Source organism: Bos grunniens, chromosome 13, assembly GCF_055505025.1.
Source record: "Bos grunniens cultivar Pamir isolate PY7600 chromosome 13, Bosgru_T2T1.0, whole genome shotgun sequence".
Classification (NCBI taxonomy): domain Eukaryota; kingdom Metazoa; phylum Chordata; class Mammalia; order Artiodactyla; family Bovidae; genus Bos; species Bos grunniens.
In genome coordinates, this window is record NC_141177.1 from 38,302,075 (window position 1) to 38,589,785 (window position 287,711).

Sequence of the window (287,711 nt, forward strand, 5' to 3'; positions counted from 1 at the left end):
ATAGAGGCCGGATTTGGCTTCAACGTTCACACACAAGGAGTCACGCAAGTGAGATCTTTCTCCTTAACTGTTCCTACATTGAGTCAGTCCATAGGAAGAAAGAACACTGTCTATATGCCCTAAAAAAGAAAAGCCAAATTCAAATCGAATTCATTTATCTCACACTTTGGGAAGAAATACTAATATTGAAATTCACCTCTTGATAGAGAAACTTGAGAGAATTTTTTGAATAGGCTTCTTTAAGAACAACCTCTACGTTAGCATTTATATGATAAGACCCTGGGACAACAATAGCACAGTGATTTGGGGCCAATTTTCCTTAAATACATCTCCTAGAAGGTACTGAGCCCTTCTGACATGTGGAAGCCTGGGGACTCTGTCCTCTGAAAAGGCTGCATAAATTGAGGAGTGCTCACAATGAGGGCTGATCTGGTGTCTCCCACTCCTGACGTCTCAGTGACCCATGGTTCTGGCTGATGGGCCGTTCAGCCAGATCCCTGTCACAAAGGCAACTCCACGAGGGGCTGGCCACCTTCCCTTTATCAAAGCCCTTTGTCGGAGCGTTATAATTTAGCTGCAAAAATCAGTGTGATCCGCAGCTCCAGCTATACGAGCTGAGGAGACCTTCTTTAAAAGTCACTTAAATTTCATCTTAAAGTATTGGGAGCTTTGGAAGGTGGAAACTGGCAATGAGAGAAAATAACACTTCATCCCTTGTCTCAATTTTCTTAATCCAGATGTCTGGGAGGAAAGGCCGATATTTTTCTAAAGCGTTTCTGACTCCAGGAAAAATACCTTCTTTCTAAAATTTCAACTATTTCTTAGGATGAAAACTCATTATTCAGAAGGAAATCAAAAAAAAAAGAGGGGATATATGTACATGTATAGCTGGATTCACTTTGTGGTTCAGTAAGAGCCAGCACAACATTGTAAAGCATCTAGACTCCAATAAAAATTAAAAAAAAATTTTGCTATTTAGAATGTATAATTGTTCATAAAGTGTCTACCCCAGCACTCCCTTATCTTTCTTTCCATTTGACCGTGTCATGACTCAGTGCTTTTGAGAGAGTCCAGGCCCCCTGGGTTGGTGTGACTTGGCCCCACGCAGCCATCAGCAGAGCCTGAGGACTTAGACAGACAGGAGACGGTCCTGACCCATGAGAAGCCCACCACCTCCTTTCAGTGTCCCCCAGGGCACCTCAATTCCAGCCCCCACAGCCCCCCCCCCCAGCCACCTGTATACAAAGGGCTACAGGACTATAAGCTCCCAAATTCATTGCTTATTGAATAAATTATCATAAAAAGCAACAGAACATCAGGAGCCTAACATCCTCTTTACATTGTTGTAAATCAGTTATCTTTGTGCTTATGTTTCTGTTCCCACTCTTAGTTTTATTTATCCTTTTCTTTAATTTAATTTTTCTAACACTAAAAGCGTTTTGTATTGGGGTATAGCCAACTGATAGTGTTGTGATAGCATCAAGTGAACACTGAAGTGACTCAGTCATACACATACATGCGTCCATTGTCCCTCAAGCCCCCCTCTCATCCAGGCTGGCACAGAACAACTGAGCAGAGTTCCATGTCCTATACAGTAGGTATTTGCCCTTTTTTAGAGTTAGAAGGGACCCCAGAGGAAAACTTGATTTTACAAAAATCCACTCTCCACTTCACATAACACACTCCAGCTAAACAGAATAAATAATGAGAAAATATGACTCACAGATGCCGTATCTCCTTCAAGGGTTAGAAAACAGTTCACGCATATCCATTCAGGGATAAAAGTGTCTTGACCACAACTGGCCAAGGTAACATCACCTTGGAGATAATTTCTGGATTAGCAATTCTAGATGAACCTGCTTCTGATTTGTATCCAGTCAAGTGAGAAAATGGGGTTAACCTTGCAGTCCTGGGGCCTTAGGAGTGGGGAGGCCAAGTGTGCAGTGAGGTCAGGTTTAGTGGATCATTACAGCAGGTCTGGGGGTAGTCAGTATTCAGAATATTCTTTAGAAGTAGAATTTCCTAATTACAGACTCTAGACAAATGACTCTTAGTAAGACTGATATTTAAGAGTTATTCCCCCTCTCCCGCCTTCATTCCAGCATGTCCTGTCTACAGCTGACCCCTGGAAGCAGAGACATTCCTCTGAGTTTAAGTTCTATAATTTGCATTATATTGAAAACAACCGCTAGCTGTGCATTTTTAAACTAAACACCCTTCCTGAGAGGATTTGCACCCCTCCACCCTGTCCCTTCCCAGCTGAGGTGAACAAATTAAACCAGAGATACCGCCCTGGAAACCCCTCATGACTCTGAAAGCCACCAATTAATCCTGCCCACCCAGAGCACTCTTGCTTCAGGAACCCCCCACTAACCACTAGTCACAATAATTTATTGATCCTGTAACCGAAATTTGGGCTCTGTACTCCATACACAAGCACACAGAGTTTCTTCTCCAGTCCCATGAAATGACCTGGAGCCTCATGCTTGTCCAAGGGTTTGGGAAAAAAAAAAAGTGTGTGCACCAGAGCAGGAAAAAAAGTGTAACGCTCATGGCAAACAGGAGGGGGAAAAGAGGAAACAGTGACAGATTTTATTTTCTTGGGTTCCAAAATCACTGTGGATGATGACTGCAGCCATGAAATTAGACACTTGCTCATTGAAAGAAAAGCTATGACAAACTTAGACAGTGTGTTAAAAATCAGAGGCATCACCTTGCCAACAAAGGTATGTCTAATCAAAGCTTTGGTTTTTCCAGTAGTCATGTACAGACATGAGAGCTGGACCATGAAGAAGGCTGAGCACTGAAAAATTGATGCTTTCAAACTGTGGTGTTGGAGAAGACTCTTGAGAGTCCCTTGGACTGCAAGGAGATCAAACCAGTCTATCCTAAAGGAGATCAGTCCTGAATATTCCTTGAAAGGACTGATCTAAAGCTGAAGCTCCATTACTATGGCCACCTGATACAAAGATTCGACTTATTGAAACAGACCCTGTTGCTTTGAAGATTGAAGGCGGGAGGAGAAGGGGACAACAGAGGATGAGATGGTTAGATGGCATCATCAACTCGATGGACATGAATTTGAGCAAATTCTGGGAGACAGTGAAGGACAGAGGAACCTGGTGTGTTGCAGATCATGGGATCGCAAAGAGTCAGACATGACTTAGGGACTGAACAACAGCAACTGGTTATGAGAAGGTTCTGACCTCATGAACTCCTTTTTCCCCTAAGGAAGATAGGGATGAACTATGGGACAGTGGGGAGACTGGGAGAGAATGAACAGCCTTGATTGTCTCCTGAAGCTCTTGTTTTAGAACTGGAAAATCAAGCCTTCTGTTCTGAGTATGCCTCAGAAACTCCATGTGTCAAGTCTTAGAAAGTAACCTCCTGTGGATTACAAATTCACCACATCTACTATTTTCGTCGACACAGAAGAGTTTTGTCTTCTACAATCTTAGATGTCTTGTCATTGTGTCCTCGTGGAGGAAGGTGGGAGGGACTCTCTGGGAGCCCTTTTATTTGGACATTAATCCCATCCTGGGAGCTCCACCCTTATGACCTCATCACCCCCAAAGACACCTCCTGACACCTGACCTTGTGGGTCAGGATTCAACACATGAATTTGAGGGGGACACAGAATTCAGTCCACAGCAGGAAATATAAAAGGGAAATAGGGATCTGAGAATATAACATCTGAGTGTAAGGGATACAGTGTTAGAAATAATTTATACTGAAATGTGAACATGTAATTTCACTGAAGTAGATCAGCAGTAGGGAAAAAAAATACTTGCATTTACAGTATTTTCTTTACTTGCTTTTTCCCTCAAAAATATCAACTGTAAAAAAAGTATCCTGTAAAAAATCTGAAAGACAGTGTCTGTGAACTGCGCCCTCTGGCAGCAGAGTCCCATAAATCTGGTGGTTGTTATGGTTCCCAGGAGAGGTTGCCAGGTCAACAGGGAAAAGACAGGACCCAGGGAAATGATGCTTTTGTCAGAACCCTGGTTTCATTGTTGTCAGACCCAGCAGGGTCTATGAGAGCAGAGCGAGCAGCAGTGGACAGTCCTCGGTATGTGGAGGCTGAGCTCCGTGCTCCTCCGTGACCTGAAATCCTACTGAATTTCTTACTCTGAAAGCTTTCCTTCTTGCTATGTTTCTAATCTACGTCTCTGATTCATCACCGGCTTCAGCCCAAGTCCTCCCATCCACTCCTCAGTGCCAGCAATGGCCACCACGTGCCACCCAAACAGTAGCACCCCCCTCCCCCCCGCCAAGGACGGGCTGGAGATGGGAGCCAAGTGCGTCTTGATCTGGATTCTGTGCAGTTGGCACTTCGGCCTCGCAAGACACACTGTCGGCTTCTCTCTGGTACAGAGCCTAGGAGACGATAGCGATCTACCCAGAAAGGGTTTATCTGTCCTGCCCAGACGGACAAAGCTTTGTCAGTCTCCCCGGGAAAGTTTAATCAGATGTCTTTGAATATGTGAGAAGGAATACAGCCCGCTTAATAAACATGTCTTGCTTAAAAACTCTTTGTAATAGCTCAAGATTTGTTTCCTTTTCTTCCCTTCACTTTTTTTTTTTTTTTGATGCCTTTGAAAGCCGCCATCTGAAGCGTCTGATGTCTGAACTTTCCCTGCTCTGCGTGCACACAGATGAGAAGAAAAGCCGCCTATTGTGAGCCTGCTCTTCTTTTTGGCGTGAGAGATAAGGCTCGGAGAAAGCTGCCACGCCGTCCTGAAATTTAAGAAGACATGCAACCCAGAAGCGCCCGGCGCTAGGCTTTTAGGAATGCTCTTATATTATTTATACGAAGAGACAAAGACACACACACACACACACACACACACAAAATTCCCCTTAGATGGGAGAAAATAGGGCACATCAACACCATGAACAAACTCATCAGCCACCGGGAGAGCATGAAAGTGAAGCAGACACGAGCTTTTTCTGAGGATGAAACTTTCAGGGCACCGGCTGTGTTGAGATGCAGAAAAGAATCATTGCTCTGGTTTGCTTTTGTCCTCCCTCGAAAACTGGAGCTCCATGTTCCCTACAAAGGTTACTGTCGTAAGAATCATGGACTGTTTATAGTCTCCCCCACCCACAAAAATAACGCACATTGTGCTTCAAAACTTCCAACTGCCCGGGTTATCCACACTCATATCCCTAGATGCATGTCATCCACCTAGGACAGCCCCTGGCTTGTGGACAGACATTATCACTGCACAGACATTTCTCGCCATCGTGTCAAAACCATAGTTTCGTGGTCCAGCCAACTTGGACAAATGTGTCATTTCATTTCACACACCTGTGACCTCGGCCTATGGACTTCATTCCTCGGCACCCCGGGCCCTGTCTGCCAACGGAGGACCACTTCACAGACCTGGGTGGATGTAAATGAGATATGAGAAAGAAACAAGAAAGGGCCTGGCACTCACATCACATCCTTCCAAATGGCCATGCGCATCAGCAATATCTTTCCTCCCTACATCCTTCCATAGGCCAAAAGGATTCCCATTTGTCTAACATCTGGCCTGAAATGATTTCTAAACAGACGGGCTCAAATGGTCTGAATAACTTCCTTTGCCACTGTCAGCTCCTCTCTGATTTACAACGCATTCTGACACATTTTTGCATCAATTCACAAATCACCCTCTAAAACAACATTCCCTAGGAAACGGTGAATTTATGAGATGCTATCCCAGGCCAAAATGACTCAGGCCGACAACGTGAAATTAATCGGCCCCCATCCATCTTTATGATAACGTCCTCTACTCACGTGTGAACCTCTGCTCTGTGAACGGAAGCTGGTGATCCTGATGATGTAGGAATGAGCTGTGAGTCCTCACTCATTGAAAAAATAGAGATGCTGGGGCTTCCCTGCTGGTCCAGTGGTTAAGAATCCGCCTGCCACTTCAGGTGACAAAGATTTGATCCCTGGTCCGGGAAGATCCCACGTGCCATGGGACAACGAAGTCCAGGCCCCACACTATGGGGTCCGTCCTCAAGTCCAGGAGCCACCACAAGAGAAGCCACCGCAATAAGAAGTCCACACACCACACCTAGAGAAAGCCCACACACAGCAACAAAGACCCAGCACAGCCCCAAAATAATGAATGAATGAACACATTTTTTAAAAAAGGGGGTGCTGTTATGTAAAATAGCACCAGGTCTGGGGCAGTGATGTTGCTCTAGAGTGGTGACTCCTGGCCTCGCTCCCACCCCGCAGGTCCTCAGAGCCATTCCCCAGCCGCCCTCACACCCGCAGTGTGACAGGACATGACCTGCCCAAGGAGACAGCTGAGGTCACACATGGCCCGTGGTGGTTCATCTCACATGTGGACCTGACTCAGCTGACAGATACCCAGCTGCTGGCAAGACTACTTCTGGGTGCGTCTGTGAGGGGCTCTGGAAGAGGTCAGCAGATGGAATAAGGACAACCCATCTCAGCAAGGGGGGACCAGCCAGTGCCCTGAGGGCCCAAGTGGATCAAAAAGGCATCAGGGAGTTGGCGCTCTGCCGGAGCTGGGACGGCACTTTCTCCCACCCTTGATCAGCGGAGCTTCTGGTTCTCAGGCCACTGTCAGACTCGACTGAACCCACGACCCACTCTGCACCTGCATGGGCAATGGCGGGTTCAAGGGAGCGCTCAGTCTCCACTCGTACAACAGCCAGTTCCTGTAAGAGGCTCCTCTGCTGTCTAAGTCTATCAACTATCCACCTCCGACTGGTCTGTTTCTCTGAAGAACCTTGATGGGTACAGGATTCTAGGAAATTCTTTTCTGATTCAAGTCAGTTTGAGGTGCTCTCCCTCCCACTTCAGGATTCTCTTGTAACTCAGTTGGTAAAGAATCTGCCTGCAATGCAGGAGACCCAGGTTGGACTCCTGAGTCAGGAGATCCCCTGGAGGAGGGCATGGCAACCCACTCCAGTATTCTTGCCTGGGAAGTCCCACGGATGGAGGAGCCTGGTGATCTACAGTCCATAGGATCGGACACGACTGAGCAACTAAGCGCAGCTCACACACCCTACCACTTCTGCCTCAAGCGTGGATGGGCAGGCTGCAATGGGTCAGCGTCTGCCAGCCCTGAAATACCAAATATGCACCCGACGTCTGGGGAGGCCTCCCCCACTGGACAGCAAGATCCAGGACACATTTTCGGTGCTGAAATAAGAAATGGGATGCAAAAGCATTTATGGAATTATTGTAGCTGAATACAGAGGTGTCTGTTTTCCCAAGGTGAACAGTCTGCTCTGAAATGTTGACTTACATTAATGTTTTTCTATTAATTAATAAAAGCATTCTTTTTAAACAAAACAAGGATATCCATGTTGCATTTTAGACAGTCTTAAATTCATGAATTTTTTGGTGACCTTGGGAGAGACTTTTGGGGTCAGCTGGGTCATTTACTCTTCTTTTGTTTTTGTTATTTTACTAACATTTCATTTCTAAATTCAGTTCAGTTGCTCAGTCGTGTCCGACTCTTTGGGGCCCCATGGGTTTTTTTTTAATTAGCAAATACAAATACATCATTTCTTATATTCTTAGATTTATGTTATTTTCCTCTCTATATAAATGTAGTTAGTAAGTTTAGCAGTTATTATGAGGGCTTTCAAAAGTTACTCATTAAATGCTCTTAAATATTTCAAATGGCATTTATGAATGTATTATGGTTTACTTATATTCCCTTCCACGGTCTAGCTTATAAACAAAAACTTCCCACATATTTAACAACTCAAGTAAATGTAATAAACTGAATTTACAAATATAGTGATTCTCAAGTTCTCTTAGACATTCCAGTCCTGTATACAAGTGTTACTAAATTATCTTATGCCTTTCAATTTAAAATAACAAGTCTAAATTTAAGTAAGCAATTACACATTTTAATTTGGAATCATGAGTCTAATCTCTTAAATACTCTGTGTGTCAGATTCTCCTAAATATTACAATTACTTCAAATACCAAATATAAACAGATTGTTCCTAACATCCACAATATGTTGATGCTCTGGGTTGGACTTATTTTATGTTCATAGTCTTCATTCTTGATCTTTACAAGGTTAAAAGCATGTGCCTGTTAATACAGAAATGATACCAGCCCAAGGGAATCAAGCACCCCCTGGCACCCCAGGAGCTGTGATGGAGGAGGAAGCAGAAGGCTGATACCCCAGAAGTTTTTACCGTGACCCCAACTGTCACTGTGAGCCTTTTTTAAAAAGAGTTGCTGCTCCAAAAAGGACTCTGACTGTCCCCTCCGATTGGGTGATTTTCCAGCCCTTTTCCTCCCAATTCAGTTGCTTCTGGCTTGATTCTTCTGAAACCTCTTTCAACACCCTCACCTGAGCTGGGCATTTGAAATCCCGTGACTGTCCCCAGATCAGTGTACCAGTGCCCCAAATTCAATAACCTATTTTCCTCTGATTTTGCAGAGTCTGACCATAGTCTCTTTAATGGCAGAAATGTAATGTTTTAATGAGTTTCTTTTTAATTCCTTCCATGCAGTGAGCTTCATCCTCACTGACATGATTCCCAGGTGATTCCCAGGATGTAAAGGAAAGCTGAACCTGGAGTCTCTCTCACGTTCCCAGATGAATTCTTCACTTGGAGTTAATTAATTTCAAAAAAGAAAGCAGTCTTTCTTCCTCTACAAAAAACTCCACCACAGTTGAGTGCTGAATAACCTCCTCCAAAATCTCTCTGGCTCCCTGCACACTCAGTGACTTTCAACAGTCCCCTGGACTGACCTCATCTCAAAAGCTGTGAAAAACGGAGTCTCAGAAAGACTACACTGTGGTTCTAAACTGTATCACATCAGTATCATGAAAACAGAACCAGCTGTGTCCCTGGAGTCTCCTACTTAATATGAAGGAGCATCTCTTCTTCTGAGTAGTAAACATCTACCTATCTACATATATATATATATATATATATATATATATATATATATATATATATCAAGAGAGAGAGATTTTAAAATATTGACTATGGTTTTAGAAGTTCCAAACTGAAAGTTTTTCCTGCTCCTCTGTAAGCTGAGTGACACACTTTCTCTGAGCTTCAGTTTCCTCATATGTAAAAAGATTAGTCTGCACTAAGGTTTTGCTTTGTTTATTACTTTTTAGTATATTGGATATGTGCTGTGCTGTGTGCTATGCTCAGTGGCTTCAGTTGTGTCTGACTTTTTGCAACCCCATGGACTGTAACCCACCAGGGTCCTCTGTCCATGGGATTTCCCAGGCAAGAATCCTGGAATGGCTTGCCATGCCTTTCTCCAGGGGATCTTCCCAACCCAGGGATAAAACCTGCAGCTCCTGCATTGCAAGTGGATTCTTAACCGCTGAGCCACTGGGTAAGCCCTTATGTTGGATATAGTTGATTCATAATGCTATGTTAATTTCAAGTGCAAAGTGATTCAGTTATACATATACATACATATATTCTTTTTCAGATTCTTTTCCCATGTAGGTTAATACAGACTATTAAGTAGAGTTCCCTGAGCTAAGGTTTCTTCCTTCTAAAAGATCACAAGTTAATGGATTGGCCAGAGAGAGCAAAAAGAACCCAGTAGCAATTATTTTTTATCACAACCATTGTAAGTGGAAAGCCAAAGAAGCTGGAATTTTCCCTTCCAAATCGCTTACTTTACGGTTGCAATATTTTCATAAACGGACCTGAACTTCCTGAGATAAGAAAAAACATGAACTTTCAGTTGACTGAAATGGAATATTGCAAGGGGAAAATACTGTGAAAATTATGCTGAGATTGCTATCCTGATGGAAATTTGGCCAGGTTCTTCTTATCCTGGGGAAGTCACTTATGATCAGACAGTCACAGAAAGAGGAGGGTTTTTTAAAAAGGACACACTACATCATTTCCTAGACTTGCTCCTACATCCAAAGTTTCCAGAGTAAATCCTCGTGTGTGATGGTGCCACAATGCACACTCAAGCAAGAGCTATTCCTCAAGGAGCCATAAGAGAGAGGAACCAGGTTTGTCAATAACAACCAGAAACACAGGCAGTGTCATTACACTGCAAGCACTGTTCTGAGAACATTTGTTGTTGCTGTTGTTTAGTCACTAAGTCATGTCCGACTCTTTTCCACCCCATGAACTGTAGCACGCCAGGCTTCCCAGTCCTTCTCTATCTCCAAGAGTTTGCTCAGGTTCATGTCCATTGAGTCGGTGACACCATCCAACCTTCTCATCCTCTGCCAATGCCTTCTCCTCCTGCCCACGATCTTTCTCAGCATCAGGGTCTTTTCCAGTGAGTTGGCTCTCTGCATCAGGTGGCCAAAGTATTAGAGCTTCAGCATCAGTCCTTCCAATGAATATTCAGGGTTGACTTCCTTTAGGGTGGACTGATTGACTGAGCACATTATGAACATCATTTAATAATTCCTATGTCATTGTTCCTGTGCTAAAGGCAAGAAATCCTGAGTCCAGAGGTAAAGTCCCTTCTGAGACACCAAGCTAGTAGCTGAGGGATTCAGGAGGGAACTCTCTGAGTTCAGAGTTAGGGAAGGTTTGTGGACCTCTGTTGGAGTGTTCTTCAAATGACCCTTTGAAATCAGATTTTCTCCTTTTTCATACAATGCAAGTGATTGCTTGAGGTGGGTGCTATTTATAATTTCATGAGAACAGTTTAATTCTAGACAGCAACCTACATTTCTGTTACAAAGATTCTTCTTCACCCTGAGCTTCTTTGGAGAAAAATGGGTTATCTGGAGAAAACTGCTTTAAATGTTTGACTGGGTATCTAGGGCAAAGGAGGAGAGAGGGAAGGGGAGTTCACAGAATGAACAAAGAGAGCCTCTAACACACCAGCCAGCAGTAAATAAACCAGGGGAGAAAGTGTAAAGAAAACAAAATGCTTAAATGTCATTAATGTAGAGTTCATTCACATGACTCCACTAACAGAGAAAGCTTTGAGAAAACCTATACCCAAATTTATAGTTTTCCTAATAGTTATGTACAGATATGAGAGTTGGACCATAAAGAAGGCTGAGTGCCAAAAAATTGATGCTTTTGAACTGTGGTGTTGGAGAAAATTCTTAAGAGTCCCTTGGACTGCAAGGAGATCAAACCAGTCAATCCTGAAGGAAATCAGTCCTGAATATTTATCGGAAGGACTGATGCTGAAACTGAAGCTCCAATATTTTGGCCACCTGATGCATAGAATCGACTCATGGGAAAGACCTGATGCTGAGAAAGACTGAAGGCAAAAGGAGAAGAGGGTGGTAGAGGATGAAATGGTTGGATAGCATCACTGACTCAGTGGACATGAGTCTGAGCAAACTCCAGGAGATAGTGAAGGACAGGGGAGCCTGGCATGCTGCAGTCCATGGGCTCACAGAGTCAGACACAACTTAGCAGCTGAACAACAAAACTTCCAAGGCTCAATATTTGGCCAAAGTGTGGTGAGTGGACCCATGGCCTTCAGCTTAATGTCTGAGGCTCTGGGAAGAGAGATCTTACAGCTGTCCCTGAATCAAGCTGTTTCTATATTGATTTATAATACAAGACTCTGAACCCATGTTATTTTAAAAAACAAGAACAAAACAGCTTTAAAATAATTTTAAAAGTTGATTTCATCAACCCTTGCTCTGTGACAACCTAGAGGGGTGGGATGGGGTGGGAGATGGGAAGGAGGTTCCAGAGGGAGGAGATATATGTATACCTCTGGCTGATTCATGTTGATATTTGGCAGGAACCAGTCAATATTGTAAAGCAAATATCTTCCAACCAATAAAAAAGGTATTTTAAAAAAATGATTTCAAGTGACTGAACATTATATTAACTTTTCCTTCAGGAATTCTGAAAACTTCTGCTTTTCAAGGAAGGGATCATTCATTTTGTAAGATGGGAAGAGATTTTGTTTCATAAAAATAGCCCCTATTCTGCAGACCTGGTTCCCTGAAAATTTTCATAGTCACCTTAAATGACACAAGGACCTGCGGAGCAATGGGGGGGGGTGGGCCAACCCCTCCCTAACTGTCCTAATTTGCAGTCTGGTGGCCACTCTTGCTTGACTTGCTCTGTTTCTCACTGTGCATACCTTCCCCTCCGTGCACTGCCATGCCCCACCTCTCTAAACACACACACGTGTGAGGACTGGGAGCACACGCATTAGCACTTCCACAGCAGACAAGAACTATGCCAATAACACAGGGCACCATCAGACACTTGATGGTAAGTCATTTGGGTGGCCGGGCTCATGGTGACCACAGGGCATTAGGTACCATTATAAACATAATAAGCATTTCAACAACCGGTTTTTTTTTTCCCACTCTTATTTCAAATCTTATTCTATCCTGAGTGGAAACCATATTTCCCAGAAGTGATTCAATGAGGCCTTCTTTGACCACTATGCCAGACATTTTTACCAACTCTATCTATTTCTGTTTTATTAACTACGCCAAAGTCTTTGACTGTGTAGATCGCAATAAACTGTGGAAAATTCTGAAAGAGATGGGAATACCAGACCACCTGACCTGCCTCTTGAGAAACCTATATGCAGGTCAGGAAGCAACAGTTAGAACTGGACATGGAACAACAGACTGATTCCAAATAGGAAAAGGAGTACATCGAGGCTATATATTGTCACCCTACTTATTTAACTTAAATGCAGAGTACATCATGAGAAATGCTGGGCTGGATGAAGCACAAGCTGGAGTCAAGATTGCCAGGAGAAATATCAATAACTTCAGATATGCAGATGACACCACCCTTATGACAGAAAGTGAAGAACTAAAGAGCCTCTTGATGAAAGTAAAAGAGGATAGTAAAAAAGTTGGCTTAAAGCTCAACATTCAGAAAACTAAAATCATGGCATCCAGTCTCATCACTTCATGGGAAATAGATGGAAACAGTGGAAACAGTGGCAGACTTTATTTTTTGGGGCTCCAAAATCACTGCAGATGATGACTGCAGCCATGAAATTAAAAGACACTTGTTCCTTGGAAGGAAAGCTATGACCAACCTAGACAGCATATTAAAAAGCAGAGACATTACTTTGCCAACAAAGGTCTATCTAGTCAAGGCTGTGGCTTTTCCAGTACTCATGTATGGATGTGAGATTTGGACTATAAAGAAAGCTGAGTGATGAAGAATTGATGCTTTTGAACTGTGGTGTTGGAGAAGACTCTTGAGAGTCCCTTGGACTGCAAGGATATCCAACCAGTCCATCCTAAATGAAATCAGTCCTGAGTGTTCACTGGAAGGACTGATGTTGAAGCTGAAACTCCCATACTTCGGCCACCTGATTCGAGGAGCTGACTCATTTGAAAAGACCCTGATGCTGGGAAAGATTGAAAGCAGGAGGAGAAGGGGACAACAGAGGATGCGATGGTTGGATGGCATCACCGACTCAATGGACATGAGTTTTGGTAGACTCCAGGAGTTGGTGACAGACAGGGGAGCCTGGCATGCTGCAGTCCACAGGGTCACAAAGAGTCAGACATGACTGAGCAACTGAACTAAACTGAGCTGAACCAAAGCTGTCAGTATCCAAAACATGACTGTGTTCCATAGAGAAAACAGCCCAGCTACTGGTGCGCAGCAGAATTGAAGAAGGGAGAAAGGGCATGTTAGGAGGGGAGATTTCATCTTGCTTGACAATAAAATCATCCAGCAGAGCGGCGGGACCCCACTTTGGAAGAAGAGCTACAGATTCATCAAGGTGAGTGTCTTCTGAAGGGACGCTGCACAGGTGAGCTTCTCAAAGGACTATGGGAACTGGAGAGGAACCAAGAGAGAGAGGCTCCATGCCTAGGCCTGGGAAGAGTGGGCGAGGCCAGTGGAGTGAACAACAGAAGCCACACCCTCAGCTCCAGGGCAGCGGGTCTCCCTCTAAAGATGGGAGACAGCACACAGGATATCCCAAAACATCATCAGGAGGACTTCTGAACTGGGTCCTAATCTCTTCCAGTTTCTGTGCAGATTCTGTGCCGTCACACCACTGGGCTACACAGTGGGTGCTGAACCTGGTGATAGGACCAGAAGGGTCTACATCTTATCTTATTCTCTTTCTGCAGCAACAGAGAACAGCAGTTCTCCAATCCGGCTTCAGTGCATGTATGTGTGTGTCTCGGAATCCCAAAACATGCCCATGAAAACAGAACTCCAAGGCGGGACTGACCATCCATTTGTACTTGTAAAGCTCCCTGACACATGGCTGAGGTCAAGACCCCACGCTCCATGCCGCCTTGGAGATGCAGGTGTGGACCTGGGAGAGTCCGAGGACACTCATGGGTCTAATTGATTAGTCGCACAGTCGTGTGAAGGACTGGAATCCCTCTGAAGGATGGGCACCCTGTGGCACAAACTGGGAAATGGAGGGCGGGTGGCAGGTGCTCCTGATGGCCCTGCGGAGGACACATCTCTTTCTGCCCAGGTGAGCATTACCTGCTCTCCACTGCCAGTGTGTGCAAATGAGAAACCTGCACTTCCGCAGCTCCTTTTGAGCTCCTCGATTTTGAGTCTCATGTTTCGTGAACAACCATAGCAGGAAAATCAGCTACAACCTCCCAAGCAGATGTTCACAATAGAGAAGCCTAGGGTTTTTTCTTTTTTTTTAAGAAGGGGAAGTTAAAGGGCAAATTTTAAGTAAGAAGGAATTTTACCTGGTAATTAGGAAAGAAAAACAGTTTAGAAGCCTGAAGCTAAATCTGATTTCTGCCAAGGTTTCTGACTCCTGGCTCCCAGCTTTCTGAGCCTCCGTGTCAGTTCTTGGGTATGTTCTGAGCATCCTCTTGTGGAAGGAGGAAGTATCGCCTTTGGAAGCTTGCAGAATGCCTTGCTGGGGCTGCACAGCTTGTCCCAAACCTTTGCATTTGGGATGGGAAGCGAGCCGAGGGCTTGCTAACGGGTTAGTCAACAAACACCCAGAACAAAGAACCATCTGCTTCGTTGTTCTCAATTAGGCAATTTTGCAAGAAGATTGAGCAAATTATCAATTTGACACTGCAATTACCAAAAATAACTGAATTCTGTCTTCTCTTCTTCCTACGTCAAATCATTTTAATTTACAAGGGAAAGGGAAGGAGACATTAGCAACTTTTAATTATCAAGACTGCTGATTTGTTTTTTCCCCCGAGAAACTGTGAACCATTAAAAGTCAAGACGCAGCTCAGGTCAGAATGATGGCCGCTCAAACGGCCCCCTCCATTCAAAAGAGATCGACTTTCATCAGTACCACACTGGAGATATAAGCACATTACGTATTCATTTCCTTTCCTCCTTAGCCTGGCTGCACTAGGGGTTCAGACTCAGGGACCCAGGGCCTGAGAAGGATGTTTCTCTAAGTGGGAAGTCTGTGTTACTGTTCTGTCTGCATGTGTTGGAAGCCCCACGGCCAGAATGATGAGACCTTGGATACAATTTCTGTCTGGTTCCTTTAAGGGGTTAGATGTTCTTAGGTCCTAAGAAGTGAATCATTTGTTGTTGTTCAATCACCAAGTTGTGTCCAGCTCTTTGCCACCCCATGGACTGCAGCACGCCAGGCCTCTCTGTCCCTCACCATCTCCCGGAGCTTGTTCAAACCTGAGAAAGTAAATCATAATAATTGACTAACCCAGACTGTTGGTTTCTCCATGGATCCCAAACATGTACCTTAAAATTCTCCCACTTGGAATCTTGATGAGTTTGTAGAAGAGACGAAACCAGGGCCTTAGGTATCACATTATTGTGTGTTTATACAATACCATCAGCAGGCTAAGCATTTCATATGCATTATCACAGGTTACCTCAGTGGAAACGTAAGGTGGATTTTACTATTATCCTTGCTTCATAGATGACACATAGAGGTGAGAAGCGGGGAGCATCTTTCCTGAGTGTCAGGAGACAGTGGTGAACATGGGGCTCTCTTATCTCATACCCAGAGGTCGTCCTCAGTCAATCTGCCTCCTCAGAGTGTTTTCCATGTCAGAGCGCTAGGAAATAGGAGAGCTACAGCCTTAACCTGGACCGTCTGACTCAAAAGGCTAAGCCTTAAGCCCTATTCCTCTAGGGTAGCACCTGCCCACCCTCTGGGTTCTACAGACCTCTGGGATCCTGTATTCCACCCAGGATTCCTGTAAAAGTAAATGGGAAAGAACAACTCATGGTGGTGAAACCACAGCAAGATGAAGCCTGCACCTACGTGGAAAGGCAGAAGGCTGCTCCAATTTCCTCGACTAGGGGAAGGTGAAGACTTTGGGAGGCTGCCACACAGGTGTCCTTAGTTGGCTGGCCACTGACCTGGCTTTGCTTGAGGTGAAATCGCTAAGTCTGATTCTCTCTCTACCCCCTGTTCTTTAAACTACCATTACATGCATTGTGGCTCACAGCCTCAGTGAAAAGTAGGATTTTCAGAAGAAAGTCTTCAATTTTCCTTTGTACTATTCTGTCCCTCCAGTAATTTGCTCAGTCTGTGTTTAAAGGTTTTCCTAATTGAACAGGTGCAGGAAACAAAAGTAGTTGGTGCTGGATTTGTACTAAGTGTTACTACATAGCCATCACTTACAAACAGCTGTTGAGTTGTAAATAGTTATCTCATCTAATAAAACAGGTGTGTGTGTGTGTGTGTGTGTGTGTGTGTGTGTGTGTGAAACCCATGATGTCCTAAGAGAATCATGGTTGGGTAGGGAAGAGGAAGCCCAGTCAGGGACTTCCCTGGTGGTCCAGTAGTTAAGAGTCCACTTTGTGATGCAGGGGACGTGGGTTCGATTCCTGGATGAGGAACTAAGATCCCAGGCGCCATGGAGTAACTAAGCCCACGCCACAACTACTGAGCCTGTGCGCTACAACTGGAGAGTCCAAGCGCAGCCAAGATCCCACATGCTGCAACTGAGACCCAATACACCCCAGTAAATAAATGTTTTTTAAAATGCTGTAATTTTTTTATAAAAAGAAAGCCCAGGCAGATGCTGGGCTACTGGCCCTGAAGGTACATGGGGACTCTAGATTAATTGAAAAACAAAGAATATATGACAGTATATGTGCCTTGAGTGTGTGGACTGATAAAATATATCATTTCCTAGGCTAGAAATACGACTGTCATGTAAAAATAAAATAAACACGTGTCCAAAAAAGTACTTAGCTCATTAATAAATGAAGAAACAAGAGTCCAGTTCAACAGAAACTGAACCATGAAAACATACATAGGCGCTCAGAACGCTGAATGTGTTTGCTAATAGATTCAAAATGGCTAAATGTCCTATAGGCCAATAAAAAGTAATGTTTGTGCTTATACTTTCTATAGAGAGGAAATCAATTGTGTCTCTACCAGGCAAAGTTTATTTGCATTGATGCAGACAAAACTATTTGCATTATTGCCACTTTTCTGCACCAACTGCTGTGCCTGTAGCTCTATAAAATAGCCTGGTCGATAGAAAATGAGTGGAACGAGCCCTGTCCCCCCACAGAATGGGATCCCCAAGGGCCCACCAGGCCACACCCAGCTCTCCCCAGAAAGGATCCTAGCCTACTTCTTCACCTGCCCCCAAGCCTTGGAGGTCATTCCCCTGCAGATGCAGGTGTGCCATGGTCATGGGCAGGGATCCAAAGGACTGAACACTAGAGTCCAGCCATCAAGTGCACATGTCACCTGAAATTCACAACTGGAATCACCACCCCAACCTCCAGTTTGCCAACTGGAGTTATTCATCATTCCCATGTGACAAATCCTTGCAGGAAAGCATCTGCTGGACTATGGGGAAAATAGAACTAAGCAGAGGCTTGAGGAGTGCAGTATTAGGACTCCAAGGGGCAGACAGCAGGAGCAGAGGCCAGGCTGCCCAAGTTCATGTCTGATCAGAGCTGACCATGAATGTGTCCAAAAGCTCTTGGACAAGTGAAGCTCTCTGCGGAGGCAGAACGCAAATTGTATTCAATCACCAGAGAAGCACTTATCTCTGATCTGAGTTGGCCACCCCAGCATTCACATCTAGAAACATCAAATCAAGGGAACACATTTCCTCTCTGGACCATCTTAATGGTCCTGTGCCTCAGATGGAACTCAGCTGCAGATTTCTGGGAATGCCGCTGCTGAGAGACTGACCATCTGTAGGCAGTCATCAAACGTTCCAAGGTGAAAACGATGTTCAAAGATACCACCTAGCCGCAGGCTCTGTGAAAAACACTTTTTCAAGCAACTATTCTAGGCACCTCTTCCTGTTCAATCATTATTTGCTTCTGACTAGAAAAATAAAGCACGCTCATTGCAAAAAGGAACAGAGAAACGGGGAGGGGGTATGAAAGGGGAGAGAGAGATGGGAAGATTTTCTTCTGTCTCCTGCAATTCCACACTTTCCGCTAGAGGAGCCATTAATAGTAAGGTCTGGGCACCTCTTTAATTCAGTTTTGCTGAAAGAAATGATGATCCAAATTAGCAATGTTCATCACACCTGAATTAACGGAGATTTCCACCAAATTAGGATCATTTTTGCGAGACTGGAATTGTTTCTGCAACGTGTGAGGCTCAGAAATAGAGGCATGACAGCGAATAAAAATCAGGACATCAAACGAATCGTTGGCAGGACACCACCACTCTTCAGGCTGGGGGCCAGGGGCGGGGGGGCGGGGAGGAAACGGCCTCAGGAAAACTCGACTCAAAGACTGTCTTTGGGAGGGTGAATTGCACAGGAAGTGGAGACCACCGGAAGTCCCTGCCTTCTCAGAGCAGAGGTCAGCACTGCGGGGGCTGATGAGTACCAACCGGCTTGCATCTCCCGCTGGCCCAGTGTGGGTGGGCACTGGCTCTTTCTCAGTCCTAGAGTTCGACTGAAAAGTAGCCCCATGCATTTGGCATCCTGGAAATACAAGCTATTTTCTATGGCATCCAATTTTAAGGGAATCCATGGAATGAAATGAGTAGGGAGGGTGTCAGTGGATTTCACATATATTTTGTATACAAATAAGTTTTTTATCTGTATCTATGTATGTATACATATATATGCAAAATCTCTTTGCAGAAATGCACAATTTTTAAATAGGTTAAAAGGGTGCCAGATAAAGGACACATTTCTCAAAGTTGGTATGCTGTTAAAAAAAATCTTGACTAGATAGGATGCAACATCTTTCCATCGAGCATAAGTGGTGGTATCTTAAATTAGGCAGGGAAACCACCCTGCTCTGTCTGACTCCTCATGGGGCTCCAGCCCCACTGACTGTGGGCTGCCTGACTGCGCTGGTGCTTCAGACATGAGGGCACAGGTGCTGTCAGCCTAGGAAAAAGGAGCTAACTGCTTCCACTTTGGGGGAAAAAAATGGGAATTTATATTATTTTCCCAAAAAAATCTGGGAAGAAAAGAGCTCAAATGTTTTAAAAGACCCTCCCCATAGAAGGTTAATGTGCACTGGAAATTTAAAAAAATAGTAGCGCTCTGAAATAGTGGAGATAAAACAAATTGGGTGATCCATTGAAGGAATCTTGTTTAATTGTCGTTACTTTCTCGCCCTTTTTCAAAGCATGTTTTTCCACTTGCGTTCACCAATTTGAAATGGACTTGTACTAACACTGATATATAAAGGAGAAGAAAGCTCTGGAATTGTATATTGGTTCAGTATTTGCAAAACAGCTTACTGCAGGTGTCAGGTACCGGTGTTTTTTTCTGTGTGTATGTGTAAATACATGGAATGCTTTTGTAAACTTTTTTCAAAATGAAAGAAAAGAAGGAAGGAAGGAAAGGAAGGAGAGAGGGAAGGAGGGAGGGGAGGGGAGAGAGGGAGTTCTAAATACAGAACAATGCCCGACCACAGCTTCAGGTGCATCGGCCCCAGGAACCCCTGAGATGCTCCTGAGCCAGACCCACCCACCAACTCATGGGCAGCCTGCCGCTGCTCTGAGACTGTGTTTGCGTGTTGTCAGAACAGGCCTTTCACGCGGTGAGACCTTCCAGTGTCCAGGCCCTTAAAGGTGCTCCGCGATGTCCCCCGTGTTCTCCCTTTCCTCATGGCTGCTGCCGCTCCGTCCATCACGGCACCAGCTTTCCAAGGACAGTCAGACCTCATTCCCATGGATCCCACATCAGCAGATTCACCCAACCATGGGTCCAAAATGTGGGAGGGAAATTCCTGACAGTTTCAAAAATAAAAACTTGACTTTGCCGCAGGCCAGCAACTACTTACATAGCATTTCCCTGGTGTTAGGTATTGTAAGTCATCTAGAGATGATGAAAGTATACAGGAGGGTGTGCACTGGTGATGGGCAAATCCCACGCCATCTTATACGAGGGACTTGGGTGTCCTTGGATGCTGATATCCGTGGAGGGTCCTGTGACCAATCCCCAGAGATACCTGAGGATGACTGCAGCCTCCTGGAGTCCATCTCTTTGTCTTTCACCTCAATCCTGTGCACTTGGCCCATATTAATAACCAGACTTTCAGATTTTTTATTCTTTCTCCAAAAATCTTATCTGTTCCTCACCAAATTAAATCTAAATCCATCTTCCCAGATTTTTTTTATCCATGACTTTTCAACTCTCCCTATGAAATGAAGGTATTATTTTTCACTAATAACAGTTAATAATAAAGACCTTTAAAGTCAAAGCAACCATTAACGTTTGTCATTTACAAAACTGATTTCATGCATATTAATTCTTTTGCCCTTTTATTCAACCCAGCATCAAAGATGCTATTTGAAACGAGTAAGATTGCCAGGTGGGGTCTGTTGTATTAAACAGAACTGTGTCATTTGCTGGTGACACAAATACGATGCAAGCTGGCCTGTAAGGGAGGGCAGAGGTATATGGGTGCATCTATAATTCTGTTTCTCTCACTGCCTCTTTTTTCCTTTCCTCTGTGTCTTTTGATCCATCAGCCCAGCTCCAGAAGATGGGAACGATGGTTGCAGGAAGCCCCCAGACTGCCTTTTCAAGGATTTGACAAAAATGAAGCAAGCATCAACCCCCTCCCCCTGACAGCATCCACATAGCTAATCTCCGTGAGAATTCGGGTCCCCACCACTCAGGGGATGTCACTATGAACAAAACAGACCACGTGAACGTGGACTGAGTGGCTAGGGCACAAGCTCATAGCTGTCCGAGGGATGGGCGGAGACCATGAGGGGAAGCCGGCCAGGACCATGGGAGGCAGGGTCCCAAGGAGAGACAATGCCTCTCCGAGAAGCTGGACAAGCAAGACCAACCAACAGACACTACCTTCCAAGACCTAGACTCCTCTCTCTAAACTCATGCCCATCCCCCACAACAGCTGAGGTACTCTGACCCTCCCACGTCATCACCAGGGTTGTGTTCTAACTCCAGACCTAGAGGCTGCTGGGGACACTGGTTTGCAAGGCTGAGTATCAGAAGCCGCCTATGCTGTTGTCATCTAGGTGAGCAAAGATGTACCTGCTGCAAAGATGAGGCTGCATCTATTCATCTCCATCACTGGCATCCAGAACTGGGTTCCTTGGGACCAGAAGCTTGAACTTGGGCCAGCCACCACTGCCCTGGTTGAGTGAGTCTTAGAGAGTTATTGTTAGTGGAAAATTACTCTACAAAAATAGAAACAGTCTGAAGGATTTCGAGAGGGGTGGACTCAGCTGTTGTCTTTCCTCCAAAGGCGGTTGGTCAACAACATGTGCAGTTGTGGGGAGAGAAAGAATTGGTAAAGAAAATGTCAAACAAATATTCAAGATATTTGTACATTTCTCCCAGAGATCCTAAATGTTTTGCATGATTCAGTTAATAATTCATTAACATGAATCATGTTGAGCACTTCATAGCCTATTATGTACCACCCTCTTGTCTGCCTAAATCCATCCCTTAGTCATGAATGTTTTATGCGAAGGTCACTTTTTCAGTTTGGTTTGATGTCTTACAATTCATGTAAAAAGTAAAATTGCAGAGTCACATGGGTTGATGGGTATAGGTGACTCAGAATCTGTTTTATGTCCCTTCACTATTTGCTTTCATTAGTAGGATTTAAGCCTTTTGTTTTTTTTTACACTTCAATGAAATATTCAGCATTACTCTGAGCTGGTGTTATGGGAAAACAAAAGTGAGTGAAATACGGTTCTTGCTTTCAATCAGGTAACAATCTCTAGGTATTAGGACACTCTGGAAAGGGTCGGCCCAATATGCAACTTCTTAGTTGGCATCCTTGAGAGTTGAAAGGATTCTGAACTAAAAGGAATGCAGTGTTGGTATTAAGTGGGAAGAGACCCTGGGAATATTTTGAAATGAGGATTCAAAGAAATGAGCATCTGATTAGAAGTAACAGGAAAGTGCAGAAGTGCAGAAAAAAGAAAAAAGTATGATTCCAAGGTTTAGAACAGTATTTTATAAAGTATGGTCTCATAACCTCCTGCACCAATGAATAGTACCTAAAATTCTCTTTTAAATAGTAAATTCCCAAGCCTCATTACATGCCATCAGAATCTCCATGGTGTAAATTTTGGGAAGGGAATAGAAGATATCAGTTCTGTTTTTAGATATGTGAAGTTTGAGTTGCGAATGACATCAACAACAAGATATATAGCAGAAGTCCATTTTCTGCATATGAATATTTAATTGTTTCCAAACTGTTTATTGTCTCCTCTATTGCAATACTTTTGAATCTTTACCAAAACTTAATGGCGTGTGTGTATGGGTTTACTATTAAACTCTGTAGTATGTTCCATGATCTATTTTTCAATCATTATGCCAATAATAGTTAATATAAGTCCTCCAACCTTATTCATCTTATTCAAAGTTATCTTAGTTCTTCTGGGTCTTCTAAATTTCCAGATGAATTTTAAAATCAGCTTGTGAATTTCTACCAAAAAAGAAAAAAGACCAGGGGGATTTTTACTAGAATTGCATAAATCTATAGATCAATAATGGTAGAACTGACATTTTAGCAATACTGAGTGCTCTGATCCATGAACACAATATATCACCCCATTTGTTTAGTTCTTATCTAATTTCTCTCAGCAACGTTCATAGTTTTCAGTGTACAGATCTTGCGCACCTTTTGGCAGATTTATCAAGTGTCGCATTTTTTTGGTACTGTTGTAAATGCCTTTACTTTTTGAATTTCAATTTCCAGCTACTGGTTATAGATATACTGAAATGAATTAATTTTTGTTTATGGATCTTATGTCCTGCAGTCTGCTAAACTCCCTTATTGGTGAGTTGTTATAACTAGTTCTAGTAGTTTTTAGTAGATTCCTGTGGACTTCCTTTGGACTTTCCAGGTGGCGCTTGCAGTAAAGATACTGCCTGCCATTGCAGGAGAAGTAAGAGACAATCCTTGGGTCAGGAAAATCCCCTGAAGCAGGAAATGGCAACCCACTCCAGTGTTCTTGCCTGGAGAATCCCATGGGCAGAGGAGCCTGATGGGCTACAGTCCATAGGGTTGCAAAAAGTTGGGCATGGCTGAAGCAACTTCACACACACTCCAGCAGACTTTCAACATGAAAGATTGTGTCATGTGCACCTGTACTTGGAAAATCTTTGTTGAATCAATTAACGATTCTGCAGTTCCAACCAAAGCTAGAAAACCGAATGTAAAAAGTGAAGTGAGGTAACATTTCTAAATAGACCGTAGTGTGAAAAAAGAAGGGAAAGGGGACAGAGAGGGAGCTGCAGCTGAATGTTATTACTGGAGAATCATGTTGGGGGTGGGGTTCGAGAGACACAGGATGCTCCAGCATTTTCATTTATTCCTGAGGATCTGTTTCTTTCCTGAGTACGTGTGACTCCCCTGAGCCCTCTGTGCAGCCACGCTTCCATAGACACACAAAACCAGGCAGTGCACTTTCACACGCTATTAACCAGCAGCAGTCGTTTGGACTTGCAAGGAAGTGCAGAAGAAAGAAGTTAGAAATAAGTATCTCAGTAGAAAAAAAATTCTCCAAAACAAAAACATAGGTGGGGAAAAAAACTGATGTTTGAAGGCCATTTTCCAATAAGTTTACGGCTCTATAAGTATGAAAAGAACAACTATGACCTAAAAATTCATCAGGATGCTCCACATGTTCTTGCTATATCACTGTGTGCATTTGTGTGCATTGCTTATGTGTGCATGTGTGTGTCTGAGCATGCAGATGGGTGCACACATGTGTGTGCATGTATGTTCATTGCATATGTGTGTTTGTGTGCATACATGTGTGTGTGGGTGTATACATGCATGTGTCTGTATTTCCATGTGTGTGCAGATGGGTGTGCACACGTGTGTGTTCTTTGCATGTGTGTGCGTTGCATATGTGGGGGGTGGTGTACACATGCATGTGTCTGTGCACACGTGTACAGATGGTTGTGTGCATGTGTGTGGATAGGTGTGCATGTGTTTGTGTTCATTGCATGTGTGTGCATATGTATGTGTGTGGGGTGTACACGTGTGTGTGGATGGGTGTGTGCATGTGGATGGGTGTGTGCATGTGGATGGTTGTGCACACGTGTGTGTGTTCATTGCATTTGTGTATGCATGTGTGTGTGTGCAAATGGGTGTGCATGTGTGTGTGTGCACACATTTGTGTGTTAGTGCATTGTCAGGTGCCCACAAAATGGAGCTCTATTGTCAGAACAATGCTATTCTCACCGCAGGTATTTCTAAAGGCATCAGAAGCAGTAACAGTGTTACTTGTAGAGAAACCCTGAGCAGAAGTAGAATCAAGTATACCATGAGCCCCGGGAGTCTCCAAGCCACAAGACAGAATGAATTGCCTGCAAGTCAACACAGATGGCCAAGCAGGCGACACTCCAGGAGTCTCCCTTCAGTAGATCAGCCTGTAAACCCAAGTTCTTTCCACAGATTCGTCTGTTTCTCTTGTGAAGGAAAATGACCCTGTAGCTAAAATGCAGACTTCATACTGCAAGAAAAACAACATCTGGAGCTTTAGCTGGGGGCAAGGCAGGCTAGGCAGTGGGCGAGGTCTGGTGGGGACCGACTGTGGGAGCCGGCGCTGCACCCCGTGTGCCACACCGACAACATATGTTTCCATGCTAATGAACGCCGGGCTCATTTAGAATAAATTTGCATCCATCAAAGTCAAACAGTGAGCGAATGTTCTGTGGTGTGTAAACAGCCCTCGGATGCCCGGGGAGCTTGAACCACATTTCTATCAGACTTCCAGGCACTGTGGAGGGGAGTCGTTGACCACAGTAAGAGCTGGGAGCCGCTTTTCCGGGGCACCTGGAGTGGCCTTGTGACTGATGCAGAGGAGCACTGCTGGGAGAGCCTTTGGAGGGATGGGGAAACCAGGCCGGGGGAGGAGATGGAGAACTGAGGCTGGAACCCCCCACCCAAGGAGGAATGAGGTGCCCTTGCTGGCCCCCCGGGTCAGGTCTCACTCTGCCATGGCTTCTGTGAAGCGAGGAGCAGGTTACTTCGTGTCTCCAAGCTGGTCTCCTCTTCCGTGAATGGAAAGTTCAATTAGAGGAGCATTTAAGCCACCTGCAGCTACCTAGCCCTCTGGTTTGTGGACACAGGAGGCCTCAGGAGGACCCCGCCCTGCCCACACCTCGATCTCAACCTCCAGGACTGGGAGAGAATAGATGTCTGTTGTTTATAAGCTCCCCAACTGCGGCTTTCTGTCACAGCAGGCAGAATGGACTAAGATAATCCAAAAACTTAACATATATGTTGTTTGTCTAGCACACGTCTCCCACTGGACTGTGACCCTGTAAAGCAGAGGCACAATTAACCAGCTCACCAGTATCGCCCAGGACCTGGCTCCATGCCCACCGTGCAATAGAGGTGTAGCCATTATTTATCAGATGGACACATAGACAGATGAAAGCCACATTAAACAGTGAGTGGCCTGATGTTCCAGATACCTGAGCTGAACCCAGCTCTTACTAGCTCTTCTCCCCAGTAAGGAAAGAAAGCCCTTACACATCTCACAAGTCCACCTGCCATCAGCAAGTCCGTCCTCCTGGCATGGCCTCTCTGACCTGAAGATGGGCTCTGGTTTGAGCTTCTGCCTCGGTTTCTGAACACAACTGCCTTCTCCCTCCTACACCCAATGGCTCAGAGCTCAGGCTTAATTTCACACCCACAATTAGTAAGATTCATATTCCAGAAGAAAGCTAAATTGTTCATTTGCGTTAACTTTGCACTTGGGAGCCATAAGCTCACTGAGAGGAAGCAAAGCCACATTTTGTCTTTTCAGAAAGGGCCCTCCGTTTTGCTCCAGGAGGATCTCCCACCCTGGGGACCCAGCTCTCTGTGTCTCACTTAGAAACACAGCATTTTTACAAAAGTCATCTTTCCCGACCAGACATACAGAAATGCAAAGCCATTTTAGCATTGAAATCTTAGGAGGAGAAAAGAAAGGAAAAGTCTATGTATATTTATATAGCTGAATTTTCATTTGATTCTAAGACTGAAATCTATTTCAGCTGAATATATCTCAGTAAGTCAAATCTCAGAACACACAAGACGGGGCTTCTTTTCTCTGATGAAAATAATTTCTTTGTTCATACTGTTGAACATATAATACTTTTTCTAAAGCAGCAAAAACGGACCTCTCTTCAGAAATGAAGATACTCAAGCTGTAATTCATATGAATAAAAGAAAGAAAAGAAGAAAGGGAGGGAGGAGGATGAGAAAGAGAAAGAAAGAAGGAGAAAGCAAAAAGGAAATAAAGAAAGAGTACAGCCTCAAGTTCTGAAGCACAGCTGCTAGATTTATAGCAAATGCAGCAACACATTCTAGTAGCTGAAATGACAGTCTCGCTCTGCTGTTGGAATCTGTGCATGACCGCTGGCCCTGTGTACTTTTAACAGCAAGTTATAAAGCCATTTGTGCAGCTACCAGACCAGGACTTTCTGCCTCATCAGCGGAGACTGAGCCCAGTGGGAGGTGACATCCTGGCAGGAGTTCTGAAGATGGGGTGGGGGGTGGAGTGTGGAGCGAGGAGTCAGTGCCTGCAATGCTTTTCTGGGATAAGCTGGTCCTTAGGATCATGGACCAATCTCATATGTCCCAGAGCCATGTATTAAAATTGGCTAAAACTCTCAAATCAAATCAAGGCAGCAGGCAGACAGGTAATTCTACACAGGTATCAGTGCGGGAAGGAATTTAAACTCCCTCACAAACCCACATGTGCACAGACACGCACACGTCTCTTCAGATTGCCCATAATGACACCTCGGAAGGGCCTTCACCTAAAAGTGATTGCAACCGAGCCAGGTAGACGGCAGGATTCAGCAATCATGCCCACATAGCATCAATCGGCATGATGAGTCTTTTACATAATGTGAATCACTGTCTAATTGTGAGTCTGATTGCACCTAACGTCAGCCATCGAAGAAGCAAAGAGTGAAAGGAAATGACAAAAGACCAACCTTTTGTACGTTTTGAAAGGAAAACCACGCCAGCCCCGTGGATTAAGAAGCGGGAAGTTCCCACAGCTCGGCACACGGAGTCCTGACACGACAGAATGAAGGACCTACCAGAAAAGCATCTCATCCACCCAGAAGCACAGACTCTCTAGGAACTGCCACCTGCTGCATGATAGGGTGTGAGGGAGACCCCAAGTGTCCACACCCAGCAGACCTGGGTTCCAACCCTGCTCGGTCACCTCCTGCCTTGTTCACCCAGGTGGTCTCATTTCAGTTTGAGGTGGAGAATAAAAAGGATTAAATGAGATCCTACCACAGATCTGAAACAAAGTGTGGGTGGTTGATCCTCAGCAAATATTAATTACAATCCTTGTCCTTTGTGAAAATTAAGTCCATTTATGAATATACTAGTCAGAAGATCAATAATAAGTTCTCAATCCTCCTCACCTCCTCTGCCGTTGAGGAAACCAAAGTCCAGTCTTTCTTTTGGTCTGTTGCAGAGGCAGTAACTTTGGGGCACTATGGCATTTGTGCCCAATTGGCACCACCTTCAGGAACCACTAGTACCTTCAGGAACCTTCAGTACCTTCAGGAACCACCACCAGGCAAACAAGATGCCAGAAGGAGGAGCAACATCATGGGCCACTGGCCAGCACCTCCCATCCCAAGCTAATACCCAATAATGGTGGGTCTGGGCTGGGAGGAAGGTCAGTGGCCATTGTTGTTGGTTCTGATTGTGTCCTGCACCCAAAGATCCACCCCAGTGGGATCTGTAGTGGGTGGAGGAGACACCAGGGGCCTAGGCAACAGCACCGAGTTTCCCACATGGTTGCCATGGAGATTTGCCCTCCAGATCCTTTTTAGGGAGGACTCTATACTCCACTAGAAAAAGTAGGGTCAGCAGGCAGCCTTAGCAATGACCTTTCCCCCAGATCACAGTATCCTGGAGGAGCCTCCATCAGGTGGCAGAGCACCCAGTCACCCAGGAAGCCCTGGGTCAAGCCAAGTAATTTGGTGTGCACTTGCTGGCCAGGCACTATTCAAGCACCAGCCAGCCACAGCAGCCGTGCATCACTGACTTGATGGCGATAATTGCACAGGAGTCCACATGCTTCATCAGGTTTTGAGAGTGTGAGTCACCTGAAGCCCAACATGGGTCAAGACCCCTGTGCTCCACACACCTGTGGGAGTCACGAAAAGAGAAATTCGATTACATACAAACAATCCACCTGATTATGTGGGTGACTTGGGTAAGATTTTGCAGGTCTTATGAGATTAAATATATATTGTTCTGGGGACTTCCCTGGCAGTCCAGTGACTAAGACTCCATGCTCCCAGTGCAGGGGGCTTAGATTCCATTCCTGCTCAGGAAACTAGATCCCACGTGCTGCAACTAAAGATCCCACATGCAAAACAAGACCTGGCACAGCAGATAAATAAAAATAAATATTTAAATTTTTAAAAAAGTATATGTCATCCTATGCTTCTGTTTCCACAGAAACATACTAAATAGCAGGATTGTGTACAGTGGTGTGTATGGGATTAGGTAACAGTGTACTAGCTGTGTTGGTGTGTATCTCAGGCATCTGGGGCTGTTGTAACACGATGCCACAGTCTGGGGGCTCGTACAACAGAAGTCTGAGGCTGGGGTCAGCAGGGCTGGATCCTGATAAGATCACTCTTCCTGGTGTACCTGGCCTCCTCTTTACTGAGTCTTCAGAAGGTTGAGAGAGAAAACCAGCTATCAGTATCTTCTCTTATAAGGACACTAATCCTATTGGGCTGGGGCCCCACCCTTGTGACTTCATTCAGCCTTAGAGGCCTCAACTCCAGATACAGCCACAGGATTAGGGCTTCAGTATATGAACTGAGGTGGTGGCGGAAGGACAGGGTGGGACACAAAGCTTCAGTCCATACAGTCTATGACCTGTATAAGCTGGAACAGACAAGTTAATACCTTCAGGCTTTTGTCAAAGCTGCCACAATGTCATTTGTCTGCCTCGTAGGGTTTCTGTGAGGATCAAGTAAATATACATGAAGGTGACATTGTAACCTATTAGAATCCACAAATATCTCCTAAGTAAGAATGAAAGAAGGGCTTCCCAGGTGGCGCTAGTGGTAAAGAATCTGCCTGTAATGCGGGAGACATAAGAGAACTGGGTTTGATCCCTGGGTAGGGAAGCTCCCCTGGAGGAGTGCATGGCAACCCACTCCAGTCTTCTTGCCTGGAGAATCCCATGGACAGAGGAGCCTGGAGGGCTACAGTCCATAGAGTCGCAAAGAGTTGGACACGACTGAAGCAACCGAGCACACACACAAGAACAAAAGGAACTGTCAGCTAGATACACGATGTGAGCAGCTCAGCCATGCTGGACCAGATCATTTATTAGTCAGAATCTTTCTGCCCTTCTAAGAAGAAAGCAAATGGCTAGAGAAGAAAAATCGTTTTTTTTTTTTAAAAGCCAGGATAACAGCACGAACCCTCCCTCATTAGTTTCCCACATTTCCTTCCAGACAATGAGAAACAAGGCCAGACACCCATTAAAATTCTAACAATGACAACAAAGTTCACTTGAGGAAGAGCGGCCGGAGTCGTTTCAGGAGCTTCACAACCTACATTGAGAAAAGAGGAGCTTCCATCTAATGAGGACACACAGCTAATCCCATGTCTCTGACGCTCCGCTGAGATTTGGTTATAAATACTTTGCATGTTTGTGAAGGGCAAGATCTGCAGACAGTGCTTTTGAGATCGTCTCTGTGAGCATAACCTTTTTTGGGAAGTGGCTGCTTCTCAGACGTGCCCCTATCTGTCCCAGGGATTCCTCCCAGTGTCACCTGATTTGTGCATTTAGACAAGATCAGGCCTGTTTCTCACCCACGGGGCTCCATGTTCCCTGCTACAGAAAATGACTGATGGATCCCAGGAGCAAAAGGAAGCCAGTGTCCTAAACCAGATTCCAGGAACTTCGGCTCAGAGTCTGTCAACAAGCCCAGCAACGCAGAGAGCGGGGCGGAGAGTCGGGCAGAGATCCCGGGCTACGTGCACATCTGACCCTTAAATCTGAGTCCCCTGCCTGTGCTGTGCCGGCCGCTCCCGAAAAACTCAGAGAAACTGTCCTGGTTGTTTTTCACTAACATGGAGCACTGGCTTACTTAAACAGAGTGTTACTGAACTAAGGCCCTGAAAGTAGCTGTGTTTCCCACTCAAACTCATTAGAAAGCTAAATAATTTATAAGTTATGTTAACTTTTTTTCCTGTTCATGATAATTTAATCATATTAAGAAGAAATAAGCTGGGTCCCCTATGGAACCTCTATGGAGGTTCTATGGAAGCTCTGTGCCCCGCATAGAATAGATGGCATTTCGGGTTTTAGAAGCAGAGAGCAAGTTCCCATGATCCTGAACACTTGGAAATGGTATTGACTTGGGGTTCAATTTCAGTTTCAGTGAGGAAATGGGGGAGCCACGTGCAGGAGCCTCTCTCAGTCTTCAGGGCCCTGATGATAGAGGACAGAAAGGGACCTCCACTCCCCTCCCCTGCAGCCCCTGGCCCCATGGGATGAAGCTCCCTCATGGGTGCCCCAAGACCCTGGTCATCAGGATGGGTAACATTTTCACACAATGTTTTTAAAATATTTCAAAATTCAAGCAAAAATGTCCATGATGAACAAAAAAAATCAAAACTGTAAGTAAAAATAGGATCTGAAAAAAAAAAAAAATAGGATCTGACAGTGCTGTTCTGAGTCGAACGGAAGGCAGAGGCAACAAGACATGAGCCCCTGTGTGTGAGTGTGTGTGTGTGTGTGTGTGTGTGCTCGCACATGTCTATGTGTTGTCAGGAATTTTTTCAGTGGTTGATTTTTTTCCAGAACCTTAAGGTAATTGAAAGCTATTGAAAAATTGAAAAGTGTGTGTGTTAAATCTCACAGCATTATGTGAAGTTTAAATGTTTTATTTACATAAGAAAAAAATGTATTAGAATTTTTACTTTCCTGCCATGAATGGAGGGCTGCCAGTGCAGGAGACCCAGGTTCAATCCCTGGGTCAGGAAGATCCCCTGTAGAAGGGAATGAAACTCATTTCAGTTTTCTTGCATGGAAAAGTCCATGAAAGAGGTGCCTGGCTCTCTACAGTCCATGAGGTCACAAAAAGTCGGACACAACTGAGCAACTAACACACATGAATGGAAGCAAGTGCATCAGTCATATTTTCAAAATTGCTTCTTTGCCTCTCTCATTCTCAATTGAGAGAATTGCCTTGTTGCCAGTTTCTCTGGACCAGGTAATAATTCCACATTTCCTTAAGCTGACTTTCATTTATTAAACTTCTTTTCCATTTCTTGAGTTAGGGTTCCACCGTGACTTGTTTTGTGAGAAAAAAAAAAAATTTTTTTCTGAATACCGCTTCCAAATTTAGATCAGATTTTACAGGACAGAATTCACAAATGAGTTTTAGAAGATCCAAGCATGATGCTGGTTTTATATTACAAATTATCAGCAAGGCAGGCTGCTGAAAACCAATGATTTCTGATGAAATATGTCCAAGATTTAGCCTGTCAAGATATTCAGAGGTGAGACAGTGTCTGCTTTTTGAAAATCAGATGTATTCAAGCAGAACAACTTATTTATAGTTAAAAATTCAAAATCCGAAGATAGTTGGTTTAATTTTGCATTTCTCCATTTCAATGTGAAATGAGGACATTTTATAATCTCCCAAATTTCGATTTGATAACCACGTTTCCTGTAATAATTGATGCCCTCATCTGATGAATCATACATTTCCAATCTCTTTCCTTTGCATTTATTTTCAAATGCAGGAAGAATATTCATGTCTTTTACTAAAGTTTTCAATTCATCAAACATGCTTTCAAAGTCTCATTTGGTTTTATTTACACAACTCACTGGAAATGAGGTCCGAAAAGAAGTCAATTTTGATGACTTTGCTTTCATTAACACCAAGTGGTGGTGGTGGTTTAGTTGCTAAGTTGTGTCCGACTCTTGCAACCCCATGGACTGAAGCCTGCCAGGCTCCTCTATTCATGAGATTCACACCAACAAGGGGAAACTATAATAAATTCTGGCTTGGGTATAAATAAAATATGCAAATTAAAATAATGATGTGAGTCTTGATGCTCTTAATTTTCAATATATTTTCACCTACTTTATTATTGGGGGAAAAAATTAATCGTTAAAAAAATGTATAACTCCCACGATATAAATTTCTCTTGTTGATGAATACAGCTTATTCTAATCCAACTCTCCCTGAATATTTCAGACTTAACCTATTATCCCACCTAAATGTAAGTGATGTGCTTTTACATCCTAAGGAATGAATCTCTAATGGTGTAATTTCATGCTCCATGACCCTTTTCCCCTGCCCCCCGAGTGGAAGAGAGTGTTTCCTGGGACATTCCTCGAATCCAACTCTTTATTCTAAATAATGAAGGGAAAAGGTGCTCAGTGACCTGGGGAGGTCTTGCTGGGGCAAGGACTGGAAGGAGTATTAATTTACACCACTGTGTTAGTTCCCTAGGGCTGCTGTAACAAACTATACAGACTAGTAGTAGCTTATATGGAAAAGGCAATGGCACCCCACTCCAGTACTCTTGCCTGGAAAATCCCATGGACAGAGGAGCCTGGAAGGCTGCAGTCCATGGGGTCACTGAGGGTTGGACACGACTGAGCGACTTCACTTTCACTTTTCACTTTCATGCATTGGAGAAGGAAATGGCAACCTACTCCAGTGTTCTTGCCTGGAGAATCCTAAGGATGGGGGAGCCTGGTGGGCTGCTGTCTATGGGGTCTCACAGAGTCGGACACGACTGAAGTGACTTAGCAGTAGTAGTTTATAACACCAGACACTGATGCTGTCACAGGTCCACAAACTAGAAGCCCTAAATCCTGCTGTCTGCAGTGCTGGCTCCTTCTGGAGGCTCTCAGGGAGGCTTCTTTCTGCCTCTTGCAGCTTCTGGCAGCTCCAGACATCTTTTGGCTTACAGATATATTCCTCTATTTCTGCCTCTGCCTTCACATGGCTTTTCCTCATGTGTCTGTGTGTCTGCTTTTCTGTCTCTCTTGAGAGCACCTGTCACTAGCAAGTCCTTAGGAAAGATGGCACTGGAAAGAGTCTTACATTATAGTTAAAAGGCTATCTATGCAGGGCTAGTATCTATGGTGTTCCCACTGAGTTGTAAAGTAAGGAGAGGTATCCACTTCTGGGCAAAATCAGTGCATTACTTTGGAAAATTATGAGCAGGAGCACGAAAATAAGAAATATTAAAGGGGTTTCCTGGTGGTCCAGTGGTTAAGAATCTGCCTGCCAATGCAGGAGATACGGGTTTGATACCTGATCTGGGAAGATCCCACATGTCGTGGAGCAGCTAAGTCTGTGCACTCCAACTACTGAGCCTGCGCCCTAGGGTCCAGGAGCCCCAGCTACTGAAGCCCATGCACCCAAGGGCTCATGCTCCACAAGAGAAGCCACTGCAATGAGAAGCCCATGAACCACAGCTAGAGAATAGCCCCATCCTCCACAAGTAAAGTCCACACGTAGCAGTGAACACTCAGCACAGTCAAAAATAAATTAAAAATTTTTTGATCTTATTGTTTTAAAAAAAGGAAGCATTAAAGGCCAGTTCATACACCACCTATGAAATACTCTTGTTAAAACGTTGGACCTGAATATGCCCAAGATGCTATGAAGCACCATCCAATGGTGCTTTCTGCAGAGAGGGAAACGGTCCACATCTGTGTGCCAGCGGAGCAGCCACTGGATTGTGTGGTTAAAGCACTTGAAATGTGGCTGAAGAACAGAATTCTTAATGGTATCTACTTTTAGTTCATTTAAATTCAGATAGCTACCTGTGGCTGGCAGCCCTCAAGCAAGCTCCCACTGATGGGAAGTATGGGGACACAGGAGCCATCAAAGGGCACAGCAAGGAAGCAAAAAGACACAGCCAGGCTGCAGGTGCACCAAGGCTCTCCAGAAAGACAGAACCCAGAGGATGCGCCTCTCTAGGAGAGAGATGCGTGTTAGGAGATTGGCCCATGTGATTAAGAGGGCTAGGAATTCTGAAACCTTCAGGGTAAGCTGGCTGGAGAACCAGGGAAGAGCCACGCTGCAGCTCACATCTGAAGGGCACCAGCTGGCAGAATGCCCTTTTGTTCCAGAAAGTGAAAGTGTTCGTTACTCAGTCGCATTCAACTCTGTGACCCCGTGGACTGTAGCCGGCCAGGTTCCTCTGTCCATGGGATTCTCCAGGCAAGAATACTGGAGTGGGTTGCCATTCCATTCTCCAGGAGATCTTCCCAACCCAGGGATCAAACCCAGGTCTCCTGCATTACAGGTGGATTCCTTACCATCTAAGGGAAGCCCAGGAAGGCCTATCTTTTTCTTCCACTCAGGCCTTCAGCTGATTAGATGAGGCCTACCCAGTTTAGATTTAAATCTTAGTCTAATCCTAAAAGCACCTTCACAATAATGTCTTGATTTTAGTACATGTCAAGAGTCATTTGCATTGATAAGTGTGGAGCTAACAATTAGTTTAGAATTTTAGTTAATATTCCTTCTATCTGTTGTCCTTTTGCTCTTGTAGCATCAACAGAGACAGAACCAAATGAAGTGATTTGGCAATTCAGTAGACATTGTACAGATATGAGGCTGGCAAATAATTTAAGTGGGACTAAATATCCAGGGGTATAATTTATCTTAGAATATTCTTAATAAGCTAAATAGAAAAGCAAATGTTTGAATCTATTGAGGAAAAAGAAAACAATAAAATTGAATAAAAGCTTACAAAAAACTCCCTCACAGACTACCCAGAATAATATTTGACCAACTATCTGGGTCCCCCATAGCCCAGCCAAGTTTACACATGAAATTAACCACTACTGGGGTCTTCTTCAGGCCAGCGGCAGGGAGGAAAAGGCAGAACTGGGCAGGTACAATTCTGGATTCAGAGAACCTTGGTGGATATATGGGCCTGGTCAGATCCTGATCAAAGAGGTCCACTGCAAAAGGATACTGCTGGGACAGTGGAGGAAACTGGATTGTGGCCTGAGCATTAAGTAACAACAAGAAGCATCCTTAATTGTGTTAAGCATGTAATAGCATCAGCAGAGAATGTCCATATTGTTTAAAGATGCAGAGTAAAGTAGGAGGTGTTGTAATGATCTTCCATCAGAATTTCATTAAAATAATCCCATAAGGAATAAAACAGATAAATGAAGCAAATATGGCAAAAAGGCTTCCCAAGGGGCACTAGCAGTGAAGAACCCACCTGCTAATGCAGGAGACATAAAAGATGCAGGCTCAATCCCTGGGTGGGGAAGATCCCCTGAAGGAAGGCATGGCAACTCACTCCAGTATTCATGCCTGGAGAATTCCATGGACAGAGGAGCCTGGGGGGCTACAGTCCTTGGGGTCACAAGGAGTCAGACATGACTGAGCAACTTAGCACGCATGCACATAGCAAAACCTGGAAATGTGTTGAGATTCTGTGATGGTCTGTGAGGCTGCATGACACTCTCCTCTCTGCTTTGGGTATCCTTGCAAATTCACATAACACATTTTCAGAAGGTGATTTGAAGTGTTATTTGGACCCTGTGGTAAGAGGATCCACACTGAGCATAAATGTATTTGCTAAACTAGTGCTTTTTATCAATATCTTCATGGATCCTCTCACTGTTCTCTTTTTCTATCTGAAATTCATGACTGGAAATAGCAAGCCTGTTTTCTCTCTCTCACCACATAAAAGCAATCGGATTTGGAATTATGTTAATACAGTTTGCCCAAGTTGGAGGGAAAGCATTTGCAAATTCCCACTGTGAGAATATCTCTAAATATTAGTAAAACATTAGGTGGCCACAGAACACACGTGGAGGATTTTGAAGTGTGTTAACGGCGGGCTCATGAGCAACTGGCTACTTTGGCTGAAAGATGTTCCGGGGATATTTTTTCATCTTCATTTGTGTTTTATTCAGAACTCCAAGAATAAAAAAGCAGCACTATATGTAAATCCTGGAACACTTGGTCCTTCCCCTGAACACACCATCATTTTGGCAATCTGAAAGGGAAGTCACAGTCCTAAAGTTTCACATGGAGCTGTGAGCATGAAATTTATTTTAATGTTTCTAAGTAGCATGTGTACAAATGAGGTTTGCAGTTAGGGATGCTCATATTTTTCCCAAACCTCTCATTCATATATGTGGGTTTTTTTTAATGTTTTCTAATACTCTAAAAGGAAAAAACAGAGATATTTTTCTTTAAAATCAAAGTCTCTTCTCAGTAATAAATTTTCACTTTAGAACTCAGTAGGGTTTCTCATGAAAGGAAATGAAACAGTTTTGTCTTTCTGTCTTAGTGAACAGAAGATTTCCCAAAGAGTCTACAAGTCATAATTAAACCAGTAAAAACCCGACAGTGGAAATCTATGTATACACATATCCCTGTGTTTGATCCAAGCCAAAGTTCACCAGTTAGGTGGTTGTCTAGACGTAAATGTTCTTTGTGTGGCATCATTGCATCTGGAAGAAAAACGAAAACTCTAGCTAGAGCCTGTCCAAGCAGAGGCAACTGCAATGATATTCCAACTGAGGAAGTGACACCAAAGACCCTGGGAGACACAGCCCTTGTTCCCCTCCACCCGACCCTCCACACCTAGCTGGTGACTCTTCTTTGATTGCCGCCACGTCTGGACACGGACCTGCAGTGCCTGTCTTGTTTGCATGTGGAGTAGTAATTGCTGATAACATCGCTGCAGCTGGTGAAGAGCTCAGAATTGATCACTGCCATGCCGATCCAGGCCAGTGTCCTGTTCACGATGGGCTTTGCCCCCCAGGCTGGCTCCCCAGTCTCAGAGCTCAGTCTCTCCTGTGGGATGGGACTCCCTCTACGCTCTGGGGGCTTTCTTTGTTAATGGAAATGAATGCCAAACCGCTGAAAAGAGGGCCTTGTGGCATAACTCCTGGCACAGTCTGATTTCAAACTTCTAGAGAATTCCTATTGAAAACTTCTGGCAAATACCTATTGACAACTTCTAGCAAATTCCTTTTTCAAGCGGTCAGAAATCCCCTTTCGGCAGGTAATGCAGACACCTCAACCAGGTTGATGCCAGCTGCACGGAGTCCGTGAAGAACATTTAACCGGCAGAGTCAGAAAATGAAACTGAGAAGAATCAGGTCTTTCATTTGGAACACATTCCTCCTGTCGGATGGATTTTCAAACATGCGATCATTTTTCATCAGGCCAATTTCCACAACAGGCAAAACAGATTCAGCGCCCACCTGGGGATGTTGCTGAGTTGTCCAAGAATATGTGTATGTCATTTGTAGCCTCCAGCAACGAACAGACCACTTCACTTGCTCTCCTGGTGCCTGCTGGAGGACCAGAAGAGTGAAGCAAGCAGGCTGTGCCTTGATCATCGTCCTGACAACATGCGTGGGGGAAACCAGAGCTCTCTCCCCGAGTGAGAATCGGTGGTCTGAGGAGCAGAGGCCTGCGCACCTAGCAGACACAGAGGCCCAAGCACTGCTGGACTAACAGCAAGATGGAGAGTAACCTGGGTTTTAAAGCAAACCCATTGGTGCTGCTGTTGTTGTTCAGCCGCTCAGTCATGTCCAACCCGTTGCAAACCTGTAGACTGCAGCATACCAAGCTTCCCTGTCCTTCACTATCTCCCAGAGTTTGCTCAAACTTGTCCATTGATTCAGTGATGCCATCCACTCATCTCATCCTCTGTCGTCCCTTTCTCCTCCCGCCTTCAATATTTCCCAGCATCAGGGTCTTTTCCAATGAGTCAGTTGTTCACATCAGGTGGCCAGAGTATTGGAACTTTAAGCTTCAGCTGACCTCTTTCCAAAAACAAAACTGTTGGGTCACAAGCTGCCCTTTTAAAAACATGGAAACGCCATGTGCGGGTCATTCAGTCCTAGGACATGGAGTGAAGCCTGAATCGTGAGGTGTGCTAAATGGACTGCCTCTCATCACCACCCTGCTAGCAAGGCCGCGTTCCTGTAGGTGGCTGGTGTGTCACACAGAGTTAAGGGTTAAAGGTAAGGACACGTTAGGAGGAGGAGCATCAGAACAGGCGCAGGTCTGTAGTCATGGGACACACGAGCGAGGACCCCTCGCTCCCTCCCCCGGCTCTGGTTCCTCCTGAGCCAAAGCTGGTCCACCCGGGGTGCAACTGGTCCAGAGCCCAGGGCAGGACGGACAGGAGGCTGAAATGGGATCTGGACTGGAAACCACAGGGGTGCCTCAGCTCCCAGCCATCAGTTTCCAGTAAATAAAAATAAAATGTAAAGTCCTACTCCCACTTTTATGTACTCTTAAGAGCTTTCTTTTTACGGTTTTGCTTCCATCAGTGTGTGTGTGTGTGTGTGTGTGTGTGCGAGCGAGCGCGCACGCGTGTGAGACTGGAGTGTGTGAAGACAGAGATTAATGGCTCTCCTGCAGATCAAGGCCCCGCTATTAGCTCGCCTGCGCCCGAGCCACCACATCACTCATCTAAAACACCTTATAATAGTCTGATTGAATGGGAGGGTGATTTTTATGATGTGAGTTAAATGGAAATTAGGGTGATTTTTGAAACTCTAACATATGGCCCCTACTGATTACTTTTCCCAACAAATTTTTCATGTGGTCATAATCGAAATTTAAATAAGAGTCTTTGGGGGGAAAAAGCCGGTGTATGAACGCCCTGTGCCCTCAGGCCTCCTAGGAGGACAATAAAAACCAAATTTCCTGAAGTCGAAGGAAAATGCGAGGCAAGTGGAAAATTAATGGTCAGGAAAAAAACACCTCCAGAAAAAAAAAAAAAAAAACTCCCTGCAAATGTCTTTCCTAACAATAGTTTTCAGCCAGAATTGACAAGAGAGAGTGGAGATTTTCTGATAAGGCCGCAACCAGATCTGCAGAGCTTTGTGAGGCAATCAGCCCAAACACTGACATAAAACGGCTTTAATTGAGGGCACGTCCCTTCTAGATCATGCCTCCTGATACAATGCATGTGGTGAAAATGTTCCTAAACCATCTACACGGTCTTTCTCAGTCTAAAACCACCTCTTTTTAAATTACAAAAGAAACACGTGCACACTGTGGACATTTTTGAAAACGCACAAAAGTATAGAAGAAAAGATAAAAAATAGAGATATATTAATAAAATCCCAAGACCCAGAGGTACAAGCTGTGAGTAGCTATTACCATCTTCATACTCTCTAGTCCTTTTTTTTAAAAAAAAATATGCCTTCCAAAAAAAAAAATATGCCTTCCTAATCTAAAGTATTTGAGATTGTGCTGCTCGTCAGTGTAGTCTGCTCCTTCTCACTTAATTTCATAGGCTCCACATTTTCCAATGCTGTTAAAGACTCTTCATAAAATCCTTTGTAAAACCATAACAACACATGACTGTCCACAGTGTACACCATCTGCATGGGTGCCACGCTTTCACGATTGCATTTGTAATTTCCCTTCTCTACCACCAAATACCTAGGACTAATTTAACAAAATATGAAAATGAAAGTTAGTCACTTAGTTGTGTCCGACTTTTTGGGACACCAAAGACTGTAGCCACCAGGCTTCTCTGTCCATGGGGATTCTCCAGGCCAGAATTCAGGAACACATTGATTAAAGAATTTGTATTCTTTTTCTTAAGATCAGAGGCAGTTTGGTAGCTGTTACTTAAATGCCCAAATACTGGAAGGGATGGAAATTTTCAATGTCTTTGGAGGAAGATAGGGGTCGAACACCAGGAAGTAAGTCTTAGTTTCAGGTGTGCAGCAACATGATTCAGAACATATATCTTCTTTTTCAGACTCTTATCCATTATAGGTTATCACAAAATTTTGAATACAGTTTCCTGTGCTATATAGTAGGTCCTTGTTGTTAAATCAAATACACTGTAATTTTTAAAAAATGAAAGGAAAGAAATTGTCTTTTCAAGCTATTTGGGAAGGTTTGATCACTTTAATATAGCACATTCCCAGGGATTTTAATAGATCACTTATGTAATGTGTTTTACCTGTGAAAAGAAAGACACCTTCTGTGACCAAGGCAGGGAAAGGGTCCGCGTGTGTTAGGATCCTGGAGACTGTTCTTGAGTAGGGGTTGGGGGCGAGGTGGGAGTAAGGTGCAGGGTTGGCCCCTTACTCCTCCTCAGTGACTGGGGTTTTAAAGGGCCACAGGGACCATGCAAAGGCTGAATATCTTGCTCATCACAGGAGGTGCTCCGGACAGTCCTGCTGCTGTGGTTACAGCTGCCAATAACAAGCCTAGCACCTATCCACCACAGTGCAATGTAGTTGTTATAACATAGTCAATGATGGTACAGCTGCTGCTAAAAATATAGTTATTACAATACTATAGTTATTAGTGATACAATGCTAATAATAATGTCAATATTATAACATAGCTATTAATAGTATACTATAATACATAATATGCCGCTGCTGAGTCGCTCAGTCGTGTCTGACTCTTTGTGACCCCATGGACTGCAGCACACCAAGCTTCCCTGTCCAGCACCAGCTCCCAAAGCTTGCTCAAACTCATGTCCATCGAGTCGGTGATGACATCCAACCATCTCATGCTCTGTTGTTCCCGTCTCCTCCTGCCTTCAATCTTTCCCAGCATCAGGGGCTTTTCTAACAAGTCAGTTCTTCATATCAGGTGGCCAAAGTATTGGAGCTTAGTTAGCAACATTTCTTGTCAATGGTGCTGTACAGGAAACAAAATGGCATTAACATTCTAAAGATTTGATTACACCTGTTCATTTTCATATGTGTGTATACATGTATACCTGTTCATATATGTGTATTAGAAATTAGATATGTGGGTGTATAAACTAGACTCCTTAGGGGAAAAAACTAGCTTTGAAAGGACGTTGGAGAATTTTTAACTCAAGAGAAGATGGTTTGGGAAAAGTAAGGGTGGGTTTTTTTCTAAATGTTGATGCCAAAATTGGCTATCCAGGTTGGGACAGCAATTGCAGGAAAGATCTCAGAGTAGAGGGAATGGTTTTAGTCCTGGGTGGTCTGGGAATGGAAGATGGTAAAGAGGGCTTAGGAGGAGATATAAACTAGGAGGGCCAGATCCTAGAAGGGAGCCCGAAGAAATTTATTTTGTTGTAAGGAAACAGAGAATGGGTTTCTCTGGAGGGACAAGGTCTCAGTTGCAGGTCACCAGGTCCGGAGACCCTTCCGTCACCTCCTCAGGCTGAGCATCTGCCTCCCTGCCTCCAGAAGGGAGAGAATTCTGCCATCTAAGCATCTTCACGGAGCCTTATTCAGTGAGACTCAAGCCACTGCCATATCCGACCCAGTGCTGAGACCAACACAGTAACTATTGTTTGAATCAACTTTATACCTGGAGGAAGTTTCAGGAGGAACACGTGAACCCCAAAAAAGAAGTAGAGAAAGAAAGCTGACGTAAGAAGGTGGGTGAGTCCCACTGAGACATCGCAGGGAGGCAAAGGCCACCCACCGGACCCAGAACTGGCCCGCGGGAAAGGCTCCATTTCAGCCCATTACCTGCAGGTGAGTGTTTAAGAAACCAAAGAAAAACAAAACACCACTTTCACTGGGGTTCATAATAAATCTAAACGCTTCGCTAATTGCCTGTCACCACTACAAATAATTCGTGTTTTCGGGGAGTTTTTATTTTTTTAAAGCCCTGGAAATAAAACAGAACTTTTAATTCATTTGAAGACATGGAGAAAACAGAGGGGGCAGTGCTCAAGGATAACTGGGAGATCTGGAGCTTTATCTGAAAAGTGCAACTGAGAGAGGTAAAGACGAAAGCACAATGGAAAGCCAGCCAGAAACAAGCCTCCCAGACGATGGAAATGCTGATCGTTTACGTACCATCTCTTCTAATCTAAAGACCCGGGGTAGCACTTGGGCTGAGGGAGGGGAGGTTGGAGGATGAGACAAGGGGTGGGGGGCAGCGGTTCCCAGAAGGAGTGGAGGTGAGACACCCCACCTTCTCTGCAGGCCTGTGGGACCTGCAGGTGTATGTTTACACGCTGGTTTCTTCAGCACCTCCAGATGTCACTTGTGGCTTCATGACACTTCTGTTTTTTCTCAAATGTAGAATTTAATACAGTATCAAATTACATCACTCACTGTGCCTGGAAATCACCTCTTAACTTCCACCAACCGACCGACAGAGACGGCGTGGCATCACAGGGGACGTGTCGCCAGAACATGTTTGCTGCCAGTGCACTGCTGACTTCTTCCAAGAACGGTCGTATTCAAATAAAATGTTAGGAAATGTGAATGCAGAGCTTTGATCCATGTACCGATAATAATTATCACAGCAAACTTGCTGTGGTGAATCCCCTTAGGGTTTTAACAAGAAAAATATCAAACTGAGATATAAAGTTTTAGGCTAGAAATCTAGAGCAAATTATTAGGGATGACTAGATGGAGCATAGAGGATTTTTAGGGTGGAAAAAACACCCTGTGTGACACTATAATGATGAATACATGTCACTAAACATTTGTCCAATCCCACAGAACCAAGAGGGATCCCTGATGTCAGTATGGACTCTGATGATGATGCATCCATGTAGGTTCATCAGTTGTAACACAGGGACCACCTGGTGGGGATGTTGATGGTGGGGAAGAAAGTAAAGGGAGGGGGCAGACGGAAACCTCTGCTCCTTCTGCTCAATTTTGCTGTGAATCCAAAACAGTTCTAAGAAATTATTGTGGTTATTGCTCAGTAAGTCAGACTAAGTCGTGTCTGACTCTGTGACCCCGTGGACTGCAGCATGCCAGGCTTCCCTGTCCATCACCAGCTCCCGAAGCTTGCTCAAACTCACGTCCATGGAGTTGGTGATGCCATCCAGCCATCTTATCCTAAAAAATAAAGTATATTAAAAAAAATCTATAGCAAATTATTGATCAAGGCTATTAAACTTCATTCAGAATCAAACTGAGACATTCTTTTTTTTTTTTTCCAATGCGACTGTGAATTGCTTTAAACTAGAAGACCTTGTATGTTTACCTGAGAAGGAAAAAGGACGTGCAAGTCCCTGCCGCCGGGAGAGAGTTCGAGAGGAAGAGGTGGAGGAAGTCTGAGTCTGCTCCAGACTGCATGTCCAGCCCTTACAGAGCGGGAAGCAGACTTCCTGCTGCCTCTCACTCCGGGGCCATAGGGACCCTGTCTCAGCTTCCCCTGGCTTTCCCACTCTCTCCTCCACCAGGTCACCACAATCAAATCTTGGTGGTGGAGGACTTCTGGGGTCAAGGACCACACTCAGCCACACGGCCATCTGGATGCTGACAGGCACAGGCATCGAATCAGGACTTCGCTGATCCTGGAGCTCTCAGATGGTATTTTTGAAACATATCAAAGCCATGCCTTCCTGGGAACTGCAGAGAGAAATACCAGGGTCTGTTTACCGATCCAGGAACTTGGCCCACCCCCTCTCATTCATTCCTGGATTAACAGTGTTGACGTTTTTCCACAAAGCCAAAGCCTGGAGGATTTGGGACCTTAATTATTTGTAGGTGAAAATAATTAAAGGAAGGTGACATTGCATCCTGCTGTTTCATTTACAACGTGGTTTTCCAGGATCGCTGCATCAGCCCTCGCAACCACACTACCCCATAAGCAGTGCTATTACTTCCTTTATATACGAGGAGACAAAGGCTCAGAAAAGCTGAGTAACACTTGAGGTCACAGGGATAAGGGGGAGGGGGAAGGTGGGGGCCTCAGATTCGACTCCCAGGGCCTTTCTTTGGCACTAAGAGCACCCCTGTTACTCTCTTCTGTTCTAGGAGCTCTGACTGCTGGAAAACGGGAATCATCTTGTTCGTAATAGGAAAACTTTTGTTTACGTATATATATAAATATATAACACATATATATAAATATATATATAAATATATAACATATATTTTAGAAAGCTTATGCATTTTTGAATAGCTAAAAAATTTGTGACATTTTAATTCCACTTGTTTGACTTAGTATGAATAGAATGCTAGATTTCTAATTTATAATCATTCAAAATTGTGATATAGTTGAATGTATTTTGGCATCTAGGATTATTGCCAAAAGTCTAGAAAATTTATTATCTTTGTGAGTAAAAAAAAATTTGAATAAGCCTTGAAATTTCTAATCCAATTCTGAGAACACAAATAAATATTATGTTTAACAAAAACAGGAAATTAACATGATATAGTATTATTAATTAAAGTAAAATTTTAAAAAGGAATGTTGGCTCCAGGTAACTAAAGTAACATCACCAATATCGCAATTAAAATGAAAAGAAGGATAAAAAAAAGAATCGTCTCTTTTTTAGATCCAATCACATCCCACAACTGAAGAACCCGTGGGACAGCACAGTCATTCCAGTATTTGAGTCCTCATTAGAGCCAATACAGGTTTAGGTTTAGCTAATAACATAATAATCAGCAGTTAACAGGCTTCCGGGGCTGATTGACCACATGTGAGTGAGTGTAACACAGATCCAGTCTGAGATTGTGTTTGTAGGTTTTGCTTACACCCACAGCCAAAAACAAAATTAATTCTCTCTTGTTATTTATTATGGAAGCATGGTAGTCATGTAAAAAAACAATAGGAAGACAGGCAGAGGCAGCAAATTTGTGGAAATAGAATTGAGGATCCACTGCCTGCATGGAAATAAAAGCCTTTCGAGCAAAACGGTGTATAAATAAAAGACAAGTAACTAGCACATGTTATAAACGATGCCTTTCCTGCCCTGTGTGTCGTAAAATGCTTCCTGAAATTTTAGAAAGTCCAGCCTGGCTAGAATGTAATGAGGAGGAAAGTAACCAGCATCAGGGGGACGTGGGGATCCTGTGGCCACTGGAAATGACCAGGCTTCTGGCCTCGTGGCAGCCCTTGATCCTTAATAAATAGCACGGTAGTAAACCCAGTTAGGATATAATCTGTGCAGCAGGACGAAAATTAGTACCATGCCATCTCTCACTGCTGATTTCATCACACTGTGTATGGTTGGGGGGTGACTTTCTTACATGAGGATGAGTTTTTATGAAATATGTACTTTTCCTGACATTTTAAGGGGAGAAAAAGATGTGCTGTGAGAGGCAACGTATTTATTTAAGGAGTAAATGCCTGAATTTTTCAGTGCGATGGAGCTAAATGAGAGAAGGCTGGAGCAAGCGGGCCATTAATATGACAAGCAGCTGGGTGTCCACAACCTGAGCACCCATCGCCCGGCAGCAGCGCAGAAAGAGGAGCCTTACAGGTAGGGCCTGGGACTCACTTCTGTTCACGCTTGATGGATTTACTGATAATTCACATTAAGACTCAGGCTTCCCAAGAAAGCAGAAAAGAAAAGGAAAAGGCTTTGTCACATTTCAATAAAGATAAATGATTCGGAGGTCAAAAAACTGGCAGAAATGGGAAATGAGAAAGCTGCTCTGTGAATTACTGGGAGACCTCTTTTAAGTACCTCTTAACTGTGTTCTCAATTTAGCCCCCATTCATTTGTCTTCCTTTCGAAAATACTGTAACAAATGCAGAATTCCTTAGGAGAATGCTTTCAACTAGAAATACAAGCAAGCACATTGGAAATTTTTAATTTTCTAAAGCATGTTGCAAAGGTAAAAGAAAACAATGAAAGTAATTTTGATAACATATTTTATGTGGGTAACATATAAATATGCTTTTTGATAACATATTTTATGTGGGTATTTTAGTTTGGGTAAACTCTGGGAGTTGGTGATATACAGGGAGGCCTGGTGTGTGGCAGTCCATGGGGTCGAAAAGAGTCAGACACGACGGAGCAACTGAACTGAACTGAACTGATTTTATGTGGCCCAATACAACTAGAATTTTAATTCAACCAGCCATTGATACAAAAATGATGTTGATGAGGTCATCACACTCTTTTTGTGACACAGAGTCCTCAAATCCGGTGTGTGTTCCACCACACGGTGGGTGGGCCACATTCCAAGCCTCCAGTGGTTTTATGTGGCCAGGAGCTGCCCTGCTGGACAGCAGAGACTCCAGATATCTGGCTTAACCAGGTTCTAGAAATTGGATGCTCTAAATAGAATTCTAATTTTGTTATAAAACATATTCGATGCTACAGCATGATTTTCTTGGCAATTAAGACGGTTTTGAAAAGAGAACAATGTTGTGGGCATTAAGTCAAATTTAAGCATATTTAAAGAGACATTTCGTGTTCCTACGTGTCTTGACTGGATGACCTCCTACAGATGAAGTGAGTCGTAGTTTGCATCATTTAGGAGTTTGGGAAGAGCTGAAGGATTATTAGTGCAATAATTCCAATCTGCTTTTAACAAGAAATGGAAGTTTTTAAAAAGCTGAAATTCATAGTATTAATAAGACAATAATTAGTGAATATAATAAAATAAAAACAGACTCACGGACATGGAGAACAGACTAGTGGTTTCCAGTAGAGAGAGACAAGGTAAAGGTAGGGGATACAAACTACTATGTTTAAAACAAATAAGCTACAAGGATGTATTTACAGCACAGGGAATACAACCTACATTTCATGATGACTTTAAATAGAGTGTAACCTTTAAAAATTGGGAATCACTGTGGTATACACCTGAAACATATAATATTGTACATCAACTACACCACAACAAAAAGTAAGATTTTAAAAAATAATAACAACAGCATAGAGCAGACCCTAGATGTTAAATCCATGGTTGTACAGTCCTCAAAAGTCTATGAAATGAGTACTATTACTAACCTTATTTTAATACTTTTTTAATTGACCCTTGGAGAAATAAATACTCTGCTTAAGGTCACAGAGTAGGAGCTGTGTGGAACCTGCAGCCCCTCGACCCCCTCAGTGGGCACATGGGGGGCCCGGGCCACCTCTAGGGCAATGCCCCAACACACTGGTGGCCACATCCCCTCCCTCCAATGTCTCCGAGGCTGTGCTGTTGCCTGGGATGTGATTCCAGGTTGCCTGTGCATCCTGATGACCTCAGAGGGAAGCATTTTCTGGCAGAACAAAGAATTCAAGAAACGTAGAAAGGAAACAAAGCTCCTAAGAATCACTTTTGATCAACTTACTAAATGTTTCCAATGGTATTCAGGTATTCACGAACCAAAACCAGCCACTGCGATTAGAATATGTAATTTGGGTCCATCATGGTGAAAGTGGGCTTGCTCCCTGAATCTCTTTGTTCCCTGGATTCACAAAGCAGGAATTCTCGTAGGAACATTTAGGAAGATTGCCAAGATGAGGGAAGATGATGCACCAGAGAGACGTAGGCAAGGAGGAAGGAAGAGCCGGGAAAGGGAGAAAAAAAACAGAAGGAATCAAAAAAGGACAGGATCACAGAGAAGCTTTCGGTTTTGTGTTTGCTGTTTTCCCTCTTGCTCAAGACCTGAGGAGGCTTAGTTCAGTCCGGTGCTTCCCTCTCGTGACTGAAAGGCAGAATGCACTTGTCATGCTCTGAAAAAGATTCGAAAGTCATAAACTCAGACCCTTCCGCCTGACCTGCACAGAAGTGGGTTCTTCCTCCATCCTGTGCTAGGAGTCCAGCCCCTGGACAGCCAGGCCAGGTTCTGCTCCTTCCCTGAACCAAAGACCCCCCATTGCTTCTGAAATTCCTCAAAACAAATTATCACAAAGATCCTTGAATGCAGAATCCTTCCAGACTTTTTAAAATTTCTCAGTCATATATGGGCATCTCCATGCATCAGATTCAACCGTGTGTTTTACTCTTTTTTAAAATATATTCAAGCAAAGCTTCCTGGAGAGAAGACGTCTCACCCATTCTTTCTGATCTCATGTTTCATGGGTTTACCTACTATTTAGTGAGATGACAGCATTTTCTACTATTTAGAAACTAGGCCTTATCTAATATTTAGTAAAACTTTGAAATTGTGGATTACCTAATCCTTAGCTAAATTTTGAAATGATATCAAAACAGAAGACACCAACTTGGAACCAAGTAGTAATGAATACATTGGTTGAGGCAGCATCAATGGGTGCCCAGCGAGCCATGAGCATCGGTCAGTGCAGCTTGGGCCCTGGTTGGTGCGTCTGTGCTAAGTTGCTTCAGTTGTATTCCGACTCTTTGCAACCCCATGGACCATAGCCCACCAGGATTCTCTGCCCATGGGATTTTCCAGGTAAGAATACTTCAGTGGGTTGCCTTGCCCTCCTCCAGGGATCTTCCCAACCCAGGGATCAAACCTGTGTCTCCCATGTCTCCTGCATTGGCAGGCGGTTCTTTACCACTGCGCCACCAGGGAAGCCCCTGACAAGTGCAGCCTATCACATAGGCAGAATCTGAGAAGACAAGGTCCCCCAGGGTCTGTTGGTACTGCCTCACCCCTCCGCCAACCCCGCAGTTCAAAGGGCCTAATGCTGCTGCTGCTGCTACTGCTAAGTCACTTCAGTCGTGTCAGACTCTGTGCGACCCCATAGACGGCAGCCCACCAGGCTCCCACATCCCTGGGAGTCTCCAGGCAAGAACACTGGAGTGGGTTGCCATTTCCCTTCTCCAATGCGTGAAAGTGAAAAGTGAAAGTGAAGTCGCTCAGTCGTGTCCGACCCTCAGCTACCCCCATGGACTGCAGCCTTCCAGGCTCCTCCGTCCATGGGATTTTCCAGGCAAGAGTACTGGAGTGGGGTGCCATTGCCTCCTCTGAAGAGCCTAATGGGAACCTGGCTATTATAGTCGTGTTAACCTATGATTTCCCATGACCTTACCCGGGTGAACGTTCAGGAGATGGCCATTTGAATAATAATGTTATGAATAATAATGTTAATAACCCTGAACCTCTTCCTGAGTAATGGGCAGCCCATCAGATGAATCGGAGAAGGCAATGGCACCCCACTCCAGTACTCCTGCCTGGAGAATCCCATGGATGGAGAAGCCTGGTGGGCTGCAATCCATGGGGTCGCTGAGGGTCGGACACGACTTGAGCAACTTCACTTTCCCTTTTCCCTTTCATGCATTGGAGAAGGAAATGGCAACCCACTCCAGTGTTCTTGCCTGGAGAATCCCAGGGACGGGGGGAGCCTGGTGGGCCGCCATCTATGGGGTCACACAGAGTCGGACACGACTGAAGTGACTTAGCAGCAGCAGCGGCATCAGATAAATGCTCTTTTTCAAGCTAGAAATAGACAGGGTTGTTTCTCACTGTGTCTTATGTCCACTGAACTTGTCAGAGTATCAGGGGAATCCACAAAATTTTGAACCTCTGCTTTAGAAAAAGCAAAGATGACAGATTTCCTGAATTTCAGGAGGCAGAAGCCACAAAATAACCAGCGTTTGCCAGTTCTCAGTACCAATCATTCTACGGGCTTTTGGTCTGCACGAGGTTATATCTTCACAAGGTCCTTAGCTTAATCACCCTATGTCTACATGTTTTTATGCTGAAGACTGTTTTCAAGTGTTTGAGCATCCAGTTGAAAAAGGACTCTGAGACACATTTAATGAGCTTCAGGTTTTGCCCCGTCATTATATAAATAATAACTCTTGTTATTTTTAAAATCAACTTGGGAATAAGGATGGGAGATTCTAATCCTTTATTATTTGTTGCTGTGTCATCTCACCACATCTGCTGTCAGGCCGCCAGCCCGAGGCAATCCTTGTCACAGGACTTGGGTGTGGGATGAAGGAATTCCTTTTCGCTGATTGCCTTTTCATCAGGAGGGCTGGCCTGGCCAAGGACACCTATGACGTCCTGGCCTCCAGGGAGCAGGGTGCAGGCTCTTCCCTTTGGGGGTGGCCTGCTGGGCAAGGAGGCGGGTCTCCTGGTGACTGGTCCTGTGTTCCAGCTCCAGGCCTTGAGCCACACCACCCACTGCCCTTCCTGGGCCCCCAGCTCGCAGATGGCAGGGCAGGGTAGGGCAGGGCAGCTCAGGGCCTGCCCAGCCTCCATGACAGCCTCCCGGCCACTCACAGTAAACCTGCCTCTGCCTCCTGTCAGTCTGTTTCTCCTGCCCCTCCCTCCTCCCAGACCCTTACCTCCCACCCCAGCCCCTTCTTGGAGTAAGAGGCTCTCAGAGCCCCTAATGTTGGAAAATTGAGCCCCTCTCTAATGTCCACCTTCTCTTTTCTCTCCTCTGACTGGTTTCACATCTAGTGTTTAATTTGCACTGTTCTCACCTCCCTGTGGGGCTTCCCTGAAAGCTCAGCTGGTAAAGAATCTGCCTGCAATGCGGGAGACCTGGGTTCAATCCCTGGGTTGGGAAGATCCCCTGGAGAAGGAAAGGGCTACCCACTTCAGTATTCTGGCCTGGAGAATTCCACGGACTGTGTAATCCATGGGGTCACAAGGAGCCAGACACGACTGAGCGACTTTCACTTTCACTTTTCCCACCTCCCTGGAAAAACAAGTCATGCCACAATAGTAAAAAATAAAACCAGTAGTGGCAATCAAAAATAAAATGACCATGATCATGAAATCTCTAAATTGTCACTCATTATTGCCAGGCCTTAATGGTAACTGAAGTCAGGAAACAGAAAACACGTTATTACAGGTTTCTACATCTTTGCCAAGATGAAACTTGCTCTTTAAATATTGACAAAGAGCTGGTTTCCTGTGTTTAAAGACTTCTCATGTTCTCTGAAAGGGAACTAAAATAGGGAAAGGGTAACAGAAGAGGAGGAGCGGACCTTGTAACGTGAATTACCCCCAGACCCCCTTGCGTCTGTCTCCAGCCCTCAGACGTGAAGCGGACAACTCCTCTCTGCCCATGGGGAGTGTCAGCCATTCCTAGAAGCCTTGTGTTCCTGTGTCTTCCTGGTCACAGTGTTGCTTTTGCTCTATTTTCCCTGCCGGTCCTCACTCTCCTGTGATTTTATTTTCTCCTTCCTTTTCCGGTGTCCTTTATCCTCTTCTGTAAAGTTCACCTTCGCTTTCAAGGGTAAATCCTTTTGTATGAGAAACACACACGGTAGGTTAAATGGAGCTCAGGTTTTCTCTCTGCAGGAAGACTCCCAGCACCACTGACTAACTTCAGATTCTTCCACAACGCATCGGGACACAAAGCAGGGGGCCACCGTCCCAGGCCCCATCTTTCTGAGACGTGCACAAGCTGAGGATAGTTGTTTCCCTTTGGGATCACTACCTTTCCTGTCCCCTATCTTTCCCACCAAGTGAAGCCCACCTACCTAAAGATGAGGCAGAACCCAGAGACGGAAGGGCCGGAAGCTCTGATAGCATCAGCCCGGATCAGCTGAGCTGCATCGGAGCCACCCTGGACTTCTGGGTAGGAGTCAAAAAAAATAAACAATCAACCACCACCGTGTGTTCATCGACCTAGTTCACTGCGTTTCTGTGATGCTTGTTAAAGAGCCTTTACTAATACAGTGACACAGCCTCTTCATCCTTCCTAATTTCCTTCCTGCCATATTTCAGATGGGAACAGGCTACGTGTGGTTTACGCAACCAAGAAATCAATCGATTGCACGCAAAACTAAGTCAGTACACAACAACACTTCTCATCATGATACTTTAAAATAAAATACTGATGAAGATTTCAACCTGTATTACAGAGGACAGCAGATGCTGTATTAAAATATCTTAAATATATTTACATATTGAATTAGCTTGCTGACTCTAAATGCTATGTACATAACCTAAGGAATAGACTATGTGTAATGTTTTATTTAAAAACTATGTGATTTCAAGTCATTAAGAATATATCTAAAAAAAAAAAAAAGAAAATGTCTAAACTTATCATCAATACCAGAGGTTTTTTAGACAGAGTATCATATTTCTTTAGAATTCCACTGCCAAACTGTCTAACCTTAACATGTGCATGTGAGCTCAACCACTCAGTTATGTCCGACTCTTTGTGACCCCATGGACTGTAGCCCAACCAGGGTTCTCTGTCCATGGAATTCTCCAGGCAAGAATACTGGAGCCGTTGCCATGCCCTTCTCCAGGTGATCTTACCAACCCAGAGACTGAACCCACATCTCCTGCACCTCCTTCATTGGTAGGCAGATTCTTTACCATTGAGCCAGGAAACCTTAATATGCCTTGATATACATCTGAGGGAGGCAGAGAGAAAGAGAGAAATTGGAACAGAAACAAACAGACAAAACATGTCACTGAGAAATACGTATCTATACAGAGGGTAAGTGTTTTAATAGTTTTCATTACAATGAACATATATGGGACATACAGACTGTGAGGAAAACATAATATGTACTGAACGACAATATCAAACTTAAAAATGAAACTCTCAATATAATTTTTAATTAGCCCATCTGTATACAGGTCACCAAAACACATCTCTGTTTGGAAGAATAGCCCTCTATCACTTTCCTATGGGCTAAGAGATGCTCCTTTCCACTAGCCTGCTGATTTCCCAGAAGAAATCAGACGCAGTCTGGGGAGTGTGATCTCATTCTAGAAATTACATTTAAGAAAACACTCGGGTTTGCCTGGGACCACCAGTCTTGCAGCTGCCAGGATGAGTGTTTACACGGAATGTGTCCTCGAGTGCCATCTGAAGCGCGCATGGCCTCCGAGTCAAACACGCTGCCTGTGGGGTCGTGGGGGAGTATTTCCTACATCCGGCAGGTGCATTTCAGAGAGTGGAGGGGGCCATTCCTGAATTTTCTGCATGCATGTAAGGCTCTCCAGGGTCCAGTGTGGCTTGCAAATGTTGATTCCAGCACAAAACAGAGCTGTTTCTACCCCAAAACAGGTTTCCATTCCTGAAATGCATCGAAAATCATGAGAAGCTCTTTAGAGTCTGTTCTGATAGACGTGTTGTTTTATCATTTGCCAAAGAGAGGCTCCTTTGTATGCTGTGAATTTTATTTGTTAAATCTTTTGAGTGATTCTGCCTTCTCTTCTCTGTTCTGTTAAAATAAAAAGAGTGGTACAGAACACTTCTGAAAGCTTACATTTTATCTACTTATCAGTTAAATGCTGCCTAGAGATTTCACATTTAAAAAAGAATTATTGGAGAATAGTTGTTTTGCCACATTTTTAAAAATCCCAATTTCTCATGAAAACTGGAAGTGGTCAGACTCGGACCCTGATCGTCTGGACTTGAATCTGTCCCCATCTCTCTCCCTGTATTCACTGCAGATCCCAATAGCTCTGTTTTCCCAAGCTGCAGAACTGAGTCAGTGTCACGTTTATAAAAATCAGCTCGCTGTGTTTGTGAAAATCCACTTAGAGACCCTCAGTTCTAGTCTACTGATCAACCCTCATGTCAATACTACAGTGTTCAGTCACCATTGCTTTTAAGTATGTTTTAAAATCAGGAAATGTGAATCCCCTAAATTTGTTCTTTTTCAGGATTTTTTTTGGCTATTCTGGGTCCTTTGCAATTTTCATATAAATTTTAGAATCAGCCTGTCGATTTCTATAGGGCAGAGAGCTGGGGTTCTGATAGAGATTGCATTGAATCTGTAGATCATTTGCGAGTGTACTGCAGTTTCATAAAAATATGAAAATTATATTTCCATCCATTGACTGTTTCTTGAAAACATGAAGAAAGTGAAAGTGTTAGCTGCTTGGTCTTATCTGACTCTTTTCGACCCCATGGACAGTAGCCCACCAGAATCCTCTGTCCATGGAGTCCTCCAGGCAAGAATACTGGAGTGTTGCCATGTCCTTCTCCAGGGGATCTTCCTGACCCAGGGATTGAACCCGGGTCTCCTGCATTATAAGTAGTTTCTTTACCGTCTGAGTCATCAGGGAAGCCCAATAAAGTAAGTCATAAAAAATGTGGGGCTTCCTAGTGCATATAAAAGTCTAGTTTATACTGTAGTCTATTAAGTGTACAATAGCATTATGTCAAAAAAATAACATACATGCCTTAAACAATACGTTATTACTCAAAAAATGCTAAACATCATCTGAGACTTCAGCAAGTCACAGGAGTAACATCAAAGACCACAGATCACAGATCCCATAGCAAATACAAAAACAGTTGAAACATTGTGAGAACCACCAAAACGTGACACAGAAATATGAAGTGAGCAAATGCTGTTGGGAAAACGCTACCATTAGACTTGCTGGATGCAGAGCTGACACAAACCTTCAGTTTGTGAAAAACACAATGAAGCAAAGCTGGATAAAATGAGATATGTCCGTACTTAGATTTTCTGGAGTTTCTTTCAACATTGGTAGTTTTCAAAGCACCTGCCTTGTACATCTTTTGTTAAATTTATTCCTAGTATTTTATTCTTTTTCAGGCTATTGTGAGTGGAGTTGTTTCCTTAATTTCATTTTCAGGATGTTCATTACAAGTTCATAGAAACACAATTGATTTTTAAATATTGATCTTCTATCCTGCAACCTGGCTGAACTCATTTATTACTTCTCACAATTTTTAGTGGATTCTTTGGGATTTTCAATATACAGGTCATTGATTTTCATTATTTTCTACATTGAGTAAACCTTTCTATTGTGTATACTGCTTGCCAGCCACTGTTTTAAGCCCTCTGCAAATATGAACTCACCTAATCCTCTTAACAGCTTCTGAGGTGGGATGGTTTATAGTCCCCTTGGCAGATGGGGACGCGATCCCCGGGCCATCTGAAATCAGGGCAGGGACCGTGACGATCATTCCCAGCTCATCCTACCCTCCACCCTCTGCTCACCGGGCAGCACACAGACCCTACTCCCTTTTGGTCATGATGCCGAAAGCTTGGCTTGTCTGTACAGATGCCAAATCAAATCTCAGGAACAGAGTTTTGGGTGAAGTAGGAAAGGATAGCTTTACTGCTTTGCCAGGCACAGGGAGACAGGGTGGGCTCAGGCCTTCAAAACCAAATATCCCAACTTGGGGAGATAGCAAGAAGTTTTATAGTAATTGTTTAAAGACGGCATGACCAGTCCACGGACATTCTTCTGATGGGTGGGTGGTGAGGGGGGTCAGCATGGTCAACCTTCAGGTCAGCTGCTCTGGGGTCTCCGTGCTTGTGGGCAGCCATACCATCATTAATCATTAATTTCTCCCACCTAGAGGGTTTTCAGTCTTGAGCAAAAGAGCTCAAAGACGTGGTTGTATGTATCCATTGATGGGAAACCAGGACCCTGCCCCAAGGCTGCTCTTGACTGCTTTTACCTGGTCTCACCTCCCCTCCTTTTCCTAGTTAACAACTGCTTGAATCTCCCCACTGGGACTCAGGGAAGGTCGTGGAGGCTGAATAAAGGCTGTTCCCTGTAATCACAGAAAGGGGGGACACAGAGGCCTTGTGCCAGGAGCTCCGCTGGGCCCGGCTTGGTGTCAGTCATTCCATCCAGGCTTTGCTGCCCCCACCCCGCCCTCTCATGGGTGAAGCTTCTGCTCTCTGGCACCGCAGGGTTCTTGCTCCTCCAGTTTTCTCAGAGTTAGGTACCTGAGTGCTACATCATTTCTCTGGGGGTCAGCGTCAGGCAGCTCCCCGCCATCTATTGGATGCAGAAGGACACAGGCAATCCCAGGAAATCAGTGCTACCGACCACGTGGATTTGAGTCCCCAGCCTGCCCTGGAGTCCCTGTGTCGCTCAGGAAAAGCTCTAAGCTTTCCGGAGGAGATGCTAGGAGAACCCATGTGGGCAAGGAAAGAGCCACCCTCCTGCTAGACCGTCCTGGAGAAGACCCAAGAGTGTCCTCCAGAGTCCAGGAGTCCACTGGATCCCAGCCCCTTGTTTGTATAGGTTTTCTGACACATGATATCCTTATTTTTTATTCTTCTCTTTTTTTAAGCAGATAATCACCTTTCAGAGAGAGTGGTTTAGCCTGTGGGATCTAAAAAAAAAAAGAAAATTAAAATTCATTTTGATATTTGGCAAAACTAATACAATTTGTAAAGTTTAAAAATAAAATAAAATTAAAAAAAAAAAGAAAAGAAAATCAAACTCCAAGAGTAGAGAGTGGAGGGGTGGCAGTCAAAGGGCACTCACTTCCATCATCGGGTGCATAAGCCCCGGGGTTGAGCCACAGCTGAGACTCTAGTTAATACACTACTGATTGGAGACATATTAGCTCACAGGTTTTGGTTTCTGCAAAAACCCCATGGTCAATAGTATGCTAGCAGTAGTGCATTGTATACTTGAAATTTTCTAAAAGAGTGGAAGAGTGGATCTTAAGTGTTCTCATCACAAAAAGAAAATAAAACCATAATTACGGAAGGTTATGGATGTGTTAATGTGTGTTAATTAGCTTGATTGTGGCGATCATTTCACAGTGTACGTGTATCAAGCCACCACATCATACACCTTAAATAGGCACAATTCTTATCTATCAAAAATAAATAAATAAGTAAAATTTGGAAGACAAAGAATTACACTTGGACCCAGAGAGCAAGTGACTGTGAGCGAGAGGCAGTTGGAAAGATGCCGTTTAGGGTTACGAAGACAGGGCAGGTCCAGGGCTGCCCGGCTCCGCATCCTGCCTGTGGAAGGGGGTTTCTTCCTAACCAATAACTAAACTAAGTCCCAGACTGAGTAAGAAACTTGGGAGGGTGACCCAGCCAGGGCTTCGTCCCTTGGTACTCTCAGCCCGGCTCTGTGCCCCGCTCCTGGCGAGGCCCTGACCTGCTCAGTCTGGGCTCTGTCTGAGCCCTCTTGTGTGGCTGGCATGTGGGAGGGGATGGCCTGCCCACTCAGCTCTCAGCAGGACTCACTCCGCACAGAACACATGTCCTGCGTATCGCCCGGCCAAGGTCGGGGGACCCTCAGGGCCATGATGGACCCAACCAGCTGAGACCCAGCCAGACCTGGGTACCCAGACTTGGGATGAGGGGAGCCATGTTCTCACTGGACCAGGTCAAGGGGTGGTAACAGGTCAGAGGAGGTCTGGTGACCCAGCGATTCCCAGCGATTCCCTGGGTGAACCCTGCGATTCCCAGCAGTGGGCAGTGGGTATGCTGTTCTCCACCCGGGGCAGCATCAACCACTGCTTCCAGGCGAGAAAAGTTTGCATTTCCATAACAATTCATGGTGTTGGTCTCTTTTGCTTCCTTGGAGAAAAGAACAATCTGTTGCTGGTGCTCCTGATTTGTGCTGGCCTGAGGGATGCTGTCAGCCCAGGAGCCTGCCCGCTTCTGTCCCTCGTTCATTTGCATTTTTCTGATTAGCCCTTCATGCTGGACACAGCTGGCGGGGTCAGAGGCTGAGCCGTGGGCATCCTCCTGTGGAGGACGGGATGAATGGGACCAGGCTGTGCGTGCGTGCGTGTGTGGTCCAGCGCCATGCTCCCTCTGGTGGTCTCGTGCAAGTCTGCGCATCCAGGAAATGTCAGGGTGACACAAGCAGAAGTGCCCGAGGTGCATTATTTATCCAACACACTGGACATGAGGAGGCCTTCACCACAGCACGTGATTCCCTGTGCTACAGGAGTGACACGGAATAAAAGGATGCAAGGGGTCATAGTTTGCCTCCAGAGCTGCCTGCCCTCTAGCGTGAAAGGGCAAGGTCTGTATTCAGCTCAATTCAGTTTCGGTTGCTCAGTCAGGTCCAACTCTTTGCGACCCCATGGACTGCAGCACGCCAGGCTTCCCTATCACCAACTCCCAGAGCTTACTCAAACTCATGTCCACCGAGTCAGTAATGCCATCCAACCATCTCATCCTCTGTCGTCCCCTTCTCCTCCTGCCTTCGATCTTTCCCAGCATCAGGATCTTTTCCAATGAGTCAGTTCTTCATATCAGGTGGCCAGAGTATTAGAGTTTTCGCTTCAGCATCAGTCCTTCCAATGGATATTCAGGACCGATTTCCTTTAGGATGGACTCCTTGCAGTCCAAGGGACTCTCAAGAGTTTTCTCCAACACCGCAGTTCAAAAGCATCAATTCTTCGGCTCAGCTTTCTCTATGGTTCAACTCTCACATCCATACGTGACTACTGGTTTGCATTAGTGTGAGACTTTTAAACGTCAACGTGGATCATATGAACCAGTTATAACCACCAATGCTACAGAGTTTCATCTACATCGGTACAAAGGGTCACAGTGCATGGAGCTCGGTACCCAGAAGGAGCTCGGGTGGGTCCAGGGCTGCACAGGGCAGGTGCTACTGGAAATCACCTCATTTGATGGAGTGAGAAGCTCACGAAGGAGCAAACTCTAGTGTTCGTCCCTCTTACCGACCGGCTGAGGGAGGTTGGGCCATGGAAAATGTGGCAGTGCCTGGGTTCCGAGCAGCCTGCTGTGACAGAACGCCGACTGGGAGGCTTACAAACTACAGACATAGACTTCTCCAGCTCTGGAGGCCGGATTCCAAGATCAAGGCTCCACCTGGAGCCTCGAGGGCTAAGCTGCCAGCCCTCTGGGGTAAAGCTGGAGTCACCAGGTCCCAGCACACAGCCCAGAAGTGCAACAGAACACAGATTCAGTATCTGAACACAGATATCAGTGAGGACCCAGAACACGGATTCAGTATCCGAAAGAAAGAATTTAATGTCTCCAAGATTAATCCACCCAGAAATGAAGTGGAAAAGACATTCAATAACTTATTCACCAAAAATTGATTTTAGGCTTCCAAGGGTACATGAGAGTAAATAAGAGAGCCTTGCGCCCTCATGTTTAGGGTATGTGGGCAGCGTAGCGGCCAGGGCTCATGGTTCAAAACCCTAAAGCCATGCACACAGGGCTAAATGCTCAATGCTGCCTCCCTGAAACTCTGAATAAGGCCAGTATTTCTCAGGGACCATAAAACGCAACTTCGATCTAGGATTCTTAGACTTCCTGGAAAACATTCCCAGTGCACAGCTGTATTTTTAGCAGAGATAATTAACACATTGGGAAATCGTTCTGTATAGTCAATTTATGAAGCTTCTTTCAGGAACTGAAAGTATGACGTTGTCAGAGTCTAAAAAAAAATACAACATCAGGATAAGGAGGTTAAGATTGAAAGAAATGATGTCTTTTTATTATCTTGGTAAAATATACATAACATAAAGTTTACCATTTTAATCAATTTTAAGTGTGCACTCAGTGGCGTTAATTCACATTGTAAACCATCACCACCGTCATCACCAGAGCTTTCTCAGCTTCCCAAACTGAAAGTCTGTCCGTCTTACTCAACAACTCCCTGTTCCCCCTTATCCCCAGACCCTGGCCCCCACCATCCTACTTTCTGTCTCTATTTACTTGATTCTCTAGGGACCTCATGTAATGATTCGTCATGGATTCATACAGTATTTGTCTTTTTGTGACTGGCTTTTTTCACTTAACATAAAGTCTTCATCTGTGTTGTAACATGTGTCAGAATCTCCTTCTTTTTCAAAGCCGGATAATATTCCACTGTATGTTTCTACCCAGTTTTGCTTCTCTATTCATCTGCCAGTAGACACGGGGTGGCTTCCATGTTTTAGCAGGCTTCCCTGGTGGCTCAGTCAGTAAAGAATCTGCCTGCAATGCAGGAGATACAAGAGACTCAAGTTCAGTCCCTGGGTTGGAAAGATCCCCTGGAGAAGGGCATGCCAATCCACTGCAGTATTCTTGTCTGGGAAATCCCATGGACAGAGGAGCCTGGTGGGTTACAGTCCATGGGACTGGAAGAGTTGGACACGGCTTAGCCACTAAACCATCCTTGTTTCAGCTATTGTGAGTAGTGCTATGAACATCTGCTTGAGTCTCCGCTTAACATTGCTTTGGATAAATACCCATAAGTGGACTTGCTGGATCATATAGTAATTGTATATTTAATTCTTGAGAAGCTATCATTCTGTCTTTATGGTGGCTGTACTGTTTTCATACCCACCAAGAGTATAACTGTTCCAATCTCCACATCTTCACAACACTTGTTATTTTCTGTTTTAAGTTTTTTGTTGTTGTTGTTTGTTTTTGGTAATAGCCATTCTGACATGTGTAAGTGGTATCTCACTGTGGGTTTGATTTACATTTCCCCAGTGATTAGAGATGTCCAGCATCTCTTCATGGCCTTTTTGGCCACTTGTGTCTCTTTTTTAGAGAAATGCCATCAGCTCCTTTTCCTATTTTTTATTTGGATTTATTTTTTGTGTTGAGTTAGTAATGTTAATCTCTTAACATACATTGAGACCCTATGGTAACATTCCAAGTATTCATTCATGAAAGATTTTTATTTAAAGATGTCTCTAAGGGGATTCCCTGGGAGTCCAGTGGTTAGGGCTCCGTGCTCCCACTGCATGGGGCATGGATTGGATTGCTGGTTGGAAAGCCAAGATCCCACATGCCACACAGCATGCCCAAAATTAAATAAAAAGAAGTTTAATAAAATAAAAATTTCTCCAAAAAAAATCTCAGCTGTGAATTATGAAAGCTTACCTTTATCCAGGAAGAATTATGAAACCTCAAGCAAGTTCACGTGAGGTAATGTAACATCCAGTCCATTAAATGCTTAGTTCCCTGTGTATAAGGTCAAACCTATTAAACAATTTTTTGTGACCAGAAATGCTCCTTTTTGCAATACAGTCAAGACAGGGACATTTCTACAGTGGTCTCTCCCGATTCCTCACAAAGGAATTGTGAGGAAGGAATTCACAATTCACAAAGGAACTCACAGAGGAATTCCAGCACACTTTCTAGAGCAAAACCTGGCTGACTTTTTCCTAATTATCCTCATCATGGTGCGTCTACCCAGCCGTACCTATGGTACCATGCTGGAAACAGCTCACACCACTTCACAGAGTCTGTCACACGAGCCACACACGCCCACCCAGGTGGGAAGTGACAGAGTGGACACAGCCTGGCCACCTGGCAGGAGGTCCTCTGCCCCACCCCCACCTCATCACAGCGCAGAGCCCAGTACTGACTCTGTGCTCGTCATTCCTGCCCCTCCCAGCTCAGAATGGGCCACCCCGTCCCGTCTTCAAAAGCAGGTTAAATGTTTGAGAAAAAGGCCAGGGTTCTCCAGAGAAACAGAACCAAAGAGAACCAACAGAATCTCCAATATATATACATATATATATAGAGAGAGAGATTTATTTCAAGAAATTGACTCATTTGTGATTGTGGAGTCTTGGTAAACCCCCTCAGGTTGGGGGAGGCCAGTGGGCTGGAGGCCACGGCAGCTGGAGCTCAAGGATGTCTACTGGACAATTCCCTCTTGGTCCAGGGAGCTCAGTCACTGCTCTATCCAGGCCTTCAACTGACTGGATGAGGCCCACCACATTTGGGGGGCAGAAACCTGCTTTACTCAGGGCCTGACCATTTCAACACTACCCTCACCCATAAACAGTTTCACAGAAACATCAAAAACAGTGTTTGAGCACGTTTCTGGGCACATTTATTCCATCTGTCACAGAAAGTGTGACACATGGAATAAACCATCATAGCCAGCTAGGAGAACAGTTCCATCAGAGAAATCACCTGCATGAAGGGGAAAATGGGACATAAAAGCAATAGCCATACAAACATGGACACACTGAGTTGTCTTTATTTATTCACCTATTTCTGTGGCCTCTGGTTTTCTTAGCTGGACTGAATGATCACAAGGAAACAAGCAGGCAGGCATTTGAAAGGAAAGAAAGACTCGGGGTTGAGAACCACCCAAAGCCACATCCTCCAAAGTGTGAACCAAGTTGTTTTTCCATCTTGGAAATGTGTCTTCCCCCAACACACACACACAGTTCTAATGTAATTTTCCATAGACTCAGGAAGGCGGAATGAGGAAGAGAAGACAGCGCTGGCCCCTCATTCCAGCAGTGTGGGAGGAGACAGGAGAGAAACTCAGTTCTGTTCCTGAGTGCAGTGAGAAGCTGTGTGGGGACAAGAGGAACTGAGGAGTCCAGGACTGAAGGAGATGCTCCCCTAGCACTGGGCGAGGATGTCCATCTGACTTAGCGCTCATTCTTTGTGCGGCATCACTGACGGAGCAGGTGGGGTGCAGGCAGAGCAGGGAGCGAGGGGGAGCTGCTCACATGACTCTCTTCAGCCACAGAATCCACACAGCGAACCTGCATCTCACCTGTGTGAAACTTGGAAATGAGAGAAAGTCATATTCTGCCCCTCTATGGGGTGGGGCTGCCCAGAGCTGGCCAGGCTATTCCTCTGGGTGCATATCTTGGGGGCAAAGACACCCAAGCTCAGCTATTAATATATCTCACTTGAATATTTACTTTTTTAATTTCTTTCATTCTCCATCAGCTGCTCTAGCAGGAGAGGAAAATAAGAACTTAAAGTCAAAAACATAAAGCCAAAAAAAAAAAAACAAGGAAATTGGGTATGAACCAACCTTGCAGAGCCTTGTAGATTTTGTGTGGACCTAAGTTACGTACAAGGGCTTCCCAGGTGGCGCTGTGGTAAAGAACATGCCTGCCAGTGCAGGAGACATAAGAGATGCAGGTTCGATTCCTAGGTCGAGAAGATCCCCTGGAGGAAGGCGTGGCAGGCCCACTCCAGGATTCTTGCCTGGAGAATCCCAGGGACAGAGGAGCCTGGCGGGCTACAGTCTATGGGGTCGCAGAATCAGACATGACTGAAGCGACTCCGAAGGCTCACTCCTACACACCTTACAATGAGCAGAGTCATGCCCCGGCCCTGATCCCTGGAGCCTGTGAGCGTGAACCTAATGGCAGAAAGGACTGCATCAGCGTGATCATATTAAGGGTGGTGAGATGGCGAGGTTGTCCTGAGAAGCAGTGTGACTACAGGGGCCCTCAGGGGAGAGAAACCAGAGAGAAGGGGCTACATCCCAGCTGTGGAGAGAGAGGGGCCCGGAGCGGAGGGGAACGGGAAGGACCAGGTTCTCCAGGACCCTCAGCAGGAACCAGCCCTGCCAAGCCCTTGGTTTTAGCCCCGTAAGACCCACTCTGGATGTCTAATCCCAGAACTGCAAGACTGAAATGTGTGCTGTTTGGGTTTTTTAATATTTGTTTATTTTTATTTATTTGTCTGTGCCGGGTCTTAGTTGAGGCATGTGGGATCTAGTTCCCTGACTGGGGATCAGGTCCCCTGCATTGGAAGTGCAGAGTTTTAGCCACTGGCCCACCAGGAAGTCCTTGTGTGCTGTTTTGAGCCACTGAGTTTGTGGTCATTTGTTACACTAGCAATTAGGAAACTGAGGCTCCTCTGTTCATGGGGTTCTCCAGGCAAGAATCCTGGAGTGGGTGGCCATGCCCTCCTCCAGAGGTAGCATGCTCACTCACTCACTCACTCGCCTGAGACCAGGGAGGAGTTAAACAGCTTCCCACAATCACCTGGGCAAAAAACTAGACCAGAGCGAGGACCTTGAGCACTTTGGAGCGAACCTGGTGGGGACCTCCAACCACAGCAAGTGCTGCAGGTGACCTCGGGCTGGGAGTAGACTGGACACAGTCCTAGCTCCACCAGCTGCGGTGTCACAGTACCTGTAATACCTGTGCTCACCTGCCTCACTTCTGCCTGAGAGGCAATACTGCGCTGCAGTTGACATGACCAATCCAGGAGCAGATCTGAGCCCAGGTGCAGCTCTTCTAGCTGTGCAACCTAGAGGCTTGTTACACAACCTCTCTGTGCCATGATTTCACCTTCTGCAAAATGAGGAAATCAGTGTGGTCTGTTGTGGGGTCCAGCTCTTAGCCAAGTGCCTGCACAAGACAGAAGGCCCGTGAGCTAGGTTTTATGATGACTGAGATGATGACAGAAATGTTTCAAGGAAAAGCAGTGCTATATTGATTTAGGATCTGCTGTGAGCGTTGAATGAAATCAATGGACAACTTCTCTATTTTCAAAATCAAAGTTCACTCTTTTTCGTGATTAGAGCCTAACATTCTGGTTTCGTTTCTGATAAAGAGCATGATTTACTGCATGACCTACTTTGTGTGTGTGTGTGACTCAGTTAAACAATCTCAAGAAGAAACTTACCAGGCACCCGGTTGCTTCCAAGTCAGTCTTCCCAGGAACAGATTTACTGAAGACGCAAAGGCAAGTTTCCTTTTCTATCAGTCCTCCAGGACTGGGGATGTGGCCAAAGGCATCCTGGAAGCTTCCACCTCCCAGGCACCGGAAACAAAACGCAGAGTGAATGTGACACTCTTCAGAGTGGTGGCTTCTCACGAAGGAACGTCTACGACCCAGTTACGAGCTCCCCAAGTCCAAACTACACCATCCCACCTTCCCACCCCCGACCAGGACCCAGGAGGGGCCGGGGTCAAAAATAATTGTAATAAAGGAAACAAAGATTTTGTTCTTGCTATCAGATCTTAGTTGGCTCTACACTGCCACTGTATTACATTTAAAGTATAAAAATGGTAATTGTTAGAGTCGATCCAAAAAGAACCCCCTTCACATGCTTGCCATTAAGCCAGACACGTAAGGTTTAACAGGCTTCACTGTCACATTAGAACATCAGATAATACCAGTGAACAATAATGACTCAGAACACCAACATTTAAATAATTTAAAACCTAAGGGATTGTTTACAGAAGGGATAATGGTATTGATTCTTTATAGACATGAAAGAACTGCTTCTTGACTTAAAACATAATCACTGCTTTGACTCCCTTGGCGTCTTAACCATCAATTTTGAGAAGCAACAAGGACATTTACCTTACTGATTAGTTTAGAAGGACAATTCAAATTACTGAGCACACATCCTGTGGTTTGTACCAAAAAGCTAAAGACACAACCAATAAACCGTTAGTACCTAAAACTCTGTGCTGGGTGATGGTAGAAAATCAAGTTTGCAATGGCCCCAACCTTGGAAAGCAACTAACAAACTAGTATCAAATATGACATATACATGTTACAAAGTAGAATATAAAATATAACACCGAAAATGCTGCATAGATGTGAATGTAGTTCAGGAGGGGAAAAAAAGTTATGACCAACCTAGATAGCATATTGAAAAGCAGTGACATTACTTTGCCAACAAAGGTCCATCTAGTCAAGGCTATGGTTTATCCAGTGGTCATGTATGGATGTGAGAGTTGGACTGTGAAGAAAGCTGAGCGCCAAAGAATTGATGCTTTTGAACTGGAGTTGGAGAAGACTCTTGAGAGTCCCTTGGACTGCAAGGAGATCCAACCAGTCTATTCTAAAGGAGCTCAGTCCTGGGTGTTCTTTGGAAGGAATGATGCTAAAGCTGAAACTCCAGTACTTTGGCCACCTCATGCAAAGAGTTGACTCATTGGAAAAGACTCTCATGCTGGGAGGGATTGGGGGCAAGAGGAGAAGGGGACAACAGAGGATGAGATGGCTGGATGGCATCACTGACTCAATGGACATGAGTTTGAGTGAACTCCGGGAGTTGGTAATGGACAGGGAGGCCTGGCGTGCTGTGATTCATGGGATTGCAAAGAGTCGGACACGACTGAGCGACTGAACTAACTAACTAACTAAGGGGGAAGTTATTAGACTTATGTTAACTTCTAGGACTCAAGATGCAGTGTTCTTTCCTTTGAACCTGTCAGAGAGAGAAAAGATAAAATTTCTGCATCAATAGTGTATTATTCCACAAATACCTTGGAATATACTTTGAACCTGATCAAGAATATGGGAATTCCCTGATGGTACAGTGGGTGAACATCTACCTGCCAATGCAGAGGACACGGGTTCAATCCCTGGTCCAGGAAGATCCCACGTGCCGTGGAGCAACTAAGCCTGTGCACCACAGCTGCTAGGCCCATGTGCAGCAGCTACTGAAGCCTGCATGCCTAGACACGTGCTCCACAAGAGAAGCCTCGGCAAGAAGAAGCCCGCACACTGCAACTAGAGAGGAGACCCTGTTCTCTGTAACTAGATAAAACCCATGTGCAGCAATGAAGACCCAGTGCAACCATAAATAAATAAATATATACATAAATAAAAAAGTATAGGGACTGAACTTAAAAAAAAATAAAGATGTATCTGGGGAGGAAGAGGAGACCGTCAATATGGTACCATTCCTGCTCACCCACACCCTAGAGGCCTGGTACCCAGAGATGCTGCCTCTGTAATATACAAAGGCTGGTGGACTGGAAGAATGGAGATTTTGTGGCTTGATTATTTGTGTTCACAAAGGTAGTTTCCAAAATTCTTTGTTATTCAGTTCAGTTCAGTCGCTCAGTCATGTCCAACTCTTTGCGACCCCATGAATCACAGCACGCCAGGCCTCCCTGTCCATCACCAATTCCTGGAGTTCACCCAAACTCATGTCCATCGAGTCGGTGATGCCATCCAGCCATCTCATCCTCTGTTGTTCCCTTTTCCTCCTGCCCCCAATCCCTCCCAGCATGAGAGTCTTTTCCAATGAGTCAACTCTTTGCATGAGGTGGCCAAAATTCTGGAGTTTCAGCTTTAGCATCATTCCTTCCAAAGAACACCCAGGACTGAGCTCCTTTAGAATGGACTGGTTGGATCTCCTTGCAGTCCAAGGGACTCTCAAGAGTCTTCTCCAACTCCACAGTTCAAAAGCATCAATTCTTTGGCGCTCAGCTTTTTTCACAGTCCAACTCTCACATCCATACATGACCACTGGAAAAACCACAGCCTTGACTAGATGGACGTTTGTTGGCAAAGTAATGTCTCTGCTTTTCAATATAATATCTAGGTTGGTCATAACTTTCCTTCCAAGGAGTGTCTGTTAATTTCATGGCTGCAGTCACCATCTGCAGTGATTATGTAGCCCCCCAAAAAATAAAGTCTGACACTGTTTCCACTGTTTCCCCGTCTGTTTCCCATGAAGTGATGGGACCAGATGCCATGATCTTAGTTTTCTGAATGTTGAGCTTAGGCCAACTTTTTCACTCTCCTCTTTCACTGTCATCAAGAGGCTTCACTTTCTGCCATAGGGGTTAGCTGTACTTTTTCTATGCTTTTATGCCTTGTTGTTAATATTTAATCAATTGTTACTAATAGCTCCTTCTAAAGGGCCCAAGTGCCAGGCTGGCTGGTTAGTGCCCTATCTCTAATCAAGTCAGTAGCCTGACAGGTTGGCTTATTCTTGCTTCATAGATAAGAAGACACAGAGCAAAGGCTCACCTTGCTAGCAAGCGGCTCAGCTAGATGCCAAGCAAAGTCTGACTCCAAAGCCCAAGCTCGTTATCTGTGAATTACTGTTATATTTAAAGGTGGGTCACTGTTGTGTGAGGAGGGCCTCAAGAGCAGTGGCAGAGCGTGTGGCTGGCACTTGGGCCACACTGCCCACACCAGCCTGTCCCGGAGGTGGTCTTGAGCAAGGTCACAGATTTCAGTCACTCAGTGCCCTTGCCCGGTTAACGGGAACGAACAGGACTTTGCTCACAAGGTTATGAGGATGGTCACAGGAATCAGACATGCCTAAAGGGCTTGGCTAGCACTTGGCCTCGAGCCCCAGGATCATTGGGAAACTGATCAGCTTGATGCGCCCATTGCCAAAGAAACACTCAAGTTGACAACTTGTGACTGAGACCCAGCCCTGCTGTGCTGAGCTTCTTCAACAAAAGCTCCCCAATGGGGGCAATGCCAATCTGACTTGTATCATATTAGTATCTGCACAATATTTGTTGGCTGTGATTTATAATCATAACCAACACGGGAGGGGGAAGAAAGTTTGCAAAAGACTAAACCCATGAGTTTGTTGTCTACCCTCAATGATGGATAGCCTGTGTCTCCCAGGGTTGCAGTGAAAAGGAAAAAAGAGGAATGAGTCTTCCTTTCCTGAAAACAAAGAAAATAAAGAGGACAATCAGCAGGCCTGATCGCTCCTACGTTTTACTTTAACTGAGCCTCATCTGTAGTCTGTAACAAAGTTTGCTATCGTCCTTTAGCTCTATGTTAATTACATCCTGTATCTCGTGCTCACCTTTACAGCTCTCTTCAAAGACCACCCCTCAGAGTTCTTCTCTTTTTGCATTACAGAAAGAGGGAAGCAGTACCATACACAAAAGACAATGGACCCAATTATTGGGCTACCTGACATCAGCCTATGACCATTTTTTCTGAAACAACACAAGAGAAGAATATACGGTCCTTATACCTTTCTTCCTCATCACCTCCCCCTGACTGTGAGGCCTCATCTTATATAATCCCCGAGATTCCTCAAGGTATGAGGGGAGGGGTGGGGAGGAGGGAAGGGAGTAGGGGGGAAGTGGGGAGGGGGGAAGGAGGGGCAGTTGAGCCAGGAGCTTGCTGTATGTCCCCCCTCTGCCGGCTGAGTATTAAAACCACCTTTTTCTTTCCTCCAAACTCTGTTTCCATAATTTTTTATTTGGCTTCAGTGGGCAAAGAAAGCCAAGATAGGGCACAGCAACACCAGCACAACATGTAGCCCTTGTGAAGACACTTTTAAGCATACAAATACTTTCCTGGGTCAGATAAGTAGAACAGATACTTAGGAAAAAAATCTCAAAGATCTCAAGGTCAAATGTATGAGGCATTAATTCTTGTTCCACAGAGTAGAAAAAAATAAGACACAGTAAAGAGTTGTAGTTGTAAGTTCCTCTTTGTTGCTGGGTAATTTTAAAATAGCTTTATTTGTTTTGATAAGAGAATTTGAGGAACCCAGAGGCATCAAGTGAGTCAAAATGACCCTTTCCCCAAGGATTAGGAAAACCAGTCCTTTGTGTATAACTCGAAATTCCATTTGGTCCCTGTGACTAAGAGAGGTGAAACTGAGAACAAGACCTATCAGTGTGGACATTCTTAGCTTCCCCTTCTAAAAAAAATTTAAAAACTTGAAATTAATAAATCACAAAATTCCCAATGTTTTCAATGATCACATCAGAACCCAATCACTCCTGTAACCATAAGATTAATTGTTCCTAAGCCTTGGGGTGTTCTCTGTGTGTAGTAAAGTCAAGTCTTTCTTTTAGGAATCTTTCCCCTCTTCCCATTTTAATATTTAATGAATCAATTTTTCTATAAACATGGGAACTTCAGGTCCAGAAGGAGAGCTCAGCTCCAAGATGCATTCATCATGACTCAGCATCATCTTAAAAGAGACTCCACAGAGGACTCAGAGCCATAATTAATTCATGTCTCTCCAAGGCAAATATTGCTTTCATTAGGCCCAGAGAAACACTTACGGCTGAGTAATGATGCAGCATGTACACACTGCTGTATTTTAAATGGGTAGCCAACACGGACCTGCCGTGTACCACAGGGAACCCTGCTCCGTGTTATGTGGCAGCCTGGATGGGAGGGGAGTTTGGGAGAGAACAGATACATGTGTATGTATGACTGAGTCCCTTCCCTGTTCACCTGGAATTATCACAACATTGTTAATTGGCTATACCCCAGTACAAAATAGAAAGTTCTCTTTAAAAAAAAAAAAAAAGAACACAGTATACTTATATAACACAACAGTCTCAGTCTGAAACCATCTTCCTAAAGCCCAGGTTCTGTGCAGGGGGATATTAGCACAATGTTCTACATTCCTTAGCACCAGATTCTTCATTGCCAACAGCCAGTGTCAACCCAGGGCATCTAGAGCAGTTTATTCAAGTGGGAGTTCCTGAAAACAAAAAGCAGCAAATCGTTCATAGTACTCAGTGGAATATGAACCATGGAGATAAGAAAGGGATTTTGGTTCTAGTCACTCACAACTTCTCAATCATTGATGATCACGTTTATCTTCCATTATCCAGGAACATTCTCTCCTGGTCAAGGACCTGGATCTCACTTAATTCTCAGACCCCATCACACTGAGATGTCTACTTCTCCTTCCAAGGCTTCTATTCCAAAATGTAGTCTGTGCCTATAAACTTGTCCAAAGTACAGTTTGTCTATCCAGTTGATTTATGCTAAACTGTGCTTCTCTCTGGCATGCTCTGGAAGACTTGGCTCATGGCTTTAGGAATGATACAGCTCTCATCGGAGTGTGTCTTCGCTTCCCGTAAGAGGATTTGTTTTCCTCTTTCCGCTATGGCAACGGGGGTGGGGTTTTAAGCTCATTTTATTAGGAAACCACTTTTTACTTAGAAGAGGGATTGAGACTGAGCCCTTTGTTTGAGTAGCACTGTGACATGTCCTGGCTTCCCAAGTGGTATATGATTAATAACTGCCTGTCAATGCAGGGAATGTCAAGAGATGTGGGTTCAATCCCTGGGTTGGGAAGATCCCCTGGAGAAGGAAATGGCAACCACTCCAGTACTCTTGCCTGGGAAATCCATGGACAGAGGAGCCTGGCAGGCTACAGTCCATGGGGTCGCAAAGAGTCGGGTGTGACTGAGGGACAGAACACGCACATGTGACGAGTCCTACATGTAGGACTAACACTAGACTCTCTTTCTCTCTCACACACACACTCACACCAGTACTATTCAAAAACATTGCTGTTTATTTCGAGCTCAATGTCATGCGGGTTAAACACAATTATAAAGCATCTGAGACTTGATGATTATATTTACATTTTGGCTGACCAGATGTATAATGAGAACCAACCATTCACTAGAGGACCCCATGCAACATTATTGCTTCAGCATTACAAAAGAGAGCTGCAACCTAACCATGATGAATAACTACTTTTTTAAACAGGACAACACCATCTGTGCTGAAAAGCAGTTGACTTCTGAGTCAGGGAGATTTTTCAGCAAATTTGAAATTTAAGAATCTGAAATAAAATAGTTTATCCACATTTACAAGTGACTAATGTTCTGCATTTACTATAATAAATGCATGTCTGTGTGCATTATATGCTGCTAAGGGAAAATATTTTGTACAGATACATTATCTTATAAACATTGAAACAATAATGAGCCATTTCATCCTCAAAGCAAATCTGTTGGAGCGTAAGACACAGAATTCCATAGCTTCAGTCTAAACTGTTTCTGTTTGAATATAACACAGGATCCATATTTTCACATTGTACAGAACATATCCCTCTCTCTCTAGGCTCGTTTGCACATATTTCCCTTGGGGAGAAAGATAATTTCTGTATAACTGTTTTAAAATTCAGGTTTTATTATTATTCAGGGATGGTGGGGCCAACAGGTCAGGAGACATTGTCCTTGACAAGACGGTTTGCTCCTCATGGCTCCAAGAGGAGGGGGCCCCTGCCACACCATGCAGGCTCTGAGGGTTTGGCTACAGAGGGGCCAGGAGCGGGGACTGGGGAGGCAGAGGGAGTAGGGGTACATAGGTAAGAGCCTGCAGTGGAAGGGCACGTAGATTTAGGATTGGTACTTTGAATAATTTCTGTGGGTTCCGGGGGGAAAGAGGCTGGTTGTCAGATGCCTGGCCCCGTAATTAAGGCAGGGGGAGAGAGACCAGGCATATAAAAGCTCAAGAAAGAGGCGGTTTGCAGGGTGGGCTCTGAGTTGATTGGTTTGCATACAAAAAGGCATACCCTCAGACAAGTCCTTCAGAGTGTCCAGCGACAGCTACCCCTGGCCAGGCCCGGGGTAGTGGTCAGTTCCTACAGGACCCTAAGGCCCCAGATGTCAACGGATCAGGAAAAAAAGGATTGTTTAACACACTAAGAAAGCATGAGTGTCTGAATCAATGCCTGTAAGGACTGCATGATTTCAGAGCCTTGGGGAATAAGACTTCCAGGAATTTTAGTGAAAAGCAAATGGAAACAGAATACAAGCCCACAGCCAGGGAGGTACTGGAGGGGAACACAGAACAAACTGGCACTTCAGGACAGTATGCATGCATGCATGCATGCTTAGTCCCTTCAGTCGTGTCTGACTCTTTGCAACCCCAAAGACTATAGCCCACCAGGCTCCTCTGTCCATGGGATTTCCCAGGCAAGAATATTGGAGTGGGTTGCCATTAAGTGTCCCTGTAATGGGACAGTCTAGAATCTCTTAGACTCAAGAATATTCATGTAGATTCATACCAAAGGTCAGTGCATCAGAAGCCACAAAAATATCAAATACTGGGGAATAAAATATTTCATTTTCTATCACTGTCTCATAACAATAAAAGAAGTAAAGATGGGTCATGAATAAAAGACGGTAATCCAACTTGCTGTTGTCATTGTTTAGTTGCAAACACATGTCCAACTCTTGCAACCCCATGGACTGCAGCCCACCAAGGTCCTTTGTCCATGGGATTCTCCAGGCAAGAATACTGGAGTGGGCTGCCATTTCCTTCTCCAGGGGAAATTCCTAACCCAGGGATTGAACTCAGGTCTCCTGCTTGGCAGGAGGATTCTTTACCACTGAGCCATGAGGGAAGGACTGGTGATCAAATGCCATCTGTTCAAATACAGATAACTCTGAAATTGATTTTAAGGCTTTCTTCATCAGAAACTAAATAGTGGGGAAGGACTCTTTTAGAATTGCAGCTAGACTTGTGTGGCCCGGTAACCAGCGTCAGGAGGAGGGGCCTGGGTGGGATGGAGGGTGGAGGACGCCTGGCAGGTGAGGCCCAGCTCTTCTGTCAGGCTGTGTAGACTCTGGTTCTGGCTCCTGAACCGCTCCAACCTGAAAGTTGGGAGCAGCTCTGACCTTCAACTTCCACAGCAATGAAATACGGGTCCTGAGAGCCCTGCTTTATAAGATGGTGATGCGGAAAATCATACACATGCATTGCTGAAAGCAGTGTCTCGCACACATCACATGCTAAATAAGCTTCAGCTCCCTTTATACGACAATAACATAATTCTAAAACCCTGAGGAGATTGCCTGTGTCTCTCTAGCGGTCCATCTGGTGACTCTGTCCTGTGATGAGCAGATTAACTAATGAGGAAGGGGCCACGGTGAAGGTTAGTGAACTGTCTCAATGTCCCAATGTCCCAATGCTGCAGGATCTGAACCAGAAAGAGGGGAGATCCCAGCAAGTCCGTGCCCACCGGCCCAGCAGAGCACATGGGATCTCCTCTAATGGTTCCTTCCTGCTGAGAGAAGCTGAGTATCTCCAAGAACAAGGAAGAAAAGAAAAAAGTGAAAGCTAGTCCCAAGGGCCATCTATGGATCTGGCATATAAAGGCACATTTCCTAGTTTTCATAGAGAAGCAGAAGCGGTCAGTTTCGGGGGAAGAAATTCTGTTTGTTCATGAGTTTGAGACAACTTCTGCCGTCCTGGGGAGCGTGCTGCCACCGTGAACCATCCCTTTTTGCTATCTTTCTAACAATTACTCTTTTCCCTTAGTACCATGAAGTTATTTAACATTTTACTATCTCCAAGTAGGATCTGTAGTACAACTTAAGGCTTTTCTGTTTGTTTCTGTCAGTATACAAAACGGTGCCTCATCGTAGAGCAGGTGGAATGTAACTTTCAGTGAAATGTAATTTGACTGGTGTGACCCATAAATGAACAAAACCAGTTTATGAAACTAGGAAGCTGGAACTTCCGCCAAATGTCCCCTGAAAACTTGTATCATGATGGCTTCACAACATGCTACCAGGGCTTCTCCAGTGGGTCAGTGGTTAAAGATCTGCCTGCCAATGCAGGGGACACAGGTTCAATCCTTGGTCCAGGAAGATTCAACATACTTTGGGGCAACGAAGCCTGGGTACCAGGACTACTGAAGCCCCCACGCCTTGGAGTCTGGCTCTGCAATGAGAGAAGCCTGAGCCTCTCAGCTGGAGAGTAGCCTCTGCTAGCGGCAATTAGGGAAAGTCTGTGTCAGCAACAGAGACCCAAGGCAGGCAAAAAAATATAGTCTTTTAATTAAAAAAAAGTCAACAGCTTTGATCTTCAAAGTAAAGGTTGGAAAAAATTATGTGTGAAACATATATCTGACAAAGGACTTATACCTACAGTTGACAAACAACTCACAATGCAATAATAATAAGAAAAAAAAAAAACCAACCCAATTGAAAAGTGGGCAAAAGATTTGAACAGACCCTTGGCTAGAAGTGATACACAGATGGCAGATAAACAAATGAAAAGGTCCTGAAGATTATTGGTGGTTAGGGAGATGCAATTCAATACCAGTATGAGATTCCTCCACATACCCCCAGAAGGGTTACAATGTAAAAGGCTGACTCTGCCAAGTGTTGGCAAGGATGTGAGCAACTGACACTTCCCAGGCTGCTGGCAGGGATGTAAAATGGTAAAATGCGGCCAGTTGGGCAAACAATTTGGTGGTCTATTTTAAAATTAAACATACATGTCATATCCTCCCTGGTAATGACCCAAAAGAAATGATAGCAGACTCTTACACAAAGGCTTGAACACCATTGCCTATGGCAGTTTTATTTACTAACCAAAGCCTGGAAACAACCCAACACCCATCAACAAGTGATGCCCATACAACGGAAAATTGCTCAGTAATAAAAGGGAGAATTTTCAATACATGCTAAGACGTGGTTGAATCTCAAAATCAGAATGCTCGGTAAGAAAAGCCAGCAAAAATAGTGTACATAGCTCATTACTTCATTTGTATAAAATTCTAGAAAATGTAAACAAGAAAAGGCTGTTCTTTCTGTTAGGTAGGCGGGGGGAGGGGGGAAGGAGAGAGGGCTCAGGAAAAGTCTTGGGGTGATGGACACCCCACTGAGTTCTTGCTGCACACAGACCAGAACTCATCAGTACACAGTATCAATAAGTGCAGTTTGCTGTGCTTCAATTACGCCTTAATAAGGCTTAAGAAAGAAAAAAAAAGAGAGTGCTAACAGAATGGCAAAAAATCAAACATACTTTGTCCTATTTAAGCCTTAAATATTTATGATAAAGCATTACAACATTCAAATTTAAGGTAGAGTCATTTGAAATACTGAGCTCAGAGGTACTTCTATAAATTTTGGTGTCCTAAAGAAAAAGAATAAATTTATTTCAAATCTACCCTATGTCTAAGCAAGCCTTTTTATTGAATGGAGAAAGGCCATGTGATCTAACTGGAATCTATTAATCCCTGACTACATGGGGAAAAAAATCCTGGGAAATGTATCGATTTCAAGTCTATTCTTTAGGGAAATTATTCATTCTCTTCTAACCTTTTATCGAGGTATAACTGATGCACAGTAGTAAGAAGAATACATTCTGGGGACCTAGTGTAGCGTATGGTGGCTGCAGGTAATACTGCATTGTGCACTTGAAATTTATTGAGTAGAATTAATGTGTTCTCCTAATGTTTTAATTAGGGAATCAGTATGAGGTAGGAAGGTTGGCTTAAGTCTCTGCATCCAGGGCTCTGGGGCCGTCATGTGGCGAGGAGGGTGAGGAGATGTCAGAGGCTCATGTATCTGTTCCAGGAAGAGCACGATGAAGACAGAGAATGCTGTGGGGAATGGCGGGCATCCAAAGCTTGGGGGTCTTCGGTAAGACTGGGTGGCTTCCCAGGTGGCACAGTGGCAAAGAACCCGCCTGCAGGTGCAGCAGACCAAAGAGATGCGGGTTCAATCCCTGGGTTGGGAAGCTCCCCTGGAGGATGGCATGACAACCCACTCCAATATGCTTGCCTGGACAATACCATGGACAGAGGAGCTTGGTGGGCAACAGTCCATGGGGTTGCAAACAGTCGGACACGATTGAGCACACACACAAAAAAAATAAATAAAAGCTTAGTGATGATGCATAAAATCACTTGGAGAATGAGGTCTTAGAACCTACATCTCTATCAGGCCCTGAGGTGTGGATTCCTGGGGCACAGACCGTGCTTTGAGCAGGGGTGCAGAGGCAGTGAAGAGAGATGGAAACAAATCCCAAAGGGTTGTTTTTAATATCTTGAGACAAATCCAAAGAAGAATGTAGTATTGCATTACATCACAGGCGCGCGCCCACACACACACACACACACACACATAGTTTCTCTGACTTCAGTGAACAGCTTTGGCTAAGTTTAGATCTCAGGGTTCCCAGACAGGCTGAGCTGGAGGAGGGGAAAGACTCTTGCCAATGAAATCCCATCTGCTTGGTCAGGATTTTACCTTCTCAATATTCCAGCATGGTAACACTTATACAAAGCTTGTTTGAAATTGCTTTTCAGGTACATATATATTCTCTAAATTCCAACCTGAGCTAGGGGATGGAGCAAAGAGGGCGTGTCTAGATTCCCATTTTTCTCCACAGTAAAGATGGAAATGCACAGGTAGCTCAGCTCACACTCCGGAAGGATAGTCCAAGTCCAGCACACATGGGGACCAGGGCCCTGGGACACTGAGCACTTAGGTTCCCATCCTCAAACTCCCTGTCCCCAGGCTGGGTGGAGGCCGTGAGGATGAAGGGGCATTTCCCCTGTGGACATGGATGTCCTGTCATTGTGTTCCTTGTCCTACTAAGTGGCCCTTTGGGGCCTGCCCCCAGCCTTCAGGGAGGATCAGGAAGACTTGGAGTGGGAGAGAAGGGGAGGGAGAAAGAAGATCTGCACTGTGCCCCAGATCAGCGCTCGGCTTTCAAATGATTAACAAGTCCACTGACCCAGAACATGCTCAAACCACAACCGCCAAAATCTTGGCTTTCTCTGCCCACCACTGCCCAATAAAACATACAGAGACAGGGTTTGGAGGAAATAGAAAGAGGGCTTTAATCCTTTAAAGAAAGGGGGGCAGGCTAGCACCTCAAGAACTGTGCCCTCTCCCCACCTAGGGGAACTGGGGTCTCACGATCTTAGGGTAAATGATAAGGCTCAAAGTAAAGAAGGTCTTGCATTTTTCATGGCATCAGGCAGCCGGTAATTGGGCCCATTTGTCTCTGGGGGGTTATCTTCTTTCTGCAATGCAGACAGCTACTAGGGGTGATTTGCTGGGAGAGTGCAGGAGAGCAAATACCAGGACAGGATGTAATTTACATAGTATTTGGGAGTGCTAGGTTGGCTCCTCCTAACTGACTCTGCAAATCAGCAACAGTTAAAGCAAAAGGAGTGATTAACTCTTTCAGGCCTGCTCACGTTTCTTCTTTGGCCTGTTCACTGTTCCCTTTACTTTCCTTGTTCTCAGGAGAGGAATACTGCATCTCTGCTTGTACTACAACAAAGCCATGTTTGCAAACCATGAGTCATGCCAAGAAAGGAGCCTCATCTGACCAACACACCTCTGGAAGGGTTTCACAAAGCAGCAGCTACTCTTACTAAAGGCAGAGCATTTGCATGTCTGTCCTCCTTTGCATTAAAGGAAATACTCTGGTCACCACCACCCTCCCTCCCGCTGCCCGCCTCAAGCTGATTCCACCATCCTCTCCTCACCCCTGACACCCAGGCCCTGCCACCTGCAGCCCCTCCCCACTGCCTAAAGAGAGGCCTGAGGGACCCAGCCTTGTGACTGCAGAGACTGCAGCCCCGCCTGTTTAAGAGTTCTCCTCCCGCCCACCCTGGCTCTGGAATCTGCCAACCCAACCCCAGATAGACTCCTCTGAAGGGGTCCAAGTTGCTGGCTCACAGCTCCGGGTTTGGCCCTCCTACAAGGCAGGCAGGGCCCCCCGGGGAGGGGAGCTGGGAGGAAGCAGCAGACACAGCCTCCTTGGCAGCACTCTGCATTTCGCTCTGATGTGTTTTTCGGTGGAGGTCACAGGCCCTCGCTGAGTGACAGCCCCTATCTGCCCTGAAAAGAGTACAGGAACCCCAAGGTCTGGAAGGAGGACAGGGTGTATTAATTTCAGCACCTCACGCCCAGTACTTGCAGACCTGACAGCCCAGGTCTTTCCTGGCCCCGAGGGCAACCAGCAGGGGTGTGTGGGAACAGTTCCAGCCTTGCCAAGAAGCCCTGACTCCAGGGCACCCAGCCTAGCACAAGGACAGTCCCTCCTGTCTCCAAGGGAACCCCAGGGGCAGTTCCCTGAAGTCTAGATGCTCAGGGTCCCTCCAGGGCCAGCACCTGCCCAGTTGCCAGCCACTCTCCCTGCCTGCCCCCTCCATTTGCCCTCCCCCATCTGTCCCCCCCACCTGCTAGCTGCCTTTCCCCCAGCTCCCCGACACCCTTCCAGGCCTCCCCCTAGCACAGCACCCACACAAACCTCACTCGCTTTGTTCACACTCACATCCTTCCTTCCCATGGCGTCCATCTGGCTACAGCGTCCCCAGCCCTTACCTGTCCCCTAGTCACAGGTCACATCACCCTCCTGGGAGCCAGCTTGAAGCCCCAGAGCCCCAGCTGGACCCCCAAACTCACTACCGCTCAGCATGGTCCTCTTCCGGAGCTGCAGACCCAGAGGTGGCAGCAGAGACCAGGCAACACAGACACGGCAGGCGAGCAGGAGGCGAAGGAGGCCAAGGCCCAGGTAGAGGCCTGAGGCCAACACCTTGAACAAGGTCCCCCGATCCCAGAAAACAGGATGGAACATGGCTGGGAGCAGAACAAGGGGCGACAGCTCCCCTCGTTTCAGCACCTGAAAGCTGGGGACGCAGGAAGCTTGTCGACCCTCCTGAGGGGGGGTGTGCACGCACGTGTACGTGTGTCTGCACACGCTTACACAGTACTGAAGAGTCAGGAGTCAGGAAACAGTGAACCTGAAGGAGCTCTCAGGGAACTCATAAACACAGCCTAGAACCAGCCTCCTCCAGGGAAGACTTCCAGGAGCCTGTCTCAGGGAAAGAGATCTGAGGGCCCCCTTGCTAATAAGACTGGAGTCATTCCTGGAACATCACCAGGACATAGCTAACAAAATACGAAAACAATCTCCCGTCACAGGGCTTGCTTTCAAAATGGAGAGCGAAGAGCGGATCAATTACAGCCCGAAGGTGGAAAGTTCTAGAAAAAGAGCTTCAGCACCAGCTACACCAGCCTCTCCCCAGAATGCTGGTGGTGGGGAGGGAGTGGGGTTTGGGGGCATCTGGTCAATCGGCCAGGGTCTCTGGGGCGGAGTGATAAATTGCTGTTTCTCTCTCCCCACCCCACTTGTCCCTTTTCCATTTCATATTTCGGTAGAAAATTCTGCTTAGATAATCCATCATCCTTCGTACTCATTTCATTTATACCAAACAGGCTCCGAATTCTCCTGCCCACCTGGGAAAGCCCACACTGCTCACAAGAGGTCCTGTTGTCTTACTTCTACGACTCCCAGTCTCTAGAAGAAAGTCTATACACTGTTGTATGGCAGAAACCAACAAAACATTGTAAAGCAATTATCCTGCAATTAAAAATAAATATAAATAAAAAAGAAAAAGAAAGTCTGTAAGACGCATTTATCATAAAGTAGGAGCTGACAGAGAATCCTAGCATTTCCTTGTTGTTTACATTTATTTTGAGTGGTTCTCAGCGGGGAAGCTCACTGCCCTGCAAGCCCCAAGCATGTTTGTCCACGTGCATATTTCATCACCTGAAATTCCCACTCGCATCTGACTCACCTTACTTTAGATGTGTCCTTTTTTTCTTTTTTTCTAGTTGCCTGATTTAAGAAAAAAAAAAAAAAATCTGAGGATAAGTTTTAAAAAGCAAGTTTCTGAACACTACACTGAGGTTGGACTCTTAGAGGCAGAGTGGGACACTGAAGCAGGGCACCTCCTGCCCCAGAAGCGACAGCCGTAGGAACAAAGGTTTCTGTGTGCGGCTCCGGTGCAGGAACCTCGGGAAGTAAGCGTGTTCCAGCCTGAGAGTCCAGGTCAGGTGAGGCTCACTCCCGCCCGCTGGGGACTGGGCGTGGGGCCCTCAGGCCCGGAAGTGAGAGCTGGGATCCCCAGGATCCCCTTCCTGGGCGGATCTGAAGCTCTGACAACTGGAGCAGGGGGGACCCTGCCCTTCACCTCTGTTCCATGAGTGCTGGCTTATTGAAGACGCTGTTTTGGGGTTATTTTAACTTTTTATTTTGTACTGGGGTACACCCAATTAATAAAGACTGTTGTGATAGTTTCAAGTGAACAGCAAGGGGACTCAGCCGTACATATACACGCATCCATTCTCCCCGCTCCCACCAGGCTGCCACCTGACATTGAGCAGAGTTCCCTGTGCTACATAGTAGGCCCTTGTTGGTTATCTATTTTAAATATGGCAGGGTGTACATGCTCTCCCCAGATGCCCTACCTAACTGTCCCTTCCTCCCAGAAGATGCTATTTTGAATACTGGTACTTAACCAAGTCCTCAGCAACCTGCAATGCAGGAGACGCCAGTTCAATTCCTGGGTCGGGAAGATCTGCTGGAGAAGGGATAGGCTATGCACTTCAGTATTCTTGGGCTTCCCTTGTGGCTCAGCTGGTAAAAGAATCCGCCCACAATGCGGGAGACCTGGGTTCAATCCCTGGGGAGGGAAGATCCCCTGGAGAAAAGAAAGGTACCCACTGCAGTATTCTGGCCTGGAGAATTCCATGGACTGTATAGTCCATGGGGTTGCAAAGAGTTGGACACAACTGAGTGACTTTAAAAAAAAAAATTAAAACCGAGTCCTCAGCAATGCCCCACGGCTAGATGAACTATCTTCATGTTTCTAGTGACTAGAAAAGTTTTGCCTTCTTTGCTAAGGGATTCCACCTTCAGGCTGTTTTCTGCCCTTCTTTCTGGGTCTAAACTGTGAGCTGGCAGGTATTCTCAGCACCTCAGAACTTGGCAGGACAAGGAGCATCCTTGAGGGGGCCTCAAGTCCTGTGAGTCAATAATTCTGAGTCAGAATATGCTAAAGGGCATGGAACAGATTGCATGGGACTAACCAGAGTTCCCAAAGTTTCTTCCTTCCAGAATCTCTGGGACAGAGGACATAGAAGGCACCAAACCAGTATAATAAAAATTTGAAAAATGGGCCATTTGGATCCAAGGAGAAACCTTGAAATACATGCTTATCATCTGGCATTTTATCTGCCACAAAGAAAGTCTAAATGCTAAGGTCCTCGTTGCAACTGTGAGGAAAGGAGCCCCAACACTCTCCATAGGAGGAGCCCTGGAGGACAGAAATCAGTTCTACGAACAAAACATTCCTGAAGGGCTTCATCTTCTCTTCATTTACATTCACCATTGTTATCTGTGTTCTCTGTTCGAAACCAAGAAAACCCAATTTACAGAGGGTATTAGGAGGCGGTGTTAGGAAATACCACCATAGAGTTCAGAAAAAATATCAAGAAAAAGTCGAGTAATTGGTTTCACAAGCTGTTTTATTCGCTGGTTGTTTGGACCGACAGTTGATGACATTCAAAAGTTTCAGAGGCGGACCTGAGGGAACGGCGACTATTTTAAACATTTTTGGTGGTTGTCACAAGCAAACACAAAGAATGTTGTATTTTTGCTTTCTCTCTCTGCCTTTCCGTATGTCTCTCTGCCTGCATCTCTCAGCTCCTTTGTCTTCACAGCGCAAACTCTCTCCCCCTGATGACTCAATGACTCCAGAAAAGGTCCTTCCAAAGGGCTCCGGGGTTAAAGGCTGGAGTTGGGGAGTCTTGAGGGCTAGGCTGTGTCCTCTGCCCTCCGGTGACCTGGACAGAGGGAAGGGGTGAGCTCCCTACACGACGTGGAGCACAGCTCCTGTGACCAGCTCCCCACCAGGCCCTGGGGCGGAGGGAGGAACAGAAAAGTGGACCGCAGGGCAGAAGGGACTCAGAACAAGCCAGATGAGAAATGATCAGCCCTGTCTGCTGCAGAGGTGCCTCATTTGCTGAAATATGGCCCTAAATGGATGGCCCATTCTGGTAATAATGTTTTATAGACTCAGTAACAGTCTGCCCCAGGCAGGATCACAGGATCACATCATCAGTGGAGGGAGAGCTGGCGCTCTGAATGATGCTTTCCAAACAGGATCGTGGGATGAGGGGTGCAGGAAGACTCCTCCAGATGCAGGACTGAGACCCCAGGAACTGGTACTCAGTCCCTATCTGGCCTGGGTTTGGCTTAGGCTCTGAGATCAGATGGGGCCCAGGGCTGAACAGGGAGCTGCCAGAGGGAGCCGCTCAGGAGGACTCAACTTTCCGTCCCTGGGACCTGAGGCCAGACTCCATCCTCTGCCCTCTGTCCGCCTGAGTCACCAGGCTTGCATAAACTGTATGCAACATGCAGGGGTTGTGTGTGTACATGTGTATGCCTGGATGGAGGAAGAGGTGTGTAGTTTATATGGGAATCTCAGACGTTTTATTCACCAAAAAAGGTCAAAACCTCTGCTACAAGCCGGCACTGCCATTGACACATGCATGGTCCTTGTGGGCCCGTCTGCAAACTGAAAAAGCACTATAGTTCATAGCTGTGTTTCTGGGTTTTTTGGCATGTTTGCCCTTGACTGCTGGCCATGAACCGCTTCAGTTCCGATGCGGGAGGAAGGGCGCTGTAAGATCCGTTGTTACAAACTTGAACATGTAAAATGCCACTGGGGACACAGGCCTGTGTGTGGACAACAGCATTTCACAACTAAAACACACAACGAATGTATTTAAGCTGACTTGCCAGGATTCTCCAGTGAAGCAGAACCAGCGGGACTTGTATATCTGATAACATCTGATAACATCTAGGGAGAGAGAAAGACCACAAGCTCACCTTTACTCAGATCCTCGATGGGCAGGCTGAGGCCCTCCTCCACCCCCACATGCAGAGGGGATCGATTAACTCAGTTCACTTATTCAAATGTTAATCTCATTGGAAAGATTCAAATGTTAATCTCATTGGAAAGATCTTCACACTTACATTCAGACACAATGTTTTGCCAACTACCTGGGCACCCGATGATCCGGCCAAGTTAACACATAAAATTAACCATCACATGGCAACACTGCCAAAATCATAATTTGCTTTCCTAACTGGGAAATCCCTATGTAACTTATTTTTCAAAAGAACCATCCATCTCTCCTTTCCTCTGTTTCCTGAAGTAACTCAGCATTTACAATTACGAAGATCAGTTTATTCCGCCTTATCAGAACCTGTGCTTTCCTATTGCAGGAAAAGTGTTGGAAGTATGAGGAAGTCTCCGTGAACCAGCTTTCAACACCGCATGGAGAAGGAAATAGTTGTTCTCTGAGAGGGTCCAGTTCACATCACCAGTGACATTTCCTGGAGGGGTTAAACTCTTAATGGCCACACACTCTGCAGAAATAATGAGTCTGGCTTTCTTTCCATTTTTTTTCCCCCAGTGTCTGGATATTGACTCTAATTGGTCCAGGACAACAAGGTTCTGCGTCAAGGTCTTGGAAAGCATCCAACTGTTTTATATATAATTTAAAGTTTATCTGTTGGACATAAAGCAGAATTATTTTTAAGTTTGGACAAGGACACTGAAAGACAACTGTAGGGCGGGGGAGGGACAGGGGTTGAAGGCAGCATATCCTTGTTAAGCAAAGTCTAGGGGAGAAGGAGCGAGAAGATGAGGCACCAGGAAAATGGCAGATGGTGGTGGAGCTGTGGTTGTAGATTAGCTCGAAATTGGCTCAGGGGCTGGGACAGAAGGGAGTTGCTAAGATGAGGGATCAGAGGAGAATCGGGAGCCCGGGGACACCTCTGCAGCCTCTGAGACCTTAAGCAGTGGGCCTGGCAAAACCCGCCTGCACGCCCTCTCTGGGATGATAAACCTGTGATATAAGTGGTCATATAAGCCACAGAAGCTCGGGGGAATTTTTTAGGCAGCAGTGGAGAACCAACACATTGGAGGTAAGCTGTGACCTCAACATGGCATGTGACTCTCCCTCTTGTATCAGAGAAGCCACTTCTAAGGCCAAACAACAACAAAAAACCCACCACCAGCTGAAGAAATACTAAAATAAACACAATGCAAAAGAAAAAGAAGGGAGAGATGGCTGTGTCTTTCCATAGACTCTGTGCATGCTAAATTGCTTCAGTCATGTCTGACTCTTTGCAACCCTATGGACTGCAGCCCATCAGACTCCTGTCTGTGGGATTCTCCAGGCAAAAATACTGGAGAGGGTGCCATGCCCTTCTCCAGGGGATCTTCCCAACCCAGGGATGGAACTAGAGTCTCTTATGTCTCCTGCGTTGGCAGAGGGGTTCTTTACCACTGCACAGTGTGGGAAGTCCCATAATAAGCAGAAGAAGGGAAAATAAAATATCTAAATTTACATATGTGTGTGTGCACATGCATACACACAGCTTAATGGTATTTCTGACTCTCCTTCATTTATTAACATATCCTAAATACACTTCCATGTAAATGGACATTTGTCTTCATAATCATACCAGCAATAGAAGGCTATGTGTATATTTGCATCAAAATGTACTTAACCCATTGTTTGGACTCTTAGTTTGTATCTATTATTTTTTACTGGGTTGGCCAAAAAGTTCATTCAGGTTTTTCCATACCATCTTACAAACTGGCCAACTCAGTACATTACAGACAACTCAATGACAAATGGCCAATCCTCTAAATTACAAAAATGTCAAACTTATAAGAATATAAAGACTTTGGGGCTAAAATTCAAAGTGCAGAATGCTCCAGAAAGGGATGGATGATTCTGGAGCACAAACAGGAACCTGGCTCTGCTCTCCGGGCCAGGACAGTGAAGGGCAGTCTCCCGATGCCCAGTATCTTCTCAGCATCGCTGCTCAGTTTCACTCTGTGGAGCAGGTGCGCTCAGACTCCGCAGTCATCAGAATGTGCTTCGACTTGTTGAAAATACATTTTTCCAGGCAGCATTCCCAGAAACTGGGCTTCTGTGGTTCTGGTGGAGCGGGAAAAACCAGGCCAGGTGATTCAAATGACCACGAGGGGTTTAGAAGATGCTCCATCACTTCTGGTCCAGGGTAGAGATCAGAAGTCTGGCCTTGTTCATGTCAGGTGTTTGTATCTTTTCTGCAAAAAAATTGTGATGCTCAGAGAGAGGACAGGAGGATAAGGCAAGTGCCAGATAGAAGTGAGCGCACACACCGCTCTGTCCAGGGCTACTACTACTACCACTAAGTCACTTCAGTCGTGTCCGACTCTGTGCAACCCCATAGACGGCAGCCCACCAGGCTCCCCCATCCCTAGGATTCTCCAGGCAAGAACACTGGAGTGGGTTGCCATTTCCTTCTTCAATGCATGAAAGTGAAACGTGAAAGTGAAAGTGAAGTCGCTCAGTTGTGTCTGACTCTTCAGGACCCCATGGACTGCAGCCTGCCAGGCTCCTCCATCCATGGGATTTTCCAGGCAAGAATACTGGAGTGGGTTGCCATTGCCTTCTGTCCAGGGCAGCCAGGAGCAAACCACTGTCAGGCTGCTCAGGGTGTACGGGACGGCCTTGACTTAACCTCTTTTCCCTGTGTCCACTCGACGCACATCTGCTGCGCAAGTAGTAAGGGGATCCTGTGCGGTCCCCACAAGGGACTGATGATGCGGCCGCTTATGAAACTCTTTTCTAGGGGTGACCGTACCCCAAGCTCAGCGCTGTGCGCTCCGAAAGACTGCGCATCCGTCTGCACCCGCGGCAGGAACCGACGGGGACCAAGCTCCCTGTTCATTCATCACCCAGCAGACCAGACACTAGCGCCTCGGTCCGGGAGTGCCCGCCCGGCAGGGCAGCGAACATCCGGCCGGCGACCCCGAATACCGCGGCTTCCAGGGTCTTATCACCTCGCCAGGACCTTCCTGCCCTTCCCCCGCCCCTTCCCTTCCAGCGCCCAGCCCGGCGCCAGCGGTCGCCCAGAGTCCCCGCGTGTCCTCCACGACCCCAGTCCGCCTCCTTGTCGTGCGGCCAGAGCCCCTGTGGGGACGGAACCGGCGCTTCGTCCTCGCCCGCAGGCGACGCCCACCGACTCGACGGTCCGCAGGCCAGAGGAAAGGCTGGGGCGCCCGGGCCCCGAGAGCCACCCGGGCAGGAACCCTGCGGGAACGGGCGCGCGCCTCGGCGACGGTTCGGGCCCCCCAACCGCCAGTGACCCGGCGCCCCACGTGCGGCATCCCCGCACCCCAACCCCGCCTCCTGGGCTCCCCGCGCGGGATGCTCTAGCCCACCTCCCGCGTTCCTGCGACTACGGTGACCCCGCCCACCTATAGTTCCGCCTTGCCCCCAGCACCTTCCAGTCGCCGGGACGCCCCCTCCCCGTCCCCCCGACCTCCGTGGCCTACACTCCGGCGGTGCCCTCCCCGCGGCCTACCAGGGATGCTCCGCCCACCTATGGGGCTGTCCCCTCCCACCTGCGGGGTGTCCCCTCCCTCCGAGGTGCTTCCGGCTCGTAAAGCTCCTCCCATCTGCGATGCACACCGCGCCCCCCAACCATGTGGCTCACCCCGGAGTGGTCCTTCCTGCCGACCAGGCTCCCCTGCCCCGGGAGCTCCCCTCAATCCGGCGCCCCCAGCCCCGCCCGCGCCATCTCCCCCGCGTCCCCGCGCCCGCCCCAGGCCGCCCATTGGCGCGCGGCGCGCGGGCGTGGCCGGCGGTTCCCGTGGCGGCGGCGCGGGCGGGGCTCAGTGCCTACTGAGCGCCCTCCAGAGCGCGGTCTCCGGCCTGTTCACGATGGACGGCCACGACAGCCCCCAGACCCCCAAGGGCTCCCTCCGAAAATTCCTGGAGCAACTCTCCGGGGCCGGCAAAGCCATCGGCGTGCTGACCAGCGGCGGGGATGCCCAAGGTGCGCCACCGGGTCCCTGGTCCCGGGCGGGGTCTCAGGGAGGGGACCAATGAGGGGGGGTGCCGGGGAGAAAGGATGGGGGTGCCGGGGAGAAGGGACGCCAGAGAAAGGATAAGGTACCAGGCAGAAGGGATGGGGGGCCCGAGAGGAGCAAGGAGGAGAGGGGTACCAGGGGTAAGTGACGGTGGGGAGAAGCCCGGCGCCCAGGAACCTCGGAGGTGCATTCCCGGGGCGGGAGCCGGTGCAGCCTCGGAAGGAGCCACTGCGGGACCCGCTCGGAGGGCGCGGGGGTCCCTTACCCGGAAGGTCAGTTTTCCACCTCCACGTTTATTTCCTAAATTACGACTGGCGACAGGGTCGCCTGGACTTCGTTCCGAGGTCCCTCCGCTTCCGCGAGGCGGGATGAAGCCGGACGCCCCTCCAGGGCTTGGCTACAGCGCGGCCACTTCCGATGCCGCTGCGGCCGCCGTGGCTCGGTCCCAGACTCCTCACACCGGTGCGTCCCCGCGACGCGTCTGCAGCCCCGCTACCCCCGCGCGGCGCGGGCGGGGTCCCCGCTGCTGTCCCGCGGCGCGCGGCAGCGAACGCACGGGATCCCCGCCCGGGTAGCCGGGCCGCCCGGCACCGCCTCGCGTTTCCGCTGGGAGATTTTAAAAACGGTTTTCCGCCGCCCTCATCTCCTGTCTCCTTCCGGCTCGTCACTAAACCGAAAACCGAAGCGGGTCGCTAGGCCCTCCCCGCCGGCCTCCCCTGGATGGGAAGGACCAGGAAGCGGGGACTCCGGGGTGTCGCCAGCTCCGGGAGCGCGGACTCGGGCGCCGCCCTCGACCCGCGAGCCTGGAAGCTGGTCTCGGGGAAAATGGGGCCCCAAGGTTGGGGCCCGCGGACAACCGAAGCGGAGATGACACGGCTGGGCCCCTAGCGCCGGGCGCACGTGGGGGCCCGGGGATTCCTGATCCTCTTAGATTCCCTGGTGGGGCGAGCCAACCGCTAGAAAGGAGCGGGGCGCTGCCCATGCGTTCGGAACCTAGAGGACTGCAGGCCAGAGACGCCTCCCACGCCAGCTTCTGGCGTTTCTTTTACCCCCTTCCTCCTGTCCAGATGAGCTGAAAGGCCCCGATGCCTCGTTCTCACCTCATCTCACCATACGCGGTGCAGGGATGCTTAAGCGGCTGGCTCGCGCCCTAGCCTCCGCCCACGCTGCTGGTGACCTTCTCTTCGCCCTTGAGAGGGGCGGGCCGGGAGCGGGGGCTGCAGGTGGGGAGCTGTGGCCGCAGCCCCGCCTGCCCCGCGCGCGTACGTGATGCCGGGCCCGTCGCCGCCCGTGCGCCCCGCGCCCCCGACCCCGGACACCCAGCGCACGGCCGGCAGGAGGCCAGGGGACCCTGGGTCCCTGGAGAGCCCCTCCCTGTCCTGTTGAAGGTGGTGCACGCCTTATCTGTCACCGCCCCCGCCCCACAAGTCCGCTGAGCCCGAACAGGCTGGTCTAATTTGGTATTCTAGTAAAGTGGCCCCAGTGAAGAGAGAAAACGTGATACAGTGAAGACTGGGGGCGGGGAAATGGCAGAGTGAAATTGATGACAGATCCCACGTTACTTACCTGATGTGCTGGATTGGTCGATGCTGAGCTAAGAGGGGCTTCCCGGTCAACGCGCTTCAAAAAGCACCTGCGTCTCGAGACGTGGGCTACCCAAGTTAGGAAGCATCCTGAGTGACTCTTAACGTGGGCTTGGAAAAAGAATAAAATGCTGGCACAGAAAAAGAAACTGGTCTCTTAATCCTCCAGCTTTCAAGGTCAGAGTTGCAAAGTCATTTAGAATTAAGGTGCTGTGTCTGTTAAAAAAAAAAAAAAGTAGGTCATTCACTTGAATCCTTTTCCATAAATTTGCTCAGCTACCTGGTAGCTGGTGTAAAGGCAGTTGAGGTGATGACGCAATAGACAGAATCAGCATTTTCTCTGCTACTTACCTGCTACTTATCTCTGTCACCTGTGAGCAGTTATGAATAATAGAGGTCAGTAAGTCCACACCTCTTCTCAGTGAAAAGCATACTTTGAGAATCAGAATTATATGACAACGTCAGACGGCTTGGTAGATGTATGGTCAGGTTGATGGGAGTTGTCCTGATGCCCTGAACCAGCTGCTCTGGGTGGTCCCTGCTGGAGAGCCCCTGGTGGCCCGGCGTTTGGGCATCTTCCCTTGGGGAGAGCTGAGACTGTTATCTGTTTCTTCTTGGACTTCATGCCAAGTGCCACCTCCTGCTGAGACTGTTATCTGTTTCTTCTTGGACTTCATGCCAAGTGCCACCTCCTGTTCGATCCTATCTGGGACCTGACTGAACAGGGGCATGCATTTCCTTCTGAGAAAGCTCGCCTCGCTACGTGCACCAGGGGGCTGGTCTCCGCAGCAGGGGACCTAAACTCCTTGAGGAGGTGATTCCTAGAGATGATTTTACTCCTCCATGCTCTGCCATTTTGTCTTGACTCTGTGTGATATCCATACTTGATTTTCCCTAAGATAAGAGAGGTTTGCTCACAGCTAAAGACCAAGGAGAATAACCACAAGTCTTAGTTTCAGGATAGTTTTCTACTCAGATGTGAAACAAAGATAAAATTCCATGTGGAGAAGGCTACAGCTGCTGGTTCCTGGGCACAGTTCATGTCCTAGGAGCTTTGTGGTTTTCATCTCCTGGCCTGATTACCGTCTTGGTTTTGGAGGTGGGGAGAGAAGTAACCTTGTTAAGGTGACAGGCTCTTAGGTGGCCCTTGGAAGGATTTAAACCAAGTTCAGCCTCAATCCCAAATGTTTTCCAGTAAGCCCTGCTCTTAAGGTTGTAACATCTAATTAATACTCAGAAGCCAAGTTTGCTGAAAATTACACAGGTGATTTTTTTTTTCATAACACCAAACTTTTCATTAGTAAGGCAAGTGGCATTTTTCTTTCTATTTTGCAGATTAGGAAGAAGTAATTAATTTGCCACAAGTAAAAATATTTTCCCTCAAATTATAAAGAAGTATTTAAAAAAAAATTTCCCTCAGATTAGAAGCAAAAGAAGTTAAAAATTTTTAAAGACTCAAATGGAGTTTAAGACTGTGCTTTAACAAAGTACATTGGAAGATAGGATCACTGTGTGAAATTTCTCTTACTAAAATATATAAACTGCTTAATTGGTATAAAATGTTTTAATGATTTCCTCATGAAATTAATGAAGAAGTAAACTGTAATCATCTAAAGGAAATAACCTAAAATTTCAGATAGATACTTAAACATGAGACAAACTGCCCTACTTACCAGTCAAAAGAGAAAGAAGATATTATATAGATGATGCAGATGATTTTTAAGCAGCTTTGCAAGTAGAACATAAAATACGTGTGTACAATCATAGCATCTGGGTGGCTAAATTGACGTCACACCTGAGACTAAAGTGTGAAGCGCTTATTTCCAATGGAATTTATATTATATGATTGTTCAACAAAACGAAAATCCTCCAGCTATATTCCTGACTCCCCCAGCCCTGGCCACAGAGGAAGACTAAGGCTAATTATTATTTTCATTCTTTGGATTGCTTTCATTATCACAAGGAATGTCTGTAAATTTCAGCTGGTTTTCACTTTAACCTACAATAAGTTTCAGGCCAGTGCACAGACTTACCTTAACAAGGTACCCACCCCCAAAGCAAGACTGTGTCATATGCCGAAAATGCTCCTTGCCTTAGACTCAAATTGAGGGCTTCTGGAGGGCCCGGTACAGATCAAAGTGTAGAGAAATGGACCTACAGGGTAGACTGAACAGAAAAACTGAGTCCTTTTTGACCTATAGCAAAGTAAGCCAGTGTTTACAGAAAGCTGATGCAAATCAACCCTGAATATGTATTGGAAGGACTGATGCTGAAGCTGAAACTCCAGTACTTTGGCCACCTGATGCGAAGAGCTGACTCATTGGAAAAGACCCTGATGCTGGGAAAGATTGAGGGCAGGAGGAGAAGAGAGCGGCAGGATGAGATGGTTGGATGTCATCACTGACTCAGTGGACATGAGTGTGAGCAATCTCTGAGATACTGAAGGACAGGAAGCCTGTGTGCTGCAGTCCATGGAGTGGAAAAGAGTTGGAAAGGACTCAGTGACTGAACAACAACAACATGTAGATGGAGTCTGTATAAGCCTTTCTGCTAATAGGAAGGGTTAGCCATAAAAAAAAGAACAAAATAATGCCATTTGCAGCGCAACAGATGGACCTGGAGATTATCATACTAAGCACGGCTTTGTGACTGAACAAGTCAGACAGAGAAAGACAAATACACAATATTACTTGTGTGGAATCTGATTTAAAAAAAAATACATAAATGAACTTATTTACAAAACAGAAACAGACCCACAGATTTCAAAAACAAATTTATGGTGCCCAAAGGGGAAACGAGGGGGGCGGGTAATAAATTAGGAGTTTGGGATTAACATACACACAGTACTATATATAAAATAGATGACCAACAAGAACCTGCTCTATAGCACAGGGAACTCTACTCAATATTCTGTACTAATCTTTAAGGAAACAAAGTCTGAAAAGGAGTGGATATATGTATATGTGTAACTGAATCACTTTGCTGTGCACCTGAAATGAAACACTGTAAGTCAACTATACTCCAATAAAATTAAAAAAAGAGTAACTAACATTTAGTGATCATTTGCTTAGCAGTAGCCACCAATGTTTCCATGCAGTAACTCATATGTTTCACACACGAGCAAGTGGGCTCTGAGATGAGCTGGCTGGGCCACGTGGTTTTAGTGGGAAGCGGTGGTCCAGGACGTGTGTCCATTCACCAGGGTGCAGTGCTGGGGGCACCTGGCAGGTACCCAGATGTTTGCTGAATCTCCCTCCTGGAACCTCACCTAGAATGGACTGCTTCCTTCTGCAAGATGGAGGTGACTAGTCTGTCTTCTGGCTGTCTTTTCTCATGAAGTCATTTTGATGAATTAAGCCTTCACTAATCAAATGCACTTTTTTTTTTTTTGGTGCCTTGCCACATGGCTTGTGGGGTCTCAGTTCAACCTGGGATTGAACCCAGGTCCTGCACAGTGAAAACCTGGGATCCTAACCACTAGGCTACCACGTGTGTGCTAAGTCACTTCAGTCATGTCTGACTCTTTGTGACTCCGTAGACTGTAGCCCGCCAGGCTCCTTTGTCCATGGGATTCTTCAGTCAAGTACTGGAGTGGGTTGCCATGCCCGCCTTCAGGGGATCTTCCTGACCCAGGGATCGAACCGGTGTCTCCTGCAGCTCCTGCATTGTAGGCAGATTCTTTACTGCTGAGCCACGGGGGAAGCCCACTAGGCTAGCAGGTCCACCATGGTGTCAGTGGATTGCCCAGCAGTGCCGGCAGAGAGAAACACCCATTCAGGTGTCCTGGATGGACAGACAGTCGACACCCCTCAGGGATTGGTCTCACTGGTGTCTGACACAGGGCTTGGTGATTGGACATGGCAGGGTGCTGAGAAGGCGAGGTTGGTAATTGGTCACAGGGATGCCTTCTGAGGACTGTTTGTCCTTCCCACACCTGATTTACTAAAACAGGGAAGCTTTGTGGAGGGCTGTAGTAGCAAAAGCAAGATAAACTTCATTTTAAGTTTGTTTTCTGACCTGTGCTGACGTCCTCCCTTTGGTACAAAGGTGAAAACCCCGTGGTATCAGGGAGAAGCCAGTAAGATTAAGCACTGCATCTTATTTTTCAAAAGAGAATTTAAATGTTGAAGTTAGTCAGGGAGTGGTTGTAGGCCCTGAGAAATATGCAGGGGAAACGGCTCAACATGGTCCAAAAGGGCCGAGCAAGGATGTTTATTAGGCTTTTCAGACCATGGGGAAATAAAACAGCCCCAATTACTTTATTAGAAGCAACACAATCCTCATTTCTTACAAATTGCTCGAAGTTTAAATTTTATCAGAACAGAATCTTAGAAGCCTCCCTTAGAGGTCACTGGCCTCCCCAATCAGAAAGAAGTTATCCTAATGACTGTCTTACATGCACCATGCTTTTAGTAAGCTACTTGAGGATCTGTCACGGCAGGAAGACAGTCTAACAATCCCTTCTTTCTATCACACCTAATTTGCTCACATTTCCCTCTTAGCTGCTCCCTGGGTTTTTCAAGGTTTATTTTTGGTTCCTGTAACAAGTCCAGTCATTCCCTGAGGACCAGGGTTCTAATTTTTGCGAGGGATGAAGAGGTTACTCTCCAAAGACTAAGGCACTTTCTTGGTAGCAGGATGATGGTTCCCATGGAAACAGTTATGGAGGCTGTTTGAATTATGGGGCCTGGCTGCCAAAACAAAACCAAAAGGAAAAGGAAGGAAACTGACTGTGTCTGAAGGTTTACTAAAAACAGCTGTTGGAGTGCCCTGGAACCTGGGGCTGCTCACCCAGGAGACCTCAGACAGCAAACCCAGCCTGGACCCCACTCGTGTGTCACAGAGACGGCCGGTGGAAACTGGCCTTTCCTGTTGCCTTCTGCTTCTGTCCTTTGGACACTTTCTGGAAGGCACCCACCTTTGGGGCCAGTGCCAGGTAGCAGCTCTGCCCTGTGGGCCCCAAGTTCAAGCGGACAGTTGGCCTCTCCACAAACATTTACACAAGAAACCGGGCCCAATGGGCGTTTTTTCCTCTAAGTTTCCTTCCTTCTAGAAGCAGTTATCAGTACAATGGTTTTTAAGTTACAATAAGGGGAAGAGTAGGGCTTACACCCCAGCTTTGCCTTTTACTCGCTTTGTTCCCTTGGCTATTAATATGTTCACTCAGGGGCTAACTCCCTCCCTGGGCTCCCAGGAGGACCAGGTCCCTAAGGCATGGTGGGCACACCCGCCCAGGTGTGCAGAGCACTCAGCCCTGGTCATCACTGAGCCCCAGGCAGCATGGCTCCGCTCAGGGCCTAGTCAGAAGGGGCCACGGGGGCTGCTGAGAAAAGCCCGCCTTGCAGCAGATTAACTGCCCTCGAATAAAAGCCCTGGGGGCTGGGCACTGAGCCTCTCAGACGCCAGGGCTTCCTCTCCCAGGAGCTTGCTAGAAATGGGTGCTCAGGACCTTCCCCAGACCCTGCCCCACGGGGCCTGTTGCAGGCTGAGGGGACAGGTCGGGTTCCCAGGTGATCCCGGGTCAGCCCCTCGGGGCGGGGCTAGCATGAAGGTGGTCCAGCCTCTCGGGCAGGGGTCACCCCAGCTTGTGTTTATTTCACTTGGGGGCCCCTAGGGTCACCTCTGACGGTCTCCCGCTTGCCATTTCTCCTGCCCTGTCTCCTTGCATGTTTTAAAATCTCCCATGTCCTCTTTATTCCTGCCTTTAGAACCCCCGCCACCAGCATCAAGAGGTCTTCAGAAGTGATGGCACTGGGGGGGTGGGCAGGAGTCCGTGTCATTCGTGCTGGCGTCCCAGTGAAGGGCTGGCGGGGCCCCAGCATTTGGCGGTCAGGCTCGATTCCAGGGCCACAGAATGAAGTTCTGGAATCACAGGGTCTGTGGGGAGGGAACAAGGAGGCGCGCTTGTCTGTGGGGTCGAGGCCTGATGCTGGTGAGATGGGCGGGTGTGAGCGCCCAGCCGGGAGCAGTGGGGCAGCCACATTTAGCGTGCATTTATTTATTTAATGTGCATTTATTTATTTAACATGCATTTATTTGTTTAACATGCATGTATTTGTTTAACGTGGATTTATTTCCAGCGGTTTCAGCTCCATGAACCTGGTAACCTTTCAAAATGGTCACCTTTCAGAGGCAGCAGTCTTATTCCACATTTCCAGACCTGGTTCAAAGAAGTCTGAAAATTTGTAATCGTCTTCTGAGCCAGTTTACCCTCCAAATACATACAAACTTAGTCTCCTTGTCTGTGGAGCGTATCCCTGGGACCCCAGCTGCCTTCACTTGTTGCTTTGTTTACCTACAGCACCGCTTACTCTATGGGCCACCTTCTCCAACACCTTTAGTCCTGATGTTTGACTCTGAAATTTAAATTTACGAAGGATTCAGATTGAAACCTTCAGGGGCCCAGGGGATATGAGTTTTCTGAGACTCAGGGTTCCCTCCTTTCAGAGAGGAATGGTCCTCCCTTCTCACTGTCCTCCTGATGGCTTCACTCATCACCTGGGGTGATGAGACACGAAATCCTGACCTGTTCACGTAGGTCTAGATTATGGTCCATTTCACAGATGGCTGCCCAGAAACGGGGCTTCAGTGGAAAGCAGAATGTGGTTCTGTTGTTCAGTTGCTAAGTCGTGTCTGACTCTGTGACCCCATGGACTGCAGCACACCAGGCTTCCCTGTCCTTCACCATCTCCCGTAGTTTGCTCAAACTCATGTCCATTGAGTCGATGATGCCATCCAAATGGAGTGTAGCAGTTTTATACAGGGATACTTTGCACTTTTAATTTCCTTTCAGGCTCTGGGGAAATATGAAAAATGGCCTAGATTTTATCTTGGTTAGGTATTACTTATAGTATACTGGTTTAACTTGAGCTTTCTTTTAATAGGATTGTGTGATTTGTTTTGTGTTTAAGGCCACTGATTAAAATTTTATTCGTTAACACTGGCAGTGGGTGATAGTTTCTCCTCTGCAGACCAATGGGCCTCTTCAGGCCTGTTCTCTTTGAATTTGACTACCTATAAGAAAGCATCTCTCCTCTCTGTCGTTCTGCAATTGGATGGAATCACCTGCAGATTCATATCAGATTGAGGTCGCCCATGTCCCGAGTGTGTTTGCAGCGAAATTCAAAACAACCATCCCGGCTCCGTTGTGATGCTCCCTGCAGTCCAGCCTGTGACACAGTGGTCTCTGTACTCCTGTCCCCCGCTCCCTTCACTAGTCCTGGGGGTTCACGTCGGGACCACTGTTCACAAGAGGAGCCTTCTGAAGGGGTGCCCAGTTTTTCCACCGTCATGGTTAGTTAACTAGGGCCTCATCAGTAACGACTGTCTGCCTTCCTCTGCAGGCATGAATGCTGCTGTCCGGGCCGTCGTGCGCATGGGGATATACGTGGGCGCCAAGGTGTACTTCATCTATGAGGTCAGTGTCACGTCTCTTCCCACTTTCTCTGCGGGCCTCATGCCTGCCCGGGGCTGCCGACCACAAGCAAGGGGTGACGGGCACACAGGGTACCAGTAGGGCAGCCCAGGTACCAGGAGAGCCTGCTGGGGATGTTGGGGTCACACCCCCTAGTCTAGATGCACGTCTGTGAGATTTGTCTTAGGGAGCAGGGCTCCTAATAAATAAATGAAATAGGGCTCAAAATGCCATTTTGACATCAACTTAGTAGAATAAGGATCTCAAGCTGGTTGTATTTATTCGTAGTTCCCATCCCTATAGATATATTCACTGAAAATGCAGCCTGAATGTGAATAGACATTAAGGTAAATGGGAGAAAGCTGCCTCTTTGAACTTTTCATCATAAATGTAAAACCCAGGCTACCTCCCTAGTGTCTGTTTATGCCTTGACTTCAAAACGGAGCTTCTGAAAGCAAACAGCAGGGATGGTTGATTATCCTGCTTTTGAGGTCCTGGCAGCTTAGAAGTAAGTTGTATTTGTCGGGAAGGCAAACCTGTAGCTTCGACCACATGGTTTATTTCAACAACTATTAGAAAAAATAGCTTATCATTAGTTTTTAAATTTTAAAAATGGAAATTAGAGAATGGTTTTTTAAAATTGCTTAATTCTTCCCAAATCACTGTTAGCATTTTATTCTGATTCCTCCTAGTATTATGTATGTTAAAGACTGGAAGGAAACATTTACATTATTAACATCATAGCAAATATATTTTGTGTACTGTATGTTTTATCTGCCACTACATTGTAACAGTTTTCTATGTCTGTAAAATTCCATCAACCTTATGTCTCATCATTTGCCTCGTGTTCTCATGGCACTGAAATACATGTAGATCACCACCCATTTTTCAGCTCTCCTAACACACTGGAGATCCAACCAGTCTTTTCTAAAGGAGATCAGCCCTGGGTGTTCTTTGGAAGGAATGATGCTAAAACTGAAACTCCAGTACTTTGGCCACCTCATGCGAAGTGTTGACTCATTGGAAAAGACTCTGATGCTGGGAGGGATTAGGGGCCGGAGGAGAAGGGGACGACAGAGGATGAGATGGCTGGATGGCATCACCGACTCGATGGACATGACTTTGAGTGAACTCTGGGAGTTGGTGATGGACAGGGAGGCCTGGCGTGCTGTGATTCATGGGGTCGCAAAGAGTCGGACACAACTGAGCAACTGAACTGAACTGAACACAGCAAGCCCTAGATTAGTATTTGAAGCCGCTCTATACTTTAAATCATTGCTGTGATCCCAAGATACAGCATCTGGCCAAATTAAAAGGGATGGTTCTCCTACGGGTCCTGCCAAAGTGTTCCTTTGTTTCTGCTCATACCCACTGACCTTTTGTTTTATTTCGCTTTGGGGTGGGGTTGCGTGCCTTAGAACTTAAGTGTGGGCCCCGCAGCCTGGGCTGACGGTTAAATGTGTCCCGGGGGCAGAGCCCCCTCAGATCTGGCTTTTCTGTTACATGTAATAATGTTGTTTCAGACTCACTGGAGATGAACAGTCCTCCAGCTTCCGGTTCCAGCATGTTCCCCAGGAAGCCTTTGATTCCTGGCCAGCTGGCCTCTTTGTTTCCTACCTTGGTGGGTGGTAGAGGGGTGCAGTTCCGTCCCTCCTGGCATCTTTAAGACTGCCTTGCCGGGAGGTGAGGGAAGTCAGTTGAGTTACTTCATTGAAGAACCCAAGGGGTTGTGGGCAGTGCACTTCCTCTGTGTCACTTCTCAGTCCCTGGCGGGGCTGGGACAGGAGCTGGTGTGCACGGCAAAGCAGTGATGGGGGCGTGTCTCACCCCCAGGCTTTGTTGCCTTGGAGATGGTTTTGGGTCCGCCTAGGTTGAGGGGCATCTCGTGAGCCAGGGACGCTGCTCAACATCCCGCGTCTGCAGGGCTTAATCCTGAGGGCCAGTGACACCCTGCCTTCAGCTAGGGGCCGCACTGTGTCTGGTGTGACTGTGGGATGGTGGGCAGGGGGTGTGTGGATACTGGAACCCACACCGTAACTGGTCAACTTGAAGTCGCCCTTCTCAGGCTGACGGTTTTCGTTGTGTGTTTGTTTCTAATTGGCACCATGTCCTGAGGCTGTGTCTGTATTCAGGGGATATTTTGATGTATCCAGACGTACACCCACCAGACTTTGCACTTTGCTTAATGAAGGAATTGAGGTACATCAGGTGGCCTGGGGCTCCACACACCTGGGCTTCCTTCAAAGAATGTGTGGAGTCTCTCTGGAGGGGTCTCAACACCCAGAAGCTGTGTTCCTCATGGGTAACGGGGTCCTCCTGATGTCGCCCTTGGGCTGAGCTCTTCATGACCTCTCGGGGTCTGGGTGAGGGGGCGCAAGGGCATGGTGGGCCCCTGGGAGCTCAGCATCCTGCCCTCCCTTGGGAGGGCTGTAAGGCCTCCTGAGTCTGAACAGACCCCCTTCACAGGACCAGGGCATTCTGCAGTTCCTCAGTCAGGAAGAAGTCAGAGAGAACCCTGGGCAGAGCTGCACTGGTGACTCTGATTCTCATAATAATCACTTTATGGGCGTCTCGTTGTCCAGCTGAGTGCTGCCTTTCAGGGTCGGCACTATGAGTGACCAGAACTTGAGGGCCTTACATTCTGGGAGAAAATAGAGAAAGAAATAGAAATAGGTGGGTGTAGATGAACCAAAATCTCCTCTTTGGAAGTGATGCCATGCTTCTCATGCCACCCCTCCCCCACCCCAAAAGGAGAGCAATTCTGGTGAACGAGGCCTGTTCTTTCCAGCCCTGTGGAAGGGAGTCCTTGGGGTCAGCCTCCCCTCAGGGCTCACTTGAGACCAGAGTTCTCAGTTGGCCTTGATCCAGGGCCTGGGCACAAATAGTATCAATACCATTCCCCTGAATCCAGTCATCCCTCACTGCAGGTGTGAGGACTGTGCACCTGTAATTCTGAATTCAAAAATCTCTCAAGTTTGCCTGAGTTCATTTGGGCAGCAGTCCTTGATGGGGCTGCCTGTGACAGTGCCCGCTGCCTAGCTTGACTGTCCCAGGATGCAGGTGAGGCCTGTTCATGCTGCCAACAGCACCAGGTGACTGGGACATTTGTGCTACTGCTGAAAACCCCAGCCTCTGAGTCCCACACATCTCTGACCTGCAGGCTAGGGGGAGCGGTTGAGGGCCTATGTCTGTAGCCAAGTGATGGGAGATCCACATGCTCACCTTCTGGGCCTGTTTCCTCATCCATCACCTTCTGCGCTTGGAAGGACTTTCTGCACAAACCAGGCAGGGGTCATCATGTTCCAGGTGCCACTGACTCTGCTGGTTGTGGCTGGTGCAGAATCGGGGGCTCGGGTGACTCACCTCATGGACCGTCTCAGGACTGTGGACATCCACTGTCTGGGTCATGTCCCGACAGACATGGCTTCCTTCCTGGCTGTAGTACTGTGGGCACCTGCAGGATCCAGGTGTGGGGAGCATGGCTGGGCTGTGTATGGTGGTTAGAGCATCCCTGCCTTAGCCCCCTGGAAGCCAGGACCACCCCCAGTCCACAGCAGTGATAGCCAGAAATGTCTCCAGAAGTCAGCAGTTGTGCCCTGGTTGGGGACCACTGTCCTGTACCCAATGGGGCTCAAATTTAGAGAATGAGTTTGTTTTTTAAAGCATCATTTGGTAACTTATCCAACATATTTTTCCATCCCTAGTTGAGTTTCTAAGTTTAGCTGGAACTTTGGTGGTTGCCAACATCAAAACAGTTAAACAGGTCCACATCAATTATTGAAATGAAGGTGCTTTGGCTTTTTCTTGGGCAGAAAGCATGTGGGAAGTGTATTGACCAGAAAACACTGGTATTTCTGCTGAGGGTCTGGCATGGACATGTTCTGTCTGGCTGCCACCAAGCTTGCTATAAGTCTGAGACGTGTCTACGTGTGGTGCATGCCAGCCCTTGAGCGCTTTCTGGGAGGGATGGGGCGGGGTGTGGATTAACTCATTCTCTCCACCTGGCCCGCTGTAGATTTGTTTGCGTGTTTTCCTTCTTAAGATAGGACTTTTCCTTAGAAACATACAGGTGCCTTCAGCTTCTTGGAGGCAGTGAAGTGCTCAGGGTGGACCATCCCAGGTCTAGGTGGATAAGAAGTGGAGCACGGAGAGTCCGTATGTTGCCTGCTGCTCTGGTTTTGGCTGTGGAAATGGTCTAGTTATGTTTCATTTAATATACAAGCTCACAACGAGATGCTCGTTTTCTCGAAGATGGCTTCCCTGATAGCTCAGTTGGTAAAGAATTCACCTGCAATGCAGGAGACCCTGGTTCGATTCCTGGGTCAGGAAGACCTGCTGGAGAAGGGATAGGCTACCCATTCCAGTATTCTTGGGCTTCTCTTGTGGCTCAGCTGGTAAAGAATCCACCTGCAATGTGGGAGACCTAGGTTCGATCCCTGGGTTGGGAATATCCCCTGGAGAAGGGAACCCATTGCAGTATTCTGGCCTGGAGAATTCCATGGACTGTATAGTCCATGGTGTTGCAAAGAGTCAGACTCGACTGAGTGACTTTCACTTCTCCCAAAGATTTCCTGGTGGCTCAGATGGTAAACAATCAGCCTGCAATTCAGGAGACCTGGGTTTGATCCCTGGGTCGGGAAGATCCCCTGAAGAAGGGAATGCCTATCCCCTCGTGTATTCTTGCCTGGAGAGTCCCAGAGGAGATGGACAGAGGAGCCTAGAGGGCTATATACAAGGTCACAAGGAGTCAGACATGACTGAGGGACTAACACTTTACCGAAGATTAAAAAAAGTCACCATTCTGGTTATAGCTCTTTAACTATGACTAGCGCAAGAGTCTTCCTCTTTAAAGGAACTCTTAGCAGCTTGCCCTGCTCAAGCCCAGCATTTGTGAATATCAGGGTTCACCCATCATCCTCCACATATTGAAGACAAGCTGAAAGTGGAGCTTCACTTAAAGTGGCTAATCTTATGATTACAGACAATACATTCTAAGTGCATTAGGTGAGTCAGGATTTTGAACTAGAAAAGAACAGTGACATTGGAGCAAGACCAGGAATTAATGTTCTCATCTTGCCGGCCGTCAGAGGAGGTCCAGTGAATGACTTTCTCACCAGAGCTCAAGGCCCCTCAGACCAGCTTGGAGTCTGAACTGCACTCACCTGGGGCCTGAGCTTCCCAGCCAGATGTTGTAGGAGCATGAACAAGCTTTAGAGGAGCCTTGTCTCCCTTCCTTGCCTCCCTTTGACACTTTATTTTCTTCTTGGATATGAGAAACTGTCCACTTTCACAGTTTTTCAAGTGAGAATTGTCATGTTGTGACCAAACAGCAACAAAGCTCACTTTCCCAGGGGGACAGAGCGGGCCGACCTGCCCAGAAGCCCAGGCTGAGCTCTGAGCGGGGGGCTCACCCCGAAGGGGATTCGAAGCTGGAGGGAGGGGGACACAGGTGGCTGTGATGGTGTCCTGTGGTCCCGGGCCATGTGGGTACGGCGGATGGTGACGCCGCCGCCCGCACAGAGAGCAGGTTAGAAGCTCAGCTTTGGGGACACGCCTGTCCTTTTCTCTCATCCGTGGTCTCTGCCTCTGCCTGCCCCCTCAACAGTTCCCTGAAGGCCAAGGAGGTGACCAGAGTCCCATTGTCTCGTCTCCTTGAGGTTTTTACACTTCCGGTTTCTGCATTTTAACTTCCTTAAAGACAGGACTCCTTAACCACTAACTAAAAACAGCCACAGTGGTGCTGGGAGGGAGGCAGAAGCTTCTTCGGGTGGCTGAGAGGGAGGCAGTGCCGCCTGGCCCTTCGGCCAACGTGCCCCGTGCCAGGTTGGTCCAGCTGGCCGGTGACCTGGGGAATGCAGCTGGAAACCCACCTTTTCGGCAGGAGGCTGACTGGTGCCCACCTGGAGTCGTGACCCATCACAGTCCTGAGCGTGAAAGGGTTAGTCGCTCGGTCGTCTCCGACTCTTTGTGATCCCACGGACCGTAGCCCACCAGGCTCCTCTGTCTATGGGGTTCTCCAGGCAAGAGTACTGGAGTGGGTAGCCATGCCCTCCTCCAGGGGACCTTCCCGACCTAGGGATCGAACTCGAGTGTCCTGCACCGGCAGGCAGATTCTTCACCGTCTGAGCCACGAGGGGCACCTCTGTAACCACATGCTGCTCCCTGCCAGGCTCGAGCAGAATCCTTCGTGTGTGACCTGGCTTGAGCGCTGTTGGCATCACTTCCGCGGCCTCGGACCACCGAGGGCTAGCTCTCATTTTAGTGCTCAAGTTGCAAAAATGATCATGTCTCCCGCTGCTTCCGCCCCACCCACTGATATCACTAATTAAGCATGGAAGTCACTGAGATAAGAGGGCTGGCTTCATCCTGCCATGACTTTTGGTTTACCAGGAACTGTGTATTACGAGCTTTGGCTTAGAAATCTAATATTGAGCCAGAGGGCTCAATAAATCACGTTGGTTTATTATCGGGTTTCAAAAGCACAAAGTGCAGGGCTGTGCCGTGACTGTCGCGTTCCAAGCTGCTGAGAATTTTGGAGTTGATCACATCTCACCGAGGACAAAGCCAAGGGCGTTTTCCCTGAAGCCATGAAGTCAGCGAGCAGGGGTGATGGCTGGTCCTCTGGACTGGAGTGTCCGTGCCTTTAGGACCTGGTGGGGCCTCTCAGGCCCTGGGCCTGGGTGTGGGGAGTGTGTGGTCTCAGGTTCGGCACTGACTCTCCTGTGGATGAATAGAACCGTCGTTCCTGTACCTCTAAAGCCGTCCGCGTGGAGAGCTGTCCCTGCCCACCTCTTTGGCACCCACAGCTGGTCCAGCACCATGGACTTGCTGGCTCTTGAGCAGTTCAGAGCCGACCTGTGTGCTGGCTCTCAAATGCTATACACGAAAAGCTTTATTAACGACGAACTGACTTGGGAGATCTTCATTCTGTGGGAAACAAACGTGGGTGTTTGCTCGGGACCCCTGGAGAAGCCTCTGAATGTAGGTGGTTACAGTATCTAGGAAATACTTTGAAGCCGGGTAAGCTTTTTAGCAGTTGTTTCCTCTGGTCCTTGAAAGGCTTGCCATTCAAACTGTGTTGCTCCCCAAAGAATCTAGGATTTAGGAAAAGCACTGCCAAGTTGAGAAGACATGAGGACCCACACAACACTTTTCTTTTAGAAAAGAAGCAGCCTAGCCTGAACGGAACAGAGCATCTTACCTGGCTTCAGTGCAGAATTGGTCTCAAATCTTATGTATAAAAGAAATCAGCTAATTCAGTGGACTACATCACTTCATGGGAAATAGATGGGGAAACAGTGGAAACAGTGTCAGACTTAATTTTTTTGGGCTCCAAAATCACTGCAGATGGTGACTGCAGCCATGAAATTAAAAGACGCTTACTCCTTGGGAGGAAAGTTATGACCAACCTAGATAGCATATTGAAAAGCAGAGATATTAGTTTGCCAACAAAGGGTCCGTCTAGTCAAGGCTATGGTTTTTCCTGTGGTCATATATGGATGTGAGAGTTGGACTGTGAAGAAAGCTGAGCACTGAAGAATTGATGCTTTTGAACTGTGGTGTTAACAAGACTCTTGAGAGTCCCTTGGACTGCAAGGACATCCAACCAGTCCATTCTGAAGGCGATCAGCCCTGGGATTTCTTTGGAAGGAATGATGCTAAAGCTGAAACTCCAGTACTTTGGCCACTTCATGCGAAGAGTTGACTCATTGGAAAAGACTCTGATGCTGGGAGGGATTGGGGGCAGGAGGAGAAGGGGAGGACAGAGGATGGTGGGAAGGCATCACTGACTCTATGGACATGAGTTTGGGTGAACTCTGGGAGTTGGTGATGGACAGGGAGACCTGGCGTGCTGTGATTCATGGGGTCGCAAAGAGTCGGACATGACTGAGCAACTGAACTGAGTGACTGACAAATAGAAGGGACTATTAGACATCTTCTCTTTAAGAGTAGTCAGAAAAATGAAGGCCAAGTTGCCACCAGGTAGAGTTAAAATACCAGTAACTTTCCTTCACCTTCATCTTTGTCTTCAATTTGTATACTTATTGCAAATAGCTTTTCTTTTTTTTTTAAGTTTTATTAAGGTGCAATCAATACACAAAAGACTCTAGATAGTAAATATCTAAAATTTGAGTCTGGGCTTATGCAAACACAAGTGATACCATCCCCACACCAAAGAAATTATACCTCCAAGAAAATAAGATAAATTAAAAATACACTTTTAGGGACTTCCTTAGCAGTCCAGTGGTTAGGACTCTGCCCTTCCACTGCAGGGGGCACAGGTTCAAGCCCTGGTCAGAGAACCAAAATCTGGCAAGCATACAGGCATGACCAAAAAAATAACTTTTTTAAAAGCCAACTTTAGAGAGGGCGCCAGCGCTCTGTTCGATGTTACAGGTTTTGTGCCTCTTTTGCATCTCATTACCTAAATTTTTCAGACCTCTGTCTCTTTTCATTCATTCAATAAATACTTATTATTGAACTCTTACTTGCTACCCAGTACTGTAGTAGGTACTGGGAAACAACAATCAATAAGATTGTAGACAAGGTCTCTGCCCTTCTAAGTCTTAGGTTGCTATGTATTGAAGGCAAGGAACAAATCACTTCAGAAAATGATAGGGGTGTGAAGATAATTAAGATGGTGTAATATAGCGCATATGGAGGTATACGTTAAATAGGGACATTATGGAAAGCCTTCCTAAAAGTTGACAGTTTAGTTGATGAGTAAAAACTATCCAGCTATCTAGGAGAGGAGTGTTCCAGGCAGAGAATGCAAAAAAATAAATAAATAAATAAAAGCCAACTTTGTCGTAGCCCAAGACTGGAATTTCGCTCCGGGTCTTTAAACAGCACTCGTGAGATTTCTTTTAAGAGAAAACCACCCAGGTGACCAGCTCTTACACTATTAGAACAGATTTAACAGATGCTTAAAAATACTCCTATGTGTAGCACCATCTCCTCCATAACCAGCTGGGAGTCTGTGCCTGTTTTGTTCAAACTGATCTGACAGTGAGTTAAGGTGGCTTCAGAGCCTCGGACGTGATTGGTGTTGGACTGGATCAGACAGCTGAGGGTCTCCTGGGTCATCTTATGACCAGCACCAACGAGATGGTGTTACTTTTGGTCCAAAACTAAGCGAGCTTCAAAGGTTTTACAGTTTGTTTTTCTTGTGTGAGTCATAGAACTGGCTCGGAAAGGCAGATTCCAAAAGAGAATTGTAGAAAATATTTTGGGCTCTGGCTACGTTGGAATAAGTATTCAACGTTGTAAGGAGACTTGAAAAAGCTCATCAGAACTGATAAATTAGAGTAACGTCTGTGTAAAACTAGTCCTCCTGTCTCAGTAACATCTTCCATGTTAGCAAAAGACAATTTAAAACCGCAGTAGGTAGTTCTTCTTCAGATGTTCCACGGGCCTAACAAGTTTGCAGTTAACAGGGTGAGTCACTTCCTATGGCCCAGCCCATGGGCGCAGTGAGAGGTTTGGAGAGCAACACTTGCAAGCTCATCCCCTATTCCTTAGTCACTTTCTTTCTTGTGTGTATTTAAGCTGCACAAAATAACCAGACTCTTTCTGGAGAACATTTTACGTCTCAGAATAAGTGTTATGGTCTGTAGAACGGTTTTCCATGTTCTTACTCTAGGAGCAGAAGGATTTGCAGATTTTTAAAAAAATTAAATCTGTATTTAAATTCTCAGAAATCATCAACTCCCAACAGGGTAGTTTTCAGCAGCACATTACCAAAGTGTTGGAGCTTCAGCTTTAGCATCAGTCCTTCCAATGAATATTCAGGACTAATTTCCTTTAGGATTGACTGGTTAGATCTCCTTGCAGTCCAGGGGACTCTCAAGAGTCTTCTCCAGCACCACAGTTAGAAAGCATCAGTTCTTCAGTGCTCAGCCTTCTTTGTGGTCCAGCTCTCACATCCATACATGACTACTGGAAAAACCAAACCATAGCCTTTTACCGACCTTTCCCATCTATCACCTATCAATTACCTCCTACCTAGCTCGCCCGTCACCTGCCGTCTGTGATCTATCCACCATCTGCTAGCTGCCTGTCTGTCCTCTGTTTTTCATATTCTGTGGAAACAAGCTCCCTGGAGTCCCTTAGAAGGGGAGAGGGCCTGGTTTTTCATCCGCTCCTGGAGCAGCAGGGTGCCCTGCAGGACAGCGCCTGCCTCAGGTAGCTGACATACCAGGACACAACTGAAATAGCACCTCTGATAAGCACTCCCTCTCCTTGAGAAGGCCTGGATCGCATCACACTCAGGCTTATCACCCTCGCCTTCCAGGGTGACAGCCGCCCTGGGCTCAGGGCTTTCAATGGAGCAGGCTAAAAATGTACACCCTCTGTGGTTTCCAGAAAGAAAGAAGGGAGATGGGGACAAAAAGATAAAAGTGATCCTTGGAGTTGGCCCGAGATGTGTCTGGAGGAAATGCCACTTCTTCAGCATGAAGGCAGGGCTGTGGGTACCCCTGACCCAGCCTGTCCTGAGGCCGGGGGAGCATCGTCATGTGTGTAACCCTAGACTAGACACATACGTGCAGGTGTATGTGTATTTATGTACAGTATTGATGTATAATGTGCTATATATAATGTGTGTAATTATACTGTCTATGATGAAATGAAAGTGTTAGTCGCTCAGTCGTGTCCGACTCTGTGCGACCCCATGGACTGTGGCCCACAGGCTCCTCTGTCCATGGAATTCTCCAAGCACAGATACTGGAGTGGGTTGCCATTCTTTCTCCAGGGGATAGAAATCCACAACAATAATTACTATAAACTTTTCTAAACAGCCAATACCTTTTCCTTTTCAGGGGTAAAATGCCCTGGAAAGTGAGTCACGTAGACAGAGGTGCACGTGAACATTTCCGTCGTTGTTGATCTTATATATTCTGTGGGGAAAATGGGCTGCATTTAGAGTTGAAAAGTCACTGTCTCTGGTCTTCCGGCCAAACGTTCATGGCTGTCCAGACCTGCTTGCGGCCTCCCTCGGGGTCGTGAGCTGGCACCAGCCCCAAGGTGAGGCGGATGGGGGTGGGTGGCATCAGCTGTGCCTTCAGACCCTGTTCCCGTGCCTGGAGAGTTGCGGGTTATCTGGCGGCTGGAGGCCCTCCCGGGTTACCGAGCGGATGTGTTCCTGTACTCCGTGTGGTCGACACCACTGTTCTCAGCAAGTGTGTGTGGAATCACCAGTGGTGTTGGGGTTATTCCGTCCCTTTTCAATGTCTCGGGAGCCAGCGGACAGCAGGCAGAATGCCCTGTCTCTGCAGCAGCCTGGATTAGTCTGGGCAGCATTCTCGTTACTGGAGATGACATTTGAGGGGCCCTCTCACAGTTCTGCACCTGGGAAGAGCATTTGAGGGGCCGTCTCACAGTTCTGCACCTGGGAAGGGCGTTAGCATCACCCCTGTTACTCAGGTCATGCTGTCTCCTGAGCTCCGGGCTCCTAGAGACTCGGCTCCATTGTCGCTGGCGTTTCTGTTTTACATCACTCATGGATCAGTTAATGTGTCAACTCAGTTGAACCTGGCCTTAACGCTGTCCTTTCCTCCTCAGGGCTACCAGGGCATGGTGGACGGTGGCAGCAACATTGTGGAAGCCGACTGGGAGAGCGTGTCCAGCATCCTGCAAGTGGTACGTGCTGCGCTCGTCCCGCTCGGTTCTCTGAGTTCTCTCTGGTCTGAAACCTCTCCTGCTTGTGTTCCAGGAGCACTTAAAACAGGTGAATGTGCTGCCTGGCATCATGGAAAGAATATGTTCTTAATTTTCCATTTAATTTTTTTTTGAAAAAAGCTTTGCACACTGAGGAATTATCCTTGCAAGAACAAGTTGTGTTTGATGGCGAGTGGTACTTGTCGGGGATCTTTTTTTTTTTAAGAGCAGATCAGTGTTGAGACAGTTTTGGTTTGTTGGTGCTGCGTGTTTAGTGGTGCATCTCTTTGCCTGTTGGGTTTGGGGTGCCATTTGGCATCAGTGACCGTGGCCTGGGAAGGCCCCTGACCAGCAGCCTCTGAGGGCTGTGGCTTTAGTGGGGACACAGCATCTCCCCTGACTCAGGGCTGACCTCTTTGGCATGTGCAACGATGAGGTAATTCCGACTGCAGGCGAAACAGCTCTTACACGGAATTGTAAAGAAGCCTGCCCGAATATGTCACGCCCAATAAATTCCAGGAACAATGCAGCTCAGTGAAGGCTCCAAGTCGATTAAGAAATAAAGAGATTATGTGGAAAGAATGGGCTTCATGGCAAGTGTTTTACTTGCGGTTTGATCTTTTGAAATGTTTGTGTTAATATTAATCTGTGTCTTGAGTTTTTTAGACTTTTTATTGGCGCACAGTTGTTCTACAGTGTTGTGCTTCTGCTGTGCAAAGTGAATCAGTTATAGTATGTATACACGGACCCCCTCTCTTTGGGGTTTCCTTCTCATTCAGGTCACCAAGAGCACTGAGTAGAGTTCTCTGTGTTATACAGTAGGTTCTCAATAGTTACTTTAAACATGGTATCAGTATCGTATATGTGTCAATCCCAGTCTCCCAGTTCATCTCCCCCTCCCTCACCGTAATCATAAGTTTGTTCACCACACCTTGTCCTATTTCTGCCTTGCAAATAAGTTCATCTGTATCATTTTTCTAGATTCCTTGTATAAGCAATACTGTATTTGTTTTTCTCTTTCTGACCTCACTCTGTAATACAATCTCTAGGTCCATCCACTTGTCTGCAGATCACATTATTTCATTGCAGCTTATGGCTGACTATATTCCATTGTATATATGTACCACATCTTTATCCATTCTTCTGTAGATGGACATTTAGGTTGCTGCAATGAAAATCAGGCATGTGTCTCTTTGTGAATTAATATCTTTTCCCCAAATAACGCCTAGTTGTGGGATTGCCCTATCGCACGGGAACTCTGTTTTTCATTTCTTCAGAAACGTCCAGAATGCTTTCCACGGTGGCTGCACCCGCTTACACCCCACCGAGAGTGTAGACAGACCCCCATCCCCCAGGCCCTCTGCAGCACTTATTCTCTGTAGACCTCTTTGGTGCCGGCAGTCCTGAAAGGTGTGAATGGCACCTCACTGTAGTTTCCATTTGCGGATGTGGAGTATCTTACCATGCTCTTTTTATTTGGTGAGTATCATTGGCTTCCTTCTCCTTCTCCAGGAGAAGGAAATGGCAACCCACTCCAGTGTTCTTGCCTGGAGAATCCCAGGGACGGGGGAGCCTGGTGGGCTGCCGTCTATGGCGTTGCACAGAGTCGGACATGACTGAAGCAACGTATCAGCAGCAGCAGCATTGGCTTATTGGAAGTCAGCCCTGTTGTGATCTTTTCTGATGATTTTCTCCAGGAAATATATTGAACACAGGTCTCATTTCCAGCCTCGATGATTCTTGAACATGGAGACCCCAGCAGTGCCTATTTTCAAGGTGTTGTTACAAACAGCGGTCACAAGGCGGCAGCATTTCTCCACGCCCAACGCTGGTTTCTCAGGAAGCTGACCTTAGGGAAACTCCTGTTCCTGGCCGTCCCTTAGAGTGAATATGTCAGAGGAAACACCCAAGGCTGTGTCTCCTGACTTCTCTCCCTTACCCTTTGTCCCCTGAACACCTCCCCATTCCTGCAACAGCAGTCTGGGGAGGGTGCTGTCATCCGTGGGTTGGGGGGGCCCTCAGGAAGGAGGCTGGAGGTGGGAACCCCACCGGCAGAGCCATGGAGCCCAGGGGACTGTCCAGAGCACCTGCAGCCCTGAGGCCGCCCCTTCCTGTGGGGGCAGGAGGCCTGGACTCTGCAGGAGGGACCGCCCCCCGCATCTGAGACTGCAGCTCGTGCAGAGTGTCCACTGGGGAGGGCTTGTGGGCCAGCATGTCGTCATGTCGTCCCGCTCCCTCAGCCCAGGACGGTCCAGCCTGGGGACCCAAGTGCTCGGGCTCCAGGGGTGTGACCCCAGCCCGGGTCACCAAGGCCTGAGGGGGCAGAGCCTGCGTTTCTCTTTTTTTTCCTTTTTTCATGTTAATGTTTGTTCTGAATGGGGGTATATAGGTGATCTATAATGTTGTATGGCTTGTTTTTTAAGGTGTACAGTAACTTGATTCACTTGTACATAGTTATGTACGTGTTATTCTGGGTCTCTTCCCATGTCTGTTATTACAGACTGTTGAGTAGGGTTACTTGTACTGATCAGTTGGTTTTTGCTGACTAACATAAACACACTAGTATTTATAAAATGATCTCAACCTAACTTCTTCCTGGCCAGCACCTTTTCCTTTTAGCAGCCATAGGTTGCTTTTGTAAGTCTGTGAGGCTGCTTCTGTTTTGTGAAGAAGTCACTTGTGTCTGAGTTTTGATGTAACCGGGAGTGTACATGGCGTATGACTTTCCCTGTCTCTGTGACTTCACTTAGTATGGTCAGCTCTACTTCCTTTCTCGTGGCTGGGCGTGGCAATATTTCATCTCTTCCTTGGGGCTGAGTACATTGCATTCTGTATCCGTACCCCATCTCGTGTGTCTGTTCGTCTGTCCGTCGGCACTTAGGTTGCTTCCCTTACTTGGCTGTCGTACATAGTGCTGCCATGATCACTGGGGCCCAGGTGCCTTGGTCTGGATCTCGCCCCAGCCTGGGAAAGCTGGATCACAAAGGACTTCGGTGCTCAGCTTTCTAAAGACCTTCCCTGCGGTCCCCGAAGTACAGGCACTGATTTACCTTCCCACCAGCAGTGTAGAAGGGTTTCCCTAATCCACACCCTCTTTTGCAGATTTTTTGTGATAGCCGTTCTGACAGGTGTAAAGTGATACCTCATTGGACTTTTGACTTGCATTTCTCGAATAATCAGTGATGCTGACCGTCTTTTCCCCGCCTTTATGGCCATCTGTGTGCCTTCTTGGGCAGAAATGTCCCTTTAGATCTTTGGTCCATTTGTCTTTGCATATTGTTTTTGTTGTTACTGAGTTGCATCAACTGTTTGTATGTGCTGGAGACAAATTCTTTGGATATCAAAAGGATATTATAACCTTTTGCAAATATTTTTTTCCCAGTTTGATGGTTGTCTTTTTTATGGTTTCCTTCCTGTGCAAACTCTTTGAAGGGTAATTAGGTCCTGTATGTTGATTTTTGTTTTATTTTCATGATTCTGAGTTGTGGATCCATAAAGAACTTGCTGCCATAAATTTCAAAGTGTGTGCTGCCTGTATTTTTCTCAAGACTTCTTATCGGATCCTTACATTTAGATCTTTCATCTATTCCAAGTTAATTATCGCATGCAGCGTTAAGGGATCCTCGCATTTCATCCTGTTTGTAACTGTTTAAGGACCTGCACACTGTCCGCCCTTTGGCGCTTCCCAGTGTAGGTTCCCAGCTTCCTCGTAGATGGGTTCTGTTTCCTCCACACCTTCTGCAGCAACTCTTCTTGGCAGGCTTTTTGCCAATGGCCATTCTGACCCGTGTGAGGTGATGCCTTGTTGTAATTTTGATGTGCGTTTCTCAAAAATTTTAAACGATGTTGAAATCTTTTCTTGTGATTTTTTTTTTAAACAGTGTGAGTGGCCCTTACCTCTTGTGGTTGGCGTCTTGAAGGTTTGCCCTGTGTGAATTCTATTTCGGTGACTACCCCCAGGACATTTGTGGAAGGCAGGTGGTATTTTTTTTAACTAACAGCCCCTTGAGGTAAAAGTAACTCAGTGGTGTCTGACTGTTTGCAAGCCCATGGACCGTAGCCTGCCAGGTTCCTCTGTCCATGGAATTCTAAAGGCAAGAATACTGAGTGGCTTGCCATTTGCTTCTCCAGGGGATCTTCCTGACCCAGGGATCCAACGTGGATCTCCTGCTTTGCAGGCAGATTCTTCACCATCTGAGCCATCAGGGAAGCCTACTATTAACAGACATTTCGAAGTATAAAGACAGGTCAACTTAAAAAGTATCAGCAGATACATGCTTGACTTTATCTTATCATCAATAGTACATTAGAATATGTAATAAATCCATGCACCTTTTCCAAAGGAATACCCGAGACAGAAGTAGCAATAAAGTTATAAGTGACAGTCATTAATCAGGTGAAATAATTTGGATGAAGCATCTCTCTCTCTGAGAGATGGGGACTGGGCAAGCCCCTCAGGCCTGTGTCACTAAGAGCCCATCTGCACGGGTTTTGAAGTTGTTGTTACCAGGTGGCAGTATCTTCATTTTTATATTCTGTTAGAGTAGGGTTGATTTCCAATGCAGTGTTGGTTTTAGGTGGTACAGGACCTTCATTTAGTAATCATAGATAGACCTGTGTCTAGTACTCTTGCCTGGAGAATCCCATGGATGGAGGAGCCTGGTGGGCTGCAGTCCATGGGGTCGCTAAGAGTCGGACGCGACTGAGTGACTTAGCTTTCACTTTTCACTTTCATGCATTGGAGAAGTCAGTGGCAACTCACTCCAGTGTTCTTGCCTGGAGAATCCCAGGGATGGTAGAGCCTGGTGGCCTGCCGTCTACGGGGTTGCACGGAGTCGGACACGACTGAAGCGCCTTAGCAGCAGCGGCAGCAGCAGCAGACCTGTGTCTGTTCTCTATGGGGTTCTTTTCCCATGTAAGTTGTATTGTGTTCAGTACAGTTCCCTGTGCTCTGCAGTAGGTCGTCTTTGATCATCTATTTGATACATAGTATGTGTATGTGTGAATCTTAACCTCCTAGTTTATCCCTCCACCTAGGTTTTTATTAATAACCATAAGTCTGTTTTCTAATGCTGTCTTTCTGTGTAAGTTAGTGCTCTTGCGTGGATTTATTCATTTCCCCTGTAAAAGACAGGATGCTTGTCCTGCTCTGGGTTACATCAGCTCACATGGACATATGTACATGTTCTCATCCCTCAGTTGATTCTTGCTTCTGCTAATGGCATTTTCCTCATTTATATGACTAAGCGTACTCTATGGTGCAGAGGTTGCACTTAGACTTCATTTTTCCGTTGCTGGACCTGTTGGTGGATTCAGTGTCTTGGCTCTTGTAAAGAGTGCTGCCCTGAAGACAGGGTGCACGTGTCATTTTGCATGGCAATTTCTTGTATCTAAGCCCAGGGCTGGGATTACTGGCTCCTGTAGGTTTTCTTAAGGAACCTACATGCTGTTCTCATAAAGGCTGCACGTGTTTACACCCCACGAAGAGTGGAGGTGGATTCTCCGTTCCCCCAGGCCCTCTGCAGCATTTGGTCTCTGCAGATCTTTTTAGTGATGGCCCTTCTGACAGATGTGAGGTGAATCCTCATTGTGGTTTTCAGTTGCGTTTCTGTGTTGATAACTGAGGGGGGTGGAATCTTACCATGCTCTTTTTATTTGTGTGAGCACAGTTTACCTCTTGACATTGGCTTCTTGAAAACCAGCCCTGTTGTGAAATCTTTTCTGATAATTTACCCAGGGCATTTGTTGAGGGCAGGTGTCCTTTCCAGCCCCAAGGCCTCTAGAACATTAAGAGCCCAGCAGGGCCTATTTTCCAGAGAAGGCAATGGCACCCGACTCCAGTACTCTTGCCTGGAAAGTCCCATGGGCGGAGGAGCCTGGTGGGCTGCAGTCCATGGGGTCACCAAGAGTCGAACACGACTGAGCAACTTCACTTTCACTTTTCACTTTTATGCATTAGAGAAGGAAATGGCAACCCACTCCAGTGTTCTTGCCTTGAGAATCCCAGGGACGGGGGAGCCTGTTGGGCTGCCATCTATGGGGTCTCACGGGGTCGGACACGACTGAAGTGACTTCGCAGCAGCCCCAGCAGCAGGGCCTATTTTCAAGGTGTTGTTACAAAAAGGGCCACAAGGCGGCAGCATTTCTCCATGCCCAACTCTGGTTTCTCAGGAAGCTGGCCCGGTCAATTTAGAGTTGAATGTGTCAGAGGAAACACCCAAGGCTGTGTCTCCTCACTTCTACCCCTTACCTTTTGTCCCCTGAAAACCTCCCCATTCCTGCAACAGCAGTCTGGGGAGGGTGCTGTCATCTGTGGGTTGGGGGGGGCCCTCAAGAAGGAGGCTGGAGGTGGGAACCCCACCAGCAGAGCCATGGAGCCCAGGGGACTGTCCAGAGCTCCTGCAACCCTGAGCCCACCCCTTCCTGTGGGGAAGGCCTGCGGCTCATGCAGAGGGTCCATTGGGGAGGGCTTGTGGGCCAGCATGTTGTCCCGCTCCCTCAGCCCAGGACGGTCCAGCCTGGGGACCCAAGTGTTTGGACTCCAGGGATGTGACCCCAGCCTGGGTCACCAAGGCCTGAGGGGGACAGAGCCAGCATTTATTTCTTCTTTTACTGTTTGTTTGAATGGGAGTATATAGGTGATTTACCATGTGGTGTGGTTTTTTCAGGTGTACAGCCACTTGATTCACTTGTACTTAGTCATATATATGTTTTTCTGGTTCTCTTCCCATATCAGTTATTACTGAGTGTTTTATAGGGTTCCTGCGCTATACAGTTGGGTTTTTTTGATTAATACATACACACCATTATTTATCAAATAACATTAACCTGCTAGTTTCTCCCTGCCCACCACCTTTCCTTCTTGATAACCATACGTTTCTAAGTCTGTGAGGCTGGTTCTGCTTTCTGAAGGAGTTCATTTGTCACCGTTTTAGAGTCCACTTGGTCATGGTACCTTGGAGTTTCGTCTTTCTGATTCTCACTTCACTTAGTACGATGATCCTGAGATTGCACGTGCTCCTGCAGATGGCATGCTTTCGCTCTTTTTCATGGCTGAGTCATGTTCCGTTGTGTACATGTATCACTTGTTTTTATCCCCTCATCCGTTCATGGAAGTTTGTTTACTTCCCTGTCTTCACTGTTGTAAAGCTGCTGCTGTGCCTGTCTGGGTGCATGGTTTTCTCCAAGTCTGGTTTTTTCCTCATAAGCTCTTAAGAGTGGGACAGCCAGATCACAGGGCAGCTCTGTTTGTTTATATTAATGCCTTCTAAATGCACTTCCATATTGCTGTTACCAGCTACATCCACCAGCATCATTGAAGGGTCCACTGTTCTTACCCGACAGTGTACTTCTGCGGATTTTTAATACTGTCCTTTTCCATTTCTCTGAGGTGATACCTCATTGTCATTTTGATCTTCTCATCTCTGATAATTTCCCATATCGAGCCATTCCTCATGTGCTTTAACATTGGGAACTGTATGTAGCTGATATTTTTTTCTTGACAGTTTGCCCTGTTTTTAATTATTTTTGATCAGTTACCCCTGGATTTTTTGAGGGCAGGTGTTACTTAGAGCCCAGCAGTCCTTCTTTGTGGATATTAAGTGTCCCTAAGCAGTAATTTTCTGGTTGCTCCTGTGGGGAATGGCCAGAACTCAGATTTCTCTCTGGCACTTGTGGTGAGCCCGACTAAGAAGGGGAGCCTTGTTACCTAGGGCTGCTGGACACGGGGTTTCTCTGGCCATGGCTTGTGACTGGCCCTGGCCCACCTTAGGCTCAGAGAGCGTGCAGGGTCCCCCCCGCCCCCCACGGGATGGCCGTCATCTTCTTGTGGACTTCTCTCTGCTCCGTGCGTTTAGCTCATGGCTGCATCCTTGTTTCCCTGCCTCACTCTGTCCCCCGTGGGAGTGGTCCTCCATCTTTAGCCATTTAATTCCAGTTCGGAGCTAAAAATGGAAAGACTCCAAACTTCCACGGTTGATCAACTGAAAAGATGAAAGGTGGGAAATCTACACCAAGTCCTGTGTTTATATCCAGCACGCACGTGTTCAGGGGTCTGTGCAGTTGGGAGGAGACAGATAAACAATGTTTTCTCTTCCAGGGAGGGACCATCATTGGCAGTGCCCGCTGCCAGGACTTCCGTACTCGGGAAGGCCGCCTGAAGGCCGCATGTAACTTGGTTCAGCTGGGCATCACCAGCCTGTGTGTGATCGGCGGGGACGGCAGTCTCACCGGGGCCCACATCTTCCAGACGGAGTGGAGCGGGCTGCTGGAGGAGCTGGCCCGCGACGGTGCGTCTCTGCCGCCCACCCCTCCCCATCAGCGCTCCCACTGCTGGCATCCTGCCCCATGAACTGTCCGCACGTGCTTGTTGCTGGCGGTGCTGCAGACCTCAAAGCTGCCACCGCAGGACTCAGATTTGTGGCTCAGACAATAACAAAAGTGATTATAAGAATAACATTTATTCCAACATCCTACGTGCCAGGCACAGCTCCACTTTGACCCTGGTGGTTTTGTGCCCGCTCAGGATAACCATCTGGAGCTTCTGTGCCGATTCCCGCTTTACAGAGGAGGGTCAGGGGCTCACGGTGAAGCCACCTGGCCACGAGAGTGGCCCCGCTCACACCAGCCCTCAGACACCTGCGGCTGCCCCTGCCAGCTCCCCTGGGGTCCCTCCAGCCACTGGTACGAGACTTGGTCCTTTATCACCTCTGAAGCTGTGTAGGAAAGGATTTTTAAGAATCCTATATATCCTGTGATTTTTATCTTTTAAATGTGTTTTATATAATTCCAATTTAATGTAAAATATGACCAGTGGAAGCAAACTGAAGTAATATTAATAGCAACCTTGTGAAAGGCGTAAGCTTGAACTAGAGCGACGACCCACGCGTTCCGTGAAGTCAGGGGAATGGAGGGTGGCTCTCACGCCAGATGACCCACACGTTCCGTGAAGTCTGGGGAACGGAGGGTGGCTCTCATGCCAGACGACTCACACATTCTGTGAAGTCTGGGGAACGGAGGGTGGCTCTCATGCTAGACGACCCACACGTTCCGTGAAGTCTGTCTGGGGAATGGAGGGTGGCTCTCACGCCAGCACCAGGGGCCTCGTGATGCTTCTGCACCACGTCTGGTGTGAGGCAGGTGGGCACGGTGGTGCCTTGGGTGGGGGGAGCATCGCTGCCCCTGCCTTGACCTTTGTGGTCCATTTAAGTAGCTCTTCCAACCCTGGTGGTCTTTCCTGAGAGCGCCAAGTACATCTGTGAAATAATAGGGCCCCACAGGCCTGTCAGGAGTCAGGGTACCAGTTGTACCACATCCTGGAGGACGGGCTTCTGGCGTGGTGACCCGCCACAGTCAGAGCCAGGCCGCTGTCAGACAGAAGTCACATCTTTCCCCGCCGTCTCTGTGCGCTCCTTCCCTCCTCCAGCTTCTGTTCCTGGGTTGGTGCTCCTGTCTGGGCGTCGGGTGACTGCTCCCCTCTGTGTCCTCGCCTCCACCTCCGTCTGGCTCTTACGTCCGTCAGCATGCAGGGTTAGGTCCCGTGGTCGTGACGCTGTGGGTAGGAGATGCATGTAGGAGCACGCGCTCCCCCCCGTCATCCCGGGCGTGCGGCTTGTCCCCACACAGGCAAGATCAGCACGGAGCAGGTTCAGAAGCACGGGCACCTCAACGTGGTGGGGATGGTGGGCTCCATCGACAACGACTTCTGCGGCACGGACATGACCATCGGCACGGACTCGGCCCTGCACCGCATCATCGAGGTGGTGGACGCCATCATGACGACCGCCCAGAGGTGGGACGCAGGGACCAGCAGGAGGGGGCTGTGTAGACCTCAGAGCCAGCTCTGGAAAGTTCCACAAGCCTTGTCGCTTCATATTAGAAACAATTTTGTATTGGTGCAATCAGTGGTTGTCCTCGTTTACTCTTTATTTTCAATTTTTAAGAGTCACTGCTTTCTGATTGTCAAAGAAAATGTTTATTGCAGAGAATTTAGAAAAACGAAAAAAATTAGTCATCATTACGTCAAGTCCTGCACAAAGCTCCCCTGCAGGAGTGGCAGACCGTAGAGCCCCAGGTTTGCACGGCCCTGGTCAGAGCTGGGCAAGGCCCTGCCCTGCGCCCTCCTCACCTGGGGTTCCCGCCGATGGATGAGGAGTGACCCCACGTCCCGGGTTGTAGGCTCAGGGCTGAACCTTTCCCATCACGCCCTCCCTGGCTCCCTCGGGCTTCCAAAGCACCTTCACGAAAGTCAAGTGAGTGAGACAGTGGAACACGTGCCTCCTTCATGTACGAGCCCTTGCCACCGTCTCAGGGCCATGCCCGGGGAACCGTGGCTGGAGACAAATCTCAGCCCCCATTTGGGTTCCCAGGGTTACTGGTGGCAGTTAGTTTCCTGTTTATGGAAAGGCCATGGTCCCGGGGCACAGACCTGACTCCTTCGCTCTCGTCTCCTGAACTGATGCGGGGACATCCAGCCTGTGGTTCTGGCTGGAGAAGCTTGACTCTGCCCAGTGGAACCCTCATCCTGGGAAGACCATACACGCATGTCCTGGTGGCGTGAGCGTGCCTGGCACAAGAACACAACCAGAGGCGTTCACTGCTGCAGCCCCTTCGCTCAGAAGAGCCTGAAACACACTCCCCATAGTGTTTGCTTGTGTGCAGAGTGGGTCGTCTGAGGGGGATAGCTGGGGCCCTGCCGTCTGCCCGGCCATGCTAAGTGGACGCTCCTCTGTCTCTCTCCAGCCACCAGCGGACCTTCGTCCTGGAGGTGATGGGGAGACACTGCGGGTATGGACACACGGACGCAGTCGGGGTGGGAGGTCCCCAGGGATCCCCATACCCCAGCTCAAGCATCCCAGGAGGGGCATGTCTCGTCTGTGGGGCTGTCCTGGGCGAGGGCACCCAGCCCCAACGCCTCGTGAAACCCTCGCTCTCTGCCTGCAGGTACCTGGCCCTGGTGAGCGCTCTGGCCTGTGGGGCTGACTGGGTCTTCCTTCCCGAGTCCCCACCTGAGGAAGGCTGGCAGGAAAACATGTGCATCAAGCTCTCAGAGGTAACTTGCTTTCTGCCCCCTGTGGCTGCCGGCCTCTGGTCGTGCTGCCTGGCCTCCGGTGTGGTGGCCGTGGGCATGTTCCATGTCAAGGAGCTTTTAGCCTGTGGAGGCTCTCTGCTCAGAGTGGCTTCAGGCTTGTGGCTGTGACCTGGGGGCCTCCCGTCCGTCCACCTCCCGCTGCAAGAAGCAGCTGAGCTTTTGAGCCACTTGTGCAAAGCGGGCGCTCAGCCATCCCTGGAGGAGGCCACGTAAGAGCAGGGTCTAAGGAACACAGCGCCGCTGTCCTCTCGGAAAAGAGGCAGGAGGCCTGGGAGTCGACTCCTCCCCGAGTCCCCCAGCTCTCAGCAGGCCAGGCCCTGACAGCTTGTTCCCCAGAGGGCGTCCCCCTCCCAGCGCTCGCCTCGCTGTGGGTTTGGCTCAGGCCTTTCCTTTCTTTTCTCTGTGGACTGTGCTCGTCTCACACTGTGGGTCACTGGTGTCAGGCAGATTTCGTCTGTGAGGCCTCGCAGAAAACAAGAGTGGCTTTCAGGACAGAAATCCCACCCCAGTGTGTGGACTTTCTCTTATTTTCACGACCATCTCATCACTGTTCTGTAGGCAAAAAATGGAAACCTATGGCAGAGGCCAGTTATCATATTCAGCAAGCACATGCATGCAGCCAGAACCCACGATCCATGAGGCATGGCCGTCACCTTCAAGGTGATGGTTTCCAAGAGCAGATTCCCAGCAACTAATGTAAGACGCTTTGACTCAAAAACCTGTATAAGAGACTTGGTAAAGCCGTCCCTTGGCTGGGAAGTTGATCCCTAGGTGGGGAAGATCCCCTGGAGAAGGGAAGACTATAATCCTAAGATACATTTTTTGTAATACTCTAAAGTCTGCACTGGCTCTTGAATTATAGCATTGGTTGGGAAGATGCCCTGGAGGAGGGATAAGGTACACACTCCAGGATTCTTGCCTGGAGAATCCCATGGACAGAGGAGCCTGGCAGGCTACAGTCCATGGGGCCGCAGAGTTGGATATGACTGAGCAATTTGGCACGCATGCACATGGAACTGGGAGGAATCACCCCTTTGAAGCTGAAGTCAGCCGCACAGGTCCCAGGGTGACCGTGAGCACGGAAGTAAGCCATGAGCTCACTGTCCCTTGCTTCTGGCTTGGGGACATGGGCGGTTCTCTGCTTCATGAAGGCCAGGCTGGGGCCCGGTTCCCAGGGAGATGGCAGAAAGCTGTCCTCTGGGGGAGCCAGCAGGCCTTGTCTGCAGGAGAGACCCGGGAGCCCAGCCTCAGGGCTCACCACTGTCTGGGGGTCCGGGTCAGAGGCAGTGGAGGCTTTTGATCTCCTGCGTCTGCCGGCCTGTCCCACCTTCTCACCCCGGGCGCCTGGACCTGCTCGTGTCCTTAGGAAGTGCTGCTGATGAAACCGGGTGACCGCGTGTCCCTGGAGACAGCCCAGTCAGTTGGGCAGAGGCCCCCGTTCAGAGTGGTTTAGGCATCTGAGGGTTTCTTCTTCCATCTCCTAGAACCGTGCCCGGAAGAAAAGGTTGAACATCATCATTGTGGCCGAAGGGGCCATCGACACCCAGAACAAGCCCATCACCTCGGAGCAGATCAAGGAGGTGAGTATGCTCCACGCCGTGCCTGCCTGATAGTGGGCTGTTCCAACACTTGGGCGAGGTGAGGTTTGGAGTGGGGTGCTGTTAGGTAAGTATTCCTGTTCTTCTTGATGGTTGAAAATAGTTTCATGACGACCGTGGCTTCACTGGCATGAGGATCTCACAGCTCCTGACTTCTAGGGAGCCCATGCCTCTGGAATACTGTCAGGAATATTCCCGAAGGCCCCAGGCTCTCCCGAGACAGAGGACATGAGATTGGGCAGGGTTAGAAGGTTCCAGGAGCCGGGGGGGTCAGCACAGTCATCCTCTCTCCTGGTGGAGCATCAGCTGAGCCTTGCTCATGGAGGAAGTGCTCTGCTGGCCTTAGTGACCGCCCCTCCACCCTGTGGGGGGCCGGCCCCATGCTCCGGCTGCGGGGCTGCTCATCTGGTGCTGGCTTGTCCGGCCTGGGAGGGACTGACTGGGCTCCCGGTCACCCAGGTAACCGGGCAGGTTCTGGACGCAGTGCTGGGGAAACGCCCACGGGGTCTGGTGGAAGCTGCCCATCAGGGGAGACACGTTCTCAGCGTGGCTTTGCAAGTTGGCATCTCCGCCTCTTCTGCGCCCCCGACCAGCTGTTCACCTGGTGATTAAAATATCAAGAGATCTGTGACAGTTGTCTGCTGGTATTTACAGAAATAATGAGTACGATCAGAGCAAAGATTTTCCTACCCACTTAACTGAAGTTGATATTTGACTGTGGAGGATGAGAGCCGGAGGGGGACCATGGGATTCCTACACCCCAGCCCCGACGTTTTCATAGAGTAAATGAGGGCCACTGGGGACACGGGACCTGGCCTGGCCACCCGGCTGGTTCTCGTGGCCCTGGCCATAGGGGATGCCTGGAGTTACTGTGTTGTGCTTTTCAAATACAGCCTTACAAATTTAAGGTGATTCATGGGAAAATTTACATTTTTATAAAGTATCCATGCTTTTAAATCCAAGCTATAGAAATAGTATCTTTAAAAACCTGTTTTAGTTATGTTCACTGGCAAAGTAGGAGAGACAATGGTTTTACCTAAGTTAAAGCATTCTTTTTTTTAAAAAAAAAAAAGTGATTTTGGCAAGCTGTTGAACATTCTTTCAGGAAGTAAAATTAAGAAGCTAGGACATTCTTGCATGTAGATACGCATACGGGTAGAGCCCTTCCCCGATTCCTAGCCCCCTGTGCTGGACAAGATGACATGCCCGGCCGTGTCCTGTTTCCCCTCAGCTTGTGGTCACGCAGCTGGGCTACGACACGCGAGTGACCATCCTTGGACACGTGCAGAGAGGCGGGACGCCATCAGCCTTTGACAGGATTCTGGTGAGTGAGGCTGGAGCTGGCCAGGCATGTCCCAAGGCAAGGAAAGCTTCTGGGATCGCAAAGGGACCAGGTTGCTCCAAAGACTGGGTGACATGGTGGAGCCATCAGTGAAGGGCGTCTCTGCCTACAGTGCTGGGTGGCTTTTCCCTGAAGTCCCTGGGAGACCTGCTCACCAAGGGGGTTCCTTGGCCCCCAGCCACCCACTGGGAGACCCCACCAAACATGGGGGACAACACCCAGAAGGTGGACAGGCAGTGTTCGTGTGCAGGTTTCTAGAAATGGACCCAGGGACCACAGAGACCCAGAGTGCAGTCTCTGTTTCCTGCTTTGCACGCCTCTGAGCCCCCAGCCCCAGTGGCTGGTTCTTACTGGATTCGAGCTCTTTGTTGGTGGGGGGTTAGAAGTAAGCAGGAAGGACTGAGTGACTAACAGAGACTCGGGGCAGGAGAAGCTAGGGGGAAGCTGAGGATGCAGCTGGTCTTGCCTGAACCAGGCAGGCCTCCGCCTAGGACAGCAAGCTGGGCTCCAGGCAGGCGGAGGGCCGGCTCTGAGCGTCGTGATGATGTTTCCAGGCCAGCCGCATGGGGGTGGAGGCCGTGGTCGCCCTCCTGCAGGCCACTCCCGAGACCCCGGCTTGCGTGGTGTCACTGAGCGGGAACCAGGCAGTGCGGCTGCCGCTGATGGAGTGTGTACAGATGGTGAGTGCGGGCGCGGGCTGGGTTCACTGCACGAGTGAATGACCTTCCCCAGGAGCCCCCATCCCCAGGGGGTGGACGGCAGAATGGGGGTGTTGGCTCCCGTCTCGGTCCTGTGACACGAGCAAGCCACCTCCATGGCGAGTCTAGCCTATCCTATGGGGGGCATCCTCTGGGCGCCTGTGTGCTTCCTACCAGGCCAGAGATAGCCCTGCAGGGACCAGGATCTTCACAGGGCAGGAGGGACAGTCTAGCCTCTCCAGGGTCAGCCTCTCCCACCCTCCTGTCCCTGAGACCCTCGCATCTGTGATGTGACATAGGTGGGGGGCCTGTCTCAGGTGACACCCTGACGTGCAGCACCTCCTCAGGCCCATTTCCTGGTAGACTGTCCACTAGGTGAGGCGGCCGTGGAGTTGCATTAGAAATTGTTACCATTTATTTTTCAAAGTCTCTTCATGACTATCGATTTATTTCATCTTCTCAGTGGCTCTGAGGTGTGTGGATTTTATAATGTGTACAGAGCGGTGATTAAGTCAAGGGACTTGTTGAAAGAAACCTTAGAAACATACTTTCCAAAAGCCTGTGGCAGTAAATGAATCCTGTGTGTGTGCACGTGTGTGCATCTGTGTCTGAGTGTGTACATGTATCATTCATGTGCGTCTGTGTGTGCATGTGTGTGTGTGCAGGCGTCATGCGTGTTTGTGCACGTGTCACGTGTGCTTATGAGTGTGCACGTCATCCATGTGTGTGCACATGAGGATGTGCACGTTTGTGTCTGTGTGCATATGTCATGCCTGTGTATGAACGTGCGTGTGTCATGCATGTGTATGAGTGTGCACCTGTCGTGTGTATGAGTGTGCACGTGTGAGTGCATGTGTCATGTATATGTGTGCATGCCTGTGTACATGTGTCCTGCATATTTCTGTGTACACGTGCTATGCCTTTATGTATGAGTGTGCATGTGTCATGTCTGTGCACATGTGCATGTGGGAATGTATGTGCATGTGTCGGTGTACACGTCATGCATATGTATGAGTGTGCACATCATGCGTGTGTATGAGTGCACATGTGTGTGTGCACGTCATGCATCTGTGTGCATGTCTGTGTACACATCACGCCTGTGTGTGTATGAGTGTGCATGTCATGTGTGCGTGTATGAGCGTGTGCACGTGTTATGCATGTGTGTGCGTGTGTCGTGTGTGGAGTGTGAGGCTGTGGCTCAGAAGAACAGAACATGGAACGACGTGCAGTGGTTTACTGTGAGCACATTTCTTCTGTCCAGGCTCTCTCTGTTTGGAGACAGAGGCGGCTGGTACCACTGGCTTGTCCTCCAACGACCGGGCGTCATGGTGTCTCAGCCTGACGGTCGCAAGGCCACAGCCGGCCCCTCCCTGACCAGCTGCTGCTTGCTGGGTCTCTTCCCAAGGGCCGGGCATGTGGTCATTACTACAGACGACAGCAGAAGTAGGGGGCATTTTTCTTACCGCACAGCTGAGGAAACTGACGTTCAGAGAGAGGGGTGACTCGCCTGGGATCCTGGGGCTGAAAGGGGGAGTTGGTGCTGGACCCCAAGTGCTCTGGCTCCAGGACAGCCTGCCCCCAGCCCCGCCCCTCTGCCCCTGCCCCCGGGGAGCCAGGTGGTTTCTGTTTGCTCTTTCCTCACCAGGGTCAAAGGGGATCCTTCGGAGCCTGGCCTGGGAGACTCACCTCCTGGCCTTGCTCTCGGGGGCAGGATCCCTGAGATCTCAGGACCCACTGACCCTGCGGTGCCTCTAGTCCTTTTCTACGAAGCAGTCTGTGTGGCGGTCGGGTGGTGTGGGCTCGCTGACCCCAGCTGCCGGCTGCAATGTCCAATTTGAACCAACCCGGGATGGAAGGGCCCAGCTGGTTCTGTGTCCCCGGCCCAGATCCGGGGACACACTAAGTCCTGACACGTTCTTTCTTCCTTACAGACCCAGGAGGTACAAAAAGCGATGGATGAGAGGAGATTTAAGGATGCCGTGCGACTCCGAGGAAGGTGACTGTTCTGAAAACTGTTTCCCTGAAGCCTCTGTTTGTCAGCGTGTGCCCAGGTTGCGCTGCTTCTGTCTCAACATAAGAAGCCAGAAGTGAGACAGGAGGCACTGCTTCTGCTGGTGGATGGTCTGGGTGGCTAATTAGAGGGAAATGTGTTTGTTTTTTTGTTGAGGTGGAGAGGTGTTCAGAAGCTGAGATGACAGAGAGCCTGACATGTGGGTTGCTAGCATTCCAGGAAAGAAACTAGCTGCATTCTGGACGCAGCCCCCTCAGCCCCCTCACACAGCGTCCATCCCAGACTCTGGGACCGCCTGGGGCTCCTTTCCAGATCGAAAGCCCGCACCGCAGCCACCCGCGCCCCGCGCAGGCATCGTCTGAGGCCCCTTCTCCCCGGGAGAGCCCATCTGCTCTGTCCTACTCTCTAGCCTGTGGTCCGACTCCAGCCTTTTCTTCCAGGAGCTTCGAGAACAACCTCAATACCTACAAGCGGCTGGCCATCAAGCTGCCGGACTCTGAAATCCCAAAGGTAGGAGACCCTGCCCCCTGTCCTCTCCCCTGCTTCCGGCCCGGATTGGTCCTTGCTTCGTGGAGGCCACCCTGCGCCCCTCCAGTGCGTCCCTCCCACCCCCGCCCAGCCGGACCTCGCGGCCCGAGTCCCCGCGCCAGCCTCTCACTTGCGCATGGGCTTGGGGGGTGCGCCTAGCCAGTGACCTGCCCCGCCCCCTGACTTGCAGAGCAACTGCAATGTGGGCGTCGTGAACGTGGGTGCGCCCGCAGCCGGCATGAACGCGGCCGTGCGCGCTGCTGTGCGCGTGGGCATCTCTGAGGGACACAAGATGTTTGCCGTGTACGACGGCTTCGAGGGCTTCGCCAAAGGCCAGGTGAGTCCTGGGGGCGCCCGCGGGGAAGGGCTTCGGTGAAAGGCAGGTTCTGGATTTCTGAGGTGGTGGGTACTGCGTCTCTGGGATCCCAGAACTGGGACATTAGGTGGGAAGGGGAGCAGATGCACGCGAAGTAGTGGGGAGGTGCGCTTGGGATGCTGGTGCCCCTGACTATGGGACCTTGGGGTCCAGCTCAGGCCCTGGCTCCTCCTGCCTCTCAGGGAAAGCTGTTTCTTCATGTTCGGCAAATCCTTACAGACATGCCGCCTGTCAGAGGGGCAGACTCTGAGCTGTTTGTAAAGCCTTCTCCTTCCCTTTACTTGTTCACCTCAGCTGTTTCTCTATGTGTTTGCACCTTAGATAAAGGAAATCGGCTGGGGGGACGTTGGAGGCTGGACGGGCCAAGGCGGCTCCATCCTTGGGACAAAACGGTAATTCTCCCGTCTTGATCCTGACCTGCTCTCGGGGAGCAGGGTGCCACGTTGCAGGGAGAGGAACTGTGCGGCATTCATGTCCCATCCGGGATCCGGGAGGGAAGGGATTGGCACCAGCTCGCGTCTGGGCCACACTCTGGGAGAGACCCAGGCCAGGTGTGGGGAGCGGTGAGACCCAGGCCAGGTGTGGGGAGCGGTGAGATGCGGCCTCAAAGGGACACCAAGCGGAGGGCCTGGGAGGGCCTCCCCGCTGGTTCCTTGTTTCCTTCGTTGGAACAAGCCGGTGGTGGCAGAAAGCCCTCATCCCGTGTGGGGCAGTGCAGACGCAGGCACGTGGGCTGCAGTGACTGTGCCCTGTAGAGGAGCTAGATGTGGCTCAGCGTCCAGGGAGCCCAGCCACCAGGTCACCACCACCCAAGGGAGGACCCGAGGGGCTCCGCACAAAACCGCAGGTTTCTGAACCGGGGATGCTCCTGTTGCGGTTACAGCGGGGCCCGGATGTGTTCCCGCCGAGGCGCTGATTTAACACGAGGCTGTTTGCTCTCTCATCTCTGGGCGCAGCCATCACTGTGTGTCTCATATTATATGGAAGGACAGTGTGGGTACCTGGGCTCAGAGGGGCGTTGGATTCCGCACGAGTGGTAGCCTGTTGTCCAAAGGAATCATCCCAGCTTCTGCCCTGCCCTGAAGCTGGGCACCCTGCCACCAGCGCTCCGCGGAGCTGACCTAGGTGTCCAGAGCTCTTGTGGTCCTGTCCCCCAGCACCCTTGGGGATGGTGGTGTGATGGCGGAGCTCCATGCAGGGGATAGTGCCCCCTGGCTGCCTCCTGGGCCTCTTCGACCAACTGTAACTCTGTTTCATGAGCCCCACCCTCCCGGAGGCTGCTCTGGGGGCGGCGGGGCTGGAGGGGTGGCTGGCAGCACCTTCTCACGATGCTTAGATGCTGGGGAACCCTCTAGTCGACTCTGCATGCACTCGTGTGTCCTGAGCACCCAGCCCTACAACCTCTCTACAGCTTCCCCTAGGGAGCCCATCCCAATTGTGAAGCCTTGATGCCCAGGGGACACAGCGGAAAGGTCAGGGTGGGCGCTGGGTGGGCTCTCTCAACGGCTGAGTATCCTTTGCCTCCTCCACTTGCAGCCGTGTGTGGACAGAGGGTGAAATGGGTTAAGGTGAGCAGGTGTGTGTGGAGGTGACTTTGAGTGAGATTACTCCAGACGAGGTGTGTGTAGTCTGTACGTGACTCGAAAACCGGACATTTCCATCCAGACGATTACCGCTGTGAACGTGTGATAGCTTCCATGGTTCACCATGTCCCTAACCCAGGAGGTGGGATTTTCTGAGGTCCAGCTGTGAGGCAGCTGCAAAGTTTCTTTCCGTTTCCTTTTGAAAAGACCCTCTTTTGAGACCTGACTCCTGGCTGTGCCCACCATGGGTGGCTCCCCAGCCATGCTGTCCCCCAGACATGTGGCCCGGGGCGCCTCCTGCCCCTGAGTGTCATGCCGCTTGGCCTCAGAGGGTGGGGCACAGAGGGGGCCCTGCCTGAGCTCGCCCCCTTGAACCTCCCCAGCACCCTCCCTGGGAAGTACCTGGAGGACATCGCAGCGCAGATGCGAACCCATGGCATCAGTGCGCTCTTGATCATCGGCGGATTCGAGGTATGTCTGCTCACCTGCTGGCCGGCGCTGCGCGTTTGAGAGGGGACCCTGTGTCAGCGCCTGTGAGCACCCTGCCGTCTGCTCCTTGTAGGGACCGGGGGCCATGGTGCCACGGGCCCAGCTGCCACTGAGCACCGGCGATGCAGGACTTGGGGCCACTTGCGCCCCTGACCCCGTGGCTGGGCTGTCTGCTCAGTGAGTCCTCACATCTGCCGGGTCTGTGGCGGTGACCCTCTCTCGTGAGTTGGAAGCCCATTGGTTACTCAGAGAGGAGGGCAGTTATGGGGCCAGATTATTATCTTTTAACTACCTGTTGGATTGTCCACCTTCGTTTTTAATATCAGCCTCATGATGACCTTGACGTTTCCTTTAAAGAAAACGGGAGAACCTGAAACAGTCGCTCGCTCTGGGCCGACGCCCAGATGGCAATGCATGGCCACCCACCACCCAACCACCCCCCCACCTCACACACTCACCCGCAGGCCTACCTGGGGCTGCTGGAGCTGTTGGCCGCCCGGCAGAAGCACGAGGAGTTCTGTGTCCCCATGGTCATGGTCCCCGCCACCGTCTCCAACAACGTGCCCGGCTCCGACTTCAGCATCGGGGCGGATACCGCCCTCAACACCATCACCGACGTGAGTGTGGGCAGCAGGGCAGGGGCTGCGGAACTAACCTGGGGCTCCGGCCCGCTTTTATGTACCGTGTGCTCGAGACAGACTGGGCTGGGGGTCTGCTGAAAAGTTTTTCTTTTTTAAAATAAAGGGACTTTCCTGGCAGCCCAGTGGCTAAAACTCCACGCTCCCGAGGCAGTGGGTGCAGGTGTGATCCCTGATTGGGGGGAACTACAGTCCTGCATGCTGACACAGCCAAAAACGAGAAAAAAAAAAAAAGCCTGACAATCTACAATTCGACCCCAAAGCTTTCCACCTCCGTTTCCCTTCACTGCAGCTGGGGTGACACCATCTGTAGTTCAGCTGGTTTTGGGTCACAGTGATGTGGATATTCGATTAAACCCACCCCTGTTTTCTGGCTAAATTTCCCCCAAGCCCATAGCACGTTATTGTGTTATTGTGATGAAACCTGGGTCCAGGGGCCCGTGCTGTGGTGTGTGAAGGTAGAAGCTGGACTGAAGATTTTGTGAGTTCATTCCCTGACCTGGAACCTTTTAAACAATTGTCCTCCTCCTCCTGCTTGTGGACTGGGGACGATAAACCACGTGTGAAAGAATACTGATGGTACTTGAATGTTTTTTTATCCCCCCTAAAGTCCATACATGGAGAAGGCAGTGGCCACCCACTCCAGTACTCTTGCCTGGAGAATCCCATGGACGGAGGAGCCTGGTGGGCTGCAGTCCATGGGGTCGCTAAGAGTCGGACACGACTGAGCGACTTCACTTTCACTTTTCACTTTCCTGCATTGGAGAAGGAAATGGCAACCCACTCCAGTACTCTTGCCTGGAGAATCCCAGGGACAGAGGAGCCTGGTGGGCTGCCATCTATGGGGTCGCGCAGAGTCGGACACGACTGAAGCAACTTAGCAGCAGCAGCAGCAAAGTCCGTACAAAGCATAGAAATACATTTTAATTATCATAAATTTAAATCACACTTGGGAAATCACTTGGGCTTTTGAAGATCAGTGAGGATCAGAATGCATAACTCCTTTATTTTTTTTCAATTCAGTGTCTAGAATTTTCTGGTAAATTCTCACATTTTATTTTCCTTGGGAGACACAGGCCTCGTGGCTGTATTTCTAGCTTTTTTCCCTTAAACCAATGGGCATCAAATCTGTCTCCAGTGCCAGTAAATAAAAGAAAAGCTTTTAAAGTAGGATGTATGCGGTAAGCAGTGCTTGGTGCTGGTTCCTTGCTTTCCTGAACCTCTTCAACTTTCTGCAGTTTCTGTATTAAAAAGCCTCCGGCGTGGCCTTGGCTGGTGTCCGCGTGCTGGACCTCCTCACCCGCGCGCCCGCCCCTCGTGCCCCCGGGGATGCCGTCTGTGCTTCCGCTGCTGTGGGACTAACTCAGCCTCTGGCCGCTCGCTGCTCAAGGTCTGAGTTGAAAGGTCGTGTGTCATTACTGCTCCCGTGTAGCTGGGTCTGAGTCTGCTCTCGCCACGCTTGCAGTACAAGCAGCCGGAGTTCGTGTTCTGATTGTCGCCTAACGAGACCCCGGGGGTGGCAGGAACTCCTGGGGCGGTCGTCGGTGGGTCCTGACCAGGGTCGTGTGTGTCCCCTGTGGCCTTTCCCACTCTTAGCAGGACAGGGTGCTCCCACTCCTTAATCCCAGGCTCCTCTGCTACCAAGAATTACTTTTCCAAGTGACAGAGATTCCCTACATGTGGATTGTTGAAAATCTGAAAACCAGGACAGGTCTGGGGAAATTCCACATGGTCCATCCTGCTTCCCTTCAAGGGGTTTTGAGATTTATTACATGGCCCTTAACATGCAGGCTTTTCTTTACTGGAGCTTCTCGGAGCTGGGGTCACCATTGGTAACGGGCCAGAGCTGCCCCACAAATTGGGGGTGCTGCTCTGCTGCTAAGTTCGTGCCCAGTGGTCAGGCGGTGGTTGGGATGACTCTGAGCTGGGCCTGCTCAGTGGGTCCTGGAGCTGGGGGACGGGAGACCGACTGGTTCCCCAGCTTGTGTGTGTCGAGCCGCAGTGCAATTGAGTCTCTCAAGAGGCCTGGGTTTGGTTGGCCCTTGGCTGGGCCGGGCACATTCAAGGGGGCGGCAGGCAGGACCGTGCTGGGGGAGGGCCTGAGGGTCATCATTCTCGAGCCTTCCCGGGAGGCAGGAGGCTCTTGGGCTTCCAGAGCCAGCTCAGCGTCTGTTCGTCTGTCCAGTCAGCTCAGGACAGGCCTCCGTGGCCTGGGATCTGGGGTCTGGATGCCGATGGTGGCAGTGCCACCTCCCGGCCTTGGGGACAGCCCCGGGTACCTCCTGTCCCAGCTGCTCTCTTCCACTCAGAGGCCAGAGTGGTCTGGCGGTGACTTTGTACCCAGGGGACATCTGCGACGTTGGGGGACACCCTGGCCGTCAGAACTGGGTGGCCGGGGGTGGGGAGGTGGGGCATGGTGTCTGGTGAGTATCGGCCTGGATGCTGCTGACCGTGTGATGTCAGGATGACCCCGCAGCCCAGGGTCTTCAGCTGGAATATCCCAGGGGGCCGAGGGGGTGAACCCCGAGGTGCCTAGTGTCGTCAGGTAGCACATCCTCTGGACACTTAACCCCTTGTCCTCACGTCCCCTCCTCATCAGTCTGTGTGCTGAGCTTACGGATGCATTCCTGGAAACAGATCCCTGGGGACTTACTCCATCACAAGGTCCCGGGGTTCCGGGGAGGCACTGGTTCTCAGGGCTCGGGTTCAGAGTCTGAAGCCAAAGTGGGGGCTGCGTCTTCTCCTCTGGGCGGCACGCTGGTCCCCTTCAGAGCCGCAGCTGATGTGAGCTTGGTGCTGCCCAGGCGGCTGGCTCGCTCAGCATTGCCCCCAGGGCCCCGGGCTCGTGTCCTGGGCAGGGTTCTCCTGGCTCTGAGTGTCCGTCTCATTTTCCAGAGATCAGAGGAAAAGCAGGGAGTGATGAGGGTCAGAGGGAGGGTGGGAAGAATGTACAGGTGTAGAACTGCCATCAGATTTCAAGGTGCTGGTGCCCCGCCCGCCCCCTATGCCGGGTGACCCCACCTAGAGCGTCCTGGGGGGTGCAGACAGTCTGGGAGCCCATCTAAGCACGGCGCTCATGACCCCTCCATCCAGCAGGCATTCAGGCAGCCCCATGGTGGCCCTGAGTTGCACTGGGGCTGGGGAGGTTCCCCTTGGGGATCTGGGCTGGACTGGGTGGGGTGGTGATTGAGGACGGTGGTGGGGCATGGGGCAGGTGAGCAACCCCCTGATCTTCCTCACGGCCGCTCCCTGGACTCACCCAGCGTGGGCTCACCGTCCACACATCCTAGGGCCGTAGCTCCCAGAACCCAGCCTGTCTGGGAGTCTGGGGACGGAAGAGGCAGGGCCGGCAGAGAGCCATGCTCTCCGGAAAGCCCGGGTCGTCCTGCCAGGAATTTCCCCGCACAAGGCGTTGGAAGTGGCTTCAAGCGTGAGGACTAAAGACGGGACAGAGGCCGGGTCCTGCGAGCGTCTGGCCATGGGGCGCTGTGGCCTCAGGGCAGGTGGTGGACCGGGACACTAACAACCTACTTGCACTAACGTGGAGGCGGGAGATCTGGTCCCCGGTCGTGTGCTTGAGAGCAGCCCGCTTTTCTGACATCAGAGCCCAGTGGTTTCCTGGGGATCCCGAACCCCCCAGGGCTCTCTGTGAGGGTCACACGGCCTGGGCAGAGGGGGCTCCACGGGCATCTGCCTCCCCAGCCATCCGGCACTACCTCTCTGAGGGGTCCCAGCAGCCTGGCCCCTAAGGTCCCGCCAAATGGCCGCCCGCATCTCCTCCTGATGATGCCAGAAAGGCCTGGCTGCTCGTCCACCACTAACCTCGCGCCGCCTTGGCCCTGCTCTGCTGCCCACCTGCCCAGGCCTGTGTGCTCTGGGCCTGCACCCTGAGTCCCCCTGCTGGTCTCCCCCTGCACCCTGAGTCCCAGTGCTGGTCTCTTCCTGCACCCTGAGTCCCCCACTGCTGGTCTCCTCCTGCACCCCGAGTCCCCCCTGCTGGTCTCCCCCTGCACCCTGAGTCCCCCACTGCTGGTCTCCTCCTGCACCCTGAGTCCCCCCTGCTGGTCTCCCCCGCACCTTGAGTCCCCCCGCTGGTCTCCTCCTGCACCCCAAGTCCCAGTGCTGGTCTCCCCCTGCACCGTGAGTCCCCCTGCTGTTCTCCCCTGCACCCCGAGTCCCCCTGCTGGTCTCCTCTGCCACCTGAGTGCCCATTGCTGGTCTCCCCCTATACTCCAAGTTCCCCTGCTGGTCTCCCCTGCACCCCGAGTCCCCACTACTGGTCTCCCCTTGCACCCTGAGCCCCCCTGCTGTTCTCCCCTGCACCCCGAATCCCCACTGCTGTACTCCCCCTATACCCCAAGTTCCCCTGCTGGTCTCTCCTGCACCCCAAGTCCCCACTACTGGTTTCCCTTTGCACCCCGAGCCCCCTGCTGGTCTCCCCTGCAACCGGAGTCCCCACTACTGGTTTCCCTTTGCACCCTGAGTACCCCTGCTGGTCTCCCCCTGCACTCTGAATCCCCACTGCTGGTCTCCCCCTATACCCCAAGTTCCCCTGCTGGTCTCCCCTGCACCCCGAGTCCCCACTACTGGTCCCCCCTTGCACCCCAAGCCCCCCTGCTGGTCTCCCCCTGCACCCCGAGCCCCCCCAGGTCTCTTCCCTGCAGCTTCCTCCCCATTGGCCATTATGGATGTGGGTTCCCTGCTGACCCGCCCCCGCTTCGCTCAGGCTTTCCGGAGCTTGCTGGAGCTGTCGAAGAAACGCGACAGCCACCCCGAGTTTTGCATCCCTGTTTGTATGGTGCCCGCCACCATTAGCAACAACGTCCCAGGCACAGACCTGAGCATAGGCTGTGACACGGGCCTGAATGTGATTGTGGAGGTAAGATCTTCTCATTTGCTCAAGGAGATGGCCCGTCAGGGGTCCCGCAGGGTCTGTCTTTCCCACTCAAGGAGAATCGGAACGGGGACCTGCTGGATCTTTCAGGGCAAAGGAGCCCTGCTTCTCATCAGCTCGGGTTAGCACAGTTTCCGCCCAGCCTATCTTGGGGAGCCCACCTGTGCCGACTCTCAGTGGGCTGTTCTCTCGGGGGCCCTGGGTGAGCCTGCTCCTGCCTACCAGGACAAAAGCCCCGAGGTGCCCCCAGGTGACCAGTGGCAGTATGGTGTTGGAGGAGACAGGACGCAGAGCAAGGGGGTGGGCAGAGGGACCCAGTGCTGGGCATATGAGAGTCCAGTGGAGCCAGGGTCACAGGGAGGCAGGGAGGAGATGCCCTTCCTTGGGGGCTTCACCCACAGTCCCTCCCAGCCCCATCCAAGTGGGGCCCCAGCAGGCTGGTGTCACCCAGGCTCCGAGGGACCAGCGTTTCCAAGCCCTGACCACCTGGCATCCATCGGCACTGACCCTCACCCATCGGCACCCTGCTTGCCTGGACTGTGCTGTGGGCAGTGGGACCCGTGTCCTCCCCAAGTGGGGACCCCCAGAGGTGCAGAGCCCCCTGTGCTGGAAGGTTCCCATCTCAGCTGGGCAGAGCCCTGGTAAATGGCAGTTGAGCACAGGTTCTGAGCTGATGGTTAGATAGGAAGGCTGTAACCAGGACCTCTGCCGTCGAGGCCAACAGGCACGTCTGGGCCGGCTGGTGATGATAGCTGCTGTTCTGGGTCAGGAGGGGAGCCCATGAGACCTGCAGCCGAGGGGGCCTGTGCATCCCCCATCCTGAATTCCTGAGACAGAGGCCAGGCAGGCAGGTTTTAGTGCTCAAACGCCACGTGAAGGACCCGTGGACACCATGGCCCTGTGGGTCTCCCCACCCGGCCGGGCATCCCCAGGCCTGAGCACCAGGAGGATGAGACGGGCGTGTTGACGTGGTTTCTTTTCCTGTCTGGGCTCCTGGAGAACGCGGAGCTGCCCGGCCGCTGAAGTGCACCCTGAGTTTGGATGAGATCAGTCCGTTTTGGGGGAGGGTGGTGATCCGTCACAGATGCTGGAGGGGTCATCAGGGGTGATGGAATGGGACCCGTCTGGTGATCACGTGCTTGTTCACATTTAAACCAAAGTCTTGGAGCGAAGGTCTCCCCGCTGGTGGTGGTACACTTTGGTGCACAAAGCCTTCTTCCCCCGGCGTGTCCCCGGAGTGTTTCAGGAGAGAACAGAGCAGGGACATGCCTGCTGACGAGCCCTAAGAAGCCAGGGCCCAGGGCCCAGCGCACCGCCCAAGGTCAGGGCCGGCCGCAGGGCGGTGTCCGCGTCTCCTGACCGTGTCTCCTCGTGCAGACGTGTGACCGCATCAAGCAGTCAGCCAGCGGGACCAAGCGGCGCGTGTTCATCATTGAGACCATGGGGGGCTTCTGTGGCTACCTGGCCAACATGGGAGGACTGGCGGCTGGCGCAGACGCTGCCTACATCTTCGAGGAGCCCTTCGACATCCGGGACCTGCAGGTGCGTGGACGCAGGAACCCAGGGGTCGCTGACTGACAGGTCCAGGGTCTCAGGAACCACTCCCATCCCCCGCCACATCACAAACACTAGTGAGGCATTAGAACTCCATGTGCAAGGACAGGCCGACCCCTGGAACAGGTTCCGGGGCACCTGCTGCTCGTACCCCGAGCTTGTAACTGTGTTTCTTACACACTCACCTGGGAAGCAGTTAATGCCCTCCCTGGAGGCCCTACACTTGCAGGGACACGGATGTGCTAGGCGCCTGGGGCCTTGCTGGGTCATGGCCACCACGTCCAGGCCTCGGGTGCGCAGGCGGCCAGAGCTCGGGGTCCCTGTGGGTCTGAGCCGGGGGACTGCAGCAGTGGAGGACAGACCCCCGCCTGCAGGAGCCCCTGGTCCCCTGTGGCCAGGACATGGGGAGGACGACACGGGGAGGGCTGCCCAGTGCCCCCGGGGAGGCTTGCCCCAGCCAGGACGCAGCCCAGGGGAGCGTCGCCCCAAAATCAGGACTGGAAACTCACAGTCCACCTGCTCTTCTGCAGCCGGCTTCCTTTGGAACCTGTGCTCTTGTGTCCTTGCTGAAATTCTCCTGCCTGAACGTGCCTGTTAGGCAGGGTCAGGAGTCTCTCTGTAAAGCCAGGTGACAGCCGTGTTCCTCTGAGATAGCAGGCGCGGGCGTTGGCAGAGCAGCCTGGGGAGCAGCCTTAGTGAGCACACAGAGCACACAGTGACGTGTCCACGGGCGGCTCACCTCTCAGGCATCGCCTGTGGACACTGAGCGGTGCACTGACGCCATGACCCCCCCGCCCCCGCCCCGGCTGTGGTCTCCATGTGCCGCTGTCCCCAGTGGGTGTCACTAGCCAACACATCACTGTCCACTGTCCCCTCTGCCACGAGGTCAGCTCACAGCAGCCACACCGGCCACACTTGGGGCAGTGCCCGGCACATAGCAGGCGCCTAATCACAGTGTCCTGACTTTCCTAGTCCAACGTGGAGCACCTGACGGAGAAGATGAAGACCAGCATCCAGAGGGGGCTGGTGCTCAGGTAACAGCCCATGCTCCCCAAGCGCGGCTGCTCCTCCTCCGCGTGGTCTCGCTCTGCTCCGTGTTCAGACCAGCGGGCGTTTAAATGACTCAAGGGCCATTTTTAGAAATCCAATTTTGCTTGGTCATCAGTTTCCATTTTTAAGATTCGTTCAGTGGTTTCTGTCACAATGCCGCCGCGGTGATAAGGAGCGAGGGTGGCATGGTTGCAGGGGCAGGACGACCCTGGGCTTGTGTGTTGCAGGAACGAGAGCTGCAGCGAGAACTACACCACCGACTTCATCTACCAGCTCTACTCCGAGGAGGGCAAGGGCGTGTTCGACTGCAGGAAGAATGTGCTGGGCCACATGCAGCAGGTGGGCCACGGGCGGGGCATGGCCTCATGCCTTATCTCACGTAGATGGCCTGTGTTAGCTGTTTTGCAAAAAGGAAGTGTATTTCTAAGTCAGTTCCACAGTGATTAGAATCAGCATCTGAACTATGTATGTTGTCACACCGGCTATCATCAGCCTCAGGAACACTTTCTGTTCTGACAGTTGAGCGGATAGGCTTTGTCAGAAAACCGTCCACTTCCATATACATAGTGACACCAGTTAAGTGGAAAGACGCGTTCAAGTTAAGTACTTGATTCAGTGAATTCAGTCGCTCAGTCATGTCTGACTCTTTGCCACCCCATGGACTGCAGCATGCCAGGCCTCCCTGTCCATCACCACCTTCTGGAGCTTACTCAAACTCATGTCCATTGAGTCGGTGATGCCATCCAACTATCTCATCCTCTGTTGTCCCCTTCTCCTCCTGCCTTCAATCTTTCCCAGTATCAGGGTCTTTTCTAATGAGTTGGTTCTTCGCATCAGGTGGCCAAAGTATTGGAGCTTCAGCTTCAGCATCAGTCCTTCCAATGAACATTCAGGACTGATTTCCTTTAGGATGGACTGGTTGGAGCTCCTTGCAGTACAAGGGACTCTTGAGAGTCTTCTCCAACACCACAATTCAAAAGCATCAAATCTTCGGCGCTCAGCTTCCTTTAAAGTTTAACTCTCACATCCATACATGACAACTGGAAAAACCATAGCTTTGACTGAGATGGACCTTTGTTGGCAAAGTGATGTCTCTGCTTTTTAATATGTTGTCTAGGTTGGTCATAACTTTTCTTCAGTATCTTTGATTCAGTATCAGGCCTTCATACCCATTTAAACTGGAGTGTCAGACAGATGACAGTTCTTTGAGATCTGCGTGAAATCAGAGCAATTTGACAGAATCTTGGGGTATGCATGTCAGTGCACCCCAGACAGGGCAAGCAGTTGGAGTGGAGTCGTGGGACCTGGTCCCCTGACAGCAGGCCCTCCCATCACCACGTCTCAGTCCTTGTCTCAGGAGCTTGTAGTTCAGGGTCCACAAACTCAGTGACTGCCCTGAAGTTACACGATGGCATATGTGGTAGGCGTGTGTAGGTCTTTCTGAAAGCGAGCCCACAGAGTGGACCAGCCTCTTAAGAGAACTGTGACCCTTCCCCACGGCCTCCCCAAAACAAGTTGAAGGAGTCCTGACGAAGATGCTGACGTAAGGACGATGCTCAGGGTCTGGTTGATTAAAAGCCGCCTCCTCGGGAAGCAGCGACACCTGACCGGGGGTTTTGGCTGCAGGAGTGACAGGCTTTCTTGTGGTTTGTTTGTTCCCAGTCATGTACAAGGAGATAGAAACAGACCCCCATATTTCTTAGAAATAGGACGTGAATTTTGTTAGTCATTATAACTTCTGTTCCATTTTAAAAGCTAACAGTCAGGAAGGTGCTGGTGTCTAACTCTCATGTTAACTCTGACCAACCACAGGGTGGGGCGCCTTCTCCGTTCGACAGAAACTTTGGAACCAAAATTTCCGCCAGAGCCATGCAGTGGATCAGCTCGAAGCTGAGGGAGTCCGTGGGGAAAGGTACCAATCGGTGGCAGGCGGCGTGGGTTGGGAGGGCCGTGCTCTGTGCAGGCATGTTTCTGCCCCATGTCCGTCTGGCTTTGGGCTGCATGTGACTTCTGCAGCTACTGTCTGTGACTTAGGTTATAACTAGGAATAAATGTACTTAAGGAAACAGAACGCTAATTACTGCAGGAGGCACTCCACTCATGTAGGAAGAAACTGCCCGCTCTGAGGGCCCCGGAGCTGCCGTGACCTTCCCTGTTTCTCTGCTGTGCTGACGCCGAGTTAGCTTTTACCTAAGACACTTGGCACCTTCCATTATTCCTCTATGGCCTCTTTTTTGGGAAGACAGCAAGGGATGGGGAGGCACCTGGACGGCTTCCTCCCTGGCGGGTTTTCCCTCCAACTCTGAGCCCCTCCCCAGGGCAGCAGCCCTGCGATCCTTCCTTCAGGGTCTGACTTTGCAGGATTAAACCTTCAAAGGCTCTGGTTTTGTGGTTTACATGAGGGGAGCTGGTCTCTGCTATGGCCCGGAACCCACCTGGCCCTGAGCAAGTGGTTCCGGGGTCACAGCCACTGCCCAGGCCCAGTGAGGCCAGTTCCTCATATCAGCCTCGCCCACCACACGCTCACTGGTGGGACCCCGCCCTCCCTGGGACTCACCCATCCATGTCACCTCTGAGCTGTTGCTGTGATGGTGGGTATCCGGTCCCCCTGTGGCTGCCGGAGGCTGACCCTCCAGGTCAGCAGGGAGACGGCCAGGCCCCTCCTGCTGGTCCAGCACTCATTTATTCTGTTACTGCTTCATGTTATCTGATTGTTTGGGCTGTGTTATTTCCTAGAATTTAAAAACATTTTAAGAATTTTTGATATTGTATGTTAGAGAAGGTCCAGGTTTTATATTCTGTGAGTCACAGGCTGCAGACATGTATCTCCCATTTGGCAAACCCAGTCGTTTTCTGTTAGGGTTATTTTTTAATGAAGAACTCAATTTAGTAATGTAGTCAGTTTTTTTAACTTTGTCCTTGAAGATTAGAAATTTTTGTTACTAAAAATTCACCTTTTACATTTGGTTTTTAGCCCATTTGAACTGGTATTAACATTTAAGGTCTTAATTTTTTTCCATGTGAATAATTACTTGGGTGCTAGCCACTGAAAAATCCATTCCCCTCAATCTGCAGTACAGTTAATCTCCATCCAAGAACAGGAAGCCAGAAACTTAAGGGACTGTTTCTGGATTGTTCGGTTCTTTTTTTGGCAGTTAGCAATCTTGCCAGTGAACAATTACTGTTATCAGGTAGTCCTACCTGGGCTTTCTTCATTTCAGCTATTCGTGACTCTTTGTGTCCATCAGTTCTGTTGGATTTTTGGAGGTGGGGATTACATGTAAATAACAAATTACATAAATAACAAATAATTGGAATAAGAATTGATATTTTTAAAATATTTATCTTCTAATCCATGAACAATTTAATCTCCATATATTTAGACTGTTTGTTACTACAGCATTGTTTTCCATAAAGCTACTGACTATAAGTTTATTCCTGACTTAGTGATTTTAAAAATATATTACTGTGAAGGGTATTACAATTTCTTACTGCTGGTGTACAGAAATACAACTTATTTTTATACACTGATGTAAATTGTAGTAATCGTGTAAATGCATCTTTTCTTGGTTTTCTCACAGCATCTGCATGGATGTGTCTTTTCTTGGTTTTCTTACACACAGCATCTGCATGCAGATCTTTTTTTTTCCTTGACTTTTTGTGGATGAGTTTCCTCCAGAGAAACCCCAACAGACGTAGTGACAGAATTCCTGTCTTGTCTCCTGGATAATACAGGGAACACATCAGTGCTTCATGACTCAGAATTCTCACTAATATTTAAGCGAAGTCTTTCTGCACCTTATTTGTTGACGGTCTTTGGTGGATACTGTATGCTCTGATGTTCGCTAAGAATTGTTTCAGTCATGAAGGTTAGGACACACTTGCATTGAATGAGATGGATGGTCCCTTGAATTTTCTTTAGCTGACTTGCTCATGTTACACTCACCTTGCCTCTCCTGGGTATACCCGCGACGCCCCTAGGCTGCATCCCCTCTCTTCCCCTCTGTGTAGAGGGTAGGCTTGGTCTAGCATCCAGGAGGCCTGGGGGTTCCCTGGGGAGAGCATTTCTAAGAGTCCTGATTTGGGATGTTTGATAAACCTCTGCCTGTGTCCCGGCTGCGCTTCTGCTGTAGGGAGAGCTGACGGCTGCATGTCTTCCACGTTTACAGACCTGCTTTTGTTTGAATCTCAAGTTTGGCATGAAAATACACAATTTACCCTCTCCTCTGCAGTGCCTACAGCTCTCCGTGCCTCTTGCTCTCCAGACCTTGGTAATTTGTGCCAATATCTAGACCTCACCTCTCATTTTCTGACATCATCTTTCTACCTTTCATAGGAAAAAAATTTTTAAGTGAGGACTCTGTGTGTGTGCTGGGAATCAGCAAGAGAACACTGCTGTTCCAGCCCGTGGCGGAGCTGAAGAAGGAGACAGACTTCGAGTAAGCGCCTGAGGTCAGGGGCGGGGGAGGCCCCCTGGGTGAGCCCCACCCCGCTCAGCCTGGTCCCCCCCGCAGGCACCGGATCCCCAAGGAGCAGTGGTGGTTGAAGCTGCGGCCCCTCATGAAGATCCTGGCCAAGTACAAGGTCAGCTTCGAGGTGTCGGATGCCAGCCAGCTGGAGCCTGTGCAGCCCCGTGGCCCCGAGGAGCCGGCTGCCATCTAGCGGCCGCCCGCCTGCTGTCATGGTCCAGTTATTTATGAGCACTTTACGCGAGCATCGTCCACGTGAAGCCTGACCCCAGGCCCTGGTGCACGGGCCGCCTGTGCTGTCCTGTCTCCTGCTTCACAACCTGCGGGTCCCGCAGAATTAAACGTCTGCTACAACCCCAGCCACTGTGCTGTTTTTATTTTACATGAGAGTTGAAGACCTCGGGGTGTGCGGGTGGCTGTCAGGGTTCTGTTGGCAGAAACAGACAGGTGTTTTCTAGGGAATCAGGGCTGGCCACAGGCAAGGGCAAAGTCACTGGAGGAAAAAGGCAGTGCTCTGACCTGCAACACGTGGGTGATGCCCAGCGCACAGATGGCCCTGGACGAGGGAAGGTGGTGCTGCCAAGGGGGAACGAGGGCATGCACCCCAGAGTCTGTAGAGAAGGGGCCCCAGCCCCCGCCGTGTGTACCCAGAGGAGGGGGATGGGGGAGAGTCAGTGTCCTTCGGAGCAGAGCCTGACTGGACACGGTTGTCCCACAGCCAGTGAGTGGAGGCCAGCGTTGGGACACCTCATGCGTTTCCCCATAAAGTCCCTAAAAGCTACTTCAGCAAATAGTCATTTAAAATAATGTCTAAAGCACAGGTAGGTCAGGGTCACCTTTTTGTTTTAAAAGGCATGCACTAGGACAGTACGGTAAGACAGCACTTAAAGCTTTAGAAAGTCTCAAGACTATATGCTCTGTGCACCTCTGGCATTTAGTGAGCGATGATTTCAGTTAATTTCTTTGTCATCACTATTTCCTTCTTCAAGACAGAAGAGTGTTCATCTGACTTGCCAGGCAAGACCTCATGCAAAATTCTAAGAATGATATCAAATATCGTGTATATACGATCATATGTATTTGATATACAGATAACATATACAGATGATCAAGAGTTTTGTTAAAAAAAAATAACTTAAAAGGTGAGGAAAGCAAGGCACTCGGCGTCAGGAGGCAGGGTCACCGCTGTCTTATGACCACGACGGGTCCTTGGTGATGCTCGCATCGTCTAGTCACCGCTGTCTTATGACCCACGATGGGTCCTTGGCGATGCTCACATTGTCTGGTCCGAGCAGAGCCACGCCGTGTGTGCTTCTCCTGGCGCCCAAGTACCTGGAGGCAGGGGGGCAGCGGTCACTCAGGTGCCATGGGGTCACAGGGACTGGACGCTAAGCACCCGGCTTCCACTCACCTGTTGCTCACGTCAACCAGGTCTTCGTGGCAGACGGCGAAGAGCTGCTCACGGTGTACCTGCTTCATCTCATCCGAGAGGCCGTACAGGAAGTGGTCCAGGCCTGAGAGTGGGCGCAGGGGATGGGATGGGGTGGTTGTCGGGACACGCAGCCACCCCCGGCCTTCAAGCCCCGCTTCCACCACAGGTCTCAGCACTGCCCCTCATGCCCACTCCTCCTGACTCGGCTGAGATGTTGTCTCGGGAGGACGAGCTCGGGCACCGTGGCTTTAGGTGTGTCTGCTACACCACGCACCTTTATCTGAAGGTGCCACCGGAGCATCCACAGCAGAGAAGACTGAGAGCTTTGCCTCGTCGATGTCCTGCTGGGTGAACCTCCCAGCCTTGGCCCAGTCGATGGCCTTCATGAAGGACTGCAGTGTTTCCGTGGAACGTGGATCCCTGGAGACCAAAGGGTCAGACACTGACGTTTATCAATAAGGAACAACCAAGTATGACACAGTTTGTCCACACTTTGGGGTCATCAGCGGCTGTTTTTACACGGTACAGACACCCCAGTGCTCTGGACACTGACGAGTGGCCGCACAAGCCACCAACACTGCCCCTGGTGAGCCAGCTTGTCCACCCCACTAACTACACCTCTGCCACCAGGACAGGCACTGGCCAGAGGAAACAGAAGACACACGTGAGATGCCCCAGATGCAACAATGGCCCCTGCTGAGGCCGATCTCCTGCATCTTCCCTGAGCACAGAATCCTCCAAGGTCCTCACTCACACAGGCACGTGTCCCCAGGGCATCTGTGAAAAACGCTTGGTTTCTGTCCTTCTGGAGACCCACGGCCCCCGCACGACTACAACCACGTCCAGCCCGTGAGGAGCAGAGGGAAGCCCCTCCTTCCCTGGGGTGTCAGTCCTGCCCTTGGGCAGTGGGGCCGCAGGACAGAGATGTGAGCAGGCAGGACAGTCTGTGGCCCCGCGGACCCAGCCCGGCCCCGAGAGTTTCCAGGTCGTCTCCCACGTACCCTGGTCACCAACCCCAGAGCTGTTTCAGGCCCAGGGTTCCCAGGATTGTCTGTCCCCACGGTTGGTGTGGTGAGAACAGGGGAACGTCTTTCTGAAGTGTGCAGTGCGCTCAGACCCACCTGTACGAGTATAGTGTGAACATCCCGCCGTAGCTGAGCCGGGCGCCTCCGCCATAAGCACCACCTTTTTCTCGAATTTCCGTGTGTAAGAATTTAGCAGTCATCAACCGTGCCAGGATCTTGAGGCTGAAAAGATAAAAAGATGCACATTAACAACAGCACGGCTGGCAGAGCAGGACTGAACATAACACAGCGTGATCCACGAGGGCAAGAAAAATGCGAGCAAGGTGAGGCCTGGGTGACGGGAGCTATAGGGGCGGGCCTACTCCCTCCTGCCCTGCCGCAGCACTCGGGCGTCTTAGGGGAGTGGCCTCCACTGTGAGCACGTCCCTCCCTTAGAAAACATGCTCCAACAGGGAAAGTCTACTAGGCCCCTGCGTCCCCATGACGTCCACCATGAGCAATGACAGCGTGCTGCCCCGCCCTGGGTCTTCTCTATGGCAGGGGGGGCATGTGGAGGGTGAGCCTGAGCTGGGAGAGGTGGCGGCCCGCACAGGGCTCTGCTCCCTGGCAGGGATGGGGGTGTGGAGACGGGGAGACCCGTCCACACGTCTTTTTTCAGGAACTTTTACTTGTGTGACGTACGGGAAGTTAAGTCCTCACACCCAGGGAAGGTGGTCCCTGTCTGTTTCTAAACCCACATCTTGCTACTCAGCAGAGCCATACGCAGTCCTGCTCCTGAGGGCCCAGCCCCATGCACCTGGCGTGGTCCGGGGCTGTATACGGGGCAGTCCTGATGCACTCGGCAACGTAGTTCACGGGGAACGGAAGCAGGAAGTGCGTCTTCATCTGGCAGGGCTCAAAGGTGGGGTCCTGGGGCAGAGGCCAGGTGGTGTCAGCGCCACGTGGCCAGGACCCTCGAGGACCCAGAGCCCTGACTGTGATGCCCTGGTCGGCAGCAGCAACCCCGTCCACACACAACAGCATTGGCAAGCTCGCCCCACACGACCTCCGCAGGGTGGAGGTGACACATCCCAGCCCGCCCAGAGACCTTGGCTCACCTCACCCCACTCCCTCCCAGGGCCCTGAACATGTGGCCTCGTCTGGTCACTTTCCTGGGATAAGCGCCTTTGCCTTTCCTAGGATCATCGGGGGTGGGGTGGGGGTGGGAGGTGAAGTGATCCTGGTACAGCAGTGATGTTTGAACAGAGGTGGACTGAACACGAGGCATCCACAGACAGCACCTGGTGGCCTCAGACACAGGCTGGCCGTGGAAGGGGCGGCGAAGTGGGCAGGGTGCAAGAGGAAGGGACTCACCGTCACCAGCCTCCTTATGACTGGGCAGCTCCCGCTGGATGCCTTGGGTGCAGGTTTCTGGAAGTGAAATGTTTCACAGAGAAATGAGTAAACCCTGAAACGCACGTGATGGGTCAGGTACATTCCGGAAACAGCCTGGATGCTGAGGGTTCAGGCAGTATAGGCTCTGTGGCCTGAGTATTCTTCCATCGTGAAGCTTGGGGAGCAGAAGTCCCCTCGTCCTTGGGCCCCAGGGCGGGCCCCCAGCCTCACCTCCACCACGTGTGGGCACATGGGCCTCTGCTCCTTCTCAGTCCGGCTGAGGCTCCTCAGGAAGGCCTCCACCGCGCCCTCCACCTGCGACATCTGTTGGGCAGTCGCATTCACAGAACATCTGTTTAAAACAGTGTGTGCACGGAACCATTACTGTGAAAAGATTACTGAAGTGTAAAAACATGTACATGTAAATGTACAAACAAAAGCTGAGTAAACCAAAAGCCAAACATCACGGCTGTCTTCTTTCGCCGCATGCTTTCTGGGTACAAAAAAGCCTGACCCTCCTCTTGGCCGGCTCAGAGCTCTGTGTCCCTGAGGACGAGGAGGTGCAACCCGCCCACAGTGCCTTCGGGGCCATGGTCTCAGAACACACACTGTCCAGAGGAAGATAAACCTTCATTCGAGTAGCACTGTTAAGTAGTCAGAGGGTGGTGGTAGTTCTCCACCCTCTCAGAAAATTTTTCTTTGTGGTTCCTCCAACCTCCACTGAATCAGACACTATCATAAAAAAGCATCTGACAAACACTGAGAAGACCTGGGCTCTTCTCTGCATGCCGTGGCTGCTCCCAAGCGCTCCCTCTGAAAAGCCTCTCCACACCACTCTCAGCAACATGAAGGTTAAGTGCAGCTGGGAGGCCAGCGTGGCCCTACCTCAGGCTGTCACAGCTCAGCAGGTGTTTCCAGATGCGCAGGAGCTTCCCCAGGACGGGTTGCAGGTCAGTCATCTCCGCAATTCTCTTCATCAGCAGCACCTGAGTCAGAGAGCCCACAGGGAGAGCCTGGACCAGACGTCCTGACACAGGGACACGGGTGTGTGGGTATGTATGGTTCTGTGCACGCATGGGATTCGCACTTGCCCAGCTGTGGGCAAGGGAGCTGAGGGAAGGGAGCTGTGGACTTGAGAAAATAAGGTGAGAGAGAACATTCCCCCCACCCTCCCCCTGAAACCTGGCCAGTTCATGTTGGCCAATCTGTTAAGAGCCCTGGAGAGCCAGCCAGCCTGAGCACCTCACCTGGTCCATCCCCCCGAAGGTCTCCTGCAGGTCCCCCGCAGGTGCCAGCGTCCTGCCCGCTCTGATGGACGCATAGAGGTGGCCTGAGTCGGGGACCCCATTGGATAGCTCCTGGGCGGCCATCCTCACCAGCACACGGAAGTGCTCCTCCTCCTCAAAGCGGGGGCTGCAGTGGAGAAAGCCGTGATGAGCCCCCCGGGACACAGCCATGCCCCCTTCCCCAGTGGGAAACCTGCAGAGGGCAAGTTCTCAGGGGAGGGAAATGTCGAGACTCGACCAAGGCACCGCAGGACCAGGCCTGCAACCAATCACAACAGGGCAAGGTGCTCACAGGACTGGGTCTCCGGTGTGTCTGGGGTCACGTCTTGGCAAATACTTACTTATTCAGTACCTCACTCCACAGATGCATCATGTCTGCTAGGTTTCTATCGAGGCAGAAAGAGGAGAACAGCACACCCTAAACCAGGAGGGAAGAAAGAATTCTGACCTTCTGAAAAAGAAAAAAAGACACGGGGAAAACCAACCCCCACCAGCCTGCACCCGAGGAAATGGTCACCTGCTCGTAGGTGTTGAGGTGTGAGTCGTCGGGGAGCACCTGGGGGGCGGCAGCCAGGCCACCTGTCTTCAGCTCCACCTGCTGGGCCAGCTCCCGGTAGTCGAGGCTGCCACAGCCCAGCCTGTGCAAAGAGAGCACGGAGTCACAGGGTGGAGGGTCCTCTGGGGAGGGAGTCCCCTGACTGGGCCCCCCGCCCACCAGAAGCTGGGCTCCCCCACCCCAAGCTTTGTAGCCCATCAGGTACAGGCAGTCTCGGGGTGGGGGACCTGAAAAACAAGCTTTTCTGCATTCTCAAGAAGTCACTTCAACATGGATGACACCTTGGGAGGGAACACCCTCATCGCTGCCCCGAGTGCAATATTAACTAACTGTCCCAAATAAAAGAATAACTAACTGAAGCCAAGGAGACGACCGGGCTCTCCTGGAACCCTCTGCCGTGGAAGGCAGGCAGCGGGAGCCATACTAATGAAGGGTGGGGAGCAGTGGTCAGGTTCTGTGGGTGACCTCAGGCCTACATGTCATGTTTAAAGCTCAAAGCCTCTGAGAGGAATTATCCTCTTCATCATCTTAAAAAGAACCTAGTCAAGATAGCTGTGTATTACGTTCACAGTTTATGTGTTTTAATGTACTACGTTAGTACGACGTCCAGGAGGAAAATTCTCAACAAATACACCACCCACCTTTCTGTAACAGCACTGTGAGATTTGGAAAGTAAAACCGCTCACTGACAAGTGACACTGACGCACTGAAACAGGACACAGTGAACGCCCCCGAGCAACCAGGGAAAACGCGCGGGCTCTAGAGGCGCGCGTCCGCCCCACGCAGCCTTACTTGGTGAGGACGCTGCAGAAGAGCGGCACGTAGGGCCGCAGCTCCTCGGGCAGGGCGTTGAGGCTGGAGAAGGCTCTGAAGTAGACCACACCGTTGGTGGGCTGCGCGCAGTACTGGACTGGCGTGTCCCCGGCTGCGGGAACAAGGGTACTTCTTCACATTCTTACCAGCAAAGTTTTACCCATGTAACCACCATGTAATATCTGTAAAACACTAAAGCTTTTCAAGGATAGAATTTTAAATTTTATATTAGCAAAAAAACGCTATTCATTCGCCATACATCATCAGACAACCTTCCTTGCTGTACTTTTGTTACGGCAAAACCCGCAAGTCTCGAGTTGCTCTGTGAGGAACAAGAGCAGAGCAGGGACACTCTTGGGGTGTCTGACCACCCGCGGTCCAGCACCGCCGCCCGCACTCCAATCCTGGGCGTGGGGGGACGCTGGCGGCCCCTCCCACAACACACCCCACATGCCACTCACCCCCAGCCCCTCGGGCACTACCCTGTGTTCTCATTTTCACATCCCGAGCGCAGTGCCTGACCTGCAGCGGAGCTGAGCACCACTGACGATGAATCACAGCACTGACTCAATGACCTTCACTGATAAACCAGACCTGAGGGGGCGCTGACCCGGCTTCCCAGAAGCCTGGGCCAGAGGAGGAGCTTTGCCGACACACACACACGAGTAACAACAGACACATCATGAGTCAGGGGTGCTCACGCACAGCCAGAACCCTGACTAGACATGGGCACCGTGAAGGCCAGCGCTGGGGTCAGACCTGCTTGGGCAGGAGGGGCTGTCACGTCACGGCCACGGGGAGCAGCATCAGCACCACGGGCGAGGGTCCTGTGTCCAGGGGAAGCGAGCAACAGGGAGCAGCAGCGACCCCTCTGCATCCCACAAGGCAACACCCAGCGCTGTGGGCCTCCGGACCCCATGCCCTTGAGAGCCATGTGTACACACACAGTGGAACCCAGAAGCAGGGCGCTGAGCACTGCCGGACCCAGGACTAGAAACGGGGGCTCAAACGTCCTCTGAGGACATCCACCGGTCACTTTCCTCCCAGGGACACCGGTACCCGCCACTGACCTGCCTGCACCACCTCCAGCTCCGTGACCGGGATGCGGGGCTCGATGTCCGACACCCTGAGCGCTGGCAGACACGACGCGTCTGGAGGTCGACTCTGCTGAGCCTGCAGTTCCAAACCTATGGGGGGCAGGGGTGGCAGTGAGCATCCAGGCCGGCCCTTAGAAGGCCCTGCTCAGCCCCTCTCCTGTCCCTTAGTTTCTGTAGTCTCCCCTGGGCACAGGGAGCCCCGCAACGCTGGGGTCGGAGGTTGCCAGAACCAGAGAAGGCAGCACAGTAAGCACCCAGCAGCAGTCGTCTCCCCAGCTCATCCTCAGTGATTTCAGAGGACAGGTTTGCTGGGGGAGAGGAGTCTGTGCAAGCAGTTCCCACCCTCGCTTTATACCACAGACTGAGCTTGTGGGCTGAAGTGCACTAACTCTGTACTCATTTACTTATACTTCATTTTCACTCATCTTGGCAATATGCTGTGTGATCACATAAAGTTCACAAATAAAGAAATGGGTGAACACACTTTCAGGGGCTGATCCTACATTGATGTGATGGAGGGGTGACGGGGGATGGACGGACACCCTCTCCTCGAGTTCCTGCTCAGACCAGGCAGCCCGTGGGGACGAGGTGTCACAGGGTGAAGTCCTGTGAGCCTGAGTCACCTCACCCCCACCCTGAGTCTCCAGCACCGGGTTCCCCACCTGGCCCCACGCAGGCCCAGGGAGCCAGCTCCACATACTTCTTGGAGCCCCAAAACCTTCAAGACCCCCACCCGGCTGTTTCCCCTCAGTCAAGTGGAGAACCCCAACCGCTGCGCCTCAGACCTGTCCTCACGTCCTGAGAAAGCCCCCTCGTGCCCTCTGTCCTGGCGAGCACGGAGCAGAGGCCGCAGGCACCTGCTCCACCATGGGCCCCGGCGGCCCAGCCACGCCCCTGCGCACGGCACACACGACACAGGCCCTGAACCGGAAGACTGATTTTCCCAACAACCTAACTCCCATTCCCACTTCTCACTGGTGCTCATCTGCAGACTGGACCCCGATTCACAGATTCTTTGCACTGAGTCCACACTCAAGTGACTTGTAACGTGTGACCTGAGTACACACTTACTGACCCTGACGCAATGGTAAACGCACTAGGCTGTGTCCTATGTCTCCAGACCACTCTGCCGTGATCTTGTAACCAGGGCAGCCATCCCTCCACAGGCAGGCGTGGGCTGGAACATACGAGTTTTATTAACACAAGACACCTCCACGGCCAGGCCAGGCACCTGATAACTGAGGGAACACACGACTCTGTGCTTGGTTGTGGAATTACCTTCTGTGCCACAAACAGCTTGGAAAATGGATGGACCACATCAAACAACATGAAGAGGCTGCCTACACAGCAAGAAAGTGTTTGCAAATCTAACGTTACTCGTAAGATATCCAAAACAGCCAAAGAACTCAGTAGCAAAAACCATCCAATTAAAAAATGGGCTGAGGACTGAACAGGCATTTTTCCAAAGACAAAGATGGCCAACAGGTATAGGAAAAGGTGCCCAAAACCACTCACCAGGGAAACACCTATTAAACCACACAAGCCGTCACCTCACAGCTGTCAGAAGGGCAGACAAGGGATGCAGCAACTGCTGGCGAGTCGGGAGGAAAGGTACCCTTGTGCACGGTGCATGGAAACGGGACCTGGTGCAGCCACCACGGGAAGCAGTGTGGTGGCTCCTCAAAGTAGTGAAACCAGAACCACCATACGGCCCAGCAACCCTGCTCCTGGTTATCTATCTGAAGAAAATAAAACACTAACTGCAAAGGAGACACAGCCGCAACGTCCATGGCAGCACCACACTATTTACAATAGTCAGGATGTGCAAATGACAACCTAAGCGCCCACCGATGATGAATGGGTAAAAGTGCCCAAACACACACAACCACGCCGCTCCACACACCCCAGAATACCACACTCAGTCATGAGACAGGAGGAAAAATTGCCATTTTCAACAATGTGGATAAAGCTTGAGGGTTACACTCAGTGAAATAAGTCAGAGAAATATCTATGATCTCACTGATATGGGGAATCTAAACAATAAAAACACAAAAAAGCAAGCTCATATAAGCAGAACAGACTGTGGCTGTTGGGTGGGTGGTGGGAGAAGTGGATGAAAGGGGTCAGAGCTACAAGCTTGCAGCTCTAAGTTCTAGGCACATCATGCATGGCATGGCTACTGAAGCTAATTATACTGAACTTAGATTTGAAAATTGCTAAGGGAATTTAAAAGTTCTCATCACAAGACAAAAAATTCTAGGCATGATGATAGAGGTTACCGTGTGTCTGTTACTGTGCCCATAATAAAAGACAAAAACGGCAAAGAACTAGTAGAAGCAGAAGAGATCAAGAAGAGATGGCAACAAAACACAGAAGACCTATACAAAAAAAGATCTTCATGACCCGGATGACCATAATGGTGTGATTACTCACCCAGAGCCAGACATCCTGGACTGCGAAGTCAAGTGGGCCTTAGGAAGCATCACTACGAACAAAGCTACTGGAGGTGATGGAATTCCAGCTGAGCCATTTCAAATCCTAAAAGATGATGCTTATGAAAGTGCTGCACTCAGTATGCCAGCAAATTTGGAAAACCCAGCAGTGGCCACAGGACTGGAAAAGGTCAATCTTCAACCCAGTTACCAAGAAGGGTAGTACTGAAGAATGTTCCAACTACTGGACAATTGCACTCATTTCCCACGCTAGTAAAGTTATGCTCAAAATCCTTTAAGCTAGGCTTCAGCACTACATGAACCGAGAACTTTCAGATGCTCAAGCTATTTTAGAAAAGGCAGAGGAACAAGAGATCAAATTGCTAGCATTCGCTGGATCAGAGAAACCAAGGGAATTCCAGAAAAACATCTACTTCTGTTTCATTGAGGGGTAGCTTTGACTCCTTTTATCCATTTCTCCCACCATCCACCCATCCACAGCCTTTGATTCTGTGTATCATAACAAACTGGAAAACTCTTAAAGAGATATGAATACTAGACCACCTCACCTGTCTCCTAAGAAACCTGTATGCAGGTCAAGAAGCAACAGTTAGAACCTTATATGGAACAAATTACTGATTCAAAATTGAGAAACAAGCATAAAGCTGTATATTGTCACCCTGTTTATTTAACTTCTATGCAGGATACTGCATTTTAAATGCCAGACTGGATGAGGCACAAGCTGGAATGAAGATTGCTTGGAGAAATATCAACAATCTCAGATATGCAGATGATACCACTTTAATGGCAGAAAGGGAAGAGGAGCTAAAGAGCCTCTTGATTGAGGGTGCAAGAGCAGAGTGGAAAAGCTGCCTTAAAACTCAATATTAAAAAAAAAGCTAAGATCATGGCATCTGGTCCCATCACTTCATGGCAAATAGAAGGGGGAAAGGTGGAAACAGTGACAGAGTTCCTCTTCTTGGGCTCCAAAATCACTGTGGATGGTGACTGCAGCCAAGAAATTAGAATAGGATTGCTTCTTGGAAAGAAAACTATGATGAACCTAGACAGTGTATTAAAAAGCAAAAACATCACTATGCCAACAAAGGTCCATATAGTCAAAGCTACGGTCTTTCCAGTAGTCACATATGGATGTGAGAGTTGAACCATAAAGAAGGCTGAGCACTGAAGAATTGATGCTTTTGAACTGTGGTGTTGGAGAACTCTTGAGAGTCCCTTGAACTGCAAGGAGATCCAACCAGTCAATCCTAAAGGAAATCAGTCCTGAATATTCAATGGAAAGACTGATGCTGAAGCTGAAGCTCCAATAGTTTGGTCTCCTGATGTAGAGAGCCAACTCACTGGAAAACACCCTGATGCTGGGAAACACTGAAGGCAGAAGAGGGCGGCAGAAGATGAGATGGTTGGATGGCATCACCAATTCAACGAACATGAACTTGGGCAACTCCGGGAGATGGTGAGGGACAGGGAAGCCTGGTGTGCTGCAGTTTATGGGCTTGCAAAGAGCTGGCGACGACTGAGCGACTGAACAATGACAATAGAGATTAACTGGACAAACTGTGGTAATCATCTCACAATATATAAATACATCAAATCATGTTATACATCTGGAACTAATATGATGTTATGTCAGCTACTCCTCAATTAAAAAAAAAAAAAAATTAAGAGGCTTTCCTGGTGGCTCAGCAGTAAAGAATCCACCTGCCAATGTAGAAGACACAGGTTTGATCCCTGATGAGGGAAGATCCCACATGCCACAGAGCAACTGAGCCTGTGCTCCAACACCTGAGGGCCACAATGACTAAGTCCACGTGCCCCAGAGCCCACGCTCTGTGACAGAAGACGCCACCACAGTGAGAAATCTGAGCACAACTAGAGAGCAGCCCCTGCTCGCTGCAACTAGAGAAAAGCCCTTGCAGCAACAAAGACCCAGCACGGTCAAAAATGAATAAAATTATTTTAAAAAATAATAAACTTATGGTTACCAAAAGGCAAAGGGAGGTGGGGAGGGATAAATTAGGAGACTGGAATCAACATATACACACTACTAAAGTGCATAACCAACAAGGACCTACTGTAATAGCACAGAGAACTATATTCAATAGTCTGTGATAAACTACAATGGAAAAGAATCTGAAAAAGGAACGGAACCACTCTGCTGTACACCAGAAACTAATACAACATTGTAAATCAACTATACTTCATTTACACTTTAATTAAGAACAAATTTATGGAAGAGCTTTAAGTAACTCTCTGCATATATAAAGAATTCAGAGATTAAACAGGTTACACATTGACATTAACTCTGTCTTTACAAAGTCAAATCACCTCAAACTCAGTATGATCAAGTCACGCTAGAGTCAGCTCCACCTGCTGACATGCCTGATAAATCCTTCGTGTAATCCCAGCCAACTTTTCAGGGGTAGGGGGCGGGTGGATGTGTATGTGTTCCTGTGTACTGTGTACATATGTAAACGTCATACGCTACAACCTGCAACTGCTGTATAGAACCCAGTGGCTCTGACAAATGCACAGCGTGAGCAGCACACCACCATCGACAGCGGGTGCCACCACCCCAGAAGGCAGCCCCACCCGCTCTGGCCTCACGGCCTGTTGAGACTCACAGATCCTGCATGTCCAGTGTTCTGGCCCTTGTTATAGCTGAGCAGAATCCCACCGTGTGGACACCTCAGTTACCTCTCTGTGTGGACACATGTGGGGCATGTCAAGTCCTGTGTGGACAGACACTTTCACTTCTCTTGGGTGAACGCTCAGGAGTAGGACCGCTGGGCTTTATAGGCAGTGCGGTTTTCCACGTAAGAAACCACAGACCTGTTTCTGTGTTCACAGTGCCTGCACCACAGGCACCCGTGGGGGCTCTGTGAAGAATGCGAGGCTTGCATCCCCCCGAGACCTGCCACCGCTGAGCCCACAGCGCACTCCGTCCCCAAGACCCATCTGCAGTCAGCTACAGACTGCCACGCAGCACGCACCCAGTGGCCTATACAGCCTCGGTAAGGAGACGGCGTCTGCAAAGTGCGTAAATGCATAAACCCTGTGAAGCCACCTCTCTCCCAGAATTCCTGCCTCTCCTGCTGAATCACAGGGTGTAGTTTCTGAGGAGAAGGTCAGTCTTGCTGGGGTTAACACAGAACCCTGCAGGCAGCCGGCAGAGACCTACTGGCTGAAACCAGCCGCCTCCTTACGCTGGAAGCTCGGTGGGACTGGGTGATGGGGAGGCAGCTGCCAGACCTGACCTTTCTCATAGATCTGCTGCTTCTCTTCCAGGGAAAGAGAAGTGACCTTTTGCTGCAGTTTTTCTGTTTCCATCTGTGCTTGCTTCTCGGAATACTTGTCGTCTGGTTTCATGGATAAAGTCAGCTTGTGCCGATTATTCTGCAACAACCAGAGCAAGAGAAAAGTCAATTAAAAACACGGTCTTATGGAATCCAGCATTGAGCCGGCCTCCAGCAGGGTGCACTTAGCCCCACAGTTCCGTTTTCCCATTTCTCACGGTGATGACAACAGAACTTGCCCCACGAGGCTGTGCATGCAGAGCCTGGGAGCCACAAACAATCCTTGAGGCCACCTGCTCTGCAGGGACCATGTCGTCCATACGCTGTTACCATCTGGAGCACAGTCACTGGAGTTCCTATGTCTTAACCACAAACGCGTCGACATTCAACAGTGCCTTTACACCTTGGTTGTACAAAGAAACCACCTGCACCTTTTAATACCATAATAAACCTTTGGCTTTAGTCTAAGTTGAAGATAACAGAATAAAATAATTTTTTACCAAGTCTTCATCGTACTACTAACTTCTCAAACCAAAACTAAACTCTCCACTCAGTATTTTATAAACCATGAGGACAATATAGATGCTGATCTAACATAACTTAGGTGACACTGGGCCCCTTGACTTAATGCAGCCACTAGACACACACCCACAGAAAGCTCGTGTGACACCACAGAGCGGGAGGACCACAGCACATCAAGCACCGTGTACAGAATGGCTTGTGATTAGAGATGCAGGATGAACGGCCACAGCAGGTGCCCCACCCCCAGCGCGGGTGCCCAGGACCACGACCCCACTCACCATGGGACAGTCCTCCCCACCCCCACCCACCCAGGGCAACGGGGGAGATGACATTCCCCTCCATCAGTGACGGTCCAGCAGGGAACACACACAAAGCACAAAAGCCCACAAGTCTGTGGAGACAAATGAGTACCAAAGAGTCCTTGGTAAAAACAACCAGAACATTCACACACTTGGGCAACTCGTCTCATGTTCTCTACAATCTATTAGCAAAACAGAACAAAAATATAGGGCGACCCCCTGGGGTCCAGGTTGAATCCCTGGTCTGGGAGCCAAGATTCCGCAAGCCAAGAAGCGCCCTCCTCACCAAAGCAATACATGCAGATGCTCCGTTAAACAGCTCCCCCCATACACACACTCATACACAAAAACCCACTTGCATGAATATCTGGAAAACAGAATCTTTAAAGCTAATATGACCATTTACATTTTTAATCAACAATTAAAAAATTAAATCTCATATTGTCAAAACTCGACTTACACAATGCAGAGAATATTCCTAATGTTCCCTTCATTATTATAAAACTCAACTTCAAAATTACAGACATATATTCTCAACTTTCTTACCTTAAAATACTGTTTTACTTTTTCTTGCAAAAACCTTGGATTTTCCTCCAGGCACTTTCGGAACTGAGCCACCTGACTTCCAAGCTTCAGGAGCTCTACGGGGTCCCCGTCGTGGTTCCAGCACGAAGCAATGTACTATTGAGGGGGCAGGTAGGAGAGTCACAACAAGCCACTGTAACCTACAAACCCTGTGTCTGCCCAGCAAACGTCCAAGCCTGCCTTTGTATCAGGACTCAGCTTCTAGACTTAAAAATATCACAGACAACTGCTCATGAAGAAAATTAAATCATTTTTTTTTTGGCTAGAAGAACTAAACTCGTGATTTTTTCCCCCTAACAAAGTAGAAAGCACAGATTTAAAAATTACTTTTTGGAAAATATAATTATGAAGTCATGCTAAATCCCTATCCATTTAAAGCACTCTCTAAATCTATTAAAAAATAAGATATCAGAAAGCTAATGAAGTAAGCAAATAAAAACAGGAACGATGTATTACAAAATTAAATTAACAGTAATTTTATATCAGATCCAAACACCATAACTTCCCCAGTTCAAATGAAAGGTGCTGTGAATTACAATCTGTATTTTCAAGAACCACTAACTGGGCTTCCCTGGTGATGCAGCAGATAAGAATCTGCCTGCCAGTGCAAGAGACACAGGTTTGATCCCCAATCCGGGAGGATCCCACATGCCGTGAAGCAACTAAGCCTGAGTCTGACAATTACTGAGCCACACGCTGCAGCTACTGAAGCCCAAGCACCTAGAGCCCATGCTCTGCAATAAGAGAAGCTACCACAATGAGAAGCCTGCACATCACAACTAGAGAAAAGCCCACACGGCAATGAAGACCCAGCACAGCCAAAAATAAATTTTAAAAAACCACGAACTAACAAAAAAAGAGACTGAGGAGTTTAAAAACACGCACAGATGTCAGGGTGAGTCCAAAGCTGACGGACTGGTGCTTCATCTGTATTTCAATTTTATGAAGTAATGCTTCAATGCGATCCTCTTCAAATCCTTTCCTACAGAAACATCAAGAACTCAGACGCTGAAAAATCCATATGTCTGAACAACAAGGCCACAAAGGTGATATTCAAACAGCTGCCATGAAGGAGTGCGTGTGATGTGAGCCTGTGTTCGGGAATGAGGACCCAGCCCAGCCCTGCGGACGCCACACGTACTCGATGACATCATCTAGCGTCCGGTCCACCATGTCCCGGACCGTCTGGACGTCCTTCTCTGCGATGCCCTGCAGGCCCACGCTGAAGTAGGCCTCCCGAGTGCAGCCATTGTACCTGGTATGAAAGCAGGTGACACGTCAGAATCTGCACGCCCCTCCATCGCTGGTTGAGAAGACTCTTCACTGAGATCAGAGTGCCTACAGGACTCAGCCAGGAGAAGCCAGGAGGGCAGATCCTCAGGTACCCGCTGCTCAGATACGATGGCTCACACTCACATCCTTTTAGTTTTTCCAAAATCCACCACAATTAAAATTCCAGAGCAAAACAAATCTAGAGAGTTTTACCAAATGCTATGATTTCAAAGGACTTCTAATGGCCTCACTTTTCAAGCAAGCAGCAACATGCCACTCTTGGAAGAGTTACCTTGTTGGGTTTTTTTTGTCAAGTGCCCACTACAGAGGACATCCACAGCTTGTGCTGGAAGCACAGCTGGGGCAGGAAGAGGGCCCTCCCCTAACCACAGGGTATGGAGCCGCCTACACCACTGACCCCTCCTCCATACCCCAAGAGCGGCTAGTAACCCCTGCCCTGCAGTGACCAGCCCAGAATGTGTCCAGACAGTATCAGGTGTCAGAAGTGCCCCTCACCGCGGAGTAACGATCTGATCTGACAGTGACACGCACCCAACGTCAGGAGAGAAGTCGGTGCCAAGTCCAGATTCAATGAGGGCTTTGTAGAAGGGGGCGTTGGGGCCACTGATCAGGAGTGAAGACAGAAGGCTCAGCGTGAAGGCTTCAAACGTGTCAGTTATTCTTCATTTATAAAGGGGGGGGAAGAGAGGGAAATGGTTGGCCCATGGAAATGTTTTCAAAACTATCAAAACCAAAATAAACACTTTTATTTTCCAAAGCAGCTGAAATTCTACTAGAAATTCTTCCATTTCAACCTCTATTTTAATAGTTACATGGGCAAAAGAGCATTCCTTGACTTGCAAAACTCTTGCACTGTGGGACCTTGGGGGTCTCACGCCACGAGCAGACAGTGACAGTGTGGCAGGACCCTCCCTGCCCACACCCCTCGTGCCAGGCCGCTGGGGTCAGTCTTGAGAGCAAAGGTTCTCAAGGTCAGAGTTCACAGGGCTCTTTTCACATGCAGAGGCACTGTGACCCCAATACCAAACCGTTCCGATGCTGTTAAAGACACCCCACATCTAATAATACCACTGGAGGCCCAAATCCCCCCACGCACGTGCTCCCAGGGGTGCTCCCCACAGGGTGGGCCGCGTGAGTCTCACACACTCACTCTGGCAGGAGAAAGCTGACACTGATGGTCGTCTGCCCCGAGGGGCCCTCAGCCAGCGAGTCCGGGGCACACGTGATCTGGAACTCCCTCTGCAAGGGCACAGGCGTGCATCAGCAGGTGCAGATGGGCAAGGGCACTGACGTGAAGGACATTCCCTGTGCTTCTTGTCAGGGCAACTGTGCTTTTGCACAGACCGCCGCTCTTCCGGCTGGAGAACCCTCACACCCATGGCACGCCCACAGCACTGGAAACACTAGGAACACGCACCCCACCTGCATGTCACATGCTCACAGGCCTGCTGACCTGTGGCTTGGACCCAGCTCTTACCGGCTCATCCCAGGGCTTCTGGGCTGGCACCGACGTCCGTGGCTCAATTCTCTGAAATTTACTCAGGGCCTCTTCGTGAATTTGCTTCAGATGCTGCTCCAGTGGAAAGTTACCATAAGTGAAGAACCTGAAGTTTGAGAGAGCACCTTAGTCTACATCAGGCTTTGTCTGAACCAGAGGGTGTCCAGGATCTAAGGGCCAGAACACGCCAGTCCCCAGGCTGATGTCAACTTCACACAGAACACCTGTTTCACTTAATTTAACCACAACACTGAATAGAGAGGCTTCTGCTCTTTTCTCAAGATGTGGTTCAAACAAAGCACAGATTGTACAAAAAGGATTAATTAAATAAAATCTGGCAAAAACTGCTCTTCATTTTGAATTTACTATAAATGTGTTATAAAAACCAAATAAACTACACATTAAAATATTTAAAACCTAAGCTACAGCACCACAATAATCCATCTAAGACTAACAACAAAATTTAAAACGTCACAAACGTCAAATCTGGGTCACAAATCTCAGCTCGCCCATGTTTTTAGGACAACACATTACTTACGGGGGTAAAGAGCATAGTGCAGACCTCATCTTTCTAGCAGAATGCAGTGTCTGAGCTATGATTAAGGGCCTGGGAGCTAGTATCCTACAGATCCCGTCAGCCTCCCACTCAGAGCTTAGACAGTGCAAAGCCGGCAGTGAGGAGCACCTGACTGTGCCCACTGGTCCCCGCACGCCCGACTGGTTCAGCCCCAGGACCCCTGGAGGAATGACCATGGGTCTGGAGCAGGAGGAGGCCTGCCTTTGGGGCCAGGGCAGAAATCAGAAGTCACCAAAGATGTCAAGGATAACTATCAAGGAACTTCCTTAGGCCACCATGGGGACAATGTGAGCACTAAAAAGTTTTAAAATTTCATCTGGTGATCACATGGTCTTAAATATATACACATATGAAAATATTTCCATGAGGTCATTATGGTCCATGAGGGGGCACCGTCCCACCAGAAAGGGTGCTTAAGGGACACAGCAAGGAAAGGCTGCCTGTGGGCCTCGACTTATCAAACATCTCAGGGACAACTGGAAATCAATCTCGGTTAAGGCATAGGTGGTTTTATTCAATCATTTATTCTGTTAAATGTGAAAACGGTGTTATCTCACATAAGAGAACATCCTTGTAAACATCTATGTGTATCCGTGTATGTCTATACATGTATACATGTCTGTGTGTATCTATACACGTCTAGTTGCCTGTTTCTACATGTATCTACTTGTTTATGTGTGTCTACCTGTGTCTATGTACACACCCAGAGGACGGAGCTACAGGCTGAGCACATGGGGTTCACTGATCTACTCCCTACACTCTCCTGGATGATTAGGAGTTTTCATAATTAAATTTTTAAAATTTTACAGCTAAAATAGTTTTGCAAATGACTTTACATGACTGCTTCAAGTATTTGTAAACTACTGTTGTTTAGTCACTAAGTCATGTCTCTTTGCAACCCCATGGACTGTAGCCTGCCAGGCTCCTCTATCCATGGGATTTCCCAAGAAAGCATACTGGAGTGGGTTGCCATTTCCTTGTTCAGGGGATCTTCCTGACCCAGGGAACAAACCTACATCTCCCACCCTGCAGGTGGATTCTTTACCACTGAGCCACCAGAGAAGTCCTTGCAAACTGTCAGCATTTTATTATTAATCATACTTGAAACAAGCAATTGATCAGAAATTGAATGACACAGCTGCCTCTCTGGGGGCACCTCTCCAGGACTGCGTCAGCCCTGAGAGGAGGACCACAACCTCCTGTTATACCATCAGCCTGAGGCTGAGCTGCAGAGGCAGCAGGCAGGGGCCTCGCCTTGTGGGTCTGAGGGCACGTCCACGCACAGCAGGCTCCCGTCCACTGCCCGTGGTCGTGAAGCAAGCCTCCCAAGCCCAACTCAAGAGAAGCAGGACACTGGGGGAAAGCAACCCGGCACCAGGCTTCCCAGGCAGCGTCACCTGGCGTTGCTGGGGTGGTAGTGCATGGCGTGGAACCGTCTGAGCTGCTCCCATGTGAGGTCGGGGATGCACAGGGGGTCCCCTCCGGAGACCACAGAGTACGTGTGGTCAGGAAGCAGGCGATTCTGAAGGTGCTGTGAGAATATCCTCTCATTATCTGTCTTCAAGTAAAAATACACATGTATGTGAAAACCAGCACACACACTGTTCACACAATTCAACAAAGTAGCCGCATCCTGGGAGTCCCCCTGCTGACACCCCCAAGTACCCACCCAGATGCTCCTTTCAGCCATGAAATGCTAATTAAGACGTGTACATTGTTTTTTTAGACATGGTGCCACTGCACACTTGAACTCCAGAGTAGTGTCGGGAAACAAAAACTCCCTATGACCTGCTTTCCTGCAACATTCACTGCGTGTGGTCATCTTTACCATAACTTGAGAGACACTTATCTGTGAACCCCACCCTACACCAGGGCAGGAAAGAGCAGAAAACCAAGGTCTCAGGATTGTCAGGAACACGGTTTTCATCTGGCCGAGCCCCAAAGACCAGAGGTCACCGTGATCCCCACACCCCCGCTGAGAATTGCCATCTAGCTCATTGCCCAGCGGTGCCAGCTCACTGCACTGTCCACGCTAACACAGATTCTCACAGTGAGGATATTAAGTGACATAACAAGATGGCAGCCATCTGCAAAGACTGTTTGTACTCCAACATTTTATACAGTAGGATAATTTAACACAGCATGAGCAAAGGAAACACTCACAAATGCTCCCTTCATTTCATTGAAGACGACACCTTTAAAGACCAAAGGCGTCTGGGGGTCATTCGGGTCCTCGTGTTCCAGTCGCCATCCTTCCTGCCTGAAGAGTGACAGATGATTACATGGTAACAGTGACTCTATCGCTGAACTAAAGATCAATGAACCAATTGCTACATACCAGAAGTCCAGTTCCCGCAAGCATGGAAAAAAGGCTGCGTCCAAATACACGGACAGGAGGTTCTGGAAGTCCTTGGGGTTTTGTGTGGAAAACGGGTACAGGGTGTAATCACTAGCTAGACACAAAGAAGAGCAGGGTTTTAAACACAGCGGTTCCCCCAGGTTCACGCCAACAATGTCTGTTTCAGCCTCACAACAGGTCCACGCTGTCAGGGACACAGAGACAGCAGCACCCGCTGGGGGGCAGGGGGTGGGATTGCCCACAGGGTGCCTGCCACCAGCCCATACTCACTGCTTCCTGCAGCCACAACCCAGACACCAGTCCTGCTAACCAACCTTTACAGCATTATTTCCCAAAGAAAACAGTGGTCACCTTTCCCAGAAAATTCAGGTGCATTTTCTCTAAAATTCCAGGTTTTATAATCAACCCCAGTGTGGTTTTCCTAAGGGATTATGCAATAAACGGCCTCCAGACAGAGATTGGGAACTCAACCCCAGCCTCCAGGCTGCCACCCCCTCATCGGAGACCAGGCAGCCCTGGCTGGGCCCACGTCTCACCCGTGAAGGCATTCATGAATGTGGACAGCGACCGGTTCAGCATCTTGAAGAAGGGGTCTCGGCAGGGGTACCTCTGAGAGCCACACAGGACCGTGTGCTCCAGGATGTGGGGGGCACCGCTGCTGTCGGTGGGGGTGGTGCGGAACTGCACGCTGGGAACATAGCCGCACAGTCAGAGCCCCTTAGGGTACGGGCCAGCCGCGTCCCCGCCACACCCACGGGAGCCGGGGGGGAGACTCCCCTCCCCCGATTCCTGCTGAACCACTGCAGGTGTGGCAGACGCCCCTGCAGGGAATCAGACTCTGAGCCCAGAACACAGACACACCTGAACAAGTTGTTTCCGTCCTCGCGGGCCAGGTGCAAGTACTGTGCTCCCGTGCCGTCATGGCTGAGCTTCACAGCTGTCAGCGACAGCTCGGGGACAGGCGTCACCTGAACCAATGAGGAAATGGGGGCGCTCGACTCGGTTGGAAAGGCATGCAGCATAGGGACGCTGCGTCTATGGGACCCGGTGGACCTGGCAGGAACCTCCAAGTCGAGTCCACGGACCAAGAAGGCAAGACCTGGGGCTGATGACAGCACCACCGTTCCCCCTGAGCGCCCACTGTCTGCTAGCATCTCCTGAGTGTGCCACAGGTGACTCCAGGAGGGAGGCATCCCACCCCACTTACAGATGAAAACAGCCTGGGGCTGACGGTACAATTTGCCAAGATCACAGAGCCTAGAGTCAGACCCCTTGTGTAGCACCAGGCTGCCCTGGAAGAGAGTGGACTCGCCTGGAACGCTCCACAATGAAGAAGAGCCCCGCTCAATACAAATAGAGAAAGCCCACACAAAGCAGACTCAGGACAGTCAAATAAATGAAAAGAATTATTATTTAAAAACAGCAAACTCTTGCTCACCCCCTGGGGGAGGTCTTGTCTGTGAGCACTGAGTAACTTCCACTGTCCTTGGTACTGAAGCAACTGCGTCAAGGCCCCACCCATAACCTCAGCACCTTGTCACCATGACCACCACGGGGTGTGACAGGGACCTGTCTTTACTGATGCAACTTCCTAGCAGGGCAGAGGTGAAAGTTCTGCTGTCTTCAGCCTGCTCTGGGGGCCCTGCTACAAAAACTATGTGCTCCAAGTGGCCTACTGATGCCCACATAAGTTACAGCAATGAAACTGTTTACACCTGGGAGTTCACAACTGAACTTCTGTCAGATGTGATCAATGTATTAGGTTGGTGCAAAAATAATCGCGGTTTTGCAATGTTGAACTTCGCCACTTGTTATTAGAACACATTCTTAAATGCGATTATGTCATACATCATTTTAATGTGCATTTCTTGCTTCATGTTTTTTGCTAATGACTTATTACTTACTGCATACTTTATATTTAGACTATGCAAATGATGTTAGACAAAAAGCAGATCTGAGCGATTTTCTTATTCAAGTTCAAAACAGGCATAAAGCAGCGGAGACAACTCACAACATCAACAACACATTTGGCCCAGGAACCGGTAGTGAATGTACACAGTGCAGTGGAGGCTGAAGAAGTTTTGCAAAGGAGATGAGAGCCTTGAAGATGAGGAGCACAGTGGCCGGTCACTGGAAGTTGACAATGACCAACTGAGAGCAATCACCAAAGTTGATCCTTTTACAACTACACAAGAAGTTGCCAAAGAACTCAACGTTGACCTTTCTATAGTCATTATGCATTTGAAGCAAATTGGAAAGGTGAAAAGCCTTGATAAGTGGGTGCCTCATGAGCTGACTGCAAATAAAAAAAATCCTTGTTTTGAAGTGTCATCTTCTCTTGGTCCACACAACAACAACAAATCATTTCTCAATCATATTGAGACACGTGACGAAAAGTGGATTTTATACGACAACCAGCTCAGTGGTTGGATGGAGAAGAAACTCCAAAGCACTTTCCAAAGCCAACCCTGCACCAAAAAAAGGTCATGGTCATTGTGTGGTGGTCTGCTGTGCGTCTGACCCACTATAGCTTTCTGAATCCCAGAGAAATCATCACATCTGAGAAGCAAGCTCAGCAAATCAATGAGATGCACTGAAAACTGCAAGCCTGCAGCAGGCAGTGGTCAACAGAAAGCCCAAGTCGTCTCCGTGACAATGCCCGACCGTAAGCTGCACAATCAATGCTTCAAAAGTTGAACGCACTGGGCTACAAAGTTCTGCCTCGTCTGTCATACTCACCTGACCTCTCGCCAACCGATAACCACTTCTTCAAGCATCGAGACAAATCTTTTGCAAGGAAAATGCTTCCACAACCAACAGGATGCAGAAAATGCTTCCCAAGAGTTCACTGAATCCTGAAGCACGGATTTTTATGTGACAGGAATAAACAAACTTATGTCTTGTTGGCAAAAAAGTGTTTATTGTAATTGTTCCGATTTTAATACATAAAGATGTATTTGAGCCTCGTTATAATGATTTAAATTTCATGGTCCCAAACCGCAATTATGTTTGCACCAACCTAATATTTAAAACCAGTCTGCCTCTGGACTTCCCTAGTGGTCCTGTGGTTTAGAACCCGCCTGCCAAGAAAGGGGACATGGGTTCAATCCCTGGTCCGGGAAGATTCCACAGGGCAACTAAGGGCACGTGATACAACTACTGAAGCCTGTGCGCTAAAGCCTGGAAGCCACAACCACTGAATCCGAGTGCTGCAACTACTGAAGCCCTTGTGCCCTGAGCCCATCCTCCGCAACAAGAGAAGCCACCGAAATAAGAAGCCTGCACATTTCAACTAGAGTAGCCCATGCTCGCCACAACTAGAGAAAGCCCAAGCATGTGTGCTAAGTCGCTTCAGTCGCGTCTGACTTTCTGCAACTCCATGAACTGCAGCCTGCCAGGCTCCCTGTCCATGGGATTCTCCAGGCAAGAATACTGGAGTGGGTTGCCGTGCCCTCCTCCAGGGGATCTTACTGACCCAGGGATTGAACTGGTGTCTCTTAACTCTAACCTGCATTGGCAGACAGGTTCTTTATCACTAGCGCCACCTGAGAAAGCCCATACACAGCAACAAAAATCCAGTGCAGCCAAAAATAAGTTAATTAAAAGTAAAAATAAAACCAGTTTACCTCACAAACAGCTCTCACAGTAATTGTTTCTCAAAAAGGACCATGGTTTATTATACACTAAGTTTCCACAAAACTTGAAACATACAGGAAAAGAATCATGCCTCTGAAAAAGGTATTATTAACCAGAACTATACAGAAATCCCAAGTCTCTTGAGACTTCTTTAGGGGCCCCACAACCATGAACCCTTTTAAGTGGTTAGGAGACCCTGCGCTGAAGACCCCCTGCCCCTGTTCCTGGAGACAGATGGTGGCTCTCCTTTACTTCTCCACAAATCCATCCCCACCCTGCCTGTGCTCAGCAGACCCTCCTGTGTCTTCCTGTTGCAAACCCGAGTCCTTCTGACTGTGAGCTGCCTGCCTCTGTTTTTATTAGTGTAAAGTACAGTGTGAAACCAACATCCAGTGGACTATGTCATGTACATCGCTGTCAATTATAGCATTAAAGAAAAAAAAAAGTTTAAGCCAAACAAAACAAGATATTTTAACATAAACTAAGTACCTATAAGCCCACACAATCTCTTTTCTATAATCCTGAAACCCAAATGGCTCAAAACCAGGAAGATTTTGCCCAACTTTGGAGCAAACTTGGTTGATGGTAGGAACTTCACCTGAGTAGATGTGGGGCCTTCAGTCTTCAACACAGGTCATCAGCAATGCAGAAACAAAACCGTGTTTATTTGCTCCCTAAGCTCTGCAAAGAAGTGAGGCCTCAGGCACTCAGGGAAGGGGTCAGGGGGTCTGCTTTCATCTGAGAGTCAGGAAACCCTTTCACTTGCAAAGTCTGCTCCTTTGAGCACCTGCTGTGAAACTGAAGGAAGCGGGGCTGGGGACACAGATGATCAAGCCCACCCCCCACATCTCTGCTCTGAGCTGACACCAGAGGCGCCCCCAGGCCCACCTGGTTGACGGTGAAGCCGTGGATCCTCTCTCCAATGCGGTACTGCAGTGCTCGCTCACAGGCCTTGGTGCTCCCCCATCTCCAGGCTCCGAGGTGGGCACTGCTACATTTAAGAAAAGGAGTCAGATGATCTGCTGGAAGACTGGCTAACATAATTCAGCAACATGACAAAAACACTGCCATGTGACAAAGAGTTCTAAGAAAAATGAAAACCTGCATCTTCTAAACGCATTTCAGAAAATCGGTTTCCATTAAAGTCCTTTAATTGTATTTCAACTCACCTAAGCCTCATAATATCAAACACTTAATGTTGAAAACCTTTTATTTCTACATGTCCATAAATAACTGTAATACAATCATGTCACCAATTTCCCTTGATTCTGGGGAAAAAATACAATTCTCATGTCAAGATCACGGTATTCCAATGAGCTCAGACTACAATAAAGTTTCATCCCACACCTGCCAAATTAGTGAGAATTAACAATCTAGTGTTGTCAGGGTCTCACATGGCCACTGGGTGTGCACACTGAAGGGAGACTTCAGAACAGCCCTGTCCTTATTAGATAAGCAGTTCATTCCCCTCAACGTATGTGCGTGACCTGCACTCACTCCCTGGTGCACAAACACACAACAATGTGCACACCATTCCCAAGGGCCCCAAACCCAGCAGCCCAAATGTCCAGTAACAGAGAACAGATAAACTCAACTATTCAGTTGACAAACTTAGCCCTAAGAATGAATGGACAACTACATGTATCAAAGATGTGGGCACATGAAGCAAAGAAAAAAAGGTGCCATCTAACCAGGTAATACCGTAGTGTAAGACTATACAAGGATGGTAAAAATACAGAGGAAAGCAAAATTATTTTTGTAAACTAGAAGAGCAATTTCATTTGAGAGAGAGGGAGAGTTATCATGGGTAAAGGGTAAGCTTAACCTGGGTAACAGGGACACAATTTGTAGTATTTTCTACATTAATGTTAAATCTCACAAAAATATTCTTTATAGAAAGTACGGGCTGAAAACACTTGACTCATTCAACATCATGCAATAGTATTCTATAAACAACCAACATTTCCGTTCTGGATTAGCCAATTCTAGAATTATGGGATAGAAGATTTTAACCCAAATACCCAATAAAGACAGCCCAACGACAGACACCCCCGTTTCCTCACCTGAGCTAACAGCAGCTAAACTCCACCATAAACTAATTCTCTGAATCAGCATGAAGCTAAACAATTTATGTTTCTTTAGAAAGTAAAAAGTTACATTTTACAAAGTCAAAAGGAATGATGCTGATTCAGTCTGAAACTAAATGCTTTCTTTTCCCATAAATCCACTCATTAAACACGAAGTTGGAGGCTCAGACAGGGAAGAATTCATCTGCCAATGCAGAAGACCCGGGTTCGATCCCTGGGTCAAGAAGATCCCCTGGAGGAGGGCATGGCAACCCACCCCAGTGTTCTCGCCTGGAGAATCCCGTGGACAGAGGAGCCCGGCGGGCTGCGGTTCAGGGGTCGCGAAGAGTCGGACACGCCCGAGCGATCAGCCCTCCACCCCGGAGGCCCCACTCTCCAGGCCGCAGAGGCGCTCAAGCCCCCCGCCCACAACCGCGGGGAAAAGAGCAAACGCCTATGGAGAGCCCTGCCCGCCGCCCCCTAGTGTCGCTCATGTCAGCCCACTTCAGGGGTTCTCCGCCTCGGAGGCCCGACCACCGGTCCGTGCTGCGTCCTGGCCGGCTTCACCCTGCCTTCGCTGGCAGCAGCTCCCCAGCCTCGGTAACCGGACAGGGGCTCCCTCTCTCCGGGATGAAGGCCACCGCGGGGCCCGCTCTGCCGTTCTCGCACCGCGGCCTGCGAGGGCGCCCCGGCTGCGGGCCAGGCTCTCGCAGCCGGAGCCCAGCGCGAGGGGTCCCGGGTCGGGGAGCCACGCCGCCCCACCCCCTCCCCGCATCACCGTCCGCTCGCTCCCTTGCCCCCAGCCCCGCCCCCTCACCCGCCGCTCAGCCTCTGGAGCACGCCCCGCGCCCGCCAGCCGCCGCGCCACATGCCGCCAGACTAGCTCGTCGCCGGCGTGACCCCGTGCAACCCGACGTACGCCGTGGGGCGGGACCAGCCAGCCGCCTCTCAATTGGCCAGCGCCCGGAGCTACGGTCTCTCCGATAGGCTGGCGGGAAGGGGGTGGGGCCTGGTAGGGGAGAGAAGGGCTGAGCGCGGGAGGGGTGGGCTTACCCCGAGCCAGGTGACTTGCCTGGTTCTCAGGCCACAGGTAACCCCGGTCTCTGTGACAGACGTTTGGGCTCCGGCACTCTGCCAGCTCAGGCGTCCATCAGCAGCTCTAGGGCAGTGGACCGAGTAGGGCTTCACCAGTCGGGTGCCTTAGCCCTGGGGTGTGTGGCTTCGTGGATGGGGTCCGAGGCATTGCCTGCTTTCCAGGGCCAGGATTCCGTGATGTCACGCTTTTAAGAATGGTCCCAACAAGAATGTCCCCAGCCAGAATGGATGCATATATATGTATGGCTGAGTCCCTCTGCTGTCCACCTGAAACCTATCACAGCATTGTTAATCAGTACCAATATAAAATTGTTTTTCAGTCGCTCAGTCGTGTCCAACTGTTTGCAACGCCATGGACTGCAGCATGCCAGGCTTCCCTGTCTTTCACCATCTTCCAGAGCTTGCTCAAATTCACGTCCATTGAGTTGGTGATGCCATCAAACCATATGATCCTCTGTCATTCCCTTCTCCTCTTGCCCTCAAACTTTCCCAGCATCAGGGTCTTTTCCAGTGAGTTGGCTCTTCGCATCAGGAGGCTGAACTATTGAAGCTTCAGCTTCAGCACCAGTCCTTCCAATGAATATTCAGAACTGATTTCCTTTAGGATGGACTGGTTGGATCTCTTTGCAGTCCATGGGACTCTCAAGAGTCTTCTCCAACACCGCAGTTCAAAAGAATCAGTTATTCAGTGCTCAGCTTTCTTTATGATCCAACTCTCATATCCATACATAACTACTGGAAAGACCATAGCTTTAACTATATAGACCTTGTCAGCAAAGTAACGTCTCTGCTTTTTAACATGCTATCGAAGTGTGTCATGCTATCCAATATAAAATAAAAAGGTTTTTAAAAAAACTACAAAAAAAAAAAAAAAAAGTCCCAGCAAACTTCAGGGCAGCTCCCCACCTGTATTTGTGCCTGGAGAGACAACACAGGTAGCCTTCTGGAACCTAGGGGACTGGCCCCAAGAGGGCGGAGCATGAGTGGGTGGGCCAGGTAGGTGGTGCAGGCTGGTGGGAACACTGGGGGCTGGGGTTGGGGGCACTTGGAAGAAGGCAGGACCCAAGTCTGGCCTCGGTTTCTCACAGCTTTGGCTTCCTCCCTTCTCTCAACTTCCTCTTTCCTCCCAACCCCATCCCCTGCCTACCCACTACTTCAAAGGGACTCAAATCCCATGGCCCTTTTTTCCAGGCTCTAAAGAAAGAACGCTAAGTAGACAGGTGCAGTTGGTCTGAACACATGATGCTTTTCCAGCATCCTAGAAGATAGTCAGCAAAGTCTTCAGAAACCTCTCTGCAGCACAGAGGATTCTGCAGTTAACCACAGCACCTCTTTGTTCAGAGGGGACACTCGTGGGTCCAGGACAAGCAAGGGTGATGGTGAGATGCTGCAACATGAACACTCTCTGTGCAGATACCTTTCCTCTGATGAGAATCTGGCTGATGAGTGTCACTGAGTCACCACAACTTCTCTGTGATCTTGAGGGACACAGCTGGGCATTGTTAACCCTGTAGTGATTGTGCAGGAAACTGAGGCACTGAAGGTTCTAGTATTTTGATCTCTGAAGAATAAATGCTACATAAACCCAGTAATTGCCACTTAGTAGAATGTTCCCACAGGATAAACCTCATTGATAGCAAACCTGCACATACACACTCAGTCAGTTCAGTTCAGTTGCTTAGTCATGTCCGACTCTTTGCGACCCCATGAATCGCAGCATGTCAGGCCTCCCTGTCCATCACCAACTCCCGGAATTCACCCAAACTCATGTGCATCAAGTTGGTAATGCCATCCAAACATCTCATCCTCTGTCATCCCCTTCTCCTCCTGCCCCCAGTCCCTCCCAGCATCAGGCTCTTTTCCAATGAGTCAACTCTTCACATGAGGTGGCCAAAGTACTGGAGTTTCAGCTTTAGCGTCATTCCTTCCAAAGAACACTCAGGACTCATCTCCTTTAGAATGGACTGTTTGGTTCTCCTAGCAGGCCAAGGGACGCTCAAGAGTCTTCTCCAGCACCACAGTTCAAAAGCATCAATTCTTCGGCGCTCAGCTTTCTTTACAGTCCAACTCTCACATCCATACATGACCACTGGAAAAACCATAGCCTTGACTAGATGGACCTTTGTTGGCAAACTAATATCTCTGCTTTTCAATATGCTATCTAGGTTGCTCATAACTTTTCTTCCAAGGAGTAAGCGTCTTTTAATTTCGTGGCTGCAGTCACCATCTGCAGTGATTTTGGAGCCCAGAAAAATGAAGTCTGACACTGTTTCCACTGTTTCCCCATCTATTTCCCATGAAGTGATGGGACCAGATGCCGTGATCTTCGTTTTCTGAATGTTGAGCTTTAAGCCAACTTTTTCACTCTCCTCTTTCACTTTCATCAAGAGGCTTTTTAGTTCCTCTTCACTTTCTGCCATAAGGGTGGTGTCATCTGCATATCTGAGGTTATTGATAATTCTCCTGGCAATCTTGATTCCAGCTTGTGCTTCTTCCAGCCCAGAGTTTCTCATGATGTACTCTGCATATAAGTTAAATAAGCAGGGTGACAATATACAGCCTTGACGTACTCCTTTTCCTATTTGGAACCAGTCTGTTGTTCCATGTCCAGTTCTAACTGTTGCTTCCTGACCTGCATATAGGTTTCTCAAGAGGCAGGTCAGGTGGTCTGGTATTCCCATCTCTTTCAGAATTTTCCACTAAGAATTTATAAATCATTACTTTGAGACACACCAACATAATATTAGTATTCATATGTAATCTCAGTTTACATTAACACAAATCACTAATGTTCAAACTACCACACAGTTGCACTTATCTCACACGCTAGTAAAGTAATGCTCAAAATTCTCCAAGCCAGGCTTCAGCAGTATGTGGACCGTGAACTTCCAGATGTTCAAGCTGGTTTTAGAAAAGGCAGAGGAACCAGAGATCAAATTGTCAACATCCACTGGATCATTGAAAAAGCAAGAGAGTTCCAGAAAAACATCTATTTCTGCTTTACTGACTATGTCAAAGCCTTTGACTGTGTGGATCACAATAAACTGTGGAAAATTCTGAAAGAGATGGGAATACCAGACCACCTACCTGCCTCTTGAGAAACCTATATGCAGGTCACAAGCAACAGTTAGAACTGGACATGGAACAACAGACTGGTTCCAAATAGTAAAACGAGTATGTCAAGGCTGTATATTGTCACCCTGCTTATTTAAAGCAGAGTACATCATGAGAAACTCTGGGCTGGAAGAAGCACAAGCTGGAATCAAGATTGCCAGGAGAATTATCAATAACCTCAGATATGCAGATGACACCACCCTTATGGCAGAAAGTGAAGAGGAACTAAAAAGCCTCTTGATGAAAGTGAAAGAGGAGAGTGAAAAAGTTGGCTTAAAGCTCAACATTCATAAAACAAAGATCACGGCACCTGGTCCCATCACTTCATGGGAAATAGATGGGGAAACAGTGGAAACAGTGTCAGACTTTATTTTTTTGGGCTCCAAAATCACTGCAGATGGTGACTGCAGCCATGAAATTAAAAGACACTTACTCCTTGGAAGAAAAGTTATGAGCAACCTAGATAGCATATTGAAAAGCAGAGATATTAGTTTGCCAACAAAGGTCCATCTAGTTCAGGCTATGTTTTTTCCGTGGTCATGTATGGATGTGAGAGTTGGACTGTAAAGAAAGCTGAGCGCCGAAGAATTGATGCTTTTGAACTGTGGTGCTGGAGAAGACTCTTGAGCGTCCCTTGGCCTGCTAGGAGATCCAAACAGTCCATTCTAAAGGAGATGAGTCCTGAGTGTTCTTTGGAAGGAATGATGCTAAAGCTGAAACTCCAGTACTTTGGCCACCTCATGTGAAGAGTTGACTCGTTGGAAAAGAGCCTGATGCTGGAAAGGACTGGGGGCAGGAGGAAAGGGGGACGACAGAGGACAACATGGCTGGATGGCACCCCCGACTTGATGGACATGAGTTTGAATGAACTCTGGGAGTTGGTGATGGACAGGGAGGCCTGACATGCTGCGATTCATGGGGTCACAAAGAGTCGGACACGACTGAGCAACTCAACTGAACTGAACTAAACTGCCATGTAGAAAAGAAAGATCAAAAATTGTCTATGCAATATCCTTTGTTACAATGAAACATTGTGTTAGATTAGCAACTGGGCATTCTCAGGAAAGTGTGCCTGGGACTTAGAAAGACAATCAAGTTAACACTGGAGTGTCAGGTGTAGAATTGCATCTCCCCGTAAAGATATGCTGGTGTCCTAAAAAACCTCAGAATGTGACCTCATTCATAAAAACTGTCTGTGCAGAGGTAATCAAGTTAAAATGATAACCCAGTATGACTGGTGTCCTTATCATGGGGGGACAGTTGGCCACACTGAGACAGACACAGAATAGCACATGAAACTGAAGGCAAAGATGGAGGTGATGGATGAAGATGAAGGCAAAGTGCAGGTGATGAAGATGAAGACTGAGATTGGGGTGATGATGAAGATGATGGCAAAGATTGGGGTGATGATAAAGAAGATGAAGGCAGTGATGCTTCTACAAACCAAGGTGCCCAAGGATTTTGACAACACCAGAAGGCGGGGGAAGAGCTAATAGAACAGACTGGCCCTCACAACCTCAGGATAAACCAATCTGCAGATACCATGAGCCCTGAGTTCTGGCCTCAAGGACTATGAAACAATAAGTTTTTGTTGTGCTAACTCACCCAGTTTGTGGTACTTTGTGACGAAGTCCTAGCAAACGAATACCAAGATGTCAAGGTTATTTTACCTCCAGAAGAAAAACAGACAGTGGTTTAACTATGTTGTTTTCCAGGATTGCATGTCATTGACAAAATGCATGCTTTTGCAAATCCTTTATTTCTGAAACCATCATAAACAGCAGTCAAGTGAGACTGCTGGAAATGCAAAGTGCCTCCGAAGTTGGCATGATTGAAAGGGATAAAATGTCAACAGAACCCAGTGCTAATAATACGCAACCAGGGGAAGAGCCTCAGAGTTAAACATGAGGTTTACCCTAGGACTGCAATGCCAGCGCTCTTTCACTTTGTCACTCAGTGTTTATTCCATGTCGCTTGTTTGCCAATCACTGGACATTTCATCCAAAAAAGTCTGTGTAAACCATTTCATCTTTTGTTGGGTTTGTAAAAATGGGCCCATCTGTAAAGAGAAAGAGGCCCTGATTTCCTCCCAGTTGACTTTCAACCCTAAGGTTCCATAGTTTTATCATTGTGGGTCTTAATTTTGACATTGGTCACACACTGACTTCAGCTGTGTTTTATTTTGTCTGTTTAAAATGACCCATTCAGAAATTTGGGTTAATTTGGCAGATTTTATTTCATTTCTGCTTCCAGGTACATTCCCTGACATTCATCCTGATGCATGTCACCTCATCATTGAGCTTGGTTTAACTCTGGATGTCTTAAGTAGTTGTTTTAGAAAACCTAAGATGTTGTTGAGATTCCTCTCGGCTAATGTCTTTAAGAATAATAATACTTATAAAAACTTTACAAATATAGATAGAACTATGAAAAAGGGCCAGGATTAATGATTTAGAAAAGGTATATTAAAATAACAATGGGACATTATCAAATGTAACAGTTTGATAAAACTCAAGGCTAGTGAGTTCTGTGAATTTAAAGGGATCAAGTATTTTTATGCTCTGGGAACTATGTGGTACTATATATATTTTTTACCTTTTGGAAAGCACTTTGGCATCATTTATACAAATGTTAAATGTACATCACTTTGCCCACAAGGATCTATGTAGTCAAAGCTATGGTTTTTCCAGTAGTCATCTATGGATGTGAGAATTGGACCATAAAGAAGGCTGAGCACCAAAGAATTGCTTCGAACTGTCATTATGGAGAAGACTCTTGAGAGTCCCTTTGACAGGAAGGAGACCAAACCAGTCAATCCTAAAGGAAATCAACCCTGGATATTCATTGGAAGGACCAAAGCTGAAGCTCCAATACTCTGGCCACCTGATGCGAAGAGCTGACTCACTGGAAAAAGACCCTGATACTAGGAAAGATTGAGGGCAGGAGAAGAGGGCAACAGAGGGCGGGAGACAACTCTTTCACCAGAAATTTCCCTTTATGAAAATTAACCTATAGCTATATTCTCTCAAGGGCACAGTGATGTATGGATGTACAGGGAGACAGATACTCCTTGCAGCACTTTTTGACTATAACAAATACTAAACAATGTACAAGTCTACCAAGAGGAGTTTTCTTAAATTATAACACATTTATATAATTAGACATTTGTTGCTGTTGTTCAGTTGCTAAGTTGGGTCTGACTCTTTGTGACCCCATAGGCTGCAGCTCGCTAGGCTCCTCTGTCCTTCACTGTATCCCTCAGTTTGCTCAAATTCATGTCCACTGAGTCGGTGATGCTCTCTATCTCATTCTCTGCTGCCCCCTTCTTTTGATAGTTAAAAATAGTGATATACATCATCTTTCACATATCTATATAAATATCTACATCTGTCTGTCTACCTACCTACCTACCTACCTATCACAGACTAGTAAGAAAAAAAATTCAGGGGACCCTCTGGTGGTCCAGTTAGGACCCTGAGCTACCATAGGAAGGAACACAGGTTTGATCCCTGGTCAGGGAACTGGTGCAGCATGGCCCCTTCTCCCCCCCACCCCCCAAAAAAAGGAAGAAATCCAGATGCATACTGAAGCTCTCACTTGAGTAGGAAAAATATATTTGCATTTGAGTGGAATTAGTCAAAAAGGAGATTTTAGTTGTGAATCAAATATAACACTTTAACAAAAGGCATTTGATAAAGACCTAAATAAAGGGCAAGATGTTCTATTTCCATAGATAGGCACTTAGTGGGATAAGAATGTCATTTCTCTGCAAAAATGCAGTGGGAATCTGGTAAAGATCCCGACAGGTGAGGAGCACACAGCAATCCTAAGACACAGGTGAGGAGAAAAGACTCAAGAGGAGGCAAAGCAATTCTAAAGGACAGTGTGGGAAACTTACTTTAGCAGGAATTTTTAAAAAAGTTTTTTATTAAGGACTTTTAGACTTAAGTCAACAAAGCTATAGCAAATAAGACAATGTGCATTAAGCACATAGGGAGAGAAAGCAAACAGGCTGAAAGAATCTATAAAAAAGCCAGGAATAGACACCTAGAAGTAGGTCACTGGAGAACAATTTCAAAAAATCTCGTAATTTATATGGGGGGGGGGAATTGAATTGCTATTTCAGCTCTGCACCTACCCCAACGCCATAGTGATATTATACTTCTTCTAAGGGCTTAAAAGTTTTACTTTTCTCATTTATGCTTGTCTCTGCTTTCTGTAATAGAAAAATCCTGAAGATTAAAATGCCCTCAGAATAAGTCACTCATAGGGTGCAATTTTCAGAAGAAGTTGAGGCAGAGAAAGGACCTCCCCTACACATCACCCCCAGCGTTCACTCACTGATGCCTGAACTACTCTGGTGGGAGATAGAATTACACTTCCAAGTCAGGAAAAGGCTTAAAATGCAAATACTCATCTTCTCAAAATTTTTCTGTGAGAGTGAATGACTTGGAGTAACCAGCCCCGCCGACAGCCTGATCTTGAATTCCCAGCCTCCAGGACTGGGAGACAACAAACGTCTGTTGTTTAAGGCCTCAGGTGAGATATGTGCCCCCTTTTGGCCCTAACAAACCAGCACAGAAGGCCACTGCTCAAGAGGGAAGAAACAGACTGACCTCAGAAACCCAGTCTGTCCAGAAACAGACCCAGAACATATGGAATTTCATGTGCAATAAAAAGCATTTTAAATCATTGAGGAAAAGATTATTTAAGAAATGATGTTGAGATTAAATTAGCTTAATACTGACCCATTCTTTATACTCTAGAAGAGATTCCAGATGGATCAATGAGTATAATGTAAAATGACCTCATAAAAACATAAACGATAGGCATATGCAAAACATAACTTAGGATTTATAAGTATGGTATAAAACGGGAACAAGATTTAATGGTGTAAAATGGGAACAAGCTAATGGAAACAATATTTAGGGGGTCTTAGTGTGCTAATGGGCTTCCCAGGTGGCTCAGTGGGTAAAGAAACTACCTGCAATGTAGGAGATACTGGAGATATGGATTCGATTCCTGGGCTGGGAGGATCCCCTGGATGAGGGCACAGCAACCCACTCCAGTATTCTTGCCTGGAGAATCCCGTGGACAGAGGAGCATGACAGGCTACAGTCCATAGGTCTCAAAGAGTTAGACACAACTGAAGCGACTGAGCACAGCATGTAGTACAAAAACCCAGAATTCATAAAGGGAAAACCTGGCACATTGGTCAGTATAAAATTTTAAAGTATATGTGCAAACAAAAGTATCAATATAAAGTCAAAAGACCGACAAACCATAAAAATTTTTTTGCAAACATCATGACAGAAAGAGCCCTTAGTATATAAATACATCCCATAAATCTTACAGGAAAATACCAATAATCAAAAGCTTCGGGGGACTTCCTGGTGATCCAGTGGTTATGAATCTGCCTGGCAATGCAGGCGACACAGGTTCAGTCTCTGGCCCGAGTAGATGCCACACGGCATGGGGGCAACTAGAGCCTGTGCTCTACAGCAGGAGAAGCCACCACGATGAGAGGCCCGGGCGCACATCTAGAGAGTAGCCCCCACTTGCCACAGCCAGAGAAAGCCAACGCACAGCAATGAAGACCCAGTGCAGCCAAAAATAAATAACTACAAATTCTTTAAAATTGGGGAAGTTGGCTCAAAAATAGAATTACAAATGACCAAAAAAAGGAAAGACCCTCAAACTGACAACTAAGAAAATTAAAATTGAAGTGGGAAACCATTTTTAGCCAATCCAGTTGGCAAAGACGTAGTGTCTGAGAATGGTTGGGTGTCTCTGGGAACTCCTCCCACATAAATTGTGGGAGTATTAACCACCTAGAACACTTTAGAGCCGCACTCAGCAATTGATCAGATGATAAAATAATTCACATTCCTGACAGTGGGCGTTTTCCCTCGCATGGCTTACCATGTGCATATATTCACGAATGAATAAAGTAGAATTTCCATCAGATTGCCCTTTATGTGGAAAAAAACTGCTGTACTGAATAAAACTTTGTAGTTAGAAATGTCTGGGGCTTCCCTGGCGGTCCAGTGGTTAAGAACGTGCCTGGCAATGCAGGGGACAGGGGTTTGGTCCCCAGCCTGGGAAGATCCCACGTGTCACGGGGCCACCAGGCACAGGTGGCACAGCTAGGGAGTCCGTGGTCTGGAGCCCGTGAGCTGCAACTACTGAGCTCCACGTCCTGCCTCACAGGGAGTCTGCGAGGTAGCGATTTGGAGGTGTGATTCTGGTCCAGCGAGAGACACGTTTTCTGGGGTCCCTCAGCCCCTAGCAATGACTGTCATCTACAGGAAAGATAAAATGATTTCCTCTCCAACAGAGCTGTCTTCGCAAAGCCCTCAATTTGATTTTCAGTAACAGCCACTAGATGGCGCCTTTTCCTTAAATTTCACCATTTCCACGGCAAGGATTCTGCTTTTGCATAAATATGTCCTTTACACGGTTTATTTATTTTCACTGAAATTGCTTTCATGACAGTTATTCACACCTACGACCACTTCAGCCTGCTTGGCTGGCACTGTAAAAAGGACAAGTGAGACAAAGCCATGGTCGCTGTAAATAAATCAAAAGTAACAGGGAGTATAGAACTGCTGAGGATTTCTTTTTTTTTTTTTAAGTTTTTTATTGTTTTGTTCTTTGATCATTTCTCCAAGCAAACCTGTCAACACAGGGACTTCCTGGCTGTCCAGTGGCTAAGATTCCATGCACCCAATGCAGGGGAACTAGATCCCACATGCTGCAACTAGAAGTTCAAAGGTCACAAATAAGACCCAGCACAGCCTAAATAGATCAATATTAAAAAATAAAAAGCAAGGCCCAATTATCAAAAAAATAACCTGTGAACATTAAAAAGGACTTTTTGGAGAAGGCAATGAATATAAAGTCTATCATTTGAATGACTGTATTGTAACATATAACTTAAGACATATTTCCCAACTTTATTTATGTTTTTATTGCATCTCGGTTCTATGACAATTCTTGTTTCATAACATTAATTTCCTCCTCTTGTGTCCAAAAGTGGGTCAGAAGCTGCTTATTCCCTAGATCCATCCTCCTTTCCTGTTCCGTCACTATGAAAGTATAAAGTGGGTCTCCATCATTATTCTTTTGGGGAAACTACCTGAGAAAAAATCCAAAATTAAAAAAAAAAATTAAGACTCCTCAATAAAAAATGGGGAGAGGATTCAAATAATAAGATAAGAAATGAAGGAGAAATTACAACTGACATCGCAGAAATACAAAGGATCATAAGAAACTATTACAAGAGACTATTAATACTATGCCAATAAAATGAATAACCTGGAAGAAAAGGAAAAATTCTTAGAAAGGTACAACCTTTCAAGACTGAACCTGGAAGAAATAGAAAATATGAAGAAACCAATCACAAGTAATGAAACTGAAAGAGTGATTAAAAATCTTCCAACAGAAGTCTCAGACCAGATGGCTTCACAGGTGAATTTTATTAAACATTTAGAGACGAGCTAATGCCCATCTTTCCCACATTCTTCTGAAAAACCGCAGAGGAAGGAACACTTCTGATCTCATTCTACAAGGCCGCCATCCCCCAGACACCCAAACGAGACAACTGCTAAGTCACTTCAGTCGTATCTGACTCTATGCGTCCCCATAGATGGCAGCCCACCAGGCTCCCTTGTCCCTGGGATTCTGCAGGCAAGAACACTGGAATGGGTTGCCAGTTCCTTCTCCAATGCATGAAAGTGAAAAGTGAAAGTGAAGTTGCTCAGTCGTGTCCGACTCTTCGCGACCCCATGGACTGCAGCCTACCAGGCTCCTCCATCCATGGGATTTTCCAGGTAAAAGTACTGGAGTGGGGTGCCATTGCCTTCTCTGAAACGAGACAAAGACATCACCAAAAAGAAAATCATGGGCCAGTTTCACTGAGGAAAATAGACGCAAAATCCTCAACAAAGCACTATCGCACTTTTACAATAAATACATTGATAGCAGTGCTTTGTGGAGGAGAAGGGAGTCCGAGGTGGAGAAGGGAGTAGGAGGTGCACGAGGGCTTTCTGTCTCCACAGCGTCCGTGAACGTCCCTCTTGGTCCCAGTCCTGCACACACCCTCCAGCCCTCTCCATGTGAACGGTCCATCCACTCACCCTGCGGGCCAGAGCGCTTGTGCCTCCACTGACAGGAATTGGTTCAGGAGCGGAGCAAAGACTCAAGCAACCAACTCCTTTCCGAGGAAGTTCTTGGGCCCCATAGCAGGGCATCTCCCCTCTTCAGCTGGGAAAGCTGGCAGACAGTCCCTCCAGGAAGCTGAGCGGCGGAACAGACGGTCAGCCTTCGTGCCCAAGCTCTCTTCGCTCTTGGGTTTTGACCATTTCCCATTTTAAGCCATTTCCTTTTCCAGGCAGCCCAAAGTCCTGGGGCCACAAAATCCAAAACCATTGCTGATTTTCTGGCTGTGGGGGTGGAAACGCCCCCTCCCATCCTTCACACACCCTGTGTTTCTGGGGTTCCCTGGCCAGTCCTGGGCGAGAGGACCTGGTGCCTTCCTGTTCGGATGACAGCTTCTCGTTAGACGTTGTGGACACAGGTCCACCTGCATCTCAGGAACGAGCAGGCCCATCTCTCAGACCCAAGGGCATGAGGACTCAGGTTGCTTGTGGCAGCGCCCCTTCCCACCACCCTGACAGCTCAACATTCCAACATTCAACTCCTGAGAATCAGGGGTTACAGAGGCTGAAATTCATCCTCCACACGTGGGCGTGGATCTCCTTGTGTCTTTACCTCACGAGCCCTTGACTGTCAACTGAGTGCTGCCCGAAAGCCACCCTCTGTGCCTGGACTTCTTCGTGCCAGCCCAGGTCTGCAGAATGACCTGACAAGCCGATCCATGTTCCTGTCCGGTCCTCCCTGCGTCAGGGCCTGTACCTGCGGTGCCCTCACCCAGAATGCTCTTCTCCCAACACCACACCACACATCCTTACGGGGCTCCCATGGCCCCTGGTGTGAAACAACCCCTAAGCCTGACCCTTCTCCCACTACCCGTATGTTCAGCGTTTCTCCATGTACGTGTTTGTAGAGATGCGGTCAGACTCACTACTTCCGTGCTCTTTCAGCTCCTGCGGCTTCAGAAACTTGAATGGCTCTGCAGCATCATTCCTATGACCAGACTCAACCCTCCGCAGCCTGCCTGCCTTCCTGCCACCACCACGGCCACCGCTCGCCTACATCAAGTTGTCGCTTAGCATACCCTCATCCAGAGACCCAAACTTCAAATTGCCATCATTTTGAGGAGAAACTATTTCAACAGGGAATCACCAAGGGACTGAGGACTTTGGCAACGAGTTAACCACACCTGCAGACAGAAGCAGTTCCCACGCTCCCTCCCCTGTAGGCAGCTCCTCCGTCCAGAGCAGGAGGCTGACAAGGCAGCTTCGTGGGTCAGAGGGCATTAATTCATTTCTCGGTTCACTTCTCCATTTGTCATGGGTAATTCATGTGAAGCACTTACATTAATCTGAGATTGGATTTTGTCTTGACTATTTTGGTGAATTGTGAATAGTTTCACAGTATCATACTTGGGAAACCATTCCTGGGAGACTGGTTTGGAGAAAGATTATAACAAGGATTGAATATTAGGTGATTAAAATGCATGAATTAACCTTTTGGTACTTAAGAGTCCCAATTAATGAAAATACCATAGCGAGTTCTGTCTCCCAGAACTTATTACACTTATAAGTGTAATAAGACTCTTATTACAGTAGAAAGTGGAGTCTGACAACACTTCTGTTTTTGTTAGCCCAGGATGACTGCTATCTCTTTTTTTCCTCAGTTATGTCTCTTCTTTTTTAAAAACACACATCAGTCCCGTTAACCCACGATGGACCCTTCTACTTGAATCCGCATATTCCCACACTTGCCTGTACCCTCATTTCAAAGCTGAATTTTATTCCACAAGCAGGCAGAATATCCTAGCTCAGTCTCGGACAGTTTTAACAAATGTCTCCCCAAATCACAATAAAGTCTCTCTTGAAGTGATTTTATGAAAGCTTCCCACTTCTTCCACCTGCTCTCTCAAGCTGTTTTCCCTCCACTCACTGACTTTTCCTGAATCAATCTACATTTCCTTCAAGAAGGCATGAAATATACAGGAAGGAGTTAACATTGAGTCCCTTCAATGCGATTGCTTTGAGAGGCAAACATAAAGCAATTAATAAATATTTATGGAACACGGGCCATTTGCCTGGGCCTACACAAAGGTATTGGAGAAGGCAATGGCACCCCACTCCAGTACTCTTGCCTGGAAAATCCCATGGATGGTGGAGCCTGGTAGGCTGCAGTCCATGGGGTCGCAAGGAGTTGTACACGACACGACTGAGTGACTTCACTTTCACTTTTCCCTTTCACGCATTGGAGAAGGAAATGGCGGCCCACTGCAGTGTTCTTGCCTAGAGAATCCCAGGGACGGGGGAGCCTGGTGGGCTTCCGTCTATGGGGTCGCAGAGAGTCAGACACGACTGAAGCGACTTAGCAGCAGTAGCAGCAGCAACACAAAGGTATGACAGCATCTTCATGTAGAGGAAGTTCACAAGAGGATGGTCAAGTTCACACGACCAAGTGCCAAACATGTTCCTATATTTCATACAGGAAATACGTAGTTGTGGACATAAAAATTAATAAAACTCTTAGAAGCCTAGTTGATTCTTGCTTTGGAAAATTAAAACCTGTGAACATGACAGTTTTCTCTTCTGAGAAACAGGGCGAGAATCACGATCCTTAAGGGTTGTGAAGGTCAGCGAGTGGATTCACGTGGAGTCCCTGCACAGAGCAGGTGTGACTGGACACGTCTGCTCCTCCTACTGCTATCCTCATCTCCGCAGCTGGCTCAGAGACCGCCACGTCCCTGAGGATCTGAGAGTGGTCCGTGTGTTCCTGTCTATCATCAGTATTTCCTGAGACTCTCCCCCAAGCACCTCGCCTGGACATCCCCATCACAAGGGTGCTCCTCTGCTGCTCCTGGCAGTCATCTCTGTGAAATAATAATTCCAGTGGAACCAAGAATAGGCTCTGCTCACCTGGCCCCTGGCCATGAATCCAGAAATGGGCCAACCCACCAAAAATCTGTTCATGGCTGACCCATTCCTTAGAATGTCCAGTTTACCAGACATCCATTTGCTGAGTGTGATTCCCATTCTGGCCTCTGTCACATTTCCGCCATTCAGTGAACTGTGTGTGAGTGATTCCAACCTCAGCGTGGCTTCTGTCACCTTCTCTGACTTTCTGGGGTTTCCCAAGACCCAGGCCAGCAAGCATGGGGACACTTCTGTGCAGTGACCACAGCTGCACCATGTCTGTGGTGATGGGGGCCCTGGCCGCAGGGCCTGTGGGCCTGTCATCCGTGAAGGGCAGGTCCTGATCCCAGAGGCCCGGGGTGCAGGCGTCCCCTGATCCCTGACTCCCGGGGTGCAGGCATCCCCCGGTCCCAGAGGCTCAGGGTACAGGCGTCCCCTGATCCCTGACTCCCGGGGTGCAGGCGTCCCCTGATCCCAGAGGCCCAGGGTGCAGGCGTCCCCTGATCCCAGAGGCCCAGGGTGCAGGCGTCCCCTGATCCCTGACTCCCGGGGTGCAGGCGTCCCCCAGTCCCAGAGGCTCAGGGTGCAGGCGTCCCCTGATCCCTGACTCCCAGGGTGCAGGCGTCCCCTGATCCCAGAGGCCCGGGGTGCAGGCGTCCCCTGGTGTTTCTCCTGGAAGGCCCCGCCCCCTCCCCAGGTCGGAGGAGCAGGAGAGCTGAGAACAAAGGGCTTCCAGGGCTTCCATTTGGAGCCTCCCACCTTGAAGGCTGACTTTTGGGTTCATTTCATCTGATTTCACCACAAAAGAAAAGAGCCTGGCGGAGGGAGGACCGGAGATGGAGGGCTCAGTGGCTCCCGTGAACCATCTTCATCCTGGGGTTGCAGGGCCCCCCACCCCTGGGCCTGGCAGCTCTGACCAGGCCCTGGCCCACCCCTCCACCTGGCGGCGAGGGACCCTGTGTGGCTGCAGAGGCCAAGATGAACGGCGGGACACGTGGGAAGGCGCTCGGGTGGGCCTTAGCTGCTCCAAGGCCAGCTCCAGCGGTTCCCCCAACAGCTGCAGTCAGCAGGGAACGAGATGGCTCAGCCCACAAAGAAGCAGCAGAAAGGCTGTGCAGGGGGTGGAGGGCGGGGGACAGAGCCAGAGCCCCAGACCCTCTGCGGAGCCCAGATACACTCCTGCTCGCTCTGTTTAGTTTTAACAGAAACCAGAGTGACCCTCCCAGAGGCAGGCAGGTGACACAGGACAGAATAGGTGGTCACCTGTGTGCCATGAGGGCAAAGTGAGGCAGAGACAGGAAGGTTGGCCTGGGGTCCTCCCCTGCACTTCAGGCAAGAACAGAGACCCCTTCCCCACCTCGGCCCCCTCCCCATGGACACGAGGCCCCCGTGGCCCACCTCTGCTCTCAGCTGAGCTCCAGAAGCAGCCCTCCAACCGCAGGGATGCTCTGTCCAGCCCGGGGCCTCCCGCTGCTCCAGCCCAGGACACCTCCTGGAGCATGTGGGTCCCCCACCGGGTCAGGCTCTGGTTCCCCAGGAACCCAGAGTCAGGCAGGAAGAAATGCTGTCACCTTGTGGCTATTTCCTATAACAACTTTAAAACTGGCTCTTAATAGTCACAAGGCCCAAGGTGCTGTAAATGACCCCTGCCTGCAAGCACTGTCCTGGGGTAGATAACTGAAAGAGAAAGGGCAGACCTTCAAGAAGCCAGTTTCAAGAGGTAAGTTTTACTCACAGTGTTTTAAACAAAAGCTCACATGAAAAGATGCTTGACATTGCTTATTAGCAGAGAAATGCAAATCAAAAGTACAATGAGGTATCACCTTGCATTGGTCAGAATGACCCTCATAAAAAGGCTACAAGCAATAAATTCTGCAGTTGGTGGGAATGTACATTGCTAACAGCCACTCCGAAGAACAGCACAGAGGCTCCTTAAGAAAGTGAAATCAGGGCTTCCCAGGTGGCTCAGTGGTAAAGAATCCTGCCAACGCAGAAGACATGGGTTCAATCCTGGGTCTGGGAGGATCTCACCAGCTGTAAAGCAGCTAAGCCCGAGCACCCCAAATAGAGCATACCCCCACTCCCCGCAGCTAGAGACACTAGAAGGTACCCCCACTCCACACAACTAGAGCAAGCTGGTGCACAAATGTGGCCCAGCATGGCCACAAATGAGTAAATAAAATTATTTTTAAAAGAAGGTAGAATGAGAGCTCCCAGAGGTCCCCTGGTCGGCACCTGTCCCTGTGCCTCACTGAGGCCTCTCGGAATCAAGCAGCTGCCTGGGGCCCTGGGCCATGTGACTGTGGGCTGACGGACGCCTGCAGACCTTAGAGACCTGCACCGCCCTGTGTGGGGGCGTGCTGGGGTTAGGAGGGGAAACGCAGGTGGCACACTGACCCACACCCGCAGAGCTTTCCTCCCTTGAGTGACAACCTCAACACAACTCGACTTGTCAACAGACAACTCGACAGCAGCCCTAAGTTCTGGAGTGCCCCTGAACCCCACAGCTGCTCTTGGGGGGCACCGAGGTGGGGCCCCAGATGCCGGGCCTACAGTTTGCTGAGGCCCCAAGCCTGCCTTCCATGTGAGCAGGACTGACCCAGCGAGGGCTGTTTGGAGGCCCAGGGTCCCAGGCGCTCTGTTCCTGGTGAGGCCGTCCACCTGGGGAGGGGCCTGTGTCAGCAGGGACCTTGCCTGTGGCTCCTGCTGCCTCCCGTCTTCTCCCCGCTGTGCCCCCTGCACCCCCGTGGAGGTTCTCTCATCTTCACCACCTGCAGTGTCCAGCACCTCAGGACGCCTCAACACAAATTTGATAGAGAATGAAACAGACGCGTCCAAGAATTTAGGTCCTGAGATCCAGAGTGGGGAGCACCTGGCCTGGGGCTGGGGCCTGGAGTCTAGCGTGGACCTAGCCCTGGGAAAACCACAAGGGGACAGTCCTCGACGTCCCTGAGGATGGAGAACCCAGACCTGCCAACACGCCACGGGGAGCCCTCACTTCCCCAGCGGCAGGCAGCTCCTTCCCGGCCTCGAGGGGAACCTTCCGAAGGGCAGGGGTGTGGGGAGCAAGCCAGGAAAGACTGACTCAGAGGTTGGGGTGGGATCTACAGACAAATCTGGTCCCACTTCGCAGTGGTCTTCCAGGCAGGTGAACATGTGGAGCCTCGAGACCACGTGAAGCACATCTGGACCGTCTGCTGTGAACATCAGGCCAGCAGGTGACAGCTCAGAGCGGGCTGAGTGGTTGGTGACCTTAGGGCAGAGCTGGTGCCGGGGGCAGTGGTACTTGGCTGGGGGGTGAAGAGGTGGGGACGGGAGGACACGGGTCAGGGACCTGCAGCACCACGAACTGCTCAAATATGTGGATGAGGAAGGGCCCCAAACACTTGGGATGGGGATGGTGGCGAGGGTTCTTTCGGACTTCAGCCTGGCCAGGGCACAGGGCACAGCAAAAGGCGGAAGAGTAATAACTGCCTGTGGGCTGCCCCCACCTCTAAACAATGAACGTGGGGTAGACGCACTTCTGAACATAATAAATCACTTACCTTTCCTTCATAGATCCGTTACTCATTCACTCAATGAACACGTACGTGGTATGGAAATTTGTGTGTCGGGCCATGCATGAAGCTCTGAAAATAGACGTAAACGGGTTAGTCCCAGGTGGGGCAGCTGGTGCTCCAGCGAGAGGGACTAGCTCATCGGGGTGATGAGCCGTGAGCCTGACCACTGCTCTGTGGGGGCACGGGCTCAGTGCACTGGGAGCTGGGAAGCTTGGGGTTAACCTTGAGAGAGCGCCCGGCTCCAGACTCATGCAAACAACACCAACGAGGACTTCCCTGGGGTCCAGGGGTTAAGACCTCACATTTCCACTGCAGGGGGTGCAGGTTTCATCCCTGGTCAGGGAACGAAGATCCCACATTGTTGGGGGCCAGAGTGAGGCACTCCACCCATGGCAAAGGTCATGAGGAAGGAGGCTCGACATACGAAAAGGCGGGATCAAGCCTCAGGAGTCCCCCTGGAAATCCTTGAGCATCTACCCCCGTAACCAGAGCCTGCCTGCTTTACTACTCTGTGCTCCCACCTACACCTCTGACTTTACGGGGGGCTGTCCCCCACCACCTCTTTCTGAGAAGGAGTTAACCTAGAGCTCCAGTTAATAAAAACTCCTGGGCGTGACAAGAGTGTTTTAACCTACAAACTCCTCTGAAGGTTCTCTAGCCTGCCTGACAGGCTTGTCTGGCCACATGTGATTGCTCACAGCCTCCCAACCGTGAGAGGCACGAGATGCTTTAAACCTTCTAAAAACAGGTTCCTTAGAAAAGTTAGAAAACTATTAGTATAAGTATAATGGGCTGATTAGAAATTGTGTTGGTGAAGGGTTTTTCATTTGTTGAGCCAATGTTTGTTGCTAAGTTTCCATATCCCCTGCCCTTACACACATTAATGAATATATAGAACAAATAAGTATTAACCTTTGATATTAATCACATTAGACCTTAGTAAGTAAATTCTTTCCTTAACTAAAACCCACTACATCCTCACCCTATAGGAATGTAACTTTATTTGGGTGGCGTCTGTTTTAAGAATAATCACCCCTGGAGAAATAAGTGTCCTGGTTGACTGACCGCTGTCACAAGGAGAGGGTCATAAATTGTCAGCAGGCCCCCTGGCCAGAAGATGATGTAACACCCCTAAGACCTCTGTATACATTTGTATGAGGCACCTGACTTTGATAAAAGTCAGGACTGCTGACCCCGCGTGACTTTTGCATAACATCTCAGTGTATAAAAGTAGACCACGGAAAATAAAGAATTGGGATCAGTTTCTCAAAATACTGGTCTCCCCATGTCGCTATCTCTCTCACTCTGGCTGAGTCTCCATCTGGAGCGCAGAACCCGCCATGCTTACTAATTATGCCTGGGCTTCTAAGATCCGACTGGGGAGGCCTCGGTGTCTCCTCTCCTTCGGGAGAACGGAAGGACGCCTGCGGCCTACGTAAGTGGTGCAAACTTCTTGTCTTGAAGTTTTATTGGTCTCCCGCGTAAACCAAGCTACCCAGCCTCTTTTCTCCACTGAATTTTCCTACTGAGCTATCCTCATTCTATTACTCTTTACATCTCTAATTAATATCTAATTGAAGCTATTGTATCCAGATCCTCGCCGATGCCGTCCCCGCTTCGAATACCCTGGATCAGCCGGGGCTGGACCCTGGCACCACATGGCACTTGCCACAGCCAAAAAAAGAAAAAAGCACCCATGAGAGTGAGCTTCCTCCTTATGCTGGTCACTGTAACTCAGTGAGGCATCAACAGGCTGCTCCATCACAGACAGCCTGGTCCCTGGTCCATGCTGTCCCGCAGAAAGGACCCCAGGTGTCCTTCCATTCAGAGCAGTCATGTCTGGGGCTCATCTGTCTCAGGTATCACTGCCCTTCTCACCCAGCCATCACACCCGCTCTCAGGTGAGAATAAAGCATCTTTTATGTAAGCCCAGGGGGCCCCACACAATTATTTGGAGATGTTTGCCATGACATCTGAAACACACTCATCGTTCTCTGATCTTCAAAGGACTCCAGGCAAACAGCCTGAGTGTCTCCTGATCCTGCAGGTAACTGTGTCACCCGACAGAACACAGAGGACACGAGGGCCCCGGTGACACATATTCAGTTTCACTTTAGCCAAGCTCAACTCTGTTCCCCAAAGACTCTCTTCACCTATTTCTCGAAAAGTACCCACTCCCTTGTTTTAATTCCTGTCGCCTGGGTACACTCCATTTCCTGAAATGGCCACTAAGAAGTCTGTGAAATGAAAAGAAATCTCCCAGATATCTTCCTCTTTGAAAAATGTTCATTGTTCTGTGTTCCGAGTTAAGCACAATAGTGAGAACGTTTCTTTGGGGCAATAACAATGGAATATCCGGAAACCTTTGACCACAGTACAGATGCAAAGACGAGGCGCCCACAGGGCTAATGCAGGAATCAGGCATTATTAAGGTGGCAGTCACTGAAGAAGATAAGCTCAACACGAAGCGTGCCCTCCTGCAAGGTCAGGCTGGGTCAGAGGACTTGACCTCCAGGAGTGAGGCCGATTAGCTGTCCAATTTTCTCTCTGCTGATGAATGCTTTCCCCCATCCTTCCAGTCCACAGAAGAACCAAACTAGCAAAGTATCAAATACTGTCCCAGAGAGAAGCTGAGATACATGCATTTTATTGAGTTTTATTAAAAACAAATACATCACCAACTGAAGCTACAGTCTTGAAACACCTTTCTTAGAAACATAGAAAGTCCTGATCTCTGTCAGCATCCAGGCAAGAATTGTGCTGGGATGTAACTGACAGCTTCCTTCTTAGCGCAAAAGAACTCTTGCAGTCAGTGATCCGATTTTCCCCTTGGGATCTTTCTGTCTCCCAAACTGAAGTGTCTTAAGGACATAAGTGAAGTGAAGTGAAAGTCACTCAGTCATGTCTGACTCTGTGTCCCCACGGACTATACAGTCCATGGAATTCTCCAGGCTATAACACTGGAGTGGGTAGCCTTTCCCTTCTCCAGGGGATCTTCCCAACCCAGGGGTCGAACCCAAGGCTCTCACATTGCAGGCAAATTCTTTACCAGCTGAGCCACAAGGGAAGCCCATAAATAGGGCTTAAGGACACAAACAGAAGACCTAAAATTCTGTGGTGTTAAAGGTGTGGCGCAGCCAGTACAGAACCCACAGGCTGCTTTCAGTGTCCCTGTGCGATCAGAGGGGCACTGGGCAGCGGCTGGTCACCTGCTGGGCACTGCCCGGGGATGCCAGCCTGATCTGACACACAGTGAATGCTCCGTCGTAATATAATAAATAACGCCTGCTCCAGCACCCACGGTCAGCATTTCATTACTTCTGTACACAAACTCTACACTGCTTGTGGCTGTGATTCATGGTGGTGGGGTGGCTCTAATCCTTCCCAGGTAAATTGGGAGTAAGGGTACATAAGCGGGCAGAGCCAGCTATCAGGTTAAGAGAATCCGCTATTAGTCCATCAACATCTTCTTAACCAAAGTTTTTCTAATGTTTTCATGGGGTTTGAAGTGTATTTGTTCACCTTGTTTCAAGCTGGAAATCTCAAGAATTATTCGTGGACTTTGACCTCCTAAAATCAACTGTACATTTTTTTGCACATGTCTACATCCAGACTTTTTCTAAGAAGAGGGTCAAGCAGCTTTGATCATATTCTCTGTCATAAAAAAAAAAAAAAACAAACCCAGTGCTCTAAGGACTCACTAGGGTGTAGACAATAGACAGGAAATTTAAGTGTGAATTCCACACAATAAAAGGAAAACTAAGTTTCCAACAAAGTAGGCTACAGGGCGTCCCAGCCAGATGCCAGCAAGGGCAGGATGGCAGCAGCTGAGAGGCGTGTTAGTGCCAGCCTCTGCCACCCGGAAGGGCATCGAAGGGGTCCTGTTGGTATGATCCCACTGTCCTGGGAACCTGGCTGCCTGGCTGGAGAGGGCAGTGCTAGGACCCAGGGCACTTCCACAGTTGAGGGAGAGCATTTTCTCCTAAAAGTGAGAACTTCTAAGGGTCAGTTGTTCTGTTGTGTCCTCTTTTGCAACCCACGGACTGTAGCCCACCAGGCTGCTTGTCCATGGGAGTCTCCAGGGAAGAATACTGGAGTGGGTAGCCATCCCCTTCTCCAGGGGATCGTCCAGACCTAGGGATCGAACCTGGGTCTCCTGCATTGCAGGTGGATTTTTTACTGTCTAAGCCACCAGGGAAACCCATGGCACTTCCACGGCTGAAGAAAGTGATCATCTCTCTCCAAGCGGACCCCTTCACTGGAAAGCCCAGCACAGGGAGGGCCTCAGTCATCACCCTTAAGATAGCTGCTGACGAGCTCTTTACTTCTCTCAAATCTGGGCTTACTCTACAGAAAATATTATGAAACCAGAAGAGGGGATACAGAACTCCTTTCAAAGAAAACAAGCCAAAGATAAATGAGGACACTGCAATAACTTGGTGAAGAAGAAAAAAATACATATGGAAAAAGAAATATTTAATACATGCCAAATCAATCATGAACCCACGTCTGCATGACTGCTGTGAGCGAGGACTGGATGGATTAGAAGCTTGTACGTCATGTGGATCAGGCAGTTCCCGCAGTGTGCCTGTGACGAGAGACACAGCAGCATTGAACCCGTCTGCTTCCTGCCATGGCTCTAAAGGAACAGAGGATCTTTGTGGTGACCGCTAAGCAGACGGTCCAACCCAGCATCTTTCCTCCTTCTGTTCCCAAGCCCTCTGCCTCTGCACAGCAATCCGCCTCTGAGCAGTCTTCCATTGTCTTACACGTTCAGGGTTATTTGTATGTTTAGCCTAGAGAAGGCAACGGAACCCACTCCACTATTCTTGCCTGGAGAATCCCATGGACTGAGGAGCCTGGCAGACTTCAGTCTACGGGGTTGCAAAGAGTTGGACACAACCAAGTGACCACCACTTTCACCTGTGTTGTTCAGTTCAGTTCAGTTTAGTCCAGTCACTCAAGTCATGCCTGACTCTTTGTGACCCCATGGACTGCAGCAGGCCAGACCTCCCTGTCCATCACCAACTCCTGGAGTCTACTCAAACTCATGTCCATCAAGTCAGTGATGCCATCCAACCATCTCACCCTCTGTTGTCCCCTTCTCCTCTTGCCTTCCATCTTTCCCAGCATCAGGGTCTTTTCTAATGAGTCAGTTCTTTGCATCCTGTGACCAAAGTATTGGAGTTTCAGCTTCAGCATCAGTCCCTCCAATGAATACTCAGGACTGATTTCCTTTAGGGTTGACAGGTTTGGTCTCCTTGCAGTCCAAGGGACTCTCAAGAGTCTTCTCCAACACCACAATTTAGAAGCATCTGGGATAATGAATTTCACCCTTTTTCTCCCACCACCTCTGAAATCTGAGCTCCCTCCTTCCCCACAGATACACTCTGCTCAGTTCCAAGCTTTCACTTGGGGCTTTCCCGTCGGCTGTCTTTCCGGTCGGGTGTGGAGACGGTGGTCTCTGGGGGTAGGCAGTCCTGGTCCCCAGGATGGCCTGGCTCTGTGGGTTGGCACTGCCTGTCCCGGGGTGGGGTTGGGGGGTGGTTGGTGCTCAGGAGCACCAGGGACCTTCCAGCAATACCACCTCGTCTCACAGGGGAGGAGGCACGTGCTTTGCTCTGTCATGGTCACTCGCAGTGCTGACCTGGAGGTATTCTGGAAGATGAAGCCCTCCATTTCCCACAGCAGCTTCAGGGTCAAGGGTGGGTACAGCTTCCGAAGCCAAGAGTCCTGCTCTGTTATGATTCTGGCCAAGCCTCGCTCTTCCCACGAGCTGTCTCCACGTGACTGAGAAGCAGCAGCATGGCGAGATCCTTCAGGACGCCACCAGGAGCCGACTCAAGCGGTGCCCTGCGGGGCCTTTACGTGTTCCAGTATTTTCAGTGCAGAGGCGACACCGTGGGGCCAGCCATCACCTCCTCAGTGCTCACTGCCCCACGGAGCAGGACCTGGGTCTCAAGCAGAGGTCGGTCTCTGTGTGGACAAAACCTCTCATGTCGCCCATCAGGGCAGGAGTGTCAGCACAACACGGCCGCGGCTGCTGCCGGGGATCTGACTGGTTGTTGACTATGAGGCCGGATCTAAAAGCTTCTGAAGGTTTTAAACTTTGCCTTTTGAAATTGAGCCTGCTGTGTTGCTCAGTCTGCGTTTCTGTCCATGCCATTTGTCTTCTGAGACAGGAGAGGAGGCCTGGCTGGAGGGGCAGAGGCCTGGAGAACTGTTTTGACCGCCGTCAGGCCAGTGAGCCGCCAGGGCGAGCTCGGGGCTTCTGCCCCTGCACTGGGGTCACTGTGAGCACCTCCCAGCCTGGTGCTCTGGACCCCATGGCTTTTTGAGTCATCCCTCACCCTCAGCTGCTGCTGCTGCTGCATCGCTTCAGTCGTGTCCAACTCTGTGCGACCCCATAGACGGCAGCCCTCCAGGATCCCCCGTCCCTGGGATTCTCCAGGCAAGAACACTGGAGTGGGTTGCCATTTCCTTCTCACTGTGTGAAAGTGAAAAGTGAAAGTGAAGTCGCTCACTCATGTCCAACTCTTAGCGACCCCATGGACTGCAGCCCACCAGGCTCCTCCATCCATGGGGTTTTCCAGGCAAGAGTACTAGAGTGGGGTGCCATCACCTTCTCCATCACCCTCAGAGTCTCTGTAAAATGAAAGGTGAGTAGCCGCCTCTCCAAGATGGGGCCCCCAGGACTCCACTCAGGACTCTGAGTGTCAGGCCTCCTCAGGTCATGGGATGGAGTCCTTTCATCTTCTCAGGCCGGCTTTCCCACCCCAGGGGCTCAGATATGGAGGCAAGGCAGCTCTGGCCTGGGTTTCTGCAGGCACCTCGGTCCTTCAGAAGAGCATTATTTGGAAAAGCTTCCAGGCTCTCTGTGGGAGTAGAGGTCTCAGGTTACAGAAGGATGTGGGAGGGCAGATGGCTGGGTCTCCAGGCCCCCAGAAGGGGTGGAACCATGTCCCCTGAATTCACATGTTGAGCCCTGACCCTGTGTGAAGGCATGTGGAGTCGGGGTCTCTTGGCATTGTTAACGGTTAAATGAGGTGGTGAGGGTGGGCCCCTGATCTGAAAGGACCCTTAAAACAAGAGGAAAGGACCCATAAGCCGCTCCCCACTGTGACAGCTCAGGGAGAAGGTGCTGTCTGCAGGCCAGGAAGAGGGTGCCCACCCACCATAACCAACCCAAGGGCACCCTGATCACACATGGCAGCCCGCCCATACTTTGTGTGTGTTATTGCGTTTATTTTAGCCATGGTCTTCTCTGCACCTCCTGTACCTGAAAACATGAGATTCAGCGAGGCCAGCAGCTCAGGGGTGCTGAAAGGTGCAGAGTCTGTGCAGGGCCCCACAGGACCTTCCATGGGACACATGGAGTCCTGACCCCATGGGGGCCTGCAGTTCTTTAGAGCACAGGCATACATGTGTGTACACACATCACACACATCACACAGAGACAGGTACTCATACACATAAAGACACGTACATGTATACACACAACACACACAGAGAGACACATATACCAACACACAAAGACATGCACACGACACACACACGACACACACACGTGCACACACAGACACAACAGAGAGACACATACACAAAGACATACACATGTACACACACAACACACAGATACACAAAGAAACACACAGAGACACAGATATACACACCACACACACACACACAAAGACACACATGAGCATGTGCACACACACACACGAGCGTGTAGGTGTGGGAGCCATGGCCTTTTTTCTTCTCCCACATGGAAGGGCAGCACCAGGAAGGAGCACAGGGCAGTGGGGGATAAACTACTAAGCTCTGTTCTCATTGAAGTTGTTCCTAAGAAAAGTAATTGCAGGTCCAGGTATAATTCTATTTAGAATTAAGAAAATGTACAGTTTACATAGTTTCCCCTCTGGATTACCAACAGTACAAACATTATAAAAGGAAATCCCCTGTCGCCTTATGATTTAAAAACCAGAGTAAGTACTATACAAAGTAAATAGACCCAAGAACCAAATCTCCGCCATCTAGAAACTCTTATGATGCATGTTTTTAAAAGATGATCAAACGCAATCACCAGGAAAAATCTTTGATCTAAGATATGCCACTTTTTTGGCCTCCAAAGTATATTATTTTCCCCTGATTATGTTAATTAAAGAAGATGACCTTTAATAACATGGAGATATTAACCTGTGGTTCCCGTTTGCCTTGAGCACTGAGGAGGAAAGCATCCTCCTCTTTGCTTATGAAAAGTGACACACCCCCCAACCCTGCAGACCTGGGCAGCATGTACATCACGACTAAAACGCACTTCGCAACGTCCCAGCTACAGGCAGGCGGATACACTGATTTAAGGAGATGGAAGTCTGGTGTATGAGAAGACAATGGAGAACACTGCTTTCTCAATTAGGTGTAAAAATTAATGAACACTGAAGTGCTAATATCTGTGGCAGGGAGCCATCAATGAATATTGACACTTAGCTGCCCTTGTTTGCAGAACTGTTTAAGCAGCTCTCAAAACTGCGTTGGGTCGTGTATTTCTTCTCACTTGGGGCCTCTTTATCCCCATGTGACCTTGCATCCCAGCCTCTTGGGTGGCTTATACACAACAGGTGTGCATTTCCCCCAGTTCTGGAGTCTAGGGGGGTCCAAGATAAAATACCAGCAAATGGGGTGTCTGGTGAGGACCCACTTCCTGGTTCACAGACCCGGGCTGGGGTCTCTACTGCCTTGACGTTTCAGTCCTGTAACCTGAAGCCCCAGGGTTTATAGAAAGGGCTCCCCAGAGCACCCACGGCACCCCCAGTGACACAACAGCCAAGAGATGCTGAGCCAGGGATGTATTCTCTATTTTACTTGCTTTCCAGATAGTTAACTATTTACTCTAAGTTTCAGTGAAGAATGGCCAACTGAAGCAGAACCAGACCCATGGGGCCACCTAACCTCTCTCCTCTCCTCCTGTTTCTTCTCAAAAATGCTAGTAAAATTCTGTCTGTGATCAGAGAAGGGAGCCTTTGGGGAGGGGTGAGTGGAACAGAAATAAAGCCTAAAGGAAGAGCCAAGTGCATAGGCCAGAAAGTGACGTCAACCAGTCCGAGTTTGGTCATTGTGCTCCAGCTCCCAGCCTCATCCTTCATCCCAGCCTGCGCCGAGGGCCTGGCATAAGAAAGCAGGCTTCTGCAGCGTCTCTCTGACATGTTTATGGCTCCTGGTGCGCTGTTCTTCTCAGTATTTCAAAGCCCTGGTCAGCTGTCCTCGTAGTGAAGCCAAGGGCTGGATTCCTTTGAAAATGAAGCAACTCTGACTTGACCTTCACTGCTTGGGGTGAAAGCCTGTGCAGAGCCAGCCGCATGACTGGGGATGCTGTGCTTCGTGAAGATGTTCAAGGTGGGGCTGGTGGGGCGAGAGGCCCGACAGGCTGGGTGCCTGCCAAGGTTAAGGCGAGGAAGCCAGCTCTGGTCACTGGGCACAGGCACCTCTGGCCTGAACCCTGCATGGTTCTGCAAAACCCCATTTCTGTCCAGCTCGGTTTGCACCTGTGTGTACAGAGCTGTCCACAGATGGGAGGTGGAGAGCTGTATGTGCAAAAGCATGGGCTGTGTGATAATAACCCTGGTAGATTTACGGTCTGTTTGGGGCAACATCAAGCAAGACCACAACATCAGAACCTCAGAGAACCTGGAGAATCTGTCCCTTTGAGCTCAGACAGGGGCCTGGCGCCTCCACACTGCACGGGTCTGCAGGGGAGCGGAGTCTCTTGCCAACAAGCCTCCTCCTTGGCCATTGCAGGGCTTTCCTGAAGGCTGCGATGGTGTTCTGCTTATTTTTCTCATTTTTAATTGTGATAAAATATATACACATAAAGCTTTCCATCTTTATCTTTTTTTAAGTGTACAGCTAAGGGAAATTAAGACGTTCATATTGTTGTGCGACCATCACCACCACCATCTCCAGAACTTTTGTGCCATCTCACACAGAAGCTCCCTACCCAGTAAATCCTAGTTCTTCACCTCCTCTGCCCCCAGTCCCTGCCATTCCACTTATGAACATGAGTGCTCTGGGGCCCTCCTGTAACAGGAATCCCACAAGGGTTGTCCTTTTGCACCTCGTTTACTTCACTCAGCATAATGTCCTCAAGCTTCATGCCTGCTGTGGCCTGTGTCACAATTTTCTTCCTTAATAAGGCTGAGTATCATTCCACTGCATATGTACACCACATTCTGTGTACGGAGTTATCTGCTGATGGACTCTTGGGTTGTGTGCACACTTGGTGGTGGTGAGTCACGCTGTACACATGGTTGTACAGACAGACCTTCAAGTCTCTCCTTCCATTTCCACTGGGTTTTGTTCATTTTTATATGCCTCACATGCACCAAAGTTAGAAATGTTAACAAAACCAACTTCTGTTGGATGATGAGTAAAGAAATGTCCTGGAGTAGATGGTCTTTTTGTTGCTTATAAACAGAAACAAAACAACATACTGCCTCCACTTTAAGGCAGCAGAGTATAGACATCTTCTCATCCAAAGTGATCCCCAGAGAACAAGAACAAATCCAGAGAGTAGGGGCTTCCTTGGTGGCTTAGTGGTAAATAATCCACCTGCCAATGCAGGAGACCCCGGTTCAGTCCCTGATCTGGGTAGATCCCGTGTACCTCGGGTCAACTCAAGCCTGTGCAATGGCAGCTACTGAGCTTTTACTTCTGGGAGCTGCAACTACTGAGCCACACCCGCCTTTGTTCCACAACAAGAGAAGCCCCCACAATGAGAAGCCTGCACACCGCAACTAGACAGGAACCCCCACTCGCCACAACTAAAGAAAAGCCCGTGCAGCAACCAAGACCCAGCATAGCCAAAAATGAAATAATGTTAAAAAAGTTTTAAACATTCATTAAAAAAAAATCCAGACAGCAGATTCTCTTCCATGAAGCAGACAGCACAATGATGAACCGCAGTGACGGGAAGGTCATCAAACACGGTTTGATCAAGTGGGGCCAGGGCACGGCTGGCAGTGCCCCAGGTTTCCCATATGACGTGAGCCTGGCTGGAAGACAGGAGCTGCAGACACCTCCTGGCACCCAGAGGAGCAGAGACAGCCCACAAGGAAGCAAGCAACTGCCCATCCTGAACACCAGGCCCCTGTGTCAGGTGTCGCTCTAAACAGCACGCTACTTTACCCTCTGCTGGAGGCCATGGATCAGGGTCAGGGGTGTGGGGCACAGACCGCAGACGGAGCAGCGCAGTCCTCACTCCCTGCTGGCTGGGGCGGGCAACAGAGATGGTGCGCACACACACACATGCACGGGTACACATGTGCACATATGCATACACCTGCACACACACACATACACAGGCACACATATGCACACTTGCACACAGCTGCACACACTCACACTGCCCTTGGTCACCAAGAGCTTCATTTGTATCTTGTGTAAACAGCTGGTCCAAAAAAGGCTCCCTTTGTTAAAAGGTGAATTTAACAAGAAAGAAAAAAACGGGCATCTAGGAAAGATACTATTTAAGAAAAAAAAAAAAAGAGGGAAGGAAGAAGTTGGATAAAGGGGAACCAACAGGCTGGGGTGAGTGCTGAGATTAGAGAAAGGCTCCCCTCAGGACACGGGGGACACTCAGGCATGTGGGGAGAGGTGGGCACTTCTGGTCCCTCTGTCCGATCTGAGGGACACGCAGGTCACTGCAGATGTGCAGCCACCATAGGAAGTGCCGGCAGTGAGGAGGAGGATGGAGGCAAAGGGCTGGAGATGATGATGTCAAGGTCAAGATGGGGAAGAAGTCATAAAGGCAGAGGCTTAAATCAGATTGATACAGAAAGAAGCATAAATTGTCACGTGCAGATTGCAGGCCAGACACTAAGGAAACACTGATCGCGGGTGAGGAACAGGCATCTATAAAAGGTGAAGCAAAGTTCCTTTTGGTGTCCAGGCCAAGGAAACGAAGAATGAAATGTTTCTAAGGGAAATTCGGTGGCCCTCACACTCACCAACGATGCTCATTCTTGGGAGGGAGCAAAGCCACCTGGCGCGTGCAAGACCAGGGGATAGTCTCTGGGACCCCTCCTGGGGGCGTCTGGAACATGGCTCTGGAGGGAATGGAGAGGTGGACATGAAACATGGGCCATGAGCCCTGAAGCCAGGTAAATGTAGGAATAAGACCGGAACCATCGTGAGGATTACGGTGACATAGCAGAATACTACCTGCATCACTCATTTTGATGCCATGTGTGTCGACTCCAGACTAGAGCTGGGGAGAGACACCACCTGTTTGTACCGCCACCCACACCCCTGACGCTGTCTGGGCCACAGCGTCTCACTTATGACATTCTGCTGTTATGCTGTCAACATAACATACAATAAACAAGATACTGTCCAAAGAGGATTAAAGATATCACACAAGCAGTTTAAAGCTGCAAAACTAACTATATAAAACTACAAAAACTATAAGTAAAATGTCAGTCAGTCAGTTCTGTCGCTCAGTCGTGTCCAACTCTTTGCGGCCCCATGGACTTCAGTATGCCAGGCCTCCCTGTCCATCACCAACTCCCAAAGCTTGCTCAAACTCGTGCCCATCAAGTCTGTGATGCCATCCAACCATCTCATCCTCTGTCGTCCCCTTCTCCTCCCACCTTCAATCTTTCCCAGCATCAGGGTCTTTGCAAATGAGTCAGTTCTCCGCAGCAGGTGGCCAAAGTATTAGAGCTTCAGCTTCAGCATCAGTTCTTCCAATAAATATTCAGGACTGATTTCCTTTAGGATGGACTGGTTGGATCTCCTTGCAGTTCAAGGGACTGTCAAAATTCTTCTCCAACACCACAGTTCAAAAGCATCAATTCTTCAGCACTCAGCTTTCTTTATAGTCCAACTCTCACATTCATACATGACTACTGGAAAAACCATAGCTTTGACTAGACGGACCTTTGTTGGCAAAGTAATGTAGTATAAACTAGTAGCAAGACAAAAAAAAAAAAACCTTTAAATTAGCGTAAAAGAAAGGACACCAAAGCACATACAAAGACCATACAGTAGGCCACCCAATGAAAAATTAAAAAACCCCAAACAGGAAAAGAAGAAGCATTAAAAGCAGAAGGCAAACTTAGAGCCAAACTCTGCAATTCCACTTCCTCCAATAAGAAGATATACTTAATCCTTTTTGGACAGTATCTTACTTATTTTATGTGGTGTGAAGCACAAGGAACTAAAAGCAGAGTCTCTGGCAGATACTTGCATCCCATGCTCTCAGCGGCACAATTCACAAATGCCCAGCAGGGGGTGCGTGGATAAAGGAGTGTGGTCTGTGCACACGGTGGAGTATTATCCAGCTTCAAAAAGGAAGCACATGCTGAGGGGCTACAACACGGATGAAGCTCAAGGACATTACGCTCAGTGAAAGAAGCCAGATGCAAAAGTACAAACATGATGCCTGAGGTCCCTAAGACAGTGAAAATCAGAGACAAAAATAGAATGGTGGGTGCCAGGGGAGGGGAGATAAAGACTCAGAGTTGAATCGAGACAGAGTCTCAGTTTGGGAAGACGAGAAGTTTCTGGAGACGGAGGAGGGGATGGCTGGATAACAATGTGAACGTACTTAGTGCCACTGAACGAACACTTAAAAATGGTTAAGATGGTGAGTTTTGTTATGCATATTTTACCACAGTTAAATTAAAAAAGCAAATACACACTCACACATGGGAAGTATAACATTCAATGGAGGCACGACCCAGGACAGCACAAGAGGTCTGAGTAAGAACTAAAATTCATAAATACCAATAACCTAGAAGACCTGGTGACTCAGATGGTAAAGAATCTGTCTGCAATGCGGGAGACCTGGGTTTGATCCCTGGGTTGAGAAGATCCCCTGGAGAAGGGAATGGCTACCCACCCCAGTATTCTTGCCTGGAGAATTCCATGGACGAGGAGCCTGGTGGGCGACAGTCTGTGGGATCGCAGAGTCGGATACGACTGAGCGACTAACACACACACACACACATACACACAGTGACCTGGAAAGACAGATCAGAACCTGGTCACGATGAGTGAGCAGAAGACACATTCGTCTGCCTGCCGACCTTTTAGAATATTCAGGTCATGTTCCATGCATCTTTGCAGAAGTATTCGAATATACTCCAAAGCAAATGACACTGTGAAAGAATGCCCCTGACACAGTTACCATAAGCTGCTAATATTATATGCTCACTCCACCAGTCTCTCTCCTTATGGTTTTTCAGTATCCAGAGAACCAGAAATAACATTCTATAAAAAACTCATGTCTTGACAGGACTGTAAAGACACTGCCCGTGTATTCCGTGAGCTCCTGGGACCACACTGAGGGAAGCACTTTTGCAGCATGATCCCTGGGCCTGGGCGCTGTCACCGACAGCCTGCCCGGGCGTCTGTCCATATGTACAAGCAGGTGTGACCTCTGCCACCGGCCATGCGAAGTGGCCAGCATGCTGACAGTCATCCCGGGAAAAAGGCTTTGTGTTGCAGATGGATGCTGATAAGTGGTTCTGACTGGCTTTGCAGATAACTGGCTGAAGGAATTCTTTCCAACTAAAGTGTTCTACTGTATTGCTTTTTTGTGTGTAGTATAAAACTACTCTTTGGTTTTATGAACATGTTGAGATGATCCAGAGCTACTGAATACTCTCAGTTCCCCTTCACATATCTGATCACGCTGTGTCCGGAAGTGACGTACTTTGGGGTTTAGTTACGTATCATGGTGATTTTTTTAAAAAGGTTTTTTTATTTTTAGAGCAGTTTTAGGTTCAGAGCAAAATGGAGAGGAAGGCATAGTGATTTCCCACACATGCCCCGTTCCTGTCCCCCTCCTCCACCATCAACACCTGTTACACTGACGACCCCACATGGACGACACGTCGTCAGCACCCATGTCCCCAGCTGCCCCTGGGGGTCACTGTGCTGTGCGTCCTGTGGGTGTGGACAAACGTCCAAGGACAAGCATCCACCATCAGTGTCACACTAAGTGGTTTCACCGCCCTGAACATCCTCTGTGCTCTGCCTAGTCATCCTTCCACCATCACTCAATTTTTTTTTTATTCTGAATTAAAAAACCATAAGGAGGTAGATTTTTTTTAATTTTATTTTATTTTTAAACTTTACAATATTGTATTAGTTTTGCCAAATATCGAAATGAATCCGCCACAGGTATACCCGCGTTCCCCATCCTGAACCCTCCTCCCTCCTCCCTCCCCTACCCTCCCTCTGGGTCGTCCCAGTGTACCGTGCATCGAACCTGGACTGGCGACTCGTTTCATACAAGATATTATACATGTTTCAATGCTATTCTCCCAAATCTCCCCACCCTCTCCCTCTCCCACAGAGTCCATAAGACTGATCTATACATCGGTGTCTCTTTTGCAGTCTCGTACACAGGGTTATTGTTACCATCTTTCTAAATTCCATATATATGCGTTAGTATACTGTATTGGTGTTTTTCTTTATGGCTTACTTCACTCTGTATAATAGGTTCCAGTTTCATCCATCTCATTAGAACTGATTCAAATGTATTCTTTTTAATGGCTGAGTAATACTCCATTGTGTATATGTACCACAGCTTTCTTATCCATTCATCTGCTGATGGGCATCTAGGTTGCTTCCATGTCCTGGCTATTATAAACAGTGCTGCAATGAACATTGGGGTACACGTGTCTCTTTCCCTTCTGGTTTCCTCAGTGTGTATGCCCAGCAGTGGGATTGCTGGATCATAAGGCAGCTCTATTTCCAGTTTTTTAAGGAATCTCCACACTGTTCTCCATAGTGGCTGTACTAGTTTGCATTCCCACCAACAGTGTAAGAGAGTTCCCTTTTCTCCACACCCTCTCCAGCATTTATTGCTTGTAGACTTTTGGATCGCTGCCATTCTGACTGGCGTGAAATGGTACCTCATAGTGGTTTTGATTTGCATTTCTCTGATAATGAGTGATGTTTGGACCACAGCTGTGATAGTTATTGCTTTACGGATAGAATCTTACCAGTCAGTCAGAAAGCGTCTGCTGTCCAGCCCCTTTGAGCCGTTGCTGCATTTATTATGAAGGGTGTCCCTGTGTTTCTGGCTCCAAGGCACACCTCAGGTTCTCTGTGCGGGTTCCCAGGTCAGTCTGGCAGGACAGCATCTCCTGGGTATTAACCTGGTGCACTCGTCTTCCTAAGGCAGGGAACCAATCCATTTAAGTCACTGGATAAAAGGCAGGAACAGCCTCATTTGAGGTTTGGCATTACATCACCAAACTCCCACGTCGTGAACTGACTGGTGGCTCAGTTTGTAAGCAGCTGTTTAACTCAGACATCGATGGAGATTAAGATCATGGTCTCAACCACACGTTTCTGAGAAACTACACCTGCCTTCGTAATACAAAGGTATTCATGGTCTAATTTTCCAATTTTAACCAGGCTAACATCTCACACATGACTTTACACAAACAATGCATTTTTCAGTTGAATTAAATGAGCTGCTGACATATAAAAATGCTCAAATCATATAATTTAAAACTTGAAGTGCATTTGACCAAATACATTCTAAAAGCTGTTCACGTATAAACTTCACTTTGTGAGGCCCAACACAGTTATGTAGATTTTAGGATGCTTGGGGTTTAACTGAAATGAAAACTGAACTTGATTCAACTCACCCTCAGATTTTCCTGCTGGCTCAGATGGTAGAGAATCTGCCCACAGTGTGGAAGACCTGGGTTCGATCCCTGGGTCAGGAAGATCCCCTGGAGAAGGGAATGGCAAACCACTCCAGTATTCTTGCCTGAAAAATCCCATGGACAGAGGAGCCTGGCGGGCGACAGACTATGGGGTCGCAAAGAGTCAGACAGGACTGAGCAACTAACACCTTCACCTCATTCAGGATGATGATTCGAATTCCATCTTGTGTGACTCCCACCTGTTTATGATGGAGAAGAAAGCAGATGCTCTCCTGACCAGCAGCAGCCAGCAGGAGTGGCCCGTACATCACACTCTCAATTCTGTTTACATAGAGAGATGCACGGGTGACCACAGGGATGGGACTGAAGGGGTAACTCAAGACGTCAGCCATGAGCCAGATGGAAGTTCACACCTTTGAATTTGGCATTGAGACCGAATCAGAACCTGGCCAGGTCCTGAACTGCACATACTGTCGATCCTGACACTGGAGGATCAGTCTCCACATTTACAGAAGTGGGACTTCCGTGGTGAGGGCCAGAAAACTTACCCACTTGTCACCAGCACTGAAAGTGATTGGGCCAGGACAAGCCACTTTGCACAGAGATTTGAATGCACTTAAAGGTAAAATGGGCTTTTCATTCCGAATCCACTGGTCTAAGAACACGAGGCCCATCCATCTAACCCTATTGTCTTGGACTGATGAAAACAGTAAGTTATTAAAATGCATTAATTCAGATTCCAATCACATTAATGCTCAGTCAGCTCATTAATAATGGTCCATCAAATGAAATGCAAATGACGGAGGTAAAATTAATCATGAGTTAACAAACTTCCTCTGTGAAGTAGCTCCCAGGAATTTAGCTAATCAGTTCCAATCCGTACATTCAGACACAGACAACAGGTCTCTCGGCGATCCTTGTAGATTAGTCACGGGGGTGGATGCTTGTGAAGTCATCACGGGTGTGACAGGCTACCTCAGAAGGTGGACTCTCAAGGCTGCTGTTCAGCACAGGTAACAATCACTATGGTCTAAATCATGGACAGACATGCAATACAAGACGGACACAGCTGGGGGTATGCGGGAAGACAGAAGTGGGGCTGGGGAGAGGTCAGGGAGCAGGGCCTCTCTGCGTGTGCCCCAGGCCCTTGGGCTGTGACTTTGGAGACAGCTGGTGCTGCCCTGAGGGGCGGGGGTAAGGCTGGAGGTCTGGATGTCAGGCCCTGCGGTGCTCTGATCTGTAGGGGGGCTGCCGTGAGCTGGGGTGTGGTGAACGTCCCAGCTTCTGTGTGCTCTTCTCGGGATCCTTCAAGGGGTGGTGGCTGGAGGGACTCAGCTGGGTTGGGATTTTACCAGCAGCTGTATTAAGAGAAAATAGTGCTTACTCGCTTATTTTGTTGAAGCCTCTAATAAGACAAGATACTGAAGCCCCTGTGTCCTTCTGCCAGGGCTGGGGAATTCCAAAATTCAAGTGCACCAACCCTAAGGGGGTGGTGTCAGGAGGTGGGGCTTTGGGGGATGGTGATGGTATGAGGGTGGAGCCCCCAGGATGGGAGGTGTCCTTAAGAAGGAGACCTCACAGATCTCCCTGCCCTTTGCTCCAGGTGAGGACACAGGCTCCCTCCCTTGGCTCTGCGCCTGACATCCTCTGAGCTCGGTGGTCCGTCCTCCCCAGCACACGCCTAGCCTAAGACTCCTGCCCTCAAGTCAGACTCTGCTGGTCAACGAGAGGCTGCTTTTGAGTTTGTTGTCACTCCGAGGGGACTGTCGCTAAATGACCTGAAACTCCAGGGCCGGCACACATCTGCTGGAGAGCAAATCCCCCCCGAATCATTCTGTTGCTTTGGTAGTCCGTGCTGCTACTCACGTTTATTTCTGCCCTTGTTCTCAGCCCACAGCGCCAACGTAAACCCGCAGGGTAGGAGTGTGGGCCAAAATTATGGAGCATTTCTCAGCTTTTCAATGTAGCTTCGGAACTGTTTATTATTTCTAAATATCTTGCTAAGATACCAGTTGTTTGGGAAAAAAAAATAGATTGCTCTTAAACCAAATCAGCTTTCACACAGGTCCATTGTGGTACTACTCTAATTGGACTTGATGTTTTTCCTTTAAACGAAGTCACACGCTACTAACAACTTAAAGAAACCTTAGTCTTTGGAGACGAGATTGAGATTGAAAAATGCACTGTGTGGTGAGGTTTGCTATTTAAGCTGAACTTTGTAATAGAAAAAGAAAGAAAGCAGCTTATCTGGGCTGAGTAAGACTGACCTCCACACTGGCCGGGCAGCTGTCTCTTCTCTCACCCAAGCAACAGCGGCCGGATCCTTTCCTCCATCTGGGCCCGTCCTTTCAGCAAGGGTGTCTGGGCGCTGCATCTTCAGACGTCTTTCTTGGAAAGAGAGTTCTCGCTCTGCTATCTTCACAGACTGGTACAGAATTCCCAGATCAAAAACGCTGCCTTGCTTCTCCTCCTTTCTATGGAATTTAGTGTTTTGAGTGAGTCCTTGCATGGACTGGGTTGATATTCTGTCCCAAACTTCCTCTTCTCCGTTCTGTGCCAGTTATCTCAGTATCTGCTCTAAGTATTCTCCCTTAAGTATTACTGTGTGTTCATTTGTACGTGCCCCACATGATACGCTTGGGATATTGTATTCACTGTAAACTGCATGCCCTGAAATAAAAGCTTTTTCCTTTTGCTTTTTCTTTCCACCCTGGAGTCTCCCCTTGAAAGTTGTTGATCGGTAAACCGTTTCCCTGTCTTTTTACAGCCTGGCTCGTTTTACCCACACTTGGTCTCTTCCTCCTTTTCCTCTGTGTTCTCAAGCCTACTGACCAAGTGACTGGCTTAATTTTCAGCAGTTTACCTGGTTTTGTTTTTTTTTGGTCTGTGTTGGTCCTAAATAAAACTCTTGGTCCAGTTGTGTAGAGGTTATTTTCAAACTTAGCTTTGCTGCTATAAGGGGTGCTTCCGGTCCATTCTCGTCCCTAACGTAACTCACATTTTCCATTGCTTTTCCATCCCCCCTTTTCCCCATCACCATGCGTTCCTCTCCTGGGGGAGCTCTACCTGGGTGTTGTCAACTGAGAGGAATGCTGAAGGCTGTCTGACAACCTGCCTGTGTTTCCCTGGAAATGACTCTAGAGGTAGGACCTTCCTCTGCCTCCCACACGTGTGTGCACACACACTTCACACACTTTTTTTAAAGGTTCTTGTGCCATTTGTTGTTTCTTTATTCACCTTTAAAGCTGCAAGATCTGGGCAGAGCTGGTGCTTTTCAACCCCAGGTGCTCGACTACCAGCCCAGGTACAGGAAGCTGGCCCCGTCTGCCCGTTCGTCCCGCTTGCTGGTGGTTACTGGTCTTCCTCTCTCCCCTGAGGTTGCATCTCCATCCTCAGTCTCACTCCATTGCTTGATTCAATAGCTCTTTGAGAAAACTGTGTATCAAGACCCATAATTTTCAGTAAAACACTGTTATGAACGTTCTCCTGTTTTTGTCTCCAAGTATAGTACTGTGCAATTTCATGTCAGGGCATCACAAGCTCATGCCTGACTCCCCTGTGTATTTGCTCAAGTGCCAGGGACACTGGTGCTGCTGCCGTGGTGGTGTCTGTGATGGTATTACTGACGGGAATGGGGTGGGGGTGATTCTGGTGGCATGAGTGATGGTGTTGATGATGCGGATGGTGAAGGGTTGGTACTAGGCCCTTTGACCTCAGCCCACTTTACAAAACAACACCCATGAGCACAGAAGGCCAGCTGTCCATGTACACATCTAAAGGAGTCTAATCTTAGGATTTCCTAAGGAAGATAGACTTGGTGTTTAGCTACATGTCCTAAATAAGCATGCTCTCCAAAATAAAAAAAATAGCTGTGACCACTTAAAATTGCTTTGCAGTTGTGTCACTAACTCTGCTTTTTCATGTTCTCTCCTCCCACTGCAAAGCGCATTCCCTGGAAGATAAGAAAGACTAACTCTAATAACAAACTCTCAAGAGGAATTTCTCTGTGATCTTGTTCCAGACTGGGAATGCATCTTCCAAGAAGCGAGTTTGGGTGTATCTGTGCACGGCCCATGCCCTGTCGCTGGTGTGCGCTCCTCTGTGGAGCGTCCGTAGACAGCGGTACTGGGCTCAGCTCCAAGGAGACAATAGGGTCTTTGTGTGCGTTCTGTTGCTAAACTCACTGCTGCTGTTGTTTCTTTCCTTACTGTTCCCCTTGCTCTGATTTCATGTTTCAATTTATTCTTTTAAAGTCTGTGAATTTTTATAAATCTCTTCTTGCAAAGGACAAAGACTTTGTGAATAACAATGGGAGGAAACCTAAATTCAGTGTCAGAATGAAGACAAAGGGACAAGTTGGGAGCAGCCTGGTCCCCTTCCATATGGAGATGCTGTCACATGGCATGTCAGCCCTCATCAGCCACACCTGCCCCAACATTTCATCTTTGCTCCTGCAAAGGTAATGGCATCGATTCTGTGTCTGCACTTGCGTGCAAAGTCAGGGATCCATGTGATCCATCCACAGGCCTTCTCTGGAGGCTGAGATGGCTCTGCTCTTTGTCATGGGGGGCACCTCATGATGGCTGCCCGGATCAATGATGGGGGCTCAGAGACCACGCCACCACAGACACTCCCCTCCTTCCAGCCATCCTGACCCCTCTTCCTCCTTGTCATAGTGCTAAGAGAGCACAGTCTTCTGCTGGATAGAAGAATTCTGAGTTTCAAAAAGTTTATACATAAAGTAACAAGGACTTGGGATAAACCCCTAACAGCTAGCTTTAATAAAAGAAAAGATTCCTCCCTCACCCACCCCGCCCCCCGGCCCCCGCTTTGGCCTGCTTCCTGAACTCTTTAATGGTCTTGGACACACGGACAGACTTTTCCCCTAATTATGTCAGGTGCTATGTTTGAAAGCTCCAGTGCTCTTACTATTTCTGGAATTTAGACAGAGTTCGGCGGTCTGACAACCTGCTCTGACAGGTCCTAAGGGGCACAGATGGGAGCAGATGGGGTGTGCTGCTCAGAGGCGGGCGTTTTATATGGAAAATTGCAGACATATGTAGAAGCAGACAGAATTTTAAGCCCCTGTGTATTTATCAGCCAGCTCTCTGAATTTCCTGTTCACGGCTCACTTTGTTTCCTCTGTCCCCGCTCCGTCCTGAGCAAACCCCAGAGACGTGCCCTTTTGCCAGGAAGGCAAAGTGAAACGCCCACTGAACTAACCTGCGTGGTGCATTTAGACTGAATCCAGAACAACTCTGCCCAGCATCCCATACCCGGGTATGGTATGCACACAGCATAGCCCTGGTAACCGGAACTGAGGCCCCTGAGAAGACGGAGGATGGAAATTCACACATGTCTGCCTACAGAGCCAGATGCCCGGGGACGACGGGGACCGGGGGCGGGAGGAGCCGCTTGGTCTTGCCCACGGCTCTGCCCCGAATCGGTGCTGCACTGACCCTGAGTCACTGGGACGTCGCATTTCATCACCCAGAGTGCCCCCAACATTAGGCATCAACTTCAGAAACTGGGAACAGAACAAGATACCCCACCCCTCGCCTGGTCACAGTCACCTACTGGGTGTCAATAACTGAGATGGAGGCAGGAAAGTCAGAGGAGAAGGCAGTCCCAAGGCAGCCCCACCTACTGGCTGCTGCCCTCCAACGTCACAGGGATCTGGGCCCACAGAGACCATTGACCCCGCAAGTGACCCCGGTCCCCCCAGAGGGACAAGAAGCCAGGAAACGAGGCCCTCTCTTTGTGCCATATGTAAACAAGAGGGACAATGGCAGGGAGAATGGACTCCCAAAGGGGGCGGTAATGGCTGATCCAACCTCTGTGCTCAGACACACAGTCCACACAGAGGACAGTCCACACAGAGGAAGAAAGAGGGGCTTCCTGGGGCTCCTACACCAGCCCTCCACCTGAGTCCTGCGGAACCACAGCCAGCACCGGACGTCGAGGGAGAGGCTGTGGACTCGCAGTCGACACGGTGCCACTTACTCAGCTCTGAAGCAGGTCAGGTACTCTGGGTCACAAGAGTTGTCAAAGCGTGGCGTGTCAGCACAGACATTCACAGTCATCAGAATGTAAGCTGGGTGAGCACATGCTCACTGGTTGCCCCCCCCCCATGTCCCTGGTGCCCTGGACCCCTGCAGGGGAGGAATCTCTCACATAAACTGGTGATTAGGACCCACCTAAAGGGAGACAAACTGGAGACTGGTGTCCCCTAGATGAAGAGCACAAGATGAGGAAACCCCGAGGGCTGACCCAGGGATGAGCGGGGGGAGCTGTAGAAGCCAGTCCGGGATCGTCCCTGTAAAACCCGACACCCCTGGCACAACAGGAAACAGCACCTGCTCCACCAGGAGGTTTGCTGGGCATCAACCCTGTGATACGGGGCCCGATGGGCCAGGGCCTTCCTAGACCAGGCCCATCAGCCTGTCATGTCCTGTCCTTCTGGGAAGGAGGCCCAGTGGGGAATACAGGATGGGACAGGACCTCAGGGGAGACAGGGAGGCCCCCAAGGACGCACGTCCTGTGTCCCTGATTCCTCACTCCGCTGGCCACGCTGCTGGATCATGCGTTAGGTTTAAAGGATGCCTTCTTTTGTGTCCCGTCATCCTTCAAGTCACAAGAAATGTCTGCTTCTGAGTGCCAGGACCCCAAACACACAACCAGAACAGTACATCTGGACAGTGCCACTCCAGGCCTTCAGAGATGGGGGGAATTGCTGGGGAAACTTCAGCTGAAGACCTAGAAGACTGACTTCTGGAGGAGGGAGCCTCCTCCAACATGAGATGATGTTCTGACTGCTGGTCCTACAAAGGAGGTCTCTGAGAAAGTACTGTGACTGCCCTGACCACTGACTGATAGAGGACAGAAGATATCCAGGGAGAAGCCTCAAATATCACAACCAGGGCCCCAGGGTGTCCGCCTGGGCTCCATTCTCACAGAGGGTCAGGGAAGCAGACCCAGGAGAGGGAAGAAGCTGTCTGCAGCCCACCCCACACCCCAGAACTAGAGGACAGCTTAGGGGTTTCCAGGGGTGGCTGGGTTTCCCCGCATCTGGATTCCTAACTAAGGTCTAACAGCAAAGCCTCTACATGAAAAGCTGAAAGGAAAGGATGATGACTGTTTTAAATGGAAGTCAGAATTCGAAGGGGCCTTTCAAGATTGAAAAGGCAACTACTTTAGGCCCTGCCCTGGCCTCCTAGACTCAGCTAAAACTGTGACCTTCACATTCATGAGAGAAGGCAATCATCCTTGAGTGTTGGGTCAAACACCGGGGCCCTCGACTCAGGTGGTTGGTTATTTCTATAAGCAATCAGATCAAACCACTAGAGGTGGCCACCTTGCCTATGGGCAGCAGCACCTGTGACAGCTCGCTAAGGAGGCTGGAGAGTGGACGTGTGGTCAGTCAGTCACTACACGGACCCCACGCTGGGTCCAGGCTTTAAGGAGTCCTGAAAACAGGACAGCCATCCCCCCAGGTTGGTTCAGGTTCAGGGTGTGCTTTCAGACAACCCAGTGGTGACCACAAAGCCTGTCACACGCTAAATCCTGTCGTCCTGCTCCCCGCAGAAACAGGGCCCCTGGAGCATGACTGTACATGCACACAGACATGATCTATTCTAGCTGCTCCTACCTGAGAAGCCAGTGTCTCCCGAGGTAAGGAGGAGGGTCCACAGATAAACAGCTCTATTATGTGAGGGACTCCCAGACCCAAGTCCCAGACTGCTTCCCCCACCCCACCCGGGGCTTCAGCTTGCAGATGGAGCTGGGAGCCCTCACCCAAGCCTAGAGCTCAGAGGGAAGTTCTCACGTGTTTCAACAGAGTCCTGCATGGACATGGGGAACCTGGAAGGAAAGAGGCATCCTACTGTGGAGAATAAACAGGTGAAACAGGCTGGCAGCACAGTGAAACTCTGAAGCAGTAGGCCTTCCCAGAAAGGGAAGCATCTTGTCTCTGGGGACCTCCCTGGTCAGGCTGTGGGCTGACACTGCTGTCTCCCCAGTTCGTGTCCAAAAGATGTTTCCGTGTCCAGCTGTCGTGTATCCCTGCCCCTGGGCAGACGAGATGAAGCTACTGCCTGCTCTCCACCCTGGGCACACGGGACTTCGGGTGCTAAGCTGGCCTGAGTAGCTAGGCCCTTGGACCCGTGTTTCTGCACGAGTGGCTGTCTGCAGGGCTGGGTCTCCCCGGGAGCGACCTGCAGACAGGCAGCCTTGGTGTCTGTTCGCCCGGACCCCCAACTGTCTGAGAATCCTGCCGTCTCCTTGGAAGAGGGGCCGGAGTCCCCTCTCAGGAGCCCACCAGCATTTCAATGTTTTTGTTTTGTTTTGTTTTGTTTTTTTTCTCTCAACTGATCTGTGTTCTCCATTTCCTCCAGTTTAGGAAAACAATTCTAGCCTAGAAGCAGGGGGAGAAAAGAGCTGGCTCTGAGATAAAAATACCCTTCCACACCTATTGTTCTCAGTCTCTACTTCCACTTTCCAAAGCCACGAGCTAGGAACGTGCCTGTTGCTGCTCCTGTGGCAGGTTTCCCCGAGGAGGCTGAGACAACCCAGGGCCGTGTGAACAGACAGAGGGGCATGAGCAGGAAAAGGCGGCAGACGTGGTCCATCCACCAAGACCCTGTCCCTCCACGACGCTTCTGCGAGCCCCAGAGTGTCCCACGCATGGCTCAGAAAGGAGTGTGGAGCAGGGAGACATCACTAGTGTTTTCTAACAGGGCTTGGGGACCCCAAAGACGAGTCAGAGGGGTTTCCCGCTCAAGAACACAGCCTGGGAGAGGCTTTATGGAGGGCAGAGTAGATCCCTGCACCCTGGAGACAGGCGTGTTCCTCTCTTCGTGGCAGAGGTGAGGCAGCTCTCGTGCGAGGGTCACTGGTGAATTGCTTCAGGGGAGGCCAGAGAGCACCACCCCCCCACACCTGCTGTTGCTCAGACTTCTTCACTTGGAAATACTCCACAGGCCCAGGTGTCGTATTCTGGGGAGGCATGTCCCAGACCTCGTCATGGCGATGGACAAGCCTGGCTTAGCACCTGAACTTCAGCTTTGCTCCTCTGCCCCTGCAGACAGGGGACCTGGCTGGGCTCAGGTCGGAACAGCTGCACTAGCTGCCTACGGCAGGTGGGTGCAGGAGCCCCAAGAAGGATCCCAGGTGTTGCAGCTCAAATCTGCACGGGACAGGCCAGGGTCCGGGTGTCGAGGCCTGTGACCCCCACGCCCCGCTGGCTCCTGCATATTGAAGCCAAGCGAGGCCTTCAGTTTTCCTTGCATCGCCCCTCCCTTTTCTCCCACACATCTGCTCCCAGGGGCCAAAAGTCCCTGGGTTTTCTAAGGGCTATGTTGACAAGTGTCTCTTTTTCACCATTTTAAGTTTATAAATACATGTGAATCATCATCTGTGCCGAGGCATGAAGGCAGCCGTTTTCTGTCAACATCTAAATAAATCCAACTAACTTCAATTCTTCTTCCATATGACAGAAATGCATTGCAAATCTTTATGTTACGGTATTTTGCAATTCATATATTCCATAGCAATAACAATTTTCCTTCGTGAAGGCAGAAAGGATTTGTATTTCTCTATCACAATTTCAGCGCTTTGCTAGGAAGGACCTTAATAGCCATAATGATAAAACAGCCCATGGAAGAATCCTCCTGGAGGGAGTTTGTGAGCCTCTGTGATCAATAGTGTGGGAGGAGGGGCTCTTTATTCTATAAAATCATAGCTTTTGTGAAACAGAATATCAGCTGTATTTCACCGAGTTCAGACGCCCTGGGGTGCGGGTGTTACCGTCTTGGTGGGGAAGATCCACTGAGTTCTTGGTGAGAGCTGGCCTGGGGTCAGGCCTGCAACACCTGTCCACAGGGTCTGGCTGCCTGCCCTCCTCCCAGGGTCTCTGCACAGGTTGGTGGCCTGTTACCCGGCAGCTGAGATGAGAGCGTTGCCATCATACTCTGTCTCTGTGTCTGCCCTGGGACGTCTGGGATGCTAACTCTAGAGAGGGACACAGGGGACGATGGACCAGGTGGGGTGAAGGGCCCAGAACAGCACCTGGCAAACAATGCAGATGAATCTGAACCACAAACTCCTGACCAAGTCTGGAGCGAACACAACTGAGTGCAGGTTAAGATCTGCATGTAATATCTTTCCCAAAAGCATGTCACTTAAAACTTGCTTTATTATTCCAATATTTCCATAGATGAGACACCAGTTGTTGACCTCATGTGACCCAGAGCCTAGGGAGCGGGTTCCCACCAGACACTGCAAGCTGGTGCCTGATTCGGACCCCTGCCTGAAGGACCCCAGGAAACCACCTGCTGTCTTGTAGCCTGAAGCACTCCTTTCCTGGGGTGGGGTGTGGCCAGTGAGGGACCAGTGAACCACCTGGGTGTAACATTTAAGGAGGCACCGAACAGAGAAGAAAGACACAGCCACTCTCAGGAATAGAAATAAATACTATCTTAATGCAACATGTCAAAACATCAAAATTAATCCAGAAAAATCATGATGAACAAAAAACAAAATCTCACATAAAGACAGCTTTGTGATGAGCCATATTGAAGCCTGAGGCAAGAAAAAATCAGGAATAGTAATCCTGTCTTTATTTAATATGCTGGGTTTTTTTTGGTCTTGTTTTGTCATGGGGTTTGCATTAATTTTGACTTTTTTAACATTCTGCATTAAAATGGCAGGGATCAAGAGGACAGGGGCTCTGGGCCCAGGCTGGGCCCTCCATTGCCTTGCTCTCATCTTGACAGGCCCCGTGGGAAAAGGTCGGGGGTCACCTTCAGAGAAGCCATGCTGTCCCCTCCTTCATCTCTTTAGGCCCAAGGGGGTGGAGCCAGGGGATGGGGAGATAGGAGGTGAGTCAGGACTCACTTGTTCTACTTCATTTACTTGTTCACCGGTTTGCTCATTTCTTCCTTCATTCATTTGTTGATTGATTCCATTGCTCATTCACTTGTTCGCTCACCTGCTCACTTTGTTGCCCAATCCCTCATCACTTTTCTCATTTGTCCCCTCACTCTTTCACTTATTTATTCGTTACACAACTGTCTCCTGGCACAAGGTCAGCACCTGGTTCCAGGACTGCAGGAGGTCCCATCTCCCTGTGCCTTCTGTGACTTTAGCCTTCCCGAAGGCCTTCTTGCGTGGCGTGGCCCCCCGCCCCAACTCCCTCGTCCACAACAGGATGCACCTCTGCTAGTGAAGGTTCATCCTTCCTGCCCTCCAGGTCTCAGGGAACAAGCTTGGAGGGACCACATTGGGCCGCCCTGCAGGGTCTGGTGGGGGTGCGTCCTGGATGGCTGGGAACACCAGGTCAGGGTGAAAAGGGCACCAGCTGGAGTTGGGGGGAGTCGCTGGTGAACCACTGCCCTCCGGGGACATGGTGCCCTCCCCCGGCCTCAGGGCAGGCCCTCAGGAGACACATCTCCGGGGCAGAGGCTCCAGGCTGGGCCGTCTTCCCTCTGAGACACGAGAGCAAACGGGGAGAAGGGCTGAGCCCAGGGTGGGTGATCCACGAGACACTGGGATTTTCAAAAGGGGGATAGATGAGAAGGAGGTTCTTCCCTCTTGAGTTGGGGACCCACATTCTTTGATGCCAGGCCCCCTGGAGGTTGGGGGCAGTTATTTATAGCATGGAAGCCTTTTGTACAAAATGAGGGCCACCCAGGCTGCAGGCTGCACCTCACTCCAGGTGCGTGTTCTGCTCCTGACTGGGATCCTACTGATGTTTGCAAACACACACAACGTGAGGATAACAACGACTAGGTATAACTTGTGTTTCTGCCACATCTCGCAGTGGAGCAGGTTCCAAGAGCAAGCTCCACAGGGAGTGGGCTGACAGGGGAGAACCTGACCGGACAGCCACTGGGGTCTATCTTAAACCAGCAGGAAGAAAGCTCAGTCTTCATGCCCTTGCCATTGAGTCTGGTGATGGGAAGGGCCACGCGGGCTCCTTCTGCTTCGCTGGGAACTCTCTTGATTGTCCCCAGGCTTCCTGGCCGCTGCACTGGGTCCAGGACACAGCGGGTGGAGTTGGGGCCCCCAGGGGCTGACCACTCCCAGGACCCAGGGTCCTGCCCCACACACCTGCCAGCTGTGGAGGGATGTTTCCAGAGGCCTGGGGTGTTTCCCCTGTGATGCACCTTCGCATCAAGATGTTAACCTGCCAGCACTAAGCGCCCCTCAGGGGCTCCCTGATGGCCCAGCACCCATCCCTGCTCCAGCCAGCATCCGGACAGGCAGGTGTAGCGCTTCCCCAAAGGCCCAGGAGGTGGCACCCTCGCCCTCAGAATGAGCCCACTGCCCCCAGGGACACGGCTGGAGTCCAGCCTGCTGCTCCTTAGTGGGCAGGCGGCCTCAAGTTACTCCACTGTTCAGTGAGACCTCGCTCCTCACCTGCACAAAAGGCCCCTTCAAAGCTCACTCCGTGAGTCTGTGGAAGCTGGGCTCCTCTCTCCTGCTGTGGCTGTGGCCACCCTAGCTCTAGCTCTGACATCCTGGGCCCTGGCTCACGTCGGGGGTGGGAGGTAAGCTGTGTCCCCCACGCACCGGAGGGCAGCTTGGGGAGGGTTCCCGAGGCTAGAACGCGGCCGGATCCTGACAGTGGGAGGTCGCCTGCTGTTCTAGGGTCCCGGGAGCTCCCAGACAACCCACCAAATCTAGGTCAGTGTGGGGGTCAGACCCGGGCCCCTCGCTGCCCCTGGTGCCCCCGCCCCCGTCCTGCAGGTGACTGAGGAGAGGCCCCGTGGGCAGGTGGAGAAGATGCTCTGGGTGGTTGGTCTGCTGCGTTGAGGGTGGGGCCGCGCCGAGCCCGATGGTCTCTGAAGCCCCCGTGCGGTGGAAACCACGGCAGGCTCGCAGGGTGATGGGGTGCTTTCCGCGGTTGGATTCAGCACTTTGGCGCTTGCTCCAGGGGGCTCCCTTATTTCTAAGACCCCTGGCCCAGTATCGTTAAAGGAGGCATTACTTTGTGTTTAGCAGAGCACCAAATTGGTGAAATACAGCTGCGAACCCGGAGATGAGTACCCCTGTTGCCTTGGCGACCGCACCACCCTGTGTTTACCTGGAGACCCTCACGCGCTGAGAGCAACAGGTCCCCGAGGGCCCCAAACCACGGCCTTGCTCGGACAGTGCTTCATTTCATTGCGCCCTCAGGGAGCACCCACGTTCTCAGTAAAACAGCAGACGGCTAGTGAGCACCTAGCCGAAGTGGCCCTGCACTGCTGTGCTCGCCCACTGCCCACTGCAGGCCAGCCCGGGCTCAGGGACACACGTCTGCTCCCGCATGTGATTACGCGCGAATGGGCATGCTCACACACACACAGACTTGGGAGAGAAAGAGTCACATTTGTGGGGAACAGGGCACCCTAGGGCCAGTTTCTCCGAGCAGAGGAGGCCGGGAGGAGGCCCGAGTTCTGACGTGCTGTGGTGAGGCCTGGCGGATACCGAGTCTGCAGTGGCAGGGACGATTGCTCAGCTCTGGGGGGCCTCTGTGCCCCCACCTCCTGGGGACTCAATACACGCCTTCACCTGCCAGGTGAGCTGATCCTCATCACCAACTGTGGATCAGGGACTTGTGACCGCGATGGCCACTGGAGACGCAAACCCACAGCACCGGTGTCCCTGTCCTCCAGCCGCACCCCCAGGCACCCACAGTGTCACTCACCCGCTCCGACCCTGGTCAGGCCACATCATCAAGACGCCCATGACTGAAGCTGCTACAGGTGGCTCTGATGCACCGAGAGGGACATCTCACAGGGTTAATAAACCACACAAATAGTAGTTAGTAAACTGAGAGGGAATGCTTGAGAGGGAGGGTTGAGGAAACTAATCAGTGGCTTGGATGGCTCAGGACAGCTGTGTCTACCAGGAATATTTTCAGCGAAAACAGGAAAAGCACATTTCCAGAATTGGTGTTTTGTCATCATTACAGAAAAACCTCAATACTTAAAATCGTATAAACTGAGTCAGGAAGCCAGCTATAGTGGGACCAACTAATGAGTGCTTCCCTGACACAGCAGAGCCTGGATCCCGAGTGTGTATGGACAATGTGACCCCTGCCACTGGCCATGCGGCTCCCACCTGTCCTCCCGGGACCCTGTTTGGGGTGTGGTTAGAGGGGACTCTGGTCCCTGCAGATGTCAGACATCCTTCATCACAGCAGAAGCTGCTCAGGCATGAGGCCCTGAGGAGTTTGCCCCAGCTCCCCGCTCCTTCCTGCCTGGTGGTGCTCAAGGGAGCCCCCAGCTTCACCTGGACTTGATAAAAGCCTTTTCAAGTGACACCCACAGACAGCACTCCAGGACTCCCCAGCTTGCTCTAAGGAGGTTTCACGTTCCTGCCTCCGTGTTATGACTTGTGTTACTGTCTGTGAACGAAGGCCGTCTCTACCTGGCTGGCGTTCCCTTCGGGCATCTGCCATGATCGTGGTGGCTGGCTTCTTCTTCTTCAGTTGACTGGCTTGGTGATTATGCACAATATCAGCCTTCCTGCCCAGCGAAAGCACCTTGTTTATTTTAGCAAATGTTCTTAATAGCCTTAATCTTCTGTCCAGTCAATAAGGTGCTCATCGACTTTCATGATAAATGAAGTGTTTTCCTGCAAAAATCCAGATGAAGTGCTGGTCTCCCAGGACATAAAAGGGACACGCTGTTTTCTTAACCTTTTAATCCTGGGTATTGGGACAGCTAGAACGAGGTCATTCTCAACCACTCTGTTTATGAGCTTTCACAGTAGCTGACCTAATTCTTACACCCTTTCAGAGAAGTGGGAGCTTAGCTGCAGAATATCAGACTCTACGGGTCGCCTTGGAGATACCAAGAGCCCCAGGCAGCCAGCTTTGATGGGTCTGAGAACCTAAATGCTAACGTTTTCCAAGTGTCCCCTCTAGTGTGCTCCTTTGAACCCAAACACTAAGCCTTTAGAAAGCACTGTCTCTGGTACAAATTGCTTTCAATGTAATAGCAGCTTCTGGGTGATGGAATGAGGCCCTTGGTCTTACCCAGGGGCTGGATGAGGGCCTGGACACAGGGGTGCGGAGGCTGGAGGCCCGGCAGCCATGGAGCTCCACGCCATGTGGCCTTGGAGGTCCTGCCTTCAAGGGCGCTGGGAGGTTATGTGGGGCTAGGTCAGGGAGCCAGGAGGCCAGGGATCCTGAGGCAGTTATCCAAGCAGAGGGAAAGTTGGGACTAAAATTCCCAGCCCCGGTGATGGCCTCCTCCAGGGGCCTGCCCGGCCTTGATTTGTGAGTGGACACGGTATACCGTGTGCATGCACCTCCTGTGACCCTGGGAGGTCAGAGTGGGGAGTAGAGGCCTGGGTCAGAGCCTCTGGTGGGGGTTAAGGCTGACCCAGGGGCTTCATCACTTCTGGAAGGCCTGTCTTGCCATCAGTCCGTATAGTCTGACATGGCCAGTTGCCTGCAGTGGTGACTGCCCATGGTGAGTGGGTGGTGAGGAAGCTTGAGCGGTAGGAGAAGGCCAGGCGACCACAGTGCAGCCCCCCATGCTGGACAGGGCTGAGACTGGGCTTCACGTGGCTGCTGGGTTGACAGGTGCTCTGACACTGTCCTTGCTCAATGATCGTCCAGAGGATAGACATCAGTCAGGACCTCAGCCTCCACTGGCATTCCTGCTTCGAGCTCACAGAGACTGTGATCTGTGCTGGGGTTTGGTCTCGACCGTTCATTAATGAAAGCCACTGTCCCCTGGGAAGCAAGAAGCACTCTGAACATCCCCCGAACGTCCACGTCTGTTGTGTTATGGATTTCTACCAGATATCAGATGAAGAGACTTAAGAAAGGTTTTGTGAGAGTTGGGAGAGTGCAGCCACTTGCTTTTTCAACAGGAGGCTTCATGCAGTGTCCTAAGCACACACTGGGCCCCAGGGTCATGGGAGCACTGCTGAGGGTGAGGGTAAGAGCTCCTCCTTCTCTGCAGGAGGAGCAGGAGCAGAGCCAGGGAGATGTGGACAGAGACAGGCATTTACCCAGGCGAGCCTGCCAGCCGCCCACTGTCCACCTGCCAGAGCCCTGGGAGGCCGGGTCGTTCAGTCCTAAGGCCTGAGGTCCAGAGCGCTGATGTCCGAGGGTGGGAGAAGATGGACTTCTATGTACTGTTCAGCTTGGATGGTGCCCCCCACGTTGGAGAGGGTGGCCTTTGTCACTCAGTCCACAGATTCCAATGCTGCTTGCTTCCAGAAACACCCCCACAGATGCACCCTGGACATCCCATTTCACCAGCTGTCTGAGCTTCCATCAGCCCTGTCAAGTCGACACATTAACAGTTCATTTAAACTGTCATGGGAAGTTAAAATCCTAATACAAGAGAGATTAGCATAGGCAATATAATACAGATGGTACAATGAGAATATGGTATAGATACATATTAGTTGTTTTATTTTTAGAGAATTCATTAATTTAACAGACATATGAAGGCCCCTGTGTTACAAGCCTTGTCTCAATTCACAAAGAGAAAAACAGCAAAATACCACGAGTAAGTTCCGAGCCGTTTGGGGGACATTCTTACATGTTTCTGTAACTGGTTTGGTCTTCATTTGACCTTTCAAATGTAAAAGGGAGTTTTATTGTTCATCTGAATGTCCAGTAAACTCAGTAAAGTTCAGCAGTCCAATGACCATGGTCAAGAGCAGACAGAGGTCCCCCAGCGAGGGTGGCCACTCAGAATTGCTGGGCCGGCCTTCCTCTGACTTTAGGTTTTTACCCAGAAGATGGAATGGACAGGATGTAGCTGAGTGAGGCACGTAGGCAGTTTGGGAAAGTAACCATGGCTGGTCTCAGAGGCTGCAGTGGACAGCACTGTGTTGTGAAGGGCACCTTGGGTTACTTTTCTGGTCATTCTCACTCTGATTAACGCTGAACTTCAGCTCCCGAGTGAGGGCTATGGAAACCTGGTCATGTGCTCAGTGAATTCGGTGTCAAGTGTTTTAAAGTGTCATCTCCATGTCATTTGCACAGAAACACAAAATACAAAACATACCAAGTTGTTTTCCTTCTGACCATTTGAGTCACAAGTAAGAATGTAGAAATAAATGTTTTTTCCCCAGATTTACTGAGGTATATTTGACAAAAATGCATAAATTTAAAGTGTACAATGTGATGATTTGACATATGCATACATTGCAAATGATCACCACAATTCAATGAACACATCTGTCACTTCAAGTTGTAGTTCAGTCGCTAAGTCATGTCCAACTCTTTGCAACCCATGGACTGCAGCACACCAGGTTTCTCTGTCCTTTACCATCTTTCTGGAGCTTGCTCAAACTCATGTCCATTGAGTCGGTGATGCCATCCAACCACCTCATCCTCTGTCGTCCCCTTCTCCTTTCACCTTCAATCTTTCCCAGAATCAGGGTCTTTTCTAATGCATCGGCTCTTTGCATTAAGTGGCCAAAGTATTGGAGCTTCAGCATCAGTTTTTGTACTTGTGAGAATATTCACGATTTACTCTCTTAGCAAATTTCAAGTACACAGCACAGTATTGTTCACTGCAGTCACACGCTGTACATTCGGTCCCCAGACTTATTCATGGGATAAGAGAAGTGGGTGGGCCTGTGCTAGCCCGGGGTCAAGCCCCTTGTCACTGGGATTCCTGGTTTTTGTAGGTCAGGCACCTGGCGCTCAGGCACCAACTCATTCCTTGGGGTCTGCCTTTGTGCGACGTTCCTGCTGGCTGGTGATGCACCTGGCCCCCTCAGCACAGAAGGGACGCAGCTCCAGGCCCTGAAGCAGAGCGCATCACTAACCTCTGGGGGTCCTGTAAACACGGCGAGGACTAACTGAGCACAGTTGCCCCAAAGGCGGCAGAGACGGGCCAGAGGAAGGCAGCAGGGATGCTGGCTGTCCCGGGATGCATCTTGCCTGAATCCCAGAGCCAAGTTAGTTTCAGCCTGGTTTGTGCTGTTCTGTACCTACCCTGAGCCCTTCCAGTCACCCCAGGAGCCCTCCCCCAACCCCTCACATGAACTGCGCTGTCTGGTCCACTCAGGAGCTTCCCAGAGCCTTGGAGCCAGATCAGAGGAGACCTGTGCCTCCCCCGGCACACATGCCACCATCGGCCATGACGGGGAGTAATCTCATGTGAGCCAGCTTCAGCTCAGTGTCCCACCTGGAGAGGCGTTTTTGCAAACCATGGGTCCTGACCCACTAGGCTTACGAGATCAATTTAGTACGAAAGGAAGGAGAGATGGAGACACAAATAAAACAGAATAGAACAGAATTAAGTGCACTGCATGTAATAAAGTATCATGTCACAGTGTTAAATGGTTGTGTGTGTGTGCATGTGTGTGCCTGCACATGTGCACTGGATCGTGATATAAAACCTAATTAAAAGAGTTTGCGGTCACTGAGATAATGCGATACAGTTCAAGTAACATATACATAGGGCTCTTACATCTGATTTTTTTCCTAAAAATAAGAAGGAATTGTCCTATATACTATAAACACATTTATTTGAATTGCATTTAAAAACACCGAGCAGGATTTTTTCCATCAACTTCCTTCTTTTTCTATCTTCTATCTTCTTTTGTGACAATACCATCTAATATAAATAGTTTTGGGTTTTTTTTTTTTTTAATTTGGCTGCATCAGGGCTCAGTTGCGGCATGCGGGATCTTCTTTAGGGCGCACAAACTCTTTAGTTGTGGTGTGAGAGGAGAAGGGGTGGACAAGAGGGTTGGATGGCATCACCGACTTGATGGACATGAGTCTGAGTAAACTCCAGGAGTTGATGATGGACGGGGAGGCCTGGCACGCTGCAGTCCATGGGGTCACAAAGAGTTGGCCATGACTGAGCAACTGAACTGAACTGAGCATTCAGTAGTTGTGGTGTGGGGACTCAGTTGCTCTGGGGCATGTGGGATCTTAGTTCCCTGAACAGGGATCAAACCTGTGCCCCCTGCATTGCAAGGCAGATTCTTAACCTCAGGGCTGCCAGGGAAGTCCCGTACGTAGGGTTGTAATGAGCAGACGCACGGTGGGCGTGAGTCCTTGCGCGGTCAGCAGCTTTCAGTGAAGATTCACATGGTCGGGCACAGACATGAGTCCGTGTAAGATGAGGGGACAACAGACCAGACGGGGAGAGAGAGGGCCAGGTGTTGTGTGTGTGCATGTGTGGGTCCTCTCAGCTCGATTTCCTCCAGGACTTTTCATGGGTCTGAGCTGCCGCATCAGGGTGGCTGCATGAACGGCTGTTTTACTCTTCACTGCCCACCCCCCTTACTTGGTTGAACTGCCTTGTTTTAAGTCTACTCCTCCTGGTGACGTGCCGTAAATCAGTTCTTCCTTTAAGGAAGAGCCCTTTCGTGATACACTCACATTACACAAGCCTGTGATTAGAGCTGTTCGGGAAGGTTCATTCTCCTTAGTTTTCTCCTCTTCTCTGGAGAGTGAGCAGCGGTCTGGAGTGGAGCGGAGGCAGCTCTGACTCAGCTCATCTTCTGTGTGGTTTGTGCTCCGCAATTGGCTGCGGCGGCTGGCTGTTTGCATAGAAACTAAGGCCCTGGAGAAAGTGTTGGGTGGGCGTGGAGCCCCGACCCCACTCGTGGTTCAGGATTATCCCTCCTTGATGGCTGCATGAAAAACAGTTTTTGTTTCCCAAAGATTCAGTGTTTATTTCAAAAATTAAGATCCAGCGGGAGGAATAAACATTTTCTTGTACTATTTCTTAATTCATGGTTTCTCCTCTTTGCATAGGAGAGCCCCAGGGCAAAATACTTTACCAAAAAAGGGAAAAATCAAGTTTGCGGTTGCAGTGACGAGATTTGTAAAAGACACGGTTTCCTAGTGGATAAGAAGGGAATGACGAAGTCGATGAATATTTAGTTGAGTGATCCACGCAAGTTCCCTGAAATAGCAGACCTGGCTCAGTTGAGTAAAGTCGGATATTTAGGGCCTGAAACCTCTCAGAAATACAAATATTCTGTGAGGTGAGGTCCAGCCTAAGAGATCTGTCTTTCATGGCTTGTATTCATGTGAAAAATAGAATGTCTTCTGACATACAAGAATCAAGTGATTTAGGATTAAATCCAAGCAATAAAAATAACAAAACCAGAGGCAGTGCTGAGGGGTGTAACTGATGTTAGGTTGGTCAGCCACCTGCACTTACGGGCTGGACTTAATTTTCTAAAGTGACAAGGTGATGCTTAATCATTGGTCACACGTTTCCGAGAGAAATTTAGTTAGAAAGGGCAACTGTGTTCTTCCTGTTTGCTGCTACTTTCTGTCACCCTCGTCCAGGAGCCAGTCTGCATCAGGGGTGACCATTAGGATGTGTGCGGCCCGCGATCAGCAGCAGGTGGACAACGGGCTGAGCTTCTGAAATGGCTGGAGGAGCCACTTCAGCCCCGCGGGTCTATGCGTCCCGTCACCGGAGCCCACAGTCTCAGCAGTTGGAGCTGGGGAGCTCGTGGGCGCAGTGACCAGCTTACCGTCGTCAGTGTTCTGTGTTCCCTGCACGGAGGCGTGCCATGTCTCTGCATTTGAGGCAGAGGACTGGGTTCTCGCGTTGAGGCCAAGGTCAGACTGTGCTCTGCGGTCTGGAGGCTTCATTGTCATTTTGTCACTTTTTCCGGGAGCCTGGGGTCCCCCGAGGTGATGAGCTTGTCAGCAAGGCTGCGGTCCTACTATTTCCTGCTCAAGGCCGGGGAAGGGCTGAACCCTCACACAGCGCTGCAGGGGCAACAGACAGGGCAATAGACAGTGTCAAGCAGACTCTGATGGTGCCTCCACCCAAGAGGCAGCGTCAGGGGCTCAGGTCTTCCCTCGGGGCAGCATTCACGGAGTGTCCGGGCCTAGTTTGATCCTCACCAGGACCCCATGAGAAAGGCAAGTGGCCACCCTTATCTCATTCCCCAGGGACTGATGCCCAGAGGGTGCATGTCTTTGCCAAAACCTTAGAGACAGGGGTTAAGTTCACTCTAACAGGACCTGCGGTGTTCCCCCATTGTCGGGTATGACTCAGTCGGGCAACTGTGCCCTGCAAGGCTGAGCAGCAGAAGGGCACACCCAGAGGGCACACCTGGAGGGCAAGGCGACAGCTGCTTCCACTGAGGTGCCCTGGCTCTGGTGCCTGGGACTGAGTGTCACCAGTGGGAACGTGCAAAGGAAAGGAAGGAGCATAATATTCCGCCCATACTTCTCCACCCTAACCACCAGCGCACTCACTCTTACAGGCTGCTGAAAGCTCCGGCTGCCATCTGAGCTGATGTGCACCCCCATCTCTTCATGGGCAACATCCCAGACCCTCTCTCCCCTCCAGATTGTCTTGGGGCTGCTGAGGTCCCCATGGCTTCCTCTGCTCTCGATTCTGACTCTCAAACCACAATGGGCGTGGCGACACCACCGTGGATGCTTCCACCAGGTGGAAGGCTTGGAAGCCATCGGCCATCTCCCAATCCTGCCAGACCCAAGGCAGGCGTGGTTGGCAGGGCCAGGATGATCTCAGGCTGTTCCTGCAGGAAGCAGAACCACCTGAGAGAAGACGCCACCAACTGTGACAGCTTCTGAAGTGTGGGGTGGAAACTTTTCCCCTCCTTCTGTAGATTTTTACGTAATTTGGTCTCTGATTTTTACATAAATCTGCCATTCAAATCCCATTTCCGAAGGCCTGAGGCACCTGTCTACACAGCAGCATGAATCCCACTTCCCCAGGGCTCTGTTTGCATAGCAGTGTAAACACGGTCACTGCATTGGGAGCCCACACGTTGAGAAGGCCTGTGTGTCCCTGTCTCACACAAGGTGCTACCAACACCATCTGGATCACCCATGGTTTGATTATTTTTCTTACTTGTACTTGATGACATCTTTAACATCATGGTTTCATTCTTGCTTTGCTCCACTTCAAGTTTTCATGAACTCTGAAGTTGTATTTTTCATAGATATTTACAGAAGCCTACAACATATGTCAATTTAGATCTCCAAATAGGAGATGTGCCATATATTCAAAGGAAAGATATGCAAAACAGGAAGTAAAATTTAGACTCACTATGGTCAGTGGAGGAAATGTAAAGAAGGGCTCCACAGGGCATCTCCAGTCATGCTTATACATCGGGTACCTCAGCGTCCACAGCCCAGCGACGGCTGCTCCAGGGTCAGGTGGCCTTCACTGTCGCAAGACAGTTGTCCGCAAAGTCATGACATCATGTTGATAGAAAATGCACGCTTTCCGTTGTCCTTTCTGGGTGTTCATTTCAGTTTTCTTTATGCTAAACAAACTGAGACACTTTGACTCTGCAAATACTGTTGTTGGATTTCAATCTCTCAGAAACAATTTGCTGTTGCATTTCTGCTGAAAGTATCCTCCACTTTCTCAGGCTGAGCACAGTCACGCCCCACGTGGGAACTTTGGAGGATCGATCAGGGGAGACTCAACCGGAAAGTGAACACAACAGAAAAAAGAGTTCCCCGTCTGCAAGAAGGTTTACGGGCCCTTCACTGAAAGCAGCAGATCCAAAGTAGTGAGAGCAAAGCACGTGCAGTGACCCTTCTGACAAAAAAACAAAACAACAAACAACTTTGGCCATCAGTGATAACTTGGTTAAAAATGTCTGTAGTGTTCTATTTTTAAGTTATTTACACTGGTCAGAATGGCCATTATTAAAAATCTACAAATAACAAATGCTGGGCAGGGTGTGGAGGGAATGAAACCCTCAGTTGGTGGGGATGTAGATTGGTACAGCCACTGTGGAGAACAGTATGGAGTTTCCTTAACTGGGCGCACACCCAGAAAAGAGGAAAACTCTAATTTGAAAAGATACACACACTCAGTGTTTACAGCAGCACTACTTACAATAGCCAGGACATGGAAGCAACCTGAGTGTCCACTGACAGATGAGTGGAATAAGAGGATGTCGTATGTATATACAATGGAATATTATGCAGCCATAAAGAAGAATGCCATTTACAGCAAGAAGGATAGACCTTGAGATTATCATATTAAGTGAATCAAGTCAGACAGAAATATCATATATCACTTATATGTAGAAACTAAAAAATTGATACAAATGAATTTATTCACAAAACAGAAATAGACTCACAGACATAGAAAACAAACTTATAGTTACCAAAGGGGAAATGTAGTGGGGAGGGATAAATTAGGAGTCTGGGATTAACAGATACACACTACTATATATAAAATAGGTAAATAACAAGGACCTACTATATAGCAGAGGAACCTATATTTAATATCTTGAAATAACCTATAATGGAAAAAAATATGAAAAAGAACACAGGGACTTCCCTAGCAGTCAGTGGTTAAGATTCCATGCTCCCAATGCAGGGGGTCCAGGTTCAATCCCTGGTCAGGGAACTAGATCCTATATGCCACAACTAAGATCCAGTGAAGTCAAATAAAGAAATAAATATTTTAAAAAGGAAAAAGAACATATATGCCTTTGTAATACTGAACCACTGTGCTGTATACCTGAAGCTAATGTAAAATTGTATATCAACTATACTTTAACTTAAAAAATTAACAGTTAAAAGCTACTTTAAAGAGAATTATTGGTCTGTTTTCTTTTTCATATCAGTTTATAATTAGGGATAAGAGCTCTCACATCTGTGATTAATATGATATTGAGGACTTGTGACTTCTCATCTGAACAGTTGCTGACATCTTTCCTTATGAATATCTATGGTCATGCCACAGAGCAGAAACAAAAGTCAGTGCTCAGGTAATAGACCTGTCTGTCTGTCTGTCTACCTATCTGATCATCTATTGGGCTTCCCTGGTGGCTCAGTGATAAAGAATCTGCCTGCAATGCAGGAGCACAGGAGACATGGGTTCAGTCCCTGGGTTGGGAGGAGCCCCTGGAGGAGGGGCATGGCAACCCACTCCAGTAATCTTGCTGGAGAATCCCATGGACAGAGGAGCCTGGTGGGCTATGGTCCATGGGGTTGCAAAGAGTCAGACATGACTGAAGCAACTTAGCAGGCACTCAGTCATCTATTATCTCTCTATTGATTGGCAGTCTATTTTCTCTCTCATCTGTGTGTCTATCGTGTCTGCCATCTGTTGTCTAGTACCTTGTAACTGTCATCTATCATTGTCACCTATTGACACCTATCATTGTCATCTATCATCTATTTATCGTCTCTCTATATAATCTATCAATCTATCATCTACCTATTATCCCTGTGCCCATCACCTATCTCTATTGTCTATCTACAGACCATCTTTCCTATTTCTCAATCTTTCCATGAACTGAGCTCTTCAACTTTTTGTGCTGCAGAGAACTTGGTTCCTTCACCGCTTTGATTATAAGGAGGAAGCAGGTGTGAGAGAAGTTGGTAGGTAGAGAAGAGCTGAAGGCTGCACAGCTAGGATTGGAGTCAAGGTCTCCGGGCTCAATCATACCACTTTTCATCAAGTCAAAATAACATGAGTACTTCTGTTTTTCTGAGACTTGGATTTTCAGTAAGCTACATGCAGATAATGAAGGCCCGTAATCCTCTTTCCATATTAAAGACTGTGATTTGGAACGGGGAAGCAATGGTCAACTCTTAGCTGTTCACATCCAGAAATTTTTCAAAAAATGCCAGAAGAACAGTATCCTTTGCTGTTCCAAGCATGTACTTTCATCATCAAATAGCCTGCCTATGTGCTGCTGGTTACACAGAACAATCTCTCTCGCCTCTTTTATTATTTTGAGCTGCTTCTATTATTTTTTAAAGAGGTCAAATGTTATTTAGCAATTTATTCTCTAGGAGACAGTTTCACTATTCTCTTCTTACTGAGTTTTAAAATAATTTTGAAACATTTCTTGTTGCCTATGGATTGAGAGCAACACGCACACCATCTGCTTGGTGACAATGATGGAAACTTTGCACCATTGACCAAAGGACAAAAACGTTTACTCGAGGGACCTGATCGTGTAGGTGGGAACAGGTGGCACCCCCTCCAGGCAGTTCCTGTGGCCTCAGACTCTACTGCTGAGACACCCTGACCACTACTTCCTCTGGCCATTCACGGTGGACAGGCCAAAGCTGAGCTCATTCTTGTGGCCAAAAACCCCTGAAATGTGGTGCATGGCCTCTGAGTGTGCGGCCCTCTCACTCACAATCTAACCCAGCGGACAGATGCCAAAGGGAGGACGGGCCCGGATCCTGGGCCAGGGGGGTGAGGCAGGCCTGTCCCCTGAGTTCCGGGCTGGGGATCCATCCCTCGGTCCCAGGGCACTTTTCCTGTCCTCGCTCTGTGCTCTCGGCATCATCAGCATCACAGATACAACAAGCAAACTCTCTTCTCTTCCAGTTCAGAGGCTGTTTCGGAGGTGAGTGAGGCCGAGCAGCTTGTGAGTAAGAATCGGCTCTGGGTCTGAGCCCACGCCCTGGGGTGTCCACAGCCTCCTTCCCACCGTGGACGTCAAGGGAGGCCCTGAGGAACTGGAGGTTCCCAGAGCAAGCGGCCTCGCAGAGGTCACTGGTCCTCTCTTTTCTCCTAATAACCCGTCCCTTGCCCCACATGGCTGCAGAGTTATTGCACACCTGCCTCCTTTCTTGCTCAATAGAGTAAGCAGGGACTTCACAGGACTCCGGGCTTCCAGCAGGCAGGGCTCACAGATCGGGTGCCTCCCCCAAGTAGAGGGGCTCCAGGGAAGGAACAGAGAAGAACCAGCAGGGCTGGTCTGAGCGTCCACCTCACATAGCAGCACCCCTCCCCCCCTGAGCACCCCCCGCTGCCTGGGAGCAGGGCAGGAGCTGGGAAAATGGGTGGAGGGCACCAGGCTCCAGGCAGAATAAAGCTTGCCTTCCTTCCCCTCCGCCAGGATTCTCCTTCTGCTTTCATGGTAATTTCTGAGAGCTCTCAGTCCCACTCAGTAGTTTGAGGTGACACACCCTAGACCTTGGGCCACAGGGGTCGTCCTAGAAAAGACACGGCACGGACCTGCTCTCCATCACAGTGGGAGGTGCCCTGGGATCTCAGGGATTCTGGGGAGCCCCTACTCTACTGGGTGTGTGTGATGCCTGTGTTCTCCACCAGGCCGGGCCGGAATGCCAAGCACAGAGCTGTGTCAGGCTGGTGTCAGGCGGCCCTGTCCCTCCCAGCGCCCACAGGGCTCAGCCAGGCTTCCCTCCCCTCCCCACTGCCCCCTCTCCGAGGAGGCCTCGCCTTCCATCTCTGCACCACGTCTCCCAGGGGATGGAAGAAGGAGAAGCCATCGCTGGTTCCCCATCCTTAACGCTTCACACCTGTTTCCGTATTCCACCCTCAGTGTGACACAAAGCTGGTTCTACAGACAACAGCGTAAGGCTCGTGCCAACCAAGCAGGTCCTGGAAGACTGGCTGACTTTGAGTCCATGGGCGGAGCTGCCTGACAGAAGGCATGGTCCCCAGCCCCTTGCCCCAGGAGGTCCAGGCCTCACTGCTCTTGGTTCTCTCAGGTGTGCGTTCTGCGCTCAGGTAGGCATTTCATTTCCGCCTCCCCGGAAGCTGCTGGCCACGGCCCAGAGATGGGGCAGGGGTGGGGGCCCGCAGGTCGCCTGGACGGGCTGGGCCAGGCCCTCCACCCAGGGATTTCTCTCATGGTCCTTGGGGACATCTGGAAAACACACAGTTATGAGGAAGTAGCACATGGCACTCACCACCCACCAGCAACCTCTGATCCATGACGCAGGGGCTTTTCCTTTCCAGGTTATGGTCGCTTGTGTACACTGCATATCTAACGTGATCTGGTTCATACCACACTGTGAGGACTATCCTGTTTTTCATTTGAGGGGAGGAAAAAGTGCCTTTTCCTACTAGTCTCCTGGGTTCCGTGAACTGAACTGGCACAAGACAGACTGGCAGGAGAAAACCACATTCATTTAGTGTAAGTTTTATTGATATAAGTGTTTTTTGGCATGCATGGGCGGGGGAGCTTCACGGGAAAGAAATAAAAACCCAAAGAAGTGGTTGGTCTCAGAGACTTCTATACTCTTAACAAAGGGCAATAAGTGGTGGGAAGTGGGGTGGGCTTCCAGAGGCAGGACATTGTGAGCAGGTAAACATAGGGGGAAATGCAGACAGTGTGAGCCATTGTAGTAAGTCTTGTTTGTGAGGATGTGTCTCAGTGCCAACTTTGTCTTCTTCTCAGTCAGCCCACCCCCCACCAAGAGCAGGAACCTATGGCATCTCATGTTCAGAAACTCTGCCTTGAGTCAGAGGATGGAGGCTCTTGGAAAGCTGTCTTCTGCACCCGCTGACTCCCAACCACCTTCAGCTCACAATGGCACACGTGCCAGAGCAGCATGTCCCAGGGCCATCTCCACACTCCCTTCACATCCCAGACGTGGGCGGGTCCACATGGAGAACCCAGACTGAGACGAACGATGTGTGCCGTTGAGGGCAAGCATAATCTTTCTGGTCTCAGTTCACTTGATCCTGGAATCAAGGCAGAAGCTGTAATAATACAGTTGACTCTGGAACAACGTAGATGTGAACCATGGGGTCCACTTACACAGGGACTTTTTCAATAAAAAAGCACTAAGACCACACGACCCAGGGTTGGTTGAATCCAGGGATTGGAACCAAGGATTCAGTGGTCTGACTATAAGGAGAGGTGGGCTTCCATGGCTCAGGGTCCGTGTTCTTCCAGGGTCACTGGCAGGGCTCCAGCCTTCCTGGCCCCATAGGAACCACTTTATCTCCTCAGCCTCCTTAGTGGGTGACAGTCGCTGTTCTCATTTTCCTGAGAAGGCAGATGAGCCCTGAGAGTCTGGTATTGGCTGAGGCCCCTGGGTGAGCGGCCGGGGGGTATGGGAGCCAAGCCTGGTTCCAGGTCACATGTTCTGGACCACAGCACTGATGGGACCCCCTCTGGCAACTTCCGATCCAACCCCAAACTATAGAGAGATTCCAATGGTCCTGTCTGTATGCCAGGTGACACATGGGTGCCTTTCAGGCTACAAGGTAATCTGGGAGAGCAGCCTGTCCCTTTGTCTAGTTTCCCATCCAAATCTGAACAATCAGACAGGAGTCTCTCATGAAGGCAGAGAATAAACTCAGAAAGGCAAAACCATGGGTTCAAAATGCACTATTTTTAAACAAAGGATAAACTCACAGGGCCCACAGGAAAGGTCAGATCTACTGAACCAGACCAGTATCTGTTCAACTGCGCTGAATGAAAGATGATTTGGCCAAGGGACCGGGGAGAGACCTTTTATTTGATCTGATTTTATACAAACATTTCTGCACTTGGAGCGAGAGGGATGGTTTCAGAGCCATATCACAATCATCACGCGCGTCTGCTCCAAATGTCGTATTTTGGACCCTGACTTACATTCACAGCGATAACCAGGACTTAGTCTGTATTGGAGGCACACAGCTGTGGGCACATGTCTGCAGGTCTGCTTAGGTGGCAGTTTTGACTGTTCCCACCAAGGTTTGCAAATAGAGAAGACGTGGATCAAGGCTCTGCAGTGGAGCGTTATTAGAACCTGCTGGGACAGTTGGTGGTTTTTTTTTAAAATAAAGACTTCTATTCTTTATTTTTTTATTTTTTTTAAAGAATCAAGTATTTATTATGTATTTTAATTGAAATTATTTACAATATATTTTCCTTTTAATAGAAATTAAATACAAGAAAATGCATAAAGGACAGAGATTGAGAAGAAGATACTTGAAACAAATACGACAGTGAGGGATTTCTTTTTTTTTTAATTTAATTTAATTTTTTAACTTTACAATATTGTATTGGTTTTGCCATATATCAAAATGAATCCGCCACAGGTATACATGTGTTCCCCATCCTGAACCCACCTCCCACCTGCCTCCCCATACCATCCCTCTGGGTCGTCCCAGTGCACCAGCCCCAAGCATCCAGTATCGTGCATCGAACCTGGACTGGCGACTCGTTTCATATATGGTATTATACATGTTTCAATGCCATTCTCCCAAATCATCCCACCCTCTCCCTCTCCCACAGAGTCCGATAACCCTGTATACGAGACAGCAAAAGAGACACTGATGTATAGAACAGTCTTTTGGACTCAGTTGGTGGTTTTAAACAGACATCATCTTCAGAAGGAAGGCTGGTACGTCAGCAAGGCAGCCAGGGGCTTGCGGAGAGCCTCAGGGTGCACAGAGAGCCCAAGACGAAGCCCAAGCAGCCTGGTCTCCACTGAGCTGCCATCCCTGCACCCAGGTGTCCTCAGCTGTGGTTCAGGGTCAGCATCGTGATGGGGGCTTTGGTTCTTCTCACCCACAAGCAGTGGGCTCTCAGGTTCAGCCGGGAGTGGAAAACTGGCCTCTGGAGATCCTCAGGCCAGCACAGCTGGGTAAGACGATTAGCCTTTCAACAGCAGGACACAGAATACTGCACTCATTGTAGGATGGTTTTTATTTATCTGGCATTTCAGGGGCCTATTCACTAGGAGACACTGGGTGTGCTTTCAGCAAAGACAGCTACGTAGGACATTGAAATAGACGCAGGCACTGAGCAATGTTCTCTTAGAGGTTGCCTACTTGCAACAAAAATAATTTTGACAAGTTTAAAATGGGCCTTATTCCCAGAATCCCAGCTTTTTCTATTTACAGCAGTTAATACTTGACCTGGATTCCCAATGAGGGTTAATATTCACAACTTCATTATTTGGCAAAATGCTATTAGGCTGCCATTGCATGTTCACAGGACAGGAGAGTTTGATGAGGTGGCTCCTTTCTGGATGAGGAAGTGCGTTCTTATTTTCTGATTAGAACGTGGAAAATTCTAAACGTCTCTCATTCAAAGACCACTTCCTCCCTGAGATTTTAAGTCACTGGGATTTAATTGTCAAGGTCTGGCTGCAGCCTGACACTGGATTTGTTCTCAAAACCATTTCTTATGTGGCCACTTGGTGCAGCCTGGTTAAGAAATTTAAACACTACTCACTGAGCGAGCCTCTGGAGAGAAATGTCTCATTTTAATGAGCCCCTCGGGAGATGAGAGCCGCTTGCTGCCTGACGGGGATTTTGTGTTATGCTTCGTGCTAAAAATAGCACACAGCACACTGGCTACCATCAATGTTAGTGCAATCACGGTGATCACAGTGTGATCCCTTGAAAATGGCAAAGTTTCATTAGGTGAAAGTAAAACTCATATTTCCTTTAAACACTCCCTTCTGTGCACACAGGAGCAAGAATAACCCTGCTGACTAGGAGTCAGAGCTCCTCTGGCTGGCTTGTGCCGTGGCTTCTTCCGCTTCTTCCTTGTTACCTCCGGCAGTTCCATTTACTAAGTGCAACCTGGGAGAGAAAGGGGCTGGTCGAAAGTGAAAGTCGCTCAGTCGTGTCCGACTCTTTGTGACCCCATAGACTGTACAGTCCATGGAATTCTCCAGACCAGAATACTGGAATGGGTAGCTTTTCCCTTCTCCAGGGGATCTTCCCAACCCAGGGATCGAATCCAGGTCTCCCGCATTGCAGGCAGATTCTTTACTAGCTGAGCCTCAAGGGAAACCCAAGAACACTGGAGTGGGTAGCCTATCCTTCTCCAGCGGATCTTCCTGACCCAGGAATTGAATCGGGGTCTCTTGTATTGCAGGCAGATTTTTTACCAACTGAGCTATCAGGGAAGCCTAGCCTGGAGAAGCACGTGACTGAGCAACTGAACTGAACTGAACTGATGGGTAACATGGAGTGTCTTATTTGCATAAAAGCAGAGACTTTTCAAGGGGTGCGCTGTGAAACGTTGCCATTCCATCCATGAGGATTGACATGCCAAGCCCCCATGGGCCATGGTGAACAATAAGCAAACCCATCCATAAACCCATCAGATTGCACTCAAAGAGTGAAGGAACAGGATGCACCAGGCTACAGCCCAAGGTCTGAGGTGGTCAGGGGCTGTCATTTACACAAGCAGAGCAGATTTTTTCATGTGGCAGTGCTTCTACGTGTTAGTGACCCTTCATACTGCTGAAACAGAGCAGGACTCTACGGTGTTTGCCTGCCCACCCCTCTGTGACCTCACCCTGCCTTTGTCTGTGGACAAACTTTAGCCAAAGAATAAGTTTAATCAGAGAAGAGACAAGATGCAGAAAGAAAGGAAAACAGTCAAAGGAGACTGAATAATAATTAAGCACAATAAAGGACCTTTAGTTTCTATTCAAGGGCTATAGATAATAGTCTTGAGCCACATTCTGTGAGCTGTCTTATAGCCACTGAAACCCCCACCAGGCAGAAGGAGTTAACTACACAGTGACTGGACTGCAATCACAATACGAGCTGCCACAGTTCCGAGAATTTGCCTCAAAGAAATGGAAACAAACTGATCCTGGAACTGAAGACTGACTGTACATAGAGCAATCACGATGACACTGGTCAGACCACTGATGACCAACTTCAAGTTGACTGTCTGAGCAGACTGTGTTGTTTCTGTATGGAGCCCCCTCCCTCTGTCTAAAAGCTCTTGCTCATTGACTGTTGGTGGGGTGGGTAGAGGGTGTCAGCCTTTGGACAGGCAGGTTGCCGGCATTCAAAATAGAGTGAACTTTCCAATCCACCAACCTGGCCTCTTACCGGCCTTTGAATGGCAAGCAGCCCCTTTGGGTGACAACCACTAATGATTTTGCAGCATAAGAAGAGATACAGAGCCTTCCTGGCATGTGAACTACCCTGTAAATCAGACGATTCCTTGTCGCGGTTCTTTGTTGCCACGTATCACACAAGTTTCATTGATGACCGGAAGAAGCAGAAGTGCTTCTGGCACTTGTGGGTGAATCAGGGCCGGCTGTGGCACCCTTTGCAATGTTTCCGAGAAGGCTTCTTGGCTATCTTGCAGGCGCAACTGTTTGTGAGCATCTGGGGACAGGCTGCAGAAAGGAAGGGAGAAAGAAAGCACACGCTAGAAAGGACCACTTTGTGCAAAAGTGAACACTTGGTAAGAGGCCAAAATTAGTCAGAGGGCTTACTCTCCTATGACTGGCATCTCCTGCTTGACTGCTCATGACTTTCGTAGAAGGGTTGAGGGCCTGTATCCTTCCATTGTTTTAATATTGTAACGGAAGAATGCCATGTGCACTTCTCCTCTCTTCACATTAACATCTTAAGTATTAGACAATAGGATGAAAGGGAATGAAAGACTTTTGAATTATTAATGATGCTCTTAGCTTAATGTGTGTATGATATCTGAAGAATAGTTATGAGGATAGTATTTGCTTGTAATAAATTCCCACTTAAAAGAATTATTGTTAAAACAGGCATGAGATACAACTCAAATAATATTATTGTAAAAAACTTATAAAATAAAACATTCCTTAAGTCTCAACTCTGTTACATGTCGATCACCCAACCCACCCTCCTTCTTCTCTCCTCTCTTGTACAAGGAAGAAAAACCCCAGGGTTGGAGACGAATCTGATCGTTATGGCAAGTTAAATTCAAGCTATCTAAAGCTGATAAAAGCTTTTCTTTGATATAAAGCTTCTATAAAGTCTTTTGCTTCTAGTTGGCCTTGGGGGGTGATCTCAGTGTGGTAAGATTCTTTGGCGCTTCACTGATTAAATCTCTTTTGTCAGGGTCCTTCAACCTAAACAAAATTTTGCCTCACACCGTCCTTCTGCAGTGTCTGTGTTTATCTGCAGTGTTTCTTAGGCACACCTGCGTTATCTCCCTCCATTTGCAGACACCTGAAGGCTCTTCATTTTTATTAATGCGTAAAGAAGATGCGACTCTCCACAGATAAGTACACAAAGAAATACATTCTTTTGCATCCTTCACACTCTTATTTTTAAGAATGTATTTTCTCGGTTCTCTTTGGAATTGGCCTTTTACTAAAACATTTAGGAGAACACTTTTGCATCAACTCTCCCATGAAAACACTTGGTTTTACAGCAGGCCTCTTATTTCCAATGAATACAAAGGACAAAACTGCCCTAGTGAATAAATTACATGGGTGAGTCAATGATTGCTGCAAAATCTGTCACATTGCTTCACTTGCTCTATGAATTCTCTAAGGGCTTCCCTAGTGGCTTAAAGGTAAAGAATCTGCCTGCTAATGCTGGAAATGCAGGTTCAATTCCTGGGTTGGGAAGATGCCCTGGAGAAGGAAACGGCAACCCACTCCAGTATTCTTGCCTGGTAAATCCCATTGACAGAGGAGCCTGGTGGGCGATAGTCCATGGAGTCTCCAAAGACTTAGACATGGCTTAGCAACCAAACAACTACGGTGAACCTCTAAACACAAAGCTATACCAGGAAGACAGTATTAATAATATGCACAGTATTCTATCTCTGTACAGTGCCTGATCTTTGCAGTTCTCCTTTTGTTTGTTCTTAGTTCAGTTTGGTTTTACAACCAGTTAACATGGTTTAGGGCTTTGTTAATCCTGATTCACAGGAGAGGGAAGTGAAGTCCAAGGAGAAGCTACCCAAGGTCACAGCCTGAGTCCACAGTGGGGCCAGGCTGGACAGTGGCTGGTGGGGCATCCTCACTTTGTCTTCTTAGAGTGATGCCGAAAACTCAGCCTCTTTGCAGCGTGCTGAATCAAAGGTCGGAGACAGAGGTGGGTGAAGTAGAAAAGAAAGCTTTAATGCTTTGCCAGGCAAAGGGGGCCACAGCGAGTTCCTGCCCCCCAAAACTATGCGTCCCCACCCAGGAGGATATGGTGAGAAGTTTTATAGCCAGGGTTCAAGTGGAGGGGGTGGCTGACAAGATCAGGGGGTGTGCAGGGCCTGCGTTCCTCTCATCTAGTCTCAGGTCACCTTCACGAGCTTCTCTAGTTCTTTTAATTTTGCCTTAGGTGTTTTCTTGGCTGTTGTTGTTCAGTCGCGAAGTCACGTCCGACTCTTTGTTTCCTGTTCTTCATTATCTCCCAGAGCTTGCTCAAACTCATATCCTTTGAGTCAGTGATGCCATCCAACCATCTCATCCTCAGTCTCCCCTTTCTCTTCTTGCCCTCGATCTTTCTCAGCATCATGGTCTTTTCCAATGAGTTGGCTCTTTGCATCAGATAGCCAGAGTATTGGAGCTTCAGCAGTGAATTTTCAGGGTTGATGTTTCTTGAACCCCATGAACAGTATGAAAAAGCAGTGGTTTTCTAGACTGCTCCTCTTTTGATTAGCAACTGTTGGAATCAGCCTTTTGGAACTTGGGAAAGGTCACAGAGGCTGGAGCCTGTGCCCTACGAACAAGAAATGGGGGGCAGAAATGCTTCCACGTCCAGGAGCCCCACAGGACCCTGCTTGGTTCCAAGGAGACAGTTTTGTTTTTTCTTTCCCAATCCTCATGCTTGTTAGTCTTAGACCTTCCTCGGCAGGCGGATACCTCTGAGATACTGGGGAGATGAGTGGAGAGCATTTTTCCTGTCTGGCTCCTGATCTGGAAGGGGCAGATTTCAACATTTAACAACATGTAGGATTTTGTTCTTTGTTCTGTCTCACTTTGTTTTGTTCTGCCTCCCGTCAGATTTAGGACATTCCCTTTTCCTCCAGGTACACGAGTTGATTCTGTGTGTCGGGTGGGGTTTGTCTCAGATTCACTCTTCTGAGACAGCGGACTCTTGTGATACCAGCACCTTGTGGTCATGTCTATCCTGTTGAAGCCCCCTACTTTGTAAGTCTCCAAACTTTAAGAGCCCATGGAGTTTTATTTCTGCTTGGCTGAGCTGGTGCCTGCAGGGCAAGAGCAGTCAGTGCCTGGCTAGACCCTCCGGTTACAGGCTTATTGTCCATCCTGATAATTACTTACCCTGTCAGTTGGTCAATAAGCTTCTTTAGAGTTGAATCGTTATTTTCTCACTTGCAAAAGGGAAGATGATCTAAATATGCTGAAGGGTCTTATTTCTGGAAACAGAAATTTCTCTGCTTAGCTTCCAACATGTAGCTTTTCTTTCCTATCCTCTCTAAAAGAAAATTTGTGAGTTTATATCTTTCAAAGAATCTTTTTTTCCCGTATTTTATAGTGGGAGTTCAAGAAAGGGCCAAAATGAATGTGTGTTATCCACTCCCTTTCTAGAAAAGTCCTGCCCGCATTTTTCCGCTGTACCACAGTGTTCTTCTCTGGCCAAGGAAAACCTATGGGACTCCAAAAATAATATGGGGGTGGGGGTGCGGGAAGTCCACTGAACTGAAATCTGGAAAGAAACATTTTTTGGTAAGAAGAAATTAGCCGGGGAAATTTCCCCAGGTATGTTTAACTACATGTTACCACTTTTCAAGAAAAACAAAATAAAGCAATGTTTATGGATTTTAAAGAAACATACTCAGAGGTGTAACTGAAAAGTGGTTGCTTCCCTCAGGATAATCCCTTAGGAAAGAGGCATATTTCCCAAATGAGGCAGCCTGGGTTACACAACGTATTTTTGGACTTACTTTTTTTCTTTCCTTCTTCTCTTTTCTTCCCCTTTCTTTGTCTCTCTCTCTTTCTCTTAGAGTTTAATTTTTAAAAAATTAACCTTAGCAGTACATCCTATGAAAGTCACATTGATTTTCACAACACAGCCAAAAGTTAGATTCAGTCAGGTACAGGGAATAAGAAATATCCAGTTGGCATGTCAACGTTTTGGATAATGGCGTGTATATGCCTGTGCGAATGCAGGGACTTGACTCTAAAGGATGGAAATTATTAGGAAATGCTTTCTTACGTGACTGAAGGCAATTCTGAGAGGAGGCTCCCGCAGACACCCGGAAGACATCTGGGAACCCAGTGGAGACAAGGGCTTCATCCTCAGAGGTGACTGTCGCTGCCCTCAGGGCTTGGCCAGGCTCCCTCAGGGAGAAAGGTCCCTGGGACATGTGGCCCTGTGCCCACCCTGCTGCTCTGAGCACTCTCAACTCAGCTCTAATGGCTTCCTGGATGTCCTGGCAGCTTCCTATCCCTTCAGAGGGCTTCTTTTTCTTCTGTGTTGCTCTGTCTCACACACAGCTGTCTGATAATGAAAACAAACACGATGGTCTGGATGCATGGACGCCTGCTCTGCTGAGGGCACCAGCCTCCTGGGGGCATCAGGTCATTGTCTGGAGATGGACCTCAGTCATTAGCACATCGCCAGATCCATGTGTGTTTCTAAAGCTACGTTGGCCGGTCAATAAAAGTTAAAAATAATCAAAATCTTTTCACCTTGCTTATAGTTTCCTTCATTGTACAAAAGCTTTTAAGTTTAATTAGGTCCCATTTGTTTATTTTTGCTTTTTTTCCATTACTCTGGGAGGTGGGTCATAGAGGATCCTGTTGTGATTTATGTCAGAGTGTTTTGCCTATGCTTTCCTCTAGGAGTTTTATAGTTTCTGGTCTTACATTTAGATCTTTAATCCATTTTGAGTTTATTTTTGTGTATGGTGTTAGACAGTGTTCTAGTTTCATTCTTTTACAAGTGGTTGACCAGTTTTCCCAGCACCACTTGTTAAAGAGATTGTCTTTTCTCTATTGTATATTCTTGCCTCCTTTGTCAAAGATAAGGTGTCCATAGGTGCGTGGATTTATCTCTGGGCTTTATACTTTGTTCCATTGACCTATATTTTTGTCTTTTTGCCAGGACCATACTGTCTTAATGACTGTAGCTTTGTAGTATAGTCAACCAAAAAATGGGCCAAAGAACTAAACAGACATTTCTCCAAAGAAGACACACAGATGGCTAACAAACACATGGAAAGGTTCTCAACATTACCATTATCAGAGAAATGCAAATTAAAACCACAATGAGGTACCATTTCACACCAGTAAGAATGGCTGCTATCAAAAAGTCTACAAACAATAAATGCTGGAGAGGGTGTGGAGAAAAGAGAACCCTCTTACACTGTTGGTGGGAATGCAGAAACCAACACAGTACAGCTACCATGGAGAACAGTGTGGAGATTCCTTAAAAAACTGGAAATAGAACTGCCATACAACCCATCAATCCCACTGCTGGGCATACACACTGAGGAAACCAGAATTGAAAGAGACACGTGCACCCCAAAGTTCATCACGGCACTGTTTACAATAGCTAGGACATGGAAGCAACCTAGATGTCCATCAGCAGATGAATGGATAAGAAAGCTGTGGTGCATATACACAATGGAATATTACTCAGCTATTAAAAAGAATGCATTTGAATCAGTTCTAATGAGGTGGATAAAACTGGAGCCTATTATATAAAGTGAAGTAAGTCAGAAAGAAAAACACCAATATAGTATATTAATGCATATATATGGAATTTAGAAAGATAGTAACAATGACCCTATATAAAAGACAGCAAGAGACACAGATGTAAAGAACAGACTTTTGGACTTTGTGGGAGAAGGCTAGAGTGGGATGATTTGAGAGAATAGCATTAAAATATGTATATTACCATATGTAAAACAGATCACCAGTCCAGGTTCAGTGCATGAGACAGGTGCACTGGGATGATCCTGAGGGATGGGATGGGGAGGGAGGGGGGTTCAGGATGGGGGGACACATGTATACCCATGACTAATTTATGTCAATGTGTGGCAAAAACCACCACAATATTGTAAAGCCTCCAATTAAAATAAATAAATTAAAAAAAAGTAGCCTCATAGTGGCCCCCACACACACAAAAATAAATAAATAATAAAAATAATCAGAATCTCCACACAGATGCTTATTTCTTGGACACTAATTTTCACTAGCTCCTATATTTAATGTCATAGGAGATATTATACATCTCTCAAAGATGAGAAAAAATGAGGAATAACTGGAAAAAGAGATGTACTTTAATTTTAGAGCAAAAGGATATAAATAAAGCCATGGAAAAATTACTTGTAGGAAAAAAAGTTTCAGTATCACACCTTTTACAAAAACTGAGTGAAAATATATCATAGATTTAAATGTAAAACGTAAGACTACATAATGTTTAGAAACCAACACAGGAACAAATCTTCAGGACCTAGGATTTGGTGAAGAGTTCTGAGATATCACACCAATAACACAACCCATAAAAGAAAAACTTGATAAATTGGACATCAAGTGAAAAACTTTCACTCCATGAAAAGCCTAAAGACTCTGTTCAGAGAAAGATCCAGTTAACAAGCTACAGATGGGAGAAAATATCTGCAAACCATATATCTGATCAAAGACTAGTATCTAAATTATGTATCTAGTATCTAGATTATTAAAAATTCTTAAACTCAACATTAAAAAAAGCTCACTTAGAAAATGGGCATGGATGCTTGGGGCTGGTGCACTGGGACGACCCAGAGGGATGGTATGGGGATGGAGGAGGGAGGAGGGTTCAGGATGGGGAACACAGGTATACCTGTGGCAGATTCATTTTGATATATGGCAAAACCAATACAATATTGTAAAGTTAAAAAATAAAATTAAAAAAATTAAAAAAAAATAGTAAATTAAACTCCAGCCATAACACATCAGAAAAAAAAAAAAAAAAGAAAATGGGCAAAAGACAGTAAGGGGCATTTCACTGAAAAGGGTATGCGATGGCAAAAAAGCACATGGAAAAATGTTCAACATCACCAGCTATTAGGGAGATGCTGGTTTAGGAACCATACGGGTGGACTTCCTTCGTGGTCCAGTGGTTGAGAATCTGCCTGCCAATGTGCAGGACATTGGTTCCATTGCTGACCCAGGAGAACTCCACATGCCATGGGGCAGCTAAGCCAAGGGCCACAAGTACTGACCCACGCACCCTAGAATCTGTGCTCCCCAAGAGAAGCCACCACAAGGAGAAGGCTGCACACTGCAACTAGAAAAAGCCTGCGCAGCCAAAAATAAATAAATAGATGATTAACCAGGGGAAAAAAAATAGGTTGCATTACACACCTATTATATCAGCTAAATAGCATCAACATGAAATGTAGCAACTTGACTTCTAACAGAATGTCCCTCAGCAGACGGATTGTTCAACAGACTGTGGCATGTCCATACCATGGACTATTACTCAGTTAAAAAGCAAACTGTGGATAGCCGCAACAGGGATGCATCTCAGGGTCACTGTGTTGAGTACAAGAAGCCGATCTTAACAGGTCACTGATCTGCACTGCCACTAATATAACATCACGAAAATGACAAAATGAGAGAAATGCAAGCAGATGTTGGTTGTGGGGGGCTCGGGGTGGTGGGATGGACAAGGGACTGACACGTTTGACTATGAAGAGGTGTGCACTAGTTTTCTAGGGAGTTGATAACAAATGATCACAAACTAAGTGGCTTAATAGAAACTTGTTCTTTTGCAGTTCTGGAGTCTAGGAGTCCAACACCGTGGGAGAATTTGGCTCCTTCTCTGTCTCTTCTAGCTCCTGGAGCTGCTGCTGATGGCTTTCCTTGGTTCGTGGTGCCTCATTCCATCTTCATGCAGTCTTCTCAGCGGTGTGTGTAAGTCTTCCTGTTCTCTTCTTATAAGGATGCCAGTCATGGGGTTTGGGGCTAATTCAGAATACTTCATCTCCTCTTGATTACATCTGCGAAGACCCTGTTATCAAATAAGGTCATGTTCACAGGTACTGGGGGGCAGACTTGAACACCTCATTTTGGAGGACATGAATCAGCAGGGCAGCACTACTGAAGTGGTGGTGGAATACCCTGTGTATCCATTACCACCGTGGTTACACTAATATGCACAAATGACTAAGTGACACAAAGTTAGGCACGGGCATTTTATCTGCATCAGTTTCCTGGCTTTGAACTTGTACATAATTATGTAAGGGGCAACCCTGAGAGGAAATTAGGTGGAGGATCCAGAGGACCTTTCTGCTTATCTTTGCAACTTCCTATGAATCTACAACTTTTCAAAATAAGAATTTAAACAAGTCAACATGACAGAACTACACATGTATGCTTATAGCAGCTTTATTTGTAATTGCCCCAAACCTGGAGGCAGCCAAGACATCCTTCAGTAGGCGGGTGGATAAATACTGTGGTATATCCAGATGTTAGAATACTATTCAGCACTAAAAAGACATGAGCAATCCGCTGTGAAAAGACATAGAGGAAACATAAGTACCTATTACTAAGTGAAAGAAGCCAATTTGTAAAGATTATATCCTGTATATTTCCAGCTCTATGACTTTCTGGAAAAGGCAAAACTGTGGAGACAGTAAAAAGCTCAAAGTTTGCCAGGGGCTTGGGGAAGACATAGGGATGAAGAGGCAGAGGGGTCAGTGAGCATATTCTGTACCATACTGTGTTGATGGATGCAGCAGTTATCTATTTGTCCAAACCCACAGAACGTACAACATCAAGGGTAACCCCACTGTAAACCACAGACTTCATGACGATGATGCGCCAGTGCAGGTTCGTCAGTTGTAACAAAGGCAGCATCGGCTGGGCGATGTTGATGGTGGGGAGGTTGTGGGCATGTGCGGTGAGGGTGTACGTGGGAAATCTCAGAACACCCCTTTCGAGTTTGCTGTCAGTATAAAACTGCCTTAAAAATAAAGTATTCGGTTTTTAAAAAGTAAACAAAAACCATCTCTCTTCTACCTCTCCTCTCTTCCTGCACCCACTGGCTGAATTAGGTTTACATAGCCTTTGCTGTGTGGGAGACACACTCATGCACACACACCCCACGTACAAACTCAACACCCCACGTCTGTGTTATCTGAGGGCTGACTTGAGTTCTGGGTATCTGGGTTTCTCTGTAGAAGATGACAGCTCCTTCGGTTAGAAAAACACACAGCAGGTGAGGAAATGGTGAACACTGGCTGGAGGAAAATTCCAAACTGCTTCACAAAAGTAGAGCATTTTCATGGTTTTCCACTTGCCTATCATGTACTTGATTTCTTTCAACATCTGGCCAGTGGGTGGACCTAGCAAGAACAGAACACTGAGATGTGCCCTTGACTGAGAACCACTAGGATTCTCCTGGCTCTGTCAGAGAGAAAAATCTAAGGTTCCTGGTATTTTTGGTGACCCTGAAAGTCATTCTTAAAATCCAGTTTCCCTCTAAAGCCACTAGCTATTTGGATCTGAAAAAAAGGCAGGTCAGTGTGCTCACAATATGTTATTGGGTTGGTTTATTTCCAGCAGTTACATTCTTTTGGAATGAACTGGAGCCACTGATTCAATCTAGAAGGAAAATGACAACCAGCAGACTTATATTCCAACTTTTTCCCTCATGTGACGAGGCAGTCACTTTCAATGTGAACCTAATGAAGACTCTTTCAAAGCCTCATCACGTGGAAATTGAAGACATGGTTTCAGCCATAAATGTATAATAGCTTTACTGAGAGAGACGCTGAAATTTCTGGCTGCCTCTTCCCTGGTTTTGGATGGCACGGAAGGCCATGTGTTTATTTCCTGTCTCATTACCGATCAATAAGCAATATGGCAAATACCTTATTCTTTATTAGTGTCATGCAAATAAAGGGTTGGAGCCTCAATGGGCGTTTTTCCTGAGCTCTGATGATCTGATAGTGCAGCCAGACTCACCATGTGGAAAATGGGACAGTTTATGAAGTTCATACATTTTCAAAACTGCTCCCACAATGCCGCTTTCATTTTGTACTAGGACTGAAATGATGGCTTCTTTCTATTCCAGAAAACTTCAGCATTGCCTCAAGTGAACAGGAAACGCTTACATTTCAAGGCCACTGACTGCAGCCCATCTACACGTCATGAGGGAACACGCGCCAGCTCCCTTTTCGGTCAAGGAAACAGTGATGGAGCAGCATCTCCTCACCCTATCTCTCTGTTAGTCCTCCTGTTCTACAGATCAGCTGGCCTGGCTTCTGCAGCAGGATGAAAAGGTGCCCTGGGAGATGTCCCAGGGAGCTAGTGAATACCAATATTCTTTCCCTCTCTGTATGTAAAATCCCCTTTTTAGTGGACAGACCTATTAGTTGATGGAAGTATTGACATTTTTATGGGATTGCTTTTGGAAAAGGTTAACACGTAATTCTAAATTCAACATATGGTCGTGGTCAAACTGTGCTCCTACTGTGTAACATGCTTGAACAGTAACCCGTGCATTCTTTTGGCCAGCACAGACAGAAGCTCGATTAATTTCACCAGTGTCCTTAATCTCCTTCCCTGGCTCCTAGCCCATGCTGCAAGGGCTGATAAATCTCACATGCCCTGAAGATTATTACAGTTCCTAATAGTCTCATGACATTGGAAAGAAGCAAGGCTCAATGGCACAAAATGCATCCAACAAATGAAATCACATAAATAATTTAGGTTTCACAATCTAATTTTTATAGGGCACTTTTTTTTTGTTGCTATTGTTTATGGAGCATAATAAGGATAGTTGGCTTAGCCTGCAGTAAAGGAAAAGGCAACATTCTACAGAAAAACTTCATTGCTGTTGCTGTCTTTCACTGTTGGCAATTCTCAACCACCCAATTCCAGCCTAAGGTCACACACATGTTCATAAGTAATACCATCAGAGAGGCAAACACTCACACACACACATACACACACACACACACACACTCAGATATACAAACACAGACACACACATCTGCTCTCCATTTATTGCAAGAGGAGCGAATTTGCTCCTTTTTCTTTTTAGAAATATTTTCCTTTCATGCTGCTGCTGCTGCTAAGTCACTTCAGTCGTGTCCAACTCTTGTGTGACCCCATAGATGGCAGCCAGTGTAGGGCAAATCTTATGCACCTTTGTCTGTTTTGAAATAACTTGTGCTGACTTGTGATCATCAGGAAACATTTTTTAAGACTCCTCTGGCTCTTAACACGTGGACTGAGCTGCTTCTACATGCCAAGGCTTCTGCTATGTGTTACGATGGGTGTTGAGAAATCACGATGCTCGTCCTGGTCCTCAAGGAGTCAGCCCTTCATGAACATGAGAGCATTTAGGTGGAAAACACAAAAGCTTCCAAATAACACCAGAGCTGATGCAAGAAAGCACAGGATTGACAAAGTGATACAGAAGAGTCTATTTGACACCAGAGGGGTAGAGCTTGGGCTAGGATTTTGCTTTAGAGTAGCTTTCAATTAGTTCAAATAAAAATATTTGTGGTGAGCAACATGTAAAATTTCACACTGCATTTAGAGTGCAATTAGTGGACACACTATACTTAAAGGTGTGTACACAAATCTGCTGTGTGGCCATTACTGCTCACATTTGAGCTGATTGGAGGCCAGTCTGAAAACTAAAGCAGATGTTGAGGCTTCGTCCTGTTCACAGAGAGCTCAAACATCTTCTGACGCCACGTGCAGCGCTGACACTGGGTACGATCGCGGGGAATCAGCACCCTCCCTCCCCGCCTGCCCAGTGAGCTCCAATCTGTTCTAAGGATGGGAGATGGGAGGGAAGGGACAGAAGGACACGTCCACTCACTGGACACCTGCTCTTGTCCACCAGGCCAAACACCTACAGACATGTGTCTCTCACACACACATAAGGACTGAGCAAGAGTGTCCCACCCTCATTGGCAAGTGGGGGTCCTGTGGGCATCACTCTCGAGTCTGTGTTTGGTGGACAGTGGGGGGCTGGGCTGGAAGGCCCAAGGAGGTCCCCTTCCTAGGCTGGGCTTAGGGCTCCTGGGTTCCCCCCAACTGGACTGCTGTCTCCGGGAGACCAGCAGGCTTCTTGCCACGGTGCACAGGGCTCTCAGAGAGTGAATATCAATCACCTGGGAGCTTACCCCCCAAGTCATAGCATCACTTCCACCACATCATGTTGTCAAACCAAGTAGCAAGGTGATTTGGGGGAAGGAAAACAGACCCCACCCTGGAGGGAGGCGGGGGTCTCTGCAGACATACGCACATCCACCTCCACGCACCACCCCCTCTTCCATCACAGGCCTTGTTCAGAGGAAGGAGCTTCATTATTATTTTTTATGTTTTTTTTTTTTAGATGAGAAGACTGAAGGTTACAGATACAAAGAGATTATTTAACTTCTTGGAGTCCTCTAAACATTCTTGAGAGTTTTTGCTAAGAGTAAGGGGCTTAGCATGAGACATGCTGGCAATTAAATGCTTCTGTGATTTACTGTCTGGGAAACGAAGGGCGATTTATTTATGGTGCCCGTAGAATAGGAATAATAATACCTATCTCACATGGCTATTTTCAGAGCTGAATGAGGTGGCGCTCAGCGTAATTGCTTTGCATGGTGCCCAGCAAGTAATCAGCACTCAGGGTGTATTACTAAGGATGTTATTTATGGATTAGAAGAGGAAATTTGAATCGTGTGGTCTTAAAGGAGGGAAAAAAAAATGTTAGCATTAAGAATTGTCAGCCGAGGTCTTTAGAGAGAGAAAGGATTGTTGGTTAGGAAAACTTAGAACACTTGGCTACTTGGATTGTGGGAAATTGCCCTTGGGTCATTAACAGGATGTCCAAACAGGCCGAGGGGGAGGGGGGCACCGCTCCTCTGAGGGTGGGCGGGGGTGGGGCATTAGAGATGGGGGCGGGGAGGAGGGAGGGTTCAAGCACGGGTTGGGGGCCTGAGATGGGGAGGGGCCGGGGGAGGTCCCCAGTTCCTGGAGACCTAGAAACTGACCTTTAACCTGGAGCCTTTGCTATGCTCCCTCCAACCCCCTTCATCATCCCACGCCTGGGAAGCTTGGGCTCTGGCTGTCAGTTGGACAGCCGTAAGTGAAACGACCTGCTTCGTGTGGTGGCAAGCAGCGTGACTTGGTGAAAAGAAAATAGGTTTGGTTCCCAGAGTTCTGAGTTCTAGTCCCAGGTCATCATTACTTGGCTCTCAGATTTTGAAGAAATTATGTGAAGTCTCTAAAATGAAATAACTTATATAATGAAGAGATCAGATGTCCTGTAAGTTTCCTCCCTTGGACTCTGGTCCTTCCTGACTTTATTTGGAAATTCCAAGACAGCCCAGGTGCCACGGCAGTCAAAGTTAGAGTGAGGGGATAGGGCAAGAATTAACACACAGCATGAAGGGCTATTGCCAAGCCAAGGGGAAGAACAGAACATTTCAACAGATATTGGAAAAAACTGTCAACAGTTACCATGAAAGTAAATTAGTGAAAGAACTGCAATGGCCAACCAACTGACGGAAACATGTTTAACCTCAATAATGATCAAAGATACTGAAATTTAAAGGAAAATAAGATGTCAATGTGCACTGATTAAGCTGGAAAATATGTTCTAAATGCTAACATTATGTGTTCTACCACACTGTTGGCCTTACAGCACCAATGGCTTTTGGGAGGTCACTTTGGCAATGTTTACCAAGAGCACGGAGAATTTATCTTGGACCTAATAATCTCACCTTTTAGAAACTGTTTGCATTTATTTAAGGATAGTTCATAATAATTCCAATCTGAAAGCTACTTAGACATTCATAGAAAGGGTAGATCTAAATACACTATGATACATATGCTGATCACCAATACAGCCATTAAAATATGTAATTTTAGAAGTATTTTCCACTATGGGAAAAAGTTTGCTGTGTAGTGTTGAATGCAAAGAAAGAAGACATCTGAATTGCAAACTCAGTGTCATCTTAACTATGGAAAAACACAAACAGGTACTCGTATGAAGATACTGAGAAAAATAGACACCTTGATTTTGAGAATGCGTGTCTGCATGCCAAATGACTCAGCTGTGTCCAACTCTTTGTGACCCCATGGGCTGTAGCCCTCCAGGCTCCTTTGTCCATGGGATTCTCCAGGCAGGAATACTGGAGTGGGTTGCCATAATCTTGAGAGTACGTATTTCAAGAGTGATTGGATAGGGCTTCCCTGGTGGTCCAATGGTTGAGAATCCACCTGCCAATGTAGGGGACATGGGTTTGATCCCTGTCCAGGAAGATTGTACGTGCCATAAAGCAACTAAGCCCGGGAGCTTCAACTACTGAAGCCCACATGCCTAGAGTCCGTGTTTCACAACAAGAGAATCCACTGCAAAGAGAAGCCCGTGCACTGCTATTAGAGAGCAGCTCTTGCTTGCTTCAACTGGAGAAAGCTGTGCCAGCAGTGACCAAGACACCGGCACAGCCAAAGGAGAAAAGGTGATTGGATAGCTGGCACTTTTTATTTCATGCTTCGTTTTGTTCTGAGTGTTCAAAACTTTAGTAAACTTGAAAACACTGTGATTTTTAAAAAGCAGGAAAATGCAGCAACAACCATAGTGTCCCCTTCAGACACACTCCAGAGCCCAGAGCTCACCGGGCACTCCAGTGAGCATCTTCTGCTTGGTCACTGGGCAGGGCTCCGGTCAGGTTGGGCCCTCTGCAGCTCAGAGGTCATGCTCAGAACCCAGTGGCCACAGATCTTTAAACCTGGGACTGTAGGTGGCTGCCTGAGGTAGTGGGCAGCACCTCCACCCCTCCCCTGCCTTCTTCTCCCCCCGAGCCCCAGGGTGCTCTCCCCTGGGTCACAGGGCTGCACCAGCACCAAGTCTGGTGGAATTTCCTGTCCTGTCTCCTCTCCTCATGGTCCCTCTGCATGGTCCCTGCTCCTCTGCACCACCCACCCTCAGCATGGAGACTCGCCCCCTGGTTTCAACAGATTCTCCCTATGGGCTGGGCCGTCCAGGCTCTGTTCTGAGACTCAGGTGGCCCTGGCCTGGCATCTGAGGGATGCCACCTAAAACTTCCGTTCGGCCGCTTCCTCGTTTACCCACAGCACACCCCTGCCCTGAACAGCACAGCACACTGTGCATCACCTGCCTGCTTGATGACTTTGGTTTTCTGTTTCAGACTCAGACAATCTCTCCTTCATCCAAGAGGGCTGGCCTCCGAACCCCCAACTCCACAGCTGCCAGCTGCTTGAGCCAGAAACCCTGGAGCAGAAGGAACACGAGGAGGGGTGGATCGCAGCCCCAGATGCATGTGCTGAAGCTTAAACCCTGAGCAGGAAATGAGAGTGCAAGTGTGCCCAGAGACAGGTAACTACGTGGGGGTTAAGGCAAGAGGTGGTCACTGCAGAGGGGGCCCTAACCCCGGAGGACTGGGGTCCTTACAAGAGGGGGCATCGACACCTGGAGGATGGCCACGTGAGGACCCAGGGAGAGGATGGTGTCTGTGCACCAGGAGAGGGGCCTTGATCACAGGCTTCCCACCTGCAGAGCTGAAGACAGGGAGCATCTGCTGTTCCAGGTCCCAGTCTGGGCGCTTTGTTACAGCAGCCTGAGCTGACTAATACAGCCTCATGTTTAAAAACAACTAAAGATTCCAAGATGACACAGTGGAGCCTGAAGCCAAGCACAGGCCCTTCTGCACACATGCTCCCTGCCCAGAAGGCCAGCCCCCTCTGGGGTCAGCTCAACTGTTTCCTTTCTCACCCACGTCCAGCCGCTCCCAACTCACCCCACAGTCTTCAGACTCACCATGGTTAGTGAGTGAGTCTCAAGGCCATGGCCGTTCCTGAGCGTGAACACGTGTTCCTGGGGTCTTTGGGTTCCAGAGTTCCGAAGGCTTTCCTAGACCCCAGGATGGTCTTTCCCACAGCTGTGCAAGCCTCGCCTCCTGTTTCCACCCTCTGCCTCCTCCAAGAGCCAGAACTCCTGACTCAATGCCGATGGAGACAGTCCTGCTGCTGGGAGTCACCGTCTAGGCAGAAGACAGGGCAGCTGGTGCCCCCGGGGGCCCTGCATCTGAAGTCCTGATTCTCTGTCTTCTTCCCCTAGAGTAAAATGGCTCTTAAGTGACCACTTAGGTGGCCACTGGAACAGTCAGCAAACAAAGCACCAGAGACCATAGATTTAATCCCAGAGTTGTTATTGTGGGCAAATGACTTCATTTTTTAAAACAGTTTTTTCCTTTTCTAAAACAAGAACAGAGTAAAATCCCATTTTTCCTTTGATGAAATGTCACAAGGAATGAATGAATTCAAGTTATTACAAGGCAACTTGGAAGTTTCCATACCCAACAATGCAAACTATTCTGACTTTTCTTGATAATACAGAGAATGGCAGGTCTGTGCAGCATGTGGTGAGGAAGGCCGATCTGAGAGTCCAACCCCCACGGTCACATCTTGGCCTCTTCACTACTGGCGGTGTAGCCACAAACAAGCTGATTCCATTCCCCAAGGACCCCCAGCTCTAAGGGCCCGGTGCCCATCTCATGGGGCCATCGGGAGGGTAAGAGTCAGTGCGTGCTGTGCTCTGAACAGTGTCTGGGGAACAGGTGTGCTTCAGGGGTGGTGGCGAAGGGGCCCTGCCCTGCCTCCAAGGAAAGACAAGGCCCTTGTCCTCCTCAGAGCTGCACCCTGACCCTCTGGAAAACCTGGGGGCCTGTCCTCCACCTTCCCCGGGTGGGTGTCTTTTCCTGAGTGCAGCATCCATTTTTAAGGGCCTTGTCTGAACCTGGGAGATGCGTGGGCCTCGCCTTCCACTCATGATGAGCTCATGTAAAGGAGAAGAGTACCCTGGACAGGGCTTCCTTGGTGGCTCAGCAGTAAAGAATTTGCCTGCAATGCAGAAGATGTGGGTTTAATCTCTGTGTTGGGAAGATCCCCTGGAGAAGGAAATGGCAACCCACTCCAGTATTCTTGCCTGGGAAAGCCCATGGAAAGAGGAGCCTGGCTGGCTTCAATCCATGGTGTCTCAAAGAGTCAGACATGATGGAAGTGACTAAGTAGCAGCGGAGGATCCTAGATGACAGTGGAGCCCGCCATCAGGATGCGGCTAACCCAGAAAGCCCCAGTCCCACAAACAGAACACAGATCGTTCTCACAGTTCTCACAGATCAGTGAGGTTTGTGTAACCTTAGCAACACATGGAAGTCTGTTCCTTTCATGGTGAGTTCCTCACTGAAGAATCTGAAAGAACTGACCGAGAAAATCCCTTCCTCATCCTCAGATGCCTTGGGGACGTGGGGACGTGTGACAGCTCCCTGGTGGGTGTGCAGGAAAGGACCCAGCTGAGAAAAGCAGAGCAAGAAAGGAAGTACACTCCCCCTTCCCCCAACCCGCATAGACTTGAGAATCAGAGAGGCCGGGGCTGAGCTGCCTCTGAGGCCCAAGTGCAGCTGAGACGTGGTCATTCATGCCCCAGGGGGAGGTGGGAGGCTGGGAAGTCCAGACCTATGTGGGGTTGGCTCCTGCCTCGAAAGCCCGCAGCCATTGTGGACAAGGGGCATGTATAAACTTCCGCCCTCCACCTCCAGCACAAACTCGCCCATGGTCTCCGAGCACGGAGCCGGAGCCCCCAGCATTCTCGTTCATTTCAAATAAATCAAGTTGATGAAAACACAACTCAAATACCATGAAGTGCACCCATTGAAAGCACACAATCCAGTGGGTGCTGGTGAATTCAGAGGTGTGCATTACACTCACTTTGAACAGAAATCCTGGATACTTTAACTACCAGCTCTCTCCTTACCTCCTCCTTCTGGGGACCATTTCACAACAGATCTGCATATCAAAACATCAAGTGGTTCACCTTAAAAATATGCAATTCCTCTGTCAGTTATATCCTGATATAGCTGATAAGAAAGGACAGATGTCAATGTTCTTCAGCCCCACCTTCTTCCAGCACGGAGGCAGCTCTGAGGCCAACTGCCAGGCTGGAACCCAAGTTCTGGATGTGGGGGTGCTCCAGTTGGACTTGTGAAGAAAACTGCTTACACAGTGACAATAACCTCCATTTCCATTACGCACTCGTCTTACGTGGATGTGAACGCCGTCCATGTGACTGAATGAAAGCTGAGGGCATTTAAAAGGGTGCTTCACAAGCCAAAGTGAACCTGAAACCCGCAAGCCTGCTGCTGGTGACTAAGGAGAAGAACTCCAGCAGGAAGCAGAGTGGAGGGCACTGGGTTCTGGAGAGAGGATGGGAGGGAGGAGGGTAACTGTGTGCATTTCCCCTTCGTGGTAGGAAGGAAGGGAGGAGAGGCCAGAGCGTGCTTCGCTCTAGACGCTCAGGCAGCCTGGCCAGGAAGGATGGTCCCTGGAGCTCAGCTCACCTTCCTGACCCAGAAAGGGGGACAGGACGAGGGCAGACAGGAAGCCCACAGTGGGGCAGGCAGGGAGAAACACGTTTCTGGGGCACCAATTGAACAAAGGCTCACAAGTCCACACACAGGGATGCCTCTGTCCTCATGCTAACCTGCTAAGTAAGCAGGTGAGGAGACTAAGGGCCGGAGGGGTTGACTGATCCACGAGACGCAGTGAAAGCCCTGCTGGGTCCGGGCTTCGGATGGGACATCAGTCCCACTGAAAGTGACTGCTAGTCACTCAGTCATGTCTGACTCTTTGCGGCCCCTTGGACTGTAGCCCACCAGGCTCTTCTGTCCATGGGATTCTCTGGGCAAAAACAGTGGAGTGGGTAGTCATGCTCTTTTCCAGGGGATCTTCTCGACCCACGGATTGAACCCTGGTCTCTTGCATTGCAGGTAGATTCTTGACCGCTGAGCTACCAGTCTCACCAGCTTGCCGCCAAGACAGACATTTCAACTATGATGCCATTTTTGCCTTTTTTCTCCAGGAAGCCCCTATTCAATGCAACTATATTCCTGATAAAGCATTAAACCATAATCTAAAAAAGAAAAGCAGAACCTAAGGCTGGAAGTCACTTTAAACCCTACCCAACCATATTGCATGGTAGCTTAGCTGGTAAAGAATCCACCTGCAGTCTGTGGGTTGGGAGGAGCCCCTGAAGGGAACAGCTACCTACTCCAGTATTCTGGCCTGGAGAATTCCATGGACTGTATAATCCATAGGGTTGCAGAGAGTCAGATGTGACTGAGCGACTTTCACTTTCAACCACATTATTACCCCCTGTTCTCAGCATATGAGTTCAGTCTTTAGGGTTCACCGTCTCCCTCTTCAGGAGGGAGAGGGTAAATGCTGTCTCTCACTGGTTGGGCCGTGTGCAGGGAGGGCTGGAGCTGAGTTTAATTCCCCAGAGGCATACCCTGTGTGAAGTGAGAGAATTACGTGATCACCACCATCATCAAACAGGACAAATATTGATTATTGTGATGATGATATATGTTGTTCAAAATGCTTTCTGTCTTTTTTTCCTCCATGGGTGGGAAAGAAGCAGGAAGAATTTTCACTATGTAAAGGCAAACAGAAAACACAGCGTTTTGACACAGAAACGGACTCTCAGTTCAGTTCAGCCGCTCAGTCATGTCCGACTCTTTGCGACCCCACGGACTGCTGCACGCCAGGCTTCCCTGTCTGTCACCAACTCCCAGAGCTTACTTAGACTCATGTCCATTGAGTCAGTGATGCCATCCAACCATCTCATCCTCTGTCGTCCCCTTCTCCTCCCACTTTCAATCTTTCCCAGCATCAGGGTCTAAACAGACTCTACAATATGCCAACAACACGGTGTAGCAATAATTAAAAGTTAGCACTTGATTAAAGTGCCTGACAGTAAACAGCCATCACACAAGCTCCAGGGTGGGAGCGGTCGCAGAGGGGGTGGCAGGCAGGGCCGCCATGCAGGGCCACGCGGGGGAGCCCCGGGCTGGTCTGCAGGCAGAGGACGGGAGGAGGGGAGCTACAGCCGCGGGCTTTCCTGGGGTTTCTGGAAGGCAGGCAGGGAAACAGTGGAGGGCTGGCCAGCTTGGATAATCTGGGGTCTCTGGGCTACAGGCATGGTCCCTGGTTGCCGGGCCCCTGGCCAGGATGATGCAGGCAGAGGAAGGCTGTCCCCTTACCCCCAGGTACATGGGCAGGGAGAGGAAGTCTGGGTGCCTCATCGGCATTTCAGGCTTCTCCCGCTGGGCCCTGGGCATCTCTGAGAACTAAGTCATCCCAGGAGGGCTGTCTCCCAGCCAGGGAGCTTCTATAGGATATCAGAAGATTCCAGAACACAGAAAATGAAAAATACAGTCAATACATCCCCTCCTCGAAATCAGAATGCCACTCCCCCAGACAGCAGAAGTGAGGGCAGGACAGAAGTTTGTTGAGATGCCTTCCTCTAAAGAAGATCTGAGGGGCTCCAATGCTGTAACTATCAGACCTCAAGTAAAAAAAGGGCCCTCTTATTTCCTGGGTCCTGAGTGAGGCGCAGCTTCCCCCAGTTTAGGGAAACCTCAGGGCCTGTGTGTGCATCTGGGAACCGCTGAGTTCCAGGAGGAATCGGCCAAGCAGACCCACGTTTCCACCCCTCTGGCAGGAAGACGGGGTTCACTCTGTGAGCTCCATCTGCTCCCCATCACAGTTCTGGGATTAGGGGTGGTTCTGCTTCTTGCCATTGCCGCATGGAGACAGTGGAGGCAGAACAAAATTTGGAGGAAAGGAGCACTGAGGGCCTCTGGGCACCGATGCTGCTGACGTGCTGCCAGCCTGGTCCACAGAGGAGGAAGCCACGACCAAGGTATTCACTCCACCCACAGCAGAAGGGGCTTGGCTGTGGGGCGCTTCACCTCCCCACAATGTGCAGGGGACATGCGAGCTGGCTGCAGTGCGCTCAGCATAGGCCAGGTGCCCTGTGGGCGCCTTGTCATCAGCTCTCTCAGAGCACCCTGAGGCCAGCATCACCACATCCTCACTTCACAGAGGAGGGGGCTGGGCCAGGGGTCCAGACCTGCTCCAGGCTGCGGCAGATGTGGGGGTCCCAGCTGTGCGGCCAGTACAGCACAGGCCGATCTGTCACGAACTCTGAGCTGACCATCAGGGGTCTGAGTCCCACCTGCCCACTCTCCTCTCTCCCTCCGAGCATCTTCACTTGCAATTTCCATGACTTCTTGCCCCTGGAAGTTCGGGAACAGTAAGGCAGGTCTCCCTGGGCCACGCTCGAGAGCTCAAGTGATCTTGTAAAGACAACTAGAAGTATTTTCACAATGAGAACAGGATCATGTAATTTGGATGCTATTAAATTAATAAAACTCTAGGAGCTGGCCAGTGACAATCTAATTAAACATGTAGCATGAACATAGTTCAATTATGTGACAAGGTGGGCTGACTTCAGACAAGATGAGTTTTGGACAGACATCAGCTGGCTGATCACCTGCCACCAGGTCACATCAGTTCAATCGCTCAGTTGCGTCCGACTTTTTGCAACCCCATGGACTGCAGCATGCCAGGCCTCCCTGTCCATCACCAACTCCTGGAGCTTGCTCAAACTCATGTCCATCGTGTCAGGGATGTCATCCAACCATCTCATCCTCTGTTGTCCCCTTCTCCTCCTGCCTTCAATCTTTCATAGCATCAGGGTCTTTTCCAATGAGTCAAGTCTTCCCATCAGGTGGCCAAAGTATTGGAGCTTCAGCTTCAGTATCAGTCCTTCCAATGAATATTCAGGACTGATTTCCTTTAGGATTGACTGTGATCTGAATGGGGATTAAACATCTCATCACACAGGATCTGATCCTCTCCCAGCACCACAGCAAGATCTCTTGTGGGTGCAGGTCAGCGCACTCTGCTGCAGAAATTACTGATTAAGTTACGATCTGGAGTGCCTGCCTGTCTTGGATGCACCTCGTCAGGCTCCTGAGAGCATCCGGGAAGTCAGATCGCAGCTCCGGGAGGCAATCTGGAGATGCTGCACATGCTTGAAGGTGCTGGGCTTGCAGGAATGCTCCCCAGAGAAGCGCTCACCCGCACACGCACACGATGTGTATGAGGACACTGGCTGCAGCCTTTCTTGTCCTGGAGAGAAGCTGGAATAACCTTAGGTGTCCATGGGCAAGAGGATGGATCCTCACAGTTTGGTGATTCACTCAGTGGAGTTTTCTCAGTTGTTAAAATGAGCCATTTAGAACTAAAACATCAAAATAGATACATCACAGAAAATACTGGATAAGAAATCTTATACAATGTAGAATGACACAGTATCATGCCATATATATAAATTTTAATACGTTATTTGTGAATATGTACCCTCACCTAATGCAAAATCATCAAAACAGTGTTGGGGCTAATTAAACACCAAGACAGTGATAAGCATTATCTTTCAGAAAGGATCAGACAGAAAGAATTGGAGAAGCATATAAACTGTAATTATAGTGATCAATCTCTTTAAAATAATAAGAACTGAGGTAATGATGCAAAATACTGTTTTCAATGATGCGACGTTATGAGTCTTCATCTTATTGTTCTCTATATTTTTTGCGAGGCTTGAAACAGTTCATAACATAGAAGGAGCTTCCTGTGAGCTAAGCATTAGTAAGATGAAGAAGTGGCAGGCAGCCAACAAGAGGGGCTCACACAGCACCCGACCAGCCGGGGTCTCCCACAGCAAAGGTGGCCAGTGACTGAACAGGACTCATCTTTGATATAAGCAGACTTTATATGACAGCCCTTCTTCTGAGCAAGATCTATTCCCAAATAACTGACTTTCCCCAATTTCTCTCTTCATAAATATGACACACATGGCAACTAGCATCCCAAAGAAAGTTCTGGGAGCAGCATAGAAGTACAAAATGAGAGTGGGCTGGAGGAATGTCTGCCAGGGGTGCCTGGGTGCAGACCTTGCATTTCGCTGCTCATTTAGAATCCGTGTGGCTGGCTGTACAAGAAAGGAGAAATCGCAGGTGGTTCTGGGTTCCTGCCAGGTTTCTGATGGACTGAAGTCTTGGTCTGAAGATGTCACCTTCCACAGCAGGTGGACAGGCAGTTCAGCTGCTTTGATGTTTCCTGCTCAGGTTATTTTTTTCCCCTGGCTATTTTTAAAAATGCTTGGAAGTCAACTTTTTCGATCCCTTTGCACTGAGATAAATTTGGCAAAAGTCAGAGAAACAGTCAGTAGCCAAACAAATGGGAAGAGTTTGAGTCACCGACCCTAAGCACCCAGTGGGTAGGAGCGAGGCTGTCAGCTGTTCCTTAAAAAGTTCAGGAAATGGACTTTGATGCTAATTAGCACAACTCCCAGGCCCCCAGAGCTCCTGCAGGGACAGGTTTGTTCGTGGTGAAGAGAATCATTCAGATTACCTTCCTGATGCTCCCCAGTCCTGTCTAGGGTGTTCGGATACTCCTCTAACACAGAACACTCGTTACGTGGGCGATGGACGTTATCGCTGATCTTTAGAGACAGACCTGCTCTCCAAAACAGATGGAGGTCCTGACTTTGTGAGGTCAACTGTACACAGAGGGCTACGGTGACACCAGCAGTTCTTCTTAGGTAACACTCTTTAATGAGTTATGTAGCAAACACGCCAGGTTCTCACATTGCATCTCGTTGGCCCGTCTGTGATTCTGAGTCCACTGTGGTACCCTGGTCAAACAAGCTCCCCTGCGGTGACAGTGTCCCACCTGAGCATGGGCTGCAGGCCTTTCCTCTTTGCTTCAGCATCTTCTCCAGCATCCTGGGGGCTCAGCAGTCCCATGCCATTGCATGGGACCAGACAGCAGAGGGACTCACTTCCTCACCTAGTGGTGGATAAATGCCTCTCGTGTCGGGAAGGTTCTGGGAGCCGTGCTGCACTAAGGTGCGTTTTGTTTAGATTTTGCCTGGTTGAGTCCTGCCTAATTATGACTCTGTACCTTGATGCTTTTGTCAGTTTTGAAAAATTTTCAGAAAGTTTTCTCTCCCCTTCTCTTGTCTTTCTTACTGCAACTTGACTTGCACTCTTGCCTCTTTGCGCTGCACTCTGCATGTTTTTTTTCCTGATCTGTCTGCCAGCTCACTAATTTTCTTTCACCTCTCCTCAGAGGCTGTTAAACTCTCTAGTTCAGTTCTTAACTGTAGCTATTGTGCCCTGTTTTTGTTGTTCTAAATCTCCCTTTGGTTCTTTCTTGATACTTTCTGGTTCTTTTTTCTTACGGTTCCTTACACATATTAATCATATCTGATAATGCCTTCACCTGAAACCTCTTTTTCTTTTGCCCATTGTCTTAACATTGGCTTTTTGTTATGTGTCCTATTAATTTTAATTGAGTGCTAGAAATTGTATGTAAAAAATTAAATCTAATCTGATGCCAAAGACGATGCTTTATTTCTCTAAAAAGAACGGACCTCGCTGTTCCTCCTGGGGTCTCTCCTCAGTGTGCAAAGGGCCCCCTTCTCACTGTGTCGTCACATGGTTTTTCTTCCATGCATGTGCACTCCTGAGGTCTCTCTGTGTCCAAATTTCCATACTTCTAAAGACACCATGTTGGATTAGGACTGGTTTAAACCTCCTCTTTCAAGACCCTGTCCCCAAATACAGTCACATCCTGAGGTCCAGGAAGTTATGGTTTCAACACAATTTTTCAATACATAATTTTGTTGGGAAGGGAGACACACAATTCAGTAAGGGAGAAGTTTCTTAGTTGAAATGCAAAGGAATTTTAATCTTATCACCCTTAAGTCATTCAATTACATTAATAAAACAACTTGTGTTTGTATGTACAGCATGTGTATGCAAAAGCCAAAAATACTGTTTAAAGGAAAAAATCATTATAATCTCTGTGTATATAAACTCTCAGATTTTCCGTATTCATACACATTCCATCTATGTAAAAACATATTTCAATTACATTTTTGGCAAGATTGACAAATTTGCATAGAGAAAATGAATTCCTTTGAGGCAGTCTAATTAATTTCTAAACATTGTATAGCATTAAATAAAAATATTTGTTTTTCTATTTGCTAGTATCTTTTTCCATGTAAATGTTTATTAAAGTTTGATTCGTTGATCAATTTTTGTCCATATCAAGTTTTACTGATTAGAGCTTCTGTGTCTCCAATGTCTGTGTAAACATGATTTTTGAGGAGTTAGTTGTATTTTCCTTTAAGTAAACTACAGAATTTTAATTTTTTTGGAATTTCATCTGCCTGTTTTCAATTAACAAAAACCTTAGCACATACAATTCTTACTATTGCCATTTTTCTTTCTTTTTTTTTTTTAATTTTACTGTGCTTTGCTTTAGTGAACTTTATAGATACATGTTTTTTTTTTTTCCTTGTTAATTTTCTGTTTAGTTGATCTATCCATAGGTGTGAGTGGGGTATTAAAGTCTCCCACTATTATTGTGTTATTGTTAATTTCTCCTTTCATACTTGTTAGCATTTGTCTTACATACTGCGGTGCTCCCATGTTGGGTGGATATATATTTATAATTGTTATATCTTCTTCTTGGATTGATCCTTTGATCATTATGTAGTGACCTTCTTTGTCTCTTTTCTCTTTGCCATTTTTCTATGTGTTTATTTTATTCAACAACCAATAAAGGGCTGAGAATAAATAAATGAGTGTTTTATTAATTTCTCAAATGATCCAGGAAAGTAGGAAAACCTGGTAAGCATCTTTCTCACTTTTCCAATGGTTAGTGAGTGACTTTGAAATGTGCAGAAACAACAGTATTTCCATGTTTTCCAAGGTCTCGTTGTCTCCATGTCCAATTTCACTGGCGCCTGGAACCACATTCTCACAGAGGAACTTGACACCCTCTGAAGTGAGCCCCATGCATTTCTGGCTGGTCAGACATGCACCCATCAGCAGTCCCGGCCAGCTGCTTCAGGGCACCTGCTGTTTCTTTACTGTTTATGGCAAGCTCTTTCACTGGGAAGTGCCCTGCCCACCAGCACGACCAACTCACGCTGGGCATCTCCTCCCTGAAAGGCCGTAGACAAGTGGACACCTGCCTTCCTGACATGGTGGTGTCTCCCTTGCCCCGGGAGACCAAGGATTTCCAGCATGGACAGAAGGGAATGAAAGGGAAGCAGGCAGGTTTAGGTGAAGCACCCCACCTCGAGGTAACTTGAAGCGGTCTGGAAGCTTAGGTCAAGCCAGCAGAAGTCACGATTGTTACATCACCCTCACTAGCATCCAGAGGCTGAGGAGGCCTGGATAATCTGCAGGGTTGACCGTGCTTGTAGAAACAGCTTTCTGAGTCTCCGCATGGAGCCCCAACCCTCACAGGGTGGCAGTTGGCATGAATAGAGACCCAGCTGACATTGGCGAGGCCCTGCCTTACTGACGCAGGAGGTTTGGTTCCAGCATAGCTGCTCATTCCCTGGCTCCTTGTCTGTGGGGTGAGCTCCTCCTAGCAGCCCGCCGAGCCCTTCATGTTGCTGGGCTTCTGGATGGCCTGGCCACCCAGCCTGCTAACGAACCCCCAGACTCATCTGAGTTTTAGCCAAGGGTTAACTTCAACTCAAGCTTTGCTACCTGCTCAAGCAATGACCCCTGGAAAAGGAAATGGCAACCCACTCTAGCCTCTTGCCTGGAGAATTCCTCAGACAGGGGAGCCTGCCGGGCTGCAGTCCATGGGGTTGCAAAGAGTCTGACAGGACTGAAAACTGAAATTCCACTCTAGGTGTGAACACAAAAAAGAAGTTTGAGGTGTCAGAAGATATTCTGTGATTGTTCTGGCTTGTTTAGACATGGTTAAACCACTAAATTGATAGATTCTCAACTTTACGACTAGGTGTCAAACCCAATCATGACAAATGTTGGCATCCTTGGTAAACAATTTTTCTTATTTTGACACCAGTTTTTATTTTAAGGAAAAGAAAGTCACTGCAGAATATGACAGTTTGATTATGGGTGACAAGAAGGAAAAAAGAGACCACAGAGAGATTGGATTGCAGAGTTTAGGTTGGCATAGGCGCAATTTTCAGTGGCAAATGTTGAAACTTCCTGTTTGTCCTGTTTTACGTTGAGGACAAGTATCAAATACTGGACTCGAACAACTCAGAACACACAAGGCTCATGGAGTCAGACGTTTATAAGGAGTGTTTTTCTACCCCTTTGAGAATGTGATACGTGACCAGGGCCTCCAAGGCTTCCATCTTTTTGCAGGAAGGGTGACAACCCCGATAGCCTGGTTCCTTAGAAATTGCTCTTTCAGAACCCCCATCACCTGCATCTTCCCCATTCACCTACCAGCATGCAGGGGCAGACGGTACTTCAGGATAACCTGCCAGACCTAGCACAGTGTCTTACATGACCTGTGAACATGCTTCTGGTGGGCTGACTCACAGTCTTTTTTCATTTTCTAAGCAGAGGCTAACCTGTTCAGAGTTGGTCAGTGTCGGGTGAGTGACAGAAGGACGCAGGCATGAACAGAGGTAGGAGTGTCCACAAAGTTCATTTGGGTTTTTCCATAAGATAGTACAGAAAATCAAAATTAACTTCTTGGCCAACCCAATATCAACCTAACCTTTCTATGGGAAGACACTGGAAACTGCCCGTTAAAGATACCCTGCTCTCAATACTCGCTCCTCTTCAAGGATGAGGGCATAGTCATGCCCTTCCTGGAGCCTTGCTCAGCCCCAGGCCCAGTGCTGGACGCTGGATCTGGGGAGGTAACTGAAGGGGCGGTGGCTCAGGGGTCTTGGTGTCAGCTTTGGGGGACCTGGGGGCAGGTGGGGTAGGATGATGGTCAGCTGCCACGTGCGGAAAGTAAGCAGAGGGTGAGGAAGCCAAGGAGCAAGTGCACGAGATGCTCTGAATGTATGTGGATGTAGGCAGGGCATGGGGGCAGGGGAGTGGCTGCAGAGATCAGATGCCGGGGGGAGGGGAGTGAATTTAAGTGCAGTAGGAAAGAGTCAGTAGCCCAGAGGAAGGTGAGGCCAGGAGGAGAAGCCAAGGTGGGGAGTGAGGAAAGGGTGCCCTTGATGGAGTTTGGGCTAGATGCTGTGGGGGGTGGGGAGCTGTTTCCCCACAGCATGAGGTCTGGGTCCCCCACAGCTGGAGGTCTGGGTCCCCCACAGGGGAAGGTCTGAGCCCCACACAGTGGGAGGTCTGGGACAAGGTGCAGACTGAGGGGTTCTGTGATGGCTTCTGTGATGAGCAGGAGGACAGAACAGAGCAACTGTGCCCACAAACACAGGCTGATGGGGTGTACAGTAGCCAGGGAAGGCGGGGTGCATGGTTTTCTCCTGAAGTAGCACCGGGTGGGGTGACACAGGCTGGTAGCCGTGCTGGGTCTGTGGTGGACAGTGAGGTGGGGTGGGGGGTCAGGAGGGGCTGGGAGACAGGAGACCATGCACCCTCCTCATCCAGCTGGGTGAGCACTTACCTCCACCACCTTCAGGTTGTGAGAGCTCATGAGTGAGCATGCCTGCTCTCCCTTGATGCAGGGCGGTGTCTGCACAGCGCTGCTGTAGCTCCAAATAGCTGGTAAAAATAGTGTCTGCTTCTAAGGAGGCCAGACCCTTAAAGGGAGAAGGGTCTGCGAGGAATGAATTGTGCAGTGCGGTACCTCTTAATACGCCTGAGAAGAAGCCAGCTTGTGCCTCCAGAGAGGCGCGGACTGAGCCTGGAAATAGCCCAGCGCTGCGGTGCGGGCCTGACCCTGCAGGACCAGGGGCTGGGGCTGGGCTCCCAGACAGACCCAGTTCTGCCACTGTCTGCGGGGGAGTGGGTGAGGGGCACCAGCCCACTGCAATGGGGCCTGTCCCCAACCAGCCCACTGTCCCTGCTCCCTGCTTTCCGCCCTCATTTCGGGGAAACTAAAGCAGCTCCAGCCTCTCAGGTTGAGCCCAACGGGGACAGGAAGCCAGCAATTACAGCCACACAAACACCGCCCCCGCTGCCCCATCCACCTGCGGCATCCAGGGTGCTCAACACTCGTGATGGCGCCCCTCCGGGGGGCGGCTAATCCCCCCAGGGTTCACTGGGAAGAAGGCGCGCCAGCCGAGGAGGCTGCCTGAGCCCTCTGACCACTGGGCCTGGGGAGCTGCAGCAGGGGGCACTGGGGTGCCCAAGGAGCAGAGCCCCTGCGCCCATGGGCTCCTCCCACCAGGCCGTGGGCACCTGTGTAGCAGGAGGCCTCTCAGTAGGCACACAGCCTCGGGGTCTCCTCTGGACGCTCATTCAGTACCAGGGTTATCATGCGTCCCCACACCCTGCATGAACTTCCGAAAGCTCCCGGTCAGTGCAGGTGGCTCACCCAGACTCTAGTGAGGAGCTAGGCAGGAAATGGCACCTCACCCCTGCACCAGAGCCTGTCAGAGAGACCCAGGCTGGGAGGCACTCCACAGACCCCCTGGACAGGGCCCCCCACATTGTTACAGTCACCAAACACAAGGGAAGTCTGATGAGAAACTGTCATCGCAGATAGAGGACTTCCCTGGGAGTCCAGTGGCCACGACCCTGCACTCCCAATCCCTGGTCAGGGAATCAGATCCCACCTGCCACAGCTAAAAATGGTGCATGCCACAGTGAAGACCCAGTGCAGCCAAATAAATAAATATTTAAAAAGAAAGAAAGAGAGAAATCATCACAGACAGTAGGGCACACGTTACTGCTGAGTGTGTGGTACCTGGGCTGGTCTCTGGAGCGTCAAAGGGATAAAAATGGGAAAATGAGGAAATCCCCAAATCTTCAGTTTAAGAAATGTTAATTTCTTAGCTTTGATAAATGGAATGTGGTTATGTAGATGCTAACATTATGAGGAAATATAGCCTATCCATAAAATGGAATATTATTCAGCCTTAAAAAGGAAAGAAATGCTAGATGTAGAGAACAAATGAGTGGTTACGAGTGAGGAGAGGAAGAGCTGGGTGAGACAGGGTAGGGATTAGAGGGGCAAACCACTAGGGACAAGATAAATTGACTGAGGGTGGATCGTACAACACAGGGAACACAGTATTTACAATAACTGCAAATGGGGTATAATCTTTAAAAATTGTAACTTGCTATATGTATACCTATAACTTGTAAAATATTGTACTTCAACTACATTTACCAAAGAAAAGGAAAGACGTTCTGACACAGGCTACAGCATGGAGGAGCCTTGAGGACATAAAGCTGAGTGAAATAAGCCAGACACAAAGAGAGAAATGCAGCATGATTCCACTTATGCAGGGGTCCTAAAATAGTCCAGTTCATGGCAGCAACAGCAGTGTGGTGATTTCTGGGGCCTGGGGGAGGGGGTGGAGGATGGGAAGTTGCCTAGCAGCCTCAGAGCTTCAGGTTTTCAAGATGTAAAGGTTCTGAAGATCTGTACAACGCGTGCATTTAGGTGACACTGCCTCACTGCTCACTTAGAAAGATTAAGATGGTAGATTTTACATCATATGCTTTCTTCCACCAATTTTTTAAAAATAAAGTAGTCTCTCTTCCCAAGAAAAAAACAGAACTCAAGAGCAATAACACAGGCCCTTTTGCATCTCATCCCAACCCTCAAGCTGCATACTGTGTATAAAAATCTCGGAAACAAACGCTTGCTCATAGCTAGTAGGAAGAACCGCCTGCCTCCCCACCTGGAATCCTCTGGAGTCCCCTGGATCCTGGGACAGCAAGGGTGGGAGGGCAGGACCCTAGTCCCACCTGCGGTTCTGCAGCTGCACATGCTGTGCCCCAAGCTCACCCCCGCCTGGCTGCCCCAGGCCCACCTGCCCTGCCTGCAGCCCCTGCCTCCTCCAGACGGTTCCTGTTTTCATCTCTGTGCCATTGTTCTTTATTTCACCCCTGTCAACACAGCTTCCCACCTGTAACCCCATTATTCCAGGGCTTCTAAACTCCACTGCGTTTTCCTTCTTTTCCAGGGAAGGTATGTAGCCCAAGTGCCAGCGGCTTTCATCTCTTCAAGGTACGAAACCATGGGAAAGCAGACACAACATAAAAATAGCCACACGATTCTTAAATGTCCAGACAGAATTAACACATCCAGGGGGCCAAGGTGTTTGTGGCTGGGATATCTAAATAAAGACACTTCCCCTTCCTGTTTTTTCCTGTACGTTTGAGCATCCAAACTGCCAGATGTTTGGTGTCGGGGGCCCTGACGCCCTTGGAATCAGCACTGATGCTGCCCAGGTGCTCAGACTGGGACTTGGGGCCCTCACGGCCTTCCCTGTAAGTCCTCGTCACTTCTCCACTGCTGCCACTGTGGCTGGTCACCAGCAGGATGAAGACCACAGGCCCCTACATGCCCGGGTCCTGGGTCCTCATCAGCGCATCCAAACCCAAACCACTCTCCTCAGGGAGGCACGCAGTCTTCCTAAAATGGAAGGGGATCTGGTCAACCCATTTCCTAGAACACTCTGATAAGTTCCCTTTATCATTTAGCAGGACCAGCCTGAGACATACAAGCGCCACGTTTAAGCCCGTAACCTGGCAGCCCTCAAATCCACTTTCTTTAAGACTTGTTTTCAACATTTATTTAATGAGGGAGAAAGAAGCCCTGTTAACAAAGAGTTGACAAAGATTATCGCCTGCTCTGTAGACAATGAGGGTTTTACTAGATGCTCTAAATATTAACAAAATAATCATCTTATATAGAATGGTCTTTCGTTTTTGCAGTGTCCCTGTTTCAAACAAATCTTTTGTTATCTTCCTTTAGTGTCTTATTCAAATTTTTATTTTTGGCATATCCTGCAGTTGTACTGAAAATCCAGAACCCGGATTCCAGAATCACAAAGATGCCTCCCAAGTCTTGGTCTGCCCTGGCTGAGCGGGGGTCAAGGACATTTGCTAAACCACGTTTCCATCAAGGTCGCAGCTGCCTCATGAGCAGCAGCATCAACATGTGTAATGTGGGAAAAGAAAAGAAAGCGGGCCCAGCAGCGTCTCCCCAGCTTATTTCAGAGACTGTCCCTGAGCGACTGTCCCCGGGTCCACTCTTAATCCACCTTCAGGATAAGCTCCTGGCTCCTCAGCAGGGCACCCAGGATGCCCGCATGTATGTCACCAGCTCCCTAGTCTTCTACTCCATGTCCCAGGCGATTGAATCACTGGACGCCTCACCAGAGTCTGGGCACTCTCCCTCGAGCTCTGCCCACTGCCTGGCACCACATTTCTCACCTGCTCCTTCTCATCCACCTCTGGAAACCTGGACCCATCAGAACTGTGTAACTAGGATGTTTAATGGAGGGGCCACATACCGAGGTGCCAGCAGGGGGCAAGCACCGGGGCCAGCACTGTGGGGAGGCAGGGACGTCAGTACCTCCCACCCCCACGTGTCCCGCTGTCATCTCCCACCAAGGGCTCCTCCAGACCCAGGGAGGCTGTTATTGCGGCTTCCTGGGGCACCAAGAAGAAGGGAGAAGGATCTGGAGAAGGACTTCTGGTGGGCAGGCACCCCCAACCACATTTCACATCAAGTATAGTTTCTATAAGGCTTCCCTGGTAGTTCAGAAGGAAAGAATCCATCTGCATTGCAGGAGATATGAGTTCAGTCCCTGGGTTGGGAAGATCCCCTGGAGTAGGAAATCATAGCCCAGTCCACTATTCTTGCCCAGAAATCTCAAGGACAGAGGAGCCTGGGGAGCTATAGTTCATGGGGTCACAAGAGTCGGACGCAACTGAGCAACTGAACACACACACACACACACACACACACACACGCAAGCACACGTGCATACACATGCACACCATCTCCGTAAAGCCTGCCCTGCCGCACTTCCACAGGTGGCAAATGCTCTCCCCACACTTCTTCCATCATAACTTGCAAATGTGTTGTGTGATCGCTTACTTGGTGGGGCTCCTCCTGGGCTCAGGTTCCTCCAGGGCATGGGGGCTCCTGACAGATGGGGGCTCCTCTGATGGGGGCAGAGGCAGTGCCATCAGACTGACTGCGCCTGCAGAGCCAAAGGCTCAGGGCTGGGGAGCCCTGATATCTGAAGACTCAGGAAGGGGGTGCTCTAAAGGATTATAGCACAGAGCCAAAGTCTGAACAGAGCCTGACAGGGAAGGAATGCTTTTCTCTTAAAGACTAAGTTGGAAAACAAGCTTTAAGAGTCCTTACAGAGAAGTATCAGTAATGATATGTGCCTAGAATAGCTTTTTTTCCACTGAAATTACTTTAAAGGTCATTGTGTTGTACTCCTCCAGCCCTTCTCAGTGTCTAAGCTCCGCGTGGACACACTCTCTTCTTGCTCTGTGCACAGCCGTGGATTCTGATAACTCCCTGTGCTCCTTCTCATGGAGTGCAGGCCACCGTGCCTCCTGTCTGCTTTATGGTGGATCCACGCTGTTTCATAGGATGAAATTCATTATGATTCATTAAACTCACTCATAAAAAGGGCTTGATATCCCCTGGGGCAAGTTCATTAAAAGAATCTCTTTGGTTCAATTATGAATCATTTTTCCCCCGTATCCAAAGCCAGCTCTTGAGATGCACGGTGGCAAGGAGACCTCACAAGGCAGATTCAGGAATCCGGCAGCCAAAAGCCAGGGACTGCGCTGTCACTTCTGAATAAAAATACCGCGGTGGGAGAGGGAGCGCCAGATGGCTGTCTGGGGGTGCTCCCTGCTCGGCGTCAACTGGATTCCCAGGGGCGCGCTCGCACAGACGGTGACGGTGCCCTGGCACGCTGCGCCTGCAGGCTCTGTGTGGGCCGGGCCCGCGGCCCCCACCGCTTAGAGCCCGTCTGCTTTATCACCCACAAGGATCATAGAGGCTTACCTCCCCAAAACCAGCTTGGGAGACAAAAATTTAGACCTAAGACACTTCTCCTTGCATCCCTTTTCTTCCAGAAGAAAGGGAATCCTCCTCCACCAGACAGAGCTTTCCTTCCTGTTTCTATCCCTGGATCTCTCTTGGCAGAGTAACCCACGTGGTGACATTTCCCTGGTTACCTCTCAGACAAGTTTCATAGTGATAGCAAGAGCAGTGCGTTTTTCAGAGCCGTGTGCAGACGTAATAGCTGGTCTTCAGAAAGCATTTTCCAGGAAGTTCTCTGGGTGACATTTCTATGCCAATTTTCTGCAACTTGTCTCCACTCAAAAAATATCTGAGGCCCTGACAGTATTTCCACACTTAGTGAGACACGCACCGTCTGCCCCTCGCCTAGTGTGTCACATTCCTGAATCTGAAGGCTATCTATTCACCTGCTCAAATTGCCTGTGGCTGCCGGTACAACGTGGGATGCTGCCGGAGCCGAGGGAGGGCACGGGGACTGCTGAGGGGGTGGCCCTGGTGGCCCCTGGCCTGTCTGGGGCCCTGGAGGAGCAGAGAGAGGAGGGGCTGGAAGGAGTGGCCCCCGGCAGAGGGAAAGGGGCACCTCTTCCGCTGCTCTGGGGTCCCCACTCAGTCTCGGGGCCCTGGGGACCATCCCTGGCCCACACTCAGCTGTCCTGTGGAGCATCCATTCCCCGGCCCCCCAGAGATGTCCCAGGTGGAGAATCTGGCTTTGAAAAGGACACGCCCGAGAGAGGCTCAGGACGTTAGCGGGGAGTTTAGTCTGCTCTTGAAGAAGCCTTAGCGTACAGCTGCTGCTGCTGCTGCTGTTGCTGCTAAGTCACTTCAGTCGTGTCCGACTCTATGCGACCCCATAGACAGCAGCGCACCAGGCTCCCCTGTCCCTGGGATTCTCCAGGCAAGAACACTGGAGTGGGGTGCCATTTCCTTCTCCAATGCATGAAAGTGAAAAGTGAAAGTGAAGTTGCTCAGTCGTGTCTGACTCTTCACAACCTCATAGTCTGCAGCCTACTAGGCTCCTCTGTCCATGGGATTTTCTAGGCAAGAGTACTGGAGTGGGGTGCCATTGCCTTCTCCGTTAGCGTACAGCAGAAAGTGGAAAATCAGAATCAATGACCAGAATGTTTCTTACCAATGGGTCACTTTAAATATGTTAGTAAGAGCTGCCTGAAGCCAGGGCGCTGCACTTGGGGGCCACATGGGGGCTGTGGGTGGTGGAGCTGTGTGTGGACTGGTTTCCTCTCCTAAAAACAAAAGTTACCTGTGCAACTTCTGTGGTTTGTAAATAATGCTTTTAAATTATGTTATTTAACAGCTTTATTCAGATATCATTGACATATGAAAGTTGTACGTATTTACAGCGTAGAACATTTTTGATGCAGGTGTATATTGTGACGTGGTTGCCACGGTCACGGCAATCAACACAGTCGTCACCTCACAGAGCTGCTGTGTGTGTGTGTGTCCCATGTCATCTTCTCCCACCAACAATCTCTGTAACAAACACCACAATCACAGTCACAGGGCAGCCCCTCCAGTGGCCCCGTATACCTGCACCCTCACCCGCATCCCTGGCCTCTGGCAACCTCTGCCCTGCTCGCCATTTCTGAGGCCATTTCCGGAAGCTGTCAGGCTGCTCACCAAGCAGGATGCCCCTGGGGTCCATCCAGGGGGCCGCGTGTATCAGGTCTGCCCCTTTCACCGGCACGCTGCGTCTCATTCCACAGATGACCCCAGTGGATAACCCTCATCCACTGCAGGGAGCTCGGTTTGCTTCCACATTTTTGGCTCCTACAGAGAAACCAGCTGTGAACATTCATGTGTGGCATTTTTGAGCATGTCTGTTCTGACTTCTCTGGGATAAATGCCCAAGAGGACAACTGCTGGGTTTTAGGGAAAGCACAGGCTAGCATTCCAAGAGATGGCCAACCAGTTTTCCAAGGTAGCCATGCCACATCTATTCCCATCTGGGATGAATGGGAATTCAGTTTCTCTGCATCCTCACTGGCATCTGGCGCTATGACTCCATCAACCCAGGCATCTTACTGGGTGTAGTAACCTCACTCTGCTTTTTAACTCGCATGTCCCTGATGGCTGATGGTGCTGAATCTTCCACGCGCCTGTCTGTGCCCAGGTCTCTCCTTAAGCACACGTCTGTCCACGTCTTTGCCCACGTCCCAAATGGGTGTTTTTTTCCCTGAGACATGTTTTTTTCTGCCTGTCTTCCAGCTACAAGTCCTTTCAAAGACATTTTGCAGATAGTATCTCTCAGCCTGTGGTTCATCTTCTCATCCTCCTAACAGGGAGTGTCACAACATAAATGTTTTTAAGGTTGATGACATTCACTTTATTAGTTTTTTCTGTTTATGGCTCATGCCATTATAGGTCTCAGAAGTCTCTGCTTGGCCTTAGATCTTGACAATCGTCTTCTATTTTTTCTCCCTAAGTCTTATGATTTTGTATTTTTATTTGAATCTTTGACTCATTTTGGGCTAAATCTTTGCATAATGTGAGATTCAGGCCGAGGTTTTGTTTTTTTCCCTGTGTATATGTTCCAGTACAATTTTTAAAATTATGGTAAAAACCACATAACATAAAAGATGCTGTCTTAGCCATTTTTAAGCACACACGTCAGTGGCATTGAGTCCATTTGCACTGATGTGTGGCCATTACCGCCATAAAACCCCGGGACTTCTCATCTTCCTAAATGTAAACTCTGGGCCTGTGATACAAGGGCTCCGCATCTCCTCCACCTCCCTGCCCCTGGCAGTCACAATCCCATCTTCTGTCTCTAGGAGTCTGACAACTCTGGGACCTCATGTGCGTGGAGCCAGGGGAAGCTGGAGGGTCTGTGCTCGGGAGTGACAGTTCTGACGGGTAATTCCCAGTGGGTCGGAAAGAAGCCAGTCTGTCCTGGACACTCTGCCTTCTCTTCTCTGAGGGGTTCAGTGACTCAGTTATAGTTTCAGGTTGTACCTATAACTGGAACAACTAGGTTATTAGCTGACAATCTCAGAGATAAAAATAAAAGACAGAAGCCCTTACTCTGGTCTGAAGGGAAAAAGTACACAGTGCACCTGCGGGTCTCAATGAGAGGGAGTTCCTGGTGGCCTGGTGGTTAGGGTTTGGCACTGTCCTTGCTGTTGCCTGGGTTTGATACTTGGTTGGGGCACTGAGACCCCACAAGGCCTGTGGTGAGGCAAGAAACTAAAACAAAACCCCCCAAAACTCAACGAGAAAGTCTTCATCAGACCTGCGGCCCTATTGCTGGAGTCACTGCCTTGCAACTCAGCACTGTGAGTCTCTGACTGGGAGGCAGGGGGTGGAAATGTGGTTAAGAGCAGGACATTATGACTTGGGTTAATGCATAAGGAAGAACAAGGATGTTGCATTGCTCTTTGGATGAAATATAGACGAGGGCTGTCCGCAGACATGGACCCAGTTTAAGGACATGGGTTATCTGCACACAGAGGTGTGTAGTGGAGATGCCACTCCTAAACAAATAACGTTGTAAATAAATCTACCAGGTAAATAGATGGAGAAACAATGGAAACAGTGACAGACTTTGTTTTTTATTTTTTGACAGACTTTATTTTTGTTTCCCAAATCACTGCAGGTGGTGACTGCAGCCATGGATTACAAGATGCTTGCTCCTTGGAAGAAAAGCTATGACCAACCTAGATAGCATATTAAAAAGCAGAGACATTACATTGCCAACAAAGGTCCATCCAGTCAAAGCTATGGTTGTTCCAGTAGTCATGTATGGATGTGAGAGTTGGACTAAGAGAAAGCTGAGCGCTGAAGAATTAATGCTTTTGAACTGTGGTGTTGGAGAAGACTCTTGAGAGTCCCTTGGACTGCAAGGAGATCCAACCAGTCCATTCTGAAGGAGATCAGTCCTGAATATTCATTGGAAGGACTGATGCTGAAGCTGAAATTCCAATACCTTGGCCACCTGATGTGAAGAACTGACTCATTTGAGAAGACCTTGGGAAAGATTAAAGGTGGGAGGAGAAGGGGATGACAGAGGATGAGATGGTTGGATGGCATCACTGACTTGATGGACATGAGTTTGAATAAATCCCGGGAGTTGGTGATGGACAGGGAAGCCTGGCGTGCTGCAGTCCATGGGGTCGCAAAGAGTCAGACATGACTGAGCCACTGAACTGAACTGAACCGAACCAGGTAAACAGGCAGCTTAAATAAACCTAGTTATGGTTAATGATTTTCTTTTTCTAAAAGGCTGTTTAAAAAAATCAAAGGGGCCTTATCTTACTTTATTTGGCCACTTCAACAGGGAGATTTCTGTGCCCACAGAAGCACACAAGCCATAAGCCCTTGTGCAGAGAGCAGTTTCAGAAGCCCGGCTGAGTCCGGACTGGCTCCTCGAGTGACTGTCCTCGGGCCTCAGGAGCCCCACTCCCAGGAATCCAACTTCACAAACAGCTAAAATGCAGGAAGCAGGGAGGTGGAGAGAAGGATCAATGATTTGCTTCAGAGGAAAAAAAATAAGAATTCTTATATGTGCCACCATTTTTTTCATAAGAAAAAGCAATAAACATTAATGAATAATTAAAAGGATGGTTACCTGGGATCAACCCAGCTTAGAGAACGAAGGCGTTGTATATATAACAAAGTTTCCTGTTTTAATAAGAGCGGGAGAAGGAGGAACGGGGTACTCCCAGCTGGAAGGATGGCCCTGGGCTCCTCTGACTAGATTCTAGGAAACTGGGCTCAGGAGACCAGGGCCACCCCTGCCCCACCTCCATCCCCTGCAGATGAGGTGCCCACGGCTGCTTCTGCATGCTTGCTTTCCTTACAAAAACATCTGACAAATGTCTCCAAGGTGAATCAATGTATTAAAAAAAAGCACTGGGCCAAGGAATTGGGGCTGGGCTGTGCCTGTGCTTTTCTTGAGGGCAGGGCAGGTGATGGTGAACAGAGCTGGGTGCAGAAGGAACCAGGCTCCAGTCCTTCCCTGTCGCTGCTAAACGTGAGCTGCTGATGGTGGGCCTGTGACTCAGGACTGCACTTCATATCTGCATGTGAGACCTGGAGGGGGGCGTTGAGTAGAAATTAAACACAGGGCAGGTAGAAAGCTCAGGTAGAAACTGTGGCTTGTTTGAGTTCAGTAACTGAAAGCTGTCTTCACTGTCCTAATTCCATGGCCCAGCAGATAGGTCACGGGGAATCACATGGGCAAAGATCCAGAGCCGAGGCAGAAACCCCAGCGCCAAAGATACAGGACGCTCAGAGACAATACCGCCCAGCCTGGGTGCAGCACTCTGCCCTCACGTCTGGAGGTTCTCAACGCTTTGTGAACAAAGGAGCCTCCATTTCCACTTTGCTCTGAGCCCCACAACTCTGGGGAGTTTTTCACGGCAAGAAAGAGAAGGTGCCAGCTTTGCACCCAGCCATCTGGCCTCGAAGCCCAGCCTTCTCATCTCAGCGGCTCATGAGGACCTCTGCAAGATGGAGGAAACTGACCCCGGAGCAGACCCGGCCCCAGCCAGCTCAGTGTCAGTCCTGGTCTCTGCTGGACTGGCCTTCACGATCCAGAATGAGTTCAGGGCTAAATCAGAGCTTCCTGGCGTCGTGGCTGCAGCTGGCGTGGTGAAAGGGCTGGTGCTTGGAAAGGAGACGAGTGCTTGAGCAGAGGGTGAGTCATTCTCCGTTTACTCAAGAGGAGCTTAGGTGGGGATTACTGAGGGCAGCAGGAGGTGCGGAAAACTCCTTCAAGTGCTTTCCAAATATTTTAGGCTCAGGAAAATCCAAAGCCTTTTGTGCCAATGGCTTTTTCACTTTTAGGCTGAAAGCCACGTTTATTTAAAGAGAAATGTAATGTAATCCACATATTCATCAGTATCGTTTGTCAGTTGCTGTTACTATAAATGTCCTAATGTTCTGAGCTTTTTTTTTTTTGCTGCAAATCACACATAAAATTCTCCTTAGATATTTTATGGTGCACAATATTTATGTTAATATCCTAAGGAAGTTAATACATCGCCTTTCCTTACATCTTTTGCTGAAGTTATGTGACATTTGGGCTCTGTAACCCATCGTTGGGTAGAGCAGTCTCAGAGTTGCCTCCCCAAGATGGGCCTCATCCCCCTGCTTTCCAGATATACTCTCCGAATCCCCCCAATATCTGTATAATTGCACCCCCTGTCTCAAGGTTAGTGAAAGTATCAGGACTTGTGAGACCAATGGAACTACGGGTTTCTAACAATGACTCCTGGAATTCATTTGCAATTTTGCACATGTTTTTTCTGGTGTTTTAAGATGATTAAATGATAATTTTAAAGAACAGACCCATGGTTTTAGTTACATTTTAGTGAATTGGATAAGTTTGTTCTGAGTGTTTAAATGTGGGTGTACTATTTAAGGACCCTGGATTATTTAGTAGATTATAAGGTTCATAAGGTTAATTAACTGAATATGTAAAATGCATGGCCTGCCTCACTGGCGCAGCTCAGCCCTCAGCTGACAAGCATGTCGGGGATACGCAGCATCCTTGTAGATTTGTCAGAGGATGCAGAGTGGCAGGTAGCTGGGTCTCTGTGAGACTGACCCAAAGAGGAAAACGTTATTATGACTGGTTCCTGAAGCAGTTTACTGTGGAAAATCAGTGTTTCAAGGAAGATTTGTAAGTGTTCTACCAAGTGGAGCTTCGAGGTCAAGTTAGGGAAGGAAAGTGTGGGGCGACCTGTCTTGTAGGCACACGTGAGGCAGTTAGCGCATCCCAGACACTGCCCAGAGACAACGGGGTTCACAAACACCATTCAGGATTTCCTTGAAATCACCTTGAAAAAAATAAAAAAGAGGAATGAGTAAAATGACTTTAATAACATGTTTAACCCAGAATCTTAACTCCTCAACATGTAATCAATATTATAAAACATTAATTTACACCATTTTCATACTAAGAAATGCGGTGTCCATCTTTGCTCCAGGCCCATCTCCATCTGGATTAGCCATGGTTCACATTGACCCTGTGGAGCATGGCGGCCCTTCTTTGGGTAAACCTACTGTTTAATGCCCACTGCTTCACACGTGTGATTGACTTGAGCAATCTCAGCCATTCCCGACACACTCATCCGCTTTGATTTGAAAACTACCCGTGCTTCATGAGACCCTCCAGTGCACTGAGCTTGTCTCAAGGAAGCCACGCCACGCTGGAATTTATGAAGTCAGAACTCAGAATCCATCTGACCCCATCCTGCAGTTCCCTTTGCTCTTCAGGCATCAACCACTTTGCTGAGAAACCTGGCTTTCTGTGTTGCCCTCGGCAGCTGTGTGGTCCCCAAGGAGCGGTCCTTCCCATCAAACTTCCTTGCTCCCTGCAGGTCCCCACCGGGCCATCAGGAGCTGCAACAGGAGGCCCAGGCCCTTGCTCAGATGTTGAGTTCCCTTATAAGGATGCACCCAGCATGAAGTGTGGACACCGCACCATGGGCACCCAGTATGGAAGGACAGGGGCACTCCTCCTCCAGGCCTGAGGCTGACCAGCTCCACCTGGGCCCAGCAGACAATGCGCATCATGGAGGAAGGTTTATACTATGAGCATGACATCCCTATAGCTATGGGCTGCTTTCTAAGCAGATGAATCCAGCGTAATTAAAGAAAAAGTCATGGAGAGACTCACTTCACAGATCCAGAGATCTGAGTGTGACCAAGGTTTCCCCGATAGGAGAAACCTCACAGGCCAGAACCCTCTGGAAACTGGAGAGTCTTTTCTAAAAGTACTCCTCGTGGGGGCTCCCCTGGTGGCTCAGTGGTAAGGAATCTGCCTGCCAATGCAGAAGACACGGATTCACCTCCTGGTCCAGGAAGATCCAACATGCTGTGGACCAACTGAACCCATTCATGCTCCAGAGCCCGTGGGCCTAGAGCCTGTGCCCCCTGATGAGAGAAGCCATTACCATGAGAAATTGATGTACCACAACCAAGAGTAGCCCCCACTCACTGCAATTAGAGAAAAGCCTGCCCAGTAACAAAGACCCAGCATGGCCATAAATAAGTACAATTATTTTTAAAAAGCTCTTTGTATATATGTATGTATATTACCGAACCACTTTGCTGTACACCTGAAACGCGGTGTTGTAAATCAATTGTACTTCAATAGCCAAAAATGCTCCTTGACCTAGAGGAAATACAATGAGGCTGCTAAACCAGTGGAAAAAGAAGAAACTGGTCTCATATGGTGGGAGGGGCGTGAGGGGAAGATTGAATAATAGGATGACTCAGTTGCTAATGATCCTGATTCAGTCATTTTCTGCTTAAAAGGGCACTTCGACCTTTTCAAGCCCAAATATATGTTTCTTGACAGAAGGCCGCTCTGTGCAGAAGCTGCAGAAGCTCAGATCTATCAAGAACTCTGATAGATGGATCCTAAACCCAGTGGGGGTGGGGGTTGGCACTGCGATTATTAATTGAGTCAATGATCTATTTTATCTGACACTACGTGTACATGCACACAACGCATAAATTACACAAAACAATTCCAACATGGTTAATGAACTTGCCCTAAGGCTAATAAAGAAAAACGCTTAGCTAGGTCCTTCTATTTATTTTTATCTGTATGCGTAACAGCATTTTATTTAATAGCATTAATGAAGTTGAAGGACCATCTGTATTAAAATATAAAGACTTTCTTTAGACTGTGTGTCAGCAGAAGTGACGGGCCCAGGTACCAGTCGGGTGAAGATGCCCTGAGATGACACATGTGGCTCCACAGGGTCTCTCTGACCCAGGTGCTCTAGGTAGGGAAGAGCAATCATGTGGCTGGGGAGTGGTGCTCTCCCCCAGTGGGCAGTGCTTGCAAGGCCTGTCATTACAGTGGACACAGCTTGTTTCCCCAAACGATCTTGGTGTCAGATGCCCAGAGTTTATTTCCAGCAGGGCTGGGAACTGGTCACTCGGGCTTAGAGAACTCATTTAGCTTGTGTCACTCTTGTCTATAGAATGGGGACACCAGCTCTTGCCACTCCCAGTCTGGGTGAGAATCAAATGAAGTGACAGACACAAAGCTCCAGGCACAAGACTGACAACTGGTCAACACATAAACCCGTGAGAGTAACAAACCATCCAGGGCGGTGATACAACAGCTAAGTTGTTTGATCAGTTTAGTCGCTCATCATATCTGGCTCTTTGTGACCCCGTGGACCGCAGCACACCAGGCCTCCCTGTCCATCACCAACACCCAGAGTTTACTCAGACTCATGTCCATTGAGTCGGTGATGCCATCCAAACATCTCATCTTCTGTCATCCCCTTCTCTTCCCACCTTCAATCTTTCCCAGCATCAGGGTCTTTTCCAACAAGATCTTCTCATCTTTGTGGCCAAAGTTTGGAGTTTGATGTTTGATAAAGAAGTTCAAACACCTGTGTGTGGGGCTGATTGCCATAAATGCTTTAGTGAAAAAATAAAGTATTACCAGCAGCCAATAAGCACATCTGGAGATGCTCACCATCATTAATCCTTGCTGCTGCTGCTGCTAAGTTGCTTCAGTTGTGTCCGACTCTGCGCGACCCCATAGATGGCAGCCCACCAGGCTCCCCTGTCCCTGGGATTCTCCAGGCAAGAACACTGGAGTGGGTTGCCATTTCCTTCTCCAATGCATGAAAGTGAAAAGTGAAAGTGAAGTTGCTCAGTCGTGTCTGACTCTTGGTGACCCCATGCACTGCAGCCCACCAGGCTCCTCTGTCCATGGGATTTTCCAGGCAAGAGTACTGGAGTGGGGTGCCATTGCCTTCTCCGCACTAACCGTTAGGGAAATGCAAATCAAAACCACAATGAGACAGCCATCCACACTCACCAGGAAGCTAACCATCAAAAGACCAGAAAGTACAAGTGTTGACAATGACATGGAGAAACTGGACTCCTGTGTGCTGTTGCTGGGATGTAAACTGGTGCACCCTCTGTGGATGCCAGCGTGAAGGTTCTCCACAGGATTATCTCATGATGGAGCAACTCCACTTGTGGGGTTTCAACCAAAAGAACTGAAAGCAGGGATTTGAACAGATTTCTGAACACCTATCTTCAAGGCAGCGTTATATACAATAGCCAAGAGGAGAACCCAGCTTCTCGCAACTGCCTGTCTCTTTTCATCATACTACCTTTTCCAGGGCAGCCAGACATGTATGTGACCAGTGATCCAATAAGTACTGACATCCCATGATCTCATATTTGTGTAGAGAGCACTGTCACACACTTTTCAAATTACAGCTGATCTCAGAGACTTCATATGAGGGGTCAGGTACATTTTCTTACTTTTCAGAGGACGAATGACTTCATTCCCATTAGGAGAGTCATGATCTGTGCTGTGCACATGAAGATCAGGTCCATTTACTTGACTGTGAATCTGTACGTTCACACCTTTAACAAGGAGTTGACGCTGTTAAACGTGGTGGGGACACAGCAAAGGATGTTATTTTGCCCCTAAGAACCCTACCATCTGATGAAAGCAAATTATACCTTTTTAACTGGTTACTGGAGATGAGCACAGGATGGGGAGGAGATGGCAAACCAGCTGCCCTCGGTAAAAGCAGAACAGATGTGACAAGAGAAAGCTTACCTATCTTTGTTTTTTTTTTTTTTTTAAAAAAACTATTCGTCAGGGCTACCCTGAAGCTCAGGAACAGAAGCAAGATTTTGGAAGGTCTTCTAAGCTGACTCTTTTTCATCTCCATGGACTGCAGCCTGCCAGGCTCCTCTGTCCATTTAATTCTCTAGGCAAGAATATTGGAGTGGGTCCAGTTCAGTTCAATGCAGTCGCTCAGTCATGTCTGACTCTTTGCAACCCCATGGACTGCAGCACACTAGGCTTCCCTGTCCATCATCAACTCCTGGAGCTTACTCAAACTCATGTCCATCAAGTTGGTGATGCCATCCAACCATCTCACACTCTGCTGTCCCCTTCTCTCCCAATCATTCCCAGCATCAGGGTCTTTTCAAATGAGTCAGTTCTTCACATCAGGTAGCCAAAATATTGGAGTTTTGGCTTCAGCATCAGTCCTTCCAATGAATATTCAGTACTGATTTCCTTTAGGATGGACTGGCTGGATCTCCTTGTCATCTAAGGGATTCTCAAAAGTTTTCTCCAACATCACAGTTCAAAGACATCAGTTCTGTGGCGCTCAACCTTTTTTATTGTCCAACTCTCTCATCCGTGCATGACTACTGGAAAAACCATAGCTTTGTCTAGATGGAATTTTGTCGCCAAAGTAATGTCTCTGTTTTTTGATATACTGTCTAGGTTTGTCATAGCTTTTATTCCAAGGAGCAAGTGTCTTTTACTTTCATGGCTACAGTCAACATCTGCAGTGATTTTGGAGCCTAAGAAAATAAAATGTGTTACTGTTTCCATTGTTTCCCCATCTACTTGTCATGAAGTAGATTGACATTTCCTTCTCCAGAGGATCTTCCCAACCCAGGGATTGAAACTGTATCTCCTGCTTGGCAAGCAAATTCTTTACCATCTGAGCCACCAGGGATCCCCTCAAAGACTTACTTTAAGAAAAATTATATTTAAGAGAAAATTTGTTTAATATTATGAGTGAAAAACCTTGGTAAAAACTGAAAAGAATATACACTGGATTTTATTTATTTTTAAACATTAACAGAAAGCATTCTAAATATTTTGCTTTATGTAGTCTTTAACTTTTATATAAAAAAGGAATATTTTATTTCCATGTTGTCAGTCAAGAGTTGTCCCCTGGAGAGCTGCAGTGATGTATGTGGCCGACAAAGGGTAGTAAGTTAGAATGTACTGGACTGACCTGATGACAATGTCCAGAATGTAAGCCATTTTGTTTAATCAATAAGCCATTTCTAAGTCTTGCTTGTCATCAGTATTGCCTGGGAGAACTTCTCATTTTGTTTTGTGTTTTTCATCTACAGATTCTACCTCTCGTGTCCCATATCTTCTGAATCAGAATCTGGGGGTGGTGCACGCTGTGGGGACCTGGGAATATGTGTTTCTTAAGAGAAAGGAATGGAATGAAAGAAAAAACACTTCTCCAGAGATTCTGATGGAAATCCAGCCTCAGAAACTATCCGTTCAGATGACAAGACTACTGTCAAGCCTGCTATCCATGTCCTCGCTGAAGACAGAGCGGGAGGGCACACATCTCTGAGCTGCACACCTGGGCAGAGCGGTGCACACAGGAGAAGAGCAGTGTTCTCGCTGTGGCTCACGTTTCAGCAAGTGGCCTCTTTCTCCACTTACACTGGGGGAAGGATCATTCAGATGGTGGGACAGGTCAGTCTGAATTTTACCATGCTACAATTTCCCAGGGTGGTGAACAGAAACATCTGGAAAGAAAACAGCTGTTTTGGGCAATTTTCCCCCCAAATCAAATCTTCACAGACGGAGAACATGACCACCTTGTGCTGCCATATTCCTGAACTTTAAGGACTGTCTGTTCTGTTACTTTTGTTTGAAACTGTAAGGAAATAAAGTTAAGAACAGTGATGCTATACATACTGACAGTCTGTCTCCCTGACTGAACCTGAGTTGGACTCCTCTGAGACCTCTTCTGGACCAGGCCCAGATGCCACTCTGACCCTGGGCTGCTCAGATCAGTTTCGGGAAGAGTCCTGATGGGTCAGTTTAGTGAAAATGTCCCACCATCGACATGTGATTGAATTCCTCATCCTCCACCCTGGATGTGTTACCGCCCTCGTTACCAACCACTGCCGGCCTTGTGCAAGATTCCTGTTGAGTTGTTCTAGCAAGAACCTCCGGCCCAGAACTCCCTATGTGCCTCTTTTACTGGAGGTGGGCCCAACTTCTCTAATGGAGAACCTCACGTCAGTGGTCTTCTTTACCACATTCAGCAAGTGTCAGAGAGCAAGTTTCTGGATGATACTCAAGTAGAACCTCACACTGGGTAGGGGCATCAGTGCTCCTAACATGTTGCCTGGAAATGTTCAGCTCTTCTGCAGGCTTCCTTTTGTACCCAGAGATCTATGTGAGCCAGGAGCTGCAGGAAGGAGAGAAGATACTGAGGGAAAACCATGATGATTTAGCTTGGGACACACTGAATCTGGACTTTGAGCAAGGAGGTATCTGGGGATATTTAACAGGCATCTGAAGCCCAAGTACAAGCCAACAAAGAGGCCGAGATGAGAAACGGACCCCCAAGAGCTGTCCCCTGGAGAGCTGCAGTGATGCATGTGGCCAACTGTGTCTGTGGAGGAGGGTGGTGCCCACACCTCCCAGATGAACATCACCAGGACACCCTGTGGCCTCTGGGGGTGGGGATATCTGAGCAAGAGGGTATCAGAAGGACTCCTGGGACTGGGCTTGTGGTAGGTGATTTTGGGGATGGTTGAAGGATGTGAGGTCCATTCTGGACTGGGTGCTGTCATGGGGCAGGGATCATTTTATGCCTGGGGTTTTACAAATCTTACCTGGAAGCAGAGCAGACGATAGCAGGACTAAAGCTGTAACCAATAAAGAAGAGGTAGTCTTTCCTATTCTCCAGGAAAATGGCATAGTTGGTTCTTTTTGTGTCTGATATGAAGCTTGCATTTTCCAGTGTTTGGAACTAACCACGTGGAGGTCTTGGTTTCGTCCTGCTGCATCCTGGTCTTGAGGTGGCCTGGATTGATGGGGACACACAGTGTAGCTGCCATACTCACGGGGAGACCAGTAACACCCGTGACAAGTCCCAGAGCTGGTCCAGACTGGCAGGAGGAGGCAGATGGAAGGTTCAAAACAGTATCTTGGTCCCTCTCCCTACCCTTTACTTTAAAGACAATATGAGGCTTTCCTGGTGGCTCAGTGGTAAAGAATTTGCCTGCCAGTTCAGGACATGTAGGTTTGATCCCCGATCTGGGAAGATCCCCATGGAGAAGGAAATGGCAACCCACTCCAGTATCCCTACGGGAAATCCCATGGACTGGAGGCACCTGGAGGGTCCGTGGGGCTGCAAAGAGTCGGACATGATTGAGTGACGAAGCAACAAAGACGGTGAAAACAAAATGAGACAAACCCAAGAAGGCAACATGAGCTGTCCCCACTTCACATTTTGAGATACTGTACCACTATGCAGGGAAACAACAAACAAGACCACAGCAAAGCGGGGCTACTTGGAATTGCCACCTAGTGAGGTGGAGGTCATCTGCTTCTTGTGGCTTGTGCAGAAGACTGTTGAATCCACTTGATTTAACCAAGTGCGGTTGGTTTATTGTCTAGCAGAGCCTACCTAAGAAACCCAGAAGCTTGTTAATGGGTTGGTCTGTCATCAAGACTCAAATCATGTGTAAGAAATTGCAGCAAAGTGATAAAACCATGTCTTTTTAAAAAGTGATTTTCCATGAGTCCGTAAGTGATGGATTTTTCTTGGTCCATTGTGACCTGAATGGCTCTTGTTAAAAGTGGATTTTAACACTCGTGCCTCTTGCTCAGACCCCTGAGGGGTTCTGTGAGACCGTCCGCCTGGCTAAATGGACCACTGTGTTTTCGAGAACACTTTCCAGATGTGGTTTTCTCAGACCAGATTTTTAAGGTTCCTATCAGTGCCATGGTTATGGCTCCATTCTTCCGTAGCTGATTCTAGCACTTGCACTGGGGTGGGGGTCTGGTGCTCAGACAGAATGGTGTGCTGGTGCCTCAGCTGCAATCGAGCATCTTTTCACCTGGTCCCACACCCATCCTGTTGGGTCTGCTGCATCCTCGCCCCTCGCCTGGGTACCACAGGCATGTGAATGTCTCCTGCTTGCTCCTGGAGGACACAGAGCCCAGGCGCCCCCATCGCATGCTCACTGGCATTCGTGAGAAGCCTTGACACCCCAGCCTTCCTCGATCTCCCTGGGAATCCCCGTGACTCTGCAGGATGAACGCAGAGAGGGCAGCCTGGCACAGAGCAGGCGGCAGCCTCTGGCTGCCTCCCATCCGCCTTCCGGGCCCTTTCCCCTGGGAAAGCCCGGCTGGGGACTGTGCGATCTATGGGTGTTTTCAAACCCAGACTTTGAGCCGGTCTCTTTGATGGCTCCATTCGTTATGCTCCCGTCGATCTAGCATGTGAAGTGTGAGGACGTAAGCACGGATGCCATAATAGAGCCATTGTTGCCACATTGCTTGAGACCAAGAAAGAGGCCTATGGACCGCTGGTCGGATGCCAGCCACAGCCCCACAAGGCCTTGCCCTCATCTGGTCTCTAAGACTTGAAAGTGTAGCGCCCAGAGGGGCCTGGAGCCACCCTCAACCCAGTAGGAAGGTTTCTTTGCAGCTTAGGAATCAAATCCGGGCAGCCTGGGAGCCCAGCGGATATTCATGGGTTCCAGTGTTATTTAAATCAGGTTCTTTCTGCGGCGCCCATTGACCCAGCCCTGGAAGGCCGTGCTTCCCCTCCCCCTGCCCCCGGGCAGTCCTGCAGCACATGCTGGGCTTCCTGCCACACCAGAATCACTTTTGATTTGTCAACAGCTGACACCGCGAGTAACAGCTTTACACATATCATGTACAATGTCCATACGCTGCTTAAATTCAAGACAATTGGTTAAATTTAACGTTGCTGCAATATATTTTGGAATGCTCCTTTGAGCTTTTCTGGAGTAAATTGGCCCTTAAATGAAAACATACAGACAGGAGAAATCCCAGGTGCTTTAGATCAACAGAGACTTGGGTAATCCCATGGATTTGGGTATATCTGACATAAACAACATTCATTAAACCTGGGGCCAACCTTGTAGCTGCTGTCAGCAGGCTAACTGGAATACACACCAACAGTCCTCACGTGTTTCTATGACGGGTGCTCCACTGCGCTATTTTGATTTGTTCTCCTTTCCTAAAATGCCTCGAATATTATGGGCTCCCAGTTTTTCAGCCAAGAAGTTTTTCAGTTGGGAGGTTCAAATTGAGATCCATAAACGGAAAAAAAGTGTCCATTTTATGTGTCAGGAATATATTTAAGTTCCTATGAATTCATATTAACAAAGACACACAATTTATTTTCCTATGGTTGGGTGTTTATTTTATGAGCATCATTCTTGGAGAGATGTAGTGAGTGTAGGTCTGTCACACATGCCCAGCATCGCCAAGTGGAAACCCTGCCATTACTGGAGAACTGGCGTTCAGACAGACGAAGCTCTGAGACAAGCAGTGAAAGCAGAGACCTGCAGAGTCCTCACAAACTCAAGGCTGATTTTTCCCCTTGCTTCCTTTCACATATAATGGCTACGGTTAAATTTTATTCCTACAGCACTACTGTGTGAAAGCACCTCAAGGGATCACAAGGGTGAAGGAAGTCACTTGATATTTGAAAGCGGGGAACTAGATTCATATGGCATCGAAAAGTCTACTCCCAGTATCTGAATTCTATGAAATTCAAACATAATCCCATTAACAGTTCAGAATGCAGGAAGTGTTTCTTAAAATAGAAATATACTCTGTAATGTAGTAGTCTAGTCTTTTACTGGTAGGCTCTGCTTTAGTAATACAAATTTTAAAGTAGGATTAAGGTGAAAAGTCTCAGTGAATGTAACTATGCACTGTCTATTACATTTTTTTTTCTTAAGCAATATGAAATGCTTTCTCAAGACAGTGCCAGGCAAAGAAAAACAGAAACACAGAACAACAGGGCAGGATAGGAAACCAAAAGATAAACCCATGCACCTATGGTCACCTGCTGCTGCTGCTGCTAAGTCGCTTCAGTCGTGTCTGACTCTGTGCGACCCCATAGACGGCAGCCTACCAGGCTCTCCCATCCCTGGGATTCTCCAGGCAAGAACACTGGAGTGGGTTGCCATTTCCTTCTCCAATGCATGAAAGTGAAAAGTGAAAATTGAAAGTGAAGTCGCTCAGTTGTGTCCGACTCTTAGCGACCCCATGGACTGCAGCCTACCAGGCTCGTCCGCCCATGGGATTTTCCAGGCAAGAGTACTGGAGTGGGGTGCCATTGCCTTCTCTGTATGGTCACCTAATCTATGACAAAGGAAACAAAAATATGTAACGGAGAAAAGACATTCTCTTCAGTAAGTGGTGCTGGGAAAACTGAATAGCTACATGTAAAAGAATGAAATCAGAATACTCCCTACCCCCGACACAAAAATTAACTCAAAATAAATTAAACACCTAACTGTAAGGTAGGAAACTATAAAAGTCTTAGAGGAAGATGTAGGCAAAACACTCTGAGACATACATTACAGCAAGCTTTGGCACAGCAAAGGAAACCATAAAATGAAAAGACAGGCCTCAGAAGAGAAGAAAATATTTGCAAATGAAGCAACTGACAAAGGATTAATCTCCAAAATATACAAATTGCTCATGTAGCTCAATATCAAAAACGTAAACAACCCAATCAAAAATGGGTGGAAAACAGACACATCTCCAAAGAAGACATAAAGATGGCCAACAAACACATGAAAAGATGTTCAGCATTACTAATTATTAGAGAAATGTAAATTGAAACCACAATGAGGTGTCACCTCACACCAGTCAGAATGGCCATCACCAAAAACCGACAAACAATAAATCCTGGAGAGGGTGTGCAGAAAAGGGAACCCTCTTGCACTGTTGGTTGGGATGTAAATTGGTGTAGACACCATGGAGAACAGTATGGATTCCTTAAAAAACTAAAAATAGGGCTACCATATGACCCAGCAATCCCACTTCTGGGCATACACAGGGAGAAAACCGCAATTCACAAAGATACAGGCACTTCAATGTGCATAGCAGCACTATTTACAATAGCCAAGACAGGGAAGCAAGCTAAATAGCCATCAACAGAGGAACTGATAAGTAAGCTGTGGTACCTATATACAATGGAATATTACTCAGCCATAAAAATAAAATGCGCCATTTGCAGAGGTGCATGTGGACCTAGAAAACAGTCATACAGATTAAGGTGAGTGAGAAAAAAAACCAAGTATTGTATATGTATACATACATATAGTAACATATGTATGTGGAATCTAGAAAAATGGAACAGATTAACTTATCTGCAGAGATAGTGACACACATGTAGAGAACAAATGTATGGACACCAAGAAGCGATGGTGGTGGGATGAACTGGGAGACTGGGATTGACATATACACACTATTGATGCTATGTATCAATAAAGCGGATAACTAATGAGAACCTACTGCATAGCACAGGGATTCACTCAGTGCCCTCTGGTGACCTAAATGGGAAGAAAACCCAAGCATGAGGGGATATATGCATATGTGCAGTTGATTCACTTTGTTGTACAGCAGAAACTAACACAAAGCAGCTATACGCCAATAAAAAAAAAAGTCAGTGACAGGCAAGAAAATCATCAAAGTACATCTAAGCAAAAGTTGTCTAATGAATATATGTATATTCTTTATAGACTTGGCAAAGTAATCACAAATATGTTACACGAAGTCTGTACAGCAAGTTTTGGAAATGTTATTTTTTTAAAATGATGAAAACAACTGTTGCACATTATCCAAACATCAATAGATTTCCAAATCACCACCTACACAAAGATTCTGACAACATTTTTTCAATCAAGGAAATTGTTGTAACTTACTTTAAAAATACCTATGTTATACTATAAGGCACGGACACTGTAAACCTTACATCTTGTAACTTCATTTCTCTTTAGGGCCGAATCTCAGCACCTCCACTGTAAGTAAACGCTTTGGAACAAAAAGAAAACACAGCTCCCTGAATCCCATTCTTTTATTATTTCAAATAATTTGAGAAAACCCCCAAATCTTCCCTTCTCCTAACCCTGGGGACCATAACTCTTTTCTGTTTCCAATTCTTACACTGATCTCCTTTTCTCACTGGTGTTTTGGAAAGGCAGGTGAGGAAGAGAGGAAGAAGGAACTCCGTATCCGCAGGGGTTTGGAGAGCACCCTTTCCGTCACCTTTAATGGGTTCAAACAAACTGTGTCTGCAGAGGGGAAGTGGGCTTTGGGTAGCAACAGTGAGAGGGAGCGCGCTGGGGGTGGTTCCGGCCAGCGGGAGTCACCCCCACCACACCCCTGTGGGCGTGAGGTGCATGAGCTGCCAGTCTGCCATGTAAGTTGGGCTCATGGCTTCATCTGCCTACTAGCTTCCCCACCTGTGTGATGAGCATAACACGGCCAGCTCAAAGTCTTCTTGAGGTGTCTACTGGTGGCACGCAGATTTCTAAGGACCCCATGGACTGTAACCCACCAGGCTTTTCTGCCCATGGAATTTTCCACCCAAGAATACTGGAATGGGTTGCCATTTCTTTCTCCAGGGGATCGTCCTGACCCAAGGATGGAACCCACATCTCCTCCATTGGCAGGTGGATTCTTCACCACTGAGCCACCAGGGAAGCCCCCCAAATAAGAGATTTCTAAGGAGGGGAAAACCTGAAGATAGATTTGTGTGAGCTTAGGAAAGAGGGAATGAACACAAAACCACTATAAACTGAAAATATCCTTCTCCTACCTCTCTGATCCTTCACTCCTCCACTCCTACCCCTAAAACACACACCCACCATGAGACATATTGAAATTAGGAGGGTGCTGAGGCAGTAAGGAGTCAGTGGGATCGACCAGTCACCCCAGGAACTTGCAGAGGCCTGGAAGGAGGCTCAGACATGAGAGGAGCCCAGGGGAGACAGGGATTCTTCTGGGGCCAGGGTGAACTTCCCAGGATGGAGACTAAATAGAGTCAATGCCTGATTTCCCATTTTTAGAGACTCAACACCTTAGCTTAGGGTTTGATCTTTGACATAAATTGTAGCAATATTTTTTGGCTCAGTCTCCTAAAGCAAAAGAAATAAAAGCAAAAATGAACAAATAGGACTTAATTAAGCTTAAAACCTGTTGCACAGCAAAGAAAACTATTGACAAAATGAAAAGATAACCCATGGAATGAGAGTAAATATTTGCAAATGATGAGACCAAGAAGGGGTTATATCCAAAATACATAAACAGCTCATGCAAACTAGTATCAAAACCCCAAACAATCCAATCAAAAGCTGCCTGAAGACTTCAACAGACATTTCTCCAAAGAGGGCATGCAGATGTCCAGCTAGCACATTAAAAGGTGATCAATATCACTAATTATTAGAGAAATGCAAATCAGAACCACAGTGAGGTATCACTGCACACCTGCCTGAATGGCCAGCATCAAAAATTCTACAGATATCAGGTGTTCGTGGGGATGTGGAGAAAAGGGAAACCTCCTACACTGTTGGTGGGAATATCAACTGGGGCAGTCACTATGGAGAACAGTATGGAAGTTCCCTAAAAAACTAAAAGTAGAACTATCATATGATCCAGCAATACCACTCCTGGGTTTACATCCAGAGAAAACGAAAGCACTAATTCAAAAAGATACATGAATCCTAACCCCAGTGTTTGTTGTAGCGCTACTCACAATAGCCAAGACATGGAAGCAAACCAAGTGTCCATCAATAGCCAACTGGATTAAGAAGATGTGATATATATACACACACACACAATGAAATACTACTCAGCCATAAGAAGAATGAAATAATGCCATTTGTAGCAACATGGGTAGATCTTGAGAACACTATATTTAGTGAAATAAGTCAGATGACAAAGGCAAATATTTTTTGTATCACTTATATGTGGAATCTAAAAATAACACAAATGGATATATATGCAAAACAGACTCACAGACACAGAAGAAAAAAAACTTACAGTTAACAAAAGGAAGAGGGATGGGGAAGGGACGAATTAGGGGCATGGGATTAACAGATACAAATGACTATACATAACATAGATAAGGATATATCATATAGCACAGGGAATTATACTCAATATCTTCTAATAGCCTCTGTGTGTGTGTGTGTGTGTGTTAGTTGCTCAGTCATGTCTGATTTTTGGCAACCTCTGTCCATGGGATTCTCCAGGCAAGAATACTGGAGTGGGTAGCCATTCCTTTCTCCAGGGGATCTTCCAAACCCAGGGACTGAACCTGGGTCTTTTGTATCACAGGCAGATTCTTATCTCTTAGACACTGGGGAAGCCCCTAACAGCCTATAATAACCTACAATGAAATATAATCTACAAAAGTACTGAATCACTAACTGAATACTGATAGTGACATAATACTGTGAATCACCTATACTTTCATTAAAAAAAAATAAAAAAGAGTCTTGTCTTTCAAAGTCTTAAAGTCTGGCTCTTATCCCCTTGTGCTAACTTTGTGTGTTTGCCCCACAGCCCTCTCCTTCTGTCTTCTGGTTTCCTCCTTCTTGCTGAGCACGTCGGAGGGCTTGGGGCTTTCAATCTCCTCATTCTCCCTTTGAATGACTTCTTCAGGCTTACTCATCATTCAAGGATCAGTCCACACTCCAGGCAAACATTCTACCTTCTTGGGATCTTCAGCAACTCCAGTTCAAACCTCTCCCTCATCTCTTACATGCTGCCAGTACTTATTTTATGCATAATTCAGCATCATAGGTGGAAATATGAGAGGATCGACAACTCTAAAATAAAAATGAGACTCTCTCATCCACTCCTCCAGGTCCAGCTATGGGTCTGTGAATTGAGGAAATCACATGCTGAAGTTGAAAAAGCAATTAGGTGTTTTGTTTTGGGTTTTTTTCTTAAGTTCAATTCAGTTCAGTCACTCATTCATGTCTGACTCTTTGCGATCCCATGGACTACAGCACACCAGGCTTCCCTGTCCATCACCAACTCCTGGAGCTTGCTCAAACTCACATTCATCGAGTTGGTGATGCCATCCAACCATCTCATCCTCTGTCGTCCCCGTCTCCTCCTGTCTTCAATCTTTCCCAG

General features: G+C 48.4%; 2 protein-coding genes and 4 long non-coding RNA genes across 16 annotated transcripts; 3 read left to right on the top strand and 3 right to left on the bottom strand.

Annotated features, from left to right (window-relative positions):
* Window positions 1-61,542: 61,542 nt before the first annotated feature.
* Window positions 61,543-79,307, bottom strand: LOC147360763 (uncharacterized). 5 transcript variants are annotated; one of them, XR_015138704.1, is made up of 4 exons: window positions 79,176-79,307; window positions 63,971-64,098; window positions 63,494-63,636; window positions 61,543-62,103 (listed from the first exon to the last, which is right to left on the bottom strand). It is a non-coding gene; the product is annotated as an uncharacterized LOC147360763 (long non-coding RNA). The 5 variants fall into 5 exon arrangements; XR_015138706.1 differs by having other exon boundaries at window positions 61,543-62,093; window positions 63,494-63,693; XR_015138702.1 differs by having other exon boundaries at window positions 63,494-63,693.
* Window positions 79,308-83,838: 4,531 nt separating this feature from the next.
* LOC147360764 (uncharacterized) lies at window positions 83,839-86,916 on the bottom strand. 2 transcript variants are annotated; one of them, XR_015138699.1, is made up of 2 exons: window positions 86,590-86,916; window positions 83,839-84,533 (listed from the first exon to the last, which is right to left on the bottom strand). It is a non-coding gene; the product is annotated as an uncharacterized LOC147360764 (long non-coding RNA). The 2 variants fall into 2 exon arrangements; XR_015138700.1 differs by lacking the exon at window positions 86,590-86,916 and adding an exon at window positions 85,949-86,094.
* PFKP (phosphofructokinase, platelet) lies at window positions 86,132-139,657 on the top strand. 2 transcript variants are annotated; one of them, XM_086331087.1, is made up of 23 exons: window positions 86,132-86,290; window positions 95,251-95,324; window positions 106,884-106,961; window positions 115,078-115,267; window positions 116,604-116,769; window positions 117,720-117,764; window positions 117,921-118,029; window positions 119,553-119,648; window positions 120,898-120,990; window positions 121,563-121,688; window positions 123,638-123,702; window positions 124,158-124,227; window positions 124,436-124,582; window positions 124,943-125,013; window positions 126,588-126,675; window positions 127,158-127,310; window positions 132,058-132,210; window positions 133,603-133,767; window positions 134,752-134,813; window positions 135,057-135,168; window positions 136,642-136,741; window positions 139,166-139,268; window positions 139,344-139,656. In XM_086331087.1, exons 1-23 carry the CDS (start codon window positions 86,176-86,178, stop codon window positions 139,489-139,491), a joined length of 2,529 nt encoding a protein of 842 aa, XP_086187213.1. In that variant the 5' UTR covers window positions 86,132-86,175; the 3' UTR covers window positions 139,492-139,656. The 2 variants fall into 2 exon arrangements, with proteins under 2 accessions (XP_086187213.1, XP_086187212.1); XM_086331086.1 differs by lacking the exon at window positions 132,058-132,210 and having other exon boundaries at window positions 139,344-139,657.
* A 697-nt stretch (window positions 139,658-140,354) lies between these two features.
* PITRM1 (pitrilysin metallopeptidase 1) lies at window positions 140,355-166,368 on the bottom strand. Of its 4 annotated transcripts, XM_086331082.1 has the most exons (28): window positions 166,283-166,368; window positions 164,288-164,390; window positions 160,625-160,731; window positions 160,300-160,451; window positions 159,743-159,857; window positions 159,568-159,664; window positions 158,802-158,962; window positions 156,807-156,933; window positions 156,480-156,568; window positions 155,861-155,989; window positions 155,178-155,291; window positions 154,922-155,018; window positions 153,998-154,132; window positions 152,592-152,730; window positions 146,855-146,971; window positions 145,764-145,896; window positions 144,933-145,053; window positions 144,757-144,833; window positions 144,377-144,542; window positions 144,015-144,115; window positions 143,361-143,481; window positions 143,109-143,165; window positions 142,552-142,664; window positions 141,852-141,977; window positions 141,005-141,150; window positions 140,710-140,812; window positions 140,530-140,630; window positions 140,355-140,476 (listed from the first exon to the last, which is right to left on the bottom strand). In XM_086331082.1, exons 1-27 carry the CDS (start codon window positions 166,333-166,335, stop codon window positions 140,531-140,533), a joined length of 3,099 nt encoding a protein of 1,032 aa, XP_086187208.1. In that variant the 5' UTR covers window positions 166,336-166,368; the 3' UTR covers window positions 140,355-140,476; window position 140,530. The 4 variants fall into 4 exon arrangements, with proteins under 4 accessions (XP_086187208.1, XP_086187209.1, XP_086187211.1 ...); XM_086331083.1 differs by having other exon boundaries at window positions 140,355-140,630; window positions 164,288-164,387; XM_086331085.1 differs by having other exon boundaries at window positions 140,355-140,630; window positions 164,288-164,387; window positions 165,970-166,351.
* A 35,639-nt stretch (window positions 166,369-202,007) lies between these two features.
* Window positions 202,008-204,462, top strand: LOC147360767 (uncharacterized). 2 transcript variants are annotated; one of them, XR_015138708.1, is made up of 3 exons: window positions 202,008-202,054; window positions 202,583-204,122; window positions 204,225-204,462. It is a non-coding gene; the product is annotated as an uncharacterized LOC147360767 (long non-coding RNA). The 2 variants fall into 2 exon arrangements; XR_015138707.1 differs by having other exon boundaries at window positions 202,038-202,173.
* Window positions 204,463-270,907: 66,445 nt separating this feature from the next.
* On the top strand, window positions 270,908-279,479 carry LOC147360768 (uncharacterized). Its single transcript, XR_015138709.1, has 2 exons — window positions 270,908-271,643; window positions 277,886-279,479. It is a non-coding gene; the product is annotated as an uncharacterized LOC147360768 (long non-coding RNA).
* The last annotated feature ends 8,232 nt before the right edge of the window (window positions 279,480-287,711 follow it).

Coding starts and splice junctions, on each gene's coding strand:
- PITRM1 (XM_086331082.1), bottom strand. CDS start 166,335: ATGTGGCGCGGCGGCTGGCGGGCGCGGGGCGTGCTCCAGAGGCTGAGC. Junction 159,858..160,299: donor ATTCATGAATGCCTTCACGG/GTGAGACGTGGG, acceptor CTTTGTGTCTAG/CTAGTGATTACACCCTGTAC. Junction 159,665..159,742: donor TTGCGGGAACTGGACTTCTG/GTATGTAGCAAT, acceptor GTCACTCTTCAG/GCAGGAAGGATGGCGACTGG.
- PFKP (XM_086331087.1), top strand. CDS start 86,176: ATGGACGGCCACGACAGCCCCCAGACCCCCAAGGGCTCCCTCCGAAAA. Junction 116,770..117,719: donor ATCATGACGACCGCCCAGAG/GTGGGACGCAGG, acceptor GTCTCTCTCCAG/CCACCAGCGGACCTTCGTCC. Junction 121,689..123,637: donor TGATGGAGTGTGTACAGATG/GTGAGTGCGGGC, acceptor TCTTCCTTACAG/ACCCAGGAGGTACAAAAAGC.